Raw genomic sequence first — 288,358 nt, forward strand, 5'->3', positions numbered from 1 at the left:
AGGAGTTATGACTGTGCAATTGAACTAAACCCGGGGTGTAAATTTCCTAAGGGTCGGTGTGACGTCTGCCTGCGGTCTGGGCTGCAGCCAGACAACACCCCGAGAAACACTGATACCCTTTACCCCTATACAGGGATCTGGATTTATAGCAGAGCCCAGGAGGTGCTGTCTGAATAGGAGCAATGACCAGAGCAGGACGGTCGCCAGACAGGTGTTCCAACACAGGACACAAAGGCAATGATATCCGAGACTAAACCAGTCAGGCAGAAAAGGTATAAAAACGGTAGACAGCAGCAAAGACAGATACCAGGTCGAAGCCAGAGTCATAAACCAGGGGAGTCGCAGAGGTACAGAATCGTTAGGCAGAAGCAGAGTCAGAATCCAGGCCGAAGTCAGTGTCATAAACCAGGAGAGTCGCAGAGGTACAGTATCGTTAGGCAGAAGAAGGGTCAGAAGTCCAGGCAAAACTCAGAGTCAGTCAACAGTAATACACACAGTAACACGCAGGGGAACCAAGAATATATCCGGCGGCCTGCAAGAGCAGTCCCAAGGTATTTGAGGGATCACGTCATCCCTCACAGGCCCGTGGGCTGATGATGTCATCCGGACCGCCCCCAGGACCAGGCTGGATGGTGATGCACCAGCCCCTTCATGACTGACCGAGGAGCGAAGCCTGCGTCCAGCGGACGCCTGCGCAGGAGCCTCATGACTATCGCCGCCACCACTCGGGGTTGAAGCACAGCGCCTCCCAGAGACCAAGGTCGGGACTGCAGGCCACGGGTCAGACGGTGATAGGACAGTCCGGTGCCTCCTAGTGGTCGAGGCCGGGACAGCAGGCCCTGAGTCTGACGGCGATGTGATAGTCCGGCGCCTCCTACTGGCCGAGGCCGGGACAGCAGGCCCTGAGTCTGGCGGTGACGTGACAGTACCCCCCCCTCTAAGAGGGGCCTCTGGACCCTCAAAACCCAGTTTGTCAGGGTGGAGGAGGTGAAACCTTCTAATCAACCGCTTAGCACGAATGTCACTAGCAGGGACCCAGGACCTCTCCTCTGGGCCATAGCCCTTCCAATGCACCAAATATTGTACCGAGTTTCTCACTAGACGGGAATCAAATATGCCTTGGACCTCGTACTCCAAGGCGCCCTTGACCAAAACTGGAGGAGGAGGGGACTGGACGGGACGAATTGGGGAATGGTATACCTTGAGGAGGGACTTATGAAAAATGTTAGGAATTTTAAACGACTGCGGGAGCTTTAACCGAAACACTACCAGGTTAATTACCTCTAAAATTTCATATGGGCCGATGAACCTGGGACCCAGTTTGGCCGACGGTACCTTAAGTTTGATGTTTCTTGTAGAGAGCCAAACCTTGTCACCAACTCCCAGGTGCGGCCCCTGGGATCTTCGTCTATTAGCCGCCGAAGTCTGTCTAATTTGAGCCCCTTTTAAATTAGAGTTTACTTCGAACCAAATAGTCTTCAGACGATGTATATTTTGCTCAACCCCTGGGATTTCCGACATCTTGGCCGAAAATGATCCAAAGCGCGGATGTAGTCCAAGGTTACAGAAGAAGGGGGTAGTTTTGATGGAGTCTTGGTATCTATTATTGAGAGCGAACTCTGCCAATGGCAAATGTTCCACCCAATCTGACTGATGTGCTGAGACATAGCAGCGGAGGTATTGCTCCAGCGTTTGGTTGGCACGCTCAGTTTGGCCATTCGTCTCGGGATGGTATGCTGAGGAGAAGGACAACTCAACACCAATACGTCTACAGAACGCCCTCCAGAACTTCGAGACGAACTGGGTACCCCTGTCGGATACGATATTTGCCGGAACACCGTGCAAACGTACAACGTGAAGAACAAACAACTTGCTTAAGGTTTCAGAGTTGGGTAAGCCGGACAGGGGAACAAAGTGAGACTGTTTACTGAACCTGTCCACCACCACCCAAATACAAGTTTTCTCCTCAGAGGGTGGCAGGTCTGTAATGAAGTCCATGGATATGTGGGTCCATGGACTGTCAGGGGTGGGCAAGGACTGAAGCCAGCCGGTAGGACGGTTATGGGGGGACTTGGCGCGGGCACAGACTTCACACGCTGAGACGTACTCCTTACAGTCCTTGGCCACCGTTGGCCACCAAAAGTTCCTGGTTACCAGCCTAGTGGTATTATTGAGACCCGGGTGGCCTGCCAGGACGGAGTCGTGAGATTCTTTTAACACTCGTAAGCGAAAGGTAGCTGGAACGAATAATTTTTTGGGGGGCGTAGTGTCAGGAGCTCGTTCTGATGACCTACGGATCTCCTCCAGAAGGTCCAGAGATACTGCCGACACGACAATGCCATTAGCCAATATGGGACCTGGTTCATAGTCCTCGGTGTGTGTGTGACAAAAGCTGCGGGAGAGGGCATCTGCCCTCACATTTTTGGTTCCGGGGCGAAAGGTGATTAAGAAATCAAACCTGGAGAAAAACAAGGCCCACCTGGCCTGCCTAGGGTTTAGTCTTTTAGCCGACTCTAGGTAGGTTAGGTTTTTGTGATCGGTAATAACAGTAACTTTGTGTTTGGCGCCTTCGAGGAAGTGGCGCCATTCCTCGAAGGCCCACTTGATTGCCAATAGTTCTCGGTTGCCGATGTCATAGTTTCTCTCCGTGGCAGAGAATTTGCGGGAGAAAAAGGCACATGGACGAAGCTGAGTGAGGGATGCAGTGCCTTGTGAGAGCACTGCTCCCACTCCGACTTCGGAGGCATCTACTTCCACAATAAACGGGTGGTCCAAGTTTGGTTGAATCAACACCGGGTTGGCCACGAAGCACTCCTTTAGTGTAGAAAAAGCCCGGGTTGCCTCAGGATTCCAATTAGTCACGTCCGCCCCTTTCCGGGTAAGGTCCGTGAGTGGCTTGGCAATCTCTGAGAATCCCCTGATGAATTTGCGATAATAATTCGCAAATCCCAAAAATCGCTGCAGTGCTTTCAGCGATTTGGGTTGTACCCAATCCTTAATGGGTTGAATCTTGGCAGGATCCATGCGGAACCCCTTGCCTGAGACCATGTATCCTAAGAACTGCACCTCTTCGGCAAAAAAAACACATTTTTCAAATTTCGCGAACAAAGAGTTTTCGCGCAGTCTTTGCAGTACTGAACGGACGTGTTGAGCATGTGTCACAGGGTCAGCAGAATAAATCAAAATGTCGTCCAGATATACGACGACATACACCCCACAAATATCTCTGAAAATATCATTGACGAAGTGCTGAAATACTGCAGGAGCGTTACTGAGTCCGAAGGGCATTACCAAGTACTCAAAATGGCCAAGGGGTGTATTAAAGGCCGTTTTCCATTCGTCCCCATCTCTTATGCGGACCAGGTTATATGCCCCCCGGAGGTCAAGCTTAGTAAACCAGCGAGCTCCCAGTAACTGATTAAACAGATCAGGAATGAGTGGCAGTGGGTATTGATTTTTTACGGTTATGGCGTTCAGCTCACGGTAGTCAATGCATGGTCTGAGTCCACCATCTTTTTTCTCTACAAAGAAAAACCCAGCTCCTACAGGTGAGGTGGAAGGTCTAATGAAGCCCTTTCGAAGGCTGTCTGCTATGTATTCCTTCATGGCTACACGCTCAGGACCAGAGAGGTTGAATATTCTCCCCTTAGGGAGACGGGCACCAGGGACCAATTCAATAGGACAATCGTATTCTCTGTGAGGAGGTAGTTTCTCCGACTCCACTATAGAGAAAACATCTTCATAATCCCCAAAAGCATAGGGAATAGAAGGTGTTTTAATTTTAATCTGGTTTACTGAAAAAGACATACAGTTTCTCTGACACCATGGACTCCAGCGCACAACGTCACCTATGCGCCAGTCAATAACCGGATTATGTTGGTGCAACCATGGCATGCCTAACACAACTGGATCTGATAAATTGTATATAACAAGAAATGACATTTGTTCGTTATGTAATGTCCCCACTGACATAGAGATTTCGGCATTAACGAATTCCACGCCTCCTTGGAATATAGATGTACCATTAATCGCAGTAGTCTGAATAGGCGCTTTAAGCCTTGACAGAGGTACACCAAGGCTCTTAGCAAATAAAAAATCCATAAGGTTGCCAGCAGCCCCACAATCTACAAAAGCCTTCACACACAGACGTTTCTTAGCAAAAGAAAGGGAAACTGGTAACAACAGTTTGGCCGCATTTGCGGGCAATACCTGACTCCCAACGCTGTCCAGGGGGTGATGATCCCGGAGTGTGGATTTCCAACAGCCAGCTTTTTCCTTGAAGCTTCCAGGCTGCAGCATGCTTGAGCCTGAGAGTAACCTTCCAGGCTGTGCAATGTAACAGATGTTTGGGCCAAGAATCAGCTCAGTCAGGAGGAAGGGAAAAAAAGGTGAGGAAAACTGCTTTTATATGTGTTAAGTGTAGACACAAAAAGCAGTTTTATTTTTTGGGCCGGATATAATGTGACGTCTGCCTGCGGTCTGGGCTGCAGCCAGACAACACCCCAAGAAACACTGATACCCTTTACCCCTATACAGGGATCTGGATTTATAGCAGAGCCCAGGAGGTGCTGTCTGAATAGGAGCAATGACCAGAGCAGGACGGTCGCCAGACAGGTGTTCCAACACAGGACACAAAGGCAATGATATCCGAGACTAAACCAGTCAGGCAGAAAAGGTATAAAAACGGTAGACAGCAGCAAAGACAGATACCAGGTCGAAGCCAGAGTCATAAACCAGGGGAGTCGCAGAGGTACAGAATCGTTAGGCAGAAGCAGAGTCAGAATCCAGGCCGAAGTCAGTGTCATAAACCAGGAGAGTCGCAGAGGTACAGAATCGTTAGGCAGAAGCAGAGTCAGAATCCAGGCCGAAGTCAGTGTCATAAACCAGGAGAGTCGCAGAGGTACAGAATCGTTAGGCAGAAGAAGGGTCAGAAGTCCAGGCAAAAGTCAGAGTCAGTCAACAGTAATACACACAGTAACACGCAGGGGAACCAAGAATATATCCGGCGGCCTGCAAGAGCAGTCCCAAGGTATTTGAGGGATCAGGTCATCCCTCACAGGCCCGTGGGCTGATGATGTCATCCGGACCGCCACCAGGACCAGGCTGGATGGTGATGCACCATCCCCTTCATGCTGATGACACAAAGCCCCTTCACCAGCCCCTTTGCTGATGACACAAAGCTGGGAGGGATAGCTAATACTAGAGAAGAGAGAGAGAGGATTCAAAAAGATTTAAATAAACTGGAGAAGTGGGCAGTAACTAACAGAATGGTTTTTAACAGGGAGAAATGCAAAGTACTACATCTGGGCAATAAAAATGAAAAAAGCATATATAGAATGGGAGGAATAGGGCTAAGTGACAGCACATGTGAAAAAGACTTGGGTATACTAATAGATCACAGACTGAATATGAGTCAACAGTGTGATGCAGCAGCAAAAAAGGCAAATGCAGTTCTAGGATGTATTAACAGAAGCATACAGTCTAGATCACGTGAAGTCATTATTTCCCTCTACTCCTCTTTGGTCAGACCTCATCTGGAATATTGTGTCCAGTTTTGGGCACCACATTTTAAAAAAGACATCAACAAACTGGAGCAAGTTCAGAAAAGAGCGACCAGAATGGTGACCGGTCTGCAAACCCTGTCTTATGAGGAAAGGTTGCAGGATTTGGGAATGTTTAGTTTGCAAAAGAGAAGACTGAGAGGAGACTTAATTGCTGTCTACAAATATCTAAAGGGCAGTCATATTGTAGAAGGATCAACTTTATTCTCATTTGCACAAGGAAAGACTAGAAGCAATGGGATGAAACTGAATGGGAGGAGACACAGATTAGATATTAGAAAAAACTTTTTGACAGTTAGAGTGATCAATGAGTGGAACAGGCTGCCACGAGAAGTGGTGAGTTCTCCTTCAATGGAAGTCTTCAAACAGAGGCTGGACAGACATCTGACTGGGATGATTTAGCGAATCCTGCTTTGAGCAGGGGGTTGGACCAGATGGCCCAGGAGGTCCCTTCCAACTCTACGATTCTATGATTCTATGATTCTATGACTGACCGAGGAGCGAAGCCTGCGTCCAGCAGATGCCTGCGCAGGAGCCTCATGACTATCGCCGCCACCACTCGGGGTTGAAGCACAGCGCCTCCCAGAGACCAAGGCCGGGACTGCAGGCCACGGGTCAGACGGTGATAGGACAGTCCGGCGCCTCCTAGTGGTCGAGGCCGGGACAGCAGGCCCTGAGTCTGACGGCGATGTGATAGTCCGGCGCCTCCTACTGGCCGAGGCCGGGACAGCAGGCCCTGAGTCTGGCGGTGACGTGACAGTCGGCTCTTCAATTTATCTGTACCCGAGCACGAGGCTATGCGGTCCTATATTAAGGAGGCGTTGGAGAAGGGTCATATTAGACCATCCTCTTCACCCTTAGGTGCCGGGGTTTTTTTGTGGCCAAGAAGGATGGTGCTTTAAGGCCTTGTAATGATTATCGTGCCCTCAATAAAATTACTATTAAATATTAGTATCCGTTACCCCTGATTTCGGATCTATTCTCTAGAGTCAGAGGTGCTTGCTGGTTTACCAAGCTTGACCTCAGGGGGGCGTATAATCTTATCCGCATTAAGCAGGGGGATGAATGGAAGACAGCGTTTAATACTCCGGAGGGACATTTTGAGTACCTGGTGATGCCTTTTGGGCTCACTAATGCCCCTTCTGTCTTCCAGTGCTTCATGAGCGATATTTTCCGAGACTTTGACGATAAATTTTTGATTATCTATCTGGATGATATTTTGATCTTCTCCAAGGATTGGGATTCTCATGTGGAACATGTTCGGACTGTGTTCCGGATCTTGAGAGAGAATTCTCTGTATGTCAAAGGATCAAAATGCCTTTTTGGAGTACAGAGAATTTCTTTTTTGGGATTTATTTTGTCTCCGTCAACTATTGAAATGGACCCGGCCAAGGTACAGGCCATTTATGATTGGGTTCAGCCCACTTCTTTGAAGGCCCTCCAGAAGTTTTTGGGTTTTGCTAATTTTTATCGGAAATTTATAGCAAAATTTTCTAGTATTGCCAAACCATTGACTGACCTGACCAGGATGGGTGCGGATGTGTTGAATTGGTCTCCGGAGGCGGTTGCTTCCTTTCAGGAGCTGAAGTGTAGATTTACCTCCGCCCTGGTTCTGCGGCAACCTGATGTCTCACTCCCGTTCCAGGTAGAGGTGGATGCTTCTGAGATTGGTGCAGGAGCGGTGTTGTCCCAAAAGGATCCGGTAACATCTAAAATGAATCCCTGTGCTTTCTTTTCCCGTAAGTTCTCTTCATCTGAACGTAACTATGATGTGGGGAATCGGGAACTGTTGGCCATGAAATGGGCATTTGAGGAGTGGAGACATTGGTTGGAGGGAGCCAAACATCAAGTTGTGGTCCTCACTGACCACAAAAATTTGATTTACCTAGAATCGGCTAAACGCTTGAACCCTAGACAGGCTAGGTGGGCCTTGTTTTTTACACGTTTTGATTTTGTGGTCTCTTTTCTTCCTGGAACTAAGAATGTCAAGGCAGACGCCCTCTCTAGGAGTTTCTTTGCTGATTCTCCTGTGGTGACCAAGCCTGCCACCATCTTAGGCGAAGGGGTAGTTCTTTCTGCCATCTCGCCCGATTTGAGACTTGCTCTTCAAGAGTTCCAGGAGGACAAACCTGAGCGTTGCCCCATTGGAAAGTTGTATGTTCCTGACCAGTGGAAGAAGAGAGTGATGTCTGAAGTTCATTGCTCTGCATTGGCTGGTCATCCAGGTATTTTTGGTACTAGAGATCTGGTGAGTCGCTCTTTTTGGTGGCCCACCTTATCTCATGATGTCAGGAATTTTGTGCAGTCCTGTGGGACTTGCTCCCGGTCTAAATCTTGTTCTCGCTCTAGTGGGTTGTTGATGCCTTTGCCGGTCCCCAGGAGGCCATGGATCCATATTTCAATGGATTTCATCTCTGATATGCCGGTCTCTCAAAGAATGACTGTTATTTGGGTGATTTGTGATAGGTTCTCTAAGATGGTTCATCTTGTACCACTCCCTAAGTTGCCATCTTCCTCTGAGTTGGTGCCTCTGTTTTTGCAACAGGTGGTTCGCTTGCACGGGATTCCTGAGAACATTGTATCTGACAGAGGAGTTAAATTTGTGTCTAAATTTTGGAGGACGTTCTGTTCCAAGTTGGGAATTCAGTTGTCCTTCTCCTCTGCTTTTCACCCTCAGACCAATGGGCAGACAGAGAGAACAAACCAGACCTTGGAGTCGTATTTGAGATGTTTTATTTCCGCTGATCAGGATGATTGGGTTTCATTTTTGCCCTTGGCCGAATTTGCTTTAAATAATAGAGCTAGTTCTGCCACTTTGATGTCACCTTTTTTTTGTAACTTTGTTTTTCACCCTCGATTTTCTTCAGGGCAGGTGGAGCCTTCTGCCTGCCCAGGTGTTGACACTGTGGTGGAGAGAATGCACCAGATCTGGGACCAAGTGGTGGATAAGTTATCTCTCTCCAAGGAAAAGGTCCAGCGGTTTTCCAATCGACATAGGACCATTGGTCCCCAGTTTAAGATTGGTGATATGGTGTGGTTATCATCAAAAAATATTGCTATGAAGGTGGCTTCTCCTAAGTTTAAGCCTAGATTTATTGGACCTTACAAGATTTTGGAGATTATTAATCCGGTCTCTTTTCGTTTGGCTCTTCCTGTCACATTTAAGATCCATAATGTGTTCCATAAGTCCTTGTTGAAGAGGTTTGTGGAGCCAGTTGTGCCTGAGGTGGCACCTCCGGACCCTGTATTGGTTGAAGGTAACTTGGAATATGAGGTAGAGAAAATTCTGGATTCCCGTCTGGCTAGACGGAGACTCCAGTATTTGGTTAAGTGGAAGGGTTATGGTCAGGAGGATAATTCCTGGGTCTCTGCCTCTGATATTCATGCCAAAAGATTGGTGCGTGCCTTTCATCGGGCTCACCCTGATCGCCCTGGTAGCGTTGTTGAGGGTTCGGTGACCCCTCCTCAAGGGGGGGGTACTGTTGTGAGTTCATTTTCCCCTCCGTCACTGAGGCCTGGTGAACTCCCTATTCTAGTGAAGGAAGGTAGTGAGCCTGATTATCAGACACCTGGGACTAATGAAGACGATTGGCTGAGTGGAGTCACTGACTGGATTTAAGGCAGCCTACGCCCTTTCTGCCCTGCGGGTGATTTCTCTGTGGACTCTTGGACACCAGTCTGATTCCTGCTCTCCTAGAGCTGAGTTTTCTGTTTTGCCTTTTTGCATCTAAGATTTGTTTTTGTTTTTCTTGCTTTTTGGATTCTGCCACTCCCTGCTGGAGTGTGCAGTGTTCCGTGAGCTCTGTCTTCTGAAGGTACCTGAGTGCTGATTTAGTTTTTAGAGCTTAGTTGCTTCAGGGCCATTTTTATATCAGCTTGTAGGCTTTTGTCTCTGATAGGGTTTTGGCAGATTGCAGACAGCAGCCTTCCTATCCGTTCCTATCTAGGTAGTTTTTGGGCCCCGTCTTTGCTCAGCCTGTCTTTCTGTCTGTGTAAGTGTTTTCATCTTACTTCACCGTCATTATATGTGGGGGGCTGCCTATTGCTTTGGGGTCTGCTCTGGGGCAGTTAGATTTCCCCTTTCCTTCTTTAGGCCTATGTATCTCTCCGGCTGTGATCGAGGGGTCTAGGTCATCGTAGGAGCCCCCCACGGCTACTGCTAGTTGTGTTGATAGGTTCAGGGGTCTGCAATCTGATAGTTGCCAACTTCTCTGGTTTTCAGGACTTAGCTAGCATTTCTGTTTTTGCCTCCTACGGTGACTCAATCACAACACAACAAGTACTCTAACACGACTTAATAATGTACAACTTGAATCAGACATGTTCTTAGTAACATGTGATGTCGAATCACTATATACGTCGATATGCCATGACCATGGGATTGCGGCATCGAGGTCCTTTTTACATATGACTGATTTGGATGTTGATTTGATTAATTTCATTTTGGTATTATTGGAATTTAGTCTAACACATAATTTTTTTACTTTTAAGGACAGATTTTTCCTACAGCTCCAGGGCACTGCTATGGGGGCGACTTGTGCGCCCTCGTATGCAAATTTGTTCCTGGGGCTGTGGGAAAGAGAAACTGTCTATAATATGGAGGACTTCGCTGCCGTAATCTCATGGTCTCGCTATATCGACGATATATTGTTTATATGGCAGGGTTCAGAAACATCATTAAATTCGTTCATTGATAAATTAAATGATAATCTATTGAACATAAAATTGACGTTTAAGTATAGTAAGAAACAAATGGAATTTCTGGATGTTCTGTTGGAAGTCGATGAACATAACTTTATTACTACAGATGTGTTCCGTAAAAACACAGCTACAAACTCGCTCCTACATGCCAAATCGGCCCACCACCCACAGACGGTTAGGGCGATACCGGTGGGACAATTCTTACGTATGAAACGTATCTGTTCTGATGATATTAAGTTTCATAAACAGGCAGAGATTCTTACTTCCAATTTGAAACAAAGGGGATACAACCATAAAACGATTAGAGCTGGTTATAGACGGGCCCAATCCACATCTAGAAATAAACTTCTGATACAAAAACAAAAACACAAAATAACAGTGGAACAACCGGTACGTTTTATTACGACCTTTAATTCGAGGTGGACGGATATTGTGAACATACTGAGAAAGCATTGGTCGATCCTCAGAGCTGATGATGATCTTTGCAAAGTGTTGCCAGCATATCCAAGTGTTACGTGGAGACGTTCCAAAAATCTTAAGGATCTCCTGACACGGAGTCACTATGTAGCTCCACAGAAATCATTCTTTTCAGAAAGGATAGGCCCCAAATGGGGATGTTTCCAATGTGGCAGCTGTACAGCATGTAACTTTGTAGAAAGATCGTTCACATTTGAGAATAGTGAAGCTACTAAAACATATACAATCACACACCACATCACATGTACTACGGATATGGTAGTGTATTATGCTTATTGTCCCTGTAAATTTATTTACATTGGGATGACCACTAGGCATTTAAAAACTAGGATTCTAGAACATGTGAGAGACATCAAAAATGCGGCAGTGGTGGAAGACCTATCAATTCTCAAGACGATACCGAGACATTTTCGGATGTGTCATAATAGCAGTCCTAAATATCTTAGAGTAAAGGGTATAGATAGAGTACAGTTGGGTATCCGGGGAGGTGATTATAAGAAGGAGTTGTTAAAAAGAGAAACAAAATGGATGGTTGTATTGGATACGTGTGCCCCAAAGGGCCTTAATGAAACATTGAGCTTCAAGTCCTTTCTTTAAGTAAGCGCAAATTTTATTTTTTATTGTATATAGTTGGTTTTTATTTATGTATTCGGCACAATTGGGTCCTGCCCTTATGCTCCTTTATGTGTATTCATTTGCATCTGTTTATCCATTTAGTGACCAATATATATATTCTATCGATAGGGGATGCCACTTGATGAGAATGAAAATGTTGATCATCCTGGAAGTTTCGTAATGGGAAGATCTAAGTTCCAACTGCCATTATGATATATGAGATGATTCATGATGATAATATTAATATATTTGTATGCATTATATGTATGAACGTCTAAGACAATTCAATGGAATATTTATCCATCTATGTTATTAATGGACACCATATCTGATGTATTTTGTATAAGATTATGATGTGTATGTCCATATTTACATATTATTATTATCCCATTATGATATATTTGTTGAATGATTATTCATTTACATATATACACATTTCTGTTATAGTGGTTACCCCTGATATATAGATACGCAAAAGTGTATTGGTCTTTTTTATTCATTAGACTGGCTCACAACTGTTGTGTGGCTATATTATCTATTTATGATACCCAGTAATGTATTACTATATCTTTTGGAGATGCTATTGGGAGTCTCTCTGTGATCGCAGGCTTGAGCACACAGCGCGCATGCTCTGTGGTGTGGTGAGGCGGCTGGCGCTCTTGTGGACAGCGCATTGCCTGGTTACATGCCCAGTCACATGACCGGACCATGTGACGGGGTGACGTGCGTCCTGAGCGCCGCCCTCCTCGCCGCGTCACAACATGGCGCTGATGCGCCGCACACAGCTGTGGGTGTTCAGAGACACATGAGGGGGCTATTTAAAGGGTTTGACCCAATGCTTACATACCTCCTGATGAAACTGCAGAGGCGGTGAAACGCGCGTCGGGGTGCGTCACGGGTTCACAACCAGGCAACAGCATGATTACAGGTATATGGGTTATTTGATCTTTGCCTTATTATTTGGTCACTTTTACATCCTATGGGGGTGATAAGATCTTCCTTGATATGGGAGGTCTCTAACATTTGGTGAATGATAATATTTTTCTCACCAGTGTAAATTATGTTATTTCTACATTTTTCCCTGGGATGTAATATAAGGATTCATATGCATCTTTGCTGGTTCAGCCTATGGTTGTGACCCTATGCAATTCTATCTGTTTATCACATAGCTTTTCTATATATCCAGGTGAGTTATTTACCTCCTTACATGTGCTTTGTTATATACATATTTTATTATGGTGTGATTTTGTATTATTGAAATAAATTTTGTATTTTTTGGATTTTTGTCCTTTTGTGTTCTCTTTTGGTATTATGACTGACTTTATGTTGTGCTGTATTTCCCGTGACCCTCGCATTATTAAAATTTTCAGGGACACTCATTACTGGTTGGTGACACTTCTAGACCCAAGCTACTAGGAAAACTTTCAATCTCTTCTTCCAGAGGCAGAGAGGTGTACAAAAATGTTGCTGTACCATAGGGCCCTTGTAGCGGAATTACTTAAATAATTCCCATGTGAGAACGCTGGCAGCAGACATCAGTTTGTTGTATAGCCAAGGAGTCCAAGCAAGAGAGACACAAGTCCAATCCAGCTCAGGCAGAGGAACCATTTACAAAGGTTAGGGACAATTTTCTCAGACCCTCACATCATGCCACCATAGAGGCAAGGGGTGGTGTCGCAAGAAGTGTAATGTTTGGGAAGATGGTGAGGGAGTACCTTGCAGATAGTACAAACATCCTCCGGGATTCCTCTGTGCCTTTTAATTATTGGGTATCCAAGCTGGACGTGTGGCATGAACTGGCTCTCTACACCTTGGAGGTCCTTGCCTGCCCTGCTGCTAGTGTTCTGTCAGAACAGGTTTTAGTGCCGCTGGAGGAATTATAACAGATAAGCAGATCCGTCTGTCAACTGACAATGCTGACAGGCTGACTCATAAAAGTGAACAAAGGCTGGATTGCCCAAGACTCCTTTACACCACTAAATGAAAACATCGAAACATAGCCTCAAATTAATTTTTTGCTTGGTTGGGGAGGTGTATTCTCATGCACCTCTTCACAATCACACATGGTTATCCGCTTCCTGATAGGGTCTGTTTGGTGTTATCCTCCTCCTTATCCTCATCCTCATCATCCACAACCAGTAGAACACCAGGTTCAATGTATTCCATGATGCAAAAGTCGCAGCTGAAGAGCTGTTCTGTCTTCCATTTAGAGATTCATGCCTCTCGCCCGGTCCACTTGAAGCGGGGTAAGATGATATTCCATGTAGCGATGCACAAATCTTTGAGCAGCCATGGTCACAAGAGGTGGACGATGATGAGACACAATTGCCAGAAAGTCAGGAGGACGACCAGGGTGGGGAAGTGGAAGATGAGGTGGTGGATGATGCAGTAACAGACCCAACCTGGCAGGAGGACATGCACAACAAGGTCAGCAGCACACAGGGGGAGGTAGGCGTTGCACCACTTCAGGCAGGAAGAAGCAGTGTGGTGGCAGCAGACAGAAGGTGTGCATCCGTTCCCAGTAACACCAACCTGACAGAAGTTGCCAATCCAACTGTTAGGTCTTCCTGAATCTGATTATTTTTTAAAGCCTCTGCCAATAACCCCAAACAGGCCATTTGTAACACCTGTCATGTCAGCATCAGCAGGGGTAGCAAAACTACCAGCCTTACCACCGCCAGCATGATCAGGCACATGGCAGCAAAGCACCTGACTTTGTGGGACCAACCCCAGGCTCCAGGAACAATGTCTGCGGGTGACACCACTGCTTCTTCCACTGTTGTGCATGCAAGCCAATCACCTGTCCACGGTGCATGCGAAGATGCATCCTGCACTGCACCTGCCGTTGCTCACAGTCAAATACCAGCATCATCCAGCATGTCCACGTCCTTGTCCCAGCACAGTCTTCAGTTGAGCATACCCCAGTCATTGAAACTTAAGCATAAATACACAGTCAACACCCCACAGGCAACAGTACTCAATTCTCATATTTCTCGTCTGCTTGCTGTCGAAATGTTGCCTTTTAGGCTCGAGGACACGGAAGCTTTCCGCATCCTGAGGGCGGCAGCCGTCCCAAGTTACTCGGTTCTCAGCCGCCACTATTTCTCTTGCTGTGCCATCCCAGCATTACACAAGCACGTGTCCCACAACATTACCCGTGCCCTCAACAATGCAGTTACTGGGAAAGTACACCTAACCACCGACACATGAACAAGTGCTTGTGGCCAGAGATGTTACATCTCGCTGACGGCACACTGGGTTAACATAGTGGAAGCTGGGACCCAGTCAGACCTTGAGATGGAACATGTCCTCCCTATGCCAAGGATTGGGGGCCCTACATCAATCAGGGTTGCCCCCACTGTGTACAGCTCCTGCACCTCCTCCTCTTCAGCATTCATGTCTGAAAGAAGCACATCAGTTACAAGCTGGAAGTACTGCAGCACTGCCAAAGCAAAGTGGCAACAGGCTGTGCTGAAGCTAATTTTCTTAGGTAACAAACCACACAATGCTGAAGAGTTGTTGACAGCTATGAAAGAGCAGGCAGATGTGTGGCTGACGCTGCTGAATCTCCAGCCAGGCATGGTTGTGTGTGACAATATTAGGAACCTGTTGGCAGCTTTGAGGCGAGGCACACTGACACATGTACCATGCCTGGCCCATGTGCTGAACCTCATTGTTCAACATTTTCTAAAAAGCTGTCCAGAGCTGCCGGATCTGCTGGTTAAAGTACGCTGCCTGTGTGCACAGTTTAGAAAGTCAGTTACAGCTTCAGCCGCCCTTTCTGTGCTTCAGCAGCAATTGCAGATTCCAGCTCACCGACTGGTGTGTGATGTCCCCATATGTTTGAACTCTACACTCCATATGTTGGAAAGGATTTATGAGCAGAAGTGGGCAGTTGATGAATACCAGAATCAATAATGAAGTCGTGTTTCAGGTTTGACACAACACATGAGTAGCATGTGTGCTGCTGCGGCACGGTGTCTAGGCTGGGCGTCCTGGTTGCCTCGGTGACCTGGGGGATGATGTCATATCCTCCTCTTGATCATGTGGGGTGCCGGCCGCCTATGTCAGCGTCGGGGTGTGGCATCACGGCTGCATGCGCTGATGGATATACTCAGCGTTTACAAGCAAACACCTCCACCTTTAATTTAATTTTGGTATATAGGATTAACACTTTTACAGTGTTTGTGAAGCTATAGCTTCAAATTTAGAGGATTAGCTTTGTTGGTGTATTATTAACAAGGGTGGGTGGTTATGCTGGGCAGAAAATACTTGTTCTGAAAGCGGTTGAGATGTACCCCACAGGGGAAAATGTTTGACAGCCCATATACTAAGTGTATGGGCATTGCAAGTCTAGGAGTCCCGCTCCTTTAAATTGGCCATAGTTTTTAATCAGGCTTTCCTCCACGTCTCATCATCCGCAGCCACTAGATCACCAGTGTTAACCAGTTAGCCAGTGTCGAAATCCTAACAAGTGTGGGGGGTTTTGCTGGGCGTTAAATACTTGTTATGGTTAAGGTTGAGATGTACCCCAAAGGGGAAAATGTTTGTCAACAAAAATAGAATTAGACTTACCGGTCATTCGGTTTCTAGGAACCTTCCACGACTGTATACGTAGGTTGCCTCTTTGCCCTGATGGGGGACAGGAAGCACAGATAGGTTAAAAGGCCCTCCCAGTGACTTATAACTGAGACCGTAGCACTGGTTTACCTTCCAATTCCCAGATTCTTTATCCAGGAGTATAGGGTGGAAATTAATGCCGTCGTGAAAGGTTCCTAGAAACCGAATTAACGGTAAGTCTAATTCTATTTTCTCTAGTCACCTGCCACAATGGTATATGGAGGAATACCAACTAATTTGGCACTAGGGAGGGACAACGGCCTGGAGAACTTTTCGGCTGAAGACTAGATCCCTACTGGATGTTACTTCCAGTCTATAATGCTTTGAGAAGGTATGGAGTGAAGACCACGTTGCTGCCCTGCAGATCTGCTCTGTGGATGCACCTGCTTTTTCTGCCCAGGAGACCAAAGTGGATTTGGTTAAATGGGCCTTGATGCCCACTGGGGGAGGCATATTTTGAGTGATATATGCTTCCACTATAGCTTTTTTATCCAATTGGCAATAGTGCTCTTTGCCACCTTTTTCCCCCTGTTGTGGCCTGAGGAATGGACAAACAGATTGTGGTCAACTCTGTAACGACGGGTTTGGTCCAAGTTATGCAGCACAATGCGTTGGACGTCCAGAGTATGACATTTTTCCTCTTTAACATTTGCTGGGTTTTGGCAAAATGATGGTAGGACAGTTTCTTGGGATCGGTGGAACTCAGAGACTACCTTTGGAAGGAAGGAAGGGCCAAGACGAAGGACTATTGAGTCGTCTCTAACAAGCAAATAAGGCTCTCTTATCGATATGGCTTGCAATTCGCTTACTCTCCTGGCTATGGTTATGGCTACTAAGAACACTGTTTTGTATGCCAGGTTTTGAGCAGGAACACAATTGTTTGAAGGGTAGACCTGTGAGCCCCTGGAGCACCAAGTTCAGATCCCATGGAGGGACTATGGTTTGTTTTTTAGGATTCATCCTGATGGCCGAAATAATGAATCTTCTGATCCAGCGATGACCTGCTAGATCTTGGTCAAAAACAGACCTGAAAGTTGAGACCTGGACCTTCAAGGTGCTAGGTCTAAGGCCGATCTCTAAGCCCCTCTGTAAAAAATCCAGAATTTGTGACATATTTGGCCTGAGCGGATCTGGTAAGTTAGGTAATCAAAAAGATGAAAACTTTTTCCAGATTTTGTTGTAGATAGCGTTAGGTACTGGCTTTCTGGATTTTTGTAGGGTAGCAATTACTGGATCCGACAACCCCTTGGATCTTAGTACCTGGGCCTCAGTAACCATGCCACCAGATTCCACTTCTGAGGGTTTGCGTGACGAATCGGCCCCTGCGAGAGGAGGTTGTCTTCTAGTGGTAAGAGGAACGGCCCATCTACCTGCATCTCGGTAATCAAGTTGAACCAACTTCTCTTTGGCCAGAACGAGGCTACCAAGATAGTTGGGGTCTGGTGCTCTCGTATCTTCCCCAGGACTTTTGCCAGGATTGGTATTGGTGGGAAGGCATAGGCCAGGTGGAAGTCCCAATCCTGGGCCCCTGGAGTTGTCTCTGGGGTTTAGGGAAAAAAATGCTTCGACCTGCGCATTTTGGTGAGGGGCGAAAAGGTCGATTTCTGCTAGGCCCCATCTGCCTACCAGCAATCTAAAGCTCCTGCTGTTTAGGCTCCATTCTCCAGGATGGATGTCTTGGTGACTTAAAAGTCTGCTTGTGTGTTGGAGGTGCCCTTTAGATGGACCGCTGTCAGGGACAACAGGTGTTTTTCAGCCAACAGAATATTCGAGCGGAGATTCTTTTCAGGTTGCTGAATTTTGTACTGCCCTGGTGCTTTCATGTTGTCCAAATATATTCGGATGTGATGTCCCGAAATCTGGTGACCAGCCGCCAGGAGGGCTTCTTCCACAACTTTCAGTTCCCTGAAATTGGATGATTTCCCGCTCGTTGTCTGATCCCAGAGTCCTTGAAACGGAGTATGATTTACCATCGCCCCAAGCCCCTTCTGTTGGCATCCGATATGACTGTAGTCAGCGGGACCTGGTTCCAACTTATGCCTCTGCAGAGGTTTCTGGTGTTCATCCACCATGCTAGCGAGGCTTTCACTCGACCCGGTGTGTGCACTTTCTTGTTCAGAGTACCGGGATGACCGTTCCAGTTTTCCAAGATGTGAGTCTGAAGGGTTCTGGAGTGAGCTTGAGCCCAGGCTACTGACTGTATAGACGCTGTCATAGAGCCCAAGACCGACATGCCTTCCCGAAGTGTAGGGGACCTCATGTCCTTTAATTTCCTGACCTTTGATATTAAAGTTAGACAGTGGTTGTCCGGAACGAAGGACATTTGTTTTGCGGAGTCCAAAAGAACCCCCAGGAACTTCCTGGTCTTGGAGCGCTGCAGCTGAGATTTTTTCAACTTGGTGATCCATCTCAGAGACCTTAACGTATCCAGGGTTTTTGACACTTGGGTTTCCAGGGTCGCCTCGGTGGAAGCTACTATCAGTAGGTCGTCCAGGTAAGGCACTATACAGAGGCCCTAGCTCCTGATGAATGACACTGTTTCTGCCATTACCTTGGAGAAAACTCTTGGCGCTGAGGAGATACCAAATGGAAGGACGTTGAACTGATACTGCTCCACCTGATGACTCCCCTGTACCGCAAACCTCAGATACTTCCTGTGTCTCGGGTGGATTGGAATATGAAAATAGGTGTCCTTTAAGTAGATGGGTGACATAAGGAAGTGTGGCCCGATCAGGGGGATGACTGACCTTACGGATTCCATCTTGAACTTTCGGTATTTTACATGCCGGTTCAGTCCCTTTAAATTTATGATAATACGGGCCTCGCCTGATGGTTTGGTTACCAGAAATAACCGAGAGTAATGTCCCTGACCCCACTCTGATTCTGGGACTGGGGAGATTGCGTTTGATCCCATGAGGCTTCTGAGACCTAACCGCAGTGTTGTCTGGTCTTTTGGGGTCGGAAGGCAAGTGACTTTTAGACCCTGAGGAGGGGAGGAGATGAACTCTATCAGTGGGCCCTCCCTGATGACGTTGAGGACCCAGTAGGAACTGGTGATGTTTTCCTACTGATATATGTATTTTGAGAGTCTCCCTCCACCGGGTCGAAGTCATTGCTTGTCTGGTTGGGCCTGCTGCTGCTGTGGGACGAGAATATTTTTTCCCCTACCCTTCGGGTAGCTCCATCTCCCTGTTTTGTCTTTGCTTCTTGCTTGGGAGGTCTGAGCTTGTGGGACACGAAAGGCCATTTCGTGAAGGGTTTTTGTTCTGGGAACAGTTTTTTCTTGTTGGTGGCTTTCTCTAGTATCTTGTCTAAGGCTGGCCCGAATACATATTCCCCTTTAAAGGGTATGGCGCATAATTTGGCTTTGGTGGTGATGTCACCGCTCAACATCTTGAGCCAGAGCTCTCTCCTGGCTGAGTTGGAGTGTACCAGGGACCTAGCGGCTACCCTAACGGATTCCATAGAAGCATCCGCTAAAAACCCCGTAGCTTTATGCAGGATGGGTAGGGAGTCTAATAACTCACACCTGGAGGTACCCTGTGATATGTGGGATTCTAGTTAATCAAGCCAGCAAAACAAAGCTCTAGCGATGCAGGTGGAGGCGATGTTAGCCTTTAACGTGAACGCAGATGTCTCCCAAAATTTCTTTAGGAGACTCTCTTTTTTTCTGTCCATCGGGTCCTTCAGTTGAGAAGAATCCTCGAATGGGAGCGCAGTTCTTTTTGCGACTCTCGCCACCTGAACGTCAACTTTGGGGATGTCCCATTTCACAGAATCGCCTTTCAGGGGAATCTATGTTTCATTTCTGAGGGAGTACTGAGGCGTTTTTCCGGCAGTTCCCACTCCTGCGAAATCATGCCCAATATGTTGGCATGTACTGGGAACCCTATGCATTTTTGTTTTTTAAGCCCAATAAACATTTGGTCCTGAATGGACGGAGGCTCTGGTTCCTCTTCTAACCCCATGGTGCTGCGTACTGTGGATACCAGCTCCTCCATATAGTCAGAGGAGAAGAGGTATTTTCTGATCTCAGCAGCCCTGGGTGATACGGGTTCCTCCCATCTCCCAGAGGACGATGTATGAGACAGGTCGGACTCAGAGTCAGAGTCCTCAACCTGTATTTTCCTTTTCTTTACTGGGGAATGGGATGGTGGTGGTGGCTGTGGTGGTGGTGGAGTAAAAGCCGCTAGGGAAGACTGTACCTCTTGTTTGAACAGGGAGCGAATCTCGTCTAAAAAGGACGGCTGCTCTGCTCTAACTACTTTGTCAGTGCAGGACCGGCAAAGCTTTTTATCCCATAATGAGGGCATTTTAATGTTAAATATTGGGCACTTTTTCCTGGTTGCGGCTTTGGGGGTAGACGTTTCTCACTAAAATAAGAGGGAGAGAGAGGTCAGGATAAAGGGAGCTCCCTGAATCACCACCCCATGGACCCCTTCCCTGCAACACTCACTGTAGCAGGGGCAGCGCTGGGCTATCCAAAGTGCTATCCATGTTGACTTCAGCAGGGCTTTTATGCTCCTCAGAGCCAGCTCATTCCCTCCAGCGATTGGTTCTTCCTCCTCCCCCTCCTGGGTCAAAGAGACGGCATTAGAAGCAGGCACTGCGTGCAGCATGGGGGCCACCATTAGCTGGAAGTCGGCGTCCTCCCAGGAGCACCGATACCAGAAGTGACGTGTGCGATCCACTGCCGTCACTTCCGGGACGCCCAGATGCCGTGCGCTGGAGGGGGAGAGACCGGGGAGCTGCGGGAGGCCCCTGGCCGGGGATCCCTGGCCTGCTTTGCCCTCACGGGGGCACGGGAAGGCCAGCGAGAGGTCCCGGGGTCACCCGAGGGGACGACGGGAGCAGCGAAGAGGAGGAAGCGAGACGCGACCACCAGCTGCCCGGCATTCTGACGCAGGTAACCCCTGCCCCGTTACTCCAGTTGCCGGCCACCACAGTATACGGACCTCTCCCTGCCCCATGGAAAACAGGAAAGACACTAGCAGGTGGGAGGGCCTTTTAACCTCTCTGTGTTTCCTGTCCCCCATTAGGTCAAAGAGGCAACCTCCGTATACCGTCGTGGAAGGTGACTAGAGAAAAACACTTAATGTATGGCCATTACAAGTCTAGGAGACCCGCTCCTTTTTAATGGGACATTTTTTGATAAGAGGCCATCCTATATGTCTCTTCCAAGGGGGGATTGGGGTTTTGGGGTGCATAGGACTTGGTAGCAGGGCAGGCTTTGCAGTAAATGCATAAGAAAACTGAATGGGAGTACAAAATGAATAACGTGAACTGGATTTTCCTGTGCCCATCCAGTATGTGGGTTCAAAGGCTTATTGGGGTGCATATGACTTGGCAGCAGGGCAGGCCTTGCTGTCAATGAATACGAAAATAGAATGGGAGAACAAAATGAATAATGTGAAGTGGATTTTCCTGTGACCATCCAGTACCTGGGTTCAAAGGCATATTGGGGTGCATATGACTTGGTAGCAGGGCAGGCCTTGCTGTCAATGCATAAGAAAGCAGAATGGGAGTACAAAATGAATAATGTGAAGTGGAGTTTCCTGTGACCATCCAGTATGTGGGTTCAAAGGCTTATTGGGGGTGCATATGACTTGGTAGCAGGGCAGACCTTGCAGTCAATGTATAAGAAAACAGAATGGGAGTACAAAATGAATAATGTGAAGTGGATTTTCTGGTGGCCATCCAGTACATGGCTTGAAAAAGCTTATTGGGGTGCATGTAACTTTGGAGCAAGTCAGGTCTTGCATTCAATGCAACATTTTTTAAGGAAGTCCTCCTGTACCTCTCGTGAAAGGGGTATTGTGGTGCGTCGTAATTCTTGGCAGCCCATCCACTCACTGCATAGGCTACAACAGTTTAGGAGACCCACTGTTTAATAATGGCCCTTTAAGAAGATTAATGCCGCCTGATGCCCCTGTAAAAATAGGCTCTGTGACTTTAAGAGTCCCTCTTTCATAAATTAAACAAGATGTGTCTGTTTATGTGTCACACACCACATGGCCAGCTAGGGTTGTTAAATGTTACAATGACATTTCCCAGTGAATGCATTTGTATTGTTTGAAAGCAATGTTAAAGTTGAAAAATGCTTCAAAAACACGGCGTCTGAACATAGCCCAAGTGGGCTATGGAGTTATTTATTTTGCCTTATATACAAGTCATTAACCTGGAAAGGATGTACCTTAACATATTTCCCAACAAAATCCGTTTTGGTTTAGTTTTGGAATGTTTTTTGGTGCATCGGTAAAAATAGCATGAAACTCTGAAAAAATTGCTTAAAGCTGTGAACTAGGAGTCAGGAATGCTTCAAGGGGCGACCCCCATGATGTCCTTGTGTCATTTGAGCAGTGTTGCCATCATTTTCAGACGTTTTTAGACCTTTAAAGGACCCCAGGGGGGATCGCAGCAAAAATGCTCGGGTCTCCCATAGACTTACATTGGGCTCGTTGTTCTGTCTGAGTACCCGAGTATTCCAATTTGTTCAACCCGAGCAACAAGCACTCGAGCATTTTAGTGCTCGCCCATCATTAATAAAGACCAATGATGTCACATGTAACCCAAGAATACGAGGAAGACCAAGTATAACCATCTAGAGCTGAAATAATTGCTTTAGTATCCTTGATGTAACCAGGTAAATTAACCATTAAGGCTTGTAGGTGAAAATCTACCCATTCACCCAAATTTTTTGTAAGTGACCCAATGCCTGATACAAAAGCCCTAAAAGGGGAAGGAAAAACGTTTTTGTGCAATTTAGGCAATGAATGATAGATGGGAATAACCGGATTTTTTACAGATAAATAATCAAATATTTTTTGTGTAACAGCACCTATGGTTAAGGGTATGTGCACATGTTGCGGATTCTGCTGCAGATCCACAGCGGATTTGGCCCTGCGGATTCGCAGCAGTTCCTGCTGCATTGTACAGTACCTTTATAGTCAATGGAAAATGAAAAACGCAGTACACATGCTGCAAATTTTTCCGCGCGGATTAGCTGCGGTTTTAAATCCGCAGCATGTCAATTCTTTGTGCGGAATCCGCTGCGGTTTGACACCTGCTCCATGACCAGGTGTCAAAACGCAGGGGAAAACTGCAGGCGAATCCGCAAGTATAACGCAGGTCATTTGACCTCCAAACCTACCTGCGGATTTAGCCAAATCCGCGTGGAAAAATCCGCAGCACAATCCGCAACGTGTGCACTTACCCGAAACCTTCATCTAATAATTTATCAAAATCTCTTTTATATATTTCTGTCGGGTCACCCATCAACTTACAATACGTGGTGGAATCATTTAAGATTTTTAAATTTTCAGAATGATAAAGACCAGCATTAAGGATGACAACTCCACCCCCCTTATCCGCCTGTCTGACCATGATATCCTTATTTGCAATAAGATCTTTTATAACTTGCCTTTCAGAGAAAGTAAGGTTATCGCAAGGATTGATGCAAGTTTGATCAAGTTTAATAAGATCTATTTCAATTAATTCCTGAAAGGTATCTAAGATTGTTGGTCTAAATTGTATGGGATAATAAAACGGGTTAGACATGTGAAAATTGTCATTAAGAGAATAATCTTTATGGACAGAATGTGATTGTAAATCTCTCAGAGTAGTAAAGTTCAAAAGATCCTGAAAAACAAAATTTCTAAAAGGAAAATACTATTGTTCATTTTTACATTGTATTACTTCCATTGTATCTTGCTGTTGAGAAAAATGGCATTTGAGGGTTAAATTTCTCGCAAATCTATTTATGTCCAACAATGTATTGAAGATGTTACATTTTTTAAGATTACTCCGGCTGCACCACGGCAATTACAATTACCCATGAAATACCCACAGGAGAGACAGCGCCCATACGAGAGCATTACCGGCAGATACCCCCTCAGTTCTACCAAGAAGTCAGAGAGATGCTCGGTCAGATGCTGCAGGCGGGTTTCAGAGAAAGCCAGAGTCTGTGGGCAGCCCCTATTTTACTGGTGTGGAAAAAGGATGGAACCCAGAGGTTCTGTGTGGACTACCATAAACTTAACGCCTGTACTGTGCGAGATTCATACTCTCTGCCTCGGATCGAGGAGTCTCTGTCTGCATTGGGCAATGCCAAATTCCACGCTGGACCTCACCAGTGGCTACTGGCAAGTACCCATGTCCAAAAAGGATCGGGCGAAGACGGCCTTCATACTTTTCATGGGCCTCTTTGAATTTAACCTAATGCCGTTCGGCTTGGCCAATGCCCATGGTACGTTTCAGCGGCTGATGGAAAGTTGTCTGTTCGACTTGAACTTTGAGGTCACCCAAATCTACTTGGATGACATCATTGTGTATGCTGCCTCATTTGAAGACCATTTACAGAGACTTGAACAGGTGCTGAGCATCTACAGAGGTATGGACTAAAAATGAAACACCAGAAGTGTCTCCTGTTCCGGACTCGGAGTACTTGGGGCATGTCATTTCCGCCAAGGGAGTGAGACCATCACAAGAGAAGATTGCGGTGATCAGTGATTGGCCAACTCCAGAAAGCGTGAAGGATGTACATGCATTCCTAGGACTAACGGGATACTACCGTCGTTTCATGAAGAACTTTACTCGGGTGGTACAACCGTTGCTCGAACTTCTAAAGGGAGTACCCCCAAATGCCAAGGGTAGATCCATTCGCTGGGAAAAAAGGCAGGAGAAGGCGCTCTGAGAGCTGAAAAAAGCACTAACTGAGGCTCCGTTACTGGCTTATGTGGACTTCTCTTTACCGTTCATTCTCCACACTGACAGCAGCTTGCACGGACTTGGAGCGGTATTGTCACAGGTGCAGGATGGGAGAGAGAGGGTGATCGCCTATGCTAGTCGGTCCCTTCACAATTCCAAGTGCAACCCGGACAATTAAAGCTCCTTCAAGCTGGAGTTGCTGGCGTTGGTGTGGGTTATGATGGAGAGATTTGCAGAATACCTGTGTGGCTCGGAGGTGCTGGTACGTACCATTAATAACCCGCTGCCGCACCTGGAGAGCACTAAGCTAGGCGCCTTAGAACAACGTAGGGTGGCCTAGTGCCTAGTGATGGTAGACCATTTCACAAAATTTGGGGTGGTGACGCCCACCCTGGATCAGACAGCTGAGACTGCTACATATGCTATCTGCAAACTCTTCATTCATGTGTACAGGTGTCTACGGCGCATCCATTCAGATGAGGGAGAAAAGTGATGGATGAATTACAGCTGATCTACCGGATCGACAGGTCACACACCACACCATATCATCCTCAGGGAAATGGGGCCTGCGAGCGATTCAACCATTCCCTTATTCAGATGCTAAGAACTCTGGAAGGTGATCGAATGGCCAGGTGGACAGAATACATCTCTAAGCTGTGTGGATCTGTAACAATCGAGTCCATCAATCTACCGGCCATACTCCTTACTCCTTGTTGTTCAGCCGAGCAGAGAAGGACGTCACGGAGCTGGAACTGGATCCAGATTCGGTCTTGTCTCTACCAGAAGACGCCAATATTCCTTCCAAACAATGTCGGTCCGAACGAACAACGACCGGCCAGCCCCCCATTCATTACAATCAAGACCAATTCATTTGGTGGCAAACCGCTGAAACTGTATATCAACTCCCTAGTTGTGTTCCAGATGTCTCGCCCGTAGAATGCCGAGTGGAAAGAGTGGGGGTGTAAGAAGATGAGACAAGATGGAGTCAGCGGTGTGCGGTGCCTTTTAAGGCTGGAACTATCGTGGCTGTCACCTCTGTTAGCGGGGTAAATTTTCTCTGAGAGGGAGAGACCATCCAGCCAGACAGCAGGGGGTGCTCGGTACTTAAGGGGGCCTGAGTGCGGGAACGGGTCAGACTTGGCGGGAAGGCGTAAGAAGACAGTTGACTCCTTCTCCACAGCTCCTACTGATGACTCCCCTGCTTCCAGACCGCCATGTGCTGACTTGGAGATTACCCCTGACGCTACTGAGTTACCATCTGTATCCAAACCACTGAATACTTCTATTTCATCTGAGATACTGTTGCGACAGCCTAGAGACTACTCCGAGAGACCGCAGATTGTTGTGGCTAGTGCACATGCTCGTGACCGGCGCCATTCCTGGGACATCCATGCAAAGGACTATTTCCAAGTTCCAGCGTGCAAAAGACAAAGAGGACTGAATCTTTCGGCACTCTTGGGGGGCAGTGTTACTTGTTTCTTCAGAGCAGAGCCAGAGACTTTGTGCATCGTTTGAGACTCCGCCGGGAGATATTCCGGCCTTCCCCTTTTCAGAACTTCAGCCGATAAGTGTCCCATTTAAATTGTATATTCTCTTTACAATTGCCTTTACCTCCTTGTGAGGAGTATTACTGTTATTGATAGTTTAGAAAATACTTATTAACCCCTTCTCTACCTCCAGTTACTCACTGCATCAAACAAACTGTTTCCTCCTTTACATATGTCACATAAAATACTTAATAAGTAACACTGTTTTACGCAACGCAAAATTGGCTGGAATTAAGATCGGATGCCATGTCGCATTTGAAGAACCCCTGATGTGCCTAAACAGTTGAAACCCCAAAAAAGTGACACCATTTTGGAAACTAGACCCCCCAATGAACTTATCTAAATGTGTGATGAGCACTTTGCTTCACAGAAGTTTATAATGTAGAGCCGTAAAAATAATATGATTTTTTATTTTGACAGAAATGATATTTTCGCCCCCAATTTTTTATTTTCCCAAGGGTAACAGGAGAAATTAGACAGCATAAGTTGTTGTGAAATTTGTCCTGAGTATGCTGATACTCAATATGTGGGGGTAAACCACTGTTTTGGTGCATGGAAGAGCTCGGAAGGGAAGGAGCGCTGTTTTTTATTTTTTCAACGCAAAATTAGCTGGAATTAAGATCAGACCCATGTAACATTTGGAGAGCCCTTGATGTGCCTAAACATTGGAAGCCCCCCACAAGTGACACCATTTCGAAAACTAGACCCCCTGTGGAACTTATCTAGATGTGTGTTGAGCACTTTGAACCCCCAAGTGCTTCACAGAAGTTTATAACATAGAGCCATAAAAATAAAAAAATCATATTTTTTTTACAAAAATGATTTTTCGCCCCCAATTTTTTATTTTCCCATGGGTATCAGAAGAAATTGGACCACAAGAATTATTGTGCAATTTGTCCTGAGTACACTTATACCCCATATGTGGGGGCAAACCACTGTTTGGGCACATGGCAGAGCTCAGAAGGGAAGGAGCGCCAGATTTTACTGTTATGGTTTGCAGGTGACCTGACCCACTGGGAGAGCACATGAGGTGCCAAAACAGTAGAACCCCGCTATAAGTGGCCCAATTTTACAAACAACACCTCTCAATAAGTTCATCTAGGTGTGCAGTGATCATATTGACACCATGGGTGTGTCATAGAATTTTATACCATTGGGCAGCCATGCGGAGAGACTCGGGAGGAACAGAGTGCTATTTGCCTATTCAAGAGAATGGGTAACTGCACATCAGTGTGTTTCCGCGGACCATGTGTCCATGGGCACAACACACTGACTGTCTCGTCCAGCAGCGGCAGGGCCCGCCGTCATCTGTACTCACCTCCCCTCAGCTCGCCACGCTGTGCCCGCCTCCTCCTTGCTCCCGTCCTCCCGATGCGTGGTGGTCACATGCACCCGCCCTAGGCTGTGGGCGCACACTCTGCAGGTTCCTTTACCCTGCAGCGGCCGCCCAGAGGTCTGGCCGCCCAATTAGACTGCAGCGCGTGCTATATCAGACGTCTCCAAGATGGTGGAGACGCCTGATTATTGTGTGCAGTACCTTGCTGTATTCTGGCCAAGTTGTAGGGGTCCTTCCCTACAACTCTCTCTGAATTCTTGCCTTGCCTCAGTCTTGTACTCCTTGTTCAGTTCTGTTCTCCATCCTTGTACTCCTTGTTCAGTTCCATACTCCTGTACTCCCTCCTGTACTTCCTACTCAGTCTTGCACCTCGCACTCAGTCCCATACTCCGTCCTCCGTCCTGTACTTCCTACTCAGTCTTGCACCTCGCACTCAGTCCCGTACTCCTGTACTCCGTCCTGTACTTCCTACTCAGTTTTGCATCTCGCACTCAGCCCCGTACTCCTCACTCAGACCTATACTCCGCCCCATGTGCCTGACCCGTTCTGTATCTCTGGTTCATCTTGTGCTCTGGTTCCGCCAGTCCCTCTCTGGTCCTTTGAGCCGCCCCTCTTGGTTCTAGCTGTCGTGGTATCTGTCTTTCGAGGGTCTGCCCCTAACGGTCCCTGTATAGGGGTTGGCTCCACCTGGCGCGCTCGCCCCCGGGAGCTCCAGTTCCCCGATCCAGAGGGTCCACTCTCGGACATTACCTTCCTGGTCGTCACACTGACATATCTGTTTTTTAATGTCAACATGGGCCACAAAACATCCAGCACACGTGCATACGCATAACATGCATGGATGTCATCCATGTGACACGCATCAGCGCTGGGAAAGAAATGTTACAGGGGAACAGCGCTCACTGTAACGCTTCTTCCCTATGTTCTGCAGTTATATGTATGTATAATAGGTTCCATGGGAGATGCATGTCCCTAATGCATCAGCCCACAGGCTGTGCCCTGGGCAGAGGGGACACGATATTCTCCTTTTGTCCACCCTCCCCCCACCTTTGTAATTCCCACAGTAAATATCGTCAGGCTCCGGCCACCTGCGGCTATTGTAATGTATGTCTGGCCTGCCGCTTTTCTATTGGCCTGCCCTCTGTATCCGTGTGATATATTCTGTGTCCTGTGAGTAAAGTGTTGTCACACTGGAAATACGTGGAGAAGCAGTGATCTTTTATATGCGCCCATGTAACCAAGGATTTCCAGCCACATAACACTGGTGCAGGCCAGCGGGATATGATACCCCTTCTACAGGAGGAAAGGAATGAATGGAAAACAAAAACCAGAAGTTAAAGAGGACTACATTAAAAGATCTGGTGGAAGCCCGAGGGTTGATCGCCAGCAACAAAACAAAAGCGGATTTGATAGCAGCCATCATGGAACACGACAGTGCAGCGCCCCCCAATGTGAACGTGGAGGAGACTGAATTCCAGAGGGAGGTAAAGAACAGACTGGCGTTCTATGGCCCAAACCCTGCAGTAAAGATCATACGAGAGGTGATGGCTGATGTGCGTACTGATCTGAAGGAAAAGATGGCCGAGCAGACCAGGATAGAGCTAGCCAAGATGGAAATGGCAGAGCGGACCAAAGTGGAGCTGGCCAAGATGGAGATGGCAGAGCGGAGAGAGGAGAGTCAGCGAGCAGGCGGAGCTCTGGCCTTCGACCAGGTACCTTCAACAGTAAGCCACAAAAAGATCTAGTATAATGCCTTCCGACAGTTGGGTGAGGCAGAGGAAGACATTGATGGTTTTCTGCAGGACTTTGAGCGGCAGTGTGCCCTTCATCAAGTAAAGCCGGAGGAACGGGTTCAGATTCTGGCCAGCAAGCTGACAGGCCGGGCAGCGGACGCCTATCGCACGGTACCTGATGAGGACTGTATGGACTATGAGCGGATCAAAGAAGTGATCTTGGCCCGGTATGCGCTGACACCAGAGGCATACTGCCAAAAGTTCCGCGGACTTATAAAACGCGTAACCGATACCCACGCTGAATGGGCCTGTAAATTACGGCAGTCACTGCTACAGTGGGTACAAGGGAGCCAAGCACCCACTAAGCAGAACAAGTTCCAAGCTGCATGGCAGGGGCCCTACCAGGCAGTGGGGAAAATAGCCAACACAACCTATAATGTCGCCGATTGTGACGACCCCAGGGTTATCCGCATGTTCCACGTGAATATGCTGAAGCCCTACCGGGAGCGCCCTGAAGAGGTAGTGGCCATCTGTGCACTTGAAGCAGAGGATTTAGCCGGACTTCCCTTGCCGGATGTCTTAGGGGAAAGGACTCAGTCTAAAACATGGGACCAGGTACACTTGGGTGAAGACCTAGGCCCCCGGGAGAGACAGCAGGCGGAGGAGTTTTTGAGGCAGCGACAGAGGATGTTTTCGGGGAGACCAGGGTACACTCGCCTGGCACAACACAAGGTTGAGACCCAGGATAAGACCCCCCTGCGACAAAACCCCTTCCGCGTCCCTGAGTCTGTATGAGAGGGGATGCGACAAGAGATAAAAGAGATGTTGCGTTTAGGGGTTATTGAAGAGTCAGATAGTCCCTGGGCATTCCCCGTAGTGTTAGTGCCCAAGAAGGATGGGACTACACGGTTTTGTGTAGACTATCGTAAACTCAATGAGAAAACAGTGACGGATGCATATCCCATGCCGCGTGTGGATGAGTTGTTAGACCGGCTGGCGGGGGCAAAGTATTTGACCACCATCGATCTATGCAAAGGCTACTGGCAGATTCCCCTTAGTCCAGACGCTATTCCCAAGTCGGCATTTGTCACGCCATTCGGCTTATTCCAGTTTCGAGTTATGCCATAAACTTCGGTCATCCCCAAACCGATCCGTTAAGGATCAGACTGTGTATGCCGATCGCGTCGCTGAAAAGGGGGAGCCGTGTTACTGAACCACTCAGCACCCAGAATATGTTGTGCAGTTATATGTATGTATAATAGGTTCCATGGGAGATGCATGTCCCTAATGCATCAGCCCACAGGCTGCGCCCTGGGCAGAGGGGACACGATATTCCCCTTGTCTGCCCCCTCCCCCCTCTCCCCCCCACAAGTAGGTCACATGGGGGAGAGTGCCTGGATCTGATTGGCCCATGTGGAAAAGTCCCGGAAGGCCGACGTGCTGGAAGTTGTGCTGCCTTCCTGAAGTGCACGTGCGGAGACCACTGACCTGGGGAGACCTGTGTATAATGGGCTGCGAGTGTGTAACAGTTCCCAGGAAGGAACGGATGTCCAGAGTGAGAAGCAACTAAGAGGTAACCCCGGACAAGGGGGAATTAACTGTGAAACTTTAGAGCCTGTTTGCTGGACAAAGCACAGCCTGTGTGAACACAGGGCTAAGAGAGCGGAGCTCCATTATGAACATTTGTTTGGTCTGATGTAAGACTGTTACCATTTCTTTATGATGCCATGGTTTATGCGACCAGAATGGTGACCGGTCTGCAAACCCTGTCTTATGAGGAAAGGTTGCAGGATTTGGGAATGTTTAGTTTGCAAAAGAGAAGACTGAGAGGAGACTTAATAGCTGTCTACAAATATCTAAAGGGTTGTCACATTGTAGAAGGATCAACTTTATTCTCATTTGCACAAGGAAAGACTAGAAGCAATGGGATGAAACTGAAGGGGAGGAGACACAGATTAGATATTAGAAAAAACTTTTTGACAGAGTGATCAATGAGTGGAACAAGCTGCCACGAGAAGTGGTGAGTTCTCCTTCAATGGAAGTCTTCAAACAGAGGCTGTACAGACATTTGACTGGGATGATTTAGCGAATCCTGCTTTGAGCAGGGGGTTGGACCAGATGGCCCAGGAGGTCCCTTCCAACTCTACGATTCTATGATTCTATGATTCTAAGAGGAAGTCATCTAAGTACAGTGCTATGATAATCTCCTGGTAGGATACCATCTCCGACACCAACTTGGTAAAAAGTTGGGGAGCCGAAGCCAGGCCAAATGGAAGGCACTGAAACTGGAAGTGGCAGGTTTGATTCAAGAATTTCACTGCAAACCTCAAGTATTTTTGGGACGCTGGATGAATAGGAACCTGACAATAAGCGCTTTTAGGTCGAGGGTGCACATAAAATCATCTTTGTCTTTAAGGGGAACCGTAGATTTTACCAACTCCATCCTGAATCTCTTGTATTTGACCCAAAGGTTTAGGGGCTTCAGATTTATTATGGTGTGGGACTCTCCTGATGGCTTTATGATGGTGAACAGAGAGGAGTAGTGAACTTCGCCCTCCTCTGCCTGGAAGACCAGGACTATGACAGCTGGGTCAACCAGCTCCCTTAAGTCTGCCAACAGGGGAGACTGTCAATAAGGTACAGGGCGCTCTAAACCTTTCAGGGGGCAGTTTAGCAAACTCTATTGCATAACTCTCTGCTATGGTTCTGAGAACCCACTGATCCTGGGAAATCTGGAACCAATTTGCTGCAAAGCGCTTGAGTCGCCCCCCCCGATCAGAATGGCGTCATTGCCTTCTGGATCTTGAGCTTGACTCAAATAGGGACCCCTTACTCTTCCCTCCTCTGATGTAGGTGCTGCTGTAGGTTCCTCTATTGGACTTCCCTTGGCCCTTGTAATTGGATTGTCTCCGAGAAGGACCTGGTTTATGAAAGGACTGGTTCCTTCTAAGCCTATCTTCTGGAAACCCCTTCTTTTTGTCGGAAGCCTTCTATAAAATGTAATCTAATGCCAGCCCGAACACCCTTAACCCAGATAAGGGAATGAAGCATAACTTTTTTTAGAGGCATTATCCCCGACAAGGTTTTCATCCAAATAGCTCTACAGACCACATTGGACAATGACCTATTTCTAGCAGAGAATCTTACAGATTTGGCAGATGTATCTGCCAAAAAAGTAGCAGCAGATTTCATCAGAGGGAGGGAGGCTATGATCTCCTCCCTCAGAAGTTTGTTGGTTAAATGCTCCTCCAGTTGCCCCATCCATAAAGACATAGACCTGACTACTGAAGTAGTGGCTATGTTGGTTTTGATCAAAGCCGCGGATGTCTCCCAAGCCCGTTTCAGGAGATTATCTGCCTTCCTGTCATAGGGTCCATTATTTAACTTGAAGAGTCCCCAAAAGGGATTACTGTCTTCCTAGCGACCGGCACACCATTATTGGAGATCCTTTCCCAGATCTTAACGTCCTCAGGATCAAAAGGTAGATGACTCTTAATGTCATGAGTAGAGTTGAGCGAAACAGGTCGAAAAATTTCAAAAGTCGCCGACTTTTGGCAAAGTCGGGTTTCATGAAACGAAACCCGACCCTAGGATGAGGTCGGCCACGAGGTCGGCGACTTAAGCGCCAAAGTCGGGTTTCAAAAGTTTGTTTTGCGCTCTTTTTCAGCCAATCAGGATCCACGGACACTGTGGGCAACGTGATGACATAGGCAGGGGTCACCACCATCTTTCAGAAGGGCATGCAAGTGATTGGCTTGCTTTGGTGGGCGTCACAGGGGGTATAAAAGGGCGTGCACGCCGACCGCCATGTTACTCATGCTGATCTCAGAATAGAGAGAGCTGCTGCTGATGATGATTTTGTAGCGAGAGCGTTAGGCAGGGAAGAAGACACCAAAAACTGCTTCTGCTGCTAGCGATTTTGCCTGTACAACACACCAGTCACTGTGTGTGCAGTGCAAGTGGAGGCTATATTTTGCTGGATCAGCGGTGTTGGTTGTTAGGCTGCCTTCTAAGGCTTCCTGACGGCTGCATTGCTGTTTACCCACTGCTCTGCAAACTGCTTTTTTAAAAGCAATCGCAATTTTTTTTTTGTCCTGGTGAGGTACTGAGCGTGCATTTTTTCACACCATGCAGCGGTGCACACTCCTCACACAGTACCGTGTAACGGCTGTTATCACAGTCACATTGAAGCTGTGTGTCACTCTGTAAGGATAAGTCGAGGACATGTTCCGTTCTTACAGACCTGTACCTTCTAGTTTTGTCTAGCTTTCAAACAGTTAAATATATTTGCTGTTTGATCACATTCAAAACTATAGAGAGACAGCGTGTGTCAGTCCGTATACTTAAAAAACACGGAGCTTGACAATTTTACATACACCGGACAGCCGTGTACGTGCACGCTCCTCTCTCAGTACCGTGTAATGGCTGTTATCACGGCCACAGTGAAGCTGTGTGTCGCTCTGTAAGGATAAGTCGAGGACTTGTTCCGTTCTTACAGACCTGCACCTTCTAGTTTTGTCTAGTTTTCAAACAGTTAAATATATTTGCTGTTTGATCACATTCAAAACTATAGAGAGACAGCGTTTGTCAGTCCGTATACTTAAAAAACACGGAGCTTGACAATTTTACGTACACCGGACAGCTGTGTACATGCACGCTCCTCTCTCAGTACCGTGTAACGGCTGTTATCACGGCCACAGTGAAGGTATCTGTGTGTCGCTCTGTAATGATAAGTCGAGGACTTGTTCCGTTCTTACAGACCTACACTCTAGGGAGATTCCTATTCTGCCCAATTCTATATACACATTGTAGTTTGTCATACACTAGCCAATTTCTGCCTGTGACATAGCGCTGTGATATTCACTGGGTCTCACACAATCCAAAAGTGTCCAGTGTCCACAAGTGTGTGCTGAAATTCAAAATCTCTGTTATCCTCTAGTCACATTTTTCACACCTGCGACATCAAGCCTGTGACATAGCGCTGTGATATTCAGTGGGCCTCACACAATCCAAAAGTGTCCATTGTCCACAAGTGTGTGCAGAAATTCAAAATCTCCGTTATCCTCTAGTGACATTTTTCACACCTGCGACATCGAGCCTGTGACATAGCGCTGTGATATTCAGTGGGCCTTACACAATCCAAAAGTGTCCAGTGTCCACAAGTGTGTGCAGAAATTCAAAATCTCCCCTGTCCTATAGTCACCTTGTACCTTGTTTTACATTACTATATAGTTTGTTGGATTTTGTCTACATTTCTACCAAAAATGAGGAAGGCTGGTGGAAGAGGCCGTGGAATTGGGCGGGGGTTGGCAGCTGGTAATGATGGTGTTGGTGGTGGATCTGATGGTAGTGGCAAAAGCAAAATAGGACCGAATGCAGGAGGTGTTGAGCCTGCATCATCGTCTGGCTCCACAAGGCCTCGAAGGCTTAGTTTTCTAGGAGTTGGCAAACCGCTTTTAAAGCCAGAGCTTCAGGAAAAAGTTTTGTCTTACATTGCTGACTCAGCCTCCAGCTCTATCGCCTCCTCTTCTGAAGTTGTAAAAAATAAAAGCACTGAGTCGTCATTGGAGGCTCATGTTCATGAACCACACCTTTCCTTGTGTCCTTCACCCCAACCAAGATTGAAGGATGACGCAGGCCATACTACTGATTACTCCATGGAGCTGTTTTCACATACCATGCCTGGATTATCAAGTGAAATGGTGAATTAACCAGGCCAAGATGAATCTGACATGGAGTGCACTGATGCACAGCCACTGATAGATGATTCTGCTGGTACATTCACTCAGAGCACTACATTGTCCTTGCAGTGTACAGAGCCAGATTCTGACCCTGATGAGACTCAGGTGCCCCTTCCCACACACTATACCACCATACACGGTGACACAGAGGAAGGTGCACATGACATTGAAGAGGAGGTGATGGATGACCCAGTTGTTGATCCAGATTGGCATCCATTGGGGGAAGAGGGTGCTGCTTCCAATAGCTCAGATGAGGAGGAGGAGCATCCACAGCAGACATCGACATCGCAACAGCTGTTATCTGACAGGCCCAGAGCACTCCAAAGACAGGTTCCAAAAATCAAAAGAGTTGCTGGACAGCTTGTCCAGAGAGTCAAAATATCACAGCGTGCTAGGCCGCAAAATGTCTGCCAAAGTAGGAAGAGTGCAGTGTGGCACTTTTTTGAACAAAATCCTCATGATCAGGCCAAGGTTATCTGTAAGAAGTGCGCAAAGACCTTTAGCCGAGGGAAAAATCTGAAAAATTTGAATACCAGTTGCATGCTTAGACATTTAACCAGCATGCACTTGCAAGCGTGGACACAACACCAAGCCTCAAGTACCACATGTGCAACTGATCACAAAGAAGGTAGTCAGCAACGCTACATTGTTTCCCCCACTGTAAGCCCACCGGTTAGCACAGCAGCAAATGTTGAGGAGTCGTTGCAAAGCCACAGCAGTCAGGGAATCCCACTGTTATATCAACGAAAGACTGATTCTAGGCCATCAGAAAGAACACCAACTCCATCACCATCATCAACCCTCTCTCAGTCCGCCCTGTCCACCGCTACTTCCACCATATGCAGCTCTCAAGTCCAGCTCACCTTCCCAGACACTATGAGTAGGTCAAGAAAGTACTCAGTCTCTCATCCGCGTACACTTGGTTTGAACGCCCACATTGCCAAACTAATCTCGTTAGAGATGATGCCCTATCGGTTGGTGGAAAGCGCAGCTTTCTGCGAACTCATGGCCTATGCAGTACCATGCTATGACCTACCCAGTCGCCACTTCTTCTCTCGCAAAGCCATCCCAGCCCTCCACCATCATGTGAAAGACGGCATTGTCCATGCACTCAAGCAGTCAGTGAGTGGAAAGGTGCACCTCACAACTGATGCATGGTCCAGTCAGCATGGCCAGGGCCGTTACATGTCCATCACTGCGCACTGGGTTAATGTAGTGGATGCAGGGTCCACAGGGGACAGCGGTGGTGGGACAGTGCTGCTTAGCCCACGGTATAGGAAACAGTTGGCTGTAGGCATTCGACCCTCCTCCTCCTCCTCCAGAAGCGAAAGCTCGTCCACAGAGCGCAGTCGTACGAGCACTCCATCTGCAGCTGCCACTGTTGTACACGAGGTGTCCCCCTATCGAGCAGCTAGTGGAAAGCGTCAGCAGGCTGTGTTGCAGATGATGTGTTTGAGCGACAGACACACTGCCGAGGTGCTGGTCGAGTACTTTCAGCGACAAACTGAGTCATGGCTGGGCAGTGTACATCTTGAGGCAGGCAAGGTAGTTAGTGATAACGGCCGTAATATTGTAGCAGCCATAGCCCTTTCAAAACTCAGCCACATACCTTGGTTGGCTCACACCTTGAACCTGGTGGTGCAGTGCTTCCTGAATAATTATCCGGAGTTAACAGCCCTGCTCCAGAAGGTGCGAAGACTGTGCGCGCACATCCGCCGGTCGCCTGTACACTCCATTCGTATGCAGAAGCTGCAGCGATTGCTCCACCTTCCCAACCACCGCCTCATTATCGACATTGCAACAAGGTTGAACTCCACCCTGCACATGGTTGAGCGGCTGTGCGAGCAGAGGCAGGCCATAATGCATTTGTGGGAGGATACACGGCCAGGCAATTTGAGAGCAGACATGGTGTTGACAGGTGTGCAGTGGTCGAAGCTGAAAGACCTCTGTAAAGTCCTTCAGTGTTTTGAGGAATGCACATGGCTGGTAAGCGCAGACGACGCCATCCTAAGCATGAGCATCCCACTTATGCGTCTGCTCATGCAAACTTTGACGCACCTTAAGGAGCTGGCGTCTGCAGCCAATGTTGACGAGGAGGAAGAGGTGGAGGGAATCCTTGATGACATTCAGCCATTGTCTGCTCAGGGACCTCTCCTGGACGAGGTGGAGGAAGAAGAGGAGGAGGAGGATGATGATGGGGATGATTACTTAGGGGAGGTGGATGCATCTCGTGGGGCAAGTGAAAATGTTGGCGCGGCAAGGTCTGGTACAGGGTTTGTGCGTGACTGGAGGGATGTGGATTTGCCAGAAAGTGCTCCTCCACCCAGCACTCGCAGTGCATCATTGACACCGGGAACATTGGCCCACATGTCAGATTATGCCTTGCAGATCCTAAAAAGGGACCCACGCATTGCCAAAATGATGAACGATGATGACTACTGGTTGGTCAGCATCCTGGATCCACGCTATAAAGGCAAATTACAAAACGTCATGCCACAGGAGAACCTTGACCTAATATTGGCTACTAAACAAGCAACTCTGGTTAACCGGTTGTGTTGTGAGTTCATTTTCCCCTTCGTCACTGAGGTCTGGTGAACTCCCTATTCTGGTAAAGGAAGGTAATGAGCCTGATTATCAGGCACCTGAGTCTAATGAGGATGACTGGCTGAGTGGAGTCACGGACTGGATATAAGGCTGCCGACGCCCTTCTGCCCTGCGAGTGATTTCTCTGTGGACTTCTAGGACACCAGTCTGATTCCTGCTCCTCTAAAGCTAAGTTTTTTGCTTTGCCTGTTGCATTTGTGTTTTGTTTTTGTTTTCCTTGCTTTTCTTGATTCTGCCATTCCCTGCTGGGGTGAGCTGAATCTCCTTTTGCTTGTTGCTCTGTCTTCAGAATATTCCTGAGTACTGACATAGCTTTTTGAAGCCTAGCGTCTTCAGGGCCTTTTTCACTGTCAGTCTGTTGGCTCTTATTTTCATAGGGTTTTTCACGGATTGCAGACAGCAGCCTTCCTGTCCTTTTCTATCTAGTTAGCTTGGGCCCCGTCTTTGCTCAGTCTATCTTCTGTCTGTGTTAGTGTTTTCATCTTGCTTCACTGTCATTATATGTTGGGGGCTGCCTATTGCTTTGGGGTCTGCTCTGGGGCAGTTTAGATTTCCTTTTTCTTTCTTTAGGCCTATTTAATTCTCCGGCTGTGATCGAGGGGTCTAGGGCATCGTAGGAACCCCCCACGGCTACTGCTAGTTGTGTTGATAGGTTCAGGGGTCTGCAATCCGATAGCTGCCAACTTCTCTGGTTTTCTGGACTTAGCTAGCATTTCTGTTTTTGCCTCCTACGGTGACTCAATCATAACAGAATCACCTGCCATACCGCAGATCCTAGGGTACTCAATAGCAGGAAAGAATTGTGCTTTAAAAAAAAAGTGTGTGTATATTCTTTCCTCTATATCTCTGAGGCCGTAGGGGGAATTTTTTTTTTCTCTTAATGGAGATAAAGCAATTGTCTGATTGTGTGGAGCAGCTCGCTGCGGAAGTGCGGGGAATTTCCGCCTACCTTGCTCATTCGCATGCTGTTGAACCAAAGATCGCTAAACCTGATGTATTTTTTGGGGATCGATCTAAATTTTTGAGTTTCAAAAATAATTGTAAATTATTTTTTGCCTTGAAGCCTAGCTCGTCAGGGAGCTCCGCGCAGCAGGTTAAAATTGTCATCTCTTTGCTGCGTGGCGATCCCCAGGATTGGGCGTTTTCTTTGAAACCAGATGATCCTATTCTGACTAATATGAACGCATTCTTTCAAGCTTTGGGGTTGTTGTATGACAAACCTAATGCTATTGATCAGGCTGAAAAGACCCTGTTGGCATTGAACCAGGGTCGAGATTCTGCAGAGTTGTACTGTCAAAAGTTCCGAAAGTGGGCGGTCCTTACTACCTGGAATGATAATGCCTTGGCTGCTCTCTTTCGGAAGGGTTTGTCAGAAGCCGTAAAAGATACTATGGTGGGATTTCCTGTTCCCTCTGGTCTGGACGATTCTATCTCATTAGCCTTTCAGGTTGGTCGGCGTTTGCGTGAACGCAGGATTGCACGAGAGGTGTTGCCACCGGTTGAACAGACGTCTGAACCTATGCAATGTGATAGAGTTTAGGCGTAATAAGCTGTGTTTTTTCTGTGGAGATGCCTCGCATATTATTTCTGTTTGTCCTAAACGAGAGAAACGCTTTGCACACACGTTTTCTGTTGGTGGTGTTCAACCTAAGTTTCTTCTGGCAATTACTCTGATCTGCTCCCTGTCCACATTTTCCGCCAAGGTTTTTGTGGATTCGGGAGCAGCGCTAAACCTAATGGACTTGGATTTTGCTAAACGTTGTGGACTTCCGATGACACCTCTGCAGACGCCTATCCCTTTGAGGGGGATTGATGCTACTCCTTTGGCTAAAAATAAACCTCAGTTTTGGACCCAAGTGGTCATGCGGGTCGCCCCAGACCATCAAGAAAATTGCAGATTTTTGGTGTTGCATGGTCTACATGATGCCGTTGTTCTGGGGTTTCCCTGGTTGCAAATTCATAATCCAGTTTTGGATTGGAAATCTGTGTCTGTGGTGAGTTGGGGTTGTACGTGTGCCTTTAGTGAGGCTCCATTTTTTTCCACCTCTCCTCAGTCGCATGATGTTCCTGACTATTTGGCGGACTTTTATGATGTATTTAGTGAGAATGAGTCTGCGTCCTTGCCTCCTCATAGGAGTTATGACTGTGCAATTGAACTAAGCCCGGGGTGTAAATTTCCCAAGGGTCGGCTCTTCAATTTATCTGTACCCGAGCACGAGGCTATGCGGTCCTATATTAAGGAGGCGTTGGAGAAGGGTCATATTAGACCATCCTCTTCACCCTTAGGTGCCGGGTTTTTTTTTGTGGCCAAAAAGGATGGTTCTTTAAGGCCTTGTATTGATTATCGTGCCCTCAATAAAATTACTATTAAATATCAGTATCGGTTACCCCTGATTTCGGATCTATTCTCTAGAGTTAGAGGTGCTTGCTGGTTTACCAAGCTTGACCTCAGGGGGGCGTAAAATCTTATCCGCATTAAGCAGGGGGATGAATGGAAGACGGTGTTTAATATTCCGGAGGGACATTTTGAGTACCTGGTGATGCCTTTTGGGCTCACTAATGCCCCTTCTGTCTTCCAGTGCTTCATGAACGATATTTTCCGAGACTTTGTCGATAAATTTTTGATTAGCTATCTGGATGATATTTTGATCTTCTCCAAGGATTGGGATTCTCATGTGGAACATATTCGGACTGTGTTCCGGATCTTGAGGGAGAATTCCCTGTATGTCAAAGGATCGAAATGCCTTTTTGGAGTACAGAGGATTTCATTTTTGGGATTTATTTTGTCTCCGTCAACTATTGAAATGGACCCGGCCAAGGTACAGGCCATTTATGATTGGGTTCAGCCCACTTCTTTGAAGGCCCTCCAGAAGTTTTTGGGTTTTGTTAATTTTTATCGGAAATTTATAGCAAAATTTTCTAGTATTGCCAAACCATTGACTGACCTGACCAGGATGGGTGCGGATGTGTTGAATTGGTCTCCGGAGGCGGTTGCTTCCTTTCAGGAGCTGAAGTGTAGATTTACCTCCGCCCCGGTTCTGCGGCAACCTGATGTCTCACTCCCGTTCCAGGTAGAGGTGGATGCTTCTGAGATTGGTGCAGGAGCTGTTTTGTCCCAAAAGGATCCTGTAACATCTAAAATGAATCCCTGTGCTTTCTTTTCCCGAAAGTTCTCTCCATCTGAACGTAACTATGATGTGGGGAATCGGGAACTGTTGGCCATGAAATGGGCATTTGAGGAGTGGAGACATTGGATGGAGGGAGCTAAGCATCAAGTTGTGGTCCTCACTGACCACAAGAATTTGATTTACCTAGAGTCGGCTAAACGCTTGAACCCTAGACAGGCTAGGTGGGCCTTGTTTTTTACATGTTTTGATTTTGTGGTCTCTTTTCTTCCTGGAACTAAGAATGTCAAGGCAGACGCCCTCTCTAGGAGTTTCTTTGCTGATTCCCCTGTGGTGACCAAGCCTGCTACCATCTTAGGCGAAGGGGTAGTTCTTTCTGCCATCTCGCCCGATTTGAGACTTGCTCTGCAAGAGTTCCAGGAGGACAAACCTGAGCGTTGTCCCAGTGGAAAGTTGTATGTTCCTGACCAGTGGAAGAAGAGAGTGATGTCTGAAGTTCATTGCTCTGCATTGGCTGGTCATCCTGGTGTTTTTGGTCCTATAGATCTGGTGAGTCGCTCTTTTTGGTGGCCCACCTTGTCTCATGATGTCAGGAATTTCGTGCAGTCCTGTGGGACTTGCTCCCGGTCTACATCTTGTTCTCGCTCTAGTGGATTGTTGATGCCTTTGCCGGTCCCCAGGAGGCCATGGACCCATATTTCAATGAATTTCATCTCTGATATGCCGGTCTCTCAAAGAATGACTGTTATTTGGGTGATTTGTGATAGGTTCTCTAAGATGGTTCATCTTGTACCACTCCCTAAGTTGCCATCTTCCTCTGAGTTGGTGCCCCTGTTTTTGCAACAGGTGGTTCGCTTACACGGGATTCCTGAGAACATTGTATCTGACAGAGGAGTTCAGTTTGTGTCTAGATTTTGGAGGACTTTCTGTTCCAAGCTGGGAATTCAGTTGTCCTTCTCCTCTGCTTTTCACCCTCAGACCAATGGGCAGACAGAGAGAACAAACCAGACCTTGGAGTCGTATTTGAGATGTTTTATTTCCGCTCATCAGGATGATTGGGTTTCATTTTTGCCCTTGGCCGAATTTGCTTTAAATAATAGAGCTAGTTCTGCCACTTTGATGTCACCTTTTTTTTTGTAACTTTGGGTTTCATCCTCGATTTTCTTCAGGGCAGGTGGAGCCTTCTGCCTGCCCAGGTGTTGACACTGTGGTGGAGAGAATGCACCAGATCTGGGACCAAGTGGTGGATAAGTTATCTCTCTCCCAGGAAAAGGTCCAGCGGTTTTCCAATCGACATAGGACCATTGGTCCCCAGTTTAAGATTGGTGATATGGTGTGGTTATCATCAAAAAATATTGCTATGAAGGTAGCTTCTCCTAAGTTTAAGCCTAGATTTATTGGACCTTACAAGATTTTGGAGATTATTAATCCGGTCTCTTTTCGTTTGGCTCTTCCTGTCACATTTAAAATCCATAATGTGTTCCATAAGTCCTTGTTGATGAGGTTTGTTGAACCAGTTGTTCCTGGGGTGGCACCTCCAGACCCTGTATTGGTTGAAGGTAACATGGAATATGAGGTAGAGAAAATACTGGATTCCCGTTTGGCTAGACGGAGACTCCAGTATTTGGTTAAGTGGAAGGGTTATGGTCAGGAGGATAATTCCTGGATCTCTGCCTCTGATATTCATGCCAAAAGATTGGTGCGTGCCTTTCATCGGGCTCACCCTGATCGCCCTGGTGGCGTGGTTGAGGGTTCGGTGACCCCTCCTCAAGGGGGAGGTACTGTTGTGAGTTCATTTTCCCCTTCGTCACTGAGGTCTGGTGAACTCCCTATTCTGGTAAAGGAAGGTAATAAGCCTGATTATCAGGCACCTGAGTCTAATGAGGATGACTGGCTGAGTGGAGTCACGGACTGGATATAAGGCTGCCGACGCCCTTCTGCCCTGCGGGTGATTTCTCTGTGGACTTCTAGGACACCAGTCTGATTCCTGCTCCTCTAAAGCTAAGTTTTTTGCTTTGCCTGTTGCATTTGTGTTTTGTTTTTATTTTCCTTGCTTTTCTGGATTCTGCCATTCCCTGCTGGGGTGAGCTGAATCTCCTTTTGCTTGTTGCTCTGTCTTCAGAATATTCCTGAGTACTGACATAGCTTTTTGAAGCCTAGCGTCTTCAGGGCCTTTTTCACTGTCAGTCTGTTGGCTCTTATTTTCATAGGGTTTTTCACGGATTGCAGACAGCAGCCTTCCTGTCCTTTTCTATCTAGTTAGCTTGGGCCCCGTCTTTGCTCAGTCTATCTTTCTGTCTGTGTTAGTGTTTTCATCTTGCTTCACCGTCATTATATGTTGGGGGCTGCCTATTGCTTTGGGGTCTGCTCTGGGGCAGTTTAGATTTCCCCTTTCTTTCTTTAGGCCTATTTAATTCTCCGGCTGTGATCGAGGGGTCTAGGGCATCGTAGGAACCCCCCACGGCTACTGCTAGTTGCGTTGATAGGTTCAGGGGTCTGCAATCCGATAGCTGCCAACTTCTCTGGTTTTCTGGACTTAGCTAGCATTTCTGTTTTTGCCTCCTACGGTGACTCAATCATAACACGGTTGGTTGAGGCATTCCCAGCACACAGCAGTGGTGATGGTTCTCACACGAGCCGTACGGACCGGGGGCAGCTTGGCAGAGGTGTTCGTGGTGCACACAGCAGAAGTGGCGTTGGAGACAGGGGTTTCATGACAATGTTGTGGACTGATTTTTTACGGACTGCTCACACAACTGGTAATACTGCATCGATGGAAAGTGACAGGAGACAGCAGTTGTCAACTATGGTTAACAACTACTTTTCCTCCCATATCGATGTTCTCCCACACAGGTCATTCCCCTTTGACTATTGGGCCGTTAAACTGGACACCTGGCCTGAATTGGCACAATATGCCTTACAGGAGCTCGCTTGCCCAGCTGCAAGTGTGCTATCGGAAAGTCTTCAGTGCAGCTGGATCAATCCTGACAGAAAAAAGGACCCGTCTGTCAACCCAAAATGTGGATGATCTAACCTTCATTAAAATGAACCATGCATGGGTTTCCAAGGATTTTGTCCCACCTTCCCCTGATGACACATAGGTTGCCAGAAAAATGGCTTGCTTTGGTCCTCCTCCTATTCCGCGAACTTGACCTATTTCGCCTTTTGCAGCAGCTGAATGACCCACATCTACATATGCCACTTTGTAAACCTCCCTAAGTGGGCGACCCCCGGGGTCACCACCTAGCGCACAAAACCGTGCGAGTGCCGTTGCCCTGGACAGGTGGGTAGGCTGACTCTTGGGCACGGGCACTGGCATAGGGTCCCTCATAGTGCAATCAAGTGTCTCTGACAGTGGTGGTGCACACCCGCCGTTAGACACACCGCCGTACTATGAGGGGCCCAGTGCCAGTACCGACGCCCACGATTGTGCCCCCCTTGCTTGGGCAGGGCCCCAGCATTTGCAATGTTTACCTCTCCCTGCTCCTCCGCTGTGTAGTCTGTGCTGTCAAATCCTTCACTGGGACTGCCACTACAAATTGATTGAACTGAAAGATGATGGTTAAGATGTAGCTATGCCCTGTCCTGCTGGCTGGGCTCTAGCTCCAGATGATCAGTGGCTTCCATTTCTTCTGGACGTCTACTCACAATTACATGCAGTGGTGATTTATCATCAGCTTTCATAGTTTTCCTACTCACAAACGTGTAACATTCTGGCGCACATTTCAAAATGTGCCCTCTCATGCCAATCAAAGAGAATCGCCTACGGCCTGTGGCTTCTGTCTTTTGCACTCCAAAGCTACGTGACAGATCATGATAGCCAGTGATCACCATGTTTACATCGCTCCCTGTGATAAAAATTGGATTGAGATGAGTAACAGTGATGGAATCAACGGAAGTGCGATACAGCAAGACTTTATTCACAAAAAAATGTTTTCACTGTCTCAACACACAAATTAATTGAGGGTCAGCATCGCCTATGAGAATTGTGACGGAAGTTTTTCCCGTGAATAATAATTCCTAGATTTCTGCAATCGATAGCCTTTATGTCACTAATTGTATGCATCTCATTTCCTATTGCGGAGAGGCTGGACTGTATTACTGAGACAGAAATATGTATGAAGATTTAAAAATAACACTAAAAGTATATAGTTGTGTATGCCTCAAATGCATTTCCTTTTTTCCACTTTTTAGATTGCTGTGTAATCCATACTGAGAACACGGAGATTTTACATGTTTAAACTATGCTATATATACCTGCTATCCAGTGATAAAGTACCCTTTCTCAACTTTGTACAATCTGGTCAAATCCATACTGGGCCTGAGAACATCTGAGTCTGCCTCCTGATCTATAGACATATATTTTTAATGTGTAAACTAGGCTACATGTATACATGTTATCCGGTGAAACTGTACCCTTTATCAACTTTCTACAATGTTGTTGAATCCATACTGGGCCTGAGAACGGCTGCCGAGCTGTTAAGCAAGCTACAGCACCTGTGGTTTGGACACGTAATTTTTTCAGGAATGACGGTTAGGCCTAACTCCGGAATTGCAGTTGACCTGAACTTACTGGGAAATCATCGTTCGCGGGGAATAATCTGAATCCCAGATCCCCATCACTAACGGAGTTCAGCAGTTTATCTGCACCTGTAAGCGACAAAAGCTGGTCCTTTCAGTGTAGCGTGCATGCAGCCCCGGACATGTACTGGAATGCTAGACCTGTTATTACTCGATCTCACGTGCCACAGCCTCGCGTATCCCTCTAGTAAGCTTGACGCGTACCGTGGGGCCATGCCGGAGTCTCGGTCGTTAACGGAATAAAGCTGAGAAATTGCTAGCACAACTACAAACGGACATACCACACCACACACAGAATCGACCAAAGCTTGCAATCTGTCCATCTTTTCTGTAGCTTGTATGGTAGTGGTTTCCCGGGTGCAGTCCAATTAAGCCACAGGCTCCACTCCTGGTGGTGCCCTTTTGGACATTCCTTTAAGGTTCAGCTTTGCAATCATACTGCCCCCGGAAACCAAAAATTTTGCCTTCAGGGACGCTGTTTGGAGGTTCGTGGGAATAACGCCGCCCGATCAGCAGTCGGCATATGGGTCGCCCTCCCAGGGCTGTGGGGTACTCGGTACCGGGCCGGTGTCAGTGGGATGTGTCACAGCAGCGGTGACCCGGACGGTGGCCGTGGGCGCCCATGTAAATGGCGTGGTATAATGGTAAAGAGTTTATATAGATAGTTTGACGCCACCTGTGGTGTTCGGCAACATAGATGTTAGGCCGACGCTGCATGCAGATCCTCTGGGACTGATGGTGTTGTGCAGCAAAGATGGTGACGCTCCCCACAGGTGGAGCTGGAGTCCCAGGGAAGTGTAGATGTAGTGATGGGGGAAAGACACAGGCGGTGTAGGTGCTGGTACCCAGATGTAGCGGTGCTGGAATAACTGTAGGACACCAGAACGTGCAGTTCCAAAGCTTTACTCACAGTCTGCAGGTTACACAGATGCCTGCCTCCGTGCTGTGTCCTCCGGGTCAGGACCTCTGCCAACCTCCGGGACCAGAATGGAAAGCTCCCTTCCAACACTCCGCCAACATGTACCTTCCTGAACGTCTCCTTTCTAGCGCTTGTGGGGGAAGCACTCACAGGACCGTGGTTCACTGAAACGCCTCCTGTCTAACAGATGTTCCTCAGACTTTACTTGTATGGCAGACAGCTGTAGCCTTTTCCTTCTGCCTTGCACACGTCGATGCTGGGGCCTCCGAGTCTTAGTTGGGTACAGAGCATTTATAGCTGCTACTTCCCCCGGTTTCTGCTGCAGGAACGTCAGTGTCCCTACAAACTCGGAGACGGGAATCCGGACCATGCGCTCCAGCTAGGAGTGAGCCTTAACTCTGCTGATCCTCCAGCTCCCCTTCTCACGTCCACACACTTCCCCTTCCCTGCATAGAGTGCCCTAACTTACCTCCTCCCGACCACAGAGAGCAGCTCCTCAGCAGTCAGGTTCAGAGGTCTCCCTGCTGGCCTGGAGTGGGAAATGTGTTGTGTGTTGGTTTCACTGCTAGAGAGATCCTTCATTGTTCCCAAGCTTGACAACACACTCCCTAGGAGGAAGGCAATGCCACAGTGGCGACCATACTCTTGGGGACGCCACAAGTGCACTGAGGCCCAGCCACTGCTGGATGATGCTGCTGGTACATTGACCCAGACCACTACATTCCCCTCGCACTCAACACAGCCAGAATCTGTCCCAGAGGAAACTCAGGTTCCCCTTCCCGCATACTATACCACCTTACACGGTGACAAAGAGGAAGGTGCAGATGAAAGTGCAGGTTCCTTGAGCAGGTGGGGGGGCATAATCATGGGCGATGGCACTGGCACAGGGCACCGCATAGTACGCAAAAGTGTCTCTGCCGGTGGGAGGGCCTAAACAGCCAAGTGCAGTGAGATGGAAGATGGGGACGACAAGGAGTTCAGAGTAGTGCAGGGATTCCCTAGCAAGCAGACTTATGTAATTGTTTTCAATGTTGGGACAGCAATTTTTGGGGAGCACTATACTCTGGTGAATGATATATGGGGCCCACCATACACTGGAGCATTCCAAAGGTGGACATCAGACACTGGAGCAGCATTTACAGGGCCCATTATACACTAGAGCAGTAGAAATGGGGCCCATTATATATGGAGCATTATTTGGGCCCATAAGACAGTGGAGCTTCATCCATTGGGACCAACATATACTGTAGTATTAAGTGGAGCTCATCATAAACGGTTTGAAACATTATATGGGAATAATGAATCCGTATGGAGAAATATATGGGCCTCATTACTCTGTATAGCGCACTAAGCGCTGGCCATAATACTGTATGGAGTTATATACTGTCCGTTTTTGGAGGTATAGGAGAATTTAAAATGGATATCAGTCATGAGATGTAAGAAGTGAAGCATTTTTCATTGTACTATACTGCTATTTCTCTGCCGTATCGGAGCATCATGAGTTGTGGTATGTGTTAAAGGGGCGCTCTTTGGTCCTGGGCCTTTAAAACCTGGAGCCAGCCCTCCCCCCCACAACTGTAGCCAAATAACCCCCATTTTTCAGTGCGTAACTAGTATTATGAAGTTAATTAAGTTTGACAAGCTTCAGTAACAAGAATTTATGCTTTTGGCATTCAAATGGGCACTGTTGGTGTGTTTCCTGTCCTCCTCTCACTGCCGACTTTAATTCTCCATTGACTTACATTGGGTTTCGTGTTTCGGGACGACCCCGACTTTTCCCTATAGTCGGTCGATTTTGCTCGACCCGACTTTTGGAAAAGTCGGGTTTCATGAAACAAAACTCGACCCTAAAAAAACAAAAGTCGCTCAACACTAGTCACGAGTAATCACCAAGCGCCTTTCAGCGTCCTCCTACTCCTCCAGGACCATAGCACGAATGTGATCGTTCACTGGAAACACAAGCTGCTTTGAGCACTGAGACCCCAGAACATCATGTTTTGTCTGGACTATGGTTTTGGGGCCTCCTCCACCTGCATCGTATCTCTGACAGCTTGTACTATGTCATTGATACCCTCAGAGGCAAACAGGTATCTCCTACCCCGTTCCTGACACTCCGATACTACTTCACCATCTTCCTCCTGGTCTGACCCCAGGGGTTGGGATTTCTCACTTGAACTCAGCTCCATCTCCCAACAAGATCTCTTAGCACATGAACCCGGACTGGGAGGCGGGGGGACAGGTAAGCCTGGACCTCTTCCCAAGTCAGGGACCTCTTATCAGACAGTAGGGATGGCTGCTCTACCTGGATCTCTGGTGGTGCAGGTGTCATAGTGTTCTGCCATATGTGTCTGGAAATTTTACGTGGCATATGGGGCATCGTCTGGTTTTTGCAGAGGCTTTGCCAGACCGTTTGGGAATAGGCAGGGGCTTAGCTGGGGTTCACTTATCCTGCACAGCACAAAGAGAGGGAATAGTCAGGGGCTGCCTAATGTGGATGGAGCTGCACACAGCACACTTACCCCGCCGTCCTAGTCGTCCTTCAGATCCTCCATAGTGCTCTTGAAAGCCCTGTGCCACTCGAGATCTAGATAAACAACTATTACCTGTCTCACTTGTATATCCATGTTCCACCCTAGAACGCACGCTGATCGCTAAGACGGCGCCTCCCTTGAAATCACCGGAAGCATGATGGCATTCTCCCCGTGTGAGTTCCGGAAGCAGTGGCACCATGCCGGCCGGCTTTGGAACCAAGAGCCCCCATCAAGAGGAAGCGGCTCTACCCATGAGCTCGTCCGCTCGACTGGTTTCTGTGGCTGAGGGACTCTCCACTGTCTTGGCAGGTGGAAGGATTGGTGTGCCGCACGATCCAGGGTAAGCTGAGCTTCTTCTTTCGTGCATCCCTCCATGCAGGGACAGGAAAAACACATGGAGGTGGGAAGGAAGGGGCCTTTTAACCTCTCCTGTGCTTTCTTGTCCTTGTGAAGAAAAGGAGGAGGACGACCTCCATGGAGCTGTCAGGAGGGACATCCTGGAAAAGGTTCTTACTGGCAATTAGATACATTTCCTGATCATCGCTCTATGCTCTAAATTATTTTTTCTTTCTTACATAATGTGTGACTTTACTTTGATTTTAGCGGCTTTTTGATAAATTTGTCAATAAAAAGAAAAATCGCTGTTTCCATGTGTGATTTCTCTTATGTCTAGGACACTATTGGCGAACCTATGGCATGCATGCCAGAGCACACAGAACCCTCTCAGCTGGCACGTGGCATCGCCTCATCTTTGTTCCGGAGCTGCAGCTTCCTGCCTCACACATTGTGCGGCCCAGCCACGGCTGGATGACAGCATCATTCAGCTCCATGGCCGCTGTGCCAGTGAGAGGAAGGAAGCTGCCGTTGCACAAGAGTTGAGTGTGGCCACTGTACCAGTGAAGCTGCTCTCGTGTGTGTGCCAGTAAAGTGGGTGTGTTTGTGTGTGTGTGAGTCAATGATGGGGAGAGGGCCAATGAAGGGAGTGATGGGGAGAGGGCCAATGATGGGAGTGATGGGGGGAGGGCCAGTGATGGGGAGAGGGCCAATGATGGGGAGAGGGCCAATGATGGGAGTGATGGGGAGAGGGCCATTGATGAGAGTGATGGGGAGAGGGCAACAATGGTATGATGGGGAGGAGGAAAAGATGGAGGTGGTGGAATGGGCAATTTCTACATGAAGGTGATCATGATGGGGCATATTTCTACATGAATAGGATCATGATGGGGCATATTTCTGCATGAAGGGGATCATGATGGGGCTTTTCTACATGAAGTGGATCAGGATGGGGCATATCACTACAAGAAGGGGATCATGATGGGGAATATTACTACAAGAAGGGGATCATGATGGGGCATATTTTTGCACAAAGGGGATCATGATGGGGCACATTTCTGCATGAAGGGGATCATGATGGGGCATTTCTACATGAAGGGGTCTATGATGGGGCATATTACTAAAAGAAGGGGATCATGATGGGACATTTGGCACGTGCTGGCACTTCGTCAGAAATAATTTGGTTTTAAGTTGCAGTTTGGGCACTCGGTCTCAGAAAGGTTCGCCATCACTGGTCTAGGAAAATGTGATTTGTGATTAAAATGTTCTGGACATGAAAATGGCTTCCTCCCTATTTGAGTTCTCTGGTGTGTAACAAGACCCAATTTATTTGTAAAATATTTACTACATTCTGTACATGAAAATGTTGTTTTCCCCTTTGTGAGTTTTCTGATGTGATAGAAGAGATGAATTGTTATTAAAACATTTACAACAACATAGGAAAAGAAATATGGATGCGCATAGGGATCGCCACATAAAAGCCTTTATTAAGAATGGCATTGGAAAACAAAAAAGACACAAATTTTAAAAACATATTTGAAAAGCCAATAGGACATTTACACGCAGATTAGGTGCGTCTATAGTTAGATTACCACCTATCCTCAGATAATCAATATATTACAGTTCACAGGATATCCAGCAAAGAAAATCTTAAATACAAAATAGAAGTTTAGTTTATACTGACATAGAATAACAAGCAAAGGAATATGAACAATTTGTAATGCCAGGATACAAAAAACTAAAAATCAAATATTCCTCAATTATGATTAATAATCACTGAAGTGATATGCATGTCTGTGCACAAGGACTTATACTAAGCAGATAACCATGAAGATAATCAAATAGGGCAAAATAAGCATAACAAGGAACCTATGAATGAGGAAAAAGTAGAATGAGGAGAGAAATCCCCATGCGTTTCGCCACACAAGCTGTAGCTTCCTCAGGGGTAAGAATGATAATGGTGTCAGATAACGTCCCTTATAAACACTTAAAGAAAATAGAATAATGAGGTAAATCATGTAATTACCAGGTGTAGGAGACAAAGGGAGTAAATCAGTGGGCTATATCAGACTTCGGAAATGTGTAATGCCCAACCATGAACACAAAAGACAAAGTTGATTTAAGGTCGCCAATGTGCAGGTGTGAATACGTTATCTTGATAATCTACTTGAAACACTCATTGCGCATGCCCGAGCAAGAAGTGGCAATGAAGTTTCTAGAGTTATAAATGGGCATGCGTGAACTAATTATCCGAAAGAGAAGGGCATGTGCAGGAAACCTGTTATAATTTGCTGAGAATCGTTTCATGCGTTCAAGATTAATTATACAGAATATATGAAAATTCAGTTGATCTATAGCGCAAGTGATGAAAGTACAATGTGAGACTGATAAAGTTATAGAAAAGCAAGTGTGGGGCATGCACGGAAGATCTCTGCACCACTAATGGTTTGTATGTAGACTGCGCATGTGTGAAAAGAGAAATCCTTACAATAATACATAGAATGTTCAATTAATCCATAGTGCGAGCACCCAGATTGTGAACATTAATGTGAAATATGATAAGTTTAAAGAGGAACACATCAGAGGACAATGAAAAACGAGAAATTTATACTGCAAGGGAGTATGTCCATACAAAATAGATATATGGAACATTCAGTAGATCTAGAGCACATGCACACATGATACAATATTGGTGCAGCAGCAGATATGTGAGAGATAATAAATCACGGAGATATTATATATATATATATATATATATATGTATATATATATATATATATATATATACATACACACGACAAAGAGATGGAGTGAAGGCATTATTATATCTCTAAATAATCCAATATAGTTCAAAATAAATATATAAGGGGCATTATAATGGCATATACATATAAGAAATATTATAGAAGCAAAAATCTATCTTTATCGAAGAAGGCCCAAATATAGAGATGTAATTGTGGAAAATAAAAGGAGAATATCAAGGTCTGTGGATTGGATTTCATCCCTTTTTGGATAACTGGCATTTATTGATAATTGCATGCATCTCCTGATCATCCCTGGTGTTGTAAATTACTTTCCCTTTCATATGTAATGTATGATGCTACTAAAGTAAAAGGGGGATAACTCCACTTACACCCTCCCTTCTTCATTGGGACCACTTCCCCGCCATATGAAGATTGCTCCGCACCCGGCATATAAGATGACACAATCGTATAAGAAGATCCCCCGACTTTTAAGATTTACTATTTTAACTGGAAAAGTTGGGGGGTTGTCTTTTACGCCTGGTCGTCTTATACGCCGGAAAATATGGTAATGCATGACTTTACTTTCACTTTAAACAGATTTTGATCAACTTGTCAATAAAAAGAAAAATCTCTGCTTCCATGTGTGATTCATCTGATGTTAACGAAAATGTGATTTGTGAGTAAAACGGGACATTAAAATGTCTCCCTCCCTATATAAGTTATCTGACAATGTACAAGACTATTTGTAAAACGTTTACCTCATTCTAGACTTGAAAAATGTTTTTTTTTTTACTCTGTATGAGTTTTCATATGTGAGCTAAGAGTGAAGCTATCATTAAAATATTTCCCACATTTTTTACATGAAAATGACTTTTTTGTGTGAATTCTCTGATGTGTAACCGAGTGTGATTTCTTTCTAAAAAATTTCCCACACACTGGACAAGAAAATGGTTTCCCCCCTGTGTGAATTAGCTGATGTGTAACCAGGTGCGATTTGCTTGGAAAAAATTTACCACATTCTGAACATGAAAATGATTTCTCCCTTGTGTGAACTCTCAGATGATAATCAAGAGTTCCTTTTTGTGTAAAACGTTTCCCACAATCGGAACATTAGAATGATTTCTCCTTTGTGTGATTTCTCTGATGTCTAACCAGGTGTGATTGTTTTGGAAAACATTTCCCACATTCTGAGCATGTAAACGGTTTCTCCCCTGTGTGAATTCTCAGATGACAAACAAGAGTATCTTTCTGTGCAAAATGTTTCCCACAATCGGAACATGAAAATGGTTTCTCATTTGTATGAATTCTCTGATGTCTAACCAGGTTTGATTTGCATATAAAACATTTCCCACATTCTAGACATGAAAATGGTTTCTCCCCTGTGTGAATTCTCTTGTGTATAACAAGATATCCTTTCTGAGTAAAACATTTCCCACATTCTGAGCATGAAAATGGTTTCTCCCTTGTGTGAATTCTTTTGTGTATAACAAGTTCTCCTTTCTGAGTAAAACATTTCCCACATTCTGAGCATGAAAATGGTTTCTCCCCTGTGTGAATTCTCTTGTGTACAACAAGATCTCCTTTCTGAGTAAAACATTTCCCACATTCTGAACATGAAAACGGCTTCTCCCCAGTGTGAATTCTCTGATGACAAACAAGAGTTCCTTTATGTGTAAAATGTTTCCCACAATCGGAACATGAAAATGGTTTCTCCCCAGTGTGAATTCTCTTGTGTAAAACAAGATATCTTTTCTTAGTAAAACATTTCCCACATTCTGAACATGAAAATGGCTTCTCCCCAGTGTGAATTCTCTGATGACAAACAAGAGTTCCTTTCTGTGTAAAATGTTTCCCACAATCGGAACATGAAAATGGTTTCTCCCCAGTGTGAATTCTCTTGTGTAAAACAAGATATCTTTTCTTAGTAAAACATTTCCCACATTCTGAACATGAAAACTGTTTCTCTCCTTTGTAAGTCCTTTGAAGTTGAATATCCTTTCTGTTATTTTTACTATGCTCAACAGTCTGTGAGGAATCAGAAGACAGGGCTTGTTGAAAAGGATCAGTTGAAAGCGTTTCAATGTGAGGACTTAAAGGTGGATCCGGGATAATGTTCTGCTCTTCATTTAAACCTGGTGTGACACCATGATCATCTGCTTTAAAACGTGAAGATAACAGATGTTCCTCTGAGCCTCTGCTACAGCCATCTGCCAAGAATAACATTTATTTTAATTTTATTCAACAACAGGGAATAGTATTCCTTTACAATATTAGATATTTTAAAGCAAATTTTATAGAAGCATTTCTATAAATATTTTGGTAAAATGAAATTGAGTAGGATAAAGTTGACATTAGTAGATGGCAAAGCAGGGACTATTATGTTTAGTCACCAAGTTGTGTACTTTCAATAGTTCACTTCTCTGTAGCTTTGTCATAGGTTCAGATTTCTTTGTGCCCATCAGCAACCTTTCCTAGTAAAACGTTTAGTAAAAACTCATGGAGACGCCTGTAAATCAGTAATAATAGGTGTCTGATGACAGCATTTATTCTTTATAATGCCAGACATACAGCTCTGGCAAAAATCAAGAGACCACTACAAAACTTTCAGTTTGTCTGATTTTTCTCTTTATAGGAATATTTCTGAGTAAAATGTAAATTGCTCTTTTATTCTATAAACTACTGACATTTTCTGACTCTTCGAATTTCCAAGCTCTAAATTTTGTATTTATTTAAGAAAGTGAGAAATGGTCAAAAGAACAAAAAAATGCAGTGCTTGCAGACATCAAATAATGCTAAGAAAACAAGTTTATAATCATTTAGAAACAACAATACTTATATTAACTCAGGAAGAGTGCAGAAATCAATTTTTTGTGCAATAACCATGATTTTTATTGACAGCTTTCATGCGTCTTGGCATGCTTTCCACCAGTCTTTCACACTGCTTTTGGGTGACCTTATGCCACTCCTGGTGCAAAAATTTAAGCAGTAGTTCTTTGTTTGTTGGCTTGTGACTATCCATCTTCTTGATTATATTCCAGAGGTTTTTAATGGGGTTCAGGTCTGGAGGTTGGGCTGGCCATGACACGGATTTGATGTGGTGGTCCTTCATCCTAGCTGTGTGGCATGGTGCACTGTCCTGCTGGAAAAAAACAGTCCTCAGAGTTGGGGAACATTGCCTGAGCAGAAGGAATCAACTGTTTTTCCAGGATAACCTTATATGCAGCTTGATTCATACGTCCTTCGCAAAGTATAACCTGCCCAATTCCAGCCTTGCTGAAGCATCCCCAGATCATCACCAATCCTCCAACAAATTTCATAGTGGGTGCAAGACACTGTGGCTTGTACGCCCCTCCAGGTCTCCATCTAACCATTAGATGACCAGGTGTTGGGCAAAGCTGAAAATTATGTAGAAGCAGAGAATATTCCAGCAGGAGACAGAGTTTCTCTAAAAATTCAGCATTTATTAATGCAATTTAAAAATATACAAAAATGGTGCACCACAAAATTTTTCTTGATACTAGCAATTTCCAGCATATTGCACAAAAAACAGCATAAGGCTATGGGCCCACGAAGCGTTTTAAAACGCACACTAAAAACCAGACTCCTTCCCAGAAATTGCGCGTTTTTTTCCAGCGCGATTTCACTGCGATTTTACCGCGATTCTGTTCACGATTTTGCCGTGATTTTCTCAAGCACTTTCCAAGCGATATGAAGCATCGCTTGGAAAGTGATTGACAGGTTGGTCACACTCATCAAACATAGTGTTTGACAAGTGTGACCAGGTTTTTACTATTGAGGCCGCCTATGCGGCATCAATAGTAAAAGATAAAATGTTAAAATTGATAAAAAAATAAAAAAATCGGGGTATATTTACCTTCCGACGTCCCGCGCTGCATTCCCGGGCCACAGCGTTCCCAGTAATGCCTTGCGAGACCTGTGATGACGTTGGTCTCGCGTTACTATAGCGATCTCGCGAGACCACTAGAGTCACGCGAGACTACGTCATCACAGGACCTTGCCGCAAGGCATTACTGGGAACACTTAGGCCGGGAATGCAGTGCAGGACGTCGGAAGGTAAATATACCCCGATTTTTTATTTTTTATTCTTTTTTTTTCTTACAGGGGTATGGTACCCAGGGCTTAGAGGACAGTCTCCTCTCCTCCACACCGTGGGTACCAACCGCACATGAGACGCTTAACTTCCCGCATGGTGGGCATAGCTGCATGCGGGAAGTAAGCGATTCTCATGCATTCCAATGGGTGCGGAATTGCGGCAATTCTTTGCGATTCCGCACAAAAGAATGAGCATGCTGCGATTTTTTCTGCGATGCGTTTCCGCCGCGGAAAAAAGCGCAGCATTAGCACAGCATGTGCGGAATGCCATAGGAATGCATGGGGGGCGTTTTGTACATGATTTTTAAACGTTTTCGCACCAAAAATTGCGGCAAAAACGCTTAAAAATCGCATCGTGGGCACATAGCCTTATACATAGCATTTTCCAATGCGTTTCGACATAGGTCTTAACCCCTTTACCCCCAAGGGTGGTTTGCACATTCATGACCGGGCTAATTTTTACAATTCTGACCACTGTCGCTTTATGAGGTAATAACTCTGCAACGCTTTCATGGATCCCGATGCTTCTGACATTGTTTTCTCGTGACAAATTGTACTGCATGTTAGTGGTAAAATTTCATTGATATAACTTGCGTTTATTTGTGAAAAAAATGGAAATTTGGCAAAAATTTTGAAAATTTTGCAAGTTTCCAACTTTGAATTTTTATGCCCTTAAATCACAGAGATATGTTACTCGGTACCAAGCCAGTCAGGCTCTCAAAAGGGGATGTCACTGTGGCAGTGACCCAGTCCATGGCCCTGGGGGTCCAGTAATTAAATAGAGGATAGTTATGTGGAGTTTAATTGTGACGCCTCCCGTGGTGTTCAGCAATGGGTGGCCGACGCTGCGGTTTTGGTCCTCTGGGGCTGATGGTGACACAGCAAAGATGGTTCAGCTCCCCACAGGTAGAGCGAGGCACCAGGGCAAAAATGTTTGATTGTTCAGATGTTGGTGAATGTTGGGGTGCAGAGAATAAGTGAAGGACACATAGAGGTGCAGTTTTCTTTACCTTTTACTTGAAAGTAGTTGCATTCCGGGGTACCACATACAGATGATGGACTGAGTCAGGCCCGCCTGGAGGCATTCAGGGGATCCACCCTGCCAGGTGGGGTTGGGGACCTTCCTCCTGCACTCTGTTTTCAGGTCCCTGCTGCTTGTAGCTAAGCTGCGGCCCGCTCCTGCGTGATGATCTCTAACCTGTATGACTGACAGCGTGAGCCTATATCACGGGTACTGTCCTTTTCACTGTCAAACCCGGACTATTGGTCTGCTGCCGTGCCTTCAGGTATTCAGTGTGTCCAAGGAACTAGCAGTCTCCTGTACTCCAGATTCGGCTGACAGGACGTACAGCTCCTGCCCAGCCAAGGACTCTGGCATCCTTTATTATATCAGCGCTTCGCTCCGGGGTCAGCTATACACAGTTTTTATTCCCCTGAGCTCTTGTCTCTGCTCCTGTCCCTTCCCTCTCCACAGACCAACTCCAACTGACTAACTGTCTTGTCATGAGCTCCAGCTGCTCCTGTTTCCATGACAACTCTCTTGTTTACTCTCTCAGCTGACTACTTACTGACTCACTAACCCCACCTGCTGGCCAGAATTTATAAGAAAGCTCCCCTTTCTGACCCACAGCAGGAATTGTCATGCAACCTGTGTTACCTGGCATGGGGACCCCCCTCCTGCCTCCAGGCATGACATCACCACTTAGAGGGAGGCAATGTCACTATGGCAACCAGACTCTGGGGTGCCACATTTGGCACACAAAAAATTTAGTAAGTAACATTTCCCATATGTTTACTTTACATCAGCACAAATTTGGGAACCAACATTTTTTTTGTAAGGAAGTTATAAGGGTTAAAAGTTGACCAGTGATTTCTCATTTTTACACCATTTTATTTTTAGGGACCACATCACATTTGAAGTCACGTTGAGGGGTCTATATGATAGAAAATACCCAAAAGTGACACCATTCTAAAAACTGCACCCCTCAAGGTGCTCCAACCACATTCAAGAAGTTTATTAACCCTTCAGGGGCTTCACAAGAATTTTTTGAATGTTTAAAAAAATGAACATTTAACTTTTTTTCACAAAAAAAAATTACTTCAGGTCCAATTTTTTTATTTTACCAAGGGTAACAGGAGAAATTGGACTGCAAAATTTATTGTGCAATTTGTCCAGGGTACGCTGATACCCAACCACTGTTTCGGTGTATGGCAGAGCTCAGAAGGGAAGGAGCGCTGTTGGACTTTTTCACTGCAAAATTGGCTGGAATTCAGATCGGACGCCATGTCACGTTTGGAGAGCCCCTGATGTGCATAAACAGTGGAAACTCCCCACAAGTGACCTTAGTTTGGAAACTAGACCCCCTAAGGAACTTATCTAGATATGTGGTGAGAACTTTGAACCCCAAAGGGCTTCACTGAAGTTTATAATGTTCAGCCGTACAATTAAAAAATCATATTTTTCCACAAAAATGATCTTTTCACCCCCAATTTTTATTTTCCCAAGGGTAACAAAAGTTATTTTTCCAAGGGTAACAAAAGTTATTCTGCAATTTGTCCTGAGTACGCTGATACCCCATATGTGGGAGTAAACAACTATTTGGGCGCATGGCAGAGCTTGGAGGGGAAGCAGCGCCATTTGACTTTTTTGGCTGGAATTGAGATCGTACGCCATGTCGCGTTTGGAAAGCCCCTGATGTGCCAAAACAGTGAAAACTCCCCCAAAATGACACCATTTTGGAAACTAGACCCCCTAAGGAACTTATCTAGATGTGTGGTGAGCACTTTGAACCCCCAAGTGCTTCACAGACGTTTATAACGTACAGCCATAAAAAAAAAAATCTTTTTTTCTACAAAAATTTTATTTTTCTCCACAATTTTTCCCCCAAGTGTAACAGGAGAAATTGGACCTCAAAGATTTTTGTGCAATTTGTCCTGAGTTGGCTGATGCCCCATATGTGGGGGTAAACCACTGTTTAGGTGCATGGCAGAGCTTGGAAGGGAAGGAGCACCGTTTGACTTTTTCAACGCAGGATTGGCTGGAATTGAGATCAGACACCATGTTGCATTTGGAGAGCACCTGATGTGCCTAAACAGTGGAACCCCCCAAAATCTAACTCCAACTCTAACCCCAACACACCCCTAACCCTAATCTCAGCTCTAACCCAAACCCTAACCCTAATGGGAAAATGGAAATAAATACTTTTTTTTAATTTTATTATTTTTCCCTAACTATGGGGGTGATAAAGGGGGGTTTGATTTACTATTTATAGCGGGTTTTTATGTTTGGCAGCTGTCACGCGCTAAAAGACGCTTTTTATTGTAAAAATAGTTTTTGCCTCACCTCATTTTGAGAGCTATAATTTTTCCATATTTTGACCAACCGAGTCATGTGAGGTCTTCTTTTTTGTGGGACGAGTTGATGTTTTTATTGGTATTATTTTTGGGCATGTGACATTTTTTGATTGCTTTTTATTCCGATTTTTACGATGCAGAAAGAACAAAAAAAACAGCATTTCATGAATTTCTTTTGGGGGGTGCGTTTACACTGTTCCGTGTGGTAAAATTGATAAAGAGGTTTTATTCTTCGGGTCAGTATGATTACAGCGATACCTCATTCATGTTTTTTTATGTTTTGGCGCTTTTATGCAATGAAAACAATTTTATATAAAAAATAATTATTTTTGCATCGCTTTATTCTGCTGTGTCATGGCTCATTTTTTGCGGGACAAGATGACATTTTCAGCGGTACCATCGTTATTTATATCTGTCTTTTTGATCGCGCGTTATTGCACTTTTTGTTCGGCGGTATGATGATAAAGCATTTTTCTTTGCTTTAATTTTTATTTTTTTAAGGAGTTCACTAAAGGGGTTAACTAGTGGGACAGTTTTATAGGGCGGGTTATTACAGATGCGGCGATACTAAATATGTGTACTTTTATTGTTTGTTTTTTTATTTCCAAAAAATGAATTTATTAGGGAATATATATATATTTTTTCATTTATTTAGGGATTTTTTATAAATTATTTTTACACTTTTTTTTTAAACTTTATTTTATTGTCCCGGGGGGGGACATCACTGTAATGTGTCAGATCGCTGATGTGACAGTTTGGACAGCCCTCTGTCAGATCAGCGATCTGACAGGCGCTGCACAGACTCCCTCACTGCCTGCTCTCTGCAGACACTGAGAAAGCCGCCTCCCTGCAGGCCCCCGAAAGATCAGCACATCGCGCTGCTCCGGGAGTCTCAGGGAAGCACGGAGGGAGCCCCCTCCCTGCTGATGCTTCCCTAATCCCCCGGTACACTGCAATCATGTTTGATCACAGTGTGCCAGGGGTTAACGTGCCGGGGTCGGTCAGTGACCGCACTTGACACATAATGCCGGGTGTCAGCTGTGATAATCAGCTGACACCTGGCTGCGATCAGCGGCGCCCGACCCCCAGGGAGCGCCGCTGATCGCTTAGTCGTACTATCCCGTCCCCGGTCTTAGGAGCCCGGGTACCATGTCTCATGTCAGAAAGGGGTTAACCATGGCTTAAGAGAAAAAGAACTAAGATAGTTTTTATAGCTCCTCCTGTCTGAGTCCCAGCTGATTTCATTAGATTTAATTTTTTTTCAGTTAGAGTTTAGAATTTTGTTGTGTGAATGTGTCACGCCTAATTGTGGACAGAAGAACAAATTGTAGTGTCAAGAAAAAATTTCATATAAAAACATACAAAGCAACTGACAAAAAAAAATCAGTTATTTAAAAACACACATTTATGAAAACGAAGACAATTTATATGAAAGCTTGTCAGGTTTTAATACTGAAGAATTAAATCTTGTCTATGGTTTAAACCATGTGGTGTTCTAGTTTTGAGGGTAAAGGTCCAGAAGGATTCTATATTTATAAGTTTCCTCCTGTGATCTCCACCTCTATAAAAGGTCTATATACCTTTTCTATTACACAAAAGACAAAACCTGATGTATCACCCATATGCATCTGTGAAAAATGTCTGGAGATTGCAGAAGAGGAAAAGCTGCAAGTTAGTTGCATAAGAGTGACATCTTCTGATTCTGGTTTTTAAAGAACGTAGTGCAACTGGAACGCCCGCCAGGGCTGTGGGGATACTTGGTACCGGGCCGGTTCTCAAGGGAATGTGTCATGGCAGCAGTGACCCAGTTCGTGGCCCTGAGCGTCCTATGAAAATGATAATAAAAGGGGAAATAATGTTTATAAGGGGTTAATTCGTGACGCCATCTGTGGTACTCGGCAATAAGGTGTTGACCGACGCTGCTTGAAGAGACCGCTGGGGCTGATGGTGGTGCAGCAGAGTTGGTACAGCTCTCCACAGGTAGAGCTAAGTCCCAGGGCAATTATATTATAAAAGATGGTGATGATGGTTGTAGTGCCAAGGGGATGATGCAGCAAATAACTCTGAGGACACAGCAGGGTGCAGTCTTCTCACTTTTACTCACTGTTTGTGGTGTGCAGTCCAGGGCACTGATTACAGATGGTAATGGAGATCCGGGCAGCCTGAAAGCAATTTAGGATCCCCTAAGCCAGATGGTGTGGGAGGCCTCCTTATGGCGCTGTTCTCCGAGGTCCTTGCTGCCTGAAGCTATGCTCAGTACTCTAGTTCCTTACTGTTTTTAGTCCTTGCCTGTACGGCAGGCAGCTTGAGCCTTTTAAAGGTGTCACTCCTTCCTGGTGGCTCCGGCTCTGGTATGCTGCTGTGCCTTCAGGTGTATGATGGGGCCAGGAGGCCTGCAGTCTCCTGCCCTCTGGATTTGGCTGCTGGGACTGTGTATCCATGTAGCCATGGACTCTAGCATCCGGTGTCAAGCGCTCTTCCCTGGGGTGAGCTTGGTCACAGCTCCAAGCCCCAGGCTTTCCTAAACATCCTCTCTTTTCACTCTGCTCTTGGGACGAGCTTCTCACAGCTCCTGTCCCTTGTACAGACTCTCACAGACTGCAACTATCTAACTCCACCTCCAGCCCAGAACTTATAGGACAGCTCCACTGAAACTGGGTTTAGAGCTCCCCCTTCTGGTCTGGAGTAGGACAAGTTTTGGATGTTGGTATTTCCTGGCTAAGGGACCCCTCCTTGCTACCAGGCATGTCATCACCCCCCCTGTGAGGGAGGCAATGCCACTGTGGCAACAGGCTCCTGGGGTGCCACATAACTCACATACTGTAATTCACAAAGGGTACATTAAATAAGATACACCACATATGTGTCATTACAATGTATTAAATCTTTTATTCAATATTCCCTTAACCCCTTTAGGCTATGTGCCCACATAAGCAGAATTTTCCTGAGCAAAACTGGACTCCTTCGCAGGAAATCCGCATTTTTTTGCGTTTTGATTGCATTTTGTGCGTGTTTTTCTAGCAGATTTTTTGCGTTTTTTTCCGGAGCATCCTAATACAATTAACATAGTGGCAAATCTGCAGATTTTCCTCAAAATTAATGAACATGCTGCATTTTTTTCAGCGATGCGCTTTTGTGTGGAAGAAAACGCAGCATGGGCACAAAAATTGCAGAATCCAGGGGAAAAATGCTAAAAAAAAGTGAAAAAAAACACAAAAAATCCTGAATGTGGGCACACAGTCTTACTCCTAAGGGTGACTTGCACATTAATGCTCGGGACAATTTTTACAATTCTGACCACTCTCCCTTTATGAGGTAATAACTTTGGAATGCTTCAACAGATCTAGGCGATTCTGAGAATGTTTTCTTGTGATTTATTGTACTTCACTGTAGTGGTAAAATTTGTTCGCTATAACTTGTGTTTATGAAAAAATGGAAATATGGCAAAAATTTAGAAAATGTCGCAATTTTCAAACTTTGAATTTTTATGCCCTTAAACCAGAGAGTTATGTGACACAAAATAGTTAATGAATAACATTTCCCACATGTCTACTTTACATCACCATAATTTTGGAACCAAAATTTTTTTTTGTTAGGAAGTTATAAGGGTTAAAAGTTGACCAGCGATTTCTCATTTTACAACAAAATTTACAAAACCATTTTTTTTTTAGGGACCACCTCCCATTTGAAGTCACTTTGAGGGGTCTATATGACAGAAAATACCCAAAAGTGACACCATTCTAAAAGCTGCACTCCTCAAGCTACTCAAAACTACATACAAGAAGATTATTAACCCTTCAGATGCTTCACAGGAGCAGAAGCAATGTGGAAGGAAAAAATTACCATTTAACTTTTTAGTCACAAAAATGATATTTTAGCAACTTTTTTTTATTTTCCCAAGGGTAACAGGAGAAATTGGACCCTAAAAGTTGTTGTCAAATTCGTCCTGAGTACACTGATACCCTATGTGTGTGGGGGGGACCACTGTTTGGGCGCACGGCAGGGCTCGGAAGGGAAGCAGCGCCGTTTGACTTTTTCAACCTAAAATTGGCTGGAATTGAGATCAGACGCCATGTTGCGTTTGACGAGCCCCCGATGTGCCTAAACAGTGGAAACCCCCCACAAGTGACCCCATTTTGTAAACTAGACCCCCTAAGGAACTTATCTAGATGTGTGGTGAGCACTTTGAACCCCCAAGTGTTTCACTAAAGTTTATACTGCCCGGGCGTGAAAATAAAAAATCCTATTTTGTGCCAACAAAAATGATCTTTTAGTCCCCAATTTTTAATTTTCCCAAGGGTAACAGGAGAAATTGGACCCCAAAATTTGTTGTCCAATTTGTCTTTAGTACGCTGGCATCCCATATGTGGAAGAAAACTACTGTATGGGCACATGTCGGGGCTCGGGAGTGACGTTTTGGAATGCAGATTTTGATGGTCTGCAGGCGTCATGTTCCATTTGCAGAGCCCCTGATGTGCCTAATCAGTAAAAAAAAACCACAAGTGACATTGTTTTGGAAACTAGACCCCCAATGAACTTATCTAGATGTGCCCCAACTAATCTAATGTTTCCGGTAAAGTAATTTAGTAGTGCAATGAAGTGTGGTACAATTTGAAGCAATCCTTCATGCACAGGCCAGGTTTTTCGGGGCAGGTGTCGCATTGATAAATGGTGTCTTTGCGTATTCCGTTTTTGTAACACAATCTGCACCTTTTTTGCGATTTACCTCTTTTTGCAGTTTGCATAACCTCCCCGGAGAAATGCTGACCTGGTACAATACGAGCACCTTCAGTTCTGTAAATACTGGGGCCTGCTCCTTCTGGAGTGCCAAACATCAGGGCCTTAACCACTACCTCCTGGAACTGAAGGTATGAAGTATCGGTGTGGCGTTCACATCGTGAAAGCAGGAATGCGTTGAGCATTGTCATTTGGACGATGTGCACAGCCAGCTTTTTATACCACACCTTGGACTTTCTCAAAGCATTGTATGGTTGGAGGAGTTGATCGGAGAGATCAAAGCCCCTCATGTTTTTATTGTACCCCAGTACACAGTCAGGTTTTCTGACCTGTGTAGAGGTACCCCATACAGGGTGGTCAAGAGAAGGACATCCCTTTTGTCCTTATACTTGACCACCAGCAGGTGGTCGCTACATTGAGCTCTGCTCTCACCTTTTCGGAGCATCTGCCAAAGTAGCGTCTTCGGGAGGCCTCTCTGATTTTTGCAGACAGTACCGCAGGCTGAGGTACCACGCGCAGAGAGGGATTTGTAGAGTGGGACGCTGGTATAAAAGTTATCAGTGTAGAGGTGATAACCTTTATCCAGCAGTGGGTGCACCAAATCCCACACAATTATCCCACTCACTCCCAGGACAGGACACTCAGGGGGTTCAGTCCTGGTGTCCTTTCCTTTGTACACTCTAAACCTGTGGGTGTACCTTGAGGTACTCTCACACAGCTTATAAAGTTTGATTCTGTATCTGGCCCTCTTATTGGGCAGGTGACTCGCCCCCAGAGGCTGTGGGGTACTCGGCGCCGGGCCCATTACAATGGGAGATGTCACAGTGGCAGTGACCCGGTCCATGGCCTCAGGCGGTCAATGTAAAAGGGGTAGAATGATGGGGATAAAGTCATTGAGATGATTTGTGACGCCACCTGTGGTTTCTGGTCAGTTTGACCAGCGTTGCAGGTTTGCTTCTCTGGGACAGATGGTGTGGTGCAGCAATGATGTTGTAGCCCTCCTCAGGTAGGTGTCATGATCCAGGTGGGATCTGACAGATTAAATGCACAAAGTAACTTTTTTTTCCTTTGGCTGTGTGCCAAAGGTGGTTTTGCCCCCGGTGGCCATTAGGGTCATTTGAACTGTGGTGATTTCAGTTGTAGTTTTCCCCCCAGTGGCCATTAGGGTCATTGCACTCTGGTTACCTTAGTTTGTGAACGTGATTAAGTAACAGGTATGATTGCTCTATAAAAAAGTATCAGGTATGTCAATCACTGTTGGTGATAGGTCTTCATTTGCAAGCAAGCCTGGGTGAAGGATGAAGCTAAAGGAGAGTCACGGGCAGCTCAGTGAGATTCCAGGAGTAGCCGCTATGGTGTCTGCAAGGAGGGCTGGCATGGCATGGTGGAGTTGCAGCTATGGTGTCAGCAAGGAGTTTGTGCATGGATTGGTGGAGTGGCAGCTATGGTGTAGAGCTGCACTCAAAATGCTGGATGTTGCTGCTGAGAGCTGGACTCAAGCATGCTGGACTTTTTGGCAGAAAAGCTGGACTCAATTTCTGGACTCTGTTTCTGGACAGCTGCACACAGGTGGTGGACTCTGTTTGCTCCAAAGCTGCACTATGGTGATGGATCCAGCTGGAGGAAAAGATGCACACAGGTGGTGGGCTCTGTTGCTGGGAGCATAAGCAACAGAGCAAAGCTAAGTGGTGTTCCTCTGTTTTGTCACTTTTCCTTATGTGTGTTTAGTGCCGTGGTGGGTTTAGTTTCCGCACCGATCATTTCCCTAGGGAGGGTTTAGGTGCAGGGCGAATCAGGGTTTTTAGGTATCCTGATCGTCGCCCGGTGCGGAACCAGCCTAGGGAACATTAGGAGTGTAGAGACACTGACTAGGGAGTGCAGGAGGTCTCCTCGTCCCTGTTCCCTATCGCAGGCCCACCATTTTTATTGTTACCCAGGTTTTCCCTATTCTCTTTGTCTTACTGTATTAGTTACCGGCCTGCGGGCTGCGTCACATAGGACAATTACATGTGCCGCGTCCTGTTGTATCAGTTACCGGCCTGCTGGCCGTGTCACACAGGACGGGGCACGTGACAGTAGGGCTGTAGTCCCAGGGCAGAGTGGGGTTGGTGTAGATGAGGAGTTAGTAAGAAGTAGATGGTGCAGTGTTAGGCACAGAGATGTAGCAGTGCTGATTGGGTTGGCGCAGGAAGAAGGCAATGAGACAGATGAATGCAGTTCCAGTTCTTTTACTCACGTTCTTGGCACAGACAGGTTTCCGCTTCAATGCCACGGTCTCCAGATCAGGGGCTCAGCAACTCCCAGGCAGACGGAATTAACCTTTCCAGCTCTCCTTTTTGTGTGCCTGTTCTGAACGTCTCCTCACTAGCGCTTATACTGAAGTACTTGTAGTTGTGTGTTAAACTCAAGTTCCTCCTCTCAGATGTTCCTTGGAACTCTACTCGCATGACAAGTGACTGTAGCCTGCTTCGGGGACTCCATCCGTCATGTCCCGGCTCACACATAGGTTGCCACCGTGTTTTCGAGTCTTTTGTGGGAATAGAGTGGTCACAGCTCCTATTCCTCCGGTGTTTGCTGCTGGAACATTAGTTTCACAAATAGCATCGGGGACCGGACCCCGGCCATGTGCTTCAAACTTCAGGAAGGGTTCTGCTCTGACCCTAGTCCTTAGTTCTCCTCTCCTTATGTTCTGCACTAAACTTTCTTTCTTCTGAAGAATCAGGCTTTCTATGTCTCTTCCCCGTGCCAGCAGCTCCAGGTCACTGAAGTCTGCTGCAGAACCTCCTTCACTCCATCCCTCTCAGGGGATCTCCTCTCACAGACTGACTTTTCCTAATATTCTCCCGCTCTCTTGTGCATCTAAGCTCCACCCACCTCCCAGCACTCTTTGTGTTCCAAGCAGGGAGCCACCAAAGGTGCTTTGCTACACTACTATGTTGTGTGGGATGCAGGTGTTGGAGGCTGGTCAGGAGTTCCATCTTACCTGTAGAGTGGGATACTACACCTCAGAAGGAGGTGCAGAACCTCTGTGGCGACTGAACCCTCAGGGGCGCCACACAGGTATTGACGGAATCCAAGCCTGCCCTTAAAATGGATTTAGAACTCATCCACGCAGATGTCCCTTTGGGGCACGTACACTTCAGCAAACAGACGGTCAAAGTTGGGGTCATCTCGTGCGGGACACTGTGCATTATCGTTATAATGCAGGAATTTGTGGATGGCCTGAAAACACGTCTGCACCATGACCATTCGGAACACTGGAGTGTTGTAGAAAATATCAACACTACAATATTGCCGAAGTTTGGGCTTCTTCAGGATTTCCATGTGGAGGACCAGGGCCCAAAACTGCGTCATTTCAACTGCGTCTACAGGAGACCAGTTAGAATATGATGAATGTGCTGTTGCACACTTTCTCCTGGGAGAGACATGCTTGTACTGAGCTGTGAAAGGCATCAGTCATTTGACCACACTTCGCTGCTCACACCTTGTTGTTAACACACACTTTGTTGCTCACACCTTGTTGTTAACACTCTGCATTTCTGGAGAACTTATTGCATTACGAATCATAGGCTGTATGTCCAGATTTCCAATTAAACAAGTCTGGACTGTACAATCCCTGGTGTGCATTATCTCTCCGTATGCTGAGAAACATATGGTCCTGTCTGCTCTGTATTGGGGAAGCAAAGGTAGGACCCTCTCCCAGCCCCTATTCATCAGCCACATCTTCATTCGCCTCATGTGGGGACAGAAAAATGAACGCGGGTTTCGTTCCAAAAATTGATGAGCGTACAAATTAGTTTGCTCCACCATGAAGTTAACAAAATTCTCGGAGAAAAAGACTTTGAAAAAGTCAATTTCTGTGAGGCCGGTGGTGTCAAACTTGATTCCTGATTCTGCCAAAAAATCAGTAATCAGTGTCTTGTAATTTTTGGGGAGCGAGGTCCACACAGGGTCTGCTGAATCAGCTACAGGCATGGTGGGCACTTCCTCATCTTCTGTCCTGGGGCGTCTGCATGGTGGTTCCGCAGGACCAGAGGAGGAATATGAGGAGGGGGAAGAGGAAGAGGATTAAGTATCAGAAACATAAAGAAATGTGGGATCCTCTCCCTCGCTATCAGTGTCGGAGGCAAGGAAAGAATATGCCTCCTCCATTGAATAGCACTGTTGGGACGAACGTGATGAGTGGGACATTTTTTTATGTGAGTATGGTGCTTGAGTGTACTTTATTTATAACTATGTGTATGTGTTGGGGGGCTAGTGATTGCTGCAAACTATTATGAAAAGGAAAAAGCTAAAAGGAAAAAAAAGCAAATGTGGAGAAAAAATACCTGTGAAAAAAGTCTAAAACATCAGGCCCTAGATCTGATAAGTGAAGGGCGTCACTTATCAAAATTTAGCAGCTGCTAGATGTCTGCACAGGGGTGGAGGGGGGTAAAAAGAGGGGGAAGGGGGATGGGTGAATGAAGATAGATTGGGGGGTGAAGATAGATTGGGCAGGGGATCAGGGATCAGTTAACACTTACAGTTGTAGTGTTCTTTTTTTCTTCTGTCTTCCGCAAGGATTGTGATGCTACAGGTTGCTGTGGCACCACAATACCCAGCACAGGAGCTCTTGCTGCGTCTGACCTCTCTGCAGGAATCCTCAGCTAGAGTGAGGGCCCCTGCAGAGACCTCAGACAGGTCACCTGTAGGTCAGTGACAGGTCACAGAGCGGTCACACTGCCTGCAGGGCCTGAAGGCCCTGGTGACCATGGCATCTGCCTAGGGTCGGAGCTCACAGCTCCGATTCCTAGACTGGTCATGGCCAGGTCACCAGCAGGGCACAGAGAGGTCACAGTGTGACCGCAGCTGTGCCCTGTGGTTGGCACAATCGACGATGACATCGATCGTGCCAACCATCTCCTGCAGGCCCTGCTGGGCCTGTCCTAGGGTCCGGCCTAGGATCGGTGTTATTACAGCACCAATCCGGGCCGGTACCGGCAGGGCACAGCAGCGATATTCCGCGCTGTGCCCTGCGTTCGGCACGATCGATTAGATCAACGATCGCGTCAATCTGGGGGCTTCCGGACCTAGAATCAAGTATGTCGGTACTCTATCCTATCCTAGGACCTTGTTGTTTCAGCCAATCTGATTGGCTGAAACAATGAGAAGCACTATGATTGGCTGTTCCGAACAGCCAATCATAGCGCGCGGGGAGGGAACCAGGGTTAAATTGTTTTTTAAAGTATCCCTTTTTTGTTCAACATTTTTTTAAACATAATTAATTCTTTTTCCACCAACTCTAGAAATTGATCAAAAAGTGCAGGTCGGGATTGGACTGGATAAAAAAATTATTTGTTGTCATAAATTGATTGTTACGATGGCCCACCATTTCTCGTGATTCTGCTTCAATTTGTTTTAAACCAAGAAACGTTTCTTGCTCTTCTAAAGTGTGGTATGCCTTCTGAGATATCAGTGTGAACAGGCTCATGTTCTCCATTGTGACCAATTGACACTTCATTATAAAAATGACACTTCAGAGTTATACTGCGGGTTAACCTATTAACATACAAGAAGGTTTTAAAAACATCAAATTCATTAGTTGGTGAGAAACCCAGTCCTCAACAATATCATTTGCTGTCTTGAAATTATATAACTAGACAAATTCCATATAGGTGTAACGGGGGCCAGGGAGTCAGTCGTGGTGTGGGACTTTAACTCTTTGACACCCTGAAGCTCCCCTTCTGTAAAATCAGAATGTCCATTTTGTAATGTGCTGTGTGTATGGTGCTTCACCCACCTGTGGGCCAGCGTTCTTCTCTGAGTGCACGGCTCCTTTTCTTCTCACGCACACAAACATTGTCAGAGTCTCTATTCAATTTCTGCAAAACTTTACTTAATTCGTTCCCACATACGGCACTTACAGTCCAGTATTTTCCACATGACACAGAAACTTCCCTCTCTAGACTCTCTATAATAGTGTTTTCTGGCACAAGATCTGGTTCCCAGGTACCCAGTACGACAGCTAACAGATGACGGTCCCGCTTCTTCCAGGGCCTCCCATTCCTCCTCTATTCAGGACTCTCTCGGGAGTTGCCCATAAGCCTCATCATTTGTTCCCTCAGGCTGCCCAGTCCCACTTGCTTCCTGTTGACAGTTTCCATCTTTTCTGCAAGCCGAGCCTTTACTTCACTATGTCTCCCTCTCTGGCACTGCTTCTCTTCACATCACTCTTTACCTCACAACTTCCCACAACTCTTTCAAGAACAATCCAGTTGCCTCAGAACTATCTCCTCCCACTAGCTAGCTTCCAATTGGGTTAAACATTTAACTTTTAGTTAACTGGTTTTAGCCAGAGTAGTATCTTATCTTACATCTAAGGTTGTGTGCCCATGTTGTGTTTTTATGTGTTTCCGCCATGTTTTTGCCACTGCAGAAATGCTTAAAAAACACATTCCCATGCAATCCTATGGGATTCCACAGTTGCTGTGCCAAGCTGCGGATTTTTCCGCTGCAGAATCGCAGAGCGGTAGAGATGAGCGACTTTGCCTTTTTTAGGGTCGAGTCGGGTTTCATGAAACCCGACTTTCTCAAAAGTCGGGTCGAACGAAATCGGCCGACTGTAGGGAAAAGACGGAGGCCGATTGAAACACGAAACCCAATGCAAGTCAATGGGGAAGCAAAGTAGCAGGGAGTGGAGGACAGTAAAAACACCTACAGTTCCCATTTCAATGCCAAAAACATCAATTCTTATTACTGAAGCTTGTCAACCTTAATTTACTTCATAATAATAGTTACGCATTGAAAACTGGGAGTTATTTGGCTCAAGTTGTGGGGGGGTAGGGCTGGCTCCAGGTTTTTGTGTGCCCTGGGCCAAAGAGTGTCAGTGCGCCCCTTTTACACATACCACAACTCATGATGCTCCGATACGGCACAGAAATATAGGTATAGTACAATGACACATACTTCACTGCTTACATGACATGACTGATATCTATTTTAAAATTGTACAATAGCTCAAAAAAAGGACAGTAGTCCAGTCAAAATATGAAAAAAAAATCCTTTACCCTGAACAAATTCCAAGAAAGCGTTTTATTGTTTTTTTTGGTAGTATTACATGTAGGGAAAAACATTAAAAGTTTACCAAGATAGGGTTACCACAAAGGGTCCAAATGTGACATTAAAGAATATGGCCACCAAAGCTGTAAAATGTTAAATGCGACTCGCCTTTCAGTGTCTATCATATTTCTTTTACAATTACTACTATTAGTATATTTATTATTTAATGATTTATTTATCTTCTTTTACAGAGCTGAGAATGATGGAAAGTCAAGAAACTTGCCCCTTATGCAGCCATGAAGTAGAAGATGACGGAGAAAGAGTGGTGATTGGTGCGAAAGGAGCTGAAGGGATCAATAAAGCCAGTATTGAGAGGGGCGTTAGCACTGTGGTAGCTGCTGGAGCAGTGGTGCACAAGAGATGTCGTATGCACTACATAAACAAGAAGCAAATAGACTTGCATAAGAAAGCTACTTCCGTTCATCGTTCACCTGCCAAGAGAGGTACACGGGTGTCTATTGGATCCTAAGATAGCACGATGCAGTGTTTGGACATGAAGTGGTGAAGACAAGATCTAGGAGTGATTTCGATGACTATAGCTTTGTTAAAACAGATGGATTTGTAAGGTCCATCTTGTCACATTGCAAACAGCGTAATGATGACTGGGCAATCACAATTCAAGGGAGAATCGCGTACTTTGGGAAGGACTTACATGCTGCAGACTGTCTGTATCATCATTCATGTGACATTAACTTTCGGACAAATTACGGAATTCCTATGCGTCATGGTGGTGGATCTACTACAAAGAAACCGCGGAAGGTAGGGAGGCCGATGAACATGGACCAAGAGCAAGCGTTCTTGAGAATGTGTGCATTTCTCGAGGACAACGATGAAGAGCAACTGACTGTCACAGATCTTGCAAAGAAAATGATGGAGTATCTTGTAGAAGGAGACAGTGCTGCCTATAGTAATAAATGGCTGAGGTATAGGCTGGAGGAGAGGTATGGTGATTCGCTATTCATAGCAGCGTGTGTAGGGTTGCCTAACATTGTAACGTTCCGTGAAAAGACCAGAATAATCCTGAGGGACCATTTCCATAGTCAGGAAATGGATGAAGAAGCCCAGAAGAGAGCCATGAGAGACTGCGGCCAAACTAATCAAGAGCGATATCAAGTCTAAGATCCCATCTTCAACCGATGAATATCCAAAGAATTCTTCACTTGAATGTCAGTCTGCCTTAGAGTATCTCCCCCTGAGTTTGCTTTGCTTGCTTGAAACCCTCTTCATTGGAAAGGACATTCACAGGAAGGTCGCAAGCATTGGACAATCAGTTGTTCAGGCTGTACATCCCAGGGCTGAAGTAGCTCCATTGCAGCTTGGGTTAGCAGTCCAGCTCCATCATCATTTCAGGTCTCGATTTCTTGTAGACAGTCTCTCAGCCATCATATTCGGAAGTTCAGCGATTCGAGGAAAACGCTGCCGCTTCTGTTGGCCAGGATGTACTCGGTGGTACCATAGACAGACTGGATACGGCACTGCTGTTCACTGCGGACAACGTCGATCATAATATCACGTTAGATGGGAAGGGGACTTTCCACGGCATGGGGATGGTAGCTACTGTGACTCCAGGAAGGAAGGTCAGTCGCACTGTTCTCAGACGGAAGACTGTGGACTTGGAGATAGTTTAACAAAGCAGAGTTGATGTAAGGGAATACCGATTCGCAAAACACTCGCCGAAACATAAAATTCAAGCCCTTGCCATTCCTCGACCCCATTGACCATTGTATTGATGTATTGTTGGAGATGTCTTTATGCTTCAAATAGCCTGCACCGAGCTGGAATGGAATGATGCACATGCTACATAAAGACTGTGATCATCCGGGGTCATCTTCGGTAATCTTCCTGCCCATCATTGACATGTATTCCGGAGACAAGTCATGCATCTTCTCTACTCTTGAGTATCTGTGCAACCTTGCTGATAAACACCGATCCGCTGCAGTTGTTACATTCGATCAGCCATTCTACTGGAAAGCGTCAGATCAAACACGAGGTGCCTGAAGACAGCCCTGTTCAAGATGTTGTCCTGATGCTCGGGAGCTTCCACACATTGATGAATCTTATGCGTGCCATAGGAACGTTGATGGATGGGAGTGGAATCAAAGATCTTGGGAACAATTTACGGGGACAATGCTGTGCAACACATCATGACTGGAAAGGCAGTTCAGCGTGCAGTTCGTGGCCATCTCTTCCTTGATCAGTGTCTTACTCAGCAAGTTGCAGACAAAGTACTTTGCGACCATCCCGGATTTGCAGACCTGTTGCAAGAACTTGAGCAGTTGTATGCTCGGACACTGACAGGGGAGAGTGACTTGAATTCGGTCATCACTTCTACCTGCCTTAGTGAAATTGTCTACCTCTTGTCCACCAAAAGAAACGGATTATCCGCTCACTCTCGCACCAGTAAACTATGGCTGAATTGCCAACAGATGGTTGGAATTGCAAGGGAGCTTATAGAGGCCGATCGTACAGAATCCTGGCTGATGCAACTTCATGCTGTAGCCGAATGTTTGCCCATTCTTGCAGCTGCTGGGCATGGGAACTTTGTGAAGGCCGCCTACCTTTTCCTCCAGTCTATGACCACTCTGGAAGATGATATGACATCAGTCTTCCATAGATTTATGAATGGCTTGCATGTTGTAAGGCGGACTGATCAGTACTGGGCAGGCCTGGGTTGCGACCTAGTCATCGAGCAAGCTCTGATGCGCTCCCTAAAAACTGAAGGAGGACTCACCAGAGGAAGTGGAATGTCTGAACATCAGAGGGCCTTGTGGACTCTGTCTGTGCCAGTGTCCTCTTCCTACAGTGATGCAATGCAGGGTTTCACTCGCCAGAGCTTTGTCACCAGTGAACAACACAAGGAGGCAAGAACGTCAAGGACAAGAAGAGATCGTGAAGACCTGGAGAAAATTGCAGATAAACTCGAGACCTTTTCTCCTTTCTCTGATGAATTGTCTCTTCGTAACATTATCACTGGTGTCAATGCAAATAAGGATGTGAATGTCCATAACCTGTTCACCATTGGCAGAGAAATAGTGGCAACAATGGAGGGTCAATCACTGTTTTCAGTTAAGTACAAGTGGTCAATGAAAGCCAAGACCCTGGCATTTAGAGAGGCTATTGACGTTGCTAAGGACAAAACAATAGACCCCACTCTTTTGCTCCAAATGTTTCTTGTGGTGTCTCAAACTGCTGATCTTTCCCTTGATGAGGTGATGGCCTATGAACTTTCACTTCACCATACCCACCATCCCTCTTTGAGGCAAAACATCTCTTACACAAACCAAACAAAGCACAACTGATGGCTGCTATAAAAGAACAGAGTTCAGATGACGCAGTACTCAAGGATGTACCAGAAGTGGAACATTATGTTCTTGACGGAAGTTCTCTTCTCCATCAACTGAAGTGGTCAGAAGGAAAGACATATTGTTCAATCGCTGAAGACTATGCATCTTTCACACTAAAGCTCTATGGTAAGGCTATGATAGTATTTGATGGTTACATTGGAGGACCAAACACTAAGGACATTACCCATCAGTGACGGCGCAAAAAACGAACAAGTATCAAAGTGAACGTGGCTGAAGGAACAAAATTTGTCGGGAAAAAGGACTTCCTTTCGAATGTGGATAACAAACAGTCTCTTATCAATCTCGTTTCACAGCGCATGAATGACAGAGGTTGCCACGTAATACAATCAGAGGGGGATGCAGATGTGGAGATTGTTAAGGCAGCAGTGTCAATGTCATCCAACAAAAGTACTAGTCTCATTGGTGAAGATACAGATCTTTTGGTGTTGTTACTTCATCACGCATCAAGCAGCGATGGCAACAAGCTTTATTTCTACTCAGATAAAGGGAGTCCTACAACAGTATACGACATTAAGGTTATGAAGAAGTTCCTGGGAAACCATGTCTGCAGCAGTCTTCTGTTCCTTCATGCATTCACGGGTTGCGATACCACTTCCGCGGTTTTTGGAATCGGAAAAAAACTCAGTCTAAACAAGGTTTTGAAGGGAGACTCAGTCTTAAATAGCTGTGCTAAAATCTTATCCACACCTAGCAAAAACAGAGCTGAGATTGAAGATGCTGGTGTAAAGCAATGGTGGCATTGTTCAGGGGCAAACCTGGAGACAATCTGTCTGCAATGAGGTATTCTACTCTCTGCAAAAAAGTTGGTTCAGCCAAAATCTTTGTTACACCTGAATGACTGCCTCCTCTGCAACGAAGTATCATGCCCTTCGGAATTACCTCCAAGTGATGCTTTGGATGGACAATGGTGAGGCCATGGACACTACTGAATGGGGATGGGAATTGCAGAACAACAGTCTAGTTCCAGTGATAATGGATACTTCACCCGCGCCAGAAATACTTCTGAAAATAATTCACTGCAATTGTTCTCGTGGCTGTAGTACACTTCGGTGCACTTGCAAAAGACACGGGCTTACCTGTTCACAGGTATGCGGACCATGTCAAGAAGGGCATTGTGACAATATGAGTGAGGAAGCACTGTCTGATGATGAAAATAGTGACTATTGACCTGACATGCTTATTCAGTGATGAAGTAGGTCTTAAAATGCACTGTGTATTAATTCTATAATTTCTAGAAATGTACATATATGTCATGACGTCATTGATGACGTCATGACCTCGCCTGTCCATGTAGTTAGTATAAAACTTTGTATAAAAATTGTTATATGAAAATATATAGTATACAAAATGCAAACTCTTCTGCAACCTAAAGCTAAAGCTTTGAAATAGGAAAATATTTGATATTTTTAGTGCGATAGCTGTCATCGTCTTATAACGTCATAGTTAGGACCTTTGTGATGATCAATTTTTGGAAAACTTTTAATATGTTGTTCCCCACATATAATAGTAATAAAAAAAAAAATCATAAAACGCTTTCTTGGAATTTGTTCCGGGTCAAACCGTATTTTGACTGGACTACAGTATATTACTCCATACAGTATTATGGCCACCACATTGTGCGCCATACAGAATAATGAGCCCCATATATTTCTCCATACAGAATAATTGGTCACATATAATGTTCCATACAGTATATGACGAGCTCCACACAATGCTACAGTATATGATGGTCCCTATGGACCACGCTCCAGTGTGTTATGGGCCCAAATAATGCTCCATATATAATGGGCCCCATTTCTAATGCTCCAGTGTATAATGTGCCCCATAGATGCTGCTCCAGTGTCTGATCTGCCCCATTTAGAATGCTCCAGTATATGATGGGCCCCATGGATGATGCTCCAGTGTATGATGGGCCCAAATAATGCTTCATATATAATGGGCCCCATTTCTAATGCTCCAGTGTATAATGTGCCCCATAGATGCTGCTCCAGTGTCTGATGTCCCCCATTTGGATTGCTCCAGTATATGATGGGCCCCATTTTTAATTAACCCAGGCATGGTATGTGAAAAGAGCTCCATGGAGTAATCTGAAGTGTGTGTTGCCACATCCTTCACTTTTGGTGTGGGTGAAGGACACAAGGAAAGGGGTTGCTCCTGACCAGAAGTCTGCACTGACGACTCAGTGCTTGCATTTTTTGAAACTTCAGAAGAGGAAGCGATAGAGCTGGAGGCGGTTTCAGCAATGTAAGCCAAAAACAGTTCCTGATGCCCGGCTTTAAAAGCAGTCTACCTACTCCCAGAAAAGGGAGCTTTACAGGCCTTCCAGAGCTACACCATAATGCAGGCTCAACACCTCCAGCCTTAGCTGCTATTGTGTTTTTGGCACTACCAGCAGATGCACCACCACCATCAGTACCAGGTGGCCCCCCATGCCCGCGCCCTCTTCCACCATACTTCCTCATGTTTTGGAAAATGGACCCAAAATACCAGCAGATATATGGTACTGTATCAGAAGCATACAGCTCTATACAGTCTAGGGATAACAGTAAATCTCCGTATATATTTCATGAGTCATACACAGATGCTCACAGGCTCAGTATGGATTACACAATAAAATAAAAAGTAGAAAAAGGGTACAGTATCACCAGATACAAGGTGTATATATATAATATAGTGTAAACATTCTGAATCTCCGTATATGTTTCGGAAGGCAGACACAAACGCTCTCAGGCCCAGTATGGATTACACAAGAATATGAAAAGCTGTAAATAGGTAATGTAACACAAGCATACAGCTGTATACAGTGTTGGGGTAATCTTAAAGCTCCAAATATATTTCCGGAGTAACAGACAGACGTTCACAGGCTCATTATGGATTACACCAGAATCTAAATAGCAAAAAAGGTTACTGTATCAAAAGCGTACAGCTGTATACAGTGTTGGCCAAATCTGAAATCTCGGTATATATTTCCGGAGTCACCCTCAGACGCTCACTCTGTCTGGGTTTGACCATAATAAAAAATGTTGTAAAAAAGGTACTGGATAACAAGATAGCAAGTATATATATTATAGGTTACAATTGAAATCTTTGTATACATAGTCCCATAGTCACTCTCAGACGCTTACCCAGTATGGATTAGACTATAATACTAAATGTTGAACAAAGGTACTGCACAACAAGATACAACCTGTGTCGAGTATAGGCTAAAAATTTGCATCTCCGATTTACCGTATATATAGAAGGTGTAAACCACACATGCATACTCACTATGGATTATACCGTAATACAAAATTTTGAACAAAGGTACTGTATCAGCACATAACAGGGGTATCAGCTCTAGGGGTAATTGTAAATTTCTGTCTATACTTCCGGAGTCAGACACAGACACTCACAGGCTCACTATGTATTACACCAGAATTTAAAAAGTAGACAAAGGGAAAGGTAGTCGAAGCGTACAACAGTATACAGTGTTGTGGAACTTTTAAATCTTCGAATATATTTCAATCTCAGTAAGCCAGTCCAGACTCTCTGATACTGGAAACTACATGGATACAAGTACAGACGGAAAGTCGAGTATTAGCAGAAATTTGGGAATTACTCATCGTGGGAAACCTCCCGGTAGATGTTGCAGAGGCAATGCAGACCCTCAATTACTGTGTCTGTTGAGACAGCGAAAACGGTTCTTTGTGAAAAAAGGATTGCTTTATCGCAGTGGCGTGGATCAGATCACTGTTACTCGTCTCCATCAAATTGTGACCACAGGGAGAGATGTAGACATGGTCCTCACTGCCTATCATGATGTGTCTGGTCATTTTGGAGTGCAAAAGACAGAAGCCACAGGCCGTAGGCGATTCTATTGGATTGGCATGAGAGGAGACATTGAAAAATGGTGGCAGGAATGTCACACGTCTGTGACTATCATAACTGTGAAAGGTGATCATAAAGCACCACTGCATCCGCTTGTAAGTTGACGTCCATTACAAATGGTAGCCATTGATCATCTGAAGGTAAAGGCCAGCAGGACAGGCCATAGCTGCATCTTAACCATCATCGATCAATACATGAAATTTCTAGTGGCCGTCCCTGTGAAGGATTTAACTGGCCAGACTACACAGCTGTGGAGCAGGGGGAGGTAAGTATGGCAACTTGCAAGTGCTGTGGCCATGACCAAGCAGGGGGGGCACACTCATGGGCGATGGTACTGGCACAGGGCCCCTCATAGTACGCTGGTGTGTCTGACAGCGAGTGGGGCCCCCCATCGTCAGAGACACTGTATTGTACTATGAGGGGCCCTGTGCCAGTGCCGTTGGCCATCAGTGGGCCCATCCACCTGTTAATTGTAACGGCACTTGACCGGGTGCACCAGGTGTTGACCCCAGCCCTTGGGGGCGCAGCCCAGTTAGGGAGGTTTAAAAAATGGCATATGTTGATGTGTTGGCTGGACATTCAGCTGCTGCAAAGGGCGGAGTTGGGCAAGTCCGAGGAAGAGGAGGACAAAGCGAGGCAGTTTTCTGGCAACCTATGTGTCATCAGGGGAAGGTGGACAAAATCCTTTGAAACCCATGCATGGTTCATTTTAATGAAGGTTAGATCATCAACATTTTTGGTCGACTGATGGGTCCTTTTTTCTGTCAGAATCGATCCAGCAGCACTGAAGACTCAGATAACACACTAGCAGTAGCGCAAGTGAGCTCCTGTAAGGCATAGTGTGCCAATTCAGGCCAGGTGTCCAGTTTAGAGGTCCAATAGTCAAAGGGGAATGACCTGTGAGGGAGAACATCGATATGCGAGGAGAAGTAGTTTGTAACCATAGTTATAGTTCTTTGAAAAAACCACTAATTTTAATCCGAACGCTGTTAACTTATTCTACTTATTATTATTCAGTTGATTTCCGCAATTAATGCGTCCCGAACCGCTACACGCACATACTCCGTTGAGGTGTCGTTTCGAAGCCAGCGTCCATGAGTGGTATGCTAAGTATTTTTCGTGTCAATCGGATTTGTAGTTTTTGCGCAATTTGCATTTGAAAAATTTTTTTCCCGTCATTGGAATGCACTGTCTCAATGCTTTTCAAAGGGAAAATGTTGCCAGTCAAAACATGCCCTGAGGCGATTGAAATGGCAGTTAAGCTCATTGATATACGCAGGCAGACCCAGTTACTATGCCAACGCCTACGAACATCACATGACCTCTCCAGGACACAGTTTCTAGCAGATAATATCAGCGCTTAAAGCGAAACGCACAGCACAAATGCAAATCTAGCTTCATCACATGACGCATGCCCCTGAGAGAGAATGTGCGCCAAAGTGGATTTAGAAGCCCAGTGGGCAACACTAGCTCTTAAAGGGCCGACTCGCCAAAGGGATTCTTAAAGGCCGGCGCACCGAAATGAGTCTTAAAGGGCCGGCGCGCCAAATCGAAAGCTGAGGGACCCCAGGCTCCAAATCGGAGGCTGATCGACCCTGGCCTACAAATCAGAGGCTGAGCCACCCTGGCCTTCAAATCGGACCCAGAGTGGCCACCCTCACAAAATCGGACCCAGAGTGGCCCCGCCCACCACATCGGACCCAGAGTGGACCCGCCCACCACATCGGCCCCTGAGGGGCCCCGCCCACCAAATCGGACCCTGAGGGGCCCCGCCCACCAAATCATACCCTAAGGGTCCTACCCACCAAATCGGACCCTGAGGGGCCCCAGCCACAAAATCAGACCCTGAGGGGCCCCACCCACAAAATCGGACCCTGAGGGGCCCCACCCACAAAATCGGACCCTGAGGGTCCCCACCCACAAAATCGGACCCTGAGGGTCACCACCCACAAAATCGGACTCTAAGGGGCCACACCCACAAAATCGGACCCTGAGGGATCCTGGCCACCAATTCAAGCCCTGAGGAGCCCAGGCCACTGAATCGGATCCTGAGGGGCCCCACCCACCAAATAAGACCCTGAGGCCAAAGTGGCCCCTGAGAAGCACCCACAGTTAAAACGGATCCTGAGTTGAAAGTCTTGCAGGGGCAGCAGGCAAGTCTCTCTCTTAAAGGGGCAGCCCGGGCACCATTTCAAAGCACTATATGTACTTCCTTCTGGAAATACACATCTAGTTCTTCTTCTGCTTCGTCTTATTATTATTCAGTTGATTTTCTGCAATTAATGAGGCCCGAACCGCTACACGCACAGACTCTGTTGAGGTGTTGTTTCGAAGCCAGCGTCCACGAGTGGTGTGCTAAGTGATTTCCATGTCGATCGGATTTGTAGTTTTTGCGCAATTTGCGTTTGAAAAAACATTATCCACAATGCATTTCATTGGGAAAATGTTGGCACAGAGAAAACATGCCCTGAGGTGATTCAAATGGCAGTTAAGCTCATTGATATGTGCAGGCACACCCAGTTACTATGCCAACGCCTGCAAACTATACATGACCCCTCCAGCACAGAGTTTCTGGCAGATAATATCAGCTCTTAAAGCGAAACCCACAGCACAAATGCAAATCTAGCTTCATCACATGATGCATGCCCCTGAGAGAGAATGTGCGCCAAAGTGGATTTAGAAGCCCAGAGAGCCAAGCTAGCTCTTAAAGGGCCGACGCGCCAAAGTGATTCTTAAAGGACCGGCGCACCGAAATGAGTCTTAAAGGGCTGGCGTGCCAAATCGAAAGCTGAGTGACCCCAGGGCTCCAAATCGGAGGCTGAGCCAACCCGGCCTCCAAATCGGAGGCTGATCGACCTTGGCCTACAAATTGGAGGCTGAGCCACCCTGGCCTCCAAATCAGACCCAGAGTGGCCCCGCTCACCAAATCGGACCCCGAGTGGCCCTGCCCACCAAATCGGACCCAGAGTGGCCCAGCCCACCAAATCAGACCCAGAGTGGCCTCGCCCACCAAATCGGACCCTGAGGGGACCCACCCACCAAATCGGACCTTGAGGGGCCCCGCCCACCAAATTAGACCCAGAGTGGCCCCACCCAAATTGGACCCAGAGTGGCCCCGCCCACCAAATCGGACCCAGAGTGGCCCCGCCCACCAAATCGGACCCAGAGTGGCCCCGCCCACCAAATCGGACCCAGAGTGGCCCCGCCCACCAAATCGGACCCAGAGTGGCCCCGCTCCCCAAATCAGACCCTGAGGAGCCCCGCCCACCAAATCGGACCCAGAGTGGCTCCGCCCACCAAATCGGACCCAGAGTGGCCCTGCCCACCAAATCGGACCCAGAGTGGCCCTGCCCACCAAATCGGACCCTGAGGGGCCACGGCTACCAAATCGGACCCTGAGGGGCCCCGCCCATCAAATCGGACACAGAGTGGCCCCGCCCACCAAATCAGACCCAGAGTGGCCCGCCCACCAAATGGGACCCAGAGTGGCCCCGCCCACCAAATCGGACCCTGAGGGGCCCCGCCCAACAAATCAGACCCTGAGGGGCCCCGCCCACCAAATCGGACCCAGAGTGGCCCCACCCACCAAATCAGACCCTGAGGGACCCCGCCCACCAAATCAGACCCTGAGGGGCCCCGCCCACCAAATTGGACCCAGAGTGGCCCCGCCCACCAAATCAAACCCTGAGGGGCCCCACCCGCCAAATTGGACCCTGAGGGGCCCCGCCCACCAAATTAGACCCAGAGTGGCCCCGCCCACCAAATTGGACCCAGAGTGGCCCTGCCCAAATTGGACCAAGAGTGGCCACGCCCACCAAATCGGACCCAGAGTGGCCCCGCCCACCAAATCGGACCCTGAGGGGCTCCACCCACAAAATCGGACCCTGAGGGGCTCCAGCCACAAAGTCGGACCCTGAGGGGCCCCGCCCACCAAATTAGACCCAGAGTGGCCCCGCCCACCAAATTGGACCCAGAGTGGCCCTGCCCAAATTGGACCAAGAGTGGCCACGCCCACCAAATCGGACCCAGAGTGGCCCCGCCCACCAAATCGGACCCAGAGTGGCCCCGCTCCCCAAATCAGACCCTGAGGAGCCCCGCCCACCAAATCGGACCCAGAGTGGCTCCGCCCACCAAATCGGACCCAGAGTGGCCCTGCCCACCAAATCGGACCCTGAGGGGCCACGGCTACCAAATCGGACCCTGAGGGGCCCCGCCCATCAAATCGGACACAGAGTGGCCCCGCCCACCAAATCAGACCCAGAGTGGCCCGCCCACCAAATGGGACCCAGAGTGGCCCCGCCCACCAAATCGGACCCTGAGGGGCCCCGCCCAACAAATCAGACCCTGAGGGGCCCCGCCCACCAAATCGGACCCAGAGTGGCCCCACCCACCAAATCAGACCCTGAGGACCCCGCCCACCAAATCAGACCCTGAGGGGCCCCGCCCACCAAATTGGACCCAGAGTGGCCCCGCCCACCAAATCAAACCCTGAGGGGCCCCACCCGCCAAATTGGACCCTGAGGGGCCCCGCCCACCAAATTAGACCCAGAGTGGCCCCGCCCACCAAATTGGACCCAGAGTGGCCCTGCCCAAATTGGACCAAGAGTGGCCACGCCCACCAAATCGGACCCAGAGTGGCCCCGCCCACCAAATCGGACCCTGAGGGGCTCCACCCACAAAATCGGACCCTGAGGGGCTCCAGCCACAAAGTCGGACCCTGAGGGGCCCCGCCCACCAAATTAGACCCAGAGTGGCCCCGCCCACCAAATTGGACCCAGAGTGGCCCTGCCCAAATTGGACCAAGAGTGGCCACGCCCACCAAATCGGACCCAGAGTGGCCCCGCCCACCAAATCGGACCCTGAGAGGCCCCACCCACCAAATCAGATCCTGAGGGGCCCTGCCCAACAAATCGGACCCTGAGGGGCCCCGCTCACCAAATCAGACCCTGAAGGGGCCCACAGGCCAAAGTGACCCCTGAGAGGCACCCACAGTTAAAACAGATCCTGAGTTGAAAGTCTTGCAGGGGCAGCAGACAAGTCTCTCTTAAAGGGGCAGCCCGGGCACCATTTCAAAGCACTATATGTACTTCCTTCAGGAAATACACATCTAGTTCTTCTTCTGCTTCGTCTTACTATTATTATTCAGTTGATATTCCTCAATTAATGCGGCCCGAACCGCTACACGCACAGACTCCGTTGAGGTGTCGTTTCGAAGCCAGCATCCATGAGTGCTAAGTAATTTTCTTGTCGATCGGATTTGTAGTTTTTGCGCAATTTGCATTTGAAAAAACATATTCCTCAATGCATTTCAATGGGAAAATGTTGCCATAGGGAAAACTTGCCCTCAGGCGATTCAAATGGCAGTTAAGCTCATTGATATGCGCAGGCACACCCAGTTACTATGCCAACGCCTACAATCTTTTCATGACCCCTCCAGGACAGAGGTTCTGGCAGATAATATCAGCTCTTAAAGCGAAACCCACAGCACAAATGCAAATCAAGCTTCATCACATGACGCATGCCCTGAGAGAGAATGTGCGCCAAAGTGGATTTAGAAGCCCAGTGCGCCAAACTGGCTCTTAAACAGCCGATGCGCCTTAGTGATTCTTAAAGGGCCGGCGCGCCAATTCGAAAGCTGAGTGACCCCAGGTTCCAAATCAGAGGCTGAGCCACCCTGGCCTCCAAAGCGGACCCAGAGTGGCCCCGCCCACCAAATCGGACCCTGTGGGGCCCTGCCCACCAAATCAGACCCTGAGGGGCGCCGCCCACCAAATCAGACCCTGAGGGTCCCCGCCCACCAAATCAGACCCTGAGGGGCCCTGCCCACCAAATCGGACCCTGAAGGGCCCCACCCACCAAATTAAACCAAGAGTAGCCCCGCCCACCAAATCAAACCCTGAGGGCCCTGCCCAACAAATCAGACCCTGAGGGGCCCCACAGGCCAAAGTGGCCCATGAGAGGCACTCACAGTTAAAACGGATCCTGAGTTGAAAGTCTTGCAGGGGCAGCAGGCAAGTCTCTCTCTTAAAGGGGCAGCCCGGGCACCATTTCAAAGCACTATCTGTACTTCCTTCACGAAATACACATCTAGTTGACAACTGCTGTCTCCTGTCACTTGTAATCGATGCAGTATTAGCAGTCGTGTGAGCAGTACTTGAGAAATCATTCCACAACATGGTCATTAAACCCCTGTCTCCAACTCCACTTCGGCTGCGTGCACCACAAACACCTCTTCCATTGTGCCCACTACAGCTCATGGGAGAACCAGCACCACTGCTGTGTGCTGGGAAAGCCTCAAACGGTTTACCAGAGTTGCTTGTTTGTTAGCCAATATTATCTCTAGGTTCTCCTGTGGCATGATGTTGTGTAATTTGCCTTTGCAGTGTGGATCGACGATGCTGGCCAGCCAGTATTAGTCATCCTTCATCATTTTGGCAATGCGGGGGTCCCTTTTTAGGATCCGCAAGGCATAATTGCACAAGTGGGCCAATGTTCCAGGTGTCAATAATGCACTGCCACTGCTGGGTGAAGGAACACTTTCTGGCAAATCCACATCCCTACAGTCACGCACAAACACTGTACCTGACCTTGGAACGCCACCATTTTCTCTTGCCCCCTGAGAAGCATCCTCCTGCCCAAAATAATCATCTCCCTCATCCTCCTCCTCTTCTTCCTCCACCTCATCCAGGAAGTTGCCTGACCAGACAATGGCTGACTGTCAGCAAGACTTCCCTCCTCCTCCTCCTGTTCCTCCTTCGCTGCAGACGCCAGATCCTTAATGTGCGTCAAACTTTGCACGAGCAGACGCATAAGTGGGATGTTCATGCTTATGATGGCGTCGTCTGCGCTTACCAGCAGTGTGCATTCCTCAAAACACTGAAGGACTTTACAGAGGTCTTTCAGCTTTGACCACTGCACACTCGACAATTTCATGTTTCCCCTCAAACTGCCTGCCCGTGTATAGAGTTGAGCGAAACGGGTTGAAAAAATTCAAAAGTCGCCGACTTTTGGCAAAGTCGGGTTTCATGAAACGAAACCCGACCCTAGGATGAGGTCGGCCACGAGGTCGGCGACTTACGCGCCAAAGTCGTGTTTCAAAAGTTTGTTTTGCGCTCTTTTTCAGCCAAATCAGGATCCACGGACACTGTGGGCAACGTGATGACATAGGCACGGGTCACCACCATCTTTCAGAAGGGCATGCAAGTGATTGGCTTGCTTTGGTGGGCGTCACAGGGGGTATAAAAGGGCGTGCACGCCGACCGCCATGTTACTCATGCTGATCTCAGAATAGAGAGAGCTGCTGCTGCGTTAGGCAGGGAAGAAGACACCAAAAACTGCTTCTGCTGCTAGCGATTTTGCCTGTACAAAACACCAGTCACTGTGTGTGCAGTGCAAGGGGAGGCTATATAGTGGTGTATCAGTGGTGTTGGTTGTTGGGCTGCCTTCTAAGGCTTCCTGACATTCCTGCATTGCTGTTTACCCACTGCTCCGCAAACTGCTTTTTTAAAAGCAATCCCAATTTTTTTTTTTGTCCTGCTGAGAAGAAGAAAAAAAAACTGCTTCTGCTGCTAGCGATTTTGCCAGTACAACACACCAGTCACTGTGCAGTGCAAGGGGAGGCTATATAGTGGTGTATCAGTGGTGTTGGTTGTTGGGCTGCCTTCTAAGGCTTCCTGACATTCCTGCATTGCTGTTTACCCACTGCTCCGCAAACTGCTTTTTTAAAAGCAATCACAATTTTTTTTTTTTGTCCTGCTGAGGTACTGAGCGTGCATTTTTTCATACCATACAGCGGTGTACGCTCCTCACACAGTACCGTGTAACGGCTGTTATCACAGCCACAGTGAAGCTATCAGTGAGTCACTCTGTGAGAATAAGTCGAGGACATGTTCCGTTCTTACAGACCTGCACTCTAGGGAGATTCCAATTCTGCCCAATTCTACATACACCTTGTAGTTTGTGATACACTAGCCAATTTCTGCCTGTGACATAGCGCTCAGATATTCAGTGGGCATCACACAATCCATAAGTGTCCAGTGTCCACAAGTGTGTGCAGAAATTAAAAATCTCCCTTATCCTCTAGTCACTTTGGTCACAGCTCTGCCATCGAGCCTGTGACAGAGCGCTCAGATACTCAGTGGGCCTCACACAATCCATAAGTGTCCAGTGTCCACAAGTGTGTGCAGAAATTAAAAATCTCCCTTATCCTCTAGTGACTTTGGTCACAGCTCTGCCATCGAGCCTGTGACAGAGCGCTCAGATACTCAGTGGGCCTCACACAATCCATAAGTGTCCAGTGTCCACAAGTGGGTGCAGAAATTAAAAATCTCCCTTATCCTCTAGTCACTTTGGTCACAGCTCTGCCATCGAGCCTGTGACAGAGCGCTCAGATACTCAGTGGGCCTCACACAATCCATAAGTGTCCAGTGTCCACAAGTGTGTGCAGAAATTAAAAATCTCCCTTATCCTCTAGTGACTTTGGTCACAGCTCTGCCATTGAGCCTGTGACAGAGCGCTCAGATACTCAGTGGGCCTCACACAATCCAAAAGTGTCCAGTGTCCACAAGTGTCTGCAGAAATTCAAAATCTCCCCTGTCCTATAGACACCTTGTACCTTGTTTTACATTACTATATAGTTTGTTGGATTTTGTCTACATTTCTACCAAAAATGAGGAAGGCTGGTGAAAGAGGCCGTGGAATTGGGCGGGGGTTGGCAGCTGGTAATGATGGTGTTGGTGGTGGATCTGATGGTAGTGGCAAGAGCAAAATAGGACCGAATGCAGGAGGTGTTGAGCCTGCGTCATCGTCTGGCTACATAAGGCCTCGAACGCTTAGTTTTCTAGGAGTTGGCAAACCGCTTTTAAAGCCAGAGCATCAGGAAAAAGTTTTGTCTTACATTGCTGACTCAGCCTCCAGCTCTATCGCCTCCTCTTCTTCAGTTGTAAAAAGTAAAAGCACTGAGTCGTCATTGGAGGCTCATGTTCATGAACCACACCTTTCCTTGTGTCCTTCACCCCAACCAAGATTGAAGGATGACGCAGGCCATACTACTGATTACTCCATGGAGCTGTTTTCACATACCATGCCTGGATTATCAAGTGAAATGGTGAATTACCCAGGCCAAGATGAATCTGACATGGAGTGCACTGATGCACAGCTGCTGATGGATGATTCTGCTGGTACATTCACTCAGAGCACTACATTGTCCTCGCAGTGTACAGAGCCAGATTCTGACCCTGATGAGACTCAGGTGCCCCTTCCCGCACACTATACCACCATACACGGTGACACAGAGGAAGGTGCACATGACATAGAAGAGGAGGTGATGGATGACCCAGTTGTTGACCCAGATTGGCATCCATTGGGGGAAGAGGGTGCTGCTTCCAATAGCTCAGATGAGGAGCATCCACAGCAGACATCGACATCGCAACAGCTGTTATCTGGCAGGCCCGGAGCACTCCAAAGACAGGTTCCAAACATCAAAAGAGTTGCTGGACAGCTTGTCCAGAGGGTCAAAAGATCACAGCGTGCTAGGCCGCAAAATGTCTGCCAAAGTAGGAAGAGTGCAGTGTGGCACTTTTTTGAACAAAATCCTCATGATCAGGCCAAGGTTATCTGTAAGAAGTGCGCAAAGACCTTTAGCCGAGGGAAAAATCTGAAAAATTTGAATACCAGTTGCATGCTTAGACATTTAAACACCATGCACTTGCAAGCGTGGACACAACACCAAACCTCAAGTGCCACATGTGCAACTGATCACAACGAAGGTAGTCAGCAACGCTACATTGTTTCCCCCACTGTAAGCCCACCGGTTAGCACAGCAGCAAATGTTGAGGTGTCGTTGCAATGCCACAGCAGTCAGGGAATCCCACTGTTATATCAACGAAAGACTGATTCTAGGCCATCAGAAAGAACAACAACTCCATCACCATCATCAACCCTCTCTCAGTCCGCCCTGTCCACCGCTACTTCCACCATATGCAGCTCTCAAGTCCAGCTCACCCTCCCAGACACTATGAGTAGGTCAAGAAAGTACTCAGTCTCTCATCCGCGTACACTGGGTTTGAACGCCCACATTGCCAAACTAATCTCGTTTGAGATGATGCCCTTTCGGTTGGTGGAAAGCGCAGCTTTCCGCGAACTCATGGCCTATGCAGTACCACGCTATGACCTACCCAGTCACCACTTCTTCTCTCGCAAAGCCATCCCAGCCCTCCACCATCATGTGAAAGACCGCATTGTCCATGCACTCAAGCAGTCAGTGAGCGGAAAGGTGCACCTCACAACTGATGCATGGTCCAGTCGGCATGGCCGTTACGTGTCCATCACTGCGCACTGGGTTAATGTGGTGGATGCAGGGTCCACAGGGGACAGCGGTGGTGGGACAGTGCTGCCTAGCCCACGGTATAGGAAACAGTTGGCTGTAGGCGTTCGACCCTCCTCCTCCTCTTCCTCCTCCAGAAGCGAAAGCTCGTCCACAGAGCGCAGTCGTACGAGCACTCCATCTGCAGCTGCCACTGTTGCACACGATGTGTCCCCCTATCGAGCAGCTAGTGGAAAGCGTCAGCAGACTGTGTTGCAGATGATGTGTTTGGGCAACAGACACACCGCCGAGGTACTGGCCGAGTACTTGAAGCGACAAACTGAGTCATGGCTGGGCAGTGTACATCTTGAGGCAGGCAAGGTAGTTAGTGATAACGGCCTTAATTTTGTGGCAGCCATAGCCCTTTCAAAACTCAGCCACATACCTTGCTTGGCTCACACCTTGAACCTGGTAGTGCAGTGCTTCCTCAAAAATTATCCGGAGTTAACAGCCCTGCTCCAGAAGGTGCGAAGACTGTGCGCGCACATCCGCCGGTCGCCTGTACACTCCGTTCGTATGCAGAAGCTGCAGCGATTGCTCCACCTTCCCATCCACCGCCTCATTATCGACATTGCAACAAGGTGGAACTCCACCCTGCACATGGTGGAGCGGCTGTGCGAGCAGAGGCAGGCCATAATGCATTTGTGGGAGGATACACGGCCAGGCACTTTGAGAGCAGACATGGAGTTGACAGGTGTGCAGTGGTCGAAGCTGAAAGACCTCTGTAAAGTCCTTCAGTGTTTTGAGGAATGCACACGGCTGGTAAGCGCAGACGACGCCATCCTAAGCATGAGCATCCCACTTATGCATCTGCTCATGCAAACTTTGACGCACCTTAAGGAGCAGGCGTCTGCAGCCAATGTTGATGAGGAGGAAGAGGAGGAGGGAATCCTTGATGACATTCAGCCATTGTCTGCTCAGGGACCTCTCCTGGACGAGGTGGAGGAAGAAGAAGAGGAAGAGGATGATGATGGGGATGATTACTTAGGGGAGGAGGATGCATCTCGTGGGGCAAGTGAAAATGTTGGCGTGGCAAGGTCTGGTACAGGGTTTGTGCGTGACTGGAGGGATGTGGATTTGCCAGAAAATGCTCCTCCAACCAGCACTCACAGTGCATCATTGACACCGGGAACATTGGCCCACATGTCAGATTATGCCTTGCTGATCCTAAAAAGGGACCCCCGCATTGCCAAAATGATGAACGATGACGACTACTGGTTGGCCAGCATCCTGGATCCACGCTATAAAGGCAAATTACAAAACATCATGCCACAGGAGAACCTTGACCATATTGGCTAATAAACAAGCAACTCTGGTAAATCGGTTGCTTGAGGCATTCCCAGCACACAGCAGCGGTGATGGTTCTCACACGAGCCGTACGGGCCGGGGGCAGCTTGCCAGAGGTGTTCATGGTGCACACAGCAGAAGTGGCGTTGGAGACAGGGGTTTCATGACAATGTTGTGGACTGATTTTTCAAGTACCGCTCACACAACTGGTAATACTGCATCGATGAAAAGTGACAGGAGACAGCAGTTGTCAACTATGGTTACAAACTACTTTTCCTCCCATATCGATGTTCTCCCACACAGGTCATTCCCCTTTGACTATTGGGCCGCTAAACTGGACACCTGGCCTGAATTGGCACAATATGCCTTACAGGAGCTCGCTTGCCCAGCTGCAAGTGTGCTATCGGAAAGGGTCTTCAGTGCAGCTGGATCAATCCTGACAGAAAAAAGGACCCGTCTGTCAACCCAAAATGTGGATGATCTAACCTTCATTAAAATGAACCAAGCATGGGTTTCCAAGGATTTTGTCCCACCTTCCCCTGATGACACATAGGGTGACAGAAAAATGGCTTGCTTTGGTCCACCTCTTCCTGGGACTTGACCTATTTCACCTTTTGCATCAGCTGAATGTCTAACATCAACATATGCAACTTTCTAAAACTCCCTAACTGTGCTGCCTCCCCCCCATGGCCGGGGTCACCACCTAGCGCATGACACCGTGCGAGTGCCGTTGCCCTGGACAGGTGGGTAGGCCGACTCGGGCGCGGGCACTGGCACAGGGTCCCTCATAGTGCAATCAAGTGTCTCTGACGGTGGTGGTGCACACCCGCCGTCAGACACACCGCCGTACTATGAGGGGCCCAGTGCCAGTACCGACGCCCACGAGTGGGCCCCCCTTGCTTGGGCAGGGCCCCAGCATTTGCAATCTTTACCTCTCCCTGCTCCTCCGCTGTGTAGTCTGGGCCGTTAAATCCATACTGTGCCTGACACCGTTTGAGCCTGCCTCCTGATGTATAGACATATATTTTGAATGTGTACGCTATCCATACATGTTATCCGGGGATACGGTACCCTTTCTAACCTTTGTGCAATCATGTGCAATCCATACTGGGCCTAACACCGTCTGAGCCTGCCTCCTGATGTATAGACATATTTTGAATGTGTACGCTATCCATACATGTTATCCGGGGATACGGTACCCTTTCTAACCTTTGTGCAATCACGTGCAATCCATACTGGGCCTAACACCGTCTGAGCCTGCCTCCTGATGTATAGACATATATTTTGAATGTGTACGCTATCCATACATGTTATCCGGGGATACGGTACCCTTTCTAACCTTTGTGCAATCACGTGCAATCCATACTGGGCCTAACACCGTCTGAGCCTGCCTCCTGATGTATAGACATATATTTTGAATGTGTACGCTATCCATACATGTTATCCGGGGATACGGTACCCTTTCTAACCTTTGTGCAATCACGTGCAATCCATACTGGGCCTAACACCGTCTGAGCCTGCCTCCTGATGTATAGACATATATTTTGAATGTGTACGCTATCCATACATGTTATCTGGGGATACGGTACCCTTTCTCACCTTTGTGCAATCACGTGTAATCCATACTGGGCGTGAGAACGGCTGGCGAGCTGTTAAGCAAGCTACAGCACCTGTGGTTTGCACACGTAAGTTTTTCATTTTTTCAGGAATGACGGTTAGGCCTAATTCCGGAACTGCGGTTGACCTGCACTTACTGGGAAATCATTGTTCGCGGGTAATAATTGTAATCAGTGATCCTCATCACTAACGTTGTTCAGCGGGTTATCTGCACCTGTAAGCGACAAACGCTGGCCTTTTCAGTGTAGCGCACATGCAGCCACGGACATGTAAGGGCATGACACACCAGTTATTGGCCAATCTCATGTGCCAGAGCCTCACATGTCCCTCTAGTAAGCCGGACTCGGACCGCGGGGCATGACGGAGTCTCGTTCGTTAACGGAATTAAGCTTGCAATGTGTGCATCTGTTTGAGGTTTCCCAGGTGGAGTCGAATTTAACCGTAGGCTCCACTCCTGGTGGTGCCCTTCTGGACATTCCTTTAAGGTTCAGCTTTGCAACCATACTGCCCGCGTAAAACAAACACTTTGCCTTCATGAACGCTGTTTGGAGGGTCATGACTCGTGGGAATAACGCCGCCCAATCAGTTAACCTGCTAGAGAGATCGTTCGTTGCTCCCAAGCATGACATCACACTCCCTAGGAGGAAGGTAATGCCACTGTGGCGACCGTACTCCTGGGGGCGACACAAGTGCACTGATGCCCAGCCACTGCTCGATGAATCTGCTGGTACATTGACCCAGACCACTACATTCCACTCGCACGCTACACGGCCTGAATCTGACCCTGATGAAACTCAGGTTACCCTTCCCATATACAGTTCCATCTTACACGGTGACAAAGAGGAAGCTGCAGATGAAAGTGCAGGTTCGGCCCACCCGCCATCAATACACCACCGTACTATGAGGGGCCCTGTGCCAGTGCCGTCGCCAACGAGTGGGCCCCCCCCTGCTTGCTCAGGATCACAGCACTTGCAAAGTTGAAATACTGTGCAGTGAGATGGAAGATGGGGACGACGAGGAGTCCAGACAAGTACAGGGATTCCCTAGCGAGGAGACTTATTTGATTGTTTTCAATGTTGGGACAGCAATTTTTGGGGAGCACTATACTCTGGAGAATGATAGATGGGGCCCACCATACACTGGAACATTCCAAAGGTGGACATCAGACACTGGAGCAGCATTTACAGGGCCCATTATACACTAGAGCATTAGAAATGGGGCCCATTATGTTTGGAGCATTATTTGGGCCCATAAGACAGTGGAGCTTCATCCATGGGGACCAACATATACTGTAGCATTATGTGGAGCTCATCATATACTGTTTCAAACATTATATGGGACCAATGATTCTGTATGGAGAAATAGATGGGCCTCGTCATGAGATGTAAAAAGTGAAGTATTTTTCATTGTACTATACCGCTATTTCTCTGCCGTATCGGAGCATGATGAGTTGTGGTATGTGTTAAAGGGGCACTCTTTCGCCCAGGGCACATGAAAACCTGGAGCCAGCCCTCCCCCCCACAACTGTAGCCAAATAACCCCCATTTTTCAGTGCGTAACTTGTATTATGAAGTTAATTAAGGTTGACAAGCTTAAGTAAGAAGAATTGATGCTTTTGGCATTCAAATGGGCACTGTAGGTGTGTTTCCTGTCCTCCTCTCACTGCCGACTTTTATTCCCCATTGACTTACATTGGGTTTCGTGTTTCGGGACGACCCCGACTTTTCCCTGTAATCGGACGATCTTGCTCGACCCGACTTTTGGAAAAGTCGGGTTTCACGAAATGAAACGCGACCCTAAAAAAACAAAAGTCGCTCAACTCTACTTAGTAGCCATTTCAAAACTGTGCAGAAGGGTGCAGAGATCTTTTAATCTGTGCCCACTTCGTAAACGTGATATGCACTATGTCCATACTGTGTTGGCCCAGGCTATAAAACATGACATACTGCGTCAGGCCTCGCTGCTGCTACAGTTGCTGCAACATGTGCAGAGGGGAATTCCACCATGTCTGCACATCGCATATCAACCTGTTAACTGGCATGGACAAAGACCTCTGTATCGATGCATGTCGATGACCTGAGGGATGCGAAATGAGCTCACAGCTTACGTGCTTTCTGAAGCAGCTCACCTAGGGCAGGATAGTGGCGGAGAAAATGCACACCTCGGCTAAACTTATCTCCAAGGAGTTTATTTCCATGTCCTGTTACCTTGGTCTATTGAACGAGATCCTCACTGATTGGGGGACTCCTTTCATATCCAAAGTGACAAAGGAAATGTGCAGGTTCCTCAAGATAAAGCAGTTGAACGTGTCAGTGTACCACTCTCAGACCAATGGGTTGTTTGAGAACTTTAACAAAACCTTCAAATCAGAGCTCAAGAAGATGGTTGCCAAGGATGGAAGGGATTGGGACATGTTGTTGCCCTACTTGATGTTCACCATGATGATGGGGTTTTCACCCTTTGAGCTACTGTATGGCAGTCATCCTAAGGGTTTGCTGGACGTAGCCAAAAAGACACGGGAGCAGGAACCTACGTCACATAAGAGTGCTATTGAGCACGAGACCAATATACAGGACCGAATTGCAGTGGTCATGCCTATAGTAAAAAGTATTTGGATGTTAAGGCAGCGCAGGGCCACGTATATACCAAAAAGGCCATGGTCCGGTCCTTTAAAGCAGGAGATCGGGTGTTGGTTTTGGTACCCATTACCAAAAGCAAACGTGTGGCAAGGGCCATATGAAGTTTTGGGGAAAAGTGGGGCAAGTAAACTATCAAGTTTACCAGCCAGTGAAAAGTAAACCCGATCAATTGTATCACATCAATCTGTTGAAAGCATGGAAGGACCGGCAGTGTATGCTTACGAAAGTGACTCCAGACATGTCATCTGGGTACTCTCCTATTTTGTCCCGGAAGGAGTCTGAGAGGTAATGGTAGGAGACACGCTCTCGAAACAGCAGCGACGAGAGGTGTGGAAATAAGTACAAGGGAATACGGATGTATTCTCAGGACTACCCGGTCATACCTCTGTCACCCAGAATGAAATTGTCGTAGAGCTTCATCTAAGGGAACGAATAAAACCGTACCATGTGCCCCAGACCCGGAGACAAGTCATCATGAGTGAGGTAAAAAAAATACTTAAGCTGGGGGTAATTGAGGAGTCCCGAAGTGAGTGGGCTAGTCCAATTGTACTGATCCTGAAGCTGGACGGATCCTTCCAGTTCTGTAATGATTTCTGTAAGTTGAATGACGTGTCGGCGTTCGACTTTTACTCTAATGTCCTGGGTGGAAAAGCTGATCGAGCAACTAGGCCAGGCCTAGTACTTTTCCACGCTCGATCTGACCAAGGATTATTGGCAGTTGCCTGTCACTGAGTCGGAAAAGGAGGAGACTGCCTTCATAACACAGGAATGTCTGTACCACAATGTCGTCCTGCCCTTTGGACTTCATGGGGCCCCAGCCATGTTCCAGAGGTTGATGGACATAGTGTTTAAACAGATGGGGGAGATGTGAGGCAGTGAGTGGGATCATATGTGAGGGTTGATATGTATCCCCCAGGATGCAAATGGAGTCATATTAGACCAGCTGGAGTGCCTTGTGGTCACAGCACAGCAGGACGCCTATGAGTCTCAAGGCAAAATAAAAGTTAGTGTGGGCCTGGTCAAGCAATGTTCAGCAAAAACCGTTATGGGCTTTTATTTTTGAAGTGGACTACAGGATGGTAGTGGCGCTGCCCTCTTCCTCCAGGCCGGGTCTTACAAGTGGCCCATGGCCACAGGTTCCACTTTAAAAACCCTACAGCAAAGGGTTTGGGTGTGTCAGTGTTTGTTTGCAAGTGGCAGAGCAGGAGGCTCTGCAGTGTCCAGCCTGTGGAAGGTAATATACAGCCAAGAGCAACGAACACCTGGCACCAGCGTGATATGGTGGTGCAGTTGCCCTCGGCAACCGGTCTTGTATACGGACTGTTGTGACACCTCAGCTGCGATCCAGAGTATACTGCGTGCTGTTCATTGTGTGAGTTGCATGAATATTAAACAAGTTAGCTGTGAACTTTCCTGTGATCCCTGTCTGTCTGTCACACTGCACCCACCCCGCTACACTACACTAGGAACAGAAGAATTTTTTGTGGCCTCTGGATCAGGCCTCTATAACATACTAGATGCTACAAACTGAACTTTGTAGGACGTTTAGCAACTGAAAAAAAAATTTGGTTACGTGCTTGAGATCTGCAGACAGCTTAATTTCAACCCAACAAAATGACAAAGTGTGATACGGCGGGCTGCCTATCGTTTTGCAACTGAAAAATTCAAATTTTTTAAATATGTACTAGCTCTACAGACAGTTTCGTATCACCACAGCACTAAATTGGGGTGGGATACAGCAGGCTGTGTCACATTTAGCTAGTGAGACAGCATGCATGGAGAACAATAGAAGCAGTGCACAACACACTTGTGGGACATGTTCCCTGCTGGCTTTGTCTGTGGCAAAAAAAACAAAAATGCTGGAAGGTGCTTTTAGCAGCCACACTGGGCACTAACTAGCTACACCATCAGACTGATATACAACCACCTACCTAACCAGCTAAAATCTTGCTGCTCACAGTGCCAGTGTCAGGAGCAGCCTCTAGGTGCTGTTACAGTGTTACTGTTATGCTCTTTATTTGGAGAGGGACTTGTGATTTCAGCAGCCAATGACACAAGCCATTGTGTCGTGAGATTGTGAATGTTTCCTGTGACCTGATTGGCTAGCCGCAATGTACACACCAAAAGTTAGGGGAAAAAAATTACTGTTTACAAGAACGCTATGCCTCTGAGCTCTGCAAACCCCTCCTCTCAAACACATGCCAAACACTCAAGATACACTACCATTACCATTGCTAAAGTGCTGAAAATACTTTTGTGGCCATGCAAATATTTTTCTGCACTTTTTACCAAATGTTACTGATTTTTACCGATTTTCTAAAATTTTTCTTGTGTATTCGATCACGAATCCGAATGTGCCATATTCGTGCCGAATTTATGTTTGGTGATTGTTTTCCGAACAACTACGCTCATCACTAGTCATATTGTATTTGCAGAACCCCCGATATGCCTAAACAGTGGAGACCCCCACAAGTGACATCATTTTGGAAACTTCTCAAGGAACTTATCTAGAGGTGTGGTGAGCACCGTAAACCCACAGGTGCGTCACAGAGTTGAGCGTTAAAAAAAAAAAAAAAAATACACGTTTCATTTTCACAAGGGAAACAGAAGAAAATTTACCATACAATTTCTTGAGCAATTTCTCCTAAGTATGCTGATACCCCATATGTGATGGAAAACTAATGTTTGAGCACATAGCAGGGCTTGGAAAGGAAAGAGCACCGACTTAATTCTGAATCTCAATTTTGGCTGGAATAGATTGCAGATGCCATGTCATATTTGAAAAGCCCATAACATGCCAAAAACAGCATAAATCCCCACAAGTGACCCCATTTTTTGAAACTGCACCTCTTTAGGATCTCAACTAGGGGTGTAGGGAGCATTTATAACCTTCAGGTGATTCACAGAATTGTATAACATTAGGCTGAATAAATGGAAACTAACCATTTTTTCCACTAAAATGTTGCTTTGGCACCAAGTTTTTAATTTTCATAAGACATAATAGGAGAAAATGAATGGTACACTCTGTTAAGCAATTCCTCCTGGTACGTCAACATCAGATATGTGGTCATAGACACTAATTTTGAGGCACAGTTTAAGGCTTAGGCTGGTTTCACACTTGCGTTTTTTTGTGCTGTATTTTAGCGCTAAAAAACGCATGCGTTTTTTCCCCTATATTTTGCATGGGATGCGCTTATGTGCGCATACACATGCCTTTGTATGCGTTTTTACGCGCATGCGTTTTTTTGTGGTGTGCGCTCGGGCGCACAAAATGCATCCTGTTGCATTTTTTGGGAATCCGACTTGCTGTAAAAAAACGCATGCGCGCGCAATGCGTTTTTTTACAGCAAGACACCCATTATAAGTCTATGGGTGCGCATATGTGCGCATTGGCATGCTCATGTATGCGTTTTTTTGCGCATGCGTTTTTTTGTTGACCATTAGTTAGACAATGGAATTTAGGGGTTTGGGTTAGAGTTAGGGTTAGTTAAGAGGGGTTAGGGTTAGGGTTAGTATGGTTTGGTTAAGGGTCAGGGTTTAGGGTTAGTTAGGGTTTAGGGTTAGGGTTTGGTTAAGGGTTAGGGTTAGTATGGTTTGGTTAAGGGTTAGGGTTAGTGTTAGGTTTGGTTAAGAGTTAGGGTCACGTTTAGGGTCAGGGTTAGGGTTAGGGTTAGTAAAGTCATGGTTTGGGTTAGTGTGAGGGGCCAACTAATGTTGGAAAAAAATGCAAACGCGGTAAAAATGCACTAAAAACGCATACAAACGCATAAAAACGCTGCGTTTTTTTCATGCATGCTCATAAAAATGCTTGAAAAAAATGCAGCATTTGTATGCGTTTGCATGCGTTTTTTCTATGCTTTTTTTGCGGGAAAAATGCGCTGCAAAACAAAGCAAGTGTGAAAGTAGCCTTAGAAAGCAAAAAGCACCACACTGGAGTTTAGATTTTACTGGGATGGATTGCGGGTGACATCTCCCATTGGCAGAACACCTGGGGTGCCAGAACAGCAGAACCCCTATTAAGTGACCCCATTTTATTAATTACACCTCTCAATGAATTCATGTAAGGGTGCAGCGATCACATTGAGTTTGTCACAGAATTTTATACTGTTGTGCAGTGGCAAAAAATTAATTACATTTTTACCACAAAAAAATGTGTTTTAGCCCCAAATTTTGCATTTTTACAAGGAAACCTAAGAAAAACTGGCACCAAAATTTGTGTCACAATTTCTTCTGAACATAGAAATACCCCATATGTGTCTGTACAGTAATGCTTTGCCACATGGCTAGACTCGAAGGGAATGAGCGCTATTTGAATCTTGAAGAACAAAGTGTACAATAGTTTGCAGACTCCATATACAGAGCCCTTAAGTGCCAGAAGAGCAGAATCCCTTCTCTAGTGACCCCATTTCGGATATTACACCCCCTCTGGGAATTTGTATACAGGTGTGACAATTTTGACTCCATGGATGTAGGCTGTAACCACACCCAAAGGATCACATGGGCTGGTCACATGGTCCACCTGCAAACACCTGCAGGTCCTCAAGGAAAACAGAGGTACAGTCAGCACCCTCACCTGTTATGATTGAGTCACCGTAGGAGGCAAAAACAGAAATGCTAGCTAAGTCCAGAAAACCAGAGAAGTTGGCAGCTATCGGATTGCAGACCCCTGAACCTATCAACACAACTAGCAGTAGCCGTGGGGGGTTCCTACGATGCCCTAGACCCCTCGATCACAGCCGGAGAATTAAATAGGCCTAAAGAAAGAAAGGGGAAATCTAAACTGCCCCAGAGCAGACCCCAAAGCAATAGGCAGCCCCCAACATATAATGACGGTGAAGCAAGATGAAAATACTAACACAGACAGAAAGATAGACTGAGCAAAGATGGGGCCCAAGCTAACTAGCTAGAAAAGGACAGGAAGGCTGCTGTCTGCAATCCGTGAAAAACCCTATGAAAATAAGAGCCAACAGACTGACAGTGAAAAAGGCCCTGAAGACGCTAGGCTTCAAAAAAGCTATGTCAGTCCTCAGGAATATTCTGAAGACAGAGCTACAGGCAAAAGGAGATTCAGCTCACCCCAGCAGGGAATGGCAGAATACAGAAAAGCAAGGAAAACAAAAAACAAAACCAAAATGCTAACAGGCAAAACAGAAAACTTAGCTTTAGAGGAGCAGGAAATCACCCGCAGGGCAGAAGCGCGTCGGCAGCCTTATATCCAGTCTGTGACTCCACTCAGCCAGTCATCCTCATTAGGCTCAGGTGCCTGATAATCAGGCTCATTACCTTCCTTTACCAGAATAGGGAGTTCACCAGACCTCAGTGACGAAGGGGAAAATGAACTCACAACACTCACCCATAGGTGAGGTAATATGTGTAGCCAGACCGTCCCATCTCTCATAGCTACCCGCAACCCAGACCCAGGTGCACTAAACTACATCTTTAGTGCTCATGTACACTAGAGACAAAATACTGGGTTGCATCGCAGGGAGCATCCATCCCTGTGACATATACCTCCCATTAACCATGCAACCACCAGTCACACTACAATATATATTAGATTATATATATTTATATATTCCCACAATCAGAAAATAGCAGCGCTTTGGACGCAGGATATCTGTTCTAATCACACAGGTAAATTTGCATGTGTTCACTGAACAATGCAGATTTATCACATCCAATACATATCTACTGTGAAAATATTGAGGAGACTAGCATTTCCGCCACAGAAATTAACATGCTATGGCTCATAAACCCACGCCATGAGTTTATGCAGAGTCAAATAGAAGCACAGTGGGCTTGGTATTTCTATAAATCCCATCCACTGTGCTCATACTGCACAATGCAGCGTTTTTTGAGTGCAGCGCGCTTAAAAAATGCTGTTATTTCTGATCGTGGCCACATACCATAAGAGGTAGGCCTCTCAAAATTCTTAATGCGGGAATCATAAACACCCTTTAAAAATTTAGAGCGAGGGTAGCATGATCACCCTGTTGATATGGTGGTGGTGATGGAGAAGGAGAAAGACAACACAAAACAGACAATCCTGAAATGTATGTTTGGGTGGGAAGGGGTGCTTGGGAATGGATAATAAAAAAAAGAAACAATGTATTTGAGTTAAGGTAAAGCTGCGGTCATCCACTGGTGTTGAGAAGTCTGGGCTAATCCAGCCCTTGTTCATTTTGATAAAAGTCAGCCTGCCAGCATTTTCATTTGACAGACAGATGCGCCTATCAGTGATAATAATCCCGGCAGCACTAAAAACCCTCTCTGACAAAACACTAGTGGCAGAGCAGGCCCTCCAAGGCATAAAGAGACAGTTCATACCACATGTCTAGCCAATAGTTGCAAGTTGTAGAGTAATCACAGAAGATGCTGATACGTTTGACAAGGTACTCCTTTAGCATCTTTCAAAACTTTTCCCTACTTTTCAGAGTATTTCGTGCATCATGGCCTGGAAGGGTCTGAGAAAACTGTCTCAGACCTTTGATAGAGTTCACCTACCTCTGCTGCATCTATACTTCTTGGTTGTTCAAGGAACTGTGCTCAGCATTGTCAGATGAGAATCTTTTTAATAATTCGTCAACTAGGGCCTTCTGGTACTGCAACAATTTATTAGATCTCTCCACCATGGGATGGAGAGATGGAAAATTCTCCTTATATTGTGGGTCTAGAAGGGTGACCAACCAGTAAATTGTGTTGGCCAAAATGCATACAATGCAAGGGTCACGAGAAAGGCAGCGGAACATAAGTTCAGCCATGTGTGCCAAGCTGCCAACAGCCAAGACTTCCCTGTCCTCACCAAGAGGATGACTGTCCATATTGTCCTCCTCCTCGTCCTCCAGCCGTCCATGCTGAACAGATGGGATGAAAGTGGTGTGTGTAGTACCATCTGTAGTGCAGGCATCAGCTCCTGTTCCTCCTCATTATCACCCAATCCACGTTGAGAAGATAACATGAGGCTAGGCTGGCTAGGATCACCCTGTATAGTTTCTTGCTCTGTTTCAACTTCTTCTGCCTGCAAAGCCTCCTCTTTAATTGTGAGCACCGAGCATTTCAGTAGATAGAGAAGAGTGATGTGTTGTGAATTCCCTTGCTCGGAATTCTGAGCCGAAGCTCCCCCTGTTCCCTCTGGTGGTTACTGGGAGTAGTGCAGCTGGCCAGGTTGATGGAAGTTTCCCACCTGATGACGATAATTGGGAACCTGGGATTACTGGCTGGGAGCATATAATTGAGCAGGCTGCCCTTGGTAGTTGCTGGTGATTTCCTCCTTGTGCATTTGGAATTTTTCTGTCTCCTGCCTGATCTGCAAGGTTCAGTTAAGTGATTCTTTTGCTAATCCTTTGCATCTAATTTGGTTGTGCCTTTTTTTGCTTTCTGCTTTGTTGCTAGGGTTCAGCGTACTCCCTGCTGGGGGCAGTGCTGGGCCCCGCTCATATGTTACAGCTTGTGGCAGTTTGTTCAGTCCCCTGCTATGTTAGTATCTTTTGCTTTGCTTCCCGTTCATATCAGAGTGCTGATCTAGCGGGGGTGAGGTCGTGTTGCCTCAGGTTTTTTTGTATATCAGATGTGTTGAATTTTTTTAGGGTTTTGTGGTGCATGATTGCAGACAGTATCTTTTCTGTCCTGTCATGTCTAGACAGCTTTGGCCCCACCGTTTTCTCAGTCTGTTCTCTGCCTGTGTTTGTGTCTCATCTTGTCTCACCGACAATATATGTTTGGGGCTGTCTATTCCTTTGGGGATCTGCTCCGGGGCAGTTTAGATTTCACCTCGTAGGAATGCTCCACGGCTACTGCTAGTTGTGTGGATAGGATCAGGGGTCTGCAATCCGCTTAGCTACCAAGCTCTCTGGTTTTCTGGTGGCTTAGCCTGTTCCTGCCATCCTAGTCGGTGATGCCTTCATAACATGGATGGTTAATGTTGACTATGTGTGGAGGCTGACCAGAATACTGATGGGCATGGTGCAGCTGGTATTAAACTACTGCCCTCTGTTGCGCTCAAAGCCTTGCCAACATATGTAACATTGAGTTCCAATATGTGGTGACATTGGACTCCAGCTCTAGCTGACTTGTGGAAACAAGCACACACGTTGCATACTTTCACAAGTAGCTCAGGCAGATCTGGGTAGTCTTTGAGAAACTGCTGAACCACAAAGTTGAGCACGTGAGCCAGGCATGGTACGTGAGCGAGGTTGCCAACGTTCAGAGACTCCAGGTTATGGCCATTGTCACACATGATCATGCTTGATTGTAGATTCAGGGGCGAGAGATACAGATAAGTCTGGTCTGTTAGACATTTCAACAACTCTGTGGCGGTGTGCAGTTTGTCACCTAAGCAGATTACCTTCAGCAGAGCCTATTGCCATTTGGCCGAGGCAGTGCTGCAGTGCTTCCATCTAGTGACTGATGTTGAGTGCTTTCAGAGATTGAGGGTGAGGAGTAGGAGGTGCAGGTACTGCTTTACAAGGTAGGGGAAACCCTGATTGAACCAGAACCTGCAATCCTTGGTGTCGGAAGCCCGTATTCCATCCCAGGGTCTGGCTTGGTCCCAGCTTCCACAATGTTTACCCAGTTTGCAGTCAGGTAAATGTAGCGTCACTGGCCACAAGGCGCGGGGTCCCAATTGTTGCCATGGTGATCCAATGTCGTCATGATGACATCGGGGTCACCAGAGCTATGAAATTTGCTGATCATGCATGATCAGTAAGTATTTCTGTCAGTGCAGAGCTGACAGTTTATACAACATGGGAGTGCTGCTGCATCCCCATACTGTACAAGCGATCAGCCTGCAAAAAATTGTCCTATAGTGGGACAAAGTAAAAAAGTTAAAACAAAAAAGTAGAAAAAAAAATTAAATAATTGTAAAAATTAATTTTAAAAAATATCAAAAATAATCAAAAAATTAAAAAGATATTGTATTTATAAGTAAATATTTGTATGAAAAAAATATAAACAATAAAAGTACACATATTTGGTATTGCCGCGCCCACAGTGACCCGACCTATAGAACTGTTCCACTAATTAACCCCTTTAGTGAACATCATAAAAAATGAATAGAAAACAAGGCCAAAAACAGTGCTTTGTCATCATCATTCCGCCAAACAAAAAGCAGAATATAACGCAATAAAAAAGACAGATATAAATAAACATGGTACCACCGAAAAAGTCATCTTGTCCCGCAAAAAACAAGAAGCAATACATCTCCATCAGTGGAAAAATAAAGAAGTTATAGCTGTCAGAATAAAGCAATGTAAAATTTTTTTTTCTATAAAACAGTTTTTATTGTGTAAAAGCACCAAAAACATATATATATATATACACTCACTGGCCACTTTATTAGGTACACCATGCTAGTAAGGGGTTGGACCCCCTTTTGCCTTCAGAACTGCCTCAATTCTTCGTGGCAGAGATTCAACAAGGTGCTGGAAGCATTCCTCAGAGATTTTGGACCATATTGACATGATGGCATCACACAGTTGGCGCAGATTTGTCGGCTGCACATCCCTGATGCGAATCTCCCGTTCCACCACATCCCAAAGATGCTCTATTGGATTGAGATCTGGTGACTGAGGAGGCCATTTGAGTACAGTAAACTCATTGTCATGTTCAAGAAACCAATCTGAGATGATTCGAGCTTTATGACATGGCGCATTATCCTGCTGAAAGTAGCCATCAGATGTTGGGTACATTGTGGTCATAAAGGGATGGACATGGTCAGCAACAATACTCAGGTAGGCTGTGGCGTTGCAACGATGCTCAATTGGTACCAAGGGGCCCAAAGAGTGCCCAGAAAAAATTCCCCACACCATGACACCACCACCACCAGCCTGAACCGTTGATACAAGGCAGGATGGATCCATGCTTTCATGTTGTTTACGCCAAATTCTGACCCTACCATCCGAATGTCGCAGCAGAAATCGAGACTCATCAGACCAGGCAACGTTTTTCCAATCTTCTACTGTCCAATTTCGATGAGCTTGTGCAAATTGTAGCCTCAGTTTCCTGTTCTTAGCTGAGAGGAGTGGTACCCAGTGTGGTCTTCTGCTGCTGTAGCCCATCTGCCTCAAAGTTCGACGCACTGTGCGTTCAGAGATGCTCTTCTGCCTACCTTGGTTGTAACGGGTGGCAATTTGAGTCACTGTTGCCTTTCTATCAGCTCGAACCAGTCTGCCCATTCTCCTCTGACCTCTGGCATCAACATGGCATTTCCGGCCACAGAACTGCCGCTCACTGGATTTTTTTTCTTTTTCGGACCATTCTCTGTAAACCCTAGAGATGGTTGTGCGTGAAAATCCCAGTAGATCAGCAGTTTCTGAAATTCTCAGACCAGCCCTTCTGGCACCAACAATCATGCCACGTTCAAAGGCACTCAAATCACCTTTCTTCCCCATACTGATGCTCGGTTTGAACTGCAGGAGATTGTCTTGACCATGTCTACATGCCTAAATGCACTGAGTTGCCGCCATGTGATTTGCTGATTAGAAATTAAGTCTTAACACACAGTTGGACAGGTGTACCTAATAAAGTGGCCAGTGAGTGTATATATATATATATATATATATATATATATATATAAATGAGGTATCACTGCAATCGCACTGACCCAAAGAATAAAACTTATCAATTTTACCACACACAGAAGGCATAAACCCCCACCTAATAATTCCTGAATTGCAAAAAATCGGAATAGAAAGTGATCAAAAAATGTCATGTGTCTGAAAATGTTACCAGTAAAAACGTCAACTCATCTCGCAAAAAAAAAAGCCCTCACATGACTGTGTGGACAAAAATGTAGAAAAAATATAGGTCTCAAGATATGGTGATGAAAAAACTATTTTTTGCAATAAAAAGTATCTTTTAGTGTGTGACAGCAGTCAAACTTAAAAACCTGATATAAATCTAGTATTGCTGTAATCACACCGACACGAAGAATAGTCGTCTAATCACCTATACCACATGAGGAACGGAGTAAAAAATATATAAAACCAATTCTTCATCTGCTGTTCATTTTTTCATTCTGCCTCCCAAAGATCGCAGTATGGGTCGGAGCACATTTATCCTGCACTCTGTGCTGAACGCTTGCACCGGGGTTTCCGTGTAAATCTCTGAAATACATTACTCAGATGGAACCTCTGGTGGAAGATTCCTCATAATGAAGCAGATGGAGGCACTGTAGATGCCATATGACCTGTGATCTGGCAGTGTCCGTCTTTTTAGGATTGCATAAAAGTGCAGTCGGCCACAATTTTGTGCACTTCTGAAAAGAAGGACACCACTGAACAGAGGCCAGACAAAGTCCAGAGTAACTCTGTTGCCTCATTATAGTGAATGGATCCCTCAAGGGTTTCATCTGTCATGTTACTCAGAAATTTAAATGGAAACAGCAAAGTAAGTGCTCAGCATACAGCGCTGGATACATGTGATGCAAAATGTTATGTAAAATGTTCCCAATAAATCTTCAACGCAATACACAAAAAAGCAAGCCCTCAGTCAGGTCTGTCATCTCTTAATGGAAATATAGGGGACTCCCATGTTATTGGCAGTACAAAGACTCTGGAAAAGTAAAAAGACCCCTTTCCCACCAAAATAAATTCAGCAAATTCTCCGCTCTCAAATTCAAATGTCCCCCTCCCTTTTCGAACGAAATCTGCCGATTGTCGCGAAAAGTCGAAGGCCGACAGAAATACGAAACCCAATGCAAGTCAATGGGAAAGCTTGGGAGCAACGAAGGATCTCTCTAGCAGTTAAACCAACACACAACACATTTCCCACTCCACGCCAGCAGGGAGACCTCTGAACCTGACTGCTGAGGAGCTGCTCTCTGTGGTCGGGAGGAGGTAAGTTAGGGCACTCTGTGCAGGGAAGGGGAAGTGTGTGGATGTGAGAAGGGGAGCTGAAGGATGAGCAGAGTTAAGGCTCACTCCTAGCTGGAGCACATGGTCTGGATTCCGGTCTCCGAGTTTGTAGGGACACTGACGTTCCTGCAGCAGAAACCGGAGGAAGTAGCAGCTGTAAATTCTCTGCACCCAACTAAGGCTCGGAGGCCCCAGCATCGACGTGTGGGAGCCAGAAGGAAAAGGCTACGGCTGCCTGCCATACGAGAAAGTTCCAAAAGAGAGTCAACAGGGGGAACTTCATTGAACTCAGCACTGTGAGTACCTCAGATAAGCGCTAGAATGAAGGACACACTACCTATCTGCAGAGAGAGAATTCGAAATTGGCTTCCAGGCTGACCAACTCCTTCTCCATCTGTACTCTGGATCCTGGACGGTACTTACCAAGTACAGGTAAAGGAACTGTGTCTGTCATCTTTCTCCTGCGCCTGGCGCACGGCTCTGCTACATCCTTTACTGCACACCATTTACCAACTCTTTCATCTGCCCTGCGACTACGGCCCTACCTGGGCAGGGCTTCTACATCTTAGCTGCACCACAACATCTGTCCCATCTGTGCGACACTGCAGCGCTGGTCAATCTAATCAGAAACCACTGGTGGCATCAGGTATCATTCACCTACAAACATAATTCACCCCTTTGCATGGACGCCCAGGGCCACGGAACGGGTCACCACCACTGTGACACATCCCTGTGAGACACCAGCCCGGTACCGATTAACCCCACTGCCCTGGCTGGCCACCCACACTCCATGTCAGATTCATCTTGGACTTGGGAATTCACGATTTGACTTGATAACTTAGGCATGGTATGATAGAAAGAGCTACATGGACTAATGTGAAGTGTGGCCTGCTGCATCATTGACTTTTGGTGGGGGTGAAGGACACAAGGAAAGGGGTTCTTCCTGACCAGGAGCCAGCACTTGATGACTCAGTGCTTGCATTTTTTGAAACTTCAGAAGAGGAGGGCATATTTGCTGGAGTGTGTTTCGGCAATGTAAGCCAAAACCAGTTCCTCATGCTCCGGCTTTAAAAGCGGTTAACCTACTCCCAGAAAAGGTAGCCTTCCAGGCGTTCTGGAGCCAGACCATGACGCAGGCTCAACACCTCCTGCCTTAGCTGCTATTGTGCTTTTGCCACTACCAACAGATGCACCACCACCATCAGCACCAGCTGGCCCCCCCACGCCCACATCCGCGGTCTCTTACACCAAACTTCAAAATTTTGCAGAAAATAGACCCAAAATAACATCAGATATATGGCACTGTATCAGCAGCGTACAGCTCTATTCAGTCAAAGGATAATTGTCAATTTCCCTATATATTCCATCAGTCACACAGAGACGCTCACAGGCTCAGTATGGATTAGACAAGACTATAAAAATTAGACAAATTTTACAGTATCATCAGATAGCCGGTATATATAGTATAGTTTAAACATTCTAAATCTCCGTAGATATTTGAGGAGGCACACACAGACACTCAGGCTCAGTATTGGATTACAACACAATCTAAAAAGTCGTAAAACGGTAATGGATCTCAAGAGTACAGCTGTAAACAGTGTAGGTGTCATTTTTGTCAAGCTCAGTATTTATTTCCACAGTCAGAAAATAACTCTCACTTGGTCAGTTTGGATTAGACCAGAATATAACAAGCAGTAAATGGGTAATTTATCACAAGCGTTGAGCTGTATACAGTGTTGGGGTAATTTTTAAATGTACATCTAAATTGCAGGAGTAACCCATAGACACACACTCGCTCAGGATGGATCACACCACAATATAACAAGAAGATCCGCAAGAAATAATCACACATGTGGGACAATGTTACAGGTGTCAATGATACACTTAGAGTGTTGGTTGGAGGACGACTTCCTGGCAGAAAGTGTACAGTATCACCAGATACCAGCTATATATAGCATACTTTAAACATTAACAATGTACATCTATATATCAGGAGTAGTGTTGAGCCACCCCGCTAGTGTTTTGGTTCATCGCACAGGAGGCAAGTTCGTCGAATGTTCGTCGAACATTCGAAGAACACCGTCGAACCCCATTGAAAACAATGGCAGGCAAACACAAACACATACAAAAACATAAAAAACAATTACAAAACACCTTTAAAGGTGTCCCAAAGCAGACAAAATGCTCAGAAGACAAAAATAACATATGGAAAAGGGCAACTACATTTAGAAAAGAGGTGGAGGAGTAAAAGGAGGAGGTGGAGGAGACAGAGATATATGCTTGTCATGCCCTTATGAAGTCCAGAAAGGCTGGAATAAAAATGTAAAATAGAAACCAAAAAAAAAATAAATTCTGAAATTGAACACGATCATATACCGTCGGACTTCCCACCAATAAATTATGCCAACTGCCGATGGGGCGGCGTTATTCCCACGAACCTCCAAACAGCGTCCCTGAAGGCAAAGTGTTTGGTTTCCGGGGGCTGCATGATTGCAAAGCTGAACCTTAAAGGAATGTCCAAAAGGGCACCACCAGGAGTGGCGCCTGTGGCTTAATTGGATTCCACCCGGGAAACCACAACCATACAAGCTACAGAAAAGATGGACAGATTGCAAGCTTTGTCGATTCTGTGTGTGGTGTGGTATGTCCGTTTGTAGTTGTGCTAGCGATTTCTCAGCTTTATTCCGTTAACGACAGAGACTCCGGCATGCCCCCGCGGTACGTGTCAAGCTTACTAGAGGGATACACGAGGCTCTGGCACGCGGGATCGAGCAATAACAGACAGGTCTATCATGCCTTTACATGTCCGGGGCTGAATGCGCGCTACACTGAAAGGACCAGCTTTTGTCGCTTACAGGTGCTGATAACCCGCTGAACACCGTTAGTGATGGGGATCTGGGATTCCAAATATTCCCGCGAAAGAGGATTTCCCAATAAATGCAGGTCAACCGCAATTATGGAATTAGGCCTAACCGGCATTCCTGAAAAAATTACGTGTCTAAACCACAGGTGCTGTAGCTTGCTTAACAGCTCAGCAGCCGTTCTCAGGCCCAGTATGGATTTGACCAGATTGTACAAAGTTGAGAAAGGGTAACATATCCCCGGATTACAGGTATGTATAGCATAGATTACACATTAAAAACCTATGTCTATAGATCAGGAGGCAGGCTTAGATGGTCTCAGGCCCAGTATGGATTAGACGTGATTGGACAAAGGTGAGAAAGGGTAACGTATCACCAGATTACAGGCATGTATAGCATAGTTTACACATTAAAAACCTATGTCTATAGATCAGGAGGCAGGCTCAGACGGTCTCGGGCTCAGTATGGATTTGACCAGATAGTACAAAGTTGAGAAAGGGTACATTATCACAGGATAGCAGGTATATATAGCATAGTTTAAACATTTAAAATCTCCGTGTTCTCAGTATGGATTAGACAGCAATCTAAAAAGTAGAAAAAAGGAAATGTTTTTGAAGCGTACACCAGTATACACTTTTGGTGGTATTTTTAAATATTCATATATATTTCTGTCTCAGTTAGACAGTCCAGCCTCTCCGCAATAGGAAATAAGATGCATACAATTACTGACAGAAAGTCTAGTGATTGCAGAAATCTAGGAATTAAGAATTACGGGAAAAACTTCCGTCACAATTCTCAGAGGCGATGCTGACCCTCAATTAATTTATGTGTGGAGACAGCTAAAACATTTCTTTGTGAAGAAAATTTTGCTGTATCGCAGTACCGTTGATCCCATCAGCGTTACTCATCTCCATCAAATTTTTATCACAGGGAGAGATGTAAACATGGTGCTCACTGCCTATCATGATCTGTCACGTAACTTTGGAGTGCAAAAGACAGAAGCCACAGGCTGTAGGCGATTCTATGGGATTGGCATGAGAGGGCACATTGAAAAATGTGCGCCGGAATGTCACACGTCTGTGAGTAGGAAAACTGTGAAAACTGATGATAAACCACCACAGCATGTCACTGAGAGTCGATGTCCATAAGAAATGGAAGCCATTGATCATCTGAAGCTAGAGCCCGGCCAGCGGGACAGGGCATAGCTATGTCTTAACCATCATCTATCAGTTCAACAAATTTGTAGTGGCAGTCCCAGTGAAGGATAAGACAGCCCAGACTACACAGCGGAGGAGCAAGGAGAGGTAAAGATTGCAAATGCTGTGGCCCTGCCCAAGCAAGGGGGGCACAATCGTGGGAGTCGGTACTGATTGCACTATGAGGGACCCTGTGCCAGTGCCCGCGCCCAAGAGTCGGCCTACCCACCTGTCCAGGGCAACGGCACTCGCACGGTTGCGTGCGCTAGGTGGTGACCCCGGCCATGGGGGGGGAGGCAGCCCGGTTGGGGAGGTTTACAAAATGGCATATGTTGATGTGGGACATTCAGCTGCTGCTAAAAGGCGAAATTGGTCAAGTCCGAGGAAGAGGAGGACAAAAGCAAGACATTTTTCTGGCAACCTATGTGTCATCAGGGTAAGGTGGGACAAAATCCTTGGAAACCCATGCATGGTTCATTTTAATGAAGGTTAGATCATCAACATTTTCAGTCAACAGACGGGTCCTTTTTTCTGTCAGGATTGATCCAGCTGCACTGAAGTCTCTTTCCGATAGCACACTTGCAGCTGGGCAAGCGAGCTCCTGTAAGGTATATTGTGCCAATTCTGGCCAGGTGTACAGTTTAGCGGCCCAATAGTCAAATGGGAATGACCTGTGAGGGAGAACATCGATATGGGATGAGAAGTAGTTTGTAACCATAGTTGACAACTGCTGTCTCCTGTCACTTTCAATCGATGCAATATTGCCAGTCGTGTGAGCGGGACTTGAAAAATCAGTCCACAACATGGTCATGAAACTCTGTCTCCAACGCCACTTCTGCTGTGTGCACCACGAACACCTCTTCCAAGCTGCCCCCAGCCCCTACGGCTCGTGTGAGAACCATCACCGCTGCTGTGTGCTGGGAATGCCTCAACCAACCGGTTTACAAGAGTTGCTTGTTTGTTAGCTAATATTAGGTCAAGGTTCTCCTGTGGCATTATGTTATGGAATTTGCCTTTATAGCGTGGATCCAGGATGCTGGCCAACCTGTAGTCGTCATCATTCATCATTTTGGCAATGCGGGGGTCCCTTTTTAGGATCTGCATGGCATAATCTGACATGTGGGCCAATGTTCCCGGTGTCAATGATGCACTGCGAGTGCTGGGTGGAGGAGCACTTTCTGGCAAATCCACATCCCTCCAGTCACGCACAAACACTGTACCAGGCCTTGCCAGGCCAAAATTTTCTCTAGCCCCACGAGAAGCATCCTCCTCCCCTAAATAATCATCCCCATCATCCTCCTCTTCTACCTCCACCTCGTCCATGAGACTTCCCTGACCAGACAATGGCTGACTGTCATCAAGGCTTCCCTCCTCCTCTTCCTCCTCAGCTGCAGATGCCTGCTCCTTAATGTGCGTCAAAGTTTGCATGAGCAGACGCATAAGAGGGATGCTCATGCTTATGATGGCATCGTCTGCGCTTACCAGCCGTGTGCATTCCTCAAAACACTGAAGGACTTTACAGAGGTCTTTCAGCTTCGACCACTGCACACCTGTCAACTCCATGTCTGCTCTCAAAGTGCCTGCCCATATAAACTCCCACAAATGCATTACGGCCTGCCTTTGTTCGCACAGCCGCTCAACCATGTGCGGAGTGGAGTTCCACCTTGTTGCAACGTCGATAATTAGGCGGTGCTTGGGAAGGTGGAGCAATCGCTGCAGCTTCTGCATACGACTGGAGTGTACCGGCGACCGGCGGATGTGTGAGCACAGACTTTGAACCTTACGGAGCAGGCCTGTTAACTTCGGATAATTGAGGAAGCACTGCACCACCAGGTTCAAGGTGCGAGCCAGGCAAGGTATGTGTGTGAGTTTTGAAAGGGCTATGGCTGCCACAAAATACCGGCCGTTATCACTAACTACCTTGCCTGCCTCAAGATGTAGACTGCCCAGCCATGACTCAGTTTGTCGCTGAAAGTAGTCGACCAGTACCTCCGCCGTGTGTCAGTCGCCCATACACATCATCTTCAACACAGCCTGCTGACGCTTTCCACTAGCTGATCGATAGGGGGACACCTCATGTGCCACACTGGCAGCTGCGGATGGAGTGCTCATGCGACTGCGCTCTGTGAAAGAGCTTTCCCTTCTGGAGGAGGAGGGTTGAATGTCTACAGTCAACTGTTTCCTATACCGTGGGCTAGGCAGCACTGTCCCAACACCGCTGTCCCCTGTGGACCCTGCATCCACCACATTAACCCAGTGCGCAGTGATGGACACGTAACGGCCCTGGCCATGCCTACTGGATCATACATCTGTTGTAAGGTGCACCTTTCCACTCACTGATTGCTTGAGTGCATGGACAATGCGGTCTTTCACATGAAGGTGGAGGGCTGGGATGGCTTTGCGAGAGAAGAAGTGGCGACTGGGTAGGTCATAGCGTGGTACGGAGTAGGCCATGAGTTCACGGAAAGCTGCGCTTTCAACCAAGCGATAGGGCATCATTTCTAATGAGATTAGTTTGGCAATGTGGGCGTTCAGACCCAGTGTACGCGGATGAGAGGATGAGTACTTTCTTGTCCTACTCATAGTCTCTGGTAGGGTGAGCTGGACTTGAGAGCTGCATATGGTGGAACTAGCGGTGGACATGGTGGACTGAGAGAGGGTTGATGATGGTGATGGATTTGGTGTTCTTTCTGATGGCCTAGATTCAGTCTTTCATTGATATAACATTGTGATTCCCTGACTACTTTTGCCTTGCGACAACACCGCAATATTTGCTGCTGGTGGTGTGCTATTCGGTGGGCTTACAGTGGGGGAAACAATGTAGTGTTGCTGACTACCTTCTTTGGGAGCAGTTGCACATGTGGTACGTGAGGTTTGATAGTCCATCCATGCTTGCAAGTGCATGGTGGTTAAATGTATTACCATGCAACTGGTATTCAAATTTCTCAGATTTTTCCCTCGGCTAAAGGTCTTTGCGCACTTCTTACAGATAACCTTTGCCTGATCATTAGGATTTTGTTAAAAAAAAGTGCCACACTGCACTCTTCCTACTATGGAAGACATTTTGAGGCCTTGCACGCTGTGCTATTTTGACCGTCTGGCCAAGCTGTCCTGCAACTCTTTTGGTTTTTGTAACCCATTTTTGGACTGCTCCGGGCCTGCCAGATAACAGCTGTCGATGCCTGCTGCGGATCCTCCTCCTCCTCTTCTGAGCTATTGGCAGCGGCACCCTCTAACCCCAATGGATGCCAATCTGGGTCAACAACTGGGTCATCTATCACCTCCTCTTCAATGTCATGTGCACCTTCCTCTGTGACACCATGTATGGTGGTATAGTATGCGGGAGGGGGCACCTGACTTTCATCAGGGCCAGATTCTGGCTCAGTACACTGCAAGAACAATTTAGAGCTCTGAGTGAATGTACCAGCAGATAAATCTAGCAGTGGCTGTGTATCAGTGCACTCCATGTCAGATTCATCTTGGCCTGGGTAATTCACGATTTGACTTGATAACCCAGGCATGGTATGTGAAAACAGCTCCATGGAGTAATCTGTAGTGTGGCCTGCCGCATCCTTCAATTTTGGTTGGGGTGAAGGACACAAGGAAAGGTGTGGTTCATGACCATGAGCCTCCAATGACGACTCAGTGCATTTATTTTTTAAAACTTCAGAAGAGGAGGCGATAGAGCTGGAGGCTGAGTCAGCAATGTAAGCCAAAACTTGTTCCTGAAGCTCCGGCTTTAAAAGCGGTTTACCTACTCCCAGAAAAGGGAGCCTTCGAGGCCTTGTGGAGCCAGACGATGACGCAGGCTCAAAACCTCCTGCATTTGGTGCTATTTTGCTTTTGCCACTACCAGCAGATCCACCACCAACATCATCATTACCACCTGCCAACCCTGCCCACTTCCACAGACTCTTCCACCACACTTCCTCATTTTTGGGGAAAATGTACCCAAAATACCACCAACTTTATGGTACTGTAAAACAAGGTACAAGGTGTATATAGTAGTGGGGAGTATTTCAATCTCTCTACAAACTTCAGGACACAGTTGTATTCTGTCAGGCCCTGTGTATTTTACACCTCAAAGTAACAGACTGATTCTGGATGGTGTAAAAAAGGTTTAAAGAGGACTGGGGAGAAATGGAATCTCTCTACAGACTTCAGGACACAGTTCTATGCTGTCAGGTCCTGTGTATATTACACCTCAAAGTAACAGGCTGATTCTGGATGGTGTAAAAGAGGTGCATAGAGGACTGGGGAGAAATGGAATCTCTCTACAGACTTCAGGACACAGATTCTGTAAGGCCCTGTGTATTTTAGACCTCAAAGTAACAGGCTGATTCTGGATGGTGTAAAAAAGGTGTATAGAGGACTGGGGAGAAATGGAATCTCTCTACAGACTTCAGGACACAGTTGTATTCTGTCAGTCCCTGTGTATATTACACCTCAAAGTAACAGGCTGATTCTGGATGGTGTAAAAAGGTGTATCGAGGACTGGGGAGAAATAGAATCTCTCTACAAACTTCAGGATACAGTTGTATTCTGTCAGGCCTTGTGAATATTACACCTCAAAGTAACAGGCTGATTCTGGATGGTGTAAAAAAAGGTGTATAGAGGACTGGGGAGAAATGGAATCTCTCTACAGACTTCAGGACACCGTTGGATTCTGTCAGGCCCTGTGTATATTACACCGCAATGTAACAGGCAGAAATTGCCTAGTGTATGACAAACTACAAGGTGTATATAGAATTGTGCAGAATTGGAATCTCCCTAGAGTGTAGGTCTGTAAGAATGGACAAACTCCTCGGCTTTTCCTTACAGAGTCACACACAGATAGCTTCAATTTGGCTGTGATAACAGCCGGTACACGGTACTGTGTGAGGAGCGTACACGTACAATGCTGTACGGTGTGTGAATGTAAAATTGTCAAGCTCCGTGTTTATGTAAACAGACTGACACACGCTCTCTCTAGTTTTGAATGTAATCAAACAGCAGATATACGAAACTGTTTGAAAAACGGACAAAACTCTAAGGTGTAGGTCTGTAAGAACGGACAAACTGCTCGGTTTTTCCTTACAGAGTCACCCACAGATAGCTTCAATTTGGCCGTGATAACAGCCGGTACAAGGTACTGTGTGAGGAGCGTACACCGGTGTACAGTGTGTGAAAAAATAAACGCTCAGTACCTCACCAGGGCAAAACAATAAAATTTGGATTGCTTTTAAAAAAGCAGTTTGAACACCAGTGTGCACACAGCAATGCAGGTAGCCTTAAAAGGCAGCCTAATCACCACCAGCGCTGCTGCACAAAAGCAAAAATCTTCACCTTTCACTGCACACTAACTACAGTGAAAAGCGCTATCAGCAGAAGCGGTTTTTTTTTCTTTTGGCCTTCCTAACGCTCTCCCTACAGAATCAGCAGCAGCAGCTCTCCCTATTCTCAGATCAGCATAAGTAACATGGCGGTCGGTGTGCACGGCCTTATATACCCCCTGTGACGCCACACAAAGCAAGCCAATCACTTGCATGCCCTTTTCAAAGATGGTGGTGACAGCTGACTATGTCATCACGTTGCCCACAGTGTCCTTTCTTCCTGATTGGCTGAAAAAGGGCGCTAAAGCATCTTTTGAAACGCGACTTTGGCGCGATGGTCGCCGACCTCGTGGCCGACCTCACGTTAAGGTCGGGTTTTGTTTCATGAAACCCGACTTTGGCGAAAGTTGGCGACTTTTGAATTTTTCGACCCGTTTCGCTCAACTCTACCTTTTAGGCATTAGTTTTTCCTTTTACATTTGCGAGGGCTCTTAATCCTACATTTGGGAAGTCCCTCCCTCATTCCAAATCATTAGCTAGATAGTGGAATACATATTCCCCAGCACTTTGCAATGCCAGCTAAAACATGCTCATTTGAATTTTGGGCTTTGCCCGCCCCCACCACCACCACGTCCACCGCCATGTGATTGTGCAGCCCTCGCTTGACATTTTCAGATGGCAAGCAGTTACCAACCCGAGTTGAGTGAGCTCCATAGTTCATTTTGGCCATCGGATCCCAATGGAGAAAAGGTTACAGTGAGTGAAGCCGCTGTAAGGTGAATATAATACAGGAGTTGGGAGAGCTGTATGCTCAATGTCAGTAAATTGGATTCTACCAGACACCAAAAGCATTAGAATTAAATTCTGAATACAGTGTATGCGAGCGAGGGCCTGTATTGTGGTCAGTCTGTCATGCCTGAAAAACACGTCAGGAACATATACAAGCCTCATTTTACTTGGAAGCAGCCTCCTCAAGGGAAAGAGACAGGAGTGCTATTAACCAATCTGCACAAGCCTACGCACTTCTTATGGAAACTACCTAACCGGCAGAATTTCTCTTTTACATGGTTTTTAACAACAATGAAGTAATTACAAAATTTTTCTAAAGAGTGATGAGGTCTATCGAGTGTATTACTCGGCTGACAGGGAGCTGAGGTAAAGTCCTTAGCGTGGAAATTACCATGTTCTAATATGTGTAAGGCTGCGGCCTGGATAGGACTGTAGAGTGTATTAACCCAGTCTCTTCGACCTGCTTAAAATTTACATAAACTGGGCAATACCACATCAACATTTTTTCTTTACCAAAATTTACCAAATTTAACAGAAGCAACATTTTAATAAAGAGACACAAGTCTCATTTAGGAGTCTGGTGAAGCCAGCAATGGTCTTTGGCCAGCACTGGACAATGTAAATATGTATGTCCTATCTAACAATTTGGGAAGAGATATACATGCTGTCAAGGGACAACTTAATACTGTGCTGGGACAATGAACTAGACGTGGTTGATGACTGTTGTGTCTGTACAACTGCAAATTGTGGGCAAGAAGCATCAGCGCCTGCTTCCTGGACAGCAGCTTGGGAAGGACATAACAGGAGAAGGGCAAGTGGTTTCACCCACAGACACAGATTTTGTACCCAAGCATTCCGTCCACCTACTGGGGTGTCAGTAGCATATGGCGTATGCTAACAGAGGAATTATGTAGAAATCACAATCCCAGTATATGGATAAAAAAATTGGTATTTTTTTCACTATTCTCTCAACGCGTTTTGAAGTTCACATAACTTCTTCCTCAGGAGATGCATAAGTGTACAATATCCTTACATACCATTTATATAGATGCAGACATTCAAATCTGGCGCCAACAGATAATCACATGTCAGAACAATGTCAAAGCTCATAGGGTTGGCGCATAATACAACAGATGACAATGTATGTTAGAAAGATACAGAATGAAAAAAAATCAACATTTTAATATTTGAACATCCTTACTTTCTTTTATAGGTATATCAAGATCAAAGAAAATGTCAATAAATGAAAAGAAACTGTAGAAAACAGAGAAAAAAAAAAAGTTTTCATACATACACTGCAGATCGGAACTCACTCAAAAACATGTGAGCCAGGAACTCATCACTCCATCAAGCGGACAAGCCACATGTCAAATTCAGGTAAGCAAAACTTGGCACTCACCTTCTTAATGCAGTTGTATTTAATGCAGTCAAGGACTGTGCACGTGCTGCCTGCAGTGACACGGTATCCACCGTTCGTCGGCCGTCTATCTGCACAATCCTTTGACGTTTGTAAGGACGCTGTACAGCATTGCGCCCACATATATTGCTATTTACCAGCGGCCGCATTTATATGCTAACTCATGAAGGCCACATGAGGCCGAAACGTTTTTGTTGTTTAATTTGGCTGCATTAAATACAACTGCATCTATTCAGAAGTTGAGTGCCAAGTTTTTCTTACTTTACACAAGGTGTGGGACCCTACTTGTGCACCTCTCCAAATAGTGCATACGGTGTTCTCTTTTTACATGTCAAATTCAAGACCTGTTGAAAGAACAAGTATTATAGACATTACCAACAGCAAGAATTATTTATTATTAAAAAGATAAAAATAATTTGATTTAATATATATATATATATATATATATATGAAAAGATTTTAATGGTGAATAAAAGAAATCAATAAAAAATATGAGTCGCCTGTGTGGTAAATTATAAAAGACAGGTTACGTCATATTAGGACTTCCACATCTATAATAAAATGCTGGGAGTGTCACTCTCTTTGAAGCCTTTATAGACTGCAGAAGCGCGATGTGCCTGCGCAGTCTGAACAGAGTAACGCACCCGGGGATGAAGAATATGGCCCAGGAGATCGCGGTATGCGTAAGCACTGAATGCATACTGCGATCTCTGGCACAACACCTTACCGATCCAGTGTTGCACAGGGTCTTGCAGGGATGTCAGGAGAGGGCAGGTTGTGGCGCCGAAATCGGCACATGCCCAGTCCGCGCTTTCCGGCGCTATTTTGTGGAATACACACTGCAGTGTATCTTCAAGAAAATGGCGCTGGAAATCAATGACTGTGCAGGCGCCGATTTCGCCGGCACAATCCCTCCCTCTCCTGACATCACGGCACAACAACTTACCGATCTGGTATTGCTGCGGGGTCTCGCCGTGATGTCAAGAGAGGGCGGGTTGTGGTGCCGTAATCAGGCTTTGATTTCGGCGGCACAATCCCGCCCTCTCCTGACCTCACGGCGAGACCCCGCGGCAATACCAGGATTGGAGGGGTGAGGGGTACCATGCATACCAGAATTGGGGGGTGAGGGAACCATGCATACCAGGATTGGGGGGTGAGGGGACCATGTATACCAGGATTGGGGGATGAGGGAACAATGCATACCAGGATGGGGAGGCAAGCGGTACCATGTATACCAGGATAGGGGGTGAGGGGTACCATGCATACCAGGATTGGGGATGAGGGGACCATGCATACCAGGTTTGGGGGGTGAGGGAGCCATGCATACCATGACTGGGGGGGTGAGAGGACCATGAATTCCAGGATTGGGGGGTGAGGGGTACCATGCATACAAGGATTGGGGATGAGAGGACCATACATACCAGAATTGGGGGGGTGAGGGGTACCATGAATACCAGGATTGGCGGGTGAGGGAGTACCATACATTGGGAGGTAAGGGGTTCTATTTATACCAGCATTGGGGTGAGGGATCCATGCATACCAGGATTGGCGGGTGAGGGAGTACCATACATCCTATTGGGGGGGTGAGGGGACCATGTATTCCAGGATTGGGGGTTGAAGGGACCATGCATTCCAGGATTGGGGGTGAGGGGACCATGCATTCCAGGATTGGGGGTGAGGGGACCATGCTTTCCAGGATTGGGGGGTGTGGGGTACCATGCATACCAGGATTGGGGGTGAGGGGACCATGCATTCCAGGATTGGGGGTGTGGGGTACCATGCATACCAGGATTGGGGATGAGAGGACCATGCATACCAGGATTGGGGGGGTGAGGGGTACCATGCATACCATGATAGGTATGAGGGGGGACCATGCATACCAGAATTGGGGGGTGAGGGGACCATGCATACCAGGATTGAGGGGTGAGGGGACCATGCATACCAGGATATGGATGAGGGAGTATTATGCATACCAGGATTGGGGTGTGAGGGGACGATGCACACCAGGATGAGGAATGGGGTGCCATGCATTCCAGGATTGGGGGGTGAGGGGGCCATGAATTCCAGGATTGGGGATGAGAGGACCATGCATACCAGGATGGCGGGGTGAGGGATACCATGCATTCCAGGATTAGGGGGTGAGGGGACCATGCAAACCAGGATTGGGGGGGTGAGGGGACCATGCATACCAGGATTGGGGATGAGGGGACCATGCATACCAGGATATGGATGAGGGGGTATTATGCATACCAGTATTGGGGGGTGAGGGGACCATGCATTCCAGGATTGGGGGATGGGATGACCATGCATACCAGGATTGGGGGATGAGAGGACCATTCATACCAGGATTGGGGGGTGAGGGGACCATGCATACCAGGAATGGGGGTGGGAGGACCATGCATACCAGGATTGACGGGTGAGAGGACCATTCATACCAGGATTGAGGGGACCATGCATACCAGGATTGGGGGTGAGGGAGTACCATACGTCCTACAATACGGATGAGGGGGGACCATGCATTCCAGGATTGGGAGGTGAGAGGACCATGCATTCCAGGATTGGGAGGTGAGGGAACCATGAATACCAGGATATTGATGAGGGGGTAAAATGCATACTAGGATTGGGGGTGAAGGGACCATGCATACCAGGATGAGGAATGAAGTGCCATGCATACCAGGAATGGGGGGACCATATATACCAGAATAGGGATGAGGGGGCCATGCATACCATTATACGGATGAGGGGGCCATAAATACCAGGATTGAGGGGTGAGGGGACCATGCATACCAGGATGAGGAATGGGGTGCCATGCATACCAGGAATGGGGGGGACCATACATAACAGAATAGGGATGAGAGGGCCATGCATACCATTATAGGGATGAGGGGTACCATACATACCAGGATAGGAGGGGGCAGCACATACCAGGATGGGAGACCATATACCAATATAATTGCTCACCATCAGGGAGTAGAATGGGTTCATAGCTAGCATATAAATATTCACTAAGATCACCATATATTAATGCTTTCAATGGGGCAAATCACTGTAAATTCATTAGTTAGTTTACTTAATCCACTTAAAAAAGAACCAAATGATTACACTGAATCAATACAAAAAAAAAACCATAAAAAATTATTTAAAATTTATTCTACAAAGGAGAACAAAAATACCCACAATTGTTATTCACTAACGAGAGGATATTCACTTGACCATGGATTCACTATATCCTGGTTTCCTTCAGCCTTTTGTTTATTGTTTTGCTGGTTCCTGGTCATCAGCCATCTACACCGGTTGATGTTTTGAACTGCGGAATTAATTAATCCCTTGATGTGATTTTAGAAATACGGATATTGTGAATCCATAGTCAAGTGAATATCCCCTCGTTAGTGAATATCAATTGTGGGTATTTTTTGTTCTCTTTTTTAGAATGAGTTTTAAATAAGTAATTTTTTATAGTTTGTTTTTTTTGGTATTGATTCAATGTAATCAATTGGTTCTTTTTTAGTGGGTTAAGTAAACTAACTAATGAATTTATAGTCACTGCCTCATTGAAAGCATTAATATACTTTACTGTAAGAGCAGTAAGACTATGGAACTCTCTGCCATATGATGTTGTAATGAGTGATTCCCTACCAAAATTTAAGAAGGGACTGGATTCCTTTCTTGAAAAGTATAATATTACAGGGTATATACACTAGTTTCCTTAATATTGTGTTGATCCAGGGAGCTAGTCTAATTGTCGTATGTGGAGTCGGGAAGGAATTTTTTTCCCCAATGTGAAGCTTACTATTTGCCACATGGGTTTTTTTTGGCTTCCTCTGGATCAACATGTTAGGGCAAGTTAGGATAGGATATGGGTTGAACTAGATGGATTTAAAGTCTTTCTTCAACTTTATTAACTATGTTACTATGTTACTATATGGCAATCTTAGTGAATATTTATATATGTGGATGTCCTAATATGACGTAACCTGTCTATTATAATTTACCACACGGGCGACTCATATTTTTTATTAAATTTCTTTTATTCACCATTAAAATCTTATGTATGAAAAAAGAGGAAAAGCAGCACAAAAAATAAACAGACAATGCGGGTGCAAGCCTTCCAGGCATATACCAAACCTCAAAAATAGTCCTCAAGATGAAAGCAGCACACCAAAAGAGTTCCAGTCAAAATGCTATTTATTAGCCCATCTGGCTAGTTGCCCATACAGCAACGTTTCGGTCCGGGGAGTTGTGGACCTTTCTCAAGCTTGTGGACTATATATATATATATATATATATATATATATATATATCACACATATATACACACACACACACACACCGTATATACTCGTGTATAAGCCGAGATTTTGAGCTCATTTTTTGGGGCTAAAAGTCCCCCTCTTGGCTTATACGCGAGCCATATACTGGGGGGGTCGGGGTGGAGGGGGAGCGGTGGTGTCAGAAATCATACTCACCCCCTCCTGGCTCCTCTCTGCAGCCCCCCTGCTTGTTCCATGCACTCGGTCCCCTGCTCTCTTCCTGCTTCAGCGGTCACGTGGTACCGCTCATTAAACTCAAGAATATGCACATATTTATGACTTTAATGAGCGGTACCATGTGACCGCTGAAGTAGAAAGAGCAGCAATGCCGAGAACATGGAACAAGCAGGGGGCTGCAGAGACGAGCGCCAGGAGGGGGGAGTATGAATAGGGGGAGCCATATTCACTTGTCTCTGTTCTAGAGCCGGCAACGCTGATGGGCAGCGGGCAGCAGGTGGTGAGGATACAGTGTTTTTTTTGTAACGGAGGCAGCGGCAGCAGCAGCAACATGATGGGTCCACTCACTGTCCTCATTATGTGGGGCCACTCACTGTGCAGCATTATCTGGGGCCACTCACTGTGTAGCATTATCTGGGGCCACTCACTGTGTAGCATTATCTGGGGCCACTCACTGTGCATCATTATCTGGGGCCACACACTGTGCAGCATTATCTGGGGCCACTCACTGTGCACCATTATCTGGGGCCACTCACTGTGCACCATTATCTGGGGCCACTCACTGTGCACCATTATCTGGGGCCACTCACTGTGCAGCATTTTCTGGGGCCACACACTGTCCTCATTATCTGGGGCCACACACTGTCCTCATTATCTGGGGCCACTCACTGTACAGCATTATCTGGAGCCACACACTGTGCAGCATTATCTGGGGCCACTCACTGTGCAGCAGTATCTGGGGCCACTCACTGTGCAACATTATCTGGGGCCACACACTGTGCAGCATTATATGGGGCCACACACTGTGCAGCATTATCTGGGGCCACTCACTGTGCAGCATTATCTGGGGCCACTTACTGTGCAGCATTATCTGGGGCCACTCACTGTGCAGCATTATCTGGGGCCACTCACTGTGCACCCTAGGCTTATATGTGAGTCAATAAGTTTTCCAAGTTTTTTGTTACAAAATTAGGGGGGTTGGCTTATACAGGAGTATATACGGTATATATAAATTAAATCAATTTATTTTTATCTTTTTAATAAAAAATTATTCTTGCTGTTGTTAATGTCCATAACACTTGTTCTTTTAACAGGTCTCCTCGAATTTGACATGTGGCTTGTCCGCTTGATGGAGTTGTAAATTCCTGGCTCACATGTTTTTGAGTGAGTTCGGATCTGCGTTGTAGATATGAAAACTTTTTTTTCTATTTTCTACAGTTTTTCTCTTTCATTTTTTGACACTTTCTTTGATCTTGATATACCTATAAAAGAAAATAAGGATGTTCAAATATTAAAATGTTTATTTGTTTTCATTCTGTATCTTTCTAACATACATTGTCATCTGTTGTATTATGCGCCAACCCTATGAGCTTTGACACTGTTCTGACATGTGATTATCTCTTGGCACCAGATTTGAATGTCTGCATCTATATAAACGGTAAGGATATTGTACACTTATGCATCTTCTGAGGAAGAAGTTATGTGAACTTCAAAACATGTTGAGAGAATAGTGAATGAAATACCAATTTTTTTATATCCATACACTGGGATTGTGATTTCTACAGCAGCGGTGTAAATATTCACATTTCCTTCTATCTTCAAGAAGATGAGTGGCCGTGCTCTCCTCCTCCTCCATGTCCTCAGGCCAGCCACACTGAACAGACGGTATGACAGACGGGCTTGTGGTACCGTATATAGCACATGAAAGCAGCTCCTGCTCTTCCTCCTCCTCCTCTTCCTCATGTTGGGATGAGATGAGGCTGGGCTGTGTGTAATCACCCTGTATGGTTCCTTGCTCCATCTCATCCATCTCCGCCTGCAATGCATCCTCTTTGATTGTGAGCAGAGACCATTTCAGAACACAGAGTTGTGGAATGGTGATGCTAATTAGGGTGTCATCGCCGCTCACCTGGGAATTAAGTCCCTGGGCACATGGACAGTACATCATAGTGATCATCTGCGCTCCCGGGGGAGCGCAGCTGATCGCGGCCAGGTGTCAGCTGATTATCACAGCTGACACCCGGCACTATGTGCCAGAAGTGGTCACGGACCTCTCCCGGCAAATTAACCCCTGGCACGCTGCAATCAAACATGATCGCAGTGTACCGGGGGCATAGGGAAGAATCACGCAGGGAGGGAGCTTCCCTAAGACCCTCGGAGCAACACGATGTGCTCGCGTTGCTCCATGGGTCTCCTCCATGCAGGCCCCCGGATCCAATATGGCCATGGTGGAGAAAGCCTCCTGCAGTGCCTGTCACATCGCTGATCTGACACAGTGCACTGCAAAGTGTCAGATCAGCGATCTGACACTATGCAGTAATGTCCACCTCTAGGACAAAATAAGTGAAAAAAAAAATGTAAAAATAATAGTTTAAAAAAAAAATCCTAAATGAATTAAAATAAAAAAGATTCCCTAATAATTTTTTTTTGAAAATGAAAAACAAAAATACACATTTAATATCGCCGCGCCCGTAACGACCCACCCTATAAAACTATCCCACTAGCCCCATTAGTGAACCCCTTAATGATAAAAAGAAAAAAACAAGGCAAAAAACAATGCTTTATCATCATATCGACGAACAAAAAGTGCAATTACATGCGATCAAAAAAGACGTATATAAATAAACATGGTACCGCTGAAAACATCTTGTCCCGCAAAAAATGAGCTGCCATACAGCATCATTCATCAGCAAAAAAATAAAAGTTATAGCTCGCAGAATAACGTGATGCAAAAATAATTTTTTAAGTAGATTTGTTTTTTATTGCATAAAAGCGCCAAAACATAAAAACGACATAAATGAGGATTGGCTGTAATCGTACTGACCTGAAGAATAAAAACGCTTTATCAATTTTACCACACGCAGAACGGTGTAAATGCCTCCCTCAAAAGAAATTCACGAAATGCTGTTTTGTTCATTCTGCATCCCAAAAATTGGATTAAAAAGCGATCAAAAAAAGTCACGTGCCCCAAAATGGTATCAATAAAAACAACAACTCGTCCCGCAAAAAATAAGACCTCACATGACTCGGTGGGTCAAAATATGGAAAAATTATAGTGGCTCAGTGGGAGTCAAGAAGGTGACAAGTTGCTTGCTGTAACTTGGCGGGGTTACGAAGGTGACAAGCGGCTTGCTGTAACTTGGCGGGGTTACGAAGGAGACAAGAGGCTTCCGGTAACTCGGCGGGGTTACGAAGGGGACACCAGCCACTGTGTGTGAATGGCAGCCGGTGGTGTCGAAGATTGGTGCCAGCAAAGACTTGTGTGGTATCGTAAGAGACATAAAACTGTGTTGTGTGAACTGCGGTCTAAGTCGACCAGTAAAATGGACATGGGGAAATCCCAAAAGGGGCGGTGGTAGCCCAAAAGGGGGTGGAGTCCCAGAAGGGGCTGTGACCCAAATTGGGGTGGTAGCCCATAAAGGGGTGCAGTCCCAGAGGGAGGTGGTAACCCAAAAAGGGGTGGAGTCCAGAGGGGGGTGGTGGCCCAAATTGGGTTGGTGGTCCAGAAAGTGGCCGAGTTTTCAACAGGGGCAGCACAGGGTACCTCAGTGGACATGTCTGGGGAACCATCGTGTGTGTGTGTATGACTTTTCCGGAATGTGGAATATTCTTTCTGGATGACAGGCCACAGGTGTGTACCGTAATGCTGCTCCGAGAAGGAGTCTCGGGTCGGCTGGACTCAAAGTGTCAGGTGACTGATAGGATCTCCTCTCACTTTCTGTCTGACCGAGAGAATGGTCCAGGTTTGCTGTAAACATGGGGTCACGGTAAACTATACGGTAGACAGAGTGATGTTTGAGCGGCCCATAGGTGCTGAGTACCAAGGGGGCAGGATACCACGGGACTTAGTCTATGCCTTGGAGTGGGGCCAGGACTTTGTCAGGTTTGATGACCTAGGGCAGGAGGTTGGAGATGTGTCTACTGTTGGGCTAACAGATATTGAGACGGTGACTGCTCCTGATGTGGACAGGTCAGAGGTAGATGTGACCGGACGAAGGGGTACGTCTGCCCAACTTACAGACCTGGCTGATAACACGGCTAAAGTATTCACACGGGTAGTGAGTAACTAGGAGGATTACTCGACAGGTCAGGGTGACTCAGTCTCTGGGGGTGACTGTGGCACTGAGAGAGAAAGAGCACAGACTAGAGGAGCTAGAGAAGGAAGTCTCCAAGCTCAAAGGTCACATGGTAACGTGGCAAGGTCTGAATAAGACCCTTAGAGAAGAGGAGGAAGAACAGGTTCAACGAGAAATATTCCTGAGACAAACGGCCGAGCACAGGGTCGAGGAGCTCGAGAAAGAAGTCTTGAAGCTCAGCGGTCACCTGTCCACCTGGCAAAGTGTGAACCTTAGGGAAGAGATGGAAGAACTCAGAGGAGTAGTAAAAGGTCTTCTGCGGGAGAAGAACTTGGACAGAGATGTACAGTGGCCGGGTCCGAGTGATAACAAGATGGAACTGCCAGTACCCATCTTGGCAAAGGGTCGTGAAGAGATAAAATCTCATGAAGTTGGTGAGCAAAGAGCTGAAGAAGACAGTCATCCGGATGGGACAACCGTAGTGAGGGAAGTGTCCGTGGTAAAGCCAGAGCATTCGGTCCAGGAAGAGAGCAAGACCACGACCTTCAAGTCTGTGATTGATGTACCAGAAGACATGCAAGAAGCCTGTGCTGAAGAAGGTGTGCATGAGGCTTTCAAAGAGGCGGTCAAAGCGTGTAAGGTGCACTGGGCACCTGAAACTCGGCAGTGATAATATCAGCCAGAGAAGATACATCAAACTGAGTAGCTGTCCTGAAAGAAATGCATTTACAATGTCTTCACGCCAAACAACTGGTTAGGCGGAGTAATATGAAAGCTGCTCGACGCCTAGAGTTAGCAAGGGAGGCTATGTATCGGCTGGGTTTGTGGAAAGATGTAGTTCCTGTACCCAAAGGTCTGATTGGGAGAATCATCGGAAGACTCGGGAAGGTAATGCAAAACCTTGTGAATATCTCCATTGTGGTGAAAGTGAGGATCCCTCCTGGTGATGAAGACCAGGTATCTAGTGGAGAGGGTAGGATTCTCATCATGGTGGTTGGCTCCGTGGAAAGCCTGAGAGACTTTCGGATGCTCTTGGAGTATCGAGTGGGGTACCATTGAGGCCAATCAATAAAGAGGTATGAAACACCAGGTGGCGGCCACCTTCGACCCAAGATGTAAGGACTCGAAGGGTCCCTCCAAGAAGTGACAAGGCAAATGGCCGAAGAATGTCAGCAAGTGGCAATGCGATGGCCGTACGAAGCTGAGAGACCTTAGTTCCTGTGAGATGCTGAATGGGTCAGACTCAGGCCAGACAGTAGGCTCTAGTAAGACTTATGACCGCACCAACCAGGAGAGCCGGTCAGTGAGAGACAGGAGGGTGGTGACCAGTGTCTGATGACGCAGACAGACCATAACTGGAGGGTCAAAGACAACGATGGTATTCTGACCACTGGGGGTGGGGGAGGCCTAACGTAGAGATGAGGCGGTATGACGGATGGAGAATGTTATCTCGACCTGGTGTAATGTTGTGTGTTCAACCCCGCAGGCTTGAACAGAGGGGGGAGGTATGTGGTGTAGTGACTACTGTGCCTGCTAGGGGGTGCTGTGTGGATGTCCTAGGAGAGAGGATGAATGGCAGAATCCTGAAGGACCGTTATGTATCTCGAGGGTGGCCTTGAGATGGAGACTTGTGTGTGTGTGGATCAGAAGTGATACTGCTGAGGTGCTGTTTAAATGTGTCAGGGAGAAGTCTCCAGGTAGCTGGGGAGATGGGCAGACCCAGTTACCTACAAACCCACCCAGGGGTGTGTCTGAAAACGCCTGTAGTAAAAGGCTGTGTGAAGGACCTGTGATGAGGTCATAGCCATGTGACCCGGTGGGCGTGGCTATGGACCATATAAGGTGGCCAGGGTAGGTCACATGGGTGAATGCTTGGACCTGATTGGTCCGTTGTGTAAGGTCTTGCTGGGAGATGGGACTCCTTTCCTGACAGCATGTGAATGCTGTGTTTAATGGCTGCAACTGCCTGAGAGTTCCCAGGGAGAGGGAATGAACGTCTGCAGCATGGATGAAACAGCCATGAGGTAATCCTGACGGGGTGAGAACTGTGAGGCTAGAAAGCCTGCGCAATGGACATTGCATAACCTGTGTGATTACAGGCTTACCAGTGGAGCTCTGTCATGGACGCTATGCTGTGTATATGAACTTTATGTTGCTGGTCATGGTTTATGATGCCTGAATAAACCACATGGAGTTGTTTTGTGGAAAACCCGTGCCGGACGTGATTATTTGGCTGCCAAGCGAGTGATCCCCTACTTGAATGACAGCACTACCTTACTAATATATATATATATATATATATATATATATATATATATATATATATATATATATATATATATATATATATATATATATATCCACATACACTGCCTGTCTACCCATGACAGATATCTATATACCCCATAATTGGTCCTTAGAAGGCCTGTTGGCTTAGCTGGATTTGTGGATTCAACAGTGGTATACCCACAGTAACTGACACTCCATTTATCCTGTCCCTATCTCTGCAGCAACTCACCCTACACTGGTGATTCAGGAGCTGAGACAGTGATGAGCAGGGTAACACCAAGTCTGATATAAATCTGATAACGCTCTCCGGCCAGTCAATCACCGTAATGGCACAATCAACGTGGCTGCCGCATTACAGTGCATGGCAGACAATCTCTGCATGTTGATTGGTACTCTAAAGAACGCAAAACATGCAGAGTGGGAACCCAAGCTCAAGCTGAACAACCCCGGAAATGCTCGGCGCTCACCGAGATCGCAAGCAAAGCGATGCTCGGGCGAGCACCGAGCATGCTCGCTCATCACTAGTGCCTACTATAATTCATCACTACTGAGAAACACAGGCAGATATTTGTCTATCATGCAACACAAACACAATTCTGCAGTAGGGCAATGATCACAAACATACAGCCAATGCCATTGAGAATGATCTTCAGCATAAAGAACAAGGAGTCCTGGAAGTGATGATACAGAGCCCTGTTCTCAACATCATCCAGTCTGTCTGGGATTACATGAAGCAGAAGATCTGTGGTTTGATCTCCAAGTGGTTTGCTAAAACTTCTTTGCTGAATTCCTTCAAAAATTGTATGCAAGTGTAACTAGAAGAATTAAATCCGATTTGAACCCCAAGGCGGTCACCAAATATTCATGTGATTTAGATTTCTGTTTTATTCATTCACTTTCCATTTTGATAATTAATAAACTACTAACATGTCTATTTTTGGAAGCTTCTTACTTTGTAGCATTTTTACACCCCTGCCTACAACTTTTGCAGATTGCCGTTTAAACATAAAATATTTTACACACAAGGAGGATATAAAAGGTGTGTAAATTGGATTTTATTTGCTTTTCAATAAAAAGATGTTTATTGGTAATTACTAGTGATGAGTGAATGTGCTCGCCACTACTCATTATTCGCCAGAGTATCACGGTACTCGGTGTACTTGGCGAGCACTGAGCATTTCCTGGATTACTCAGCGGGAACTCGGGTCTCCACCCAGCTTTTTTGGCAAACTTTAGTGACCTAATCACGATGCAGGGATTGTCCGACAGGCAATGAAATGCCGCTGCCATCTTTGTTGTGGTCGTGCAGTGATTGGCTGGCCGCACGGCATCATCAGGGGTATAAGAGACAGGACGCCGCCCTGCTCGGCGCATTCTGCTCCAGATTTAGATAGTGTATGGAGAGCTGCTGCCGAGATAGGGTCAAAATTGGGGATTTTTTAGTCAGTGTGGGGTCTACCATTGTAAACTACTCAAATCCAGATAAACCAACAGTCCTTCTACAGTAAGGACTAATTCGGGAGTATATAGGTTCCAGTGTTAGGCAGGCAGGGTAGTGTACGTCACTCTATACACATCAGTGCAAGGCCTGTAGGCACTGTGTGTGTGTATATAGATCATTGCATACATAAAGAGGATCCATTCCCTTCCTGTGTTCTGGTGCTACTGCTACCTGTAGGATATATTGGCCGTATATATCTAGCTCCAGGTGTAATTGGCATACAGGCCACACATTTTTTCGGTGTGGTATCTCTGTGCCAGCTAATATCTGTGTGTGCTCAAAGTTTGGCCAGTTTACAGCGATTTTATTTTTTTTGTTCTGGGTGTCACTGTACTTATATACAGCAGTAGTTAGTAAAAAAATTTAAAAAAAATACAACCCACACATTTTTCAATGTGGTATTTCATGTCAGTTAATATGTGTGCATGCTTAAAGGTTGGTCAGTTTAAGGCAGTTTTCTTTTTTTGTCCAGGGTGTCACAGTACTGATATACAGCACTAGTTAGCCCAAAAATAAAAAAAAACAGGGCACACATTTACTGTGCCAGCTGATATCTGTGTGTGCACAAAGTTTGCGCAGTTTAGGCCAAAACAATGTATTTTTTTGCAGTCTGTTAACGTACTTATAAAATCTGATGAGGCAAAAAACATTTATACCTAAAGTCCAGGTAGGTAAAAGTGTGGTTTTCAAACACACGTATTACATACAAGTTGCCTCACAAATCACCCTTTTGTAGTGGACGTGTATAATATTCTAGCCCATTTACAATGGGCAAGGCTCATGCCAAGGTCATGGTGCAGGCCGAGGCCGTGGGCAAGCTGAAATTGGCACACCAAAAACACCCACATGTTCTCGCTGGACCTTAGTGTCCGAAGTCCTATGGGACAGCGGCAAGACAGCACTATTGAAGCCCAAGCAATCTGAAAAGGTTGTGTCGCGGTCCTGTTAGCGCCGGCATGCAGCCACCACTGAGCAGGGACTCACCCACACTGCAGAGGGGCCCGGGGTCCGATACGGCCGGGCAGCTCAAGCAAACAGGACCTGGAGACGCTGAAGCTAGCAAGCAGCGAAGGACCTACGGTCATGTGACTGCAAGGGGCGGGGCTTAGCATCCTGCTGACAGAGATCGGCAGCACACTATACAGGAATACTCAAAGTCAGACAAACGGGGTCATACACAGAGATAGCAGTAAAGTACCAGGGATGAGACAGAACGGATAGTTGGGGCCAGACAGTGGTCAAAGCCAAACAGACATAAAAGGTACCAGCAGAATCCAACAAACAGTATCCAGAGAACAGACCGAGTCGTAACCAAAGTATCAGGCAAACAAGAACACAGCACAAACACACTCAGGGGTCAACACACTCTGCCTAGGGCAAAAGTATAACTGACGGGGATTGGTGCTTCCTGAGGCTATAAAAAGCTTTCCCAGAACCAAGGAGAGGCCGCAATAATAAGCCCCAGGTAGCAGGTAAGAGTCTGCACTGGGCTCATAACATTTAACCCCAGAAGTGCAGGTCATCAGCACTGGTTCTAGACATTAACCCCAATCGTGTGGGTCCAACCCGCACTGAAATCATGACAGGTTGTTGGTTGGATAGCAGATAATACTTACAGTTACTTATCCACCACCACCAGCACCCTGTCTTCAATACGGTCAAGTCAAAGTAGACGTAAATCTGGACTGCATATTCCTTACCCTGATCCTCCTTCCTCCCACCATACTGGGTGCCCTGACACTACTGGTCCCACACTTGGACACTCTGAAGAGCTGTTCAGTGTTCGATTTGGAGATTCGCGCCTCTCACCCGGCCCACTTGAATCAGGGAAAAATGATATTCCACGTAGTGATGCACAAATCTTTGAGCAGCCATGATCACAAGAGGTGGACGATGATGAGACACAATTGCCAGAAAGTCAGGAGTAGGGCCAGGGTGGGGAACTGGAAGATGAGGTGGTGGATGATGTAGTAACAGACCCAACCTGGCAGGAGGATATGCAGAGTGAGGACAGCAGCGCATAGGGGGAGGTAGGCATGGCACCACTTCAGGCAGGAAGAAGCGTGGTGGCTGCAGACAGAAGGCGTACATCAATTCTCCATAACAACAACCTGAGGGAAGTTGCCAGTCCAACTGTTAGGTCTTCCCCAGTCTGGTTATTTTTTAAAGACTCTGACGATAACCCCAAACAGGCCTTTTGCAGCACCTGTCATGCCCGCATCAGCAGGGGTAGCAAAACTACCAGCCTTACCACCACCAGCATGATCAGCACATAGCAGCAAAGCACCCGACTTTGTGGGCCCAACCCCATGCTGCAGGAACAGTGTCTGCAGGTGACACCACAGATTCTTCCAGTGTTGTGCGTGCAAGGTAATCCCCTGTCCACGGTGCATGCAAAGATGCCTCCTGCTCTGCACCTGCCATTCTCTACAGTCAAATAGCACCATCATCAAGCACATCCTCACCCTTATCCGAGTGCAGCCTTCAGTTGCCCATACCCCAGTCATTGGAACGTAAATGGAAATATGCAGACAACGCCCCAGGCCACAGTACCCAATTCTGATATTTCTCATCTGCTTGCGGTCGAAATTGCCTTTTAGGCTCGTGGAGACGGAAGCTTTCTGCAACCTGATGGCAGCGGCTGTCCTAAGGTACTCGATCCCCAGCCGCCACTATTTCTCCCGCTGTGCCATCCCGGCATTACATAAGCACATGTACCACAACATTACCCGTGCCCTCAACAATGCAGTTACTGGAAAAGTACACCTAACCACAGACTTGTGGACAAGTGCTTGTGGCCAGGGATGGTACACCTCACTAACGGCACACTGGGTTAACATAGTGGAAGCCGGGACCCGATCAGACCTTGGGATGAAACACGTCCTCCCGACACCAAGGATTGTGGGCTGTTATAATTGGGTAACCGAGGAGTATAGCCGGGGAATCAGCTTGGCAACCAGATAACCAGAAAGGTTGGTAACTTAGTGGATTGCAGACCCCTAAAACTAACAACACAACTAGAATTAGCCATGGGATGTAACTACGATACCCTAGACGCCTCGGCACAGCCAAAGAATTAACTAAGCCTAAAGTAAGAAAACGGGAAAGCTAAACTGCTCTGGAGTAGAACCCCAAAGGAATAGATAGCCCCCAAACATATATTGCCGGTGAGACAAGATGAGGCACAAACACAGGCAGAAAATAGAGTAAGCAAATGATGGGGCCCAAACTGTTTAGATAGAACAGGACAGGAAAGATACTGTCTGCAATCTCACAAAAAACCCTAAGAAAAATCCAACACGTCTGATATGCAAAAATACTGAGGCCACACGGCCTCTCCCCTACTAGATCAGAATTCTGGTGTGAACTGGAAGTAAAGCAAAAGATAATGATATAACAGGGGATTAGCAATACTGAAGACTGACATGAGCTGTGACATATGGAATGGGGTCCAGCACAGGTCCCAGCAGGGAACAATGCTGAACTCACAGCAAAGCAGAAAGAGAAAGGCAAAAACTGGATCAAATGCAAAAAGATTCCAGCAAGCAAATAACTTATCTGAACGATGCAGGACCAAGCAGGGGGCAAGCGGACATCAAAATGCACAGGAAGAAAACCAAATCACCAGCAACAACTGAGGGAAGCTGGCACACTTAAATCTTCCCAGTCTGTAACACCTGACCTTCAATCATCCTCTTCAGGTGATTGACTTCTGTCAACTCGACCAGCTCCATTACCCACAGCAACCACTAGAGGGAGCCCAATCAGAAGTGAGGTCAAAAGTGTTCACAACAGCGGGCCCCACGTCAATCAGGGTTGCCCCCACAGTGTACAGCTCCTGCACCTCCTCTTCAGCCTCCATCTCCAAAATGAGAACATCATTCACAAGCTGGAAGCACTTCAGCACTGCCAAAGCAAAGCGGCAACAGGCTGTGCTGAAGCTAATTTGTTTAGGTGACAAAGCGCACAATGCTGAAGAGTTTTTGACAGCTCAGAAAGAGCAGGCAGATGTGTGGCTGACACCGCTGAATCTCCAGCCAGGCATGGTTGTGTGTAACAAAGGCAGGAATCTGGTGGTGGCTTTGAGGCAAGGCAAACTGACACACGTACCATGCCTGGCTCATGTGCTGAACCTCGTAGTTCAACATTTTCTAAAAAGCTATACGGAGCCGCCGGATCTGTAGGTTAAAGTACGCCGCCTGTGTGACCATTTTAGAAAGTCAGCTACAGCTTCAGCCGCTCTTGCCGTGTTTCAGAAGCGATTGCAGATTCCTGCTCACCGACTGGTGTGTGATGTTCCCACGCATTGGAACTCTACACTGCATATGTTAGCAAGGATTTGTGAGCAGAAGCAGGCAGTTGTTGAATACAAGAATCAACAAGGCAGTCGTTTTTCAGGTTTGATCCACACATAAGACCTCAGGAGTGGACATGGATGTCAGACATATGTAGCATCCTCCAAAACTTTGAGGAGTCCAAGATCGTGAGAGGCATTGCAGGAGGAGCACGAGGACATGGATTAAGGAACCATACAGGGTGATTACACATAGCCCAGCCTTGTGTCATGCCAATGTGGATTTGTTGACACTGAGGAAAAGGAGGGAGGAAGAACAGGAGCTACTTTCATGCACTATAGACAGGACTACAACCAGAACGGTCATACTGTCTGTTCAATGTGGATGACCTGAGGACAGGGAAGAAGAAGAGGAAGAGGAGGAGGAGGACACCTTGGTCAGTCTTCCTGTTGGTGAGGACACGGAAGGCTTGCCTGTTACCAGTCTTGCACGCATAGTTGGCTTTATCTTGCACTGCCTTTCCCGTGACCCTCATATTGTCAAAATATTTGGTACCAGTCATTACTGGCTAGTGACACTTTTAGACCCACGATACAAGGATAACTTTGTATCTCTTGTTCCAGAGACAGACAGGTGTACCAAAATGGTGCAGTACCATAGGGCCATTGTTGCAGAATTATTAAAAAAAATTCCCATCTCAAAACGCTGGTGGCAGAGATAACGTTTCGTTGTCCAACCAAGCAGGACAGGCGAGACAGGCAAGTCCACTTCAGCAGAAGAAGGGGAACACTGGCAAAGTTCTGGGACAGTTTTCTAAGAGCCATCCATCACCCACATGCTGAGGTGCGGGGTAATCTCCCAAGAAATGCAATCCAAGATGCTGAGGGAGTACCTTGCTGACCGTACTAACGTCCTCCGTGATTCATCTGTGCCTTTTAATTATTGGGTATCCAAGCTGGACACGTGGCATGAGCTGGCTCTCTACGCCTTGGAGGTCCTGGCCACTAGTGTTTTGTCAGAGCGGGATTTTAGTGCTGTTGGTGGCATTATCACAGATAAGCGCATTTTCCTTTTTACAGAAAATGCAGGCAGACTGACTTTTATAAAAATGAACAAGTGATGGATTGGACCTGACTTCTCAACACCACCAAATGATGACAGCGAAGCATAAACTCCAATGTAGTGTTTTTTTGGGAGGTGCATTCCCATGCACTTCTTCACAACCAAACATGGATATACGCTTCCTGATTTTGGCTAATTGGTGTCCTCCTCCTCCTCACCATCCACAACCACTTGAACACCAGGGTGAACGTATTCAGTCATGCTCCGGCCACTCTATGTTTTGCCAAGGGTGTTATGATGCCCATCAACAAAATACCAAAAATATGTACACCCACAGTGGAAATGTTTGCCAGCCCATACACTAAGTGTATGGGAATTCCAAATCTATGAGACCAGCTCCTAGAAATTGGGCCTATTTTTATTCAGTCCTTTCTCCTAGTCTCATCATCTGACGCCACTAGATCAAAAGAGTTTACTTGTTCCGTGCATATACAGCCAGTGTCGAATTATTAACAAGGGTGGGTGGTTAGGCTGTGCGTAAAATACTTGTTCTGAAAAAGATTGAGGTGTACCCCACAGTGGAAATGTTTGCCAGCCCATACAGTAAGTGTATAGGCATTCCAAGTCTAGGAGACCAGCTTCTTTAAATTGGGTATAGTTTTTAATCAAGCTTTCCTCCACGTCTCATCATCCGCCGCCACTAGATTACGAGTTTACATGTTCCATACTGCTACAGCCAGTGCCGAAATCCTAACAAGGGTAGGAGTTTTTGCTGGGCGTTAAATACTTGTTATGGAAAGGGTTGATGTATCCCACAGGTGAAAATATTTGTCAGCCCAATACACTTAGTGTATGGCCATTACAAGTCTAGGAGACCCGCTCCTTTTTAATGGGACATTTTTTGTTAAGAGGCCCTCCTACATGTTTCTTCCAAGAGGGATGGGGGTGCACCTGACTTGGTAGCAGGGCAGGCCTTGCAATCAACGCATAATAAAACTGAATGGTACTACAAAATGAATAATGTGAAGTGGATTTTCCTGGGCCCATCCAGTACGTGAGTTCAAAGGCATATTGGGGTGCAGATGACTTGGCGGAAGAGCAGGTCTTGCTGTCAATGCATAAGAAGACAGAATGGGAGTACAAAATGAATAATGCGGGGTGGGAAGTGGATTTTCCGGTGGCCATCCAGTACGTGGCTTGAAAAGCTTATTAAGGTGCATGTAACTTTGGGGCAAGCCAGGCCTTGCATTCAATGCAACATTTTTTCTGGAAACCCTCCTGTAACCCTTGTGAAAGGGGTATAGGCAATAATAGTTTAGGAGACCCACTGTTTAGTAATGACCCTTTAAGAAGATTAATGCCGCCTGATGCCCCGGTAAAAATAGGCTCTGTATCTTTGAGTCCCTCCTTCATAAATGAAACAAGATGTGTCTGCTTACGTGTCACACACCATATGGCCAGCGAGGTTTGTTAAATGTTACAATGATATTTCCAAGTAAATGCATTTGTATTGGTTGAAAGCAATGTTGAAGTTGAAAAACGCTTCAAAAACGCTGCGTCTGAACATAGCCCAAGTGGGGGAGGAACATTTTGGTCTGAGGTTAATTATTTTGCCTTATATACAAGTCATTAACCTGGAAAGGATGTACCTTTACATATTTCCCAGAAAAATCCATTTTGGTTTCGTTTTGGTATTTTTTTGGTGCACTGGTAAAAATGGCATGAAACTCTGACAACATTGTTTAAAGCTGTAAACTAGGAATCAGAAATGCCTCCAGGGGCGATCCCCATGATGTCCCTGTGTCATGTGAGCAGTGTTTCCATCATTTTCAAACGTTTTTAGACCTTAACAGGACCCCCGGGGGGGTCGCGGCAAAAATGCTCGGGTCTCCCATAGACTTACATTGGGCTTGTTGTTGTGTCAAAGTACATGAGTATTCCAATTTGCTCGACCCGAACAATGAGCACCCGAGCATTTTAGTGCTCGCCCATCACTAGTAATTACATACATTTCCTGATCATTGCCCGATGTGATAAATTACTTTCCTTTTCTTATGCAACATGAGTAATTTGACTTTAGCATTTTCCTGAGAAATTTGTCAATAAAAAGAAAATTGCTGCTTCGATGTGTGATTTCACTTTTGTCTAGGAAAATGTGATTTGTGAGGAAAACGTTCGGGACAGGAATATGGCTTCCTCCCCATATTACGGTAGTTCACAGAGGTGTAACAAGACTTGCTTAATTTGTAAAATTTTTACTACATTCTGTACATGAAAATGTTGTTTTCCCTGTGCGAGTTCTTGGATGTGATGGAAGAGGTGAGTTATTAAAACATTTACAACATAGAAAAAGAAGTATGGCCGTGCATAGGGATCACCACATAAAAGTCTTTATTATGAATGGCATTGGAAGACACAAATTTTAAAAACATATTTAAAAAGCTAATAGGCCATTTACATGCAGATTAGGTGCGTCTATAGTTAGATTGCCACCTATCCACAGATAATCAATATATTATAGTTCACATGATATCCAGCAAAGAAAAGCTTACATACAAAATAGAAGTTTAGTTTACGCTGACATAGAATGACAAGCAAAGGAATATGAACAAGATACAAAAAAAAAAATACAAATATTCCTCAATTAGCTATTTAAATAATTGTCTTGTAATGTTTTTATTTCCTGTTCTGTCCAGATGTCACTGTATCCCAGAATTCGAAGTGGAGAAGTTCACCGACAGCCATATTGGGACGCCCAAGTGATGGATGTCTCAATATGGAGACTGCTGCTGGTACCAACCTATTCAGTGGTACCACCAGCGGAACACCGTCGCACTACACACACACTCTATAAGCTGAACGCACCACTCTCACACACACTCACGCAGCTTCTTGTGTGCTACCAGGTAAAATATTTCACTGTTTTTAAACAATATTTTACCTCACAAAATGTATTCTCTGCGATCTCCTGCTGTAATCTCAGCATTGTGTTTTACTTCCTCCCCTGCCCAGGAGTGTAGTGTGTTCTGTACACGGTCAGATACAGGGGTGAGAGAGACCAAGCAAAGGGAGGAGACAGCTCAAACAAAACAGCACATGAGGGGTGGGCGGGAGACAGCGTGCAGACCCGGTATGTTTTACAGCTTCTCCTTAAGTTGCATTTGCATGCACATTTAACTCTTTGTATGATTGCTCTATGAGGGGAAGGTAGTTATCGTATTGATTCAGTGACTGCACTTTATTTTGTACTACCATTCACCTTACACATGAACCTTTTGTCATGATCCCAGTGCAGGTTTCTGAGCTGCACGTCAGGGGTTAATGTCTGGAGCTCAGTGCAGGTTTTGACCTGCACACATGGAGTTAATGATTACGGCCTCTTTCTGGTTCTGGGAGAGCTTCTTAAACCCCTGGTTATCTCCAATCCCTGCCAGTTATAGTTTTGCCTTTGGCCGAGTGTGCTGACCTCTGTGTGCCTGTTCGTTGTTATAGCATGTTTATATGGTTCTGACCCGGTTCTGTTTCCCGTTGTTGAGTTTGCCTGTTGATTCTGTACTGTGCTATCCTCTCTGTGTATGACTCATTGCCTGTGATCTGACTACTCTTTGCACGCCCCTCTTGTACCTTGCAGCTATCTCTGTGTATGACTCATTGGCTATGTCCTGACTATCCTCCCTGTCTATGCCCCTTGGTAACTTTGTCTCGCAGTTACCCTGCTAGGAGTTCTCTTGCAGCTCCTAGCTTTCTGGAGTTTAGGCCACGCCCCTAGCAGTCACGTGCTTCAGGTCCTGCGGCTCTGAAGTACGCATCTACTCGGCTGCTGCCTGCTCCACAGGTATCTTTGAGCACAGTTCGCTTTACTCAGAAAACACGCACTGGCTCAGTGAGCAAGTTCAGTGCGGTGTTTCTGACACCTTTTCTCATAATTATCTGCATATACGTGCCTTCTGGTTACCTACTGGGATCTGTATGCTACCTTTACCGCCTTGGCTTATGCAGTTTTTGCCTGTCACTTTTTAGCCCAGGTATCTGCGTCCTGATCTTTTCTAATACAATAAAGTTTGCTATATAATAATTATCGTTTTGGACTTTATCACTGTGTCTTTTCTGTGGTGCTTTCTGTTTTGACATACAGTGTGTCCTATATCGTCCTGATGCATAGGCTAGTGATATCTCATATCAAGTACATAGGACACGTCTAATATGTTATTTCATCCTGCTTTATCGTACTAGCTTCTGGTGTTTTTCATTCAGCTGTGTCTGACCATGTATGGAGCATACTACATCTCCTGGGCAGGGGAGGAAGCAAAAGACAATACTGACATTACAGCAGGGGTTCAAAGAAGATTCATTTTGTGAGGTAAAATATTTCACTGACTGCTTTTAAACAACATTTTACCTCACAAAATGTATCCTCTGTGATTTCCTGCTGTAAATGTCAGTATTGTCTTTTGCTTCCTCCCCTGAAATAGAATGAGGAGAGGAAAAAGTAGAATGAGGAGAAAAAAGCCCACGCGTTTCGCCACACAAGCTGTAGCTTCCTCAGTGGTAAGAATGATAATGGTGTCAGATAATGTCCCTTATATACACTTAAAGAAAATAGAATAATGAGGTAAATCATGTAACTAGCAGGTGTAGGAGACAAAGGGAGTAAATCAGTGGGTTATATCAGACTTCGGAAATGTGTAATGCCCAACCTTGAACACAAAAGACAAAGTTGATTTAAGGTCGCTAATGTGCAGGTGTGAATACGTTATCTTGATAATCTACTTGAAACACTCATTGCGCATGCCCGAAAAAGAAGTGGCAATGAAGTTTATAGAGTTATAAATGCGCATGCGTGAACTAATTATCCGAAAGAGAAGGGCATGTGCAGAAAACCTGTTATAATTTGCTGAGAATCGGCGCATGCGTACAAGAGTAATTACAGAGAATATAAGAAAGTTCAAATGATCTATAGCGCTAGCGATGAAAGTACAATGTGAGATTGATAAAGTTATTCAAAAGCAAAGGTGAGGCATGCACAGAAGATCTCTGCACCACTAATGGTTTGTACGTAGACTGCGCATGTGTGAAAAGAGAAATCCTTACATAATACATAGAATGTTCAATTAATCCATAGTGCGTGCGCCCAGATTGTGAATATTTATGTGACGCATGATAGGTTTAAAGAGGAACACATCAGAGGACAATGAAAAACGAGAAATTTATACTGTAAGGGAGAATGTCCATACAAAATAGACATATGGAACATTCAGTAGATCTAGAGCACATGCGCACATGATACAATATTGGTGCAGTAGCAGATATGTGATATAAATATATATATTATAAATTTTTAATGGCAAAGAGATGGAGTGAAGGCATTATTATATCTCTGAATACTCCATTATAGTTCATAATAAAAATATATAAGGGATATTATAACGGCATATACATATAAGAAATATTATAGATGTACAAATCTATATATAGCGAAGGCGGCCCAAATATAGAGATGTAATTTGGGAAAATAACAGGAGAATAACCATGTATGTAAATTGGATTTCATCCCTTTTGGGATAACTGGTGTTTATTGGTAATTGCATGCATCTCCTGATCATCCCTGGTGTTGTAAATGACTTTCCCCTTCATATGTAATGTATGACTTTACTTTGACTCTAAACAGATTTTGATCAACTTGTCAATAAAAAGAAAAAAAAAATCCCAGCTTCCATGTGTGATTTATCTGGTGTTAACGAAAATGTGATTTGTGAGTCTGTGACGTTCAGGAGCAGACAACGTCCAAGAGTGGACCCTCTGGGTCGCGGATCTGGAGCCCCTGGGCCGAGCACGCCAGGTGATGACCGACCCCTATACAGGGATCGTTAGGGGCAGGACCGCAGAGGTCAGAACCGCGACAGCCGGTACCAATAATAATAATAATACTACATTTTATTTCTATAGCGCCGACATATTCCGCAGCACTTTACATTTCAGAGGGGACTTGTACAGACAATAGACATTACGCCATAACAATAATCACATAGATCATAACAGATACCAAGAGGAATGAGGGCCCGGCTCGCAAGCTTACAATCTATGAGGAAAGAGGGAGACACGAAAGGTGGGTGGTAACAGTTGCCCTGATTGAATGGACCAGCCATAATGTTAAATGTGTAACAGTACAGATGCAGAGGGATAATGGATGCATAAAGCATGTGGGAACATGATGCAGGGAACCTGGTTATGGTAAAAAACTTTTGGCTGTGCCACATAGGGATAGATTAGGTTAATGTGTTGAGGCGGTAGACCAGTCTGAATAAATGAGTTTTCAGGGCACCAAGTGGGGCGGCTCACAGGAGACACGGATGAGTGTATCGGAACTGGGCATCAGGAACACAAAGAGTGTATACGGAAGTGCGCAAACTACAGATCGTGCTCACGGCTACCTGTCTCGCACTTATAGCGTATAGCGAGTAATACTTCCGGAGGTAAACGAAGCAGGACGCGTGCCAGGAGCACGACAGAGTACTGAATGGAGCAGCAGTCGTGCCAGGAGGTGTTACAGAGCACAGGGACAGAGAGTACCAGGAGGTACGACAGAGCAAGGGATAGAGGACAGGATACTAGAGTGTGCCAAGAGGCACTACTGAGCATGAAGCAACGTGAAAGTTCAGAGCGAGTGCTAGGAGCACCAAAGAATACCAGACAGAGCAGAGGACCTGAGAACAGCGCACGGCCCGGCTGGGACAAAGCAGACCCAGCCAGGAAGCACAACAATAATCAGGCACCTCCCATAGGGGAAGGTAGCCTGATATAGCACATGACAATGACAGGTTCCGGGTCAGATCCTAGCCAGAGAGCACATGACCACTACAGCTTTCGGGTCAGGTCCTCCATTACCATAGTGGAGACTGACCTGGAGACAACACTGACAGGAGCGTGCAAGCGCAAACGGGACATGGAGGAGGAGTCCCGGGGACAAGAGCTGCGTTTGCGCACCCCGGAGGGAATGATGTCGAGACCGAAGCCCCGCCTCCTGGTGAGCGCGGCATGACAGAGTCAAACGTTCTGGACATCAAAATGACTCCCTCCCTATATGAGTTATCTGATGATGTACTAGACTATTTGTATAATGTTTTCTACATTCTGAACTTGAAAAATGTTTTTTTACTCTGTATGGGTTTTCATATGTGAGCGAAGAGTGAAGCTATCATTAAAATATTTCCCACATTTTTTACATGAAAATGGTATCTCTTTTGCGTGAATTCTCTGATGTGTAACCAAGTGTGATTTCTTTCTAAAAAACTTCCCACACCCTGGACACGAAAATGGCTTCTCCCCTGTGTGAATTCTCTGATGATAAACAAGAGTTCCCTTCTGTGTAAAACGTTTCCCACAACTGGAACATGAAAATGGTTTTTCCTTTGTGTGAATTCTCTGATGTACAACCAGGTGTGATTGTTTTGTAAAACATTTCCCACATTCTGGACATGAAAATGTTTTGTCCCCTGTGTGAATTCTCTGATGTCTAACCAGGTTTGGTTTGAATATAAAACATTTCCCACATTCTGAACATGAAAACGGCTTCTCCCCAGTGTGAATTCTCTGATGACAAACAAGAGTTCCCTTCTGTGTAAAAAGTTTCCCACATTCTGAGCATGAAAATGGTTTCTCCCCTGTGTGAATTCTCTTGTGTTTAACAAGATCTCCTTTTTAGTAAAACATTTCCCACATTCTGAACATGAAAACCATTTCTCTCCTTTGTAAGTCCTTTGAAGTTGAATATCCTTTCTGTTATTTTTACTATGCTGTACAGTCTGTGATGGATCAGAAGACAGGGCTTGTTGAAAAGAATCAGTTGAAAGCTTTTCAATGTAAGGACTTGGACGAGGATCCGGGATAATGATCTGCTCTTCATATGAACCTGGTGTGACACCATGATCATCTGCTTTAAAATGTGAAGATAACAGATGTTCCTTTGAGCCTCTTCTACAGTCATCTGCCAAGAATAATATTTATTTTAATTTTACTTAATAACAAGGAATACTATTCCTTACAATATTAGATATTTTAAAGCAATTCTATAGAAGCATTTCTATAAATATTTTGGTAAAATTTAATTGAGGAGAAAGTTGACATTGGTAGTTTTCAAAGTAGGGACAAGTAGATTATTATGTTTAGTCACCAGGTTGTGAACTTTCAATAGTTCACTTCTCTGTAGGTTTGTCATAGGTTCAGATTTATTTGTGCCCATCAGCAACCTTTCCTAGTAAAATGTTTAGTAAAGACTCATGGAGGCGCCTGTAAATCAGCAATAATAGACGTCTGATGACACAGCATTTTTTCTTAATGCCAGACATACAGCTCAGGCAAAAATTAAGAGACCCCTTTCAAATTTTCAGTTTGTCTGATTTTTTGCTTTATAGGAATATTTTTTAGTAAAAGATAAATTGCTTTTTTATTCAATAAGCCACTGACAACATGTCTTTGAATTTCCAAGCACTAAATTTTGTATTTATTTTCAGAAAATGAGAAATGTTCAAAATAACAAAAAATGCAGTGCTTGCAGACCTCAAATAATGCTAAGAAAACAAGTTCTTAATGATTTAGAAACAACAATACTAATGTTAACTGAGGAAGAGTTCAGAAATCAATATTTTGTGGAATAACCATGATTTTTAATCACAGTTTTCATGCGTCTTGGCATGCTTTCCTCCAGTCTTTCACACTGCTTTTGGGTGACCTTATGCCACTCCTGGTACAAAAATGTAAGCAGTTCTTCTTTGTTTGATGGCTTGTGACTATCCATCTTCCTCTTGATTACATTCCAGAGGTTTTCAATGGGGTGCAGGTCTGGAGATTGGGCTGGCCATGATAGGGATTTGATGTGATGGTCCTTCATCCACACATTGATTGACCTAGCTGTGTGGCATGGCGCATTGTCCTGCTGGAAATACCAGTTCTCAGAGTTGGGGAACATTGCCTGAGCAGAAGGAATCAACTGTTTTTCCAGGATAAACTTGTAAGCAGCTTGATTCATACGTCGATCGCAAATATTAACCTGCCCAATTCCAGCTTTGCTGAAGCATCCCCAGATCATCACCAATCCTCCACCAAATTTCATAGTGGGTGCAAGACACTGTGGCTTGTACGCCTCTCCAGGGCTCCATCTAACCATTAGATGACCAGGTTTTGGGCAAAGCTGAAAATTAGAGTCATCAGAGAAGATTACCATACACCATAAGGATTGGACCATAGAGGACTGGAGTAAGGTAAACTTCAGCCTGGCTCTCCTTTGCTTCTCAATGATGAAAGACTGTTTTCTACCTTTACATGACTTGAGCCCTGCCTCTAGTAGCCTGTTACAAACTGTTCTTGCCATGCACATGACCCCAGCTGCCATTTGCCATTCCTTTTGTAGGTCACTTGATGTCATCCTGTGGTTGCTGAGTGACGTTGGAATAAGATGACGTTCATCCTGGTCAGTAGAGAGTCGTTTTCGCCCTCTGCCAGTCTGTAGCTTTGTTGTTCTATAGTAAAGAAAAAAACAGCTCACCTAGTACTTGAAATCCAGCTTGTACAGAACGAGGTGGATCCAAACCAGATAATATGCTCAAGGAAAAAAAAAAGGCTTGTTCCAGCGTCTTGTAAAATAGTTCTCTATTTTAGGCCCATTAAAAACTTACAAAAATTAACATGGTTGCATAGACAGGGCAGGGGAGCAATAAGCATTTTGAACGCTCACTTGCCTTCTTTATCACAGCTTTGTTACACAATCAAAAGAATTTACTAAAATACTAAAAATGTGCAAATGAAAACAGTTGGAACAAGTCACATGACACAATTACATCAATGAATACTTTCATTAAGCAACAGGTGTATAAAAAAACAGTCAATAGTGATACATGGTTTCTCTCTTTGGATTAAAACTTTTAGGGCTTCTAGATTAAATATCCAGCACCGGTCCTGAGTTGCCTCTGGCCCTGAAGTAGATCACAGAAGGAGCGTGCACCAGAGGAGAGTGTGTTGTGAGTTCATTCTCTGGTTCACCAGTTGTGAGTTCTCCTTCCAGACTCCCTCTGGTGGTAACAGGAGGTAGTGAGGCTGATTTGATAGGTGGAGATCTGCCACTTGAGGATGAGGATGACGATTGGACCTCAGGAGTCTCAGATTGGATTTAAGACAGCCGACTCCCTATTCAGTTGCTGGTGATTCCTTCCAGCTTGTCAGCTCTTGGTTTTCAGCTCTGTTCCAGTCATCTAAAGCTAAGTTTTCCCGCTAATGTTCACACTTGATTTTGTTGGTCTATTCAGTTTGGTGTGGTCAGCCAGCCCCGGCTGGGGGCTGTGCTGAATTTCCACTCTTATTTATCAGTATTTTGCCAATTTGTTTTTTGTCCCTTACTAGTTTGGTCTCTTTTTGCTCTGTCTCAGAATATTTCAGAGTGCTGATATAGTGGGAGAAGTCTAGTGATTTCAGGGTTAATTTTGTTATCAGAAGTGTTGGACATTATTTTTGTAGGGTTGTTTGCAGGTTTCCTCTCTAGTTAGTTAGACCCATCATTTGCTCAGCCTATTTTCCTGCCTGTGTTTGTGCCTTCATCTTGTTTCACCATCAATACATGTGTGGGGGCTATCTATTCCTTTGGGGTCTGCTCGGGGCAGTTAGTTTTCCCCTTTTCATGCTTCAGGCTTATTTAGTCCTCCGGCTGTGACGAAGCGTCTAGGAACATCGTAGGTACGCTCCACGGCTGCTGCTAGTTGTGTGGTAGGATCAGGGATCTGCAATCTGCATAGTTACCAACCTCTCTGGTTTTCTGTGACTTAGCTTGTTTTGCTTTTTTCTCCTCGGTGACCCCATACATAACAGAATCACGAGCCATACCGCAGATTCTAAGGTACTCAAAAGCAGGAAAAAGTTGTTAAAAAAAAAAAAAATTGTCAGAATTTTTTTTTTTTTATATTTTTTCCTCTTTTTTTCTCTGGGGTCGTAGGAGGTTTTTTTTCCTTTTCCTAATGGAGATTAAGCAATTGTCTGTCTGATCCTGTGGAGCAGCTGGCTGCTGAAGTGCAGGGAATTTCCACCTACCTCATTCAGTCACATGCTGCTGAACCTAAGATCCCTACTCCTGATGTGTTTTCTGGGGATCGGTCTAAATTTCTGAATTTTAAGAATAACTGTTATTTCTGGCAATGAAGCCTAACTCATCGGGGAGCTCTGTGCAGCAGGTTAAAATTGTCATCTCCTTGCTGCGCGGCGTTCCCCAGGATTGGGCTTTTTCTCTGACACCTGAAAATCCTATTCTGACTAATGTGGATGCATTTTTTCAAGCTTTGGGGTTGTTATATGATGAACCTAATGCTGTTGATCAAGCTGAGAGAACCCTGTTGGCATTAAACCAGGGTCAGGATTCTGCAGAGTTATACTGTCAAAAATTCCAAAAGTGGGCGGTCCTTACTACATGGAATGATAGTGCATTGGCAGCTCTCTTTCAGAAGGGTTTATCAGAGACCGTAAAAGATGTTATGGTGGGATTTCCTGTTCCCTCTGGTCTGGATGATTCTATGTCATTAGCCATTCAAGTTGATCGGCGTTTACGTGAACGTAAAACTACACAGGAGGCGCTGCCACCTTTTGAACAAATGTCTGTACCTATGCAATGTGATGGGGTTTTGTCTAGGGCGCAACGTCAGGAGTTTAGAAGGCGTAATAAGCTGTGTTTTTTCTGTGGAGACGCCTCTCATATTATTTCTGTCTGCCCAAAATGAGAGAAACGTTTTGCACACACATTTGCTGTGGGCAGTACACAACCTGTTTCTTTTGGCAATTACTCTGATCTGCTCCTTATCCACGTTTTCCACGAAGGCTTTTGTGGATTCAGGAGCAGCGTTTAATCTGATGGATTTGGACTTTGCTAAACGTTGTGGTTTTTCCCATGACGCCTCTGCGGACACCTATTCCTTTGAGGGGTATTGATGCTACTCCTTTGGCAGAGAATAAACCTCAGTTTTGGACCCAGGTGACAATGCGAGTTGCCCCAGACCACCAAGAAAATTGTAAATTTTTGGTGCTGCATAATTTGCATGATACTCTTGTTCTAGGTTTTCCTTGGTTTCAAACTCATAATCCAGTTTTGGATTGGAAATCTGGGTCTGTGGTGAGTTGGGGTTGTCTGTGTTCTTAGGGACACTCCTGTTTTCTCCACCTCTCCTCAGTCTCATGATATTCCTGATTATCTAGCCGATTTTTCTGATGTATTTAGTGAGAGCAAGTCTGCGTCTTTGCCTCCTCATAGGAGTTATGACTGTGCAATTGAGTTGATGCCTGGGTGTAAATTTCCCAAGGGTCGGCTTTTCAACTTATCAGTACCTGAACATGATGCTATGCGATCCTATATTACGGAGTCATTGGAGAAGGGTCAAATTAGACCATCCTCGTCACCTTAGGTGCTGTTTTTTTGTGGCCAAGAAAGATGGTTCATTAAGACCGTGTATTGATTATCGTTCCCTTAACAAGATGACGGTTAAATATCAGTACCCGTTAACTCTGGAGAATAAATCAAGACATCAGGGGTAAGAGTGCCTGCTGGTTTACTAAGCTTGACCTCAGGGGGGCGTATAATCTTATTCGCATCAAGCACGGGGATGAATGGAAGATGGCGTTTAATACTCCGGAGGGACATTTTGAGTACCTGGTGATGCCTTTTGGGCTCACTAATGCCCCTTCTGTCTTCCAGTCCTTTATGAATGATATTTTCCGTGACTTTGTGGATAAGTTTTTGCTCATCTATCTGGATGATATTTTGATATTTTCTAGTGATTGGGATTCTCATGTGGAACACGTCCGGACTGTGTTCCGGATTTTGAGGGAGAATTCCCTGTTTGTTAAGAGATCGAAATGCCTCTTTGGTGTACAGAGGATTTCATTTTTGGGATTTATCTTGTCTCCATTGACTATTGAAATGGACCCGGTCAAGGTACAGGCCATTTGTGATTGGGTTCAGCCTACTTCTTTGAAGGCCCTCCAGAAGAAGTTTTTGGGTTTTGCTAATTTCTATCGTAAATTTATAGGTAATTTTTCTGGTATTGTCAAACCACTGACTGATCTGACCAAAAAGGGCGCTGATGTGCTGAATTGGTCTCCTGAGGCTATCTCAGCATTTCAGGAGCTTAAGCAGAGATTTACTTCAGCTCCAGTTTTATGGCAACCTGATGTCTCACTTCCATTTCCGGTGGAGGTAGATGCTTCTGAGATTGGTGCAGGAGCAGTTTTGTCGCAAAAAGACCTTGTGACTTCTAAGATGAATCCATGTGCCTTCTTTTCTCGAAAGTTCTCCCCATCTCAATGGAACTATGATGAGGGGAATCGGGAATTGTTGGCCATGAAGTGGGCATTTGAGGAGTGGAGACATTGGTTGGAGGGAGCTAGACATCAAGTTGTGGTCCTCACCGATCACAAGATTTTGATTTATCTGGAGTCGGCCAAACGCTTGAATCCTAGACAGGCTAGATGGGCCTTGTTTTTCACGTGTTTTAATTTTGTGGTCTCTTTTCTTCCGGGCACTAAGAATGTTAAGGCAGACGCCCTTTCTAGGAGTTTCATTGCCGATTCTCTTAGTGTGACTGAGCCTACTACCATCCTAGGTGAGGGGTAGTTCTTCCTGCCATTTCACCCGATTTGAGACGCGCCCTGGAGGAATTTCAGGAGGATAAACCTGAGCGTTGCCCTATGTTCCTGACAAGTGGAGAAGGAGAGTGATGTCTGAAATTCATTGCTCCGCATTAGCTGGTCATCCAGGTATTTTTGGTACCAGAGATTTGGTGAGTCGGTCCTTTTGGTGGCCTGCCTTATCTTGTGATGTCAGGAATTTTGTACAGTCCTGTGGGACTTGTTCTCGGCCTAAACCCTGTTCTCGTTCTAGTGGGTTGCTGATGCCCTTGCCGGTGCCCAAGAGGCCATGGACCCATATCTCAATGGATTTTATTTCTGGTCTTCCTGTCTCTCAGAGAATGACTGTTATCTGGGTGATTTGTGATAGATTTTCGAAGATGGTCCATCTTGTACCACTCCCAAAGTTGCCATCTTCCACTGAGTTGGTGCCCTTGTTTTTACAACAGGTGGTTCGGTTACATGGGATTCCTGAGAACATTGTGTCCGACAGAGGAGTCCGGTTTGTTTCCAGATTCTGGAAAGCCTTTTGTTCCAATCTGGGAATTCAGTTATCCTTCTCCTCTGTGTTTCATCCCCAGACCAATGGACAGACAGAGAACAAACCATACCTTGGAGTCTTATTTGAGATGTTTTATATCTGCTAATCAGGATGATTGGGTCTCATTTTTGCCCTTGGCCGAATTCGCACTGAACAATAGAGCTAGTTCTGCCACTTTGATGTCACCCTTTTTCTGTAATTTTGGGTTTCATCCTCGATTCTCTTCAGGGCAAGTGGAATCTTCATCCTGCCCAGGTGTGGACACTGTGGTTAAGAGAATGCAGCAGATATGGGACCAAGTGGTGGATAAGTTGTCACTCTCTCAGGAAAAGGCCCAGTGATTTTCCAACCGGCATAGGACCATTGGTCCCCGGTTTAAAGTGGGTGATATGGTTTGGTTGTCGTCTAAGAATATTCCTATGAAGGTTGCATCTCCTAAATTTAAGCCAAGATTTATTGATCCTTATAAGATTTTGGAAATTCTTAATCCTGTTTCTTTTCGATTGGCTCTTCCATTTACATTCAAGATCCATAATGTATTTCACAAATCTCTGTTGAAGAGGTTTGTTGAGCCAGTGGTTCCTATGGCAGCACCTCCTGACCCTGTGTTGGTTGAAGGCAATGTGGAATAAGAGGTAGAGAAAATATTGGATTCTCGTTTGGTTAGATGGAGACTCCAGTATTTGGTCAAATGGAAGGGTTATGGTCAGGAGGATAATTCTTGGGTCTCTGCCTCCGATATTTCGATTGGTTTGTGCTTTTCACCAGGCCCATCCTGATCGGCCTGGTGGCGTGGATGAGGGTTCGGTGACCCCTCCTCAAGGGGGGGTACTGTTGTGAGTTCATTCTCTGGTTCACCAGTTGTGAGTTCTCCTTCCAGACTCCCTCTAGGTAGTGAGGCTGATTTGATCGGTGGAGATCTGCCACCTGAGGATGAGGATGATGATTGGACCTCAGGAGTCTCAGATTGGCTTTAAAGACAGCTGACACCCTATTCAGATGCTGGTGATTCGTTCCAGCTTGTCAGCTCTTGGTTTTCAGCTCTGTTCCAGTCATCTAAAGCTAAGTTTTCCCGCTAATGTTCACACTTGATTTTGTTGGTCTATTCAGTTTTTTTGGTGTGGTCAGCCAGCCCCGGCTGGGGGCTGTGCTGAATTTCCATTCTTATTTATCAGTATTTTGCCAATTTGTTTTTTGTCCCTTACTAGTTTGGTCTCTTTTTGCTCTGTCTCAGAATATTTCAGAGTGCTGATATAGTGGGAGAAGTCTAGTGAATTCAGGGTTAATTTTGCTATCACAAGTGTTGGACATGATTTTTGTAGGGTTTTTTGCAGGTTGCAGACAGTGTCTTTCCTTTCCTCTCTAGTTAGTTTGGGCCCCATCGTTTGCTCAGCCTATTTTCCTGCCTGTGTTTATGCCTTAATCTTGTTTCACCATCAATACATGTGTGGGGGCTATCTATTCCTTTGGGGTCTGCTCTGGGGCAGTTAGTTTTCCCCTTTTCATGCTTCAGGCTTTAGTCCTCCAGCTGTGACGAAGCATCTAGGAACATCGTAGGTATGCTCCACGGCTGCTGTTACTTGTGTGGTAGGATTAAGGATCTGCAATCTGCATAGTTACCAACCTATCTGGTTTTCTTTCACTTAGATTGTTTTGTTTTTTTCTCCTCAGTGACCCTTTCATAACAAGAGTGACAGCAGAGCCACGGTTGGGGCAGTGTTGAAGGAGGTTGGAGGCCGCCTGAGAGGGTCACAGGTAGAGCACAAGGTAGTGGGATGCTTTACTATAGGAAAGTGTTGAGGAGAAGGTGCAGAAGCTGAAGAGCTACTGATACACTAGCTGCAAAAGAAATCACCCTCACCTAGGGACATAGCAGTCGGTCAGCTTTAGCAAAGAGAGATCTGAGGAATTGAAACCCCCTCATACAGTAACTGAATGCTCTAAAGTGAGCCTCTGCCCCACTAATAGGAGGTACACTGCTTGTCAGAGATGTAAATGCTGCGAGACTTGAAGATACTTGTTATTTTTGGGAAGCTCATAACCCTAATTAGTCCCTCCTATCTCTTCTGAAATGGTTTAAGAGACAATATAGTACCCACCGGGGACGTATAGACTTCAATTCCAATGAGTTTGGCAAATCTCTAGCCATTTACATACATCATCAATGCAAATCTAAAGCCCTATAACATGAATATCTAACATTAGACTGACCTTAGTAACATTGATGAAAATGAATTTCTATCTATGCTGAAATCTGCATGCACCGGAATTAATAGAGACCCTGAGGAGTAGGAGTGAGATCTCCATCTAGTGGTGATAAAATACAAGACAGCCAGAAACTGTCCATATAATCAAAAGTAATTTCATTGTAAGAAACTAGTATCTAAGAGTCTTGAAACTCAAATCTTTGGTCTTAGTAGAGAGATATAGCTAATCAGCCTGTATTATCTACTAAAGAGAGGACTATGGTCAAAATAGGACGCTCGACTGGAACGAACAACCACAGTGGGGCACCATTAAATAAAAACAAGGAAAAAATTGTCACTAAGGCTGGTTTCACATTAGCGCTTTTTAAGCGCACGCACGGCCGGGGGTAGCTCCGCCCCCGAGCCGGCTCTCTGCCCGGCGTGCCCAGCGTGCCCGCCCCTTGCTTGTAGCGCCGCCTCCTAGCGCACAGCGGCGCCTGCGATCGGCGCACCCTATCTTTAGCATAGGGTGCGCAGATCGTGCGCAGGCCGTGCGCTAGTTGCGCTTTGACCTGCGCTGCGCACTTTTGACGGTGCGACGTGAGCGCCAAAATCAAACTTTTCGGATTTTGGCGCGCACGGCGCACCGTCAAAAGTGCGCAGCGCAGGTCAAAGCGCAACTAGCGCACGGCCTGCGCACGATCTGCGCACCCTATGCTAAAGATAGGGTGCGCCGATCGCAGGCGCCGCTGTGCGCTAGGAGGCGGCGCTACAAGCAAGGGGCGGGCACGCCGGGCAGAGAGCCGGCTCGGGGGCGGAGCTACCCCCGGCCGTGCGTGCGCTTAAAAAGCGCTAATGTGAAACCACCCTAAGCAAGGTGGTTCAAAACAAAACTCACCACACCATAGAGACCCTTGTGACAATCCAAAATTTGGGGAAATGGAAACGGAATCCCCTGACCTGGAAGACTCCGACAAACCTATCTCTAGAGGATTTATTAAAAATATTTTGTTTTCTGCCCTGGTCCCCCTTGCAAATGATCTCTCAGCGATTAAAAAAGACATTCAACTTATCAGTAACCGCCTACACTGGTGAACTAACAACAGGTCTCCAACTCCATGAAGATCATGTCAATACTTTGTACACGACATTAGAAGACATAGAAAAATAGTTACAGGCGGAATAACCTGAGGGTTCGTAGTATACCAGAAACATCTGATCAAGAAAATTTAACGGCTATCCTAACGGACCTATTTTTGCTAATTTTAGATCCAAATGAAGGAAAAATGTTGATATTGGAGAGAGCACACAGGGCACTGAAACCTAAGCCAAAGCAAATGGATCCACCTGCGGGCTTAATTTGAAGAAATTTTGGACTTCCGTAAGAAAGAAAAAATTCTTAAGAAGGCAAGATCAATGGAAACTTTGAATTATAAGGCTGAGTTCACACGTGGCGTTTTTTTCGCGTTTCCGCGGCGGTTTTAACCGCGCGATTTTGCCACGAAAACGCAAAAAATAAGCATCCCATGCATTCCTATGGGATTCCGCAATGCTGTACTAATGCTGCGGTTTTTACCGCGGCGGAATCGCTTTGCGGTAAAAACCGCAGCATGCTCATTAATTTGCGGAATCGCGGCGATCCCGCACCCATAGGAATGCATTGTTCCGCTTACTTCCCGCAAGTGGCTGTGCACACCATGCGGAAAGTAAGCAGAACAATGGCGGATGGTACCCACGGTCCGGAGGAGAGGAGACTGTCCTCCGGGCTTTGGGTAGTAATTAGCGTAATTAGCTTGCAAAATGCTAGCGTTCTCCAAGCGATCTGTAGCATCGCTTGGAGAACTGATTGACAGGTTGGTCACACTCGTCAAACATAGTGTTTGACAAGTGTGACCAACGTTTTACTACTGAGGCCACCTATGCGGCATCAATAATAAAAGATAGAATGTTAAAAAAAATAAAAGATGGTGTTCTTACCCTCCGACGTCCCGCGCATCCGTTCCCAGTAGTCCTTTGCGAAAATGCCCGCGATGGCGTCCGTTCTCGCGGGATCGCAAAGTCTCGCGGTCATTCGCGCGACGTCATCGCGAATTACCGCGAGACGTCGCGATCCCGCGAGAACTGACGTCATCGCGGGCATTTTCGCAAAGGATTACTGGGAACGGATGCGCGGGACGTCGGAGGGTAAGAACACCATTTTTTATTTTTTTTAACATTCTATCTTTTATTATTGATGCCGCATAGGTGGCCTCAGTAGTAAAACGTTGGTCACACTTGTCAAACACTATGTTTGACGAGTGTGACCAACCTGTCAATCAGTTCTCCAAGCGATGCTACAGATCGCTTGGAGAACGCTAGCATTTTGCAAGCTAATTACGCTTGCAAAATGCTAGTTTTTCCGCGGGAAAATCGCGGGAATTTAAAATGCGATTTTCCCGCGGACTGGAATTCCGGAATTCTCGCGGTAATTTCCGCGAGAGTTCCGGTACGTGTGCACTTAGCCTAAAGGTTCAGAAATTTGCATTTTCCAAGACCTCACCCCCTCAATTCTAACAAAAAGATATTTACTGAGACCCTTCACGGATATACTCAAAACTAGGCATTTTCTTTTTCAATGGCTTTTTCCATTTGGATTGCTCATCACAGCTAATGGCAGAAGATACACAGTTAAAACATCTTCAGATATTGCAAAGGTCTGTGAAGACCTTGATATTCAGCTCGACCAGATACCAAATCTAAGATCGCTCCATACCAATCTCCACCCCATTGACCTCCCGACGCAAGAACCTTGGAAGAAAGCAAGTAACTCTAGAGAACAAAGAAACAAAAAAAGACAAACAGTAGCTCAACGCCCCACCAACAACTGAACCCTAGAGGAAAAATGAATGACTGTCAAATACATGCTTCTCCTGAATGTCTGTCTATCTCCTTCTCTACATGCATAACAGTTTACTAAGGCGGTTTTGAATTGACTGGCTTGCTCATTGATAGAATAATATCATAACATGTTAACTGTTGTTATTTTTTTTTATCCCCTGCTGGGTACAACTCTGATAGACAAATGGTTAAAATAATTGAGTTAGGGCGTCATGCCCATGTTGTTGTTAATCTGTTAAACCCTTTTTCTTTTCTCTCACCTTTCCATCTCTTACCCACCCATCTTACCTGTGCCACATCCCTCGGCAGACTGTACCACAATGAAGACTAAGACCCAGCTCTACTTTGACTTGATATGGCTGACTATGCAAAAGAAATCACCATAGCGTCATACAGTGTTAGAGGACTGAATGCATTGATCAAGAGAGCCCAGGTACTGGCACACATTATGAAACTAGGGATAGATAGTGTTTCTGCAAGAGACGCATTTACACAGTAAAAAGCCCCAAACTTAGAAAAACACTATTAAAACACTAGGTTCCACTCATTCTCATCCTCCAGGAAGTTGAGAGGAGTCGCAATCACAATTTCCAAGCGCACACGATTTCTTTATTAAGATATTGCAGAAATGACGTGGAAGTGCAATAAGGACTGCGCTTGCTTCTGGTATAGTAAAGGGTTCTTTATTCAGCCAACGCGTTTCCTGAGCCTGCTGGCTCACTTCATCAGGGCAGATTACATTGGAAGACAGTGAAACATACTTATAGACAAAAAAGGCGCCAATACAGGGTCAAACAGAATCAGCAAAGGTCAACAACAAAAAAAAAAAAAAAAAAACAAACAATGAAACTTTATTACAAGCATAAAAAACACAACAATAAGAGTATATATAGAAAAGAAAGAATAAAAATATGTAAAAGTACAAAAAATTAAAATATAAAACAGAGTGCTATGGATCACGGGGTTAAAACATGGCTCTAGTTAAAAAAGGTGAGTCCTCAAGGGGTATTAGAACCTGGCTCATAAAATGCAAATGGAAGGTATTAGTCCACTAGACCATAAGGCTTGACTGTGGTGGTGTGAAAAGTAAATTGAGGGGTTAAAAACAATGAAATTACAAACATAGAAAACACAACAATAAGAGTTTATATAGAAAAGAAAAAATAAAATTATGTAAAAGTACAAAAAATATGAAAAAGAGTGCTAAGGATCACGAGGTTGAAACATGGCTATAGTTAAAAAAGGTGAGTCCTCAAGGGGTATTAGAACCTGGCTCATGAAGTGCAAGTACAGACTATAAAGTGCGGATATAAGGTATTAGTCCACTAGACCATTAAGCTTGACTGTAGCGGTGTGAAGAATAAATCTTTTCCCCCACTTCTATCAGATAAAAGCATCATTGATAATATTGAGGCCATAGGGACCAATTGTCTTTAATTTATAAATCCAATAGACCTCTTTTCTATTCAGTGCTTGGGTTCTATTGGAAACGTGTTCAGGGATGTGTTCTATAGGAAAAATGATAGCTTTAGAAAAATCTCTTTGGTGAAATAAATCAAAGTGACGTGACAAACCGTGTTTTTGATACCCAGTTTTAGTGTTGTGTCTATGAGAATTCATTCTACAGTGAAGGGGTTGTGTGGTTCTGCCAACATACAATTTAGGACAAGGACAAAGGATGACATAGATGACAAAGGAAGACACACAGGACAGGTGGTTAGTGATGGTGAATTTTTCTGAGGTGAATGTCCTTGTCCTAAATTGTATGTTGGCAGAACCACACAACCCCTTCACTGTAGAATGAATTCTCATAGACACAACACTAAAACTGGGTATCAAAAACACGGTTTGTCACGTCACTTTGATTTATTTCACCAAAGAGATTTTTCTAAAGCTATCATTTTTCCTATAGAACACATCCCTGAACACGTTTCCAATAGAACCCAAGCACTGAATAGAAAAGAGGTCTATTGGATTTATAAATTAAAGACAATTGGTCCCTATGGCCTCAATATTATCAATGATGCTTTTATCTGATAGAAGAGGGGGAAAAGATTTATTCTTCACACCGCTACAGTCAAGCTTAATGGTCTAGTGGACTAATACCTTATATCCGCACTTTATAGTCTGTACTTGCACTTCATGAGCCAGGTTCTAATACCCCTTGAGGACTCACCTTTTTTAACTAGAGCCATGTTTTAACCCCGTGATCCATAGCACTCTGTTTTATATTTTAATTTTTTGTACTTTTACATATTTTTATTCTTTCTTTCTTTTCTATATATACTCTTATTGTTGTGTTTTTTATGCTTGTAATAAAGTTTCATTGTTTGTTTTTTTTTTTTTTTTTTGTTGTTGACCTTTGCTGATTCTGTTTGACCCTGTATTGGCGCCTTTTTTGTCTATAAGTATGTTTCACTGTCTTCCAATGTAATCTGCCCTGATGAAGTGAGCCAGCAGGCTCAGGAAATGCGTTGGCTGAATAAAGAACCCTTTACTATACCAGAAGCAAGCGCAGTCCTTATTGCACTTCCACGTCATTTCTGCAATTCTGTCCTAGGACCCTGTGCAGACTTGCTGCTGCTTCTTAAGCGTTCATGGGTGTTGTGACTTCCTCACAACCCCAATAGGTGAGCACCTTCCTTACTGTTCCACAATTTTAATTGTTTTATACGGATTTCACACAGTGGATGCGCCCTGTATCTCTCCTTTTATTAAGATATTGTCATAATCCAGGTTGGATCTGACAGATTAAATGCACAAAGTAACCATTTTTTTCCCTTTTGCTATGTGTTAAAGGTGGTTTTGCCCCCGGTGGCCATTAGGGTCCTTGCACTGTGGTGATTTCAGTTGTAGTTTTCCCCCCGGTGGCCATTAGGGTCATTGCACTCTGGTTAACTTAGTTTGTGCACGTGATTATGTAACAGGTGTGATTGCTCTATAAAAGAGTGTCAGGTGTGTCAATCACTGTTGGTGATAGTTCCTCATTTGCAAGCAAGCCTGGGTGAAGAATGGAGCTGAAGGAGAGTCACGGGCAGCTCAGTGAGAGTCCTGGAGTGTCAGCTATGGTGTCTGCAAGGAGGGCTGGCATGGCTTGGTGGAGTCGCAGCTATGGTGTCAGCAAGGAGTTCTTGCATTGCTTGGTGGAGCGGTAGCTATGGTGTAGAGCTACACTCAGAATGCTGGACTTGGCTGCTGGAAAGCTGGACTCAAAATGTTGGACTCTGTTTCTGGACAGCTGCATGCAGGTGGTGGACTCTGTTTGCTCCAAGGCTGCACTATGGTGTTGGATCCAGTTGGAGGAAAAGATGCATGCAGGTGGTGGGCTCTGTTGCTGGGAGCGTAAGCAACAGAGCAAAGCTAAGTGGTGTTCCCCTGTATTGTCACTTTTCCTTATGTGTGTTTAGTGCAGTGGTGGGATTAGTTTCCGCACCGACCATTTCCCTAGTGAGGGTTTAGGTGCAGGGCGAGTCAGGGTTTTTAGGTTCCTGATCGGCACCTGGTGCGGAACCGGCCTAGGGAACATTAGGAGTGTAGAGAAACTGACTCAGGGGAGTGCAGGAGGTCTCCACTTCCCCGTTCCCTATCGCAGGGCCAACATTGTTATTGTTACCCAGGTTTTCCCTTTTCCCTTGTCTTATTGTATTAGATACTGGCCTGTGGGCCGCGTCACATAGGACAATTACACGTGCCGCCTCCTGTTGTATCAGTTACCGGCCTGCTGGCCGTGTCACTCAGGACAGAGCACGTGACAGATATGCTTAATGACAAAGAGGGAAGATACATTTTTGTTAAAGGGAAGGTTGCACATAAACTAGTAAAAATAGTGAACATTTACACACCCAACACAAAACAAGATACATGGTTCAGCAAAACAATGAGAGAAGTTAACCAATTTGTAGATGTGCTCTGATCTTGGGAGAACACTCCTCTGGAACCGGCATTAGACTCCTCAACAGGGAAATCCAGCGTCCCTAAAAACGCACTAGGGCGCATTCTTGCAACTATACATTTAAATCAATTAATAGACACCTGGAAGTTTTTGTGCCCCAACGCGAAAGATTATACCCACTTCTCACAAGCACAGGTCATATAGCCGCATAGATTACCTCTTCATACCATTTCAGATGATCCCATGTTTGAAAGATGCGCAGATACTCCCGAATGTTCATTCTGATCATCCTATATTAATAAATAAACTGGTAATAGGACACAGACCTAAAAATAATACCTGGAGATTAAATGAGATCCTCTTATCTGAAAAGTCTTTTAGAGACAAAATAAAGGTAAAGATTAAAGTATATTTTGAGTTTAATGTGCGAGATAATATACAATTTCCAACTATTTGGGAGGCCCACAAGGCTGTTGTAACGTCCGTCTGCGGTTCTGGGCTGCAGCCAGACAACACCCCGAGAAACACTGATACCCTTTACCCCTATACAGGGATCTGGATTTACAGCAGAGCCCAGGAGGCGCTGTCTGAATATGAACAGTGACCAGAGCAGGACGGTCGTCAGAGAGGAATAAAAACGGGACCAAAAGCGTAGTCGGGAATCAGAGTCTTAACCGAGCGGACAGCAGAAGTACAAGAAACGGCAGACAATAGCAGAGTCAAATTCAGGCCAAGGTCAGAGTCAAAAACCAGGAGGGCAGCAAAGGTACAGAATCGTTAGGCAGTAGCAGAGTCAGAATATCCAGGCCAAAGTCAAAAAACGGGAGAATAGCAGAAGTACAAAATAGTCAGGCAATAGAGGGGTCAGGAATCCAGGCCAAGGTCAGCGTCAGTAATCAGGAGAAATGCAAGGTACAAAAACGGCAGGCAACAGAGTAGTCAGAAGTTCAGGCTGAGGTCGGAGTTAACGATAGGCAATCACAAGCAACACGTAGGGGAACCAAGAATATATCCGGCGGCTTGCAAGCCCAGTCCCAAGGTATTTGAGGGATCAGGTCGTCCCTCACAGGCTCCTGGGCTGGTGATGTCATCAGGACCGCCCCCAGGAGCAGACCTGATGATGATGCACCAGCCCCATCATGACTGACAGAGGAGCGGAGTCTGCGTCCAGTAGACGCCTGCGCAGAAGCCCTTTCATTGTTGCCGCCGTCACTCGGGCGCGAGCCACGGCGCCTCCTAGTGGTTGAGGGCGGAACAGCAAGCCCCGAGATCGACGACGACATGTCAGTCCGGCGTCTCCTGGTGGCCGAGGCCTGGACAGCAGGCTCCGAGCCCGAGGGCGGCGTGACAGTCCGTCGCCTCCTAGTGGCTGAGGGCGGAACAGCGGGCCCCGAGTCTGACGGCGACGTGACAGTACCCCCCTCTCCAGGAGGGGCCTCCGGACCCTCAAAACCCGGTTTGTCAGGGTGAAGGAGATGAAACCTCCTAATTAATGCCTTGGCATGGATGTTCCTTGCGGGGACCCAGGACCTCTCCTCCGGGCCGTAGCCCTTCCAGTGTATAAGATACTGTATGGAGTCTCTTACAAGGCGGGAGTCAAGGATACCCTGGACTTCATACTCCAAGGACCCTCCGACCGAAACAGGAGGAGGAGGGGACTGGACAGGGTGAATTGGGGAGCGATACAGTTTGAGGAGAGACTTGTGGAACACGTTAGGTAATTTAAATGACTGCGGAAGTTTCAAACGGAAGGCTACCGGATTAACCACTTCTATAATTTCATATGGGCCGATAAATCTGGGACCCAGTTTGGCAGACGGTACTTTCAGTTTGATGTTTTTAGTCGAAAGCCAAACCTTGTCCCCAACCCCCAAGTGTGGCCCCTTGGACCGTCGTTTGTTTGCAGCTGAAGCCTGTCTAACTTGAGCCCCTTTCAAATTCGTATTTACTTCAGACCATATTGTTTTCAAGCGATGTATGTTTTTCTCTACCCCAGGGAGCTCCGACATCCTAGCCGAGAACGACCCAAAGCGCGGATGCAATCCAAGGTTACAAAAAAAAGGGGTAGTTTTAATGGAGTCCTGGTAGCGATTATTTAAGGCAAACTCAGCCAATGGCAGGTGTTCTACCCAGTCGGACTGGTGTCCTGACACGTAACAACGGAGGTATTGCTCCAGAGCTTGATTAGCACGTTCGGTTTGCCCATTTGTTTCGGGGTGGTAGGCCGAGGAGAAGGATAACTCAACACCGATGCGTTTACAGAACGCCCTCCAGAATTTTGAGACGAACTGGGTACCTCTGTCGGACACAATATTTGACGGAACACCATGAAGACGTACAATGTGCACAAGGAACAATTTGCTCAAGGTTTCGGAGTTAGGCAAGCCAGACAGGGGAATAAAATGGCACTGTTTGCTGAACCTGTCTACCACCACCCAGATACATGTTTTCCCATCTGAGGTCGGCAGGTCTGTGATGAAGTCCATGGAGATGTGGGTCCATGGACTCTCAGGGGTGGGCAAGGACTGAAGCCAGCCAGCAGGGCGATTATGGGTGGATTTGGCGCGGGCACAGACTTCACATGCAGAAACATAGTTCTTACAGTCCTTGACCACCGTCGGCCACCAAAAGTTCCTAGTTACCAACCTGGTGGTATTGTTGAGCCCAGGATGACCTGCCAGAACAGAGTCATGTGACTCTTTAAGAACTTGAAGGCGAAAGGAATTCGGAACAAACAATTTTTTGGGGGGTGTAGTGTCAGGAGCTCGTTCTGGAGACCTACGGATCTCCTCCAGAAGGTCCAAGGAAACTGCCGACACGACGATCCCATTGGCTAATATGGGAACGGGTTCACAGTCTTCGGCTTGTGTGGGGCAAAAACTGCGAGAGAGGGCATCGGCCCTCACATTTTTCGTGCCAGGGCGAAAGGTGATTAAAAAATCGAACCTTGAAAAGAACAAGGCCCACCTGGCCTGCCTGGAATTCAGTCTTTTAGCTGACTCCAGGTAGGTCAGGTTTTTGTGGTCTGTAATGACGGTGACCTTGTGTTTGGCGCCTTCGAGAAAGTGACGCCATTCCTCGAAGGCCCATTTGATTGCTAGTAATTCCCGATTCCCAATATCATAGTTCTTCTCTGTGGCAGAGAACTTTCGGGAAAAAAAAGCACATGGGCGCAGCTGAGTGAGGGCTGCAGTGCCTTGCGATAGCACTGCTCCCACTCCGACTTCGGAGGCATCCACCTCCACAATAAATGGGCGATCCAAGTCAGGTTGTACTAAAACCGGGTTGGCCACAAAGCATTCTTTTAACGTAGAAAATGCTTGAATGGCCTCGGGATTCCAGTTGGTCACGTCCGCCCCCTTTCGGGTTAGATCCGTGAGTGGCTTGGCAATCTCAGAAAAACTCTTGATAAACTTACGGTAGTAATTGGCAAATCCCAAAAATCGCTGCAATGCTTTCAGCGATTTGGGTTGCACCCACTCCTTAATAGGTTGGATCTTGGCAGGATCCATGCGGAACCCCCTGCCTGAGACCATGTACCCCAAAAATTGTACCTCCTCAGCGAAAAAGACACATTTCTCCAACTTAGCAAACAAGGAGTTCTCCCGTAGTCTCTGCAGTACTGAACGGACGTGTTGAGCATGCGTCACAGGGTCAGTGGAGTAAATCAAAATATCATCCAAGTACACAACGACATACACACCACAGATGTCCCTGAAAATATCGTTAACAAAGTGCTGAAACACTGCAGGAGCATTGCTGAGTCCGAAAGGCATTACTAGGTACTCAAAGTGACCAAGAGGTGTATTAAACGCTGTCTTCCACTCATCGCCGTCTCTTATGCGGATTAAATTGTATGCCCCCCGGAGGTCAAGTTTAGTAAACCAACGGGCTCCAATTAGCTGATTAAAAAGATCAGGGATGAGTGGAAGCGGGTACTTGTTCTTTATAGTGATTGCGTTTAATTCCCGGTAGTCAATGCAGGGTCTGAGACCACCATCTTTCTTCTCTACAAAGAAGAAACCAGCTCCAACTGGTGAAATAGATGGTCTAATGAACCCCTTTCTTAAGCTATCCGCTATGTATTCATTCATGGCCTGACGCTCTGGAGCAGAGAGATTAAATATTCTCCCTTTTGGAAGACGGGCATCTGGAATTAGGTTTATAGGACAATCATACTCTCTGTGGGGCGGTAGTTTCTCAGACTCTATAACGGAAAAGACATCTCCATAATCCCTGAGAGCAAACGGTATGAAGGGGTGTTTTTTTAGCTTGGTTTGATTTACTGCTACAGAGATGCAATTATCCTGGCATTGCGAACTCCAGCGCACCACATCACCCAGGTGCCAGTCAATGACAGGGTTATGTTGACGTAGCCACGGCATTCCCAAAATGACTGCAGAAGATAGATTGTCCAACACAAAAAAGGAAATAAGCTCAGTATGTAGTGCTCCTACTGACATAGTTATCTTAGCAGTAACAAATTTAACCCCCTCCTGAATAATGGATGTGCCATTAATAGCCGTGGTTTTAATTGGAATATTAAGTTTTAGTAATGGTACACCCAGATCCCTAGCAGTCATAGAATCCATAAAATTGCCTTCAGACCCACTATCCACATACGCATTTAAACAGAGAGTTTTCTGACCAAATAAAACTGAGATAGGTAATAAAACTTTCGCCGCATCCGCGGGCAATACCTGAGCCTCTGGACAACCATAGCCAGAGTGGTTGCCCAGAGGGCGACGTCCCAGGAGCATGGATCTCTGACGTATAGCTCTCTCCCTGAAGATTCCAGACTGCAGCATGCTTGTGCAGGAGAATGAGAGTGATCTTCCAAGCAGTGCAACAGGTGTTCAGGCCAACAATCAGCTCAGTCAGGAGAAAGAGAAAAAAAAAGTTCAGGGAAACTGCTTTTATATATGTTAGGAGTATACACAAAAAGCAGTTTTATTTTGTTTGGCCGGATATAATGTAACGTCCGTCTGCGGTTCTGGGCTGCAGCCAGACAACACCCCGAGAAACACTGATACCCTTTACCCCTATACAGGGATCTGGATTTACAGCAGAGCCCAGGAGGCGCTGTCTGAATATGAACAGTGACCAGAGCAGGACGGTCGTCAGAGAGGAATAAAAACGGGACCAAAAGCGTAGTCGGGAATCAGAGTCTTAACCGAGCGGACAGCAGAAGTACAAGAAACGGCAGACAATAGCAGAGTCAAATTCAGGCCAAGGTCAGAGTCAAAAACCAGGAGGGCAGCAGAGGTACAGAATCGTTAGGCAGTAGCAGAGTCAGAATATCCAGGCCAAAGTCAAAAACCGGGAGAATAGCAGAAGTACAAAATCGTCAGGCAATAGAGGGGTCAGGAATCCAGGCCAAGGTCAGCGTCAGTAATCAGGAGAAATGCAAGGTACAAAAACGGCAGGCAACAGAGTAGTCAGAAGTTCAGGCTGAGGTCGGAGTTAACGATAGGCAATCACAAGCAACACGTAGGGGAACCAAGAATATATCCGGCGGCTTGCAAGCCCAGTCCCAAGGTATTTGAGGGATCAGGTCGTCCCTCACAGGCTCCTGGGCTGGTGATGTCATCAGGACCGCCCCCAGGAGCAGACCTGATGATGATGCACCAGCCCCATCATGACTGACAGAGGAGCGGAGTCTGCGTCCAGTAGACGCCTGCGCAGAAGCCCTTTCATTGTTGCCGCCGTCACTCGGGCGCGAGCCACGGCGCCTCCTAGTGGTTGAGGGCGGAACAGCAAGCCCCGAGATCGACGACGACATGTCAGTCCGGCGTCTCCTGGTGGCCGAGGCCTGGACAGCAGGCTCCGAGCCCGAGGGCGGCGTGACAGTCCGTCGCCTCCTAGTGGCTGAGGGCGGAACAGCGGGCCCCGAGTCTGACGGCGACGTGACAGCTGTAATAAGATGGGAAATGATCTCCATGGCTTCATTTAAGAATAAAACACATCAATCAATCTTAAACTCCCTTTTTTTAAAAAGAGCCAAACATTGGAGTGAGACCATAGACTCACATTGAATCCTGGTGTCCTAACTCTGCTGTCACAAAAGAGGCAGGCCCTGAAAGACCTGTTAAATAAAGATTCAGTAAAAATTTTTACAAAATGGAAACAGAGTGTTCACACATGGTGATAAAATGTCAAAGTTTATGGTCTCTTGATTAAAAAAAGAAAAGCAAAATCACTTATACACACACATTAAAAAGCCCAAAAGGAACTAAGATCAAAAACCCAGAAGAAATAGCTTCAGCCTTTAGAGAGTATTATTCCTCCCTTTATAATATATGTCCCGGTGAGAATGAAGACCAGCTGGAAAGAAGAAGGGTTGATATAAGGAGGGTCTTTAAAAACATTGATCTACCAAAACTCTGAGGAACAACAACGTGAACTAATAGACCCCTTCACGATAAGCGAGCTTCAGTCTGCCCTGTTGAGCTGGCCAATAGGCTAGAGCCCAGGCCCGGACGGCCTTCCGGCCTCCTATTTTAAAACCTTTCAAGAGACTCTGAATACGTATCTCCTGAGGCTATGTAACGAAGTGTTAAAGGGAGCGACCTTTCCGAAACAGACACTGGATGCGCACGTATCTTTAATCCATAAGGAAGGTAGGGATCCTGAGATATGTAGCAATTATAGCTCAATCCATGTTTTGACCAGTAATGGTCTGTCTCTAAACTTCACTGAAAAGATATATTTTATATTTAAGTATGCATACTTATATTTTATATTTATCTTTTCAGTGAAGTTTTGAGAAAGACCATTACTGGTCAAAACGTTAAACTTATTCACCTGCATCTGAAATATAGCCCATACCTTTATGCACCTAGTGATGTTTGTACGCATGAATAAAAGCAATTTTCCTTTTTTGCATTAAGTGAGTGAGGCTGTTTTTCTCAAATTCCGTTCAGGGAGTTAATGGCCTTCAAAACATTGATAACTAGTGATGCGCAAGAATACTCGTTGCTTGGGTCTCTTCGAGCATGCTTCGGTAGTCTCCAAGTATTTTGTCGTGCTCGGAGATTTAGTTTTCATTGCCTCAGCTGCATGATTTGTGACTGCTAGACAGCTTGAATACATGTGTGGAATGCCAGTTTGTTAGGGAATTCCCACATGTATTCAGCCTGCCTACAAGTTGGAAATTATGCAGCTGAGACGACCAAAACAATCTCCGAGCATGCCAAAATACTCAGATCATCCGAACAACGATGCTACTCACTCATCACTATTGATAACTCAACATAAACAGCCAAGAGGTGTACTGGCTAAATTATGTCAGATACACTTAACTAGCTCAATCCCAAATAAATGGGTTTTCATCTCAAATTGGAAAAAAGAACTGAATATCAAAGTGCAAGACTGGGAGGTGGAACATATTTATAAAAATTCACATGGCCCATCTGGGTGTGTAAGAGTTCAAGAAAATTCATACAAGATTATTACTAGATGGAACACCACCCCAGTAGAGACAAATTTGTGGTATCCTAACATATCCTCAACCTGCTGGAGATGCTCTAAAGAAATAGGAACGTTCTTGCACATGAGGTGGTCATGCAATAAGTAGAGTTGAGCGACTTTTGCTTTTTTAGGGTCGCGTTTCGTTTCGTGAAACCCGACTTTTCCAAAAGTCGGGTCGAGCAAGATCGTCCGATTATAGGGAAAAGTCGGGGTCGTCCCGAAACATGAAACCCAATGTAAGTCAATGGGGAATAAAAGTCGGCAGTGAGAGGAGGACAGGAAACACACCTACAGTGCCCATTTGAATGCCAAAAGCATCAATCCTTCTTACTTAAGCTTGTCAACCTTAATTAACTTCATAATACAAGTTACGCACTGAAAAATGGGGGTTATTTGGCTAAATTTGTGGGGGGGGGAGGGCTGGCTGCAGGTTTTCATGTGCCCTGGGCGAAAGAGCGCCCCTTTAACACATACCACAACTCATCATGCTCCGATACGGCAGAGAAATAGCGGTATAGTACAATGAAAAATACCTCACTTTTTACATCTCATGACGAGGCCCATCTATTTCTCCATACAAAATCATTGGTCCCATATAATGTTTGAAACAGTATATGATGAGCTCCACATAATGCTACAGTATATGTTGGTCCCCATGGATGAAGCTCCACTGTCTTATGGGCCCAAATAATGCTCCAAACATAATGGGCCCCATTTCTAATGCTCTAGTGTATAATGGGCCCTGTAAATGCTGCTCCAGTGTCTGATGTCCACCTTTGGAATGTTCCAGTGTATGGTGGGCCCCATCTATCATTCTCCAGAGTATAGTGCTCCCCAAAAATTGCTGTCCCAACATAGAAAACAATCAAATAAGTCTCCTCGCTAGGGAATCCCTGTACTTGTCTGGACAGGTGCTGTAGCTTGCTTAACAGCTCTCCAGCCGTTCTCACGCCCAGTATGGATTGCACGTGATTGCACAAAGGTTAGAAAGGGTACCGTATCCCTGGATAACATGTATGGATAGCGTACACATTCAAAATATATGTCTATACAGCATGAGGCAGGCTCAGACGGTGTTAGGCCCAGTATGGATTGCACGTCATTGCACAAAGGTTAGAAGGGGTACCGTATCCCCGGATAACATGTATGGATAGCGTACACATTCAAAATATATGTCTATACAGCATGAGGCAGGCTCAGACGGTGTTAGGCCCAGTATGGATTGCACGTCATTGCACAAAGGTTAGAAAGGGTACCGTATCCCCGGATAACATGTATGGATAGCGTACACATTCAAAATATATGTCTATACAGCATGAGGCAGGCTCAGACGGTGTTAGGCCCAGTATGGATTGCACGTCATTGCACAAAGGTTAGAAGGGGTACCGTATCCCCGGATAACATGTATGGATAGCGTACACATTCAAAATATATGTCTATACAGCATGAGGCAGGCTCAGACGGTGTTAGGCCCAGTATGGATTGCACGTCATTGCACAAAGGTTAGAAGGGGTACCGTATCCCCGGATAACATGTATGGATAGCGTACACATTCAAAATATATGTCTATACAGCATGAGGCAGGCTCAGACGGTGTTAGGCCCAGTATGGATTGCACGTCATTGCACAAAGGTTAGAAGGGGTACCGTATCCCCGGATAACATGTATGGATAGCGTACACATTCAAAATATATGTCTATACAGCATGAGGCAGGCTCAGACGGTGTTAGGCCCAGTATGGATTGCACGTCATTGCACAAAGGTTAGAAAGGGTACCGTATCCCTGGATAACATGTATGGATAGCGTACACATTCAAAATATATGTCTATACAGCATGAGGCAGGCTCAGACGGTGTTAGGCCCAGTATGGATTGCACGTCATTGCACAAAGGTTAGAAGGGGTACCGTATCCCCGGATAACATGTATGGATAGCGTACACATTCAAAATATATGTCTATACAGCATGAGGCAGGCTCAGACGGTGTTAGGCCCAGTATGGATTGCACGTCATTGCACAAAGGTTAGAAGGGGTACCGTATCCCCGGATAACATGTATGGATAGCGTACACATTCAAAATATATGTCTATACATCAGGAGGCAGGCTCAGATGGTGTCAGGCACAGTATGGATTTGACGGCCCAGATTACACAGCGGAGGAGCAGGGAAACGTAAAGATTGCAAATGCTGGGGCCCTGGCCAAGCAAGGGGGGCACACTCGTGGGCGTCGGTACTGGCACTGGGCCCCTCATAGTACAGCGGTGTGTCTGACGGCGGGTGTGCACCACCACCGTCAGAGACACTTGATTGCACTATGAGGGACCCTGTGCCAGTGCCCGCGCCCAAGAGTCGGCCTACCCACCTGTCCAGGGCAACGGCACTCGCACGGTGTCGTGCGCTAGGTGGTGACCCCGGCCATGGGGGGGGAGGCAGCACAGTTAGGGAGTTTTAGAAAGTGGCATATGTTGATGTTGGACATTCAACTGATGCAAAAGGCGAAATAGGTGAAGTACCAGGAAGAGGTGGACCAAAGCAAGCCATTTTTCTGTCACCCTATGTGTCATCAGGGGAAGGTGGGACAAAATCCTTGGAAACCCATGCTTGGTTCATTTTAATGAAGGTTAGATCATCCACATTTTGGGTTGACAGACGGGTCCTTTTTTCTGTCAGGATTGATCCAGCTGCACTGAAGACTCTTTCCGATAGCACACTTGCAGCTGGGCAAGCGAGCTCCTGTAAGGCATATTGGGCCAATTCAGGCCAGGTGTCCAGTTTAGCGGCCCAATAGTCAAAGGGGAATGACCTGTGTGGGAGAACATCGATATGGGAGGAAAAGTAGTTTGTAACCATAGTTGACAACTGCTGTCTCCTGTCACTTTCCATCGATGCAGTATTACCAGTTGTGTGAGCGGTATTTGAAAAATCAGTCCACAACATTGTCATGAAACCCCTGTCTCCAACGCCACTTCTGCTGTGTGCACCACGAACACCTCTGCCAAGCTGCCCCCGGCCCGTACGGCTCGTGTGAGAACCATCACCGCTGCTGTGTGCTGGGAATGCCTCAAGCAACCGATTTACCAGAGTTGCTTGTTTATTAGCCAATATTAGGTCAAGGTTCTCCTGTGGCATGATGTTTTGTAATTTGCCTTTATAGCGTGGATCCAGGATGCTGGCCAACCAGTAGTCGTCATCGTTCATCATTTTGGCAATGCGGGGGTCCCTTTTTAGGATCCGCAAGGCATAATCTGACATGTGGGCCAATGTTCCCGGTGTCAATGATGCACTGCGAGTGCTGGGTGGAGGAGCACTTTCTGGCAAATCCACATCCCTCCAGTCATGCACAAACCCTGTACCAGACCTTGCCACGCCAACATTTTCACTTGCCCCACGAGATGCATCCTCCTCCCCTAAGTAATCATCCCCATCATCCTCCTCCTCCTCCTCCTCCTCTTCTTCCTCCACCTCGTCCAGGAGAGGTCCCTGAGCAGACAATGGCTGAATGTCATCAAGGATTCCCTCCTCCTCATCAACATTGGCTGCAGACGCCTGCTCCTTAAGGTGCGTCAAAGTTTGCATGAGCAGACGCATAAGTGGGATGCTCATGCTTAGGATGGCGTCGTCTGCGCTTACCAGCCGTGTGCATTCCTCAAAACACTGAAGGACTTTACAAAGGTCTTTCAGCTTCGACCACTGCACGCCTGTCAACTCCATGTCTGCTCTCAAAGTGCCTGGCCGTGTATCCTCCCACAAATGCATTATGGCCTGCCTCTGCTCGCACAGCCGCTCCACCATGTGCAGGGTGGAGTTCCACCTAGTTGCAATGTCGATAATGAGGCGGTGGTTAGGAAGGTGGAGCAATCGCTGCAGCTTCTGCATACGAACGGAGTGTACAGGCGACCGGCGGATGTGCGCGCACAGTCTTCGCACCTTCTGGAGCAGGGCTGTTAACTCCGGATAATTTTTGAGGAAGCACTGCACCACCAGGTTCAAGGTGTGAGCCAAGCAAGGTATGTGGCTGAGTTTTGAAAGGGCTATGGCTGCCACAAAATTACGGCCGTTATCACTAACTACCTTGCCTGCCTCAAGATGTACACTGCCCAGCCATGACTCAGTTTGTCGCTTCAAGTACTCGGCCAGCACCTCGGCGGTATGTCTGTCGCCCAAACACATCATCTGCAACACAGCCTGCTGACGCTTTCCACTAGCTGCTCGATAGGGGGACACATAGTGTGCAACAGTGGCAGCTGCAGATGGAGTGCTCGTACGACTGCGCTCTGTGGACGAGCTGTCGCTTCTGGAGGAGGAGGAGGAGGGTCGAACGCCTACAGCCAACTGTTTCCTAGACCGTGGGCTAGGCAGCACTGTCCCACCACCGCTGTCCCCTGTGGACCCTGCATCCACCACATTAACCCAGTGCGCAGTGATGGACACGTAACGGCCCTGGCCATGCCGACTGGACCATGCATCAGTTGTGAGGTGCACCTTTCCGCTCACTGACTGCTTGAGTGCATGGACAATGCGGTCTTTCACATGATGGTGGAGGGCTGGGATGGCTTTGCGAGAGAAGAAGTGGCGACTGGGTAGGTCATAGCGTGGTACTGCATAGGCCATGAGTTCGCGGAAAGCTGTGCTTTCCACCAACCGAAAGGGCATCATCTCAAACGAGATTAGTTTGGCAATGTGGGCGTTCAAACCCAGTGTACGCGGATGAGAGACTGAGTACTTTCTTGACCTACTCATAGTGTCTGAGAGGGTGAGCTGGACTTGAGAGCTGCATATGGTGGAAGTAGCAGTGGACAGGGCGGACTGAGAGAGGGTTGATGATGGTGATGGAGTTGGTGTTCTTTCTGATGGCCTAGAATCAGTCTTTCGTTGATATAACAGTGGGATTCCCTGACTGCTGTGGCCTTGCAACGACACCTCAACATTTGCTGCTGTGCTAACCGGTGGGCTTACAGTGGGGGAAACAATGTAGCGTTGCTGACTACCTTCGTTGTGATCAGTTGCACATGTGGCACTTGAGGTTTGGTGTTGTGACCACGCTTGCAAGTGCATGCTGGTTAAATGTCTAAGCATGCAACTGGTATTCAAATTTTTCAGATTTTTCCCTCGGCTTAAGGTCTTTGCGCACTTCTTACAGATAACCTTGGCCTGATCATGAGGATTTTGTTCAAAAAACTGCCACACTGCACTCTTCCTACTTTGGCAGACATTTTGCGGCCTAGCACGCTGTGATCTTTTGACCCTCTGGACAAGCTGTCCAGCAACTCTTTTGATGTTTGGAACCTGTCTTTGGAGTGCTCCGGGCCTGCCAGATAACAGCTGTTGCGATGTCGATGTCTGCTGTGGATGCTCCTCATCTGAGCTATTGGAAGCAGCACCCTCTGTGACGAACAGCCCACCGCCGTTCGTCCACTTACGGGCGACACTAACGGGAGTCCCGCTGCCACCAAAACGCGACGGACAGCGGACCCTGTGTCACCACTATGTCACAGTCCCACCACTGACACGGGTGTATCAGCGGACGGAGGGGCGTGACACAATGCCGGCACACGGCTATCACAGGCGCAGTGGGGCTTATTTTCAGACACTCCCACCTCCCTCAACCCGCTCCCGGCACCCCAGTCAAGAAAAACTCGTGCCACTGGCAAGGGACAACGGGTGCCTCCAATCCCGGTGACAGTCAGGGTTTTCCCCTCAACAAACTCTTCAGGGGCCGCCAGTCCAGGACGGATGAGGGTTCGTTCAGCCCCGGTGTCCTTGAGGCCTGTAGCAAGACGGGCCCCCACCTGAACAGGTTGAACGTTGTCGTCAGCCCTCCCAACCACACCTCCCACCAAAAGAACAGAGGCGTTGGGACCGGGGGCCTTGGCTGGGGGGTTCTTCGGCCTATTCGGACAGGTGTAAAAGAAGTGACCAGGCCGCTGGCAGTGGTGACACAGGCGACTGTCAGTAGCCGGCCTGCTGTTGGCAACAGGGACTGGGCCTCCGGAGGGACGGCTAGCTGGGGCATTGGGGTTGGTTGCTGGCTTACCCCCTTTCCAGCTGGTGGCGACTGGCCTCCGCGTCTCGGGCTTCCGGTTGGCCTCGTGGTTGTCGGCGATCTGCGCCGCTTTGTCCGCGTTCGTTGGTTCGCGGTCCAGGATGAACTGTCGGACCTCAGCTGGGCAGAGATGCAGGAACTGGTCTTTGATCATCAGGTCCCGTAGCTGCTCAAAGGTTTCAACGGACAGTCCATGGATCCACTGGTCAAAGTGGGTCCTGAGTCCTTGCACCACATCACTGTAGCTATCGTGTGGGCCACGTTGGAGGTGTCGGAACTTCTTTCGGTATACCTCAGGTGTCAGCCGGTATTTGGCGATCAGCGCCTGCTTTATGGCGTCATAGTCGTCATCGGCTTCTGGCGGAAGAGAAGCAAATGCCTCCAGGGCTTTGCCTTTTAGCCCTGGGGTCAAGTACCTTGCCCATTGGTCTCTAGGCAGCTGGTACTCTCTGCAGGCTTTCTCAAAGGCTCGCAGAAATGTGTCCAAGTCCCCATCCTTTTCCATCACGGGAAAATGCTCTGGCCGGGGTTTAGGAGTCTGGACGCTGCTGGGCTCACTGCTTCGGGCTGTGGGGGCATTCCCACCCCGCTGGAGTACCTCCAGTTCATGGGCCCTCTGCGCCTCCCTCTCGGCTCGCTGCTCTGCTCTCTCAGCCTCCGCTCGGCGCACAGCTCTCTCAGCCTGGGCTTGACGCTCGGCTTGGGCCTCCTGCCGATATTGCTGGATCAGCCTCACCCGCCCATCACTGTCTTCGGCGGGGAGTGCGTCCAAGGCCATTTGCAGATAGGGGTCCACCCCGTCCTGGTTGAATGTGGGGCCAGCGCTCAGGAGTGGAGCCTCTGCTGCAGCCCCATTGCCACTTGGGCCAACTTCTGCGCTCGCTGGATTCTGGTCGTTGTCCAGCTGCACTAGAGCCGCGATCATTTGAGCTCTGTTTTTGTTCGTGGCGTCAAGGCCTTGGTACGTGCATAACCCAGCAAGAACTTCCTTTGTCTGCCGGTTGTACCAAGGTTCTCCTTTTGCCGCCATGGTTGCCAAATAAAAGATAGAAAAAGAAAAACGAAGAAATGGGAGGGAATACTTGTATGTACACACAAATGTCTCAGAACTAGTAACCACTGAGTCTGTTCTCCAAAACCTATGATGCAGGATTCCCGCAGGAACCGTGCAGGTTTTTAGTGAGAGGAATGATTGCTCAAACCAAATCACTAATGCTCTAGGATTATCCCACCGCGCTGCCACCAATATGTGACGAACAGCCCACCGCCGTTCGTCCACTTACGGGCGACACTAACGGGAGTCCCGCTGCCACCAAAACGCGACGGACAGCGGACCCTGTGTCACCACTATGTCACAATCCCACCGCTGCCACCAATATGTGACGAACAGCCCACCGCCGTTCGTCTACTTACGGGCGATACTAACGGGGGTCCCGCTGCCACCAAAACGCGACGGACAGCGGACCCTGTGTCACCACTATGTCACAATCCCACCACTGACACGGGTGTATCAGCGGACGGAGGGACGTGACACAATGCCGGCACACAGCTATCACAGGCACCGTTGGGGCTTATCTTAGTTATCCCACCACCGGCACCATGTGACAAAAATATCCAGCAAGCTAATCTCGCTCTACAATTTGCCGCAGGGGGAGTTTAATTTGGATGCCCCACCACTGCTATCAATCTTCCAAGTACTGCGGGGATTTATGTATATCCCACTTTCTCAGTTCCACTTTGGAACTCACAGCTCTCCGGCGCCCCCCTTACCCTCAGGTCAGTCAGGGAACTGCACCTAGGATAATTGGTCGCCGGACGGGCTGCCTGTTGTGAACCGGCAATTAGGCTTCTGCAGTAAGGGAATTATCAATGCTGTGGCTGCAGACCCTTATTCAGCAATATAAGACCCTTCTGTACTGCCAGCAAGCCGTAATAGCCGTACACAACGCGCTGCCACCAGTCACGGTTACTTAATTCACAGTGTTAAATTAAGAGGGTCCGTGGCAAACCCTTTGAATTAGTAGCGATTATCTATCAAAGGCGTATAGTTCGAGTCTTAGAGCATGGAGACAGATCTAAATAATTATTTCATTTATTTTCCGAAAGAGGACAGTGATTACAGATAAAAGTTGCTATAAAATTGAGACATAAAATATGTACAGTACAGGTGTAAAATAAAAGTGGAGAAAACAAAGAGATTACACTCACAGTTCCATATTGTTCCTTAGGCAGACCATGCGGCTAAGGTGGGTGGAGGCGGAGCTGCACTTCTCCGCTCATCTGGATCTTTCTAGCACGACGACTTGAGCTGTTCTGAGCTGGTTTGCCCAGGAAATGCCTTATAGACTTTCCTATGTGACATCACAGAGAGGTGCATTCTGGGTTGATCCCACCTCTCTTATCCAAGTTATGTTTTGGCTACAAAACTTAGATTAGCTATAACTTTATGGGAGAAGCTGGTATGGACTCATCAGTGGTATCATGTTTCCCAGCGTAATGAGCCCATCAAGAAAACATCAAACATCTATGCGATATGACCGTCCATTTGGGCGCAAATCCTATCTCATGTTCTGGACAGGGTAGAACTTCGAAACATACGCGGTCTCGAAGCTGGGACCGCTCAGGTTACAAAAATATGATTTTCATATCTCTAGGGTATTTGGTTCTTATGGTATAGTCTCTCATAGTTTTATTCGTTTCAAACAAAGAAGTTTTTCAGGCTCTGAAGAGGAGAGAAGGCAAATGGTGTGAGGAAGATGGTCTAGCTAATTAACATTCCTGCTCTTCCAGAGGAAGTGGCAGGGTTGATAAAACCTGGGGGGAAGGAATTCCTACTACTGAGAGTTTACAATGTCCTAGGATGGAGGATTTGTTAGCACATTGCAACAGAAAACATATCTTGCAGACATGGTACATCACACCCTCTTCCCCCAATGGATGCCAATCTGGGTCAACAACTGGGTCATCCATCACCTCCTCTTCAATGTCATGTGCACCTTTCTCTGTGTCACCGTGTATGGTGGTATAGTGTGCGGGAAGGGGCACCTGAGTCTCATCAGGGTCAAAATCTGGCTCTGTACACTGCGAGGACAATGTAGTGCTCTGAGTGAATGTACCAGCAGAATCATCCATCAGCGGCTGTGCATCAGTGCACGCCATGTCAGATTCATCTTGGCCTGGGTAATTCACCATTTGACTTGATAATCCAGGCATGGTATGTGAAAACAGCTCCATGGAGTAATCAGTAGTATGGCCTGCATCAACCTTCAATCTTGGTTGGGGTGAAGGACACAAGGAAAGGTGTGGTTCATGAACATGAGCCTCCAATGATGACTCAGTGCTTTTACTTTTTACAACTGAAGAAGAGGAGGCGATAGAGCTGGAGGCTGAGTCAGCAATGTAAGACAAAACTTTTTCCTGATGCTCTGCCTTTAAAAGCGGTTTGCCAACTCCTAGAAAACTAAGCGTTCGAGGCCTTATGTAGACAGACGATGACGCAGGGTCAGCACCTCCTGCATTTGGTCCTATTTTGCTCTTGCCACTACCATCAGATCCACCACCAACACCATCATTACCAGCTGCCAACCCCCGCCCAATTCCACGGCCTCTTCCACCAGCCTTCCTCATTTTTGGTAGAAATGTAGACAAAATCCAACAAACTGTATAGTAATGTAAAACATTTTTACTTTTAGTTCAGGATATTTGTGTTTTTTGCTTTCTGTTTTCTCTAATGTAAAACAAGGTACAAGGTGTCTATAGGACAGGGGAGTTTTAGAATTTCTGCACACACTTGTGGACAGTGGACACTTGTGGATTGTGTGCGGCCCACTGATATCTGAGCGCTATGTGACACGCTCGATGGCACAGCTGCCTGTGACCAAAGTGACGAGAGGATAATGGAGATTTTGAATCTCTGCGTACACTTTTGGACACTGGACACTTGTGGATTGTGTGCGGCCCACTGATATCTGAGCGCTATGTGACACGCTCGATGGCACAGCTGCCTGTGACCAAAGTGACGAGAGGATAATGGAGATTTTGAATCTCTGCGTACACTTTTGGACACTGGACACTTGTGGATTGTGTGCGGCCCACTGATATCTGAGCGCTATGTGACACGCTCGATGGCACAGCTGCCTGTGACCAAAGTGACGAGAGGATAATGGAGATTTTGAATCTCTGCGTACACTTTTGGACACTGGACACTTGTGGATTGTGTGCGGCCCACTGATATCTGAGCGCTATGTGACACGCTCGATGGCACAGCTGCCTGTGACCAAAGTGACGAGAGGATAATGGAGATTTTGAATCTCTGCGTACACTTTTGGACACTGGACACTTGTGGATTGTGTGCGGCCCACTGATATCTGAGCGCTATGTGACACGCTCGATGGCACAGCTGCCTGTGACCAAAGTGACGAGAGGATAATGGAGATTTTGAATCTCTGCGTACACTTTTGGACACTGGACACTTGTGGATTGTGTGCAGCCCACTGATATCTGAGCGCTATGTGACACGCTCGATGGCACAGCTGCCTGTGACCAAAGTGACGAGAGGATAATGGAGATTTTGAATCTCTGCGTACACTTTTGGACACTGGACACTTGTGGATTGTGTGCAGCCCACTGATATCTGAGCGCTATGTGACACGCTCGATGGCACAGCTGCCTGTGACCAAAGTGACGAGAGGATAATGGAGATTTTGAATCTCTGCGTACACTTTTGGACACTGGACACTTGTGGATTGTGTGCGGCCCACTGATATCTGAGCGCTATGTGACACGCTCGATGGCACAGCTGCCTGTGACCAAAGTGACGAGAGGATAATGGAGATTTTGAATCTCTGCGTACACTTTTGGACACTGGACACTTGTGGATTGTGTGCGGCCCACTGATATCTGAGCGCTATGTGACACGCTCGATGGCACAGCTGCCTGTGACCAAAGTGACGAGAGGATAATGGAGATTTTGAATCTCTGCGTACACTTTTGGACACTGGACACTTGTGGATTGTGTGCGGCCCACTGATATCTGAGCGCTATGTGACACGCTCGATGGCACAGCTGCCTGTGACCAAAGTGACGAGAGGATAATGGAGATTTTGAATCTCTGCGTACACTTTTGGACACTGGACACTTGTGGATTGTGTGCAGCCCACTGATATCTGAGCGCTATGTGACACGCTCGATGGCACAGCTGCCTGTGACCAAAGTGACGAGAGGATAAGGGAGATTGGATTGCTTTTAAAAAAGCAGTTTGCGGAGGAGTGGGTAAACAGCAATGCCAGCGTGTCAGGAAGCCTTAGAAGGCAGCCCAACAACCAACACCACTGATACACCACAATATAGCCTCCCCTTGCACTGCACACACAGTGACTTGTGTGTTGTGCAGGCCAAATCGCTAGCAGCAGAAGCAGTTTTTTTGTCTTCTTCCCTGCCTAACGCTCTCCCTACAGAATCAGCAGCAACCTCTCCCTATACTAAGATCGGCAGAAGTAAGATGGCGGTCGGCGTGCACGCCCTTTTATACCCCCTGTGACGCCCACCAAAGCAAGCCAATCACTTGCATGCCCTTCTGAAAGATGGTGGTGACCCGTGCCTATGTCATCACGTTGCCCACAGTGTCCGTGGATCCTGATTGGCTGAAAAAGAGCGCAAAACAAACTTTTGAAACGCGACTTTGGCACGTAAGTCGCCGACCCCGTGGCCAACCTCATCCTAGGGTCGGGTTTCGTTTCATGAAACCCGACTTTGCCAAAAGTCGGCGACTTTTGAATTTTTTCGACCCGTTTCGCTCAACTCTAGCAATAAGATTCAGACATTCTGGAAAAGCTTGTTGAAAATGATAACTAAAATTTGTGAGCTCTCAGGTACCCTGTCCCCAAAACTTATTTTTCTAAACTGGTCAAGTGATATTTCACAGCTTAAACACAAAGCCCTATTAATGCCCCTGATAGAGCTGCCAAATTACTTATCCCTTTGCTTTAGCTCTCCCAGAGCTGCCCGAATTTTTCAGACTGGATACATAAAGTCAACCAACTTTACTACATAGAGGAGATAATAGCTTACACACACTTTACTCAAGATAAATTTAAGGCTACATGGGCCCCATGGAAATTATTTAGAGATAATGATTAATACCTGGAATTACTGGGCCAATAGCCAAACTCATAAATTAGTTGACGATTAAAATCTCTATTTTTTTGTTAAAGGTTCACTGACAGGACTCGCGAAACAGAAATGATACGTCCGCCAAACTGTCATTTCCTCTTGTTAAAGAAGGCACTCCCTTACCTCCACCACCTCTACCTTTTTTCTTCTCTTCTAAATCTATTTTGTCTACCATTTCTCATTTAGTTAAGGTGAATAGATTAGTATGTACATCTATAACATTCTCCTTGATGGTAGATGTGCCAAGAGATAACCATTGTTCCCATCGAGGAGGGGTGATCACGCAATAGTCTGTCACAATTGTTTAATATAACTGACAGATAACCAAGAAGCAAGTTATAACCTGGGACAGACCTTTATTTGTAGCAGTGTTATTGTGTTAAAATCAATAAAAAGAGGTTTTAAAAGAAGAAGAAAAAAAAAAAGAAGAAAAAGAAAAAAATCAGAAAAATAAGGAAGACTTGGATACATCTAAAACCAGACCATTATCAGTCAGTTTTTCAGAATCCAACATCTCGGTAATTTCAACTCAGTCTGAAACTGAAAGCACTGGTGATGCTACTCCCATAACAAAGGTTGCAAAAGATGGGTCCGGAAGAAACACAGGCGGAGCGCACAGCATGACCACAAGATACAAGAAATAACTGAAGCAACATTAAGTGTATTGAATCTGTCTTTCCATGTTTTTTCTAATGAACAACTTATTTTGCTGTCAAGAGGCCTTGATTTTGTACCTGAAAAGAATTTTGATCTGTTTGGAACAATCATGGACATTAACCGCTGTGATGGTGTGATATGCTATGTGGGTATCATTTTGTGTATATTTCAAGTTCACGGATTTTCATAGTGTTTTTTGTGTTGTCTTGTATGTCTGCAGCCTGACTGTATTTATGTCTCTTGATGACCCCCTGTAGTGTCTTAATCCCCCAGGCACCTTTATCAGGTTTGGGAAGCCAGAAAACCACCCCAACCTGTCTGACTACTCCTGGACATAGGGAGGGGGCTGGAAAGGACAGGAAGGGGGAAGTCAGTTCCTGTGTGGTGAATATCGTGTGAATACAGCACGTCAGAGAGAAGGGGAAGCGTATGGACTTTTTATCCTCTGGCTGCCGGATTATTGGATTCTCATCTCCTTGGACATTTTATCCTGTTACTGAACTGCATTCGTGTTCTGGACTATTGCATCCTCAGTGTGGTGGATTGCTTATGGACCTTCTAATTTTGCCTATAATAAAGGTCTTGGGATTGTTCACACTTCCCTCACTCTGTTGATTGTGTGGTATCAGAGAAGGACCCAGTGACAACTTGTGGCAGCGGTGGGATACTACTCAGCCCGGCAGAACTGGGGGAGCTGCAGGGGGCTGGTGTTCTCACACACCGTGCAGTGCTCCACAACCAGGGAGGCATACAGACAGACCCAGCAGACCATTGATGAGGCATGCACAGCAGGTTTCGGACGCTACTATGTCCAACCCCACCAACTCAGCCATGGGAAGAAGACCAGAGTGAGTATGTGACTTCAACAAGAGACGGAAACTACAGGAGATGTTCCAGCTTCAACGGACTGAATGGGAATAAATCCAGGAACCATGGAATGCGGAGGAAGCCAGTCATGGGCCCAATGGATACCAGTTGCTACTCTTCAATTGAGTGTGGAGATTATTTTCGTAAGGAGGACATGGAATATGCTCTGAGGAAACTGGATGATAGAATGTTTTGTGTCTTAAAGGTGAGACCTCTTACATTCCTGACTGTGAATAAAGACATGTTGTGGACTGCTCCCATAAGTGGAGAAGGATGATCGGAATCCTATCATTTCTGGCTAATTAAGATGGGGGAGCAATGTGAAGAAACCAGATTATATCTTTATTACCCAGATGACTGTGTTTTTGCAGGCCAAGGGGAGTTGGTTTTTCTATCTGTATATTGGCTTGTGGAAGTGTTTATGTCTGGTGTGTAAAAACAGTCTTGCAAGCTGATATACTATTTAACATACCATGTAAGTCTGTAATAGTGACTTGTACATAGTGTGTGTTTATCTGTGTTTCTTGTGAGCTGACATGCTAATTGTATGATATGCTAATTGTGCATTGTATTCTACAACCAGTTTGTTGACTGTAGATAGGGAAAGGCTGTGAGGGTGTACTGAAGGACACTGGGTAATTCTAAAATTAGCTTACCTTTCTGGGTTTTAAAAGGACCCCGAGACTGAGAGACCAGGTCTGATCTCATCTCATCACACAGAGAGCTACCAGTTGGTACAACACTCAATGGACGATAGAGAGGACTGCAGCCAATTCACCATGGCACCATCACGAGGGACATGGATCTATGATTCTAAGGGAAACAACCTAGGAGTGATCTGTTTTACCCTATCCCTGAGATGTCTGTGTAGTATGTCGCCCATGGGGAGATAGAGGGGCGGTCAGTGGTATGAGCCCTGGTCCATGCAGTCTTTCTAAAAGCAGCCGGGCCAGCGGACGGGAGCACCCACTGACCCCGTTTCTCCACAACCGCTTCATAAGAAACCTTACAGTTAAGAAACATTTTGCAGGTGAAGAAGAAGATGAGGTTTTTGAACAGGAAAGAACATATGTGAAAATAACTATCGAGGATTGGATTTTGTTTTTCAAATAGTTTTACTTGGGTTTTAAATATTTTAATTGGGTGGAAAGACAAGGGGAGGGGGGGGGGGGGGGAGTAGGGAGGGAAGATAGAGATATGGGGAGAGGAGTATAACTAGGAAAAGAAAGGGAAAATAAAAGAAACCCCTATAAAGATAGGGGAGAGACAGGCAACATATACTTCTATTTATACAGATATTGAAATAGCTTAAAATTTCAGCACCTAAAAGCAAAAAGATTATTAGGAACAGTAAAGTAGGCCTACAAAGGTACATTTTGATTGATGAAGCATATATGAACCTGTCGCGTCCGGGTCAACCTCTAGGTAACCCTAAGACTTGATGGAGGGAAAAAGTCTGGTTCATATAGTGACCATTTAAAGTGGATTGAATATTCTGACCATAGTATTCAGGCTAAATAGTATAAAGAAAATACACTAGTAATTGTAATCCAGGAGCATGATGCCAATAAAGCAAATAATACAGTAAATAGTACAGTTCAGATGTATCAAGAAGGAAAATTGTCACATGACGGCCAAGCAGAGAGTCCACGGGAGGCTACGGAAGATGATATTCCTGCACGGAGCAAAAAGTCAGTTCCCTCTTCCGGAGTAGAAATGGAAATCAATTTTGATGCAAATTTGACATGAAGGGTTGAAGCCGGAGTCCAGTAGTAGGTTATCCCTGCTTGTAAAAGTTCTCGTGTGGTAAATTTGAAAAGATTTTCTTCTTTGCAGTGTGGCTTTAGATAAGTCCTTGAAAAAAGTTATATTGTCATATGGGGATGGAAGATTTTTGGAATCTCTAATCAAAAATAAGAGGTCATTTCTCACCCAAGTAGAATTAAAAGACACAATTACATCTCTGTCAATATCAAGTGGAAGGGAGCTTGGTCTATGGATTCTGTAGGCTTTTTCAATCAGATTTTCCCCTCTAGTTTTAGGTAGTAAATTCTGGACCATAGAGCAAATGTAATCCTTCAAACGAGAGGCATGAATCGACTCTGGGATTCCTCTTATTTTTAAGTTATTTTTTCTTTTGAAGTCTTCATAATCAGCCAGACTATTTTTTAGAGAGACAATGTCTTTCTGAATTTTCCTCAAAGAATCTGAAATCTCATATAAATTTTTATCATTATTAGAAAGGGGGATCTCGTTTTCTTTATGCATATTATCCACTGATTTTAAGATATTTTTAGGAATATCAGGGACTTTGATAGTTTTTGAATTGGTACCTTTAATTATAAGGGAAAGTGTCTCCTTAAAAAGCTTTTTAATAAAACTTTCCGAGGCCAATGCATTATCAATTGGCTGGAGTTCCGGTAAGTTTACATTGGTTTCGAACATATACTGAGCTTCTCCCAATCCCCTAGGTAATATGGCCTCCTCTTTAACCTCTTCGCGACCGCCCACAGTAGATAAACGTTGGCGCTTGCTGGGCTTTGTGCAGCGCCGACGTTTATCTGTCGGCGGTTTTGTGCCCCCCGGGACCCCCTCATACCTTGTAACGTGGGGATCCCGGTGCACAATGCATGCTGGGACTCCCGACGTCATCGAGACCTGATTGGTTCAGGTCCTGATGACGTCGCGTCACAGCAGCCAATGAGAGAGCTCGCTGGGAAAGCTGCTTGTTTCCCGGCGATCTCCCTCATTATAACGCGACTTCTGCTCTGAGCTCATGCTGACAGATGAGCAGAGGTGAAGCAGCATTACAGTGTGACTAGATCGCTGCCTGGCACAGCTGATCGCTGCCTGGCACAGCTGTGTCAGGCAGCGATCTTGTCACACAGTAACGCTGCTTCACCTCTGCTCATCTGTCAGTGTGAGATCAGAGGAGAAGTGGCGTTACTATGTGCCGGGCAGCGATCTTTTTCACATAGTAACGCTGCTTCTCCTCTGATCATCTGCCAGTGTGAGATCAGAGGAGAAGTGGCGTTACTATGAGTCAAGAATACAAAAAATAAAAAATACAAAAATAAAAAAAAAAAGTAAAGAAAAAAAGAAAAGCAGGTAGGCAGGCTAGGGCTAGAGTTAGGGCTAGAGTTAGGGCTAGAGTTAGGGCTAGAGTTAGGGCTAGAGTTGGAATTCGAATTGGGGGTTTCCACTGTTTAGGTACATCAGGGGCTCTGTAAATGCAATATGACGCCCGCAGACCATTCCATCAAAGTCTGCATTCCAGAACGTCACTACTTCCCTTCCGAGCCCCACCGTGTGCCCAAACAGTGGTCCCCCCCCACATGTGGGGTACCAGCGTACTCAGGACAAATTGGACAACAACTCTTAGGGTCCAATTTCTCCTGTTACCCTTGTGAAAATAAAAATTGGGAGCTAAAAGATCATTTTTGTGGAAAAAAAATGATTTTTTTATTTTCATGGCTCTACGTTATAAACTTCTGTGAAGCACTTGGGGGTTCAAAGTGCTCACGACACATCTAGATAAGTTCTTTAAGGTGTCTAGTTTCCAAAATGGGGTCACTTGTGGGGGTTTCCACTGTTTAGGCACATTAGGGGCTCTCCAAATGCGACATGGCGTCCTCTCTCAATTCCAGCCAATTCTGCATTGAAAAAGTCAAACGGCACTCCTTCCTTTCTGAGCTCTGCCGTGTGCTCAAACAGTGGTTTAGCCCCACATACGGGGTATCGGCGTATTTGGGAGAAATTGCACAAAAAATTTTGTGGTTCATTTTCTGTTTTTACACTTGTGAAAATAAAAAAATGGTTCTGAAGTAAAATGTTTGTGAAAAAAAGTTAAATGTTTATTTTTTCCTTCCACATTCCATTCATTCATGTGAAGCACCTGAAGGGTTAATAAACTTCTTGAATGTGGTTTTGAGTACATTGAGAGGTGCAGTTTTTAGAATGGTGTCACTTTTGGGTATTTTCTGTCATATTGACCCCCCAAACTCACTTCAAATGTGAGGTGGTCCCTAAAAAAAATGGTGTTGTAAATTTTGTCGTAAAAATGAGAAATCGCTGGTCAACTTTTAACCCTTATAACTTCCTAAAAAAAAAAAATTATGTTTCCAAAATTGTGCAGATGTAAAGTAGACATGTGGGAAATGTTATTTATTAACTATTTTGTGCGATATCACTCTCTGATTTAAGGGCATAAAAATTAAAAGTTTGAAAATTGCAAAATTTTCAACATTTTTGCCAAATTTCGATTTTTTTAACATATAAGCGCAGATCATATCTAAGAAATTTTACCACTATCCTGAAGTACAATATGTCATGAGAAAACAATGTCAGAATCAGCGGGATCCGTTGAAGCGTTCTAGAGTTATGGCCTCATAAATTGACACTGGTCAGAATTGATAAAAATTGGCCTGGTCACGAAGGCAAAAACAGGCTCAGGCGCGAAAGGGTTAATGTTCACCAATATTAAAAGAGCCTTACAAATGTCCACTATAAAACTTTGAGAAGGAGAATTTTCAGTAGCGTATAAATTGTCGAGTAAGGAAAAATCAAAGGGATGTTTCCCCGATCCCATTGAAAGACCCTCTTGGTTTCTTACAGATTTCTTTAAAATCTCAGGTCCCCCTGAAGTAGTAGAGCATGTTGACTGAGACTGCAAAAATGATTTATCAGAGTCTGAATCATTAAAAGAGTCATTTCCCCCATAGTTAGAAAAATCTGACATTTCCACAAAATCCTCTGAATGGACACTTTCTAGAACTTGTGTACTAAAAGCTGTGTCTGGTTCAAGGTGCGAATCGTAGCTAGAATCTGACAGGTCCGTATGATCTCTTACATCGCTGTTTTCCCCATTAATAGAGTCATCTATTTTAGTTGCAATGGTTGTGGTGGGGTCTTAAGGGTTAAACAAACTGCAGTCCATAAATAGGAAGCCTGATTGAGTTTTGTTATCATTGACAGGAACAGGGTGAACCACATGTTTAGGCAGCAAGACTTCAGAATGGATAACTATATGATTGTTGCAAACACCATTAGCATGAGGGGAATCCTGCAGCACCTTTCCATTGCTATTATTCTTATCCTCCCACCTATTTTCTGCTTTATTTATATCATTGAAAGAAGGTTTGGTAGAGGAACATCTTAAAACAGTGGGAAGCTCCTGTGCTACACTTTTTATTGGTGGTGTGTTGCTTACTGCCTCTGCTGACAGCTGTGGACCGCCTGAACCTGCCTGTGTCACGATTTCAGGCTGAGGGCGATCTGGCCCATGCTCTCCAGCAAGAATGCAGAAAAGCTTCTTCTCTCTCATTTAGTGTCCCTGCCACAGCTGCCTGGCTTCTTCCTTCCTCCCTGTAGCTTGAAGAGATCAGCACTGCATCACACTGAGGCTCCTTCTCCCCTTCACAAGATGACAGGTGGTCTCCCTCAGGCACTGCCAATGCTGGATCTGAAAGAGCCACCTCCCCACAACTTTCTTCACCAGTTCCTCTTCAGTGTTCCAGGTGTCACTGCAGTCTCCCTGTGGACATTCATTTCTTCAGCGGCAGATGCATCGGATAGCTTCACTCCTGGCTCCAGATTAGTCAACATTACTCCAGGTGACCTCTGCTTCTTCAGACCTGAGGTGGAAAGTCTGGTTTCTTTTTTTGTCCTGCTTCGGTGGCCATTTTAGCTGGCGTTCTCCTCATAGCAGAGGCGGGAGATGATTCAGCAGTTTTCATGAAGATATTTCTGTGTCCTGAAAAGTGCTTTTTCTTCATTAAGTCCATGTTTTCCTTCTTTATCGATCCAGGCATGTTCCCAAAGGTCTTTATCATCAGTTAGTTCAAGAAAATCCACATTTAAGTAAGCTAATGTTGCTTTTTTTTAGGGGACTCTGAGGAGCTCCTGCAAAACAGGTCCTGTCCCCTGCAAACCACGCCACCCAAGGATTGGATTTTGAAGAACAGATTTCTGTACTGAATTTTGAAGAATTAAGAGGAAATTCATCTGAAGATGCAGTTTCAAAGATGGATAATATTAGGATGAAAAATCCTTATTTCTATCCTGTCAACTCAAGGGTTGATTGCATGGAGCGCTTTCAGGAGGTTTTGGAGAGGGAATTGCGTAGTTTAAGCTTAAAAATCAATAAAATTACTACATCTAAAAACCTGAGTCCAAATTTAGGCACGAATTTTGAAGCTTTTGTCTGATAGAATATTGTTATAAGAGAACCTTATATCTAATATATAAAGCTCAATGTGGGTGTGTATGTATGTATATCCGGGATTGGCATCCGCACCGTCGCAGCTACAGCCACAAAATTTGGCACAGTCACACGTCTGGACCCCGAGAGCGTCTTAGGCTATGTTGTGGGGCGAAAGTTTAACCCCGCGCGTTCCAATTCACCAAACAATTTTGCCCCTATCTACATACTGGGGAAAAGTGAAAGGAAAAGTGTTGGAGGCAAATTGACAGCTGCCAGATGTGAACAAGGAGGACTTAAACAATGAGAGTGATGGCGCCAAAGAGCTGTACAGTTGCTAAGGTGGGGCCCTGACATGGGATACTCACCACGGGGATATGAACACACACAAAATGCGCCACACATAACCACGTGCTTCAACACATATACCACCCTCAGCACACATTTCACCACACATACACCAACCTCGCCACATAAAAGTCGAAACACAAAAGTCGCCACTCAAAACTCGCCACACTGTCCCAGAGCTGTTTAAAAGATCAAAAATGAGCTGTGATTGGTTGCAACAGTTTTCTTTGTAGACAGTTGTGGTAACTGAGGACTATTATTCTTATCATTTCTATGGTGTTATCGTCCTTCTGTAAAGCTGGAAATAACACAATTTATTACCGTGCCAACAAAGACCACCCTCTGACACAGACTGCAGGGGGAGACCAGTATCACACAGGATAGGATTAAATACATGGCTCAGCAGTCAGTATCACACATGATAGGGTTAGATACACAGCTCAGCAGGCAGTATCACACAGGATAGGATTAGATACACGGCTCAGCAGACAGTATCACAGGATAGGATTAGATACATGGCTCAGCAGTCAGTATCACACAGGATAGGATTAGATACACAGCTCAGCAGTCAGTATCACACAGGATAGGAATAGATACATGGCTCAGCAGACAGTATCACAGGATAGGATTAGATACGCAGCTCAGCAGACAGTATCACAGGATAGGATTAGATACATGGCTCAGCGTCAGTATCACAGGATAGGATTAGATACATGGCTCAGCAGACAGTATCACACAGAATAGTATTAGATACACGGCTCAGCAGACCGTATCACACAGGATAGGATTAGATGCACGGTTTTTATGTGCAATATAATCATTATAATTTGTTATAACTAACCACAGTTGGTTACTATGCCCAGGCAACGCTCTGCTCTTCAGCTAGTACCAGTATAAATTCATATAAAAATTAACTTTTATTATGCCTATTAAAATCACAAGACATTGCCAAGCATCAAACAAGCAACCGCGCTGGCTACCATGACCCTAAATAATTAACACCTAAAGCCTGCCTACCAGCGGAGGTTGGCACCTTAAACCCAAAACGAGATTGGCACTCCAGCTCCTCGGCGGCTGACCCTAATACTCCTAAATGTCCCTATGTGGGTGAATCACATGGTCACCCATTTTTAACCATAGAAAGGAGTATATAGGGGTTGCCAAAGATTATTGTTAGGTAGGCAACAATAGAAAGTATGTGCAAAAAGAGGTGAAATGGCAACACAGTAATAAAGTGACGAGTACAAACACTAAAGTACCTTGCTATGCTGTTCCCTTTTACTGTATAACCTTCCTGACAGTGGAGGTTGGCACCCCACTGGTCAGCGGAATGGCGCCCCTACTCCACAACGGCTGTCCCTTGGATTCCCTGATATCACTCAAATATTAACACAAGGGTAGCCATATAACAATAAGGCAACTAACATGGAAGAATGCCAGAGAGACAGCTAAAAATCTAAATGGCATATATAGCACTGATATATGCTTAAAACATGTTAACAGCAAGCTTGAGGGGTACTTAGGATTAGTTGATATCCAAGAAACCTCGACGCGTTTCTCCTTAGCGGATCATCAGGAGGTAGATAAAAAGATGCTGCATGGCAACCATCTAAGTCCCTTCTATATATATATATAGATACTCCAGTCAAAGAGAACACTTCCTCCAAATGGTAGCGGTATATATGAATATCTCTCAAAATGTAGTCAGGCACTATTCTACCATTACTTAACATGAATGGGATTTGTCCTCTATGTTTTAAACAAGTTAGCATCATTCGAAATCCCAAATGCCCATAGGTGGAGGGCTAAATTATGTAACTACCTGCAGTGATAAAAGGCCGGAAATGAATCAACACCATCGCCGCGTGCGTTCCACCTGGAACGCATATACAATTCCTGTCCCCGAAAGCATTTGTAATGCACATGTCTGGGAGCTCCTGCTCTAGACACAAACTCCTTATGAGTTCTCTCGCTCTCTCAATGCAGGGCCGTCATAGACTCTGCTCACACCTGCCCAACTAACTATCTAAAATCTAGTAGGAAGCAGTCCCAGGGTCAGGAGCAGCCTCTCTGCACTGTTACAGTGTCAAAATGGCACTAAAACAGCAGGTCTGCTCTTATATAGGCAGTGACATGTGATATCAGCAGCCAATGACACATGCCGTTGTGTCAGGACATTGTGGATGTTTCCTGCACCCTGAATGGCCCCTCTGAGTTCTGCCAACCCCCTTCCAGAACTGAAACATGTGCCCCACACTCATGATACACCACCATTATTGTAAAAAAAAGTGCTCAAAATACTTTAGGGGTAATGCAAATATTTTCCAGCATTTTTTACCGAATGTTTCCGATCTAATAAAATTTTCCTTGCATTTCCAATCACGAATCCAAATGTGTTATATTCAGGCCAAATTTATGCTTGGTGATCATTTTTCAAACAAATTCGCTCATCACTAGTTATGTACTTGTTAGGCGTCGGGTTCCTGTCGCTGCACAGCGGGAATCCCGAGCCTTGCTTCCGGCGGTCTCCCATTCCTCTCCTGCCGCAGAGGAGGTTGCTCAGCAGACTCGTCGGTCCCGGTGCTCTGCCCTGACTAGCTCCGTGGGTTTGGTTGCTGCTGCCACCTCTGGCCCAACTATAGCAATGCATGATGGTCAGCAGCGAGTCTCTCCAGGGACTAAGCCCTCCTGTCGGTCCACTGAGCATGCCCGTGGAGTGATCTCCCATTGGAGATCGAAGGTCACGTGCTCAGGTCCTTCTCCAGCTCGGATTGGTCCATTCGAAAAGCCAGGAAGGTCCCGGAAGCACGCGGCTATAAAAGGTTCGCATGGCCGCTCGGTCATGCGCTAATATAGACTGCATTATCAGACTATGAGGAGTGAGTGTTGTATGCATGTATGAATGTCTCTGGTGAATGACTCATTAAGAAACCCCTACCCTTGGTACGCATGTGTTGTGCAGCCTAGCCTGTTAAGAGCCCAGGCTTAGGTGAAGGTAGGACAGAGTCTGAGACAGGCATCAGTCTCCATGAGTGACTCGGCACGCCTCAGTGCACGTGCTCTACACTCGGTAGTCAGCGTCTATAGCGGCGTCCACAGTTGCGATGCCGCGCACTCAGAAGGTCTAGAGGGACTCTGACCCCATGTCCTTGGGGTAGAGTTCTGTGACTGCTTTCTGTGCGCTCATTGGCCGGGCTCTGTGAGTTAAACAGGCTCCGGCATTTATGTTCAGCGGTAGTGCGGCTCTGTGAGTTAACAGAGTTCGCTCCTGTTCACACTGGGTGACGTTAACCCACGTGTGACCTTTCCACACCGCTTTATACTCCCGCCATTACCTAGCAGCAGTGTACCACCTCTGCACGGTGGATCCTGGGCTGCGAACGCACCTACTATTATTTTATAAATTGGTGCGTTCCGCCAGCCTAACAGTACTTATCACCTCTGAGCGGCCTCATCACACCAGATGCCATCACCACAGTAGATTCTATGGTGTCCAATAAACACAAACGCCCAGTCAGTCACAGTTTTCCCCCGAAATTAATTTTTATTAATGATTTGCAACATTATTACTTTTTTGGGACAGAATATCTTCTTCCTTTTGGTTTTTCAACAGCTGCAAGTCTGACATCAAAGTGCCCCTTTCCTTTACTACATCTTTCTTTTGGTTCAGTCGTATACAGTTTGCTTAGAGGTTTTGGAGTGATCTCTAGATCAGTGGTCCCCAACCTTTTTTGCACCAGGGACCGGTTTCAAGCAAGACCATTCTTCCATGGCTCGGCAGGGCGGGGATGGAGGTGTGGCAGGGGCGGGGCTTTGGTCATAAGGGGGCGGGGCTATGGACACGGTTGTAGTGTAGCAGTGCATACTTATAATTAAATAACATTTATAAAGTGACTCAACTCACCATAGGTTTTGAATAAGTGCTCCATCACCCCCTTCTCCCCATCATTGCCTTCACCCCATCACTCCCTTCTCCCCAGCATTGCCTTCACCCCATCACTCCCTTCTCCCCATCACTGACGTCTCTCCATCATGGCCTTCACCCCATCACTGACGTCTCTCCATCATGGCCTTCAACCCATCACTCGCCTCTCCCCATCACTGCCATCTCTCCATCATTGCCTTCACCCCATCACTGCTGTCTCCCCATCATTGACTTCACCCCATCACTGCTGTCTCTCCATCATTGCCTTCACCCCATCACTGCCGTCTCTCCATCATGGCCTTCAACCCATCACTCCCCTCTCCCCATCACTGCCATCTCCCCATCATTGCCTTCACCCCATCACTGCTGTCTCCCCATCATTGCCTTCACCCCATCACTCCCCTCTCCCCATCACTCCCTTCACCCCATCACTCCCCTCTCCCCATCACTGCCGTCACACACACACACACACACACACACACACACACATTATACATACACACACACACCACCTCTCTCCTCTCACCTGCCCGCCGCCCGCGCTTCCTCGCTCTGACACAGCAGCGGCCGCGCTCCTCTCTGTGTCAGTCAGAGACAGGAAGCGCGGGCGGCGGGCAGGAAGCTGGACGCAGTGGACGGGTCCTTGCAGCTCCGCTCCCGCTATTCCCTCTTGCAGGCAGCGGAGCTGCTTGGATCGCTCCCTGGCCGCCGCTAAGAACTGCTGCGCGCCGCCCCAGCCCCCGCTACGCCACTGACCGCCACTGGCTCCCCTTGTGTCCGCGGACCGGCAAGGGCACTGCAGCGGCCCGGTGCTGGGCCGCGGACCGGCGGTTGGGGACCCCTGCTCTAGATTATTACAAGCCGAGATCAATCTTCAATCAAAGATGATGAGTCAATCCATCTGCAAACATGAACTAGCGCAACTCAAGACATATGGAAAAGGTGACTGTAATGGGATTCTCCATTATTTCATGTGTCTTCACTTCAGCCATTAATTCTAAATAGTTTCTCTAGCAGTTCTTCTGTTACTTTGGAGCTCAGCATAAATCAATATAATAGAATGCAGCACACTTACCTTACTAATCCCCTAAAGCTTTTCTTCCAATGTTGCCAAGGTACACTAAAAACATCAGTATTTCCTATTCTAAGTAGAACGACATGTGACAGCGGTAACCGATGTGTCGTTGCCGCTGCCAGATATTATCTTGGCCCATTGCAATTACTTTTATTTTTTTGTGGTTTTCTGTATGCGACAATGTAATGTTGTTTAATTTAACATATGAAAATAAATGCTGAGGTTTAATAAGGCGGTAACATATTTGCCGAAAAAGAAAATGGAATGGAATCTCCTGAGGCCTTTGATTGGGTGCAGAAACCATATTTGTAGTCATCAACCATGGATTTTATTTTTCCATTTTATGAAGATGGCATTTCAACTTTACCAATACAAAATAAATACGAAAAGAGCATTCAAAACTTGTGTCAACACAATTGTAGCATCCAGTGACTCAAAAGAATCTAACTTCTGTGAGGTTAGCGGTTACTACTCACCTGTGCTGTTATCTGTTGGAATCTCCTCTTTAATCCACTTATCACCCCTCACATTTGTCTCTGCAGAATCAATATGGGTCAGATATTCACCCTGAAATAAAGGTTTTAAAAGTCACAGACAGATGGAGAAGTCACATCTACGACCAGCTCTAAACCTGCCATCTCCACCATTTTCATTACACAAGTATAAAACCTATAATACTGGTGGACAAAACAAGACTGAGCACAAGACCTTAACTGCCGTCTACATATCATAGGTGGCACACGTGGTTTGTGGACCCACTGTGCCACGGGGCCGGGTCTGTCTAGGAAGAGACATAGCTAAGGCTGCTTTCACACATCCGGCTTTTTGAATCCGGCACGATGCGGCGACATTTGGAACAACCGGATCCGGATCCGGTTTTGTCCCATAGAGTTGTATTGTCGCCGCACTGTGCCGGATGGGTATGCGGTGCATCCGATTTTTGCCGGATACAAAAAGTAGCCGTCCGGCGTCTGCAAAAAACGTTCGCTGCAACGTTTTTTGACAGCGCCGGACCGGTTTGTCTCAGAGCGCATGCGCAGAGGCTCCGAGTCTCGCGCTGCTCTTTTAAATGTGGGCGCCACCGTATCCGGCCACACAAGCATCTGGTGTCTCCGGCACATCCCGGATCCGCCCCTACGGCTTTTCGCTGCACGGTGCCGGAGACACAAAGCCGGATGTGTGAAAGCAGCCTAAGCGGCTACCAGGAGCTCCTGATGGTGAAGACAGACTGGGCTGCAGGCAGCCAACAGATACCATTCCCAGGCAGACTTCAGTACTGCAGCTGCTGATCCCAAGTGGTTGGGTTCGCCAGACAAGGAGACGCTTCCGGAGTCACTGCTGACCAGGATTCGAAGACAGACAGACAAATTGGATCTTGAAGATAACTGCGTGTGTGAACAAGAAACTATTGGGAAACAGTTTTGTAGCTGGCTGCACTAGGACCAGGCACTATGGATTCAGGACTGGCCGCATTAGAACCAAGGATCCAGTTCAGGTGCCGCCAATGCAGTTCCTGGATTCGGATATAGACACTACTGAAGCGGGCACAGAATAAAGAGCACACTATCTGCACTAATGGAACGAAAAGGGAAATGGAATAATTATAACAGACTAAGGATGAGGGATCTGACAACATACAGCTGCACACACTAACACACTTAGCACTAAACTATAGGGGTTGCTCAGGTACCTCCCTATTGGGAAGGTTCCTTTTATACAAGATGCTTCCCAGCTGTTGGCTGGGGGAATTTTAATATGTACGCTCACTGCTCCTCTGAGAGCAGGAGACTGCATGTGTTAGGCACGTCGCTGGGAAGTGCACCCACACAGGAGACAGGGTGCACACCGAGAAATGGGAAGGCAACAACACATGCACAGCAGTGAGTATGTCAGCATCGCTGCATGGGAGGGAAAGGGGAACCATGCATTGGCGACGGCATTATCATTACAATAGCGGAGATTTAATGGCACCTTCTTTTCATCTACCAGATGATCCTGAGGAACATTGGGATCTTCTTGTTTACATTCCTGTGGAAGAAGAGGACGTGGACTTCTCTCTGGTGTTGTCCTCTCACTGGATAGAACTGGAGGAAACACATACAGGGACTGAATTCATCCTTTACACACAGATAATTATAGGCCATGTGTATTTAGACCTATTACCTGGTGATGTTTCGGGCTTGGGAACCTCCATCATGATGTCCTTGTACAGATCTTTGTGTCCTTCTATATACTCCCACTCCTCCATGGAGAAATAGACAGTGACATCCTGACACCTTTTAGGAACCTGATACAAACAATAATAAGAATAATGTAATGTGACAGCATCAAAATCTCTCACCTCTCCAGTAAGCCGGAAGAGGATCTTTAGGGTGCAGTATTATATCCTCTCCATCTTGATGGGTCAGTCAGGAAAATTTTCTTATTTAGAAAGTCTCTACTGGGGAGGATCTGATTTTGGAGGAACCTGAATAAAAAAAAAAAAAAAAAAAAATGTAAAATCTTACATAACCTGAGAGGAAACCTTTGATGAGCTATTAGAAGCGAATCTAGGTTTTCCGACACGCAGGGCAAAAATTCAGTTTGGTGCCCTCTCCTACATACAGAAAAAGTAGTTTGAGAAATTGTCATTTGACCTCTCATATATGATTTTGATACTTAGTCATGTGCCAATGAGTTGGGCTTCCTAATTCTCTTAGTGTTCAGTAAAATACTGCAGCCTATGATTCGTTGATAAAAACAAGAGCAGCTTTTCGGCATAAGACCCTAAGTATGAAAATCACATATAAGTGGTCACATAATGACCGCTAGTATTGGCAAGCAGCGCCAAATCCTGACTGCGTTTACTGTAAACTGTTAGGATTTGCACACTACAGTGATGAATTTTAGAATTAATGCTCATAACAAATACAGATGTAGTCATCTTTCGCTTGTCAGATGAAAAATCATGATATCAGACAATTTATGGATTGTTACACGCGTACAGGATCAGAACCAATAACACAGGAATACATCACCAGAACCACCATCAGTACAGGAATACATCACATAGAGTAGTACATTGATGAACTGTACTTTCACGTCAGCCCCACATATAATTAATGGCATAAAACATTCATTCCTCAGTATGTCCTTAACAATGGTAAGGAGATACTGAGAGTTGTTATCCGCAATTATTGGACCATAGAGGAACTTCTGTAATGAAGAGATGTAGTTGGTATCATAAATAAACATTTAACCCCTTTCCCACCTTAGACATCTAGTCCAAGGTGGGATCCCCTCTTTGCTGCAGGCTCTGTCGATAAGCCGGCAACTTCTTGTGCCCCTAACAGTCACAGGGAGGAATTGCGATCCACCCGCGGCTGTTAACATTTTAAATGCTGCTGTCAATCTCTGACAGCCACATTTGCACGCCTGCGCCGGAAGCTCCTAACTAATTCCGTCCAGTGGAGCCAGTGGCTTGGCATGATAACCTCATGTCTGTAGCAGACCCCTAAGGTGGTCACTGCCCTGTAGCTATGAGTGCAACCCAGAAGTAAATGCTCTTAGCAAGTGAGCATTTTTGCTACATAGAGCAGGGCTTCAGCCCTGCTCTGTGTAGCACAAGCAATTGGATGATCGCAGCTTCTTGTCTCCCATGGAGACTATTGCAGCAAGTAAAAAAGTAAATAAAAGTTTTAAAAAAATATTAAAGTAAGAGAAAAATAAAAGTTCAAATCACCCCCCACTCAAAATAAAACAAAAATGTTAAAAAAACACATTTGGTATCGCCACGCCCAGAATCGCCCAATCAATATGTAAAAAGAATTATAATGCTCGGTAACGAGCAAAAAGTCAAAAAGCCAGAATTGCGTTTCTTTGGTTGCTGTAACATAGCATTAAAAAGTAATAATGGGGGATCAAAAAGATAATATCTACATCAAAATGGTAGCAATAAAAACATCTCAGCGCGCAAAAAAAGCTCTTACTCAGCCCCATATCATGAAAAATTGACACTAGAGATGAGCGAATACTTCAATATCCGATTCAGATTACATTTGTTGAATTTGCAATATTCACCGATTAATTTGGTGAATATTCTCCAAACATTACCAAATGCCATTAGTCAATAGTAATAATCACTGTTCCGTATCAGTCTGAAAGCCTGGAAGGGGCGTAACTAGGTGACCTACCCAATCTCTACTTGGATAAGTGGCAGAAGGCAAAAACTGTGACCCAAGGATGTACAAAGAGGTGGCACCAGGTGCTACTCCATGGCTGACCTACAGAATGTAGCAGCTGATCCCCTACAGTGGGTAAGCTGCTAAGGCCCAAATGAGGGATGAAAAATGCAGGTAAGCACTGTAGGAACTCTGGAACCACAGGTGCAGGTGTGACTGGCTGAGGAACAGGAAAGCATTGGCAGGTGCGGTGTGGACCGGGTGTTAGGACAGATGGGCGCTGGCAGGTGCAACTTGGACCGGCTGATGGACAGAAGAGCGCAGACAGGTACGAGCAGACAGGCACAGACAGGCAATAGCAGATGAGTACAGGGTAGACAAGGAGACAGATAGACCTGGGGAACCTGACAACTATCAAGCATGCAAGACAAACTAATAATGTAGCTCAGGCACCTCCATATTGGAGGAGAATCCTCAAATAGAAGGTGCCACCCAGCTATAGGTTGGGAAAACCTTATGTTGATACGTGTGGTCCCTTTAAGAGGGAGGGATAGCACAAGCGCACCCTCTAAGCATAGTTCCCTGTCGTAAAACTGAACATTGGAGGCCACCGACACATAGAGGGCAAGATGAGGAGGTGGTAAGTGAGTGGGAGACACTGAATGTCCTGTCTGTTAGGTACAAGGCGATCCAACATAGGGCCAAATCTTTAATGTCAACAGATCAGAATGTCTGTAGCAAGAGGGAATGGTGTAATGTGTCAAAGACAGATGCCAGGTGCAGGAAAAGGAGGACAAATTCGCGTCACTTTCATTTGTCGGTTGGTAGGTCGTTGGTGACTTCAGTCAGGGCAGTTTCAATGGTACAGTCTGAAGCCAAATAGTACGCAGGCAAAGAGGGAGCTAGAGGAGAGATGGGAGGACAGTTCAAAATGGATGTGTTGTTCCAGTAGTTTGGAGGCATAGGAGAAAAATGATATGGGGCAATAGGTAGACACAGAGGTTGGGTCAAGGGTGGGCTTTTTGAGGAGTGTGATTGAGGTATGTTTCAATCAGGATGTAAGACACTAGTTGTTAGTGACAGGTTGAAGAGGTGGGTTATGCTTGTGATGAAGACTGTGGTCAAGTTTGGATTGAGGTGGGATGCTGTTGTGTCACGTTCACAGGTATGAGGCAAAGTATTCAGAGGAGAGGGAGGGGGAACTGGTGGACGCAGGAAAGAATTGAAAGTACTGAATAGCTGTTTAGTGTTGTGAGACAGGTATGATATGAGGGATGAGAAGTCGGTTTGTTTTGCTTCAGTCAGAATTTTTGCAGCATTTTAACAACTTCTTTTACTGGATGGGCAACTCCGCTCCCTTTCTTTGGCAGCCATACAATGGTACGCTTTGTAGATGAGGGCCAGAAAGAACATGTGCTCCAGTAGATGGCAAGCGCTTCATCAAGTGGCCTCTGCTCCTCTTCCTCCACCTTAACATCACACACAGTACAGTTCTCAGTGTTGGCACCCCAATTAACCTTTTCTCAACCCCCCACATCACAACTCTCCAGCCACCCAACTGACTGTGGGGAGCCACACATTGGCCATTCTGCAGTGCTGTTCACATATTCTATAGGTATCAGAAGTCTGCTCAAAACATTCACAGAGTCAAGTTTAGGAAATCATCTGCAACGATGGCCAAATTTTTTTACTTAGATCTATGGTCGGATGAAGTTTTATCAAAGCATAAACCAAACCCTCTTCAACACACGCTATCCCTCTTGGATGAAGGTGATCCATTTGTGATGAGACTCAGATATTTGAGGCGTCAGCGGACTGTTCTGTGCTATCAAGACAGGAAGAGGAGGAGGATGACTCTCAGGGCGAGGACTGGGATAACAATGAGGTAGTGGATCATACTTGTTGTAATCTCGAGGCATGCAACCGAGTAGCTCAGCAGAGGAGGAGGAGGAGGATGAACATGAGGTTACGTGCACACAGTTATGCAATCATGACAATCAATGCATTCTGAGGCCCAATTATTGAGTTGGACAGCATCATTCACGGTTGTGCAGTTGCCTAGCTTGGGTCCTGTTTTGCATATTTGCAAAATCTTAAAAATCATGCCATCAACTTTTTTAAAAGCAAACTAGTAGAGTAAAAAAATGAAATCATTTCAGTACTACATGCATAACTTGCCACATGCGTTAATGTGGGAATGCCAATGTGCTAAAAATCCGTCCAGCCCATCAACAGCATCTTCTGATTTTTCCTCCTTCCTCGCCATGACAAGTGTTGTCACATAGGCCTGTGAAGAACCTCCACATGTTTACCCTCTACTGTTGGGGTGATTGATAGCCTGTCAGCTGATACGGAATTCGACATGCCTGCTGTTTTTGACTGATCTTACCTACCAAGCACAATCCATCTTTATCAATCCACCGTAACATCCCCGTCTGCACCTCTCTCACAGTCCAGCAGCTTGTCTTGTTCACCCTAATCCATCCTATGTTGGCACAGCAGCAAACCCCCATTTCTGCAGTTGTGCTGACATAAAATATTCTTCAATTCTACACATCGCACAGTTACCAGTTTGAATTTCGTCATCTTCAATCTATATATATAAAAATGAATGTGTGTATATGTATCGAGCCACGCCCACTCCACATAGCCCCACCCACTCCGCATAGCCACATTCTCTCCACACGCAAAGGCCCTTTCTTGACCACAACAGCTCACACTGCATGTGTTGCCCATAGCAACCAATCACTAAGCATCTTTCATTTCACCAGAACTGTTTAAAAGATGAAAGCTGAGCTGCGAATGGTTGCTATGAGCAACAGTTTTCCTTGTAGACAGTTGTGGCATCTGAGACCTATTATTCTTATTTATATGGTGTTATCGTCCTTCTGTAAAGCTGGAAATAACACTATTTATTACCGTGCTGACACAGACCACCCTCTGACACAGACTACTGGGGGAGCCCAGAATCAGGAACTTCTTTGTCTGGCATGAAGCATGTCATTAACTTAAAAATTCAAACACAGATTAAAAAAACACAAGACGGATTTCTCCAACCCAGGTATCATTTTATTTGGTGCAGCAGCATCAACCTGATAATGTGTGGTTCACTTTAAATTTATTTATACAGCTACAACTAATGCCACTAAAAATTAGTCCTTCTTTAAAATTTCTAATTAAATGGTGTTACTCTCCCACAAGTTTTAAATCTGCTTTCTCTAAGAGAAAAGCTGTATTACACCTCAATGAGCAAGAATTACAGAAAGAAGAAAGGGAGCCAAGACTTACAGAAATGAGTACACGAATGGTACCCCTAATATCCCAAATCATCCTGTACCGTCAGAGCGACCGGACTACTACCTCTAATATCCCACATCATCCATCCCGGTATCCCGACTGCTGTCTCTCCCTCATCAGACAATATCCGAGCAGAGATATACTGGCCCCGAGCACATCCCGGGCTCCCCGCCCCACCCCGAGCACATCCCGGGCTCCTTGCGCCCCAAGCACAGAGCACATCCTTGGCTCCCCAAGCATCCCCAGAAGTTACCGTGCCTGGAAGCTCCAACATCTGCTGCTCACACCGTGGTGTCAGACGCGCATAACCAAGTATTAGGGGGTGGAGCCACCACACAGAGGCTCTGCGCTGCGGGTGACACTGCGCCTCCACCGTGTACAGACAGGAGAGAACCCAGAGACGACATACAGGTATATACTATATACAGGAGGAGATGAAATACAAGTATATAATATATACATGAGGAGATGATATACAGCGCCATTTTTTGTGCAATATAATCATTACAATTTGTTATAACTAACCATAGTTACTATGAACAGGCAACGCCGGGCTCTTCAGCTAGTCTACTAATAATAAGAAACTAAATAATAATAAACAGCGTGGGTGTCTCAGTGGTTAGCACTGCAGCCTTGCAGTGCTGGAGTCCTGGGTTTGAATCCCACCAAGGACAACATATGCAAGGAGTTTGCATGGGTTTCCTCAGGGTACTCCGGTTTCCTCCCACATTCCAAAGACATGCTGATAGGAAATTTAGATTAATAAAAATAAACTAGGCACTTATCTTTATTTCTTTATGGTGTGGGATCCTACAACGGCACCTTCCTTAGTAGTGCACACAGTTCTCTACTAGGAAATTTAAATTTTGAGCCCCCATCAGGGACAGCGATGATAATGTGTGCAAACTGTAAAGCACTGCGGAATATGTTAATCTTTATTTTTATATAGCGCTATTATTATTATTATTTATATATCACAAACACATTACGCATAGCTTTTCGAGTCAGCAAGTCATATAAAACAGTCAAAAGTGACCAGATTTAGGATAATAAAACATTTCAAGCAATGATTGCAGAACTAAACAAATACACACCAGAACATGGAGAACTAAAACTACTATACTGATTGCTTTACTTGTAAAACAAAGCTACATCACACCAGGGGATGGAGACTTTAAGCACTCGACACCAAGTCTTTGAATCCCCAGAACTTGCAGAACAAACTTCTGTAATACTTCCTATAGTGCATTTGCCTCCTCCACCACCTTCAGTGCCTCCACCTGTGCCCTCAACCAACTGCCTTAACCCCTTTACTCCCAAGGGTGGTTGGCATGTTAATGCCCAGGCCAATTTTTACAATTCTGACCACTGTCCCTTTATGAGGTAATAACGCTGGAATGCTTCCATGGATCCTGGCGACTCTGACATTGTTTTCTCGTGACATATTGTACTTCATGTTAGTGGTAAAATTTCATTCAAATAACTTGCGTTTACTTTAAAAAAAAACAAAACAGAAATTTGGAGAAAATTGTGAAAATTTCGCAATTTTCCAACTTTGAATTTTTATGCCCTTAAATCACAGATATATGGCACAAAAAAACTTAATAAGTAACATTTCCCATATGTTTACTTTACATCAGCACAATTTTGGAACCAAAATTTTTTTTTGTTAGGAAGTTATAAGGGTTAAAAGTTGAACAGAGATTTCTCATTTTCACAACACCATTTTATTTTTAGGGACCACATCTCATTTGAAGTCACTGTGAGGGGTCTATATGATAGAAAATACCCAGCAAATACCCAAAAGCGACACCATTCTAAAAACTGCACCCCTCAAGGTGCTCAAAACCACATTCAAGAAGCTACCGTAATTAACCCTTTTTATTTTACCAAGGGTAACAGGAGAAATTGGTCTGCAAAAGTTATTGTGCAATTTGTCCTGAGTACGCTGATACCTGATATGTGGGGGGAACCACTGTTTCGGTGCATGGCAGAGCTCAGAAGTGAACGAGCGCCGTTTGACTTTTTCAACGCAAAATTGGCTGGAATTGAGAACGGGCGCCATGTCATGTTTGGAGAGCCCCTGATGTGCCTAAACAGTGGAAATCCCCAACAAGTGACCCCATTTTGGAAACTAGACCCCCCAAGGAACTTATCTAGATGTGTGGTGAGAACTTTGAACCCCCAGGGGCTTCACAGAAGTTTATAATGTACAGTGGTACAATTAAAAAAATCATATTTTTTCCACAAAAATGATCTTTTCACCCCAATTTTTATTTTCCCAAGGGAAACAGGACTCCAAAAGTTATTGGGCAATTTGTCCTGAGTACGCTGATACCCCAAATGTGGGGGTAAACCACTATTTGGGCACATGGCAGAGAGCTTGGAAGGGAAGCAGCGCCATTTGACTTCTTTGGCTGGAATTGAGATCAAATGCCATGTTGCGTTTGGAGAGCCCCTGATGTGCCCAAACAGTGGAAACTCCAAATTCTAACTCCAACCCTAACCCCAACACACCCCTAACCCTAATCTCAGCCCCAGACCTAACCCTAATGGGAAAATGGAAATATATTTTTTTTTATTTTATTTTTTTTCCATAACTAAGGGGATGATAAAGGGGGGTTTGATTTACTATTTATGGCAGGTTTTTATGTTTATGCTTGGCAGCTGTCATGCGCTAAAAGACGTTTATTGTAAAAGTAGTTTTTGCATCACCACATTTTGAGAGCTATAATTTTTCCATATTTTGAACCACCGAGTCATGGGAGGTCTTATTTTTTGCGGGACGAGTTGACGTTTTTATTGGTACTATTTTCAGGCATGTGACTTTTTTTGATCGTTTTTTATTCCCATTTTTGGGACGCAGAATGAACAAAAACCAGCATTTCTTGAATTTCTTGCATCGCTTTATTCTGCGAGCTATAACTTTTTTATTTTTTCGCTGATGCTGCTGTATGGTGGCTCATTTTTTGCGGGACAAGATGACGTTTTCAGCAGTACCATGTTTATTCATATCTGTCTTTTTGATTGCGCGTTATTGCACTTTTTGTTCAGCGGGATGATAATCAAGCATTGTTTTTTGCTTTTTTTTTTTTTTTTTTTTTTTAAGGGGTTCACTAAAGAGGTTAACTAGTGGGATAGTTTTATAGGGCGGGCCATTATGGACACGGCGATACTAAATATGTGTACTTTTATTGTTTTTGTTTTTTTTATTTAGAAAAAAAAAAAATAGGTAATATTTTTTTTTTTCTTTTTAATTTATTTTGTGATTTTTTAAAATTATTTTTACACTTTTTTTTTTTTTTTATACTTTATTATATTGTTCCGGGGGGGGACATCACTGTCTTGTCAGATCGCCGATCTGACACTTAGAACAGCGCTGTGTCAGATCGGCGATCTGACAGGCGCTGCTTTAGGCTTCCTCCTGCCTGCTCTCAGCAGGCAGTGAGGAAGACGCCTCCCTGCAGGACCCCGAAGGCCCCCGTGGCCATATTGGATCCAGGGGCCAGCAGGGAGGAGGACTCTAGGAGCGATGCAGCACATCGCGTCACTCCGGGGGTCGCAGGGAAGCACGGAGGGAGCCTCCTCCCTGCGCACTTCTCTCCTATGTCCCCGGTACACTGCGATCATGTTTGATCGCAGTGTGCCAGGGGTTGATGTGCCGGGGATGGTCCGTGACCGCCCCTGACACATAGTGCCAGGTGTCAGCTGTGATAATCCCCCCGTGAGCGCCGCTGATCGGGTGTGACATAATATTCTGTCCTTGGGACTTAGGTCCCTGGTCACATGGACGGAATATTACTTCCAATGTAGGAAAGGGGTTAAGGAAACCAACGTTACAACACTGCAGACGGAATCCCCCCAGCTGTGTACTGCACAGCCATGGCTCACCGCAATCAGGAAGCTTTTAAATTAATATGCCTTGGAGATCACAGTCATAAAGATCAACAGTTGTGGATAGCTATCCATGCCGAGGCTGACCAATAGCTGTCTACACTCAAGCTGTAGCCAGTGAAAGTCGTGTGCGATAACAGTGCAAACCTGGTGGTGGCCCTACGGCGGGCCAACCTTACACAAGGGCCTTTTATCACTCGCATCCTCAACCTAGTGGTATAGCAATTCCTACACCAGTGACCCAACATGGATGCACTGCTGTAGAAAACACTGTCATTCTGTGTTCACTTTCACCATTCCACTTAAGTGGGTATAGAGATCTTTTGGACTACCGGATAACCAATTGATATGCAAAGTGACCACACTGTGGAATTCAAGTCTGCACATGTTGCAACGACTGTGGCAGTAGCGCAGAGATCTGGTGAAGTATGGCATTTTGCATAGTCTGGCACATCACAGTACGGACGTGTTACAATTCACCCTTGCATAGCAGATACAGATGAAGGACCTCTGCACCCTTCTGCATGTTTTAGAAATGGCCGATAAGATAGTTAGCGGTGAAGATGCCGTAAGCTGCATCACTATTACTGTCATCTAAATGCTGGATGACAATTAAAATAGTTTGGGTGAGTAGGTGCTGGTGGTCCCGGGGGTAGACGAGGAAGTAGAGGAGGATGCATTTAGGGTTAATATTTCTAAGTTCAGGTCTGTCGTTTCACTGGCAGGAACAAATGGAGGACCATGGAAAGTACGAGAAGGAAGAAGTGATGGACGTGCACCAGCTAGAAGATGAAGAGGATAATGATTCTCTCTCTGTTGTTCATGATTGCCACAAGGGGTGGATGAAGAAAGCTTGAGTGTTATCCCGCTAACAACTGTAGTGCAGTGCTCACTGCGTGTATTGATGGACACTCTCATGGCAGCGGATTAACATGGTCAGGCACGGGTTTTTCACACAAAACAGTCCATACAGTTTATTTTCATGTCATAGACCGCCCCGTAAGCCAGGTTGCACATCATTGGCTTACACATAGCCCATTACTTTATCGTATAAGGCTTTACGAAGCATTCACTAGTCATGCCTGACTTTCTACAGTCACTGGGTGAATGCACAGTTCATTAACTGACCTTTGCCAGCGCACACTATTGTGAATTCTCTCTCTGGCTTCCCTCTGGTGATTACTGAAGGTAGTGGAGCTGGTCAGATTGACAGAAGGGTTGCAAGTTCTCTTTCTGGGCTCCCTCTGGTGGTTACTGGAGGTAGTGGAGCTGATCTGATTGCCACCTGATAATGAGGAAGACGATTGGAGATCTGGGGTTTCCGATTGGGATTTAAGACAGCTGACTCCCTCTATCCCTGTTGGTGATTTTCTTCCTGTGCCTTCTGAGGTCTGATGTCTCCTTCTCATTCCCTACATGGTTCAGCTAAGTGGTTCATTTGCTATTCTGTTTGCATTTGATCTGGTTTTATCCTGAAACTTAACATGGACAAAACAGAATTCATCATCTTTCCCCCATCTCACGTGACCCCCCCAACGAACCTATCCATTACAGTAAATGGCTGCCCACTCTCCCCAGTCCCACAAGCTCGCTGCCTCGGGGTAATCCTTGATGCTGATCTCTCCTTCAAACCACATATCCAAGCCCTTTCCACTTCCTGACGACTTCAACTCAAAAATATTTCACGAGTCCGTTCATTCCTCAACCAAGAATCTGCAAAAACCCTAGTCCATTCCCTCATTATCTCTCGCCTTGACTACTGCAACCTCCTGCTCAGTGGCCTCCCCTCGAACACTCTCGCACCCCTCCAATCTATTCTAAACTCCGCTGCCCGACTAATACACCTGTCCCCCCGCTATTCCCCAGCTTCTCCCCTCTGTCAATCCCTTCACTGGCTCCCCATTGCCCAGAGACTCGAGTACAAAACCCTAACCATGACATACAAAGCCATCCACAACCTGTCTCCTCCATACATCTGTGACCTTGTCTCCCGGTACTTTCCTGCACGCAACCTCCGATCCTCACAAGATCTCCTTCTCTACTCCCCTCTTATCTCCTCTTCCCACAATCGCATACAAGATTTCTCTCGCGCATCACCCCTACTCTGGAACTCTCTACCACAACATATCAGACTCTCACCTACCATCGAAACCTTCAAAAAGAGCCTGAAGACCCACCTCTTCCGACAAGCCTATAACCTGCAGTAACCACCGATCGACCAAACCGCTGCATGACCAGCTCTACCCTCGCCTACTGTATTTTCACCCATCCCTTGTAGATTGTGAGCCTTCGTGGGCAGGGTCCTCTCTCCTCCTGTACCAGTTATGACTTGTATTGTTCAACATTATTGTAGTTTTTATGTATACCCCTCCCTACATGTAAAGCGCCATGGAATAAATGACGCTATAACAATAAATAATAATAATAATAATAATCCATCTCTGCTTTGTGTGGGTCAGCCAGCTCCGGCTGGGGCTGTGCTGAATCATCGCCCATATGTTACTGCATGTGCCAGTTTGTTTTGTCCCATTATATTGGTCTCTTTTTGCTTTGCTTTCAGAATATACCAGAGTGCTGATATAGTGGGGGCGAAGTCGTGCGACTTCAGTGTTTTTTTTGCATCAAAGGTGTTGGACTTTCTGCAGGGTTTTTTGCGTGATTGCAGACAGGGTCTTTCCTTTCCTGTCTTGTCTAGTCAGTGTGGGCACCATCGTTTGCTCAGTCTATTTTTCTGCCTACATTTGTGTTTTCCTCTTGTCTCACCGACAATATATGTTTGGGGGCTATCTATTCCTTTGGGGTCTGCTCTGGGGCAGTTTAGATTTCCCCTTTCTTGCTTTAGGCTTAGTTAGCTCTCCGGCTGTGCCGAGGCATCTAGGAGCATCGTAGGTACGCTCCACGGCTGCTGCTAGTTGTGTGGACAGGATTAGGGGTCTGTAATCCGTTTAGTTACCAACCTCTCTGGTTTTCTGTGGCTTAGCCTGGGCCTGCTATCCTCCTCGGTGACCCATACATAACATCACACAGTTCTTTCCCCATACCCATGGTTACCTCTTCAAGAGCCCCTGCTCCACAGACTGACCTCCTGTCAGTCCTGTTTCCTGGAGAAGCTGCCAAATTGGGATCACCATCCTTGTGTCCAGATCCTCAGATGGAAAGTAGCTCCTTCAAAAGCAGTGCCTTCACAGACCCTGCAAACACGCATGGCCTGTCTGGGTGCTATTCAGGATATTCGTCCAAAACACCCAGGCCACCAGGTCCAGGGCCTCACAGAGTGCCATTCAGGGCTCCAACCATACTCCCAGGATCTCCAAACACATCGGTCTCCAGGTCCAAGGTCTCACCACATGCTCCAGGAATTTGATCCTACTCCCAGGTTCTTCCAACACTGACCTTCTAGGACCTTGCACCCTGAACCATTCATGTATACACTTTCTCTCATGTGACCCACCCTGAGTGTCCCCCAACACACACAGTGAGTGTTATACTACATATGGTGCTAGACTGCGGGCAACAGTCCATTAAGCACGTGTAAGGTGCTTGCTGTGGCTCGGTGGGGCCACGAAGGTGACAAGCATATGGCTGTAACTCGGTGGGTCCATGGCAGCGGGAGCTGCAGTTTCAAGTTGCAGCAAGAGGTTCTGCAGCAGAAGTTGCAGTGGCAGCAGCCGTGGCTTGTGAGCCGCAGGTGTCTGTGGTTTGTGGCTACAGCAGGAAATGTGGCAGTGCCAGTAGGAGCTGGTGAGGTGCCATAAGGATGTCAGAGGTCCAGAGTGTGCAACCTCTTAAAGGGCCAGTTGGGAGCCCCAGAGAGGCATAAGGGTCTGTGTGAACTCTGACCTGAGAGTGCCATAGGGGAGTCCATGGTATGTACCCAAGAGAGGGGAGGTATCCCTAAAAGGGGTGGAGCCCCAAAAGAGGGCGGTGACCCAAAACAGGGATGATTGCCCAAAAGGGGGTGGAGTCCCAAAAGGGGGTGGTATCACACAACAGAGCAGTTGCCCAAAAGGGGGCGGTAACCCAAATTGGAGTGATGGCAAAAAAAAGAGGTGGCGGCAAATGCGCCATTGCACTGTAGCCGGGAGCAGCGAAGTTCCTGCTATGGAGGCCCATGCTATATTGTGGATAGTTTGGTCAGTGAATTGACACTACAGTGCCCCTTCTGGCTGGATGGAGAATGGGTGATGGGTTTGGTAAACCCGGGTGTCTGTTGTCAGAGAAGGGATTTCTATGTTTCCTCAGGTAGAGCTCAGGAGGAGCTTTTGCCTAGGTACCTAGGATTGGGAGAAATAAAACGAGAGACACAGGTAGCTTGTCTATCAAGTAAATCTCCTTTATTAGGGGGGGGGGGGTCAGGTTAGATCCTTTATAGCCCATCAGAAGAGGAAATGAACAAATATGGACAATTCCGTAACATTGTTTAACAATTGGCAAAATGAAGAAGAGTTTACACAATAATTGGCAAAAAAGATAAGTTATATAATGATATGTCAACTATATCCTAGGATATGAGATCAATTTAATTAGATGTGGTGGGAACTTGGGGGGGGGGTTGGTATTTCCTTTAGGTCACTTTAACAATTCGTGGAACCATATCCTGTTAGTGCATTTGGCCAAGAAGATATTTGGCCTCGACATATTTAGACATCATTCAAATATAGAATAGGGGAATTTGGAGCTGACCACTGGCAAAAGTATTCAACCACGTAGACAGATGATAACAATTAAAATGTGTCATGGGTTACAGACTTGTTTTTCTGATATTTTTCTAGACTTTAGAGAACTAGGATCAACCATTTCTTTGACAATTCTGCCGAAGACCCCTCCTGGACATTGTGTTGCCTGAGACGGGGACGAGAGTGAATGGCTTCGGTGGGGACGATAAAGGACCTATGACAGCATACCTTTACATTGAAACGACTGAGGGGTCCACGAACCACGAAGTGATGGTAGTCCCAGACTTACTGTGTACTATGGTAATAGGTCAAGACTTGAAAACCCTATGGGACTGGTGGACAAAAGGATAAGTGTCTGTAGAAATAATGTGTATGGGAGGTAGTTATGTGGAGAGTGCACCCGCTAGAGTTGATAGTCCTAAATTAGGCATGTGTAAAACCGTGGCTGCCGGGGGGTAGCTTGTGCGACCGCTCCATTACTCACTGTGCTGCAGGCTGTTTCATCACCCATATGCTGTTCACTTCGGGGAACCAATTGACTGCAGACAGAGGCTGGAATCAACTTTAACAACTCAGCTTTATTCTCTTCAGGGCACAGCACGCTCAATACAGCAACAGGAATCTTTACTTGGTAGCAGTAATACATCTTCATCTACAGCAGTACGTCACTTCTTCTTTCACTTCACTCATATGCACCACACAGGCAAGCTGACACGAGGGTACCCGACTTAGCCGGTACAGCTCGCCCCCTAAAGGCACTGTTGCTCCTGTTAGTATCCTAGTTTCACAGCTCACTGACTCCAGCTGCCACTCCCACAGGGATCCTTCTAATGTAACTCCCTGGCTTGCAATTCTTCAGACACAGGCTGGATTCAATTAGACTGGCTTGGGTTGTCACTTCAGCTTCTTGCTAGCTGACTTGACCAACGAGACTCCTTCTGTCTCACTAGCCTTACAGTCGCCAGTCTCTGACTGCAAGGCCTCCAGCACCACAACGTGCTGGCTACTGCTGTAGGCACTCAGCTGCTGCTCTTCACTCCTGTCCTGTGCTGTAGCTACCCCCGGCTAGACTAACTCTGGAGGGAAAACTAGCTTTCTTTTCTCCTGTCTAGCCTCTCCTTTCAGTTAACCTCTCAGACGTCTTCTTACTAGTTGAGCTCAGTGCCCCCATCTAGTGGCCCTTTTTTAATACTACACCTAACTATCTTACTAATGTTGTGTGATCACAAACACACACACACAACATGCATACAACACACATGACATATATACTTTATACAGACATGTAAGGAACACAGATAAGATGCAATAACAATATTTAACAGGGCTATGTCCTCACCTCCTTACACATGACCAAAGGAAATGGTGGATGGGCCCAACTTAGAGACATGGCAGCAGCCATGCCCGAAAGTATGACCAGAGAGAAGGGTGCATCTGCCCAACTTACGGACATGATGTCACCTGACGTGTATCACAGGGTGACTGATAGTATTGTGGTAATTAAAAAGAGTGAAGCTGACACCCGAACAGAGAGCAACTTGAGGGTTTACTGTACTGTGGGGTGTGACACAGGCACCGGGGTTGACTGTGACGTGTTATTGCTGTTAGCATCCACTGGGGCTGAGGACAATGTTTGGCAGACAGAAGCTTGGATGCAGTGGAATGACAGTGCTCCACAAGGTGAATTCAGGATGATGCTGGTAGTCATACCAGAAAGTATGACCATTGAAGACGGGGGAGTGGGGTCCGACACCGTTAGAAATGGGGACCGCTGCTTACAGGATGACCGATCGGGTGGAGGGTGACTCCCATTCAGATGGTAACGACAGTGGAAAGGAGTGCAGTAAGACTGACTCAGGTCTAAATGGCAAGTCTTCCTCCTGTCACCGAAGGCGTAAAGGACGAAAAGCCATATGTCCATGAAGAGAGTGAGGCTTCGCTCTTCAAGTGTGTGATGGAGGTACCCAAAGACATGTGAGAAGTGTGTGCCAGTGTGGGTGTGCATGAGGCCTTTAAAAAGGAAGTAAAAGCATGTAGTGTGAACTGGGCACCAGAGATGAACCAGTTGGTGATACTGGCGGATAGGGAAGTCACAGGATATGCACTTACAATGCCTCCACACAAAACAGATGATCCTGTGGAGGAATAAGGAAGCTGCTTGATGTCTGGATCATGCGAGGAAAGCACAAAGTCGACTGGGCCTTGTAGAGGACATAATTCAAGTGCCCCGTGGTCTGGTGAGGAAGGTCATCGGAAGACTTGGAAGAGTGATGCAGGAGATGGTGACTAGATCCGGTGTGAAGAGACTTGGGATTCCGGCTGATGACGAGGCCCAGGTTGTGGGTGAAGATGGGATGGTTCCAATCCTTGTTGTCAGATGCAGGGAGAGCCTTGGGAATATCCGGATGCTCCTGGAGTGTCGCATAGCATACCTGAAAGAGGTAGAGCTGCTAAGACTTGAGAGGGAGCAAATCAACAGAGAGCTGCAGGAAATGGGAAGATGATGGCCGCCACCTTCAACTCTTGGTATAGAAAGGCGAAGAGGTTTGCTTAAAACTGAAAGTCCTCAAGCTGGGGCTAATAGAGGACATAGAGACAAATGGAAGGACTGCTCTCCGGGCAATAAAGTTCATGGGAGAAGTGGCCAGCAGAGAGATAACAGAAGGTGGCTTGATGGAAGAGGTTGAAGCAGTGGTGCCTCAGTTAGCTCAGGGCTGAGTGACCTAAGTGGGAGACCCTGTAGTGGATGAAATGACGAAGGGTCTGACTCAGATCGGCCAGTAGGCATAACTGTATGGTCGACTCATGACCACAACAACCGTGGGAGGCGGCCATAGAAAGAAAAGTCGTGTGAACGGGCACACTTGGAAAGTGGGTTGACTGAAAAGGGCCTGGGGACACAGAAAGATGATAACTCAAGTGATGACGCCCAAAACTGACTGAGATGGACCTCTCGACTTGTAGGGCAAGGTGACATGGGTGCTTGGTCTCGAGGCCCCGGGTGCGTGACAAATGTTCAACCCCACAAGTTTAAACAGAGGTGGGGTATGTAATGCAGTGACCCCCGTTACAGTTAGGGGGCACTTTATGGGCTCCCCAGGACATGCATGCAGGCGTTTCCTTTATTGTGATGGGGAAACAGTAACTGGCAGGGTTGTAAATGGCTGATCTGCATAACAGGGGTGGGTGGCATCGTGTTGCATTTTGGTGCAGCCGGTGCACCGTCAAAAGGACGCATGCGCCGGCAAAAGCATACCTGCGCATAGCCTGCGTACCCTATGGTAAAGATAGGGTACGCAGGTCGCATGCAGCATCATGCGCCCATAGGCGGAGCTGACCGGTGGGGGCGCGGCAGGGTGCGGAGCTTCATGGTGAGCGTGCGCTGCACCTCAAAATGCTAGTGTGAAATTAGCCTAAGATAGAGTGGATGCTCAAAACAATTTAAAAGTGCCATGTCCCCTGCTGTATGACGTTAGTAACAGAAGAATTTTTTGAGGCGGAAATGTGAACAAATAAGATTAATAACAGGGCCGCTATGGGAAGTACAAGATTCAGGATCCAGCCTACAACTGTTACTTATCTGCCCAAAACCAATTACCAGAGAGCGTTTGATGCTCTTGTAAGCGTACGAGCAGGTACACGGGATGCAGCGATGAGCAGGAAGCAGAGCCAGAGTTAACGGGTACTTTATACAGAAAAAGGAAATCACAATATATACTCCTCACGGGGAGCACGAGAATTTGACCAGTATAAGGTGTAAACAAATTATAAGCAACAAACGGTGCAGGGTTAGAAACGACATTAAACTAGTTATCTTATCAGTCCTGAGGTCCAGGAAGAAGGAGGTTGGAAGATCTCGCAATGACGCAGTAGGGGCATGAGATGTTGTTGAAACAGTCTCAGAAATAGTTGTGATGCAGTGTCTGTACTGAAGCGGCGTTTCCTACCGTATATACTCGAGCATAAGCCGACCCAAGTATAAGCTGAGGCCCCTAATTTTGCCACAAAAAACTGGGAAAATTTATTGACTCGAGTGTAAGCCTAGGGTGGGAAATGCAGCAGCTACTGTAAATTTCAAAAATAAAAATAGATACCAATAAAAGTAAAATAAATTGAGACATCAGTAGGTTAAATGTTTTTGAATATTGAATCAGGAGCCCCATATAATGCTCCATACAGTTCATGATGGCCCCATTAGATGCTCCATACAAAATACGCCCCATATAATGCTGCACAAAGGTTAATAATGGCCCCATAAGATGCTCCATAGAATAATATACCCCATATGCTGCTCCATAAAGGTTATGGTCCAATAAGATGCCCCATAAAGGTTATGGCCCCATATGCTGTAGCTATTAAAAAAAGACATACTCACCTCTCGTCATTGGGAGCCAGGTGTTGGTGTCCTTAGCAGGCGGGGACATCGTCGTGCTATGAGGGACATGTGCTGGTGTCGCCGCTTGCTCAGGGTCCCGGCATCTGCGATAGTCACCTGTCCGTGTTCTACCTCTGAGCGCCGCCCTGTCTGCAGGGTTCTCTGTCAGTGACTGTTCAGGCAGAGGGCATGCACTAACTACGTCATCGCACCCTCTGACCTGCACGTCATAGCCAGAGGACGTGGGAGCACAGAGGTGGAATGGGGACAGGTGAATATAGCTCCCCTCGCGTCCTCCCCATCATACTCACCCCCTCTTGGCACGTCTCTGCAGCACATTTCTCCCATGGTGTTGGCGCCGCAGATCTTCCAGTGTTCAGCGGTCACGTTTTACCGCTCACTAAAGTCATGAATATGCGCATATTCATGACTTTAATGAGCGGTACCACGTGACCGCTGAACACAGGAGCCGAAGACCATGGGAGAAGCAGGGGCTGCAGAGATCGTGCCAGGAGGGGGTAAGTATGATCTGACACCCGCACCCCCCCCTCCCCCACCAACCCCCGGGACAATGACTCGAGTATAAGCCGAGAGGGGAATTTCAGCCAAGAAAAAAAATGGGCTGAAAATCTCAGCTTATACTCGAGTACATACGGTAGTTGTCCCCGGCGGAATCTCTCGGCTATGGCATATGACTTGGAATGGCCGGACTTCTGTGGCACAATGAGTGGAGTACAGAGTCCTGGAGCAAAGCCCGCGGCTGCCTTGTTGGGAGCCGCATGGTGAGAGGAATCAGTACTATGTCGCATGCCCGCTGTAGTCGGGAGCACCGGTCTGTCTGGACCCACACAGTCAGAGGTCAGAAGGGAACTAGCGTCAGAAGCCGCACAGTCAGTGTGCGCAGAAGGAATCAGGCGGAGTGGGCTTGATATTTGGCCTGGGTCTGCGAAGACGGAGTCAACCTTCTCCTTCTGGGTAAGCTGTCTTCCCGCCAAAAGCCCCGACTTCGCACGCTTCCCTCTTTTTATAGCCAATCTGCCCCTTTCGGTCAGGTGGTCAAGTTTTCACTGTACTGAAAGTCCTTCCCCCAGCAACACTGATGACAGGCTCGACAGTTCCGGTCTGGAGACACAAGGAACAGCCCTAGCTTGGTCCATCCTCCTACACTAGTCAGAAGATAGCTTGAGACATGCATCTGTTAAACCTATGTATAAAAGATGCCCATGAGAAATTGGATGCGAAAGAATCACAATCTAGAAGATAGGCTCAAGACAATTTTAAACAGATCTTACCTGCTGTATCATGTTTGTAAAAAAGGATAATAATTTTAACGCGCAACAACTCTATACACTTCCAGACTAAGGCTAGGATCACATTCCTGTGTTCTACACTGAGAACTTACATGGGGGTTTCCGTGTAAATCCCACAAAAATGTGATTTAGATGAAACTCCAGAGGGAACCACCCACCATGAGGCAGATGGAGACACTTCATACTCCATTTGGTGTCTGCTCCAGTGGTCTTCATCTTTATAGGCTTTTTTTAATTGTTTTATTTTGAATAAGGCGAAAGGGAAGCGATTTGAACTTTCATATTTTTTTATTTTTAAAAACTTTTTTTTACACGCTTCAGTAGTCTGCACTACTTTGATCAGCTCTGCTACATACAGGCAATGATCAGATGGAGACCTTTGGTTGTCAGGCAAACCCATCGGTAGCCTGCGATTATGTAATGGGGTCAGCGATGGACGGGATTTCAGGCACGCTTCCGGAAAACGCAAGTTAAATGCCGCTGTCAGACATTGACAGCAATGGGTGGATTACGATTTCACCCATGGCTGTTAGAGACATATGTCAACTGTTCAAAACAGCTGACATGTGCCAGGTAAGATGTGGGCTCAGCACCGGAGCCCACATCAAAGGGAGGGATTCCAACGTGGGCGTACTGTTACGCACAACGTCGGAAAGGTTTTAAAGCAATATCAGATTTATATTTTTTTTAGATTTTGCTGCTATCAAACAATAAAAATACTTAAAAAAAAAAAAAACGGTAATTAGAACTACCGGTAATTGTGTTTCCAGGAATCCATCCTGACAGCACGCTGGAGGACATCCTTCTTATCCACAGTGGGACAGGAAACCACAAGAGCTTAAAAGGACCCTCCCCCTACCACCCTTCAGTGATTTCTCAAAGTAACATCTGGATGGATGCAAAAAGAGAAATTTAAACCAACATTCCTCATACACATGTTACATCACAGTAGTATGGAAAATATCATAGGGAGGGAACTAACAGTGCTGTTAGGATGGATTCCTGGAAATATAAATACCGGTAGATAGATCTAATAACCATTTTCCAGGCCACCACCTGACAGCACGCTGGAGTAGTACCAAAGGAGATTGGTCCTAGGGTGAGACTACTGCATGGAGCACTTTTCTGCCAAATACCAATTGTGTGGATACCACATCTAATTTATAATGCTTAGAGAAGGTACTGAGAATGGCCCAAGACACGGCTCTGCAGATCTGTTCTGCTGAGGCTCCTCCCTTTTCTGCCCATGACTCGGCCATGGCTCTAGTTGAGTGGGTTCTAAGGCTCCCTGGGGGACTGACCCTGTGCCCTATAGGCTAGGCTAATTGTGGATCTAATCCACCTTGGATTTAGAATTTTGAAGCTTTCTTTCCCCTTTTCGGACCTCTGTATTGGACAAAGAGATTATTATCCTGTCTCCAAGGCCTGGTTGCATCCAGATACCTGAGTATTGTCTCCCTGACATCCAAGTTATGGTAGGTACTTTCCTTCTTATTTTTAGGAAACTGACAGAATGAAGGAAGGGAGCACCACCCTTGATTCATATTTGAGTCTGAGATAACTTTGAGGAGAAAGGCCGGGTCAAGCCTTAAGACTAACCGATCGTCAAACACCTGTAAGTAAGGATCTTGGATAGATAGGGCATGAAGTTCTCCTAGCCTCTTCGCTGACATGATCGCTACCAGGAAAACCGTTTTGAGAGAGAGATTACCGATCTCTATCTCTGCCCCTAGCTGGTATGGGTGTCTACATAGTGCATTCAGGACTAAGTTAAGGTCCCAAAGGAGGGACGGTTTTCCTTATTAAGGGTTTCAGCCTCTGCACGGCCCTGGAGAATCGGTTATCCAAGGGTGCGACGATAGGGTAGAATCGTAGAACACGCTTTGGGCTGCAATCTGTACCATTAGAGTACTAGCTCTAAGGCCCTTTCTGAACCCTGTCTGTAAGAAGTCAAGGATCTTTGGGATGTCAGGGTGGTCAGTATCGACTGTCGCCTCTCCACAGAAGCTGCAGAATTTTTTCCAGATTTTGCTATATATTGCGGTGGTCACTGGTTTTCTACTTGCTTGGAGGGTAGATATAACTTCGTCTGACAGACCCCTCGATCTCAGGACCTGCCGCTCAGGATCCAGGCTGATAACTGGAGTGCTTCTGGTCTCTGGTGCAAGATCCGACCCTGGTGGAGGAGGTCTTCCCTTCTTGGTAGGAGAATGGGTTCCTCCTCTGATATTTTCTTCAGCAAGGGGAACCAACTCCTCTTTGGCCAGAAGGGCACAACTAGTATGACTCTGGCCCTGTCTTCGTAAATTTTCCTGAGGGTTTGCGGAATGAGAGCGAGAGGCGAGAAGGCGTATAACAGGCCTCTGCTCCATGATTGTGACAGGGCGTCAATTCCAGCTGGACCTCCCAGAGGGTTCAGAGAGTAGAAGGTCTTAGACCTATTCACAGTCAAACCCATCGGTCGCATAGGCTGTTAAAACACCTCGTCGTTCAGTTCCCATTCCGCTGCGGCTATTCTACTCCTGCTGAGGAAGTCCACGACCTGGTTTCTGGTACCCTCCAGATGTACTGCTGAGATTGAGAGGATCTCTCCCTCTGCCCACCTGAAGATTTGTTCCGCTAGGCGTTGTAGCGCTGGATGTCTTGGACCGCCCTGGTGACGGAGGAAGGCTACTGTCGTAGTATTGTCTGACAGTACCGTGACGTGTCTGTTTCTCATTCTCACCTTTGACCGGACGGACAATAGTACCTTCCAGACCGCATGAAGCTCCCTGAAGTTGGAGGATTCCCTGCTGTCCTCCAGACTCCATCGTCCCTGGTAGTATCTTCCTTGGACGTGTCCGCCCCAACCTTGTTGACTTGCGTCCGTGGTGACTATGACCTCTGGAGACTGGATCCACGAGACACCGGCTCGTAGATTTCTCGGAATGGTCCACCACACCAGAGACTTTCTGACTCGGGGAGACAACTGCATCTTCTTGTCTAGCGAGCTCTGCCTTCTGTCCCAGGAAGCTAGGACTGCCTGTTGTAGATCTCGAGAGTGAAATTGACTTCACTTGACGCAGGGAATGCAAGAGGTCATCAGGCCCAGAATCTTCATCACATCCCTGACAGAGACCCGGTTCCTTGTGAACTGGAGAATCTTCTCCGTCATGTTGGCCTGCTTTTCCTTCGGTAGATAAGACATTCTTCTCTCTGAGTCTAGCATGACTCCCCAAAATTTATCCTGGGCTTGGGTATTAGATCTGATTTTGCCCAGTTTATGATCCAACCCAACTTCTGCAGTGTGGAGATCAAAGACTGACAGTCGACTGAGCTGAGCTACTGAATCTGCTATGATTAAGAAATCATCTAGGTAAGGGACAACCGTTATGTTCCGACTTCTTAGGTAGGCCACTACCTCTATTATCAGCTTTGTAAAGACTCTTGGGGCTGATGCTAGGCCAAAGGGGAGGCAGCGAATATGATAATGATAGATTTGCTGTCAAAAAGGATGGCAAGATCTGAGATATCTTTGATGGTCTGGGTAGATGGGAACGTGGTAATATGCTCTCTTTAAATCTAGAGTGCACATTACCGCTACCTTTCTTAGGAGGGGAATCGTGGATCTTATCGATTCCATTTTGAACAGTTTGTATCTTAGCCATCTGTTTAGGGGTTTGAGATTTATTATAGTTCTGGATTCCCCAGATGGTTTTCTTATCAAGAAGAGGCTTGAGTAGTGTCCTCTGCCTTCTTCTCAGGCGGGTACTGGAATGATTGCAGCCGTCTCCAGGAGGTCCTGAATATGCGACCACATAGGGGAGGCTGAACCAAGGTGGGAGCTGGTTACTAGAAATCTGTTCGGAGGGAAGGAGTCGAAAACTATCCTGTGCCACTGAGAGATGACCTGTAGCACCCAGGGGCTGCTGGAAACTTCCCGCCATCCCTCCAGGAACCTACTCTGGTGGTGTCATTTCCTTCGGGAACTTGACCCTGAGCCAGAGAAGATGGTATCTATTTCTACCTCTGCTCTCTCCCCCTTTGGGATAGCTCCATCTTCGCGATTTCCCCTTCCCTCTGTAGTCCACTTTCTGATAACAACAGGGTCTACGAAAGGGCTGATACTTTTTGCGTTTCTCTTCAGGGAACCCCTTCTCGTCTGAAGCTTTCTCTAAAATATCATCGAGAATGGGCCCAATAACCTCCCCCCCCCCCCCCCCCCCGAGAAGGGAATTGAGCAAAGCTTATTCTTTGATTGCATATCCCCTGACCAAAGTTTTAGCCAGATGGCTCTTCTGGCTGCGTTGGACAGGGACTGACTCCTGGCCGCGATTCTGACGGACTCTGCCGAGGCGTCAGCTAAAAAGCCTATTGCTAATTTTAGTAAGGGAAGGGATTTCAGGATAGTTTCTCTCGGAGTTATGTCAGGTGCTCCTCCAAATCATCTACCCATAGATGCATGGAGCGGGCTACTAATGTTGCAGCTACATTGGCTCTTATGACTGCTGCTGAACTCTCCCAGACCCTCTTTAAGAGCCCATCTGCCTTCCGATCCATAGGCTCTTTTAGATTAGAGGAGTCTTCGAAGGAAATAGCCGTCTTTTTAGACACCTTCACTACCGGGATGTCTGTCTATCTTGGGGATTTCCTCCCAGACCCTGACCTCCTCTGGGTCAAACGGTAAGCGAAGTCTAAAGTCTCTCGGAATAGTCAGTCTTTTCTCTGCTTCTCATTCCTCTAATATCATTGCCAGTATATGAGTGTTTACTGGGAAGACCATTGAGGTCTGCGAGCGCAGCTCCCCAAATATCTCGTCCTGTACTGAGAGAGTTGTCGGGGGCTCCTCGATCTGCATAGTCTGCCTTACTGCCCCCAATAGTTCGTCCGTATCCCCAGACAAAAAGATATCTTTACCCATTCTCGAGCTCTCTTATCTCTTCCCGCTCTGATTCGGACAGGATCTCCTCAGATGAGGTGTCCGATTCCCTTAGCCTTCTCCTGGGTATCTGGGGGTTCATCTGCGGGGTCTGGGGGACCACAAGGCCTGACACTGAAGCCTGCACCTCTTCTCTTATAATCAATCTCATGTTAGAGTGTAGCCTGCTCCTCCCCCACTATGCTTCTTGTGCATGCATCACAGAGGGCTTTTTGCCACGTGTCCTTTAGCTTCTTAGAGCAAATCGGGCACTTCTTATCCTTCCTCTTGGACTCCTTTTTTTCTGCTGAGGTGGAGGTTCCACCCAGGAATATATAAAATATGCGTCCTGTGGGGATCTGCCTCCTTGGGGCCCTGAAGTGACCTTATCTGAGGTTACTCACATGACCCTGGCTCTCTGGCCCCATCTTAGTCTTAGCCTGATCCTCCATACTCGGGTAGGGAGGACTGCCCTGGCTGCTGTACCGCCTTCTAACCGCGTACCTGTCTGGCACGCCGTGCTGTCCGACCCGCTCCGGAAGTATTCTCTCCTAGAGAAGACGCCGTTCTTCCTCCTACGTGATCCAGGACCATGTGCAGGCCACGACCCAGAAATGACGCGGCCCGCTCTGCACCGGCCGTGACCTGGAAGTGACGCGGCCGCCGGAAGTGACGCGGCCACCTGTGATGCTGTGACCGGAAGTGACGTGGGTGCCCTGCGCAGGCCGCAACCTGCCTGCTTCCTGCCTTTGGTTGTGACCAAGAGCGATGTGCCGCGTCCGGTGAGCGGGGATGCCCTGCGGCGGTGATTTGTTCCCAGAACCCGCTTACTGGAACCGGAGAGTCAATAGAGGCGGCCCGGGCTCAGGGACATCCGAGACGATACCTGGAGTCGAGAGCACCCATCAGGAGGAAGCGACCCCGTCTCTCAGGAGCAGTGCTGCATTGGGTCCGCTGAGGGACCCTCTGGCGGGTGTCAGCTGCAGAAGTCTTGAGGTGGGAGGGAAAGGCTGGGCCCCCCGATCCTCACCATCTACCCGGAACAGTTGGATCTTCTCTCGAAGTTCCTATCCACAGTGGGACAGGAAAAACACTGAAGGGTGGTAGGGGGGAGGGTCCTTTTAAGCTCTCGTGGTTTCCTGTCCCACTGTGGATAAGAAGGACATCCTCCAGCGTGTTGTCAGGTGGTGACCTGGAAAGTGGGATTATTTGTCCCCATACAGTGAGAGCTGTAACTTTTATTTTTTGGCGAGCACAGCTGTCTGAGGGCTCCTTGTGAGAGGAGTTGCAGATGTTTTTTCGTACCAGTTTGGGGTACATGATAAAATTTGAATAAAAAGCAATCAAAAATTTCAGTCACAGAATGAACAAAAACAGCAATTCAGTTATTGTTTTTATTTTATTTTCTTTGCGCCTTTCACCATGTGGTAAAAGTAGTAAGATCAATTTGTACAGGCTAAAAACTATATTTTAGCAAAATGAATTTGGTTTTGCACTGTCCTATTTTACGAGCTGTAACTTTTTTTTTTACTTTTTTGACAAATGAGGCATATTAGTGCTTGTTTTTAACAGGTCGTTTTGGCGGTTTAATTTATATAATTTTTTTTTTTACATATGACTTTCTGATTGCTTTTTATTCACTTTTTTAAGCGTCACTATGATGAAAAAGCAACATTTTCGGCGTGTTTTTTATTTTTCTTCTGGCGTTCGCCAAAAGGAACAATGTGCCTGTTTTCTACAGTTGGTCATTCCAGACATGGCAATTCCAATTACTTTTTTTATATTATTGTGTTATCACACGACCTCAGGGTTACCATGGCAACCAATGAGACCCAGAATTCTCATCATGGGGGTCCGATGGCTACTAAGCGGGTCTTGTGACCTTTCTATCAAGTTAAATACCGCTGTCAATCGAGACAGGGGTATTTAAGGGGTTAATCGGCCCCGAACAGTTGCAAAACCAGTCGGGTCTGATACTTCAAAGTGTCAGCTGTCATGTACAGCTGACACCCGCGGGATACGCCTCCGCTCGGTGGTGCTAGTCTCTTATTCCTCAGTGCCATGAAAAAACCACGCTCAGGAATAAATATCTTTAATTACAACTGTTAAAAAGGTATCAGCAGTCGTTAAGTGGTTAAAACATGAAATACCAGAAAGACAAAAAACGCAATGAAAAATATACACAAACCTAAATTACCCAGCAGGTACAGAAATGGTGCCGAAAATCTGCAACATCAAAAACTCAGCAAGATGTCATTGTGTGAACGCAGCCTGGTGACGCTGCTGAACTGTTCATACCCCTTGCACTGAGAGGGAGCCGCCTGCGTACCACGTGCACTGAGAGGGAGCCGCCTGCGTACCACGTGCACTGAGAGGGAGCCGCCTGCGTACCACGTGCACTGAGAGGGAGCCGCCTGCGTACCACGTGCACTGAGAGGGAGCCGCCTGCGTACCACGTGCACTGAGAGGGAGCCGCCTGCGTACCACGTGCACTGAGAGGGAGCCGCCTGCGTACCACGTGCACTGAGAGGGAGCCGCCTGCGTACCACGTGCACTGAGAGGGAGCCGCCTGCGTACCACGTGCACTGAGAGGCAGCCGCCTGCGTACCACGTGCACTGAGAGGGAGCCGCCTGCGTACCACGTGCACTGAGAGGGAGCCGCCTGCGTACCACGTGCACTGAGAGGGAGCCGCCTGCGTACAACGTGCACTGAGAGGGAGCCGCCTGCGTACAACGTGCACTGAGAGGGAGCCGCCTGCGTACAACGTGCACTGAGAGGGAGCCGCCTGCGTACAACGTGCACTGAGAGGCAGCCGCCTGCGTACCACGTGCACTGAGAGGCAGCCGCCTGCGTACCACGTGCACTGAGAGGCAGCCGCCTGCGTACCACGTGCACTGAGAGGCAGCCGCCTGCGTACCACGTGCACTGAGAGGCAGCCGCCTGCGTACCACGTGCACTGAGAGGCAGCCGCCTGCGTACCACGTGCACTGAGAGGCAGCCGCCTGCGTACCACGTGCACTGAGAGGGAGCCGCCTGAGTAGCACGTGCACTGAGAGGGAGCCGCCTGAGTAGCACGCGCACTGAGAGGGAGCCGCCTGCGTACCACGCGCACTCAGCATAGCCGTGTGTGTATGAGGTGCACAGAGCGAAGCCGTGTGTATGAGGTGCACTGAAAGGAGCAGTGTGTGTGTGTACGGCCTATGTAAAGAGCAGAGCCGCATATGCACGGTGTGGAGCCACAAGTGCATGACATGTGCAGAGCAGAGACGGGTGTGTATAGCATATGTATGGGGAGGAGCTACACATGTACGGCGTGTGTACACAGAGCTGCGCATGTATGATGAATAGCCACACATGTGTGAGTACGGAGCAGAGCTGCACATGTACAAACAGAGCAACACAGATACACCTACTTTGTTTCAGTACTGAAGAGGTTAATGTCCCCTGCACCCAGTAATGAGGACTCTCCAGCACCTACCTCCACCTGCAGGGGGCGCTATCTCTGGGAATGGAGGGGTTACTGCCCCCCTGTGCAGCCCAGTAATGAGGAATCTCCAGCACCTACCTCCACCTGCAGGGGGCGCTATCTCCGGGAATGGAGGGGTTACTGCCCCCTGTGCAGCCCAGTAATGGGGAATCTCCAGCACCTACCTCCACCTGCAGGGGGCGCTATCTCCAGGAATGAAGGGGTTACTGCCCCCTGTGCAGCCCAGTAATGGGGAATCTCCAGCACCTACCTCCACCTGCAGGGGGCGCTATCTCCGGGAATGGAGGGGTTACTGCCCCCTGTGCAGCCCAGTAATGAGGAATCTCCAGCACCTACCTCCACCTGCAGGGGGCGCTATCTCCGGGAATGGAGGGGTTACTGCTCCCTGTGCAGCCCAGTAATGGGGAATCTCCAGCACCTACCTCCACCTGCAGGGGGCGCTATCTCCGGGAATGGAGGGGTTACTGCCCCCTGTGCAGCCCAGTAATGGGGAATCTCCAGCACCTACCTCCACCTGCAGGGGGCGCTATCTCCGGGAATGGAGGGGTTACAGCCCCCTGTGCAGCCCAGTAATGGGGAATCTCCAGCACCTACCTCCACCTGCAGGGGGCGCTATCTCCGGGAATGGAGGGGTTACTGCCCCCTGTGCAGCCCAGTAATGGGGAATCTCCAGCACCTACCTCCACCTGCAGAGCCACATACCACATATATGGCTGCTCTGCGCACAGGACCTGGGATGAGGTCACAGGAGGGGAGGAGTCAGGGGGTCACATGATCAGATGCCATGTGTTTATGATGTGAATGGAGCGGCGTTGTACATGTATGATGAGGAGTCGCGCATGTACAACGCATGTGTATGGCATGGAGCTACGTGAGAATGGAGAGGAGTGAGCGTACAGTGTGTGTACATGGCACATGTGTAAGGAGAAGGACATACTGCCCACGTTCCCCCTTGAAGAAAATTCAAATTGTTATGATGTATATTGTGAAGTGTGACTTGCAATAATGATCTTGATAATGTGTGTAGTTGTTAAGGCCTCTTTCACACATCAGTTTTTTGCCATCAGTCACAATCTGTAGTTTTTCAAAAAAAACGGATCCAGTGACTGATTCTGCGGAATCCGTTTTTTTTCTCATAGACTTGTATTAGTGAGGGATTGCGATTTGTCTATATTGAAAAGTCGGACAGCGACGGATCCAGCGGCTTCTGTCATTTGCTATTATGGAAGCCTATGGGTGCAGGATCCGTCGCTGTCCGTCAAAAGACGTAATCCGGCGACGGATTCCGTTGTTTAAAACAGCATGCCCGGAATAATTTCTATTCCTTTAATTTAACCCCTACAGCTGTATTTTCCATTCTGGCACATAAAATATCTCTCTCTCTCTCTGGGCCTCATGACATTTTTGTAGTGGAGGCACAAATTCCATCAGGCACGACTTCCATCAGGCACGACTTCCATCAGACACGACTTCCATCAGACACGACTTCCATCAGACACGACTTCCTTCAGGCATGACATTCATCAGACATGCATCAGACACGACTTCCATCAGACATGCATCAGACATGACTTCCATCAGACACGACTTCCATCAGACACGACTTTCATCAGTCACGACTTTCATCAGGCATGACTTTCATCAGGCACGACTTTCATCAGGCACGACTTCCATCAGGCACGACTTCCATCAGTCACGACATGCATCAGACATGTGAGACGCCCTCACACCCAGGGCTGTGGGGTACTCGGTACCGGGCCCGATGAGCTTCAATGGGAGATGTCACGGCAGCCGTGACCCGGCCCGTGGCCCTGGGCGCCCATGACATTGGAGTTGGCGATGTGCGGCTGAATTACCTCTTCCAACCACCAACCCCCAGAAAACTCCCCACCCACCTGAGCCCCAAATAACACCAGGACACCAGAATGCAATATAATGGCCACAGCAGCCTTTTATTTAAGTAATGTACAACATTTTTAAATATAGCGCAACCTTGGGGAGGGTCCTTGAAGCTCCAAATCTGGTGACCAAAACATAAGAATACTTTTTGTGAACAAACACATACCATAAATTACTCCCAGCCGTTACCCCACTGGCTCGGGAGCACCAAAACCCCATCGGGGTTGCACTGTCCACTTAATCCCTGGGAATCCGACCAACCACTGCCGGAAGTCCCCCCAAATCCCCAGACCCAAACCACGGATAATAACATTGAGGAATCCATATAACCACAGATCCCCAAAACCAATTTAGCACCAACTTCAAGGACCCCCTCCCCCCACACGCCAACCGGCCACCATGACCCATGACATTGAATAACATACCCCATGGACAGCCATCCTGAACAAAAATTAAGGCGGGTGGGCGGGACAATCCCTCGTGGCTCCAGAGAGGGAACTGAAGGTAACTGCCCCTAATGCCACTTAATATATACCCCTCTATCCCCATCCTCCACCCCCTGGGATTATTAACCCCTTCCCACCAACCCACCGTCATGAAGGGCCTCCACCTAGCCGCTGTGGGGGGGTTTGCGCGGCTCGCTCCGGCCCTTGTCTTGACATTGGAGTTGGCGATGTGCGGCTGAATTACCTCTTCCAACCACCAACCCCCAGAAAACTCCCCACCCACCTGAGCCCCAAATAACACCAGGACACCAGAATGCAATATAATGGCCACAGCAGCCTTTTATTTAAGTAATGTACAACATTTTTAAATATAACGCAACCTTGGAGAGGGTCCTTGAAGCTCCAAATCTGGTGACCAAAACATAAGAATACTTTTTGTGGACAAACACATACCATAAATTACTCCCAGCCGTTACCCCACTGGCTCAGGAGCACCAAAACCCCATCGGGGTTGCACTGTTCACTTAATCCCTGGGGATCCGACCAACCACTGCTGTAAGTCCCCCCAAATCACCAGACCCAAACCACGGATAATAACATTGAGGAATCCATATAACCACAGATCCCCCAAAACCAATTTAGCACCAACTTCAAGGACCCCCTCCCCCCACACGCCACCCCGAAGGCAATTGAAAACCTCGATTGCCTGAGACCCCACCACTCCGAAAGCTATTGCCCTCTCAATCCCTTCCTGCAGACCCAATGCCCATAAATCCATGCCCACATCATTGAGATGAACACCGTCAGCCAGCCAAAACTCCCCACTCCTTCTCTCCAGGTCAAAGTGCCGAACCACCACCCCCCCATTCCTAACTACGAAATTAGACACCGCCCTATTAACCTTTATCCGTGCCCTATTTATCTTGACCAGCGATCTTGCATGCCACCACGTCTTTCTCGGCACCATCTCCGACCATACCACCGTCAACCCTTTAAATGACAACCACAACCGCAGAAGATCGTGCTTAATATCCTTGACTAATTCACGAAAAGGACGAACCCCCAAATCATTTCCCCCTGCGTGAAGAACTAAAATATCAGGATCCTTGTCAAGCCAGACGCTATTGTGTACCTCCTGCAAAACCCTGTTCCAACCCATACCCCTAAAACCCAACCATCTGATTACCGCCACGCTTCACGAAAAACCCAGCTGCCGCCCTTCTCGCCAAACATCCGCACGCAGAGCTCCCCAATACACAAAGGAATGGCCCAGGATCCACACCAGCAAAGGAGTGCAACCTGCAACGACAAAAAAACCACCATTAACCACCGCGCAGACAAACTAACCCAACGTCCTCCTTTTAATGTAGTTCCGCACCCAAAGCCCCAGTGCGAACGTACGACCTGTAACGTCCCGATTCCCACCTTCCAATCCGCTGTATTGCTTTTGAACCCAAACCCCCAGCTGCCGCTTCCGTAGCTGCCCCAATCCTGAAAGAGTGCGAAGCGAACCTAGACCCATCAATACCCAATCTGTCCAGGCCTTTACGCAAAACCGCCACAAACTGAAACCTCGACAAGAAGCAACCGTCAGCATGACGCAGCAATGGCCCATTGCCCCTCTGTTGCCACGACCTATAATCCTGCACGCAGCGCACCGGGCACATCAGAGGTCCTGGCACTGCGCCCAAAACCACCCTTTTTCCCCTACCCTCCTGGTCCGTTTTTGACCTCCTTATCCAAAACTCCAAACCACTGTCACCCACCAACACGTCCTTATCCAACAAACCCCCACCGGAATACCGCCCTGGAGATACCAACTCCCCCACCCTCAATGCCCCAAAAAATGCAAGGGAAAAAGCCACCTGAAAAAGAGAACACTCAAACCGAGACACACAAACTTCGACCAACACCATCCCCAACCGTTCAAGGATACCAAATGACAGCAGATGCCGGCAATCCTTCCTATTGCCTTGACGTCTGAACCCCTTGATAGCCTGGCTGACCAAAAAACACTTAGTCAAATCAACCTGTCCCCGCAATTTAAATCCAAAAGCTAAACCGGCCCTAACCTGCCCCACCCTAGACACCGACCAACCTTCCTCCGCCCCAAAACCCAACCACGCCAGCAACGCGCCCAAATGACCCTCCCCAGAGTTGCCATACGAACGTGTCCCCAACCATTTCTCCCAAGAACTCCAAACTGACTCGTAGATCGACCAAGTACCAGCGGACAGAGATGCCCGTATCAGGGGTTCTGCAGCCCTGAGACCACCTTCCAAAGCCCGGCTGGACACTCCAGACCCGCTTCCTCCGCTTCTGGGGTCAAAGTCCGAAAACGCTCCCACTGCAAACGAGACAGAGAATCAGCAATGGAATTCCTAACACCCGGCACATGAGAAGCCGTCACATGAGCATTGAGCGATAAACAAGATAAAACTAGCTGCCGCAGAACTCGAATCACCGGAGGAGAGGACGCAGTCAAGCTGTTAATGGAGCACACCACTCCCATGTTGTCACAATTAAAACGGACTTTTCTATTCCGAAACTCCTCCTTCAACAGGCTCACCGCCACCAATATGGGAAAAATCTCCAACAAAGCAATATTCTTAACGAGGCCCAGCTGAACCCACTCGGCAGGCCACGCAGCCGCGCACCATTGGCCCTTAAAATACGCCCCAAAACCCACTCTACCCGATGCATCCGTAAACAGGTCCAACTCCTCGTTTAAAACTGCCTCCTCCATAAGCAATGATCTTCCGTTATATTGCTCCAAAAACTTGTCCCACACCTCCAAATCCGCCTTATGTTCACTGGTGAGTCGAACAAAATGATGAGGGGCCTTCACTCCCGCCGTTGCGCTCGCCAAACGCCGGGAAAAAACCCTACCCATTGGAATGACGCGACAGGCAAAATTCAATTTACCAAGTAGTGACTGAACCTCTCTCAATGCCAGTTTCTTCACCCGTCTAGCTCGAGCCACCTCAACCCGCAACGCCTCAACCTTGTCATCCAGTAAACGGAACTCCCAAGCCACCGAATCAATCACGATTCCCAAAAAGGACAGGCACGTGCAAGGCCCCTTCGTTTTTCCTGGAGCAAGCGGTACGCCAAAACGCCCAGCAACCCACTCCACGGCCCTAAGCAGCCTCTCACAACAGCCTGAGTCACCCGGACCGATACACAAGAAATCATCCAGGTAATGAATCACTGAATCAAAACCCGACACATCCCGGACAACCCATTCGAGAAAAGAACTGAACGCCTCAAAAAATGCACAAGAAACCGAGCAACCCATTGGCAAACACCTATCAACAAAAATTTCCCCCTCCCAGTAACAGCCCAACAACCTAACACTATCTGGATGAACCGGGAGCAACCGAAACGCCGACTCGATATCCGTTTTTGCCAAAAGCGCCCCCTTTCCACTCCTCCGGACCAACTTTGCCACCTCATCAAAAGACGTATACACCACCGAGCACACTTCTGGATCAATTCCATCATTCACCGACCTACCGCGAGGGAAAGACAGGTGATGAATAAGCCTAAACTTATTTGGCTCTTTCTTTGGCACCACTCCAAGGGGCGAAACGACCAGATCCTCAAATGGAGGATCCTTAAACGGCCCCGACATCCGTCCCAACTGAACTTCCTTTGCCAATTTTTCTGACACCACCGCACCATACAGGTCAGCTGATCTGAGATTCTTCCGCCCCCGTGGTATCTCAAAAGGAGGGTCAGGAATTCTAAAACCATCCTTGAAACCGGACAGCAACACTTCCGCTTTATCACCATCCGGAAACCTATTTAGATAAGGGGCCATCGCGGCTATTCTCACTGGTGTCTCCCCCTTTGGAATTACCACTCTCTGCCCTTCCTTTCTGCTTCTTAAAGCATCTTGAAGCACCATGCGAGGTTCCGCTGCAATGGGAGCACAGGTGCTTGAATTTGCAGCTGGATCCGAATCTACACTGCCCATCATTAAATTGCCAGCAGAGACCCTGCTCTTGGGTGCCCGCCTGACCCAACTGACCGCCTGCCCCTTGACCGCCGCTTTGCGCATTTAAAGAGCCAGCCCCCCCGGCCCCCCCCCCAAGAAAGGAATGGCCAAACTTAGACTGCGTCATAACCTTTAGCCACAGGCTTATGTCCTTCTGATCCCATCGAATCGCCGGACGAATCACCTTCCTCTGCCTAAACTGCTCGTCGTAACGGAGCCAAGCCTGACCCCCGTTTACCCTATACGCCTCCCCAATGGAATCCAAATAACAAAAAAGAGGAGATCAATTCTCAGGCGCCTTTTCACCAATCATGCTAGCCAGGATTGCAAACGCCTGGAGCCAATTAGCAAACGATTGTGGAATCAAACGCCATCTCCGTTTTTCTTCCTCCTCTTTTTTGCTATCATCCTTCTTTCCCTTATCCAAATTGAACTTTTCTAACGGTAACAGGGAAAAAATCTCGACATACTCATCCTTCCAGATCTTTTCCTGCACCTCCTTTTTTAGATGAGCTCCCAATGGGCCCTCAAAGCATACATACACCTCCCCATGGGCCCTATCATCCAAATGGATCCGACATTCCTTCTCTTTCTCCGTCTGAACCGAAACAGATACAGGGTCCGCTCGGCCCCCCGAAACCCCGATAGCCGCCCCAGACGGGCCAGCCCCTCGCTCCTGCGACCCTACCCAGGCAGCTAAATGCGCCGATGGCTCTCTAACTCCCTCCATCCACGCCAACAAATCCTGCATGGATGCTAACATGTCCCCAATCCCCCCAATAGGTGACGGGCCCAGCTCTCCCACTACTTGCCCTACCGCCCCTGGCCCGCTCCCCAATCCACTCCCGACCGCAGGGGACCTCACTAAGGATGAACACAGACAAGACACGGAACCATACTCACTGGGCTGTGAGGACGCTGTGTCTCCTCCAGCCGCCATTGCGGAATCCCGCTGAGCATCAGAACTGAAGCTTCGTGGAAGACCCTCTGTCCCCAGAGGTCCGATACTTGCCGAGACAGGCTCTCTCGACACCGCTGCACTCCCGGGCCACTCTCTCCTGGCGTCTTCCAAGCTCCGACCCCGGCCGAGGCCAGCGGGTTGCACAGACACCGGGGCTGCCGCCTGTGGCCACCCACCACACGCACCCCTCACCGCTTGTCTGCAGTTCCGTCCCTGGTCCTCCCCCTCTGCTGATCCAGCCAAGGGTCCCGCATCAAAGGAGGCACTAGCCCGCCCCGGCCGCCGGGGGCAGCCACCCGGTTCTCCCCCCGTGCTGGCCCTCGTGAATCCTCCATGCGCTGATGAGGCAGGCCGCCCGACTCCACCGCGGCCTGCCGTGACGTCATCTGTCCCCGCCGGCCCCGCCTCCCGATGAGGTCTAGGAGAAGGCCTAGTGACCGCCGCTGCACCCAGGCCGGCCCGTGGATTCCTCCCGGCCCCGGGCCTGCCAGAGCGCTTACCGGCAGGCACCCTGGCTGGAGGGTCCCGAGAGGGGCTCCTACGCCGGCGCTGGGTGTTCGGCGCAGCACCTGGGGACAGGCGCTCTGGAGGCCTGACCCGCCTCCTTGCACGGGGAGAAGCAGCAGCAGGTGAACCCCCGATGATCCCAGCCACCTGCTGCTCCAGCCATCCATTAGGCTGCGCCTCAGCTGCCGCCCGCAGCCTCTCCAAGACCGCATTTATGGATTCCATGTCTCAAGAGGGTCTTCTGACAATCCCTCGTGGCTCCAGAGCAGGAACTGAAGGTAACCGCCCCTAACGCCACTTAATATATAACCCTCTATCCCCATCCTCCACCCCCTGGGATTATTAACCCCTTCCCACCAACCCACCGTCATGAAGGGCCTCCACCTAGCCGCTGTGGGGGGGGGGGGTTGCGTGGCTCGCTCCGGCCCTTGTCTTTGTAAAAGGGGGTTGTTTCAGTGTGCTTGTGGTAGTGAAAGTTTATAAGTGATTCATGACGCCACCTGTGGTGTTCGGCATTGTGGATGTAAGCCGACGCTGCAGACAGATCCTCTGGGACAGATGGTGTGGTGCAGCAATGATGTTATAGCGCTCCACAGGCAGGGCTGTAGTCCCAGGGCAGTGTAGGTGAAGTGACATGTAGATGGTGTAGTGTCAGGCGCAGAGGATGCAGCAGTGCTGGGCAGGTTGGCGCAGGAGTAAGTGGAGGACACTAGGGCGTGTAGTTCCAAAGCTTTAGTCACAGTCTGTTGTACAAACAGGTGCCTGCCTCCGTGCCGTGTCCTCTGAGTCAGGGACTCAGTCAACCTCCAGGCCAGATGGAATACTCCTTTCCAACACTCCGCCAACATGTGCCTTTCTGAAAGTCTCCTCTTATAGCACCTTTAATGAAGTACTCCTAGTACTGAGTTACACTGGAGTTCCTCCTGTCCAATGTTCTTATGAACTCTACTTGTACGGCAGACAGCTGTAGCCTGCTTCGGGGACTCCTTGCTACTAAGTCCCGGCTCACTATCCAGTTGCTGTTGTGCCCGCAAGTCTTGTGTGGGAATAAAGTGGTCACTACTTCTATTCCTCCGTTGTCTGCTGCAGGACCATTAGTATCCATACAACCTTGGGGAACGAGCCCCGGCCTTGCTCTTAGAACTTCTAGGAAGGGTTCTCTTCTAACCCACGTCCTCTGTTCCATTTTACTTCTCATGTTCCGTACTAATCTTTCCTTCTATGAAGAATCAGGCTTTCAGGCTACGTCACTCTCTCTCTTCCTCTCCTGTGCCAGCAGACCCAGGTCACTGGGATCTGCTGCAGCACTTCCATCCATCTATCCCTCTCTCCGGGGATCTTCTTCTCTCCAGCTCTCTAACCAACTGACCTCTAATCCTAAACTCTTCCCGCTCCTTGTAATGTAAACTAACTCCACCCACCTCCCAGCACGTTTTGTGTTCCAAGCAGGGAGCCACCAATGGATGCTTTGCTATACTCCAAGCAGGGAGCCGCCGAAGGTGCTTTGCTACACTACTTTGTGGTGTGGGGTGCAGGTGTTGGAGTGTGGTCAGGAGACTCCACCTTACCTGTATGGTGGGATACCACAACTCAGGAGGAGGTGCAGTACCTCTGTGGTGACTGAGCCTCAGGGGCGCCACACATGCATCAGACACAGCTTCCATCAGGCACTTCTCCTGTAGTCTTGATTGAAGATCGTTGATGAGGTTCCTCCATGGATAGATATGCAGATCTTTACTAGGCAGGTCAGAATTTCTGGAGTAGGGAGTGATGTCACAATACCTAAGTTGACTGCGGGAAAGAACACCGTCTAATTCTAACCAACATTCAATCCATCCCTCATGAACTTCACCATTGCTAGGGTTAAAGTGGCAAATACCTTAGAGGGTGGGGGACCTGTCCCTAGAGTTTCATTCTTTTTCCCCATTCACAGTAAACACATATTACAATTCCATTCCAAAATAAGCTTTTGGTTGAATGCATATAGAGACTTAAGACCGGCTGTAAATGCATGAACACCTTCTCCTGAACACACTTACTGAGTATGTCCATGTACAGGCAGTCCTGCATTTACACATAAAGTGTGCACACATATGGAATTTCACTAGGCAGTAAAATGATCAATTTACATAAAAATACAATGCTCTCATCATTATTCATATAAAACATGTATTGGATCCGGGGGAAAGAACTGGATTTTTCTTATGACCTTAACGACCTTCTCCAGCTGAGTTAATGGTGCTCAGCCTGACTTCTGTGCAGTTGGGTGGCCAGTCTTTTGGTCCTCCTGCAGATTATAAACAGTCAAATACACATAATAATGACCAGGAGGAAAATGACAGGAAGAGGTAGTGTGGCGCCCCTGAGGATTCAGTTGCCTCAGAGGTACTGCACCTCTTCCTGAGGTGTGGTGCCCCACCATCCAGGTGAGTTGGAGGCTCCTGACCACGCTCCAACACTTGCATGCCACACAACACAGTAGTTCAGCAAAGCCACATTGCGGCTCCCTGCTTGGAGTGAAGCAGAGCACCTTTGGTGGCTCCCTGCTTGGAACACGAAACGTGCTGGGAGGCGGGTGGAGTTAGAATACATAAAAGAGCGGGAAGGTTTAGAATTTCAGGTCAGTCAGTGAGAGAGGAGTGAGGAGAGATCCCTAGGAGAAGGATGGAGGAAAGAGGTGCTGCAGCAGATCTCAGTGACCTGGGTCTGCGGGCACGGGAAAGGAAAGAAAGAGAAACACATTGAACAGAAACCTGATCTTCTATAAGAAGGAAAGACTAGTACGGAACGTAGGAGAAAAAGGGATCAGAGGACGTGGGATAGAGGATGAACCCTGCCTAGAAGTTCTAAACGCAAGGCCGAGGCCCGGTCCCTGAGGTTGTATGGATACTAATGATCCTGCAGCAGACACCGGAGGAGTATTGGTCTGTAAATGCACTCCTCCCATCTCAGACTTGGGGCACAACAGCAATTTGGATAGTGAGCCGGGACTTAGGAGTAAGGAGTCCCCGAAGCAGGCTACAGCTGTCTGCCGTAGAAGTATAGTTCTTGGGAACATCTTAAAGGAGGAACTCCAGTGTAACTCAGTACTAGGAGTGCTTCACACCAAAGGCGCTATAAAAGGAGACGTTCAGAAAGGCACATGTTGGCGGAGTGTTGGAAGGGAGCATTCCATCTGCTCTGGAGGTCGACTGAGTCCCTGACCCGGAGGACACAGCATGGAGGCAGGCACCTGTGTGTACTACAGACTGTGAGTAAAGCTTTGGAACTACAAGCCCTGGTGTCCTCCATTGATTCCTGTGTCAACACACCCGGTACCGCTACATCTGGGTACCAGCTTCTACACTGCCTGTGCCTCTCCTCTACCCCTACATCTACACTGCCCTGGGACTACAGCTCCACCTGTGGGGAGCTTCACCATCTTGGCTGCAACACACCACCAGTCCCAGAGGATCTGCATACAGCGTCGGCTTAACATCTCACTTGCCGAACACCACAGGTGGTGTCACAAACTATTCATTCAAATTCACCACATTCCACCATTTCAATTTCCCCATTACTTGGGCGCCCAGAGCCACGGACCGGGTCACCGCCGCTGTGACAAATCCCGCTGACACCGGCCCGGTACCGAGTACTACACAACCCTGGGAGGGCGACCCAGTAGCTTTGGGCTTTATTGCAGTCTCCTCCTCATGGGCAAAATCTGAGAGGAGATGTTTCAGCTCAGCGCCAAACGTAACAAGGATCTTCTGGAGTCTTTCAGGCGCATCTGGGCAAAAGTCAAGTCTTCTCTCTGGAGTGATAGGTGTTCTTCTACATCGATACCTAAAATGGGATTAAGGGAACAGTACGCTTCTGGGAGTTCTCCCAGTGCAGTTAATAACCATCCTGGCACTGGATAATTGTGGTAATAGTTTAGAGTGGGGGGTGGTCCACTGCTTACTGCGAACAGACTCGAGACGGAGACAGAGTTGTGTCCAACTGTCCGTGTTTATTGGCCGTCCTCCGGACGACCACAGCAATACACCGCAGCAGCTTCACACTTCTCCGTACACAGGCCCAGGTACCTTCACTTTCCTTCCCTGTAGTAATGGTGTCCCTCGCAGCTCTTTCGCTGTGGCTGCCCTAGGCCTATCTACCGCAGCACTTCACCAGTCCGAGTACGTCGTTCATCTGGTACCCTCGGGGCCTTGTCTGTCCTGCGGCTCTTCTCGTCGGGGCCACCCCCCTGACCATCTCAGTTTTCAGTCTTCCCTGGAGCTTCTTCAGTCTCTCCCTTCAGTCTTCTCTCCTGAGCTCCTCTCCCTGGACTGACCGCTTCTAGAACTCTCCAGCTTCCTTTTATCCCCCTCCTTGGGAATTCCCCCTAGAGTTCCTGTAACCACGCCCCGAAGACTGTGCGTTTTCGCAGATCTAAGCTGATGTTAATCCCTGCTCTCACTGCTCCCTGCTCCCATCTTGTGGCCAAACTGCAGTACTACACCTTCCTTCATTTCTGCTGTCCTTGGTCTCCCCCTAGTGGCAAAAACCTTGTTCTTCAACACCCTTCTCCTCTATCTAGCTGTCTCCCACCTTCACCTACAGCAGTCCATGCCCAGCACATCATACATTAACCCTTCCACTGCAAACAGGTCCATACGTCAGTCCACTTCCCCTACATAATCTAACACCAAACTCACTCATTCTTTCCTTCAGAGTAACCTTCCCCTCCGTTAACCTTTCTTGAGCTACCCAGTAATTTAGCTAATGCCTCAACTCTGCAATGACTCTGCAATAGTAGGCCTCATCACAGGAGGAGATGAAAGAGAGTACAGAGATACTAACCAAGCTTTTGTAGAGTGGTGTCAGAGGAACCACCATAGGATTAATTCTGGGAAGACCAAGGAATTGGTGGTGGACTTTCGCAAGTGAAAAAATCCACCAGTAGTGGTGAACATTCAGGGAAATGACATTGAGATAGTCGACACCTATAAGTACCTTGGTGTGATCCTCAATAATAAGCTTGACTGGGCCCATCACTTGGATGCAGTGTACAGGAAGGGCCACAGTAGGCTTTATCTGCTCAGAAGGCTGAGAGCCTTCGGAGTTAGGGGGGCACTCCTTGCATCCTTCTTCAACTCTGTTGTGGCATCAGTAATCTTCTTTGGTGTGGCGTGATGGGGTAGTGGCATATCAACCAGGGACAGGAATAGGCTGGACAAACTGATTAGAAGGGCCAGCTCTGTCCTGGGATGCCCCCTTGATCCAGTTCAGGAAGTAGGCGACAGGAGGATACTGGCCAAGGTGAGCTACATGGTGCAGAATGATTCCCATCCCATGCATGAGACCGTGACAAAGATGTGCAGTACTGTCAGTGACCGGCTACTTCATCCTAAATGTGAGAGGGAGCGCTATCGAAAGTCCTTCCTGCTGCAGTTAGGCTGTATAACCAGCACTGTCCAAAACGGAGAACGACCCAAACAGTGAACTGATAGATCCAAAGTTGTGATAGTCCGGTTATATCTTTTTTTTCGTATATGTACCTACCTACTGTCAATGTAATGCCTTTATGCATCTGTATCTGTGCTTGTTCCTGCCTTGCTGCTGTAATGCTCTGAATTTCCCCATGGTGGGACGATTAAAGGATTATCTTATCTTATCTTATCTTAACTCCCTGAGAACCTCATAAAATCAATGCAATTTTCATTTAGTACGATCCTAGCCAATTGATTCCGTTTCCTCTACAGACACCCCTTCCAGTTTTCCACAATTCAAAAGAGTAACATACAACCCTCGCAGCTACATGACACCTTAGGAAAACTAAACGTCAAACTAAGGTTCACTGTTTTTAGTTGCATCCTGCATCAAGTTTTAAACAGGGCCATGTTATCCATCCAAACTTCAAGGTCTAAGCACACAGTATAGCACGACACTGTTCTCTGTGACAATATTGCTCGGCCTCTCACAATTACTTGTGCAATAACAATTCCTTGCAATATGTCTAAAGTGACCACATTTAAAACATTTCACAGAATGATATTTCCTCTCTCTCTCATTGTACCTGGCCAATTGCAGTACCTGGCAATATGGCCGGAGCCAGCACAGGTATAACATCTAACACATGCCATGTCTGATTTAGGGGCCCTGACAGAATATACCATATATACTCACGTATAAGCCGAGATTTTCAGCCCATTATTTCAGATCATACTAACCCCCCTGGCGCGTCTCTGCAGCCTCCCTGCTTGTCCCATGGTCTCTTTTCTTTCCTACAACGGTCACATGGTATCGGTCATTAAAGTCGTGAATATGCGGATATTTATGACTTTAATGAGCGGTACCACGTGACCACTAAAGGAAGGAAGGGAGACCGTGGGAGAACGGGGCTGCAGAGACCACGCCAGGGGGAGGTAAGTATATGTTATATTTTCCTGTCCCGGTTCCAATGCTGCTCGCCGCTGTCTGCCTGCCGGGTCCCTCTGTCAGTGACTTTCAGACAGCAGAGGGCGCGATGACGTAGTCAGTGCTCGCCCTCAGCATGAACAGTCACAGACAGAGGGACCTGGCGGGCAGACAGCGGCGAGCAGCATTGGAACTGGGGCAGGTAAATATCTCAGGTGCCGGATCCTGAGCCAGCGGTGACACCTGTCCCCCATAACGCTCCGGTGTCTGCCTGCTCAGGACCCGACATCTGGCCCACAGGGACATGAGGTGAGTATGTCTTTTTTTTAAGACCTACAGTAGCGGCAGCAGCAATATTTGGGGGCATAATCTATGGAGCATCTTATGGGGGCATATTCAATGGAGCATCTTATGGGAGCATATTCAATGGAGCATCTTATGGGGGCATATTCAATGGAGCATCTAATGGGGGCAGCATATGGGGGCATATTCAATGGAGCATCTTATGGGAGCAGCATATGGGGGTATATTCAATGGAGCATTATATGGGGGAAGCATATGGTGAATAATCTATGGAATGTCTTATAGGGCCAGGGCATATTATTCGATGGAGCATCTTATGAGGCCATTATTAACCTTTGTGCAGCATTACACTAAACACTAAAGTATTTTCAGCACTTTGACTATGAATAATAGTGGTGTATCATAAGCATGGCGCACGTGTTTGCTGAGGGTTGGATGTTTGCAGAGCTCAGAGGAGCGGTGTGCTTGTAAACTATTATAGTTTTTTTTTTAACTTTATGTGTGCATATAGCGGCTAGCCAATCAGGGCTCAGGAAACACCCACAATGTCCTGACACAACAGCTTGTGTCATTGGCTGCTTAAATCACATGTCCCTCTCCATATAAAGAGCAGACATCTTGTTTTAGTGCCATATTGATACTAAAACAGAGCAGAGAGGCTGCTCCTGACACTGCCAGCAGTGGGAGCAGCTAGATTTTAGCTAGTTAGCTAGGCGTCTGTTTCTTAGTCAGATAGTATAGATAGCTAGTGTCCTGTTTGGCTGTGAAATTGACCTTCCAGCGGATTTTTGCTGTGCCATTACTGAGGTCCACAGACAAAGCCTGCAGGGCACATGTCCTACAAGTGTGTTGTACACTGCTTCTTTTGTGCTTCATGCACAAGTATATAATTCTAAGGCTGGTTTCACACTTGCGTTTTTTTTCGCTGTATTTTAGCGCTAAATAGCGCATGCGTTTTTTTTCCTATACTTTGCATGGGATGCGCTTATGTGCGCATACACATGCGTTTGTACGTGTTTTTCCGCGCATGCGTTTTTTTGCGGTATGCGCTCGGGCGCACAAAATGCATCCTGTTGCATTTTTTGGGCGTCCGACTTTCCTCAAAAAAACGCATGCGCACGCAATGCGTTTTTTTACAGCAAGACACCCATTATAAGTCTATGGGTGCGCATATGTGCGCATTGGCATGCTTATGTATGCGTTTTTTTGCACATGCGTTTTTTTTTTGTTTACCATGGAATTTAGGGGTTTGGGTTAGAGTTAGGGTTAGTTAAGGGGGTTTAGGGTTAGGGTCAGGGTCAGGGTTAGAGTTAGGGTTAGGGTCAGGGTCAGGGTTAGTTAGGGTTTGGGTTAGGGTTAAGTATGGTTTGGTTAAGGGTTAGGGTCAGGGTTAGGGTTAGGGTCAGGGTTAGGGTTAGGGTCAGGGTTAGGGTCAGGGTCAGGGTTAGGGTTAGTTAGGGTTTAGGGTTTGGGTTAGGGTTAAGTATGGTTTGGTTAAGGGTTAGGGTCAGGGTTAGGGTTAGGGTTAGGGTCAGGGTTAGGGTTAGGGTTAGGTTTAGGGTCAGGGTTAGGGTTAGTTAGGGTTTGGGTTAGGGTTAAGTATGGTTTGGTTAAGGGTTAGGGTCAGGGTTAGGGTTAGGGTTAGGGTCAGGGTTAGGGTTAGTAAAGTCATGGTTTGGGTTAGTGTGAGGGGCCACCTAATGTTTGGAAAAAACACAAACGCGGTAAAAACGCACTAAAAACGCATACAAACGCATAAAAACGCTGCGTTTTTTTCATGCATGCTCATAAAAATAACGCAGCAGTTGTATGCTTTTGTATGCGTTTTTTCAATGCGTTTTTTTTGCGGGAAAAACGCGCTGCAAAAAAAAGCAAGTGTGAAATTAGCCTAAATCTTGTTTTTTCACAAGCAAAATGTGAAACAGCCTGCTGTATCCCACATTATCATTTAGTGGTGTGGTGACATAGTTCTACGATTTGAGTTGTTGTGCATGAAAAAAACTTTTTTGGGCCAGTTGCTGCTGTAATTCAGCATGCTATATCTCACCTTGTTATTTAGTGGCGATGAATAGCTCATGCACATGAAAAAAATTATAATTTTTTTCTGTTGTTGAACGTGATACAGCCTGTTGTAATTTTGTGGTGGGTAAATTAATCTGTCTGCAGACCTCAGGCAAATAAAAAAAAAAGAATTCTGTTGCTAAATGTGTTACAGCCATATCACCCATTGTAATTTTGTGACAGTGAAATTGTTGTGTGCGCAGAGCTGTTGCACATAAAAAAATTGGGGGTTTTACAAACGTGAAACAGCAGGCTAAATCCGAGTTTGGCCTCTTTCACACATCCATGTCTCCAGTAAGTGTGGTGACAGTTTTTACACGTACTGACACACGTACACCCATTCAAATGAATGGATCTGTGTACATGTCAATGTGTTTCTAAGGACCCTGTGTCCATGTGCTCCTCATGTAGACATGTCCGTTTTCTACCATCAGCACGGGCCGCAAAACATCCCACACATGTGCACGCAAAGAACACACAAGGATGTCATCCATGTGGCACGCATCAGCACCGGGGAAGAAGTGCTACAGTAAGCGCTGTTCCCGGCGCCAGGTGCTGAAGACGTCTCTCATTATTGTCCCCTGCTCTGCTAGCGATCGGAACAAGCAGGGGAGAATGGTGTGGGTCCCCCCATTTTTGACAACCAGCCTTGCTAAACCTGACAGCTGGGGACTGGTATTCTCAGGCTGGTAAGGGGCCATTGATATAGGCCCCCTCAACCTAAAAATTGCGGCCCACAGCTGCACAGAAAAGGCACATCTATTAGATGCACCAATTCTGGTGCTTTACCCAGCTCTTCCCACCTGCCCTGTAGCGGTGGCAAGTGGGATTTATATTTGTGGGGTTGATGTCACATTTGTGTTGTCAGGTGACATCAAGCCCACGGCTTAATAATAGAGAGACGTCTATAAGACACCTCTCCATTACTAATTCTATAGTTATATGGTAAATAAACAGACAGCCAGAATAAAGTATTTTATTAGAAATAAAGAACAGTTTTCCTTTTTAATTTAAAAATAACAAACACAGTTTTACTTACCTAACGCCTATTCCACCGAAGCCCTTGTTCTTCTGTAGGAAAACAAAAATGAAAAACAATATCCCTCACCTATGTGTCATTCTGTCCCACACAGTGATCCATGTTTTGAACCTGAATGGTGCAAAGATGCGACTGTCCAGGCTGAGAATCATTGGTAAATCAGTTGCTGCTGTGAGCGCAGTGTCAGTGACCGGCGGTGACGTCATGGAGTTTACCTCTGGTCACTGAGGCTGCTCCCAGCCGGGCTAAACTGCGGTGACATCAGGACCGTGGGAAAATGCCAGTGATTAGGCCACCACAATTCAATCAGTGTCTTTACAGCAGATCACAGAAATTCTCACTGTGACCCACTCTAAACATAAATTTGTTCAGTTACTAACATCATACAGTAGGGTAGATATCACTTTGAAATTTTGTTTGTAGCATCTAGTCTATGTTATACAGGCCTCATCCACAGGCCAAAAAAAATTTCTTCTGTTACTAATGTCATAGAGTAGGGGGATATAATTTTAAAATAGTTTGGAGCATATCTTTTTTTGTCATACAGGCCTCATCCACAAGCAAACAATTCTTTCTTCTGTGACTAACACAATTCAGGATGCCATATTTCACCTTGTCATTTACTGCCGCTTAAATTCAGCTGTTTGCAGAGCTGGTGCAGAGTTTAAAATTTAATTTTGTGTTGCTATTACTGTGCTCCTGCCACAGTATCTGACCAATATGACTGGGAAAAAATAGAGGTCCTAGTAGAAGGTGTCTTGGTGTATGTGCGATAGGTGGTAATGTTTGTGAAAGCACTATTGAACCAACAGCATCACATCCTATACAAAGAAAACTGACAACTTCTGCTACTGGATGGGCTACTCCACTACCTTTCTTTGGAAGATGCACAGCAGTACACCTTGCTGAGGCCCAGAAAGAGTATGTGCTCGAGTGAATGGCAAGCGCATCTTCAAGTGGACTCTCCTCCTTTTCCTCCACCTCAACATCACACCCAGTACACTCCACACAGGTGGCACCTAATTACCATAGCTTCCCCCCGCGTTACAACTCTTCAAACATATACACTCACTGGCCACTTTATTAGGTACACCTGTCCAACTGTGTGTTAAGACTTAATTTCTAATCAGCCAATCACATGGCGGCAACTCAGTGCATTTAGGCATGTAGACATGGTCAAGACAATCTCCTGCAGTTCAAACCGAGCATCAGTATGGGGAAGAAAGGTGATTTGAGTGCCTTTGAACGTGGCATGATTGTTGGTGCCAGAAGGGCTGGTCTGAGTATTTCAGAAACTGCTGATCTACTGGGATTTTCACGCACAACCATCTCTAGGGTTTACAGAGAATGGTCCGAAAAAGAAAAAAAATCCAGTGAGCGGCAGTTCTGTAGCCGGAAATGCCTTGTTGATGCCAGAGGTCAGAGGAGAATGGGCAGACTGGTTCGAGCTGATAGAAAGGCAACAGTGACTCAAATTGCCACCCGTTACAACCAAGGTAGGCAGAAGAGCATCTCTGAACGCACAGTGCGTCGAACTTTGAGGCAGATGGGCTACAGCAGCAGAAGACCACACCGGGTACCACTCCTCTCAGCTAAGAACAGGAAACTGAGGCTACAATTTGCACAAGCTCATCGAAATTGGACAGTAGAAGATTGGAAAAACGTTGCCTGGTCTGATGAGTCTCGATTTCTGCTGCGACATTCGGATGGTAGGGTCAGAATTTGGCGTAAACAACATGAAAGCATGGATCCATCCTGCCTTGTATCAACGGTTCAGGCTGGTGGTGGTGGTGTCATGGTGTGGGGAATTTTTTCTTGGCACTCTTTGGGCCCCTTGGTACCAATTGAGCATCGTTGCAACGCCACAGCCTACCTGAGTATTGTTGCTGAACATGTCCATCCCTTTATGACCACAATGTACCCAACATCTGATGGCTACTTTCAGCAGGATAATGCGCCATGTCATAAAGCTCGAATCATCTCAGATTGGTTTCTTGAACATGACAATGAGTTCACTGTACTCAAATGGCCTCCTCAGTCACCAGATCTCAATCCAATAGAGCATCTTTGGGATGTGGTGGAACGGGAGATTCGCATCAGGGATGTGCAGCCGACAAATCTGCGCCAACTGTGTGATGCCATCATGTCAATATGGTCCAAAATCTCTGAGGAATGCTTCCAGCACCTTGTTGAATCTCTGCCACGAAGAATTGAGGCAGTTCTGAAGGCAAAAGGGGGTCCAACCCGTTACTAGCATGGTGTACCTAATAAAGTGGCCAGTGAGTGTAATTGACTGTACTGAACCATAGATGGGTGAGTCTGAAGAGCTGTTCACACATTCTATGCCATGGGCCTCAGAAGTGTACTCAAAAGCTTTACAGAGTCAAGAGGAGGAAATCTCCACCGATGCCCAACCAAATTTTTTTTAGCTTTGATCTAGGGCAGGACGAAGTGGAGTCTGAGCAGCACCCTGACTCTTTTCACCAGATGTTACCCCCCCGGAGGGGGCGTGATCCTGATGAGACTCAGATATCAGAGGCTCATGCAGACTGTACTGTGCTGTCAGGGCAGAAAGAGGAGGGGCATGACTCTAAGGCCAGGATCACACATGCGAGGAATACGGCCGAGGCTCGCATGTTAATACCCGGAACTGCCGACGGCACTCAGGAGTGGAGCGTGCGGCCGCATAGCAATACATGCAGCTGCACGCTCCATTACAGAGTGCCGGCGGCTGTGCCGGGTATTAACATGCAAGACTTGGCCGTATTCCTCGCATGTGTGATCCCACCAAAGAGCGAGGAATGTAATAACACAGAGGATGATGATGAGGTGGTAGATCCCAGTTGGCATGAACACAGAGACACACAGCTGAGTAGGACATCTGAGGAGGAAGATGAGGAGATTACATTGCTGCATTAATCTCATGTAATTGCACTCTGTGATATCTTTAATGTGGCTTCTGTGCCTGCTGTTGATGATGCTGCATATGTTAACATAAATTTTTGGAAATGTGAACAGTCATGGTTTGTGCCCATCATCTTGGTTGGCTGTAGTGGATGACATGTCAGTCCCTATTATAATACTTCTACTCTTGTGAAATTGATGCCATTTTGGTGGTGTCAGGCCCTAATTTTTGGAAATGTGAACACTCCTGGTTGGGTATCCATGTGATGGGTTGGCTGTAGTGGAAGAGATGTCGATCCATATTATACTATTTCTACTCTTGTGAAATTGATGCCACTGTGATGTCTGTCAATAATTTTTGGAAATGTGGAGAGTCCTGGTTAAGTTTCCTTCGTGCATATTGCCTGTAGCAGTAGGCCTCCAAGATCGTTAGGCCTCCACCACCTTGGAGTCAACTAACCGTGTTACTACTATCCTTAGATTTTTGTGATAAGAGTAGTCTACGAATGGATATTTGTACCACCTGAGTGTGGCTGAGCATGAAAACAAGTTGAGCTGTTGCATGTGGTATCAGGGCTTCCAGCATAGCAGGCCTACACCGATCTCTCACCCACCTCGTCTTACTTTGATGTTCAATTCAAAGCTATAAATGCTGGCCCAGACCCCGATACCTCATGCATGGCTGATTGTGGCTGTGCCATGCTAGAATTTGTACTGTGGGTGAATTGAGGCCACTTTCCTGAAGGTGTTGTTCATGCATTTGTTTTTTCCTCCCATTGACTTGAATGGCGTTTGGTTATGCTTGGCAAATATTTGTCTAATAAATCAGCGAATATTGCAAATTTGGCGACCGTAATCCAAAACGAACATTAAAATATTTGCTCATCTCTATTCCTGAGCATCAGCATCAGAGAAGATATGTACCAGCCATACTGGCACCTTAGCTCCTCCAAGGGGTAAGGAAAAGTGGAACTGCGAGTCTAGTAAAGGGCTCATTTTAAACAGGATTGTAGTGTCGTGCTGGCTTGTGGTGAAGTAGCGGGAAACAGTAACAAGAGAAACCATGAGAACAGATGATGAGAGAGAAAAGAGGTAGGAATCTGTGTAAGAAAAATGCTTTGTGTTGAAAGAAATGGTCACCAAGATATGTGCCTGCTAGTGATGAGCGAGCATACTCGGTAATGCTCATTACTCGCCCGAGTAACACTATACTCGCGGTACTCGGCGAGCACCAACAATTTCCGGGATTGCTCGGTGGGAACTTGAGTCCCCTCCACCTCTATAGAGAGCCAATCAACCTGCAGGAATTGTGTGTCACCCACTAAAATGCCGCAGTCATCTTTGTTGTAGTATTACAGTGATTTACTGGCCACGCAAGCGTCATCAGGTCTATAAGAGACCTGGGCCACTATGCTCGGCTCATTCAGCTCCAGATTCAAACAGTGAAGGGAGAGCTGCTGCCAAGATAGGGTCAGATTTGAGGATTTATTAGTGAGTGTGGGTCCACCATCACAGAATCCACAAATCTAGCTAAAACAACAGTCTTTCTAAGGCCGGGATCACACATGCGAGGTAGACGGCCAAGTATCGAATGTTAATACCAGGCACTGCCACCGGCGCTCAGGAGTGAAGCGTGTGGCTGCATAGCAATATGTGGACCCGCACACTCTGCTCCTGAGTGCCAGCGGCAGTGCCGGGTATTAACATGCGAGACTCAGCCGTATTCTTCGCATGTGTGATCCCGGCCTAAGGACTAATTACGGATTATCTAGATTGCAGTGCTAGGAAGGCAGGGGAGTGTATGTGGTTCTATACATATCAGTGCAAGGCATGCAGGCACTAGATATCATTGCCTACATCAAAAGGGTTGTGATGAAGGAGCAGCCGCCATCTTGGATATGGGGTATAATACTCGCCTCATGTCTGAGCTTGGCCAGTCCCAGTGATGCCATTTTGTCTGAGTTCACAAGAACCACAGGCAGCTAACTGCTCCTACCCCCCATGGCCTGTAAGCATATTGAAAAAAACAGGATTTAGTGCTCCAATGTTGAATAGTAGAAATGAGCGACTTTGCCTTTTTTAGGGTCGAGTCGGGTTTCATGAAACCCGACTTTCTCAAAAGTCAGGTCAAACGAAATCGGCTGACTATAGGGAAAAGTCGGAGGCCGACTGAAACACGAAAACCAATGCAAGTAAATGGAGAAGCAAAGTCGGCAGGGAGTGGAGGACAGTAAACACACCTACAGTGCCCATTTCAATGCCAAAAACATCAATTCTTATTATTGAAGCTTGTCAACCTTAATTTACTTCATAATACTAGTTACGCATTGAAAACTGGGGCTTATTTGGCTAAAGTTGTGGGGGTAGGGCTGGCTCCAGGTTTTCGGTTGCCCTGGGCCAAAGAGTGTCAGTGCGCCGCTTTAACACATACCACAACTTATGATGCTCCGATACGTCACAGAAATATAGGTATAGTACAATGACAAATACTTCACTGCTTACATGGCATGACTGATCTATTTTAAATTGTACAATAGCTAAAAAAAAGGACAGTATATTACTCCATACAGTATTATGGCCACCATATTGTGCGCCATACAGAATAATGAGCCCCATATATTTCTCCATACAGAATAATTGGTCACTAGTGTTGAGCATTCCGATACTGCAAATATCGGGTATCGGGCGATATTCACTGTATCGGAATTCCGATACCGAGTACCGATATTTTTACAATATCGAATACCGGAATCGGAAGTTCACATAATGTAATGACCCAGTGTTGTGGCTGTGATTGGCTGTTGAAATGATGTCATCATGATGCGCGGTCTGTGCGCATCATAATGCGCGGTCTGTGCGGGCCTGCCGGGGGTCTGTGCAGGCTGCCGGGGGTCTGTATGGGCCTGCCGGGGGACTGTGCGGGCCTGCCGGGGGACTGTGCGGGCCTGCCGGGAGTCTGTACGGGCCTGCCGGGGGTCTGTGCGGGCTGCCGGGGGTCTGTGTGGGCCTGCCGGGGGTTGTGTGTGTGTGCAGGCATCGTCCGATGGGACTACAAGTCCCATCGGGCTATGCCTGCTACAATGACAGTGATTGACACATTAGCCAATGATGGGACAGTAGTAGTCCCATCATCCGGCTAATGTGTTGAATGTAAAAAAAAAATGCATACTACATACATACTACATATATACTACATTCATACAACATACATACATGCTACATACATACTACATATATACTACATTCATACTACATACTACATACATACTACATTCATACAACATACATACATACTACATAATACATACATACTACATATATACTACATTCATACAACATACATACATACTACATACTACATACATACTACATATATACTACATTCATACAACATACATACATACTACATAATACATACATACTACATATATACTACATTCATACAACATATATACATACTACATACATACTACATATAAACTACATTCATACGACATACATACATACTACATACTACATACATACTACATATATACTACATTCACACAACATACATACATACTACATACTACATACATACTACATATATACTACATTCATACAACATACATACATACTACATATATACTACATTCATACAACATACTACATACATACTACATATATGCTACATACATACAACATACATACAACATGCATACATTCATACAATACATACATATAGACATACAGTACATATAACATAGAGTACATACTCACACATTCATACAATACATACATATAGACATACAGTACATATATCATAGAGTACATACTCACCATCACTTGTCACTTTGATCCCCGAAGCCAGTGTCATCTCACTGTAAAAAATATTAAAAATAACAAACAACCGATATACTCCCTGATCCGCAGAAATCCACTAGTGTCTCACAACATTCTCCTGCAGTGCATCACTGAGAGGTTACTATAGTTCACTGGTCTCACTTTATGGCAAAAGCTGCGTGGGAACTTTCTCACACAGCAATGCCAAAAGTAAGACTAGGGACTATTTTCTTACAGTGGCGGAGGAATACAGGATACCTACCTCCCGTCATTGTATTCCTGGGGCCCCTAGAGAGCGGTGGCATCAGCTGATGTTGCTGTTCTCCACGGGAGATCATCGTGGGACACTCATGGATTTCTGTGGATCAGGGAGTATATTGCTTGTTTGTTATTTTAATATTTTTTACAGATGACACTGGCTTCGGGGATCAAAGTGACAAGTGATGGACGGTGAGTATGTACTCTATGTTATATGTACTGTATGTCTATATGTATGTATTGTATGAATGTATGAATGTATTGTATGTAGTATGTATGTTGTATGTATGTTGTATGTCTGTAGCATGTTTTATGTATGTTGTATGTATGTAGTGTGTATGTAGTACGTACTATGTATGTATGTACATTGTATGAATGTAGTATATATGTAGTATGTATGTAGTATGTAGTATGTAAGAATGTAGTATATATGTAGTATGTATGTAGTATGTATGTATGTTGTATGAATGTAGTATATATGTGGTATGTATGTAGTATGTATGTTGCATGAATGTAGTATATATGAAGTATGTATGTAGTATGTATGTATGTTGTATGAATGTAGTATATATGAAGTATGTATGTATGTTGTATGAATGTAGTATATATGTAGTATGCATGAACTATGTGTGTATGTATGTTGTATGAATGTAGTATATATGTAGTATGTATGCAGTATGTATGTATGTTGTATGAATGTAGTATATATGAAGTATGTATGTAGTATGTAGTATGTATGTATGTTGTATGAATGTAGTATATATGTAGTATGTATGTAGTATGTATGTTGTATGAATGTAGTATGTACAGTATGTATGTTGTATGAATGTAGTATATGTGTAGTATGTATGTAGTATGTATGTATGTTGTATGAATGTAGTATATATGTAGTATGCATAGTATGCATGTAGTATGTATGTTTTTTTTTTTACATTCAACACATTAGCCGGATGATGGGACTACTACTGTCCCATCATTGGCTAATGTGTCAATCACTGTCATTGTAGCAGGTATAGCTAAACAGAGGAAGCCCCCCACAAGTGACCCCATTTTGGAAACTAGACCGCCCAAGGAACTAATCTAGATGTGTGGTGAGCACTTTGAACCCCCAAGTTCTTCACAGAAGTTTATATGCAGAGCCGTGAAACCAAAAAAAAAAATTTTGTCCTCAAAAAATGATTTTTTAGCCCACAATTTTTTATTTTCACAAGGGTAACAGGAGAAATTCAACCCCAAAAGTTGTTGTCCAGTTTGTCCTCAGTACACTGGTATCCCATATGTGAGGGGGAACCAATGTTTGGGCACACGTCGGGGCTCGGAAGGGAAGTAGTGACGTTTTGAAATGCCAACTTGATGGAATGGTCTGCGGGTATCAAGTTATGTTTGCAGAGCACCTGATGTGCCTAAACAGTGGAAAACCCCTCAAGTGACCCCATTTTGGAAACTAGACCGCCCAAGGAACTTATCTAGATGTGTGGTGAGCACTTTGAACCCCCAAGTGCTTCACAGAATTTTATAACGCCCAGGCGTGAAAATAAAAAATCATTTTTTTTCAACAAAAATATTTTTTTTAGCCCCCAATTTTTTAATTTCCCAAGGGTAAAAGAAGATATTAGACCCCAAAGTTGTTCTGCAATTTTTCCTGAGTATGCTGATGCCCCATATGTGAGGGTAAACCACCGTTTGGGCTCACGTCGGGGCTCGGAATGGAGGGAGCACTGTTTGACTTTTTGAACGCAAGATTGGGTGGAATAAATGGTGGTGCTATGTCACGTTTGGAGACCCCCCTGATGTGCCTAAACAGTGGAAACCCCTCAATTCTAACCACAACCCTAACCCCAACACACCCGTAATCCCAACTCTAACCCTGACCACAAGCCTAATCCTAATCCTGACCCCAACCCACCCCTAACCCTAATCATAACCCTAATTCCAACCCTAACCCTAGTTACAACCCTAGCCCTAATGCCAACCCTAATTCCAACCCTAACACTAATTCTAACCCTAACCCTAATTCCAACCCTAACCCTAATTCCAACCCTAACCCTAATTCCAACCCTAACCCTAACCCTAATTCCAACCCTAACCCTAGCCCTAACCCTAGCCCTAACCCTAAATGGAAAAATAAAAATATTTTCTTTATTTTATTATATGTGCCTGCCTATGGGGATGATAAGGGGGGCGGTGATTTACTTTTTTTTATTTTGATCACTGTGAGAGTTTATCACAGTGATCAAAATAAATGAATGAATTTGCCGGCCGGCAAATTCCGGAGAGCGAACTGCGTCGCCGCCCATGCAGGAGAGATGGCAGGACACCAGAAGCCAGAGCTGGACATAGCAGGTACCGAGGAGGGTGAGGGTGGGGGATCAGACTGCGGCGGGAAGCGGAGGAAAGGGGAGGGGGGGCAGATCATGACGGCAACGTCCAATCTCTAATGTCTGTCCATGGCGGGGGCGATTGCCCCCGCCAGCCGGTGTGGGGGGGTCAGGGTAGTGTCTCCAGCCATGTCCGATGCTACTGCAGCATTGGCCATGGCTGGATTGTAATATTTCAACCATGTGCAGGGTGGAGATCCACCTTGTTGCAATGTCTATGATTAGGCGGTGCTTGGGGAGGTGGAGCAATCGTTGCAGCTTCTGCATACAAGTTGAGTGGACGTTTGAGCAATGGATGTGCGAGCACAGTTTTCGCACCTTATGTAGCAGGGATGTTAACTCCGGATAATTATTAAGGAAGCACTGCACCACCACGTTCAAAGTGTGAGCCAGGCAAGGTAGGTGTGTGAGTTTTGCACGGGCTATGGCTGCCACAAAATTACAGCCGTTATCACTGACTACCTTGCCTGCCTCAAGATGTTGACTGCCGAGCCATGACTCAGTTTGTCGCTGCAAGTAGTCGGCCAGTACCTCCGGGGTGTGTCTGTTGTCGCCCAAAGACATCATCTTTAACACTGCCTGCTGACACTTACCACTAGCTGTTCGATAGTGGGACACCCAGTGCCGACTGGGTAGGTCATAGCGTTGGACAGCGTAGGCCATGAGCTCGTGGAAAGCTTCGCTTTCAACCAAACGGTAGGGCATCATCTCTAATGAGATTAGTTTGGCAATGTAGGCGTTCAAACACAGTGTACGAGGATGAGAGGATGAGTACTTTCTTGTCCTACTCAGAGTGTCTGGTAGGATGAGCTGGACTGGAGAGCTGTATATGGGGGAAGTAGCGAAGTAGCGGTGGACCGGACGGAGTGAGAGGGGGTTGGTGATGGTAATGGTGGTGATGGCCTAGATTCAGTGTTGTGTTGCAAAACCATTGTGATTCCCTGAGTGCTTTGGCCTTGCGACGACACCCCCACATTTAGTGCTGGTGGTGTGCTTAACGGTGGTGGTGGTCTTACAGTGGGGGAAGTGATGCTGGCTACCTTCAGTCGGAACAGGTGCACATGTACTACCTGAGATTTTGTAGTCTGTCCACGCTTGCAAGTGCATGTTGATTAAATGTCTAAGCATGCAACTGGTATTCAAATTTCTGAGTTGTTTACCTTGGCTAAAGGTCCTTCCGCACTTCTTACAGGTAACCTTTGCCTCATCAGACGACTCCGCGCTTGCAGGTTTCGAACGTTCAGAAGAGGAGGCAATGGAGCTGGTGGCTGTTTCGGCAATGTACGCCAAAACCTGATCCTGATGCTCCGCCTTTAAAAGCAGTTTTCCTTCTCCAAGAAAAGGGAATGTTACAGGCCTTCTTGGGCCAGATGATGACGCAGGCTCAACACCTCATGCCTTAGCTGCTATTGTGCTTTTGCCAGAACCAGCCGATGCACCACCACCTTCAGTACCAGCTGCGCCCCCTTGCCCACGTCCACGGCCTCTTCCACCATACTTCCTCATGTTTGGGAAAATGTACCAAAAATACCAGCATAGAGATGGTACAGTATGAGGAGCGTCCACTTGTGTAAGGTGTATTAAAAAATTAAATCTACGGATATATTTTGTTAGTCACAGACGCTCACACGGTATGTATTTGACCGTAATCCAAAAAGCAGATATACGGAACTGTATCAGAAGTGTACAGCTGTATACGTTTTTTGCGTAACTAACAATCTCCGTATATGTATTTATGGAGTGTCACACACACACGCTGACTCTGTATAGATGTGACTGTAATGCGAACTGCAGATTTACAATACTTGTTTCGGCTTGTTTTTGAGTCACACCCAGATAGCTTCTATTTGTCCGTGATTCCAGCCGGTACACGGTAGTGTGTGAGGAGCGTACACCGCTATACGGTGAGTGTATGGAAAATTGTCAATCTCTGCCTATTTTTATATGGACTGACACACGCTGTCTCTGTCTAGTTTTGACCGAGATCAAACAGCAGACATACGAAACTGTTTGAAAAGTGGACAGCTGTATAAGGTGTATGTCTGGAAAAATGGAAAATCTCCTCAGCTTGTTTTTCCAGAGTCACACTCAGATTGCTTCTAGTTGTCCGTGATACCAGCCGGTACACGGTAATGTGTGACGAGCATACACCGCTATACGGTGTGTGTATAGAAAATTGTCAATCTTCGTCTATTTTTATACGGACTGACACACGCTGTCTGTCTAGTTTTGACCGAAATCAAACAGCAGATATACGAAACTGTTTGATAAGCCGACAGCTCTATAAGGTGTAGGTCTGGAAATATGGAAAATCTCCTCGGCTTGCTTTTCCAGAGTCACACCCAGATAGCTTCTATTTGTCCATGATACCAGCCGGTACAAGGTAGTGTGTGAGGAGCGTACACCACTATACGGTGTGTGTATGGAAAATTGTAAATCTCCGTCTATTTTTATACAGACTGACACACGCTGTGTCTTTCTAGTTTTGACCGTTATTAAACAGCAGATATACGAAACTGTTTGAAAAGCGGACAGCTGTGTAAGTTGTAGGTCTGGAAAAATGGAAAATCTCCTCGGCTTGTTTTTCCAGAGTCACACACAGATAGCTTCACTGTTTGAAAAGCGGACAGCTCTATACAGTGTAGGTCTGGAAAAATGGAAAATCTCCTCGGTTTGTTTTTCCAGAGTCACACACAGATAGCTTTACTTTTTGAAAAGTGGTCAGCTCTATACAGTGTAGGTCTGGAAAAGTGGAAAATCTCCTTGGCTTGTTTTTCCAGAGTCACACCCAGATAGCTTCTATTTGTCTATGATACCAGCCGGTGCACGGTAGTGTGTGAGGAGCGTACACTGCTATATGGTGTGTGAAAAAAATGAACGCTCAGTAACTCACCAGAACAAAATAATAAAAGTTGGAGTGCTTTGAAAAAGCAGTTTGAACAGCAGTGAGCACACACCAATGCAGCTATCAGGTAGCCTTAAAAGGCAGCCTAATCACCACCAGCGCTGCTGCACACAACAAAAATCCTCCCCTTTCACTGCACACTAACTGTACAGTGAAAAGCGCTATAAGCAGAAGCAATTTTTTTTCTTCTTCCCTGCCTAACGCTCTCCCTATTCAGAATCAGCAGCAGCATCAGCACCTCTCCCTATTCTAAGATCGGCAGAATTAAGATGGTGGTCAGCGGTCACGGCCTTTTATATCCACTGTGACACCACACAAAGCCAGTCAATTACTTCAATGCCCTTCTGTAAGATGGTGGTGGCCGCTGCGCATATCATCGCGTTGACCACAGTGTGCGTCCTCCATCATTGGCTGAGAAAAGGCGCTGGAGGCATTTTTTGAAACGCAACTTTGGCGCTCGGCTCGGCGACCTCATGGCCGACCTCACGCTAAAGTGAAAAGCAAAAGTCAGCTATTTTTGAATTTGACAGACCAGTTTCGCTCAACTCTATTGTCAACCTTAATTTACTTCATAATAATAGTTACGCATTGAAAACTGGGGCTTATTTGGCTAAAGTTGTGGGGGGTAGGGCTGGCTCCAGGTTTTCGGGTGCCCTAGGCCAAAGAGTGCGCCTCTTTAACACATACCACCACTCATGATGCTCCGATATGGCACAGACATATAGGTATAGTACAATGACAAATACTTGACTGCTTACATGACATGACTGATCTATTTTAAATTGTACAATAGCTCAAAAAAAGGACAGTATATTACTCCATACAGTATTATGGCCACTACATTGTGCGCCATACAGAATAATGAGCTCCACATATTTCTCCATACAGAATAATTGGTCCCATATAATGTTCCATACAGTATATGATCAGCTCCACATAATGCTATGTTGGTCCCCATGGACGATGCTCCAGTGTGTTATGGGCCCAAATAATGCTCCATATATAATGGGCTCCATTTCTAATGCTCCAGTGTATTATGTGCCTCATAGATGCTGCTCCAGTGTCTGATCTGCCCCATTTGGAATGCTCCAGTATCTGATGGGCCCTAATAATGCTTCATATATAATGGGCCCCATTTCTAATGCTCCAGTGTATCATGTGCCCCATAGATGCTGCTCCAGTGCCTGATCTGTCCCATTTATAATGCTCCAGTATATGATGGGCCTCATGGATGACGCTCCAGTGTATGATGGGCCCTAATAATGCTTCATATATAAAGGGCCCTATTTCTAATGCTCCAGTGTATAATGGGCCCCGTAAATGCTGCTCCAGTGTCTGATGTCCCCTGTTGTGAGTTCATTTTCTGGTCTACCAGTTGTGAGTTCTCCTTCCAGGCTCTCTCTGGTGGTAACAGGAGGTAGCGAGGCTGATTTAATCAGTAGAGATTTGCCACCTGATAAGGAGGATGACAATTGGACCTCAGGAATCTCAGACTGGATTTAAGACAGCCGACGCTCTATTCTGGTGCTGGTGATTCCTTCTGGCTTGTCAAGTCTTGATTCTCAGCTCTGTTCCAGTCAGCTCAAGCTAAGTTTTTCTGCTATTGTTCACACTTGATTTTGTTGGTCTATCCAGTTTTTTGTGTGGTCAGCCAGCCCCCGCTGGGGCTGTGCTGAATTTCCACTCTTACTTATTTGTATTGGCCAATTTGCTTTATGTCCCTTATTAGATTGGCCTCTTTTTGCGCTGCCTCAGAATATTTCAGAGTGCTGATATAGTAGGAGAAGTCTAGTGACTTCAGGGTTAATTTTGTTATCAGAAGTGTTGGACATTATTTTTGTAGGGTTTTTGGCAGATTGCAGACAGTGTCTTTCCTGTTAGGGACGGCGGAACATGCTAAATAAAAATATAAATAAAGCGTGTTCGTTGCCCGGGGTCCACCATGCGGCAGGTGTAAAAACCGCTGCTAGAGAGGCAGAGCACAAGGGCGGTAATGTGCACAGGGTTTTAACTGCACCCAGTGCACTAAAGCAAGCTCTGTTAGAGACACAGAGCTGCAAGCTTTAAAGCACGCAAAACCGCTGAGTCTGTTCTAGGTCACAGACTTCAGCGGAGCAGACACGGTATTTAAAAGTCACAGGAGTAGCCTTAGACGTCAGGACTACTGCAACTAGACCTACCGTAAACTGAAAAGCGGAACGTCGCAACTGCGAACGTCCAACAAACTGCAACCACAGCGCGGCGATAACTGAGCCGCAGGAAAAGCACCGCTATGCTGCAAGCGCGATGCAGGACGCTAGCTGCTGGCAAAGATGAAGCTTGAGCGCGCAGGCGCTGGTGCTAATACTGGCGGATGCCCAATCACTCACACAAACGTATTATCAGAGGGAAGGGGTTTCATAATAAGTCAGTCACAAGTCCAAGCATCCATCACCAAACACACAGCAGCAGTATGAAAAATACTAGCGCATGGCGGAACAGCCATGTGCACTTTTTATAGTGACCGGGACCTTCCGGAAATCTCCAGAGCCCTGAGCTGAACCAATGGAATCAGGAGCAGGACCTGAGCACCTGACTCCTGAACTCCAATGGGAGCTAATTCCAGGAGCAAGCTCAGAAGCTGGCTGAAAGGACTTAGCCTCTGGAGACAAATGCGAGGATCTGGATCTCTGCATAAGTATGGCAGGACACAGATTCCTAACATTTCCTTTCCTATCCTTTCTAGTTAGTTTGGGCCCCTTCATTTGCTCAGCCTATTTTCCTGCCTATGTTTGTGTTTTCATCTTGTTTCACTGTCAATACATGTGTGGGGGCTGTCTACTCCTTTAGGGTTTGCTCTGGGGCAGTTAGTTTTCCCCTTTTCTTGCTTTAGGCTTATTTAGTCCTCCGGCCATGACGAGGCATCTAGGTTCATCGTAGGTACGCTCCACGGCTGCTAGTTGTGTGGTTAGGATCAGGGATCTGCAATCTGCATAGTTACCAACCTCTCTGGTTTTTCTGGGACTTAGCTTGTTTAGGTTTTTCCTCCACGGTAACCCATTCATAACAGTCCCCCATTTGGAATGCTCCAGTATATGATGGGCCCCACTTTTAATTAACCCAGGCAAGGTATGTGAAAAGAGCTCCATGGAGTAATATGAAGTATGTGCTGCCGCATCCTTCACTTTTGGTGTGGGTGAAGGACACAGAATCACCAGCCATACCGCAGATTCTAGGGTACTCAAAAGCAGGAAAAGTTGTTAAAAAAGGAAAAAAAGTGTCAGAATTTTTTTTTTTTATGTACTTTTTCCTCTTTTTCTCTGGGGCCGTAGGAGGATTTTTTTTTCCCTAATGGAGATTACGCAATTGTCTGATTGTGTGGAGCAACTTGCTGCTGAAGTGCAGGGAATTTCCACCTACCTCATTCAGTCACATGCTGCTGAACCTAAGATTCCTACTCCTGATGTGTTTTCTGGGGATCCGTCTAAATTTCTGAATTTTAAGAATAATTGTAAATTATTTCTTGCATTGAAGCCTAACTCATCGGGGAGCTCTGCGCAGCAGGTTAAAATTGTCATCTCCTTGCTGCGTGGCGATCCCCAGGATTGGGCTTTTTCTCTGACACCTGAAAATCCTATTTTGACTAATGTAGATGCATTTTTTCAAGCCTTGGGTTTGTTGTATGATGAACCTAATGCTGTTGATCAAGCTGAGAGAACCCTGTTGGCATTAAACCAGGGTCAGGATTCTGCAGAGTTATACTGTCAAAAATTCCAAAAGTGGGCGGTCCTTACTACATGGAATGATAGATTCAAAACACATGAAACATGCACAAAAACTGAACGGGTCAATAAGACCCTGTTCACACCACCCAAGAACTAAGACACAGAAACAGAACACAGTATGACAAACGTGCATAAATACTCTGCTGTAAAATATATGTAATTGTAAGTAGCAAGTGCTAGTAAAAGATGTTAACAAAACCAGGGTATTTTGTTGATACGTTTTTCTGCAAAAAAATGTACGCTAAGCCACTCCGCCGCGTCAAGGCATACCCATCTCAGAGCAGTCCTATCCAATATATTTAAAAACCTGAACATGTGAACATACCTTCATGAGCAGGGTTCAGAAAGGCGCTGCCTGGTATGGGCTCGCTGGGCGAAATGGCTTTTTATGCATGTTCCAAAAGAGAGAGGCGTGGATCTCCCAAAGCTTGCATAAGCAAGAAATCAATAGATTCAAAACACATGAAACATGCACAAAAACTGAATGGGTCAATAAGACCCTGTTCACACCACCCAAGAACTAAGACACAGAAACAGAACACAGTATGACAAACGTGCATAAATACTCTGCTGTAAATTATATGTAATTGTAAGTAGCAAGTGCTAGTAAAAGATGTTAACAAAACCAGGGTATTTTGTTGATACGTTTTTCTGCAAAAAAATGTACGCTAAGCCACTCCGCCGCGTCAAGGCATACCCTTGGAATGATAGTGCATTGGCAGCTCTCTTTCGGAAGGGTTTATCAGAGACCGTAAAAGATGTTATGGTGGGATTTCCTGTTCCCTCTGGTCTGGATAATTCTATGTCATTAGCCATTCAAGTTGATCAGCGTTTATGTGACCGTAAAACTACACGGGAGGCACTGCCATCTTTTGAACAAACATCTGAACCTATGCAATGTGATGGGGTTTTGTCTAGGGCGCAACGTCAGGAGTTTAGAAGGCGTAATAAGCTGTGTTTTTTTTCTGTGGAGACGCCTCTCATACTATTTCTGTCTGCCCTAAATGAGAGAAACATTTTGCACACACATTTGCTGTGGGCAGGGTACAACCTAAGTTCCTTTTGGCAATTACTCTGATCTGCTCCTTATCCACGCTTTCCACTAAGGCTTTTGTGGATTCAGGAGCAGCTTTGAATCTGATGGATTTGGACTTTGCTAAGCGTTGTGGTTTTTCTATGACGCCTCTGCGGATGCCTATTCCTTTGAGGGGTATTGGTGCTACTCCTTTGGCGGAGAATAAACTTCAGTTTTGGACCCAGGTGATAATGCGAGTTGCCCAAGACCACAAAGAAAATTGTACATTTTTGGTGCTGCATAATTTGCATGATACTATTGTTCTGGGTTTTCCCTGGTTGCAAACTCATAATCCAGTTTTGGATTGGAAATCTGGGACTGTGGTGAGTTGGGGTTGTCAGTGTGTTCTTAGGGATGCTCCTGTTTCCTCCACCTCTCCTCAGTCTCATGATATTCCTGATTATCTGGCCGATTTTTCTGATGTATTTAGTGAGAGTAAGTCTGTGTCTTTGCCTCCTCATAGGAGTTATGACTGTGCAATTGAGTTGATGCCTTGGTGTAAATTTCCCAAGGGTCAGCTTTTCAACTTATCAGTACCCGAACATGATGCTATGCGATCCTATATTAAGGAGTCGTTGGAGAAGGGTCATATTAGACCATCCTCATCACCTTTAGGTGCTTTTTTTTTTGTGGCCAAGAAAGATGGTTCATTAAGACCATGTATTGATTATCGTTCCCTTAACAAGATCACGGTTAAATATCAGTACATGTTACCTCTGATGTCTGATTTATTCTCCAGAGTTAAGAGTGCCTGCTGGTTTACTAAGCTTGGCCTCAGGGGTGCGTATAATCTTATTCGCATCAAGCACGGGGATGAATGGAAGATGGCGTTTAATACTCCGGAGGGATATTTTGAGTACCTGGTGATGCCTTTTGGGCTCACTAATGCCCCTTCTGTCTTCCAGTCCTTTATGAATTATATTTTCCGTGACTTTGTGGATAAGTTTTTGATCATCTATCTGGATGATATTTTGATCTTTTCTAGTGATTGTGAATCTCATGTGGAACAAGTCCGGACTGTGTTCCAGATTTTGAGGGAGAATTCCCTGTTTGTTAAGGGATCGAAATGCCTCTTTGGTGTACAGAGGATTTCATTTTTGGGATTTATCTTGTCTCCGTCGAATATTGAAATGGACCCGGCCAAGGTACAGGCCATTTATGATTGGGTTCAGCCTACTTCTTTGAAGGTCCTCCAGAAGTTTTTGGGTTTTGCTAATTTCTATCGTAAATTTATAGGTAATTTTTCTTGTATTGTCAAACCACTGACTGATCTGACCAAGAAGGGCACTGATGTGCTGAATTGGTCTCCTGAGGCTGTCTCAGCATTTCAGGAGCTTAAGCGGAGATTTACTTCAGCTCCAGTTTTACGGCAATCTGATGTCTCACTTCCATTTCAGGTGGAGGTAGATGCTTCTGAGATTGGTGCAGGAGCTGTTTTGTCCCCAAAAGACCCTGTGACTTCTAAAATGAATCCCTGTGCCTTCTTTTCTCGAAAGTTCTCCCCATCTGAACGCAACTATGATGTGGGGAATCGGGAATTGTTGGCCATGAAATGAGCATTTGAGGAGTGGAGACATTGGTTGGAGGGAGCTAGACATCAAGTTGTGGTCCTCACCGATCACAAGAATTTGATTTATCTGGAGTCGGCCAGATGCTTGAATCCTAGACAGGCTAGATGGGACTTGTTTTTCACGCGTTTTAATTTTGTGGTCTCTTTTCTTCTAGGCACTAAGAATGTTAAGGCAGATGCCGTTTCTAGGAGTTTCTTTGCCAATTCTCTTAATGTGACCGAGCCTACTACCATCCTAGGTGAGGGGGTAGATCTTTCTGCCATTTCACCCGATTTGAGACGCGCCCTGAAAGAATTTCAGGAGGATAAACCTGAGCGTTGCCCTATGGGAAAGATGTATGTTCCTGACCAGTGGAGAAAGAGAGTGATCGGCCCTATCTTGTGATGTCAGGAATTTTGTACAGTCCTGTGGAACTTGTTCTCGGTCTAAACCTTGTTCTCGTTCTAGTGGGTTGCTGATGCCCCTGCCGGTGCCCAAGAGGCCATGGACCCATATCTCAATGGATTTTATTTCTGATCTTCCTGTCTCTCAGAGAATGACTGTTATCTGGGTGATTTGTGATAGATTTTCGAAGATGGTCCATCTTGTACCACTCCCAAAGTTGCCATCTTCAGCTGAGTTGGTGCCCTTGTTTTTACATCAGGTGGTTCGGTTAAATGGGATTCCTGAGAACATTGTGTCCGACAGAGGAGTCCAGTTTGTTTCCAGATTTTGGAAAGCCTTTTGTTCCAAGCTGGGAATTCAGTTATCTTTCTCCTCTGCGTTTCATCCCCAGACCAATGGACAGACTGAGAGAACAAACCAGACCTTGGAGTCTTATTTAAGATGTTTTATATCTGCTGATCAGGATGATTGGGTCTCGTTTTTGCCCTTGGCCGAATTTGCGCTGAATAATAGAGCTAGTTCTGCCACTTTGATGTCACCCTTTTTCTGTAATTTTGGGTTTCATCCTCGATTCTATTCAGGGCAAGTGGAATCTTCATCCTGCCCAGGTGTGGACACTGTGGTTGAGAGAATGCAGCAGATATGGGACCTAGTGGTGGATAAGTTGTCACTCTCTCAGAAAAAGGCCCAGCGATTTTCCAACTGGCATAGGACCATTGGTCCCTGGTTTAAAGTGGGTGATATGGTTTGGTTGTCGTCTAAGAATATTCCTATGAAGGTTGCATCTCCAAAATTTAAGCCAAGATTTATTGGACCTTATTAGATTTTAGAGATTCTTAATCCTGTTTCTTTTCGATTGAATCTTCCAGTTACGTTCAAGATCCACAATGTATTTCACAAATCTCTGTTGAAGAGGTTTGTTGAGCCAGTGGTTCCTATGGCAGCACCTCCTGACCCTGTGTTGGTTGAAGGCAATGTGGAATATGAGGTAGAGAAAATATTGGATTCTCGTTTGGTTAGACGTAGACTCCAGTATTTGGTCAAATGGAAGAGTTATGGCCAGGAGGATAATTCTTGGGTCTCTGCCTCTGATATTCTTGCCAATAGATTGGTTCGTGCTTTTCACCGGGCCCATCCTGATCGGCCTGGTGGCGTGGATGAGGGTTCGGTGACCCCTCCTCAAGGGGAGTACTGTTGTGAGTTCATTTTCTGGTCTAACAAGTGGTGAGTTCTCAATCCAGGCTCCCTCTGGTGGTAACAGGAGGTAATGAGGCTGATTTAATCAGTAGAGATTTGCCACTTGATAAGGAGGATGATGATTGGACCTCAGGAATCTCAGACTGGATTTAAGACAGCCGACGCCCTATTCTGGTGCTGGTGATTCCTTCTGGCTTGTCAAGTCTTGGTTCTCAGCTCTGTTCCAGTCAGCTCAAGCTAAGTTTTTCATTTGTATTGGCCAATTTGCTTTTTGTCCCTTATTAGATTGGCCTCTTTTTGCGCTGCCTCAGAATATTTCAGAGTGCTGATATAGTGGGAGAAGTCTAGTGACTTCAGGGTTAATTTTGTTATCAGAAGTGTTGGACATTATTTTTGTAGGGTTTTTGGCAGATTGCAGACAGTGTCTTTCCTTTCCTATCCTTTCTAGTTAGTTTGGGCCCCATCATTTGCTCAGCCTATTTTCCTGCCTATGTTTGTGTTTTCATCTTGTTTCACCATCAATACATGTGTGGGGGCTGTCTATTCCTTTGGGGTCTGCTCTGGGGCAGTTATTTTTCCCCTTTTGTTGCTTTAGGCTTATTTAGTCCTCCGGCCATGACGAGGCGTCTAGGTTCATCGTAGGTACGCTCCATGGCTGCTGCTAGTTGTGTGGTTAGGATCAGGGATCTGCAATCTGCATAGTTACCAACCTCTCTGGTTTTTCTGGGACTTAGCTTGTTTAGGTTTTTCCTCCACAGTGACCCATTCATAAAAGTCCCCCATTTGGAATGCTCCAGTATATGATGGGCCCCACTTTTAATTAACCCAGGCATGGTATGGGAAAAGAGCTCCATGGAGTAATCTGAAGTGTGTGTTGCCGCATCCTTCACTTTTGGTGTAGGTGAAGGACACAAGGAAAGGGGTTGCTCCTGACCAGAAGTCTGCACTTACGACTCAGTGCTTGCATTTTTATAACCCCTTTCTGTCATGTGACGTACTATCCCATCCATGTGCCCTGGGACTTAATTCCCAGGGACGGGATAGTGCGTCACAGCGATCAGCGGCGCTCACATGGTGAGCGCTGCTGATCGTGGCCGGGTGTCAGCTGATTATCACAGCTGACACCCGGCACAATGTGTCAGGGGCAGTCACGGACCGCCCCCGACATGTTAACCCCTTGCACACTGCGATCAAGCATGATTGTGGGGTACCGGGGTTAAAGGGAAGCATCGACAGGGAGTGGGCTCCCTCCGTGCTTTCCTGAGCTCCCACAGCAGCGCAATGTGCAGCGCTGCTGCGGGGGTCTCCTTGCCTGCATGTCCTCTATTCCAAGATGGCGACAGGGACCTTCGGGGGCCTGCAGGGAGCTGGCTTCCTCAGTGCCTGCAAAGCGCAGGCAAGAGGACGCCTTGTTCAGTGCCTGTGACAGATCGCTGATCTGTCACAGTGATCTGTGATGTGACAGATCAGCGATCTGTCACATCACAGTTATGTCCCCCCTGGGACAATGTTATAAAGTTAAAAGAAAAAAAAAGTGTAAAAATAATTTTTAAAAAAATCGCTAAATAAATTAAAAAAAAAAATATTCCCTAATAAATTCATTTTTTGGAAATAAAAAATACCAAAACAATAAAAGTACACATATTTGGTATCGCCGCATCCATAATGACCCGCCCTATAAAACTGTCCCATTAGTTAACCTCTTTAGCGAACCCCTTAAAAAATAAAAATAAAAAACGAAGCAAAAAATAATGATTTATTATCATAACTCCCAACAAAAAGTGCAATAACGCACGATCAAAAAGATGCATATAAATATCCATGGTACCGCTGAAAACGTCATCTTGTCCCACAAAAAACGAGCCACCATTCAGCATCATCAGCAAAAAATAAAAAAGTTATAGCTCGCAGAATAAAGCGATGCAAAAATAATTATTTTTTATATAAAGTAGTTTTCACTGCATAAAAGCGCCAAAACATAAAAAAACCACCTAAATGAGTTATCGCTCTATCCGTACTGACCCGAAGAATAAAAGCGCTTTATCAATTTTACCACAGGCGGAACGGTGTAAACGTACCCCCCAAAAGAAATTCATGAAACGCTGGTTTTTGTTCATTCTGCGTCCCAAAAATCGGAATAAAAAGTGATCAAAAGATGTCACGTGCCTGAAAATGATACCAATAAAAGCGTCTCGCAAAAAATAAGACCTCACATGACTCAGTGGGCCAAAATATGAAAAAATTATAGCTCTCAAAATGTGGTGATGCAAAATCTATTTTTACAATAAAAAGCGTCTTTTAGCGTATGACAGCTGCCAAATATAAAAACCCGCCACAAATAGTAAGTCAAACCCCCCTTTATAACCCCCTTAGTTAGGGAAAAATAATAAAATTAAAGAAAATGTATTTATTTCCATTTTCCCATTAGGGTTAGGGCTAGGCCTAGGGTTACGGCTGAGATTAGGGTTAGGGGTGTGTTGGGGTTAGGGTTGGAGTTAGAATTGGGGTGTTTCCACTGTTTGGGCACATCAGGTGCTCTCCAAATGCAACATGGCGTCTGATCTCAATTCCAGCCAATTCTGCGCTGAAAAAGTCAAATGGTTCTCCTTCCCTTCCAAGCTCTGCCATGCGCCCAAACAGTGTTTTACCCACACATATGGGGTATCAGCCTACTCAGGACAAATTGCAAAACAATTTTTGGGGTCCAATTTCTCCTGTTACCCTTAGGAAAATAAAAAATTGGGGGCAAAAATATCATTTTTGTGGAAAAAAATATGATTTTTTTATTTTCACGCCCGGGCGTTATAAACTTCTGTGAAGCACTTGGGGGTTCAAAGTGCTCACCACACATCTAGATAAGTTCCATGGGGGGTCTAGTTTCCAAAATGGGGTCACTTGTGGGGATTTTCAATAGTTTAGGTACATCAGGGGCTCTCCAAACGCACATTACATCTGCAGACCATTCCATCAAAGTCTGCATTCCAAAACGTCACTACCTCCCTTCCGAGCCCCGACGTGTGCCCATACAGTAGTTTTCTCCCGCATATGAGGTATCAGCGTACTCAGGACAAATTGGACAACAACTTTTGGGGTCCAATTTCTCCTGGCACCCTTGGGAAAATAAAAAAATTGGTGACTAAAAGATCATGTTTGTGGAAAAAATATGATTTTTTTTTATTTTCACGCCCAGGCATTATAAACTTCTGTGAAGCACTGGGGGGTTCAAAATGCTCACCACACATCTAGATAAGTTCCTTAGGGGGTCTAGTTTCCAAAATGGTTTCATTTGTGGGGGGTTTCCACTGTTTAGGTACATTAGGGGCTCTCCAAAGGCAACATGACACCTGCAGACCATTCCATTAAAGTCTGCATTCCAAAACGTCACTACTTCCCTTCCGAGCGCCGACGTGTGCCGATACAGTAGTTTTCTCCAACATATGGGGTATCAGCATACTCAGGACAAATTGGACAACAACTTTTGTGGTCCAATTCCTCCTGCAACCCTTGGGAAAATAAAAAAATTGGTGACTTAGGCTGGTTTCACATTTGCGTTTTTTTGCGCTGGAAAAAAACGCATATGTGCGCATGCGTTTTTTCCCCTATATTTAACATGGGTGCGCATACCTGCGCGCTGGTAAGCGCACGTATGCGATTTTCATGCGCTGCGTTTTTTTGGGGTGTGCGTTTGTATTTTCCAGACGCAGCATGTTGCATTTTTTGGCCCTGCAAAAAAGCGCATGCGCACGTATGCACACGTTTTGCGCTAAAAATGGCCATTATAGCCTATGGATGCGCATACATGCGCACTGGCATGCTCATGTATGCGTTTTTTTGCACATGCGTTTTTTTTTTGTTAACCATGGAATTTAGGGGTTTGGGTTAGAGTTAGAGTTAGTTAAGGGGGTTTAGGGTTAGGGTTAGGGTCAGGGTTAGGGTTGGGGTTAGGGTCAGGGTTAGGGTTAAGTATGGTTTGGTTAAGGGTTAGGGTCAGAGTTAGGGTTAGGGTTAGGGTCAGGGTTAGGGTTAGGGTCAGGGTTAGGGTTAGGGTTAGGGTTAGTTAGGGTTTAGGGTTTGGGTTAGGGTTAAGTATGGTTTGGTTAAGGGTTAGGGTCAGGGTTAGGGTTAGGGTCAGGGTTAGGGTTAAGTATGGTTTGGTTAAGGGTTAGGGTTAGGGTTAGGGTCAGGGTTAGGGTTAGGGTTAGGGTCAGGGTTAGGGTTAGGGTTAGGGTTAGGGTCAGGGTTAGGGTTAGGGTTAGGGTTAGGGTCAGGGTTAGGGTTAGGGTCAGGGTTAGGGTTAGGGTTAGGGTTAGGGTCAGGGTTAGGGTTAGGGTTAGGGTTAGTTAGGGTTTAGGGTTTGGGTTAGGGTTAAGTATGGTTTGGTTAAGGGTTAGGGTCAGGGTTAGGGTTAGGGTCAGGGTTAGGGTTAGGGTCAGGGTTAGGGTTAGGGTCAGGGTTAGGGTTAGGGTTAGGGTGGTCAGGGTTAGGGTTAGGGTTAGGGTCAGGGTTAGGGTTAGGGTTAGGGTCAGGGTTAAGGTCAGGGTTAGGGTTAGTTAGGGTTTAGGGTTTGGGTTAGGGTTAAGTATGGTTTGGTTAAGGGTTAGGGTCAGGGTTAGGGTTAGGGTTAGGGTCAGGGTTAGGGTTAGTAAAGTCATGGTTTGGGTTAGTGTGAGGGGCCACCTAATGTTGGAAAAAAACGCAAACGCGGTAAAAACGCACTAAAAACGCATACAAACGCATAAAAACGCTGCGTTTTTTTCATGCATGCTCATAAAAATGCTTGAAAAAAACGCAGCAGTTGTATGCTTTTGTATGCGTTTTTTCAATGCGTTTTTTTGCGGGAAAAACGCGCTGCAAAAAAAAGCAAGTGTGAAACTAGCCTAAAAGATCATGTTTGTGGAAAAAATATGATTTTTTTATTTTCACGCCCGGGCGTTATAAACTTCTGTGAAGCACTGGGGGGTTCAAAATGCTCACCACACATCTAGATAAGTTCCTTAGGGGGTCTAGTTTCCAAAATGGTTTCATTTGTGGGGGGTTTCCACTGTTTTGGTACATCAGGGGCTTTCCAAATGTGACATGGTGTCCGATCTCAATTCCAGCCAAAAAAGTCAAATGGCGCTGCTTCCCTTCTGAGCTCTGCCATGTGCCCAAATAGTCGTTTACACCCACATATGGGGTATCAGCGTACTCAGGACAAATTGCCCAATAACATTTAGGGTCCAGTTACCCTTGGGAAAATAAAAATTGGGGGTGAAAAGATCATTTTTGTGGAAAAAATATGATTTTTTTAATTGTACCGCTGTACGTTATAAACATCTGTGAAGCCCTTGTGGGTTCAAAGTTCTCACCACATATCTAGATAAGTTCCTTGGGGGGTCTAGTTTCCAAAATGGGGTGACTTGTAGGGGTTTTCCACTGTTTAGGTACATCAGGGGCTCTCCAAACGTGACATGGCGTCCGATCTGAATTCCAGCCAATTTTGCATTGAAAAAGTCAAACGGCGCTCCTTCCCTTCTGAGCTCTGCCATGCGCCGAAACAGTGGTTCCCCCCCATATCAGGTATCAGCGTACTCAGGACAAATTGCACAATAACTTTTGCAGTCCAATTTCTCCTTTTACCCTTGGTTAAAAAAAATAAATTAAACCTGAAGTATTTTTTTTGTGAAAAAAAGTTAAATGTTCATTTTTTTTAAATATTAAAAAAATTCCTGTGAAGCACCTGAAGGGTTAATAAACTTCTTGAATGTGGTTTTGAGCACCTTAAAGGGTGCGGTTTTTAGAATGGTGTCACTTTTGGGCATTTTCTATCATATAGACCCCTCAAAGTGGCTTCAAATGTGATGTGGTCCGTAAAAATAAAATGGTGTTGCAAAAATGAGAAATCGCTGGTCAAATTTTAACCTTTATAACTTCCTAACAAAAAAAAATTTTGGTTCCAAAATTGTGCTGATGTAAAGTAAACGTGTGTGAAATGTTGCTTATTAATTTTTTTGTGTGCCGTATCTCTGTGATTTAAGGGCATAAAAATTCAAAATTGGAAAATTGCAAAATTTTCAACATTTTCGCCAAATTTCCATTTTTTTCACAAATAAACGCAATGTATTTGAATGAAATTTTACCACTAACATGAAGTACCATATGTCACGAGAAAACAATGTCAGAATCACCAGGATCCATGGAAGCGTTTCAGAGTTATTACCTCATAAAGGGACAGTGGTCATAATTGTAAAAATTGGCCCAGTCATGAACGTGCAAACCACCCTTGGGGGTTAAGGGGTTAAACTTCAGAAGAGGAGGCGATAGAGCTGGAGGCTGTTTCAGCAATGTAACCCAAAAACAGTTCCTGATGCTCCTGCTTTAAAAGCAGTCTACCTACTCCCAGAAAACAGAGCCTTACAGGCCTTCCAGAGCTACACCATGACGCAGGTTCAACACCTCTTGCTTTAGCTGCTATTGTGTTTTTGGCACTACCAGCAGATGCACCACCACCATCATCAGTACCAGGTGGCCCCCCACACCCACGTCCACATCCTCTTCCACCATACTTCCTCATGTTTTGGAAAATGGACCCAAAATACCAGCAGATATATGGTACTGTATCAGAAGCGTACAGCTCTATACAGTCTAAGGATAACAGTAAATCTCTGTATATATTTCATGAGTCATACACAGATGCTCACAGGCTCAGTATGGATTACCCAATAAAATAAAAAGTTGAAAAAGGGTACAGTATCACCAGATACAAGGTATATATAGTATAGTGTAAACATTCTGAATCTCCGTATACATTTCAGGAGGCAGACACAAACGCTCTCAGGCCCAGTATGGATTACTGAAAAATATGAAAAGCTGTAAATGGGTAATATAACACAAGCGTACAGCTGTATACAGTGTTGGGGTAATCTTAAAGCTCCTAATATATTGGCTGCGTAACTGACATACGTTCACAGGCTCATTATGCATTACACCAGAATCTAAATAGCTAAAAAGGTTACTATATCAGAAGCGTACAGCTGTATACAGTGTTGGCCAAATTTGAAATCTCGGTATATATTTCCAGAGTCACCCTCAGACGCTCACTCAGTCTGGGTTTGACCAGAATAAAAAATGTTGTAAAAAAGGTACTGGATAACAAGATAGCAAGTATATATATTATAGGGTACAAATTGAAATCTCTGTCCACAGACTTCCCAAACCACGGAATATCGACAGAGATCTACCTAGAGATACCATCTTAAGGGTACACTTCTTCAAGATCTAGGAAAAAATTCAAAAATCAGTTAAAGATCTAGGAGGTTTTCCAGAACCCTATGCTCACCTCCAGCTATTCACAGATCTTTCAAAGGAAACGATTGAAGGAAGAAAGACTTTTAGGCCAGTCACCTCCACGTTGAGGGAAAATAATATTCCCTATAAATGGGGCTTCCCACTTAAACTTTTGGTAACCTACAAAGGAAAGACGACCGTCCTATTCTCGCCTAAGGAAGGAAGAGATTTCCTGTCCTACTACAGGATTCCCGATCACCATAGAAACTCCAACTCTCAAGACCCGAAGCCCTCGTCAGAGAAGGGATGATCCAACGGAGAGACCTTGCCTACATACTTACTCCCCTGGTTGAAAGGCCTCTCTTCACTTCTTGATTATTAGTTTAGTGTATTTTTCTGCTTATTATTCTTCCTTCACAAGTTTTCTTACTTCTATACTACTTTATGGACTCATATATCACATGAGATTAACAGTGTTGTTAACAGTTAAAGGATGCCTCCAATGGGAACCATACACAAACTTTCCCCACTAAGGAATTAGAGCCTTCCGGATCGGCTCTTCCTGAAGGACAATTTTGGTCTTATTGTTTTTGTGTCTCTTTTGTTTTTGGTTTCAAATAGGTCTATAGTTTGAGGTTTTTGGACAACTTAGTTCTACAAAGGTAGGTGCACTCTGGTTTCTGCATTTCCTCTACCACACTTCATACGAACCCAGTCACTCTTGTAGCATGAAAATAAAATTTGTGTCATACAATGTCAGGGGGTTAAATAGCCCTTGGAAGAGATTTTCCATTGGTAAAGAAGTTAACGGGATGCATCCTGAGGTTGCATGCCTTCAAGAAACTAAGTTAAAAAAAGACAACCACCCTTGAATAAATCTCAAAAATTTCCCAGTTGTATTTGAATCTTGCGGCCCATGAAAGAAAGCTGGAGTTTTAACCCTGATTAGTAACTCAATTTACTTTGAATTGCTTTCTGAAGTAAAAGACGAAAAAGGACATTATCGTATTCTCCTGTGCAAATTGAACGGTCAAACCTTCACAATAGATAATACTTATGTTTCCACCATCAGACAAATTAGCTTTCTGAATGAGCTAATGAAAAAATTAGACACCTTACGATCAGGAAACCTACTTTTGTTAGGGGACTTTAATATGGTGCCGGATGGTGTACTGGACTCCACCTCCCCAACAGACAAAGAGCGCAATCCTTGAACAGCTGGATTTATAATCACGAGCTATTCAACTCATTCCGCTGTTTGAACACCACATCTAGAGAATTTACTCATTTATCTGATGGCCATCAGTCGGCATCTAGAATAGATCTGATACTCACAGATGTCTTCACCTTGCCAAGGTTCTCCTCCAGCTCCATACTTAATAAATCTATTTCAGGTCATTCCCCAGTATCTGCTGAACTGATAATAGGGTCCCCAATTCATGTGGAAATTCAACTCCTCTTTGCGTCATAACCCCACCATCAAATCTGAAATCAACTCAGCCTTACAAAATTATTTTAGTGAAAATGAATCAAACCTCCTCAATCCGTTTACCTATTGGAATGCTCACAAGGCGGTGTTGAGGGGAGTCTTGATTCAAATTTCCTCCAGACAAAAAAAAATTAACAGGGATAAAATTCTTACCCTACAACAGTCTATTAAATCTAAAGAAGAGGAACTATGTCAACCCTCTGTTTCCTCTAACAAACAAGCTGTATTATCAGAACTTACTGATCTTAGGTTGCAGTTAAGGAAAATCATATTCAATTTTTATGACTCAGCTATTAGATCAGCAAAATGCAAACATTATTTATCTATAAATCGCCCTTCAAAATACATGTCAAACAGAATTAAGAATATACAGAAATGGAATAGAATTGACAGTATATCTTCCCCTAATGGTACATCCCTGGTCCACCCTAAAGATATTGTAAGGGCTTTTGCCGATTATTACAAATATCTGTACAATATCAACCAAGACAACCCCAATATGCAGCCATCTACCTCAGAGATTGGATCATTTCTTTCCAGCATGAACCTTCCAAAGCTTAACCAGGAAGACTTATCAGTTTTGTCTTCTCCCTTCAATGAACAAGAAGTCCTAGATACCATAAACAAACTTAAAACATTCAAATCACCCGGCCCAGACGGGTTTAGTAATGATTATTTCAAGTCTTTTAGTAATATATTAAACCCTCACCTTGTCAAAGTATTTAACTCAACCTTCCAAACAGGTCAATTTCCTAAAGAGATACTAGAAGCGACAATTATCGTAATCCCAAAACCAATTTCTGACACTAACCAAGTTTTTAATTACAGACCTATATCCCTTATCAAAACAGATGTAAAAATTTATGCAAAAATCCTGGCCAATAGACTAAATCAATTCCTCCCGAGTCTAATTTCCAATGATCAGATAGGCTTCATCAAAGGAAGACAATCCATAGATGGTAGGAGAAGGCTCATTAACATAATTAAGCTTATTTCCTCGAACAAACTCAAAGCCACTGTTATCTCTCTTGATGCTGAGAAAGCGTTTGATCGCCTCAATTGGTCATATCTGGAAGCAACTCTCAAACAATTTGGAATGAATTCTCGGATCACGAGGGGTATTATGGCTTTGTACTTCGGCCCTGGGGCGAGTGTTTATTCCAATAATCATCTTTCCTCTACGTTTAATATAGCTAATGGGACCAGACAGGGTTGAAAACAGACCTCAAAACTAATCAATGGGATTATATATTCAGTAGTAACACCAGAAGCACCAAAAAAATAACCCCTAAAATCTAGCTTTTAATTCAATGACTAAAAACATTAGTGAAAATGACTAAAAGAAGGAGTAGTAGAGGACAAAAAATGAAGGGAAAAAAACTGTTTTAGTTCTCTTCAGTAGAGTTGAGCGACTTTTGGTTTTTTAGGGTCGCGTTTCGTTTCGTGAAACCCAACTTTTCCAAAAGTCGGGTCGAGCAAGATCGTCCGATTATAGGGAAAAGTCGGGGTCGTCCCAAAACACGAAACCCAATGTAAGTCAATGGGGAATAAAAGTCGGCAGTGAGAGGAGGACAGGAAACACACCTACAGTGCCCATTTGAATGCCAAAAGCATCAATTCTTCTTACTTAAGCTTGTCAACCTTACTTAACTTCATAATATAAGTTACGCACTGAAAAATGGGTGTTATTTGGCTAAAGTTGTGGGGGGGGAGGGCTGGCTGCAGGTTTTCATGTGCCCTGGGCGAAAGAGCGCCCCTTTAACACATACCACAACTCATCATGCTCCGATACGGCAGATAAATAGCGGTTATAGTACAATGACAAATACCTCACTTTTTACATCTCATGACGAGGCCCATCTATTTCTCCATACAGAATCATTGGTCCCATATAATGTTTGAAACAGTATATGATGAGCTCCACATAATGCTACAGTATATGTTGGTCCCCATGGATGAAGCTCCACTGTCTTATGGGCCCAAATAATGCTCCAAACATAATGGGCCCCATTTCTAATGCTCTAGTGTATAATGGGCCCTGTAAATGCTGCTCCAGTGTCTGATGTCCACCTTTGGAATGTTCCAGTGTATGGTGGGCCCCATCTATCATTCTCCAGAGTATAGTGCTCCCCAAAAATTGCTGTCCCAACATTGAAAACAATCAAATAAGTCTCCTCGCTAGGGAATCCCTGTACTTGTCTGGACAGGTGCTGTAGCTTGCTTAACAGCTCGCCAGCCGTTCTCACGCCCAGTATGGATTGCACGTGATTGCACAAAGGTTAGAAAGGGTACCGTATCCCTGGATAACATGTATGGATAGCGTACACATTCAAAATATATGTCTATACAGCATGAGGCAGGCTCAGACGGTGTTAGGCCCAGTATGGATTGCACGTCATTGCACAAAGGTTAGAAAGGGTACCGTATCCCTGGATAACATGTATGGATAGCGTACACATTCAAAATATATGTCTATACAGCATGAGGCAGGCTCAGACGGTGTTAGGCCCAGTATGGATTGCACGTGATTGCACAAAGGTTAGAAAGGGTACCGTATCCCCGGATAACATGTATGGATAGCGTACACATTCAAAATATATGTCTATACAGCATGAGGCAGGCTCAGACGCTGTTAGGCCCAGTATGGATTGCACGTCATTGCACAAAGGTTAGAAAGGGTACCATATCCCTGGATAACATGTATGGATAGCGTACACATTCAAAATATATGTCTATACAGCATGAGGCAGGCTCAGACGGTGTTAGGCCCAGTATGGATTGCACGTCATTGCACAAAGGTTAGAAAGGGTACCGTATCCCTGGATAACATGTATGGATAGCGTACACATTCAAAATATATGTCTATACAGCATGAGGCAGGCTCAGACGGTGTTAGGCCCAGTATGGATTGCACGTGATTGCACAAAGGTTAGAAAGGGTACCGCATCCCTGGATAACATGTATGGATAGCGTACACATTCAAAATATATGTCTATACAGCATGAGGCAGGCTCAGACGCTGTTAGGCCCAGTATGGATTGCACGTCATTGCACAAAGGTTAGAAAGGGTACCGTATCCCCGGATAACATGTATGGATAGCGTACACATTCAAAATATATGTCTATACAGCATGAGGCAGGCTCAGACAGTGTTAGGCCCAGTATGGATTGCACGTGATTGCACAAAGGTTAGAAAGGGTACCGTATCCCTGGATAACATGTATGGATAGCGTACACATTCAAAATATATGTCTATACAGCATGAGGCAGGCTCAGACGGTGTTAGGCCCAGTATGGATTGCACGTGATTGCACAAAGGTTAGAAAGGGTACCGTATCCCCGGATAACATGTATGGATAGCGTACACATTCAAAATATATGTCTATACAGCATGAGGCAGGCTCAGACGGTGTTAGGCCCAGTATGGATTGCACGTGATTGCACAAAGGTCAGAAAGGGTACCGTATCCCCGGATAACATGTATGGATAGAGTACACATTCAAAATATATGTCTATACAGCATGAGGCAGGCTCAGACGGTGTTAGGCCCAGTATGGATTGCACGTGATTGCACAAAGGTTAGAAAGGGTACCGTATCCCTGGATAACATGTATGGATAGCGTACACATTCAAAATATATGTCTATACAGCATGAGGCAGGCTCAGACGGTGTTAGGCCCAGTATGGATTGCACGTCATTGCACAAAGGTTAGAAAGGGTACCGTATCCCCGGATAACATGTATGGATAGCGTACACATTCAAAATATATGTCTATACAGCATGAGGCAGGCTCAGACGGTGTTAGGCCCAGTATGGATTGCACGTGATTGCACAAAGGTTAGAAAGGGTACCGTATCCCCGGATAACATGTATGGATAGCGTACACATTCAAAATATATGTCTATACAGCATGAGGCAGGCTCAGACGGTGTTAGGCCCAGTATGGATTGCACGTGATTGCACAAAGGTTAGAAAGGGTACCGTATCCCTGGATAACATGTATGGATAGCGTACACATTCAAAATATATGTCTATACAGCATGAGGCAGGCTCAGACGGTGTTAGGCCCAGTATGGATTGCACGTGATTGCACAAAGGTTAGAAAGGGTACCGTATCCCCGGATAACATGTATGGATAGCGTACACATTCAAAATATATGTCTATACAGCATGAGGCAGGCTCAGACGGTGTTAGGCCCAGTATGGATTGCACGTGATTGCACAAAGGTTAGAAAGGGTACCGTATCCCTGGATAACATGTATGGATAGTGTACACATTCAAAATATATGTCTATACAGCATGAGGCAGGCTCAGACGGTGTTAGGCCCAGTATGGATTGCACGTCATTGCACAAAGGTTAGAAAGGGTACCGTATCCCTGGATAACATGTATGGATAGCGTACACATTCAAAATATATGTCTATACAGCATGAGGCAGGCTCAGACGGTGTTAGGCCCAGTATGGATTGCACGTGATTGCACAAAGGTTAGAAAGGGTACCGTATCCCTGGATAACATGTATGGATAGCGTACACATTCAAAATATATGTCTCAGGAGGCAGGCTCAGACGGTGTCAGGCACAGTATGGATTTGACGGCCCAGATTACACAGCGGAGGAGCAGGGAGAGGTAAAGATTGCAAATGCTGGGGCCCTGCCCAAGCAAGGGGGGCCCACTCTTGGGCGTCGGTACTGGCACTGGGCCCCTCATAGTACAGCGGTGTGTCTGACGGCGGGTGTGCACCACCACCGTCAGAGACACTTGATTGCACTATGAGGGACCCTGTGCCAGTGCCCGCGCCCAAGAGTCGGCCTACCCACCTGTCCAGGGCAACGGCACTTGCACGGTGTCGTGCGCTAGGTCGTTACCCCGGCCATGGGGGGGAGGCAGCACAGTTAGGGAGTTTTAGAAAGTGGCATATGTTGATGTTGGACATTCAGCTGATGCAAAAGGCGAAATAGGTGAAGTACCAGGAAGAGGTGGACCAAAGCAAGCCATTTTTCTGTCACCCTATGTGTCATCAGGGGAAGGTGGGACAAAATCCTTGGAAACCCATGCGTGGTTCATTTTAATGAAGGTTAGATCATCCACATTTTGGGTTGACAGACGGGTCCTTTTTTCTGTCAGGATTGATCCAGCTGCACTGAAGACTCTTTCCGATAGCACACTTGCAGCTGGGCAAGCGAGCTCCTGTAAGGCATATTGGGCCAATTCAGGCCAGGTGTCCAGTTTAGCGGCCCAATAGTCAAAGGGGAATGACCTGTGTGGGAGAACATCGATATGGGAGGAAAAGTAGTTTGTAACCATAGTTGACAACTGCTGTCTCCTGTCACTTTCCATCGATGCAGTATTACCAGTTGTGTGAGCGGTATTTGAAAAATCAGTCCACAACATTGTCATGAAACCCCTGTCTCCAACGCCACTTCTGCTGTGTGCACCACGAACACCTCTGCCAAGCTGCCCCCGGCCCGTACGGCTCGTGTGAGAACCATCACCGCTGCTGTGTGCTGGGAATGCCTCAAGCAACCAATTTACCAGAGTTGCTTGTTTATTAGCCAATATTAGGTCAAGGTTCTCCTGTGGCATGATGTTTTGTAATTTGCCTTTATAGCGTGGATCCAGGATGCTGGCCAACCAGTAGTCGTCATCGTTCATCATTTTGGCAATGCGGGGGTCCCTTTTTAGAATCCGCAAGGCATAATCACACATGTGGGCCAATGTTCCAGGTGTCAATGCTGCACTGCCACTGATAGGTGGAGGAGCACTTTCTGGCAAATCCACATCCCTACAGTCACGCTCAAACACTGTACCTGACCTTGGAATGCCAACATCTTCTCTTGCCCCCTGAGAAGCATCCTCCTGCCCAAAATAATCATCCCCCTCATCCTCTTCCTCCTCCACCTCATCCAGGACAGTTCCCTGACCAGATAATGGCTGACTGTCATCAAGGCTTCCCTCCTCCACCGCTGCAGACACCTGATCCTTAATGTTCATCAAACTTTGCATGAGCAGATGCATAAGTGGGATGCTCATGCTTATGATGGTATCATCTGCGCTTACCAGCCGTGTGCACTCCTCAAAACACTGAAGGACTTTACAGAGGTCTATCAGCTTTGATCACTGCACACCTGACAATTCCATGTCTTCCCTCAAACTGCCTGCCCATGCATCCTCCCACAAATGCATTACAGCCTGCCTCTGTTCGCACAGCCTGTCAACCATGTGCAGGGTGGAGTTCCACCTTGTTGCAACGTCTATGATTAGGCGGTGCTTGGGGAGGTGGAGCAACCACTGCAGCTTCTGCATACGTGTGGAGTGGACGTTTGAACGACGGATGTGCGAGCACAGTCTTCGCACCTTATGTAGCAGGGATGTTAACTCCGGATAATTATTAATGAAGCACTGCATCACCAGGTTCAAAGTGTGAGCCAGGCAAGGTATGTGTGTGAGTTTTGCACGGGCTATGGCTGCCACAAAATTACGGCCGTTATCACTGACTACCTTGCCTGCCTCAAGATGTAGACTGCCCAGCCATGACTCTGTTTGTCACTGCAAGTATTCGGCCAGTACCTCCGCGGTATGTCTGTTGTCGCCCAAAGACATCATCTTTAACACAGCCTGCTGACGCTTACCACTAGCTGTTCGATAGTGGGACACCTCGTGTGCAACACTGCCAGCTACGGATGGAGTGCTCATGCGACTGTGGTCTGTGGACGAGCTTTCGCTGATGGAGGAGGAGGGTCGAAAGCCTACAGCCAACTGTTTCCTATACCATGGGCTAGGCAGCACTGTTCCCTGCCGCTGTCCCCTGTGGAGCCTGCATCCACCACATTAACCCAGTGCGCAGTGATGGACACGTAACGGCCCTGGCCATGCCTACTGGTCCATGCATCTGTTGTGAGGTGCACCTTTCCACTCACTGACTTTTATAGTGCATGGACAATGCGGTCTTTCACATGCCAGTGGAGGGCAGGGATGGCTTTTCGAGAAAGCAAGTGCCGGCTGGGTAGGTCATAGCGTGGGACAGCGTAGGCCATGAGCTCGCGGAAAGCTTCACTTTCAACCAAACTGTAGGGCATCATCTCTAATGAGATTAGTTTGGCAATGTAGGCGTTCAAACACAGTGTACGAGGATGAGAGGATGAGTACTTTCTTGTCCTACTCAGAGTGTCTGGTAGGATGAGCTGGACTGGAGAGCTGCATATGGGGGAAGTAGCGGTGGACCGAATGGAGTGAGAGGGGGTTGGTGATGGTATTGGTGGTGATGGCCTAGATTCAGTGTTGCGTTGCAAAACCATTGTGATTCCCTGAGTGCTTTGGCCTTTCGACAACACCTCCACATTTAGTGCTGGTGGTGTGCTTAATGGTGCCGGTGGTCTTACAGTGGGAGAAGCGATGAAGCGTTGCTGGCTACCTTCCGTCGGAGCAGGTGCACATGTGCTACCTAAGGTTTTGTAGTCCGTCCATGATTGCAAGTGCGTGTTGATTAAATGTCTAAACATGCAACTGGTATTCAAATTTCTGAGTTGTTTACCTCAGCTAAAGGTCCTTCTGCACTTCTTAAAGGTAACTGTTGTGAACTCATTTTCTGGTTTACCTCTGGCTTCTGATGAGGGTGGTGGAGATGGCTGTGTTGACAGAGGAGTCATGAGTTCTCCATCCGGGCTCCCTCTGGTGGTGACAGCAGGTAATGAAGCTGATCTAAATTGCAGAGACCTGCCACCTGAGGAGGAGGACTGTGAGTGGACATCAGGAGTCTCTGACTGGATTTAAGACAGCTGACTCCCTAATTTTGTGCTGGTGATTTTCTCCTGCCCTGAGGTTCTGGCTTCCAGTTCTGTTCCTGCCTTCTCAAGCTAAGTGTGCTCTGCTATTTTTCACATGAGATTTGGTCTGGTTTACTCAGTTTTTGTGGTCAGCCAGCCCTGCTGGGGCTGTGCTGAATTTCCATTCTTATGTCTCTGTTTATGCCAGTTTGCTTTTTGTCCCTGATCAGATTGGTCTCTTTTTGCTCTGTCTTCAGAATATACCAGAGTGCTGATATAGGGAATTGAAGTCTAACGACTTCATGGGTTTTTGTTATCAGAAAGTGTTGGACATTTTTTGGCAGGGTTTTGTGCGTAATTGCAGACAGCATCTTTCCTTTCCTGTCCTTTCTAGTTAGTGTGGGCCCCATCATTTGCTCAGCCTATTTTTCTATCTGTGTTTGTGTTTTCATCTTGTCTCACCGTCAATACATGTTTGGGGGCTGTCTTTTGCTTTGGGGTCTGCTCTGGGGCAGTTTAGATTTCCCCTTTTCTTGCTTTAGGCTTATTTAGTTCTCCAGCTGTGACGAGGCGTCTAGGATCATCGTAGGTATGCTCCATGGCTACTGCTAGTTGTGTGGATAGGATCAGGGATCTGCTATCTGCTTAGTTACCAACCTCTCTGGTTTTCTGGGGCTTAGCTTGTTTTTGTTTCTCCTCCTCGGTGACTCATTCATAACAGAATCACCAGCCATACCGCAGATTCTAGGGTACTCAAAAGAAGGAAAAAAAAATTGTAAAAAAAAAAAAAGTGTCAGAATTTTTTTTTTATATGTATTTTTTCCTCTTATTCTCTGGGGCCGTAGGAGGATTTTTTCCTTAATGGAAATTAAGCAATTGTCTGATCGTGTGGAGCAGCTCGTTGCTGAAGTGTGGGGAATTTCCGCCTGTCTCGCTCAGTCACATGCTGTTGAACCAAAAATCCCTACTCCTGATGTGTTTTCTGGGGATCGGTCAAAATTTTTGAATTTTAAGAATAATTGTAAATTATTTCTTGCCTTGAAGCCTAACTCATCGGGGAGCTCTGCGCAGCAGGTTAAAATTGTCATCTCCTTGCTGCGCGGCGATCCCCAGGATTGGGCGTTTTCTTTGACACCTGAAAATCCTATTCTGACTAATGTGGATGCATTTTTTCAAGCCTTGGGGTTTTTTGTCTGATGAACCTAATGCTATTGATCAAGCTGAGAAAGCCCTATTGGCATTGAACCAGGGTCAGGATTCTGCAGAGTTATACTGTCAAAAATTCCAAAAGTGGGGGGACCTTACTACATGGAATGGTGGTGCCTTGACAGCTCTCTTTCGCAAGGGTTTATCAGAAACCGTAAAAGATATTATGGTGGGTTTTCCTGTTCCCTCTGGTCTTGACGATTCTATGTCATTAGCCATTCAAGTTGATCGGCGTTTACGTGAACGTAAAACTACACGAGAGGTGTTGCCACCTTTTCAACAAATGTCTGAACCTATGCAATGTGATAGAGCTTTGTCTAGGGTGCAACGTCAGGAGTATAGAAGGCGCAATAAGCTGTGTTTTTTCTGTGGAGATGACTCTCATATTATTTCTGTCTGCCCTAAACGAGAGAAACGTTTTTCACACACATTTGCTGTAGGTGGCGTACAACCTAAGTTTCTATTGGCAATTACTCTGATCTGCTCCTTATCCACATTTTCCGCCAAGGCTTTTGTGGATTCAGGAGTGGCTTTGAATCTGATGGATTTGGATTTTGCTAAACGTTGTGGTTTTCCCATGATACCTCTGCGGATGCCTATTCCTTTGAGGGGTATTGATGCTACTCCTTTGGCGGATAATAAACCTCAGTTTTGGACCCAGGTGATAATGCGGGTTGCCCCAGACCACCAAGAAAATTGTAGATTTTTGGTACTGCATAATTTGCATGATACTATTTTTCTGAGTTTCCCCTGGTTGCAAATCCATTATCCAGTTTTGGATTGGAAATCTGTGTCTGTGGTGAGTTGGCGCTGTCGGTATGCTCTTGGTGACTCTCCTGTTTTCTCCACCTCTCCCCAGTCTCATGATGTTCCTGACTATTTGGCTGATTTTTATGATGTATTTAGTGAGAGTAAGTCTGCGTCCCTGCCTCCTCATAGGAGTTATGACTGTGCAATTGAGTTGAGGCCTGGGTGTAAATTTCCAAGGGTCGGCTTTTCAACTTATCTGTACCTGAACACGAGGCTATGCGATCTTATTTTAAGGAGTCATTGGAGAAGCGTCATATTAGACCATCTTCTTCACCCTTAGGTGCTGTTTTTTTTTGTGGCTAAGAAAGATGGTTCATTAAGGCCTTGTATTGACTATCGTTCCCTAAACAAGATTACGATTAAATATCAGTATCCGTTACCCCTGATTTCTGATTTATTCTCTAGAGTTAAAGGTGCCTGCTGGTTTACTAAGTTTGACCTCAGGGGGGCGTATAATCTTATTCGCATCAAGCATGGAGATGAATGGAATACGGCGTTTAATACTCTGGAGGGATATTTTGAGTACCTGATGATGCCTTTTGGGCTCACTAATGCCCCTTCTGTCTTCCAATCCTTCATGAATGATATTTTCCGGGACTTTGTGGATAAGTTTTTGATCATCTATTTGGATGATATTCTGATCTTTTCCAGTGATTGGGATTCTCATGTGGAACATGTTCGGACTGTGTTCCGGATTTTGAGGGAGAATTCCCTGTATGTTAAGGGATCGAAATGCCTTTGTGGTGTACAGAGGATTTCATTTTTGGGATTTATTTTGTCTCCATTAACTATTGAAATGGACCCGGCCAAGGTGCGGGCCATTTATGATTAGGTTCGGCCCACTTCTTTGAAGGCTCTCCAAAAGTTTTTGGGTTTTGCTAATTTTTATCGTAAATTTATAGCTAATTTTTCTGGTATTGCCAAGTCACCGACTGATCTGACCAAGAAGGGCGCTGATTTGTTGAATTGGTCTCCAGAGGCTGTTTTGGCATTTCAGGAGCTGAAGCGAAGGTTCACTTCTGCTCCGGGTTTACGCAACCTGATGTCTCACTTCCATTTCAGGTAGTGGTAGATGCTTTGGAGATTGGTGCCAAAAAGATCCGGTGGCTTCTAAAATGAATCCCTGTGCCTTCTTTTCCCGAAAGTTCTCCCCATCTGCAAGCAACTATGATGTGGGGAATCGGGAATTGTTGGCCATGAAGTGGGCATTCGAGCAGTGGAGACATTGGTTGGAGGGAGCAAGACATTAAGTTGTGGTCCTCACTGACCACAAGAATTTGATTTACCTGGAGTCAGCCAAACACTTGAATCCTAGACAGGCTAGGTGGGCCTTGTTTTTCACGCGTTTTGATTTTGTGGTCTCCTTTCTTCCGGGCACTAAGAATGTTAAGGCAGACGCCCTTTCTAGGAGTTTCTTTGCTGATTCTCCTATTGTGACCAAACCTACTACCATCCTAGGTGGGGGGTAGTTCTTTCTGCCATCTCGCCCGATTTGAGACGAGCCCTGGAAGAATTTCAGGAGGACAAACCTGAGCGTTGTCCTATGGGAAAATTGTATGTTCTGACCAGTGGAGGAAGAGAGTGATGTCTGAAGTTCATTGCTCCGCGTTGGCTGGTCATCAAGATATTTTTGGTACCAGAGATTTGGTGAGTCATTTTTTTTGCTGGCCGGCCTTATCTTGTGATGTCAGGAATTTTGTGCAGTCTTATGGGACTTGTTCCCGGTCTAAACCCTGTTCTCGTTCTAGTGGGTTGTTGATGCCCTTGCCGGTGCCCAAGAGGCCATGGACCCATATCTCAATGGATTTTATTTCTGATCTTCCTGTCTCTCAGAGAAAGACTGTTATCTGGGTGATTTGTGAAAGATTTTCTAAGATGGTCCATCTTGTACCACTGCCAAAGTTGCCATCTTCCTCAGAGTTGGTGCCCTTGTTTTTACAACAGGTGGTTCGGTTGCATGGGATTCCTGAGAACATTGTGTCGGACAGAGGAGTCCAGTTTGTCTCCAGATTTTAGAAAGCCTTTTGTTCCAAGCTGGGAATTCAGTTATCCTTCTCCTCTGCGTTTCCCCACAGACCAATGGGCAGACTGAGAGAACAAACCAGACTTTGGAGTCCTATTTGAGATATTTTATTTCTGCTGATCAGGATGATTGGGTCTCATTTTTGCCCTTGGTCGAATTCGCCCTAAATAATAGAGCTAGTTCTGCCACATTGATGTCGCCCTTTTTCTGTAACTTTGGGTTTCATTCTTGATTTTCTTCAGGGCAAGTGGAATCTTCAGCCTGCCCAGGTGTTGACACTGTGGTAGAGAGAATGCAGCAGATTTGGGACCAAGTGGTGGATAAGTTGTCTCTCTCTCAAGAAAAGGCCCAGCGGTTTTCCAACCAGCATAGGACCATTGGTCCCCGGTTTAAAGTGGGTGATATGGTTTGGTTGTCGTCAAATAATATCTCTATGAAGGTTGCGTTTCCAAAGTTCAAGCCAAGATTTATTGGCCTTATAGGATTTTAGAGATTCTTAACCCAGTTTCTTTTCGATTGGCTCTTCCAGTTACGTTTAAGATCCATAACGTGTTTCATAAGTCTCTGTTGAAGAGGTTTGTTGAGCAAGTGGTTCCTATGGCAGCAGCTCCTGACCCTGTGCTGGTTGAAGGTAATGTGGAATATGAGGTAGAGAAAATACTGGCTTCTCGTCTGGCTAGACGGAGACTCCAGTATTTGGTCAAGTGGAAGGGTTATGGCCAGGAGGACAATTCTTGGGTCTCTGCCTCTGACATTCATGCCGATAGATTGGTTTATGCTTTATACTGATCGGCCTGGTGGCGTGGATGATGGTTCGGTGACCCCTCCTCAAGGGGGGGTACTGTTGTGAACTCATTTTCTGGTTTAACTCTGGCTTCTGGTGAGGGTGGTGGAGATGGCTGTGTTGACAGAGGAGTCGTGGGTTCTCCATCCGGGCTCCCTCTGGTGGTGACAGCAGGTAATGAAGCTGATCTAAATTGCAGAGACCTGCCACCTGAGGAGGAGGACTGTGAGTGGACATCAGGAGTCTCTGACTGGATTTAAGACAGCTGACTCCCTAATTTTGTGCTGGTGATTTTCTCCTGCCCTGAGGTTCTGGCTTCCAGTTCTGTTCCTGCCTTCTCAAGCTAAGTGTGCTCTGCTATTTTTCACATGAGATTTGGTCTGGTTTACTCAGTTTTTGTGGTCAGCCAGCCCTGCTGGGGCTGTGCTGAATTTCCATTCTTATGTCTCTGTTTATGCCAGTTTGCTTTTTGTCCCTGATCAGATTGGTCTCTTTTTGCTCTGTCTTCAGAATATACCAGAGTGCTGATATAGGGAATTGAAGTCTAGCGACTTCAGGGTTTTTGTTATCAGAAAGTGTTGGACATTTTTTGGCAGGGTTTTGTGCGTAATTGCAGACAGCATCTTTCCTTTCCTGTCCTTTCTAGTTAGTGTGGGCCCCATCATTTGCGCAGCCTATTTTTCTATCTGTGTTTGTGTTTTCATCTTGTCTCACCGGCAATACATGTTTGGGGGCTCTTTTGCTTTGGGGTCTGCTCTGGGGCAGTTTAGATTTCCCCTTTTCTTGCTTTAGGCTTATTTAGTTCTCCAGCTGTGATGAGGCATCTGGGATCATCGTAGGTATGCTCCATGGCTACTGCTAGTTGTGTGGATAGGATCAGGGGTCTGTAATCTGCTTAGTTACCAACCTCTCTGGTTTTATGGGGCTTAGCTTGTTTTTGTTTTTCCTCCTCGGTGACTCATTCATAACAGGTAACCTTTGCCTCATCAGTAGGATTTTGGACAAAGAAGTGCAACACTGCACTCTTCCTACTATGGTATACATTTTCTGGCCTTGCATGCTGTGCTAAGTTGACTGTCTGGCAAAGCTGTCCTGCAACTCTTTTAGTTTTTGGACCACGTTTTTGGACAGCTACGGACCTGCCAGATAACCGCTGCTGCCATGTCAATGCCTGCTACGGATCCTTCTCCTTATCTGAACTATTGCCAGCGCCACCCTCCTCCCCAATGGATGCCAATCCGGGTCCAGAACTGGGTCATCCATCACCTCCTCTTCAAAGTCATCTGCACCTTCCTCTTTACCTTCCTCTGTGTCATCATGTAAGGTGGTATAGTATGCGGGAAGGGGCACCTGAGTTTCATCAGGGTCAGATTCTGGCTCAATTGACTGCGAGGGCAATGTACTGCTCTGGGTAAATGTACCAACAGAATCATCTATCAGTGGCTGTGCATCAGTGCACTCCATGTCAGATTCATCTTGGACAGGGGAATTCAGGATTTGACAGGATAACCCAGGCATGATATGTGAAAAGAGCTCCATAGAGTAATCTGAAGCGTGGGCTGCCGCATCTTTAACTTTTGGTGGGGGTGAAGGACACAAGGAAAGGTGTTTTTCCTGACCAGAACCCTGCACTGACGACTCCGTGCTTGCAGTTTTTGAACGTTCAGAAGAGGAGGCAATAGAGCTGGTGGCTGTTTCGGCAATGTACGCCAAAACCTGTTCCTGATGCTCCAGCTTTAAAAGTGTTTTTCCTACTCCAAGAAAAGGGAACCTTACAGGCCTTCTTGGGCCAGACGATGACACAGGCTCAACACCTCCTGCCTTAGCTGCTATTGTGCTTTTGCCAGAACCAGCCGATGCACCACCACCATCAGTACCAGCTGCGCCCCCCTGCCCACGTCCGCGGCCTCTTCCACCATACTTCCTCATGTTTGGGAAAATGTACCAAAAATACCAGCAAAGAGATTGTACTGTATGAAGAGTGTCCAACTGTGTAAGGTGTATTAAAAAAATTAAATCTACGTATATATTTTGTTAGTCACAGACGCTCACACAGTATGTATTTGACCGTAATCCAAAAAGCAGATATATACGGAACTGTATCAGAAGTGTACAGCTGTATACATTTTTTGTGTAACTAACAATCTCCGTATATGTATTTACGGAGTGTCACACACACACACGCTGACTCTGTATAGATGTGACTGAAATGTGAACGGCAGATTTACGATACTGTTTGAGAATCGGACAGCTCTATATGGTGTGTGTATGGAAAATTGTCAATCTCCGTCTATTTTTGTACGGACTGACACACGCTGTCTCTGTCTAGTTTTGACCGTTATCAAACAGCAGATATTCAAAACTGTTTGAAAAGCGGACAGCTCTATAAGGTGTAGGTTTGGAAAACTGGAAAATCTCCTCGGCTTGTTTTTCCAGAGTCACACCCAGATAGCTTCTATTTGTCAATGATCCCAGCCGGTACACGGTAGTGTGTGAGGAGTGTACACCGCTATACGGTGTGTGTATGGAAAATTGTCAATCTCCGTATATTTTTGTATGGACTGACACACGCTATTCTCTGTCTAGTTTTGACTGTAATCAAACAGCAGATATACGAAACTGTTTGAAAAGCGGTCAGCTCTATAAGGTGTAGGTATGGAAAAATAGAAAATCTCCTCGGCTTGTTTTCTAGAGTCACACCCAGATAGTTTCTATTTGTTCGTGATACCAGCCGGTACACGGTAGTGTGTGAGGAGCGTACACCGCTATATGGTGTGTGTATGGAAAATTGTCAATCTCCATCTATTTTTATACAGACTGACACATGCTGTCTCTGTCTAGTTTTGACCGTGATCAAACAGCAGATATACGAAACTGTTTGAAAAGCGGACAGCTGTGTAAGGTGTAGATCTGGAAAAATGGAAAATGTCCTCGGCTTGTTTTTCCAGAGTCACACACAGATAGCTTCTATTTGTCCGTGATACAAGGCGGTACATGGTAGCGCGTGAGGAGCGTACACCGCTCTACCGTGTCTGTATGGAAAATTGGCAATCTCCATCTATTTGTATACGGACTGACACACGCTGATTCTGTCTAGTTTTGACCGTAATCAAACAGCAGATATACGAAACTACAAGCAAGGAGAAACAAAGAGTATATGGTGCCAATAACTTCAAAAAGAAAACAGTGTATCTATCAAAAATTATTTTAATAATTTACCAATAATTATACAAAAGTTAGGTAATACATCTATCTCAAATTGCATGGGTATATTTATAAATCATGTGACTGAATCCATGGGTCAAAAAAATGATCAGAAGATACAGGAACAGACTTAATAAAGACACATGTGCATACACATGATGATAATGTATGCAGATCTCCAATCCTTCCAAAACATGTGCCAAACGATATAGTGGGATCAGATAAATAAGTATTTACTGTGCAATAACTACTTAGTACACATCAACCACTATGCGTTACATATATATTATGTAGTACTATATATAAATAAATAAACATATCAGGTACTGTGACTACCTTAAATCACAAAGTGTTATGTCACTACATATAAATCATATAGTACTATATATGGGTAAATTAATGTTTCCAGTGCTATGACTGCCTCCGACCCACAAAGTAATATGCCGCTACATATGCATCACACAATGCATCATAAAAGAAAGAATAGTGAGGAATAATTACCCATAGATGTGCAAGAAGTCCCGTTCAGACCCAGGTCAAATACCCCGACGCGCGTTTCGCGTACACAGGATGTCGCTTCCTCAAGATCTACGAAACTGTTTGAAAAGCGGACAGCTGTCTAAGGTGTAGGTCTGGAAAAATAGAAAATCTCCTCAGCTTGTTTTTCCAGAGTCACACCCAGATCGCTTCAAGTTGTCCATGATACCAGCCGGTACACGGTAGTGTGAGAGGAGCATACACCGCTATAATGTGTGTGAAAAAATGAACGCTCAGTAACTCACCAGAACAAAATAATAAAAGTTGTAGTGCTTTGAAAAAATTAGTTTGAACAGCAGTGTGCACACACCAATGCAGATAGCAGGTAACCTTAAAAGGCAGCCTAATCACCACCAGCGCTGCTGCACACAACAAAAATACTCCCCTTTCTCTGCGCACTAACTGTACAGTGAAAAGCGCTATCAGCAGAAGCAATTTTTTTTCTTCTTCCCTGCCTAACGCTCTCCCTATTCATAATCAACAGTAGCAGCAGCACCTCTCCCTATTCTAAGATCGGTAGAAGTAAGATGGCGGTCGGCAGTCACGGCCTTTTATACCCACTGTGACGCCACACAAAGCCAGCCAATCACTTCAATGCCTTTCTCTAAGATGGTGGTGGCCACCGTGCATGTCATCGCGTTGCCCACAGTGTACGTCCTCCATCATTGGCTGAGAAAAGGCGCTGGAAGCATTATTTGAAACGCGACTTTGGCACTCGGCTCGGCGACCTCATGGCCGACCCAGACTTTAGCGAAAGTTGGCTATTTTTGAACTTGACAGACATGTTTCTCTCAACTCTATTGAATAGCCAGGTCTTTTAGTATGATAATGAGATAAAGCCAAAACAGAACTTCAAAGCTTGAGTAGGAGCCACGCCAGCATGGGGCATGAATTAGAATATACTTGTCAGCTTGACACAGAAATACACATCCATTGTATCTCCCAGCCACTCCGACTCCATCCTAGAATCATGGATTATGAGCACACCTTTCGATTTACAGACTCATAAAAAATATCCATATGACCCTGAGGAAATTGCGCATCTGACAGTGCGACTCCCGAGTCGGTGAGGGCTCTGGGTCCTGAGATATAGAGAATGTCCCTCCACAGTGACCCAATGGGGCCATGTTTGCTCTCCACATGACAGGCAATACAAACCGCATTCACTGGTACCTCTTGTGTGCTGAGAAATGTACCTTAACATATTTCCCAACAAAATCCGTTTTGGTTTAGTTTTTAAATGTTTTTTGGTGCATCAGTAGAAATGGCATGAAACGCTGAAAAAAATGTTTAAAGCTGTGAACTAGGAGTCAGGAATGCTTCCAGGGGCAATCCCCATGTGTCATTTGAGCAGTGTTTAAATCATTTTCAGACATTTTTAGACCGTTAATGGACCCCCGGGGGGGATCGCGGCAAAAATGCTTGGGACTTACATTGGGCCCGTTGTTCTGTCTGAGTACCTGAGTATTCCAATTTGTTCGACCTGAGCAACAAGCACCCAAGCATTTTAGTGCTCGCCCATCACTAATAAAGACCAATGATCTCACATGTAACCCAGGAATGCGAGGAAGACCAAGTATAACCACCTAGTGCTGAAATAATTGCTTTAGTATCCTTCATGTAACCAGGTAAATTAAACCTACAACCACTAACGGTTGTAGGTGAAAATCTACCCATTCACCCAAATTTTCTGTAAGTGACCCAATGCCTGATACAAAAGCCCTAAAAGGGGGAGGAAAAATGTTTTTGTGTAATTTAGGCAATGAATGATAGATGGATATAACCGGATTTTTTACAGATAAATAATTAAATATTTTTTCTGTAACAGCACCCATGTTTAAGGGTATGTGCACACGTTGCGGATTCTGCTGCGGATACACTGATAGCAGCTTGCACAGACTTGGAGCGGTGTTGTCACAGGTGCAGGACGGGAGAGAGAGTGATTGCCTATGCTAGTCGGTCCCTCCACGATTCTGAGCGCAACCCAGACAATTAGTTTCTTCAAGCTGGAGTTGCTGGTGTTGGTGTGGGCTATGACGGAGAGATTCGCAGAATGCCTGTCTGGCTTGGAGGTGCTGGTACGTACCAATAATAACCCGCTGCCGCATCTAGAGAACACTAAACTAGGCACCTTAGAAAAACGATGGGTGGCCAGTTTGGCAAAGTTCCGATACCAGATCACCTACAGGAGAGAAGCAGAGAACACACACGCTGATGCCCTGTCTAAAGCAAGACATGCACGACCGGGGAAGAGTAGGGATGAATTGCTGGAGGGGGAGGAGGTTTCCCAATTTCGAAGGACCGCTAGGATGGCAGCGGCCACGATGGACCAGATACAAACCCCCACCATGGAGGAGTATTGGGAAGATCTCGGGATGTGTGGGTCAAATTATAACAAGATGATCGTGAGCTCACTTTGTTTAGGCACTGGGTGACGGTGGGGGAGCTGCCTTGTCCGGAGAACTGAAGTGCTTTGTCCCCAGAAGCGTTGAAGGTCTTCCGACAGTGGGAGCGGCTGCAGATGAGAAATGGACTGTTGTGAGTTCATTTTCCCCTTTGTCACTGAGGTCTGGTGAACTCCCTATTCTGGTAAAGGAAGGTAATGAGCCTGATTATCAGGCACCTGAGCCTAATGAGGATGACTGGCTGAGTGGAGTCACGGACTGGATATAAGGCTGCCGACGCCCTTCTGCCCTGCGGGTGATTTCTCTGTGGACTTCTAGGACACCAGTCTGATTCCTGCTCCTCTAAAGCTAAGTTTTCTGTTTTGCCTGTTAGCATTTTTTTTTTTTTTTTGTTTTCCTTGCTCTTCAGTATTCTGCCATTCCCTGCTGGGGTGAGCTGAATCTCCTTTTGCCTGTAGCTCTGTCTTCAGAATATTCCTGAGTACTGACATAGCTTTTTTGAAGCCTAGCATCTTCAGGGCCTTTTTCACTGTCAGTCTGTTGGCTCTTATTTTCATAGGGTTTTTCACGGATTGCAGACAGCAGCCTTCCTGTCCTTTCCTATCTAGTTAGCTTGGGCCCCGTCTTTGCTCAGTCTATCTTTCTGTCTGTGTTAGTATTTTCATCTTGCTTCACCGTCATTATATGTTGGGGGCTGCCTATTACTTTGGGGTCTGCTCTGGGGCAGTTTAGATTTCCCCTTTCTTTCTTTAGGCCTATTTAATTCTCCGGCTGTGATCGAGGGGTCTAGGGCATCGTAGGAACCCCCCACGGCTACTGCTAGTTGTGTTGATAGGTTCAGGGGTCTGCAATCCAATAGCTGCCAACTTCTCTGGTTTTCTGGACTTAGCTAGCATTTTTGTTTTTGCCTCATACGGTGACTCAATCATAACAGAATTACCCGCCTTACCGCAGATCCTAGGGTACTCAATAGCAGGAAAGAATTGTGTTTAAAAAAAAAGAAAAAAAAAAAAGTGTGTATATTCTGTCCTCTATATCTCTGAGGCTGTAGGGGGGATTTTTTTTTCTCTCAATGGAGATAAAGCAATTGTCTGATCATGTGGAGCAGCTCGCTGCGAAAGTGCGAGGAATTTCCGCCTACCTTGCTCGTTCGCATGCTGTTGAACCAAAGATCCCTACACCTGATGTATTTTTTGGGGATCGATCTAAATTTTTGAGTTTCAAAAATAATTGTAAATTATTTTTTGCCTTGAAGCCTAACTCATCAGGGAACTCCGCGCAGCAGGTTAAAATTGTCATCTCTTTGCTGCGTGGCGATCCCCAGGATTGGGCGTTTTCTTTGAATTCAGATGATCCTATTCTGACTAATGTGAACGCATTCTTTCAAGCTTTGGGGTTGTTGTATGACGAATAGTGTTGCGCATTCCGATACCGCAAGTATCGGGTATCGGCCGATACTTGCTGTATCGGAATTCCGATACCGACTTCTGATATTTTTTCAATATCGGAAGTCGGCATCGGAATCGGAAGTTCAAAGTTGATTGACAGCCGAAATG

The 288,358-nt window shown here is 46.2% G+C and overlaps 1 protein-coding gene across 1 annotated transcript; it reads right to left on the reverse strand.

Annotated features, from left to right (window-relative positions):
- Nucleotides 1-50,597: 50,597 nt before the first annotated feature.
- Nucleotides 50,598-222,198, reverse strand: LOC141051197 (uncharacterized). The gene is made up of 5 exons (XM_073548067.1): nt 222,136-222,198; nt 193,522-193,645; nt 193,330-193,442; nt 191,835-191,925; nt 50,598-54,081 (listed from the first exon to the last, which is right to left on the reverse strand). Exons 1-5 carry the CDS (start codon nt 222,160-222,162, stop codon nt 52,985-52,987), a joined length of 1,452 nt encoding a protein of 483 aa, XP_073404168.1. The 5' UTR covers nt 222,163-222,198; the 3' UTR covers nt 50,598-52,984.
- Between the last annotated feature and the right edge of the window lie 66,160 nt (nt 222,199-288,358).

This window comes from Dendrobates tinctorius, unplaced genomic scaffold (genome assembly GCF_039654945.1).
Source record: "Dendrobates tinctorius isolate UK_male_01 unplaced genomic scaffold, ASM3965494v1 ptg000155l, whole genome shotgun sequence".
In the NCBI taxonomy this organism is placed as follows: Eukaryota; Metazoa; Chordata; class Amphibia; order Anura; family Dendrobatidae; genus Dendrobates; species Dendrobates tinctorius.

Excerpts from the sequence above, each read along its gene's own strand:
- LOC141051197 (XM_073548067.1), bottom strand. The coding sequence starts at position 222,162 with ATGTGGTATGTGGCTCTGCAGGTGGAG. Across the intron at positions 193,646-222,135 it reads ATGTGGCTCTGCAGGTGGAG|GTTCCTAAAAGGTGTCAGGA; the intron begins GTAGGTGCTGGA and ends TGTTTGTATCAG. Across the intron at positions 191,926-193,329 it reads ATCTGGTAGATGAAAAGAAG|GGTGAATATCTGACCCATAT; the intron begins GTGCCATTAAAT and ends CCTTTATTTCAG.